Genomic DNA, 249,579 nt, shown 5'->3' with positions numbered 1-249,579 from the left:
GGCTTCCCCTTTATCCTCAAACTGTGCCCCTCGTTCTGGACTTCCCCAACATCGGGAACAATCCTCTTGCATCTAGCCTGTCCAATCCCTTTAGGATTTTATACGTTTCAATCAGATCCCCCCTCAATCTTCTAAATTCCAACGAGTACAAGCCCAGTTCATCCAGTCTTTCTTCATATGAAAGTCCTGCCATCCCAGGAATCAATCTGGTGAACTTTCTTTGTACTCCCTCTATGGCAAAGATGTCTTTCCTCAGATTAGGGGACCAAAACTGCACACAATACTCCAGGTGTGGTCTCACCAAGGCCTTGTACAACTGCAGTAGTACCTCCTGCTCCTGTACTCGAATCCTCTCGCTATAAATGCCAGCATACCATTCGCCTTTTTCACCGCCTGCTGTACCTGCATGCCCAATTTCAATGACTGATGTATAATGATACCCAGGTCTCCTTGCACCTCCCCTTTTCCTAATCGGCCACCATTCAGATAATAATCTGTTTTCCTATTTTTGCCACCAAAGTGGATAACTTCACATTTATCCACATTAAGTTGCACCTGCCATGAATTTTCCCACTCACCCAACCTATCCAAGTCACTCTGCATCCTCCTCACAGCTAACACTGCCACCCAGCTTCCTGTCATCCACAAACTTGGAGATGCTGCATTTAATTCCCTCATCCAAGTCATTAATATATATTGTAAACAACTGGGGTCCCAGCACTGAGCCTTGCGGTACCCCACTAGTCACTGCCTGCCATTCTGAAAAGGTCCTGTTTATTCCCACTCTTTGCTTCCTGTCTGCTAACCAATTCTCTATCCACATGAATACCTTACCCCTAATACTGTGTGCTTTAAGTTTGTACACTAATCTCCTGTGTGGAACCTTGTCAAAAGCCTTTTGAAAATCCAAATATACCACATCCACTGGCTCTCCCCTATCCACTCTACTAGTTACATCCTCAAAAAATTCTATGAGATTCGTCAGACATGATTTTCCTTTCACAAATCCATGCTGACTTTGTCCGATGATTTCACCGCTTTCCAAATGTGCTGTTATCACATCTTTGATAACTGACTCCAGCAGTTTCCCCACCACCGACGTTAGGCTAACCGGTCTATAATTCCCCGGTTTCTCTCTCCCTCCTTTTTTAAAAAGTGGGGTTACATTAGCCACCCTCCAATCCTCAGGAACTAGTCCAGAATCTAACGAGTTTTGAAAAATTATCACTAATGCATCCACTATTTCTTGGGTACTTCCTTAAGCACTCTGGGATGCAGACCATCTGGCCCTGGGGATTTATCTGCCTTCAATCCCTTCAATTTACCTAACACCACTTCCCTACTAACATGTATTTCGCTCAGTTCCTCCATCTCACTGGACCCTCTGTCCCCTACTATTTCTGGAAGATTATTTATGTCCTCCTTAGTGAAGACAGAACCAAAGTAATTATTCAATTGGTCTGCCATGTCCTTGCTCCCCATAATCAATTCACCTGTTTCTGTCTGTAGGGGACCTACATTTGTCTTTACCAGTCTTTTCCTTTTTACATATCTATAAAAGCTTTTACAGTCAGTTTTTATGTTCCCTGCCAGTTTTCTCTCATAATCTTTTTTCCCCTTCCTAATTAAGCCCTTTGTCCTCCTCTGCTGAACTCTCAATTTCTCCCAGTCCTCAGGTGAGCCACTTTTTCTGGCTAATTTGTATGCTTCTTCTTTGGAATTGATACTATCCCTAATTTCTCTTGTCAGCCACGGGTGCACTACCTTCCTTGATTTATTCTTTTGCCAAACTGGGATGAACAATTGTTGTAGTTCATCCATGCAATCTTTAAATGCTTGCCATTGCATATCCACCGTCAATCCTTTAAGTGTCATTTGCCAGTCTATCTTAGCTAATTCACGTCTCAAACCTTCAAAGTTACCCCTCTTTAAGTTCAGAACCTTAGTTTCTGAATTAACTATGTCACTCTCCATCTTAATGAAGAGTTCCACCATATTATGGTCACTCTTACCCAAGGGGCCTCTCATGACAAGATTGCTAATTAACCCTTCCTCATTGCTCAAAACCCAGTCCAGAATAGCCTGCTCTCTAGTTGGTTCCTCGACATGTTGGTTCAAAAAACCATCCCGCATACATTCCAAGAAATCCTCTTCCTCAGCACCTTTACCAATTTGGTTCACCCAATCTATATATAGATTGAAGTCACCCATTTTCACTGCTGTTCCTTTATTGCACACATTTCTAATTTCCTGTTTAATACCATCTCCAACCTCACTACTACTGTTAGGTGGCCTGTACACAACTCCCACCAGCGTTTTCTGCCCCTTAGTGTTACGCAGCTCTACCCATATCGATTCCACATCTTCCCGGCTTATGTCCTTCCTTTCTATTGCCTTAATCTCATCTTTAACCAGCAACACCACCCCACCTCCTTTTCTTTCATGTCTATCCCTCCTGAATATTGAATATCCCTGAATGTTGAGCTCCCATCCTTGGTCACCCTGGAGCCATGTCTCTGTGATCCCAACTATATCATAATCATTAATAACAATCTGCACTTTCAATTCATCCACCTTATTACGAATGCTCCTTGCATTGACACACAAAGCCTTCAGGCGCTCTTTTACAACTCTCTTAGCCCTTATACAATTATGTTGAAAAGTGGCCCTTTTTAATGCTTGCCCTGGATTTGTCGGCCTGCCACTTTTACTTTTCTCCTTAGTACTTTTTGCTTCTACCCTCACTTTACACCCCTCTGTCTCTCTGCACTTGTTCCCATCCCCCTGTTGTGAACTAACCTCCTCTCGCCTAGCCTCCTTAATTTGATTCCCACCCCCCAACCATTCTAGTTTAAAGTCACCTCAGTAGCCCTCGCTAATCTCCCTGCCAGGATATTGGTCCCCCTAGGATTCAAGTGTAACCCGTCCTTTTTGTACAGGTCACGCCTGCGCCAAAAGAGGTCCCAATGATCCAAAAACTTGAATCCCTGCCCCCTGCTCCAATCCCTCAGCCACGCATTTATCCTCCACCTCATCGCATTCCTACTCTCACTTTTGGTATCCTCTTTTATATTATTGGCTAGCTTACCTTCATATTTCATCTTTTCTCCCCTTATTGCTTTTTAATTTCCCTCTGTTGTTTTTTAAAAGCTTCCCGGTCTTGTAGCTTCCCATTTTTAAAAATATATTATATGCTCTCTGTCTTTGACTTCCCTTGTCAGCCTTAATTGTCTCATCTTTCCCTTGAAATACTTCTTCCTTGGGATGTATTTATCCTGCACCTTTCAAATTGCTCCCAGATATTCCAGTTATTGCTGTTCTACCATCCTCCCTACAAGTGCACCCTTCAAATCACCTTTGGCTAGCTGCTCTGTTACGCCTCTGTAGTTCCCTTTACTCCACTGTAACTGAATGAGGGACTTAGTGTCATACACTTTGTTAGAAAATCTAAGTACATCTTTGGAAGGTAACTGACTGAGAAATGTTGATAATCAGAGATACCTGGGTCATCTTCTGTATAAATTACTGAAAGTTAACAGACATGCAGCAAGCAGTTCAGAGGTTAAGTGCTGTACCGGTGTCTATTGCAAGAGAACTTACTGCAAGAGTAATGTAATCTTATTACAATTCTGTAGGCCCTGCTGAGACCAGACCTAGAATGTTATGTACAGGTCTCATCTTCTTACCGTAATGACAGATGTTAAGTACCTCCTATGCCTAAAAAAAAAAGGTGGCTACTGAGTGTATTATGATTGAGTAGGAAAATCTAAATTTCATTGCATTGAGTCCTGGAATGGGTTCAGCTTAATCAATCCGAGATGAGAAGGTGCTTTTAATATCACCTTCCCTGTGTCATTACAGTCTTCTTGGTTTGGGATCTCATCTCAAACCTGAAGTATCCCTTTGTTTGGTTACCATACCAATGACATTGGAAGCAAACCAGCTATCTCCATTACCAAATTCCTCATGGTAGCCAATTGGTATCTCTTATTTCATACTCTGATGCATAGATCAGGTCTGATGTACGTACTACGGTAGAAACACATTATTATTTTTCTGCCATGCTTTATTTAATAGTCTAAAAATTACCATTCTGGTCACATCCTTTATGCCCTCTCTGTACCACTTCAGTCTCCCCTTCTCCTCCTCCTTATTATGTTCCTTAATTATCTTGTGCAAGAAAGTCACTAACAAATCTCTCTTGCTTGCTCCCTCTGAAGTACTTATGGGATGTGTTCCTTAATTTGTTGCTTCGAATCCCACCTACCCACGCCCATCTCAGTTTCCCAGCACCAAGCCGCAAGCACCACCCAATACATGACAACATTCAGCTTTCATTGACAAATGTATAGAACTCCAATCAAAAGTATGCCCATTGTTACTTCATTGTTTACAGAACTCTTGGTTTAAAGTTCAGATTAGACTACGATCCATTGGTGAACTTAATCCCAAAAATGCCCCATTGTTTTCAATGATTAAATGAACTCTGAAAATTTGAACTCATTCCTCAATTGCACTTGCAGAAGAGGAACAGCATAACCCTGTCAGCAAACTGTTCTAAACTGAAACAAAGATGTGTCATTTTTATACAGAAATTGACAAGTTCGATACAGATATTGTCTAATTGGCAATCTATAGAATCTATGTGTTAAAGGCCAATAATACTTAACAATTAATAAAATAACTAACCAATAGTGAATTTCACCCTAGAATCCTTTGTATGATCCTTGTTTTGCCTTGGCATGACAAATCACTGCAGTCCCATGCCCTTGCATGGGCTGACTGCACACTATTTGTAAACTCTCAGTGCCTGTACATTAATTTAACAATTGCCTTGCCAGATCTTCCACACCATTATATCCCAATACATTGTGATATTTTTGTGGTTTTTTTTCATTTCAAACCAAAACAAACCCATTTGTTGGACTGGCATGTTTTGTCAAGGTTAATCCCTGTGTACCCAACTGAAAACTCCATTCTCTGGTATGCAGAACAGGAATGCTGAGTGGAAAGGGTTAACTTCACTGCCCTCACCTACCATGACAACATTTCACACAATGGGGCAGAAGTGTAATATTGAAATAAATAAGTTATTCAATAATGCTGTTGACTTTCACAAAACATCTATTTAGACTGGCTGCAATGAACAATTTTTCACTGTTAAGATTAAAATAATTTTTAAAAGATCAATAGCTCTAGCACCAACCACCATAACGGAGTTTCCTCAACTCTGACTCCCTTTAGCAGTCAACAGCGCTGTTTGGGTAAAGACAATGTACCAACATCTGTAATTAACACTTTAAAAAAATAACTTGTAAGATTTGCCATACACCAGAGCATTCAATCAGAATCATAGTCAGGTTTATTATCGCGATCTTATACGATGTGAAATTTGTTGGTTTGCAGCAACAGTATACTGCCAAAACATCAAATTACTATAAACTATAAAATAAATAAAAAATGCAAAAATCAGTAAGGTAGTTTTCATGGGTTCATTGGCTATTCAAAAATCTGATAGCAAGAGGGGAAGAAACTGTTTCTGAAGCACTGAGTATGCACCTTCAGGCTCCTGTACCTCTTCCCTGATGGTAGTAATGAGAAGAAGCATATCTGGATGCTACTGCCTCTAGAAGATGTCATCAGTGGTGGTGAGTGTTGTAGTCCTGACAGAGCTGGCTGAATCTATAACCTTCTGTAGCCTCCTGCAATCCTCTGCATTGGAGCCTCCATACCAGGCTGTGGTGCAACCAGTCAGAATATTCTCTTTCTATACATCTATAGATATCTGCAAGAATCTTTGGGAACGTACCAAATCTCCTCAAATTCCTAACAAAGTAGAGCCAGGGGTATGTCATCTTTGTGATTCAATAATATGCTAGGTCCAGGACAGATGTTAACACCAGTAACTTGAAGCTGCTCACCACTGCTAACTGCCCCCACCCCCTATAAGGTGCATGTTCCTGTGACTTCCCCTTCCTGAAGCTCACAATCAATTAGTGACAGTGAGTATGAGGTTGTTGTGACACCATTCGGCCAGCTGATCTATCTCACATCTATATGCCTTCTCCTCACCATCTGAGCTTTTACCAACAACAGTGGTGTTATCTGTGAATATATTGATGACATTTGAGCTGTGCCTAGCAATACAGTCATGAGTGCAGAGAGAGTGAAGCAGTGGACAAAGCACACATTATTGAGGCGTGCCTGTGTTTCAAAGATTCAAAGATTCAAAAAGCTTTATTGTCATTCTAACCGTACATCAGCTCTGCAGGGCAGAATGAGACAGCATTTCCCAGGAGCAGTGCAATCATAACATAACAAATGCAACACTAAATAATAAACATAACAATAAATAGTAAAACACAACAGCCACATGTCAGTTAAAATCAAGTTATAAGTGTCCAGTGCAAGTTAAAAGTGTCCAAAGCAGAGTCAGGTAGAGCAGCTATTTAGCAGTCTCACTGCCTGTGGGAGGAAGCTGTTTAGTAGCCTTTTGGTTTTAGTTTTGATGCTCCTGTAATGTTTGCCTGATGGCGGAAGAACAAATAGTTCATGGAGAGGGTGTGAGGGGTCTTTAATGATGTACTGCGTCTTCTGGAGGCATCGACTCTGAAAGAGGTCTTGGACAGAAGGTAGGGAGACCCCAATAACCTTCTCTGCTCCCCCAACCACCCTCTGCAAGGCCTTTTTGTCAACAGCACTGCAGCTGGAGTACCAGGTTGTGATGCTGAAGGTCAGCACACTCTCAACCACGCCTCTGTGGAATGTAGTTAAGATGTTAGTGGGGAGTGATGCTTGTTTAAGCTTCCTCAGAAAGTGCAATCTCTGCTGGGCCCGTTTCACAATCCCAGTGATGTTCCTGGACCAGGTGAGATTGTCCGAGATCTGCACTCCAAGGAACTTGATGTTTTCCACTCTCTCCACTGTGGAGCCGCTGATGCTGAGGGGTGTGTGCTCAGGCTGAGACCGTCTGAAATCGACGATCATCTCCTTGGTTTTTGTGACATTAAGCATCAAGTTGTTATCCCTGCACCAGCTCTCTGGGTGTTTGACCTCCTCCCTGTACATTGTTTCATCATTTTTTGCTGATGAGCCCCACCACTGTGGTATCATCAGCAAATTTAATGATCAGGTTCTCCTTGAATCTGGCTACACAGTCATGTGTTAGCAGTGTAAACAGCAATGGTCTAAGCACATAGCCTTGTGGGGATCCAGTGCTCAGTGTGATGGATTCAGAGGTGTTCCTGCCAACACGGACTGACTGTGGTCTCTCTGTCAAGAAATCCAGAATCCAGCGACACATGGCAGTGTTAAGGCCAAGCAACGCCAGTTTCTCCACTAGTCTCTGCGGGATGATGGTATTGAACGCTGAACTGAAATCAATGTACAGGATTCTGGCATAAGTGTCTTTGTTGTCCAAGTGAGAGAGAACTGTGTGCAGTGTGGTGGATGTTGTGTCAGTGAGAAGGATATGTTATCACTGATCCATACTGTCAGTGGTCTCCCAATGAGGGAGTTGAGTATCCAGTTGCAGAGGAAGGTACAGTGACGCAGATTTGGAGACTTGGTGATTCATAGTCAAGTCTATAAAGTGTTCATATTTGCCAACTCCCAACGTAATATTGACTGGCAACTGAAAACGAACAGCAAACACTTCGTAATGACCAGTTCTCATAGGAGGTAGGCAAATATTCAGATGCACTTTCACAAAAACTGAATTTCACTATCCATCAAACATCAATCTGTTGATCATTTTTCTCAGCTTCCATCAGATGTCAGTATTCCCTATTTTTATTTCAAGGCAGGGTGCTCCTGTAACAGATTTAATCTCCTTCTAGTACTGTCTTATTAACACAACCCCTGCCTCTTTTACATTACGCTACTTCTAAACTTTGTGACCTTAAGTATCACAGCTTGGGTCGCAACTTTTGAAAGTATACTGACTGATTGCATCATGGCCTGCTACGCTAATTCCAACAGAGAGGCTTCAGAGAGTAGTGGACACATCCTCGTGCACTAGTGAAAGTATCAGTGTCTATCATCAAACATCCCCCACAACCTTGCTGATACTATTGGGCAGGAGGTACAGAAGCCTGAAATCTCTTAACACCAGTTTCAGCAACGGTTACTTTGCTACAAGCATCAGGTGTTTTGTTTTCATTTTCCACCAGAGAGACTGTGAAATCCGGTGATAATGATCACACCCATAAACACAATGACACCAGTCTAAGCCATCTCCCCCTTAACACACTCACACTGACATAATGTTAACATCTGCACATTCACAGCACGATTAGTTGTTCTGGTGCACAGTTCCCAGGACAGGTTGTGAGAGCAAGCAGCAGTCTCACTGAAGGAACAGCAGTGGGAAGCATATGCAGCTTTAAGTTCCTGGGTGTCAACATCTCAGAGGACCTATCCAGCGTTGAAAACATTGATGCAATCATGAAGAAGGTACATCAGCAACTCCACTTTGTTAGGAAGTTGAGAAGATTTGGTTTGTCATCAAAGACTTGCAAATTTCTATGGATGTACAGTGGAGAACATTCTGACTGGTTATATCACGGCCCAATTTGGAGATTTCAATGCACAAGATTGCAAGAAGCTGCCGAGGGTTGTAGACACAGCCAGTCTCATCGCAGACTCAACCATCCTCACTAAACATTAAGGTTGTTAAAGTAATGAGGGTAAGCAAAAGTTGAATTTATTGTCATATGCACAAGTACTGTCCATCTATACTGTTCATCCATTGTCGACGTCAATGAGGACCACAACACCATTAGTGATGATGGTGCTGAGGCCAGCGCGTGATTTGGATTTAAGTGAGGGAGAGTTGCGCAGCGTCAGCCTCACTCTCTCTTCCCAATTCCCATCTGGATCCAGTGGCAAGGCAGAGTTGAGACGGCTGGAGATGGGATGAGGCGCAGTGGATGACCAGGACGTCTTCTGTGTCTTGTCCTGCTCTACACGTTCCACGACGCTTGCAGAGACCGCCTTCTTGACTGCTGGACCTTCCATTGGTCTCGTCCGCTCAATCTGCTGGAGTCTGTCTTCACATGCTGGGATAGACAACTCCCTATCTCACCGAGGGTTTGAGACCCCTCAGCTACCCTCACCTGGTTTAGCCAGCTTGTCGAAGCTGTTGCCCGGGGTGTGGTCGCTGTCACATGCAAACAGCTACGGGGAACCTCAGGTGACAGCTGAGTGCCAGGTGGGGACCAAAGGTGGACTAACCGCCTTGAAAAGGATGCGACATGTTCCCCCACCAGAGGTGCTACCCCTCCCTGATGCCCCATATGCAGATGCAATGATAAACTTAGTTACAGCAGCATCACAGGCACATAACATCAGCATTCATAAAAAAAACAAACATAAATCATACACAGTTTTTACAAGAATATTTTAGTAGAAGGTGATGAGAGTGGTTATAGTGTTGCTAAACTATAGTGGTGATTAGGGGTATGCCTGTTGGTTCAAGAGCAAATGGTTGAAGGGAAGTAGTGTAGGGCAATGTCACTGGGAGAAATGTACATAATTCACAATCACAGATATTGAGTTGGGGTTTCACTTTGAGGCTGATTGATGTGTTGATGTTCTACATAAAGATTTTTAGCACGGTTTTGTGTTTAGGTTATGGAGTTCCATAAATTATGATAGTGGTTTCATTAAACATAAAATGCATCACTTTGTTTCATTTGCAAAAACATGCATTGGTGACCTCGACACTCTAGGATGATTCCAGAGTTATTGAACATGTCAGCCAACGCAGTCACTTTGAAACTGCCAGAGTTTTGGGATAAAAAGTCTGTTCCTTGGTTTGTACAAGACGAAGCACAATTTGCGCTGTGAGAAATCACCACCGACACTAAGTATTTCTATGTGGTAGCGTCACTCAGCAACTCCACAGCTGCGAGAGTGGTGAGTCTGCTTGAACACCCGCCTGAACACGACAAATACTGATCACTGAAAACTCACCTTTTACAGACTTTTGCACTGCCGGAGTCTGAGTGTGCCAAACAGTCGCTCTCCTTACCCAGCCCTGGCAAGGCTAGGCTTTCGGAGCTAATAGACCACATACGGTCTCTCCCGGGAAATCACTATCCTTGTTTTATTTTTAAAGAACTCTTCATGCAGCATACTCCTGGTTAAGTTTGCATAGCCCGCTCTAATGCATCCACGAAGGACTACAGGGAGCTTGCTAAATTGGCTGATAGTCTATGTTCAGCTGGGCAGTGGTGCATCATTCCTCCTCCTTTTCCTGCCTCAGTAAGCCTGGCTGGCAAGGCCCTCCGTGGTTGTGAAACTGACGACGGGTTTGAGTTTTTATCATGCTCCCTTTGGTATAAATGCTAGGAAGTGCTGACTGCCTTGCAACTTCGACAGTGCCAGAGCATTGGGACATCAGAGGTCTGTGAACACCATGGATTCCAGCTGCCAGGGTTATCTGCTATTCATTACGGACACCTTTTCGGGGCGATGCTTCTTGTGTGACACAGGTGCTCAAGTGAGTGTGCTGCCTGCAGCGCCTATTGATGACAAGGCAAAGAGCAACAGAAGCTTGCTGGAGGCAGCCAGCAGTAGCTAGATCAACAGTATATGATGGGTGACACTCTGCCTCAGTGGGCGATGTTCCACATGGGATTTCGTCCTGGCTAAAGGGGCTAGATCTCTGCTTGGTGCAGATGACCTGTGTGCCCAAGGACTATTAGTCGATCTTAAGAACTGCTGGCTTGTGGAAGTCAAGGTCTTTGGGTCATTACCCTACTCCCCCAGTAAGTTCCCCACAACGACTCTGTCAAGCACATGCACTACCACATGAGAGTTTACTCAACTATTGGGTGAATTCCCAGAACTCACTGAGCCTACATTCTCCACGACAGTCACAAAACATTGGATTGAGCACCACATTCCCACAATTGGCCCACGCACGTAGACTGGGCACAGAGAAGTTGGCACTGGCAGAGGCTGAGTTTGCCAACATGGAAAGACTCCAGTCAAACAGCTCCTCGGCTTCACCCCTCCAAGTGGCCCCTAAGTCCAATGGTGGTTGCCGCCCATGTGGCGATCACTGACACCTTAACAAGGCCACCACCCCTGATCATTACCTAATCCCACACATCCAAGAGCTTTTGGTACATTTAGCTGGAAAGTTATATTTTTCCAAAGTCAGTCTAGTTAGGGGCTACCATCAGATGCCTGTACGTTCGGAGGACATTCCCAAAGCAACTGTGATAACCACGTTCGGGCTTTTTGAGTTTCTGCGCATGCCGTTTGGACTGAAAAATACAGACATGCTTTCCAATGGCTGACTGACTCTGTAGTAAAAGACTTAGATTTACCTTTTGTTTACCTGGATGACATATTTGTTGCCAGTGCATCCAAATCTGAGCACATATCTCATCTCCACTCACTTTGAGAGTGCCTCAGCCAATGCGAGTTGATTATTAACGCTGCTAAATGCCAGTTTGGGTTGACAACCATTGATTCTCTAAGCCATCGTATCTCTGCAGAAGGTGCAAAACCCCTCTCATCAAAACTAGCTACTATTAGCAATTTCCCAATGCCTCATACTACAAAAAAATTACAGAAGTTTCTAGGTATGGTAAATTTCTATCACCGCTTCAGGCCACGAACTTCCGAACTCATCCTCCCCCTGTACAGTGTGCTTAAAGTCAAGACCCCGAGTTATGTGCTTGACTGGTCAGCGAAAATGACCAGGGAACCTGATGATACCAAACAAGCTCTTTCTAATGTGACCCTATGGGCACGCCTACTCCCCATTGTACCCATAGCCATCACTACTGACGCCTCAGACTGTCGTGTGGGTGCTGTACGTGAATGCGCCCATAGCCATCACTACCGACGCCTCAGACTGTGCTGTGGGTGCTGTGCGTGAATGCGCCCATAGCCATCACTACCGACGCCTCAGACTGCACCCACAGCCATCACTACCGACGCCTCAGACTGTCGTGTGGGTGCTGTGCGTGAATGCGCCCATAGCCATCACTACCGACGCCTCAGACTGTCGTGTGGGTGCTGTGCGTGAATGCGCCCATAGCCATCACTACCGACGCCTCAGACTGTCGTGTGGGTGCTGTGCGTGAATGCGCCCATAGCCATCACTACCGACGCCTCAGACTGTCGTGTGGGTGCTGTCCGTGAATGCGCCCATAGCCATCACTACCGACGCCTCAGACTGTCGTGTGGGTGCTGTCCGTGAATGCGCCCATAGCCATCACTACCGACGCCTCAGACTGTCGTGTGGGTGCTGTGCGTGAATGCGCCCATAGCCATCACTACCGACGCCTCAGACTGTCGTGTGGGTGCTGTGCGTGAATGCGCCCATAGCCATCACTACCGACGCCTCAGACTGTCGTGTGGGTGCTGTGCGTGAATGCGCCCATAGCCATCACTACCGACGCCTCAGACTGTCGTGTGGGTGCTGTGCGTGAATGCGCCCATAGCCATCACTACCGACGCCTCAGACTGTCGTGTGGGTGCTGTGCGTGAATGCGCCCATAGCCATCACTACCGACGCCTCAGACTGTCGTGTGGGTGCTGTACGTGAATGCTCCCATAGCCATCACTACCGACGCCTCAGACCGCGCTGTGGGTGCTGTACGTGAATGCGCCCACAGCCATCACTACCGACGCCTCAGACCGCGCTGTGGGTGCTGTGCGTGAATGCGCCCATAGCCATCAGACTGTGCTGTGGGTGCTGTGCGTGAACCGTTGGTCGAAGGTGAGTGGCAGCCAGCTCCATCCCCCTGAAAGGAAGTGCAGCACATTTGACCATGAGCATCGCTGTCTCTGGCTGTCCACCATTTTTGATTTCTTCTAGAGGGTCGCCATTTCATCACGTTTGTGATGGCCAAGATATTGGACCCTTGGTCTGCACGGCAGCAACACCACCTAGACTGCATATCTGAGCTCACGACGAATATACAACATCTCAAGGGGAAAAATAATGCCATAGCTGATTGCCTCTCACGGTGAGCCATTGAGCCCATACACATAGGGGTTGACTATGGTGGCACGGCAGCCAACCAAGTTACTGACCCAGAGATCCAGGCTTACTGAACAGCAATCACGGGTCTGCAGTTGGCTGACATTAAGTTCGGGGAAGCTGGGGTTTCTCTCTTGTGCAATGTCTTAACCGGACACCTTTGCCCCATTGTTTCCGCAAACTGTTGTCAACTCCATAGGTGGCCTCTCGCATCACAGAAACTGGTTGCACTAGTCTGTATGGCAAGGCCTCAGAAACAATGTGTGTGATTAGACTGCAGCCTGTGTGAAGTGCCAGTGGGGAAAAATTAACCCTCATGTTCAGGCACCATTGGCACCTTTTGAGGTCATTGAGTGACAGTTTGACCATGTCAATGTGGACCTTATTGGTTCTCTTCCCCCCTCCCATGGTTACATGCACCTCCTTACCATGGTGGACCGTACCACCAGGTGGAGAGAGGTCATCCCTCGAGCATCAGTGATGGCTGCAGATATAGTTGCCTGGTTTGACACCCCATCTGATAGTTCCTCTGACTGCGGTTCCCAATTCATATCAGACCTCTGGGCTGCGATGGCCCAGAACCTCGGTGTTAGGCTACATCATACACAGCATATCACAAGCAGTCCAACGGCCTAAGCGAGCAGTCTCGCCAATCCTTAAAGGCTGCTCTGAGGGCTTCCCTGACCGATGAGTGTTGGCATGATCGACTCCCATGGGTCCTGCTGGGGCTCTGAACAGCTTCAAATGAGGACCTGCAGTCGTCCGTGGCTGAGTTGGTGTATGGGCAGGCGTTATGAGTGCCAGGTGATTTCACTCCTGGTTGTCTCTCTACAGCATTCCACCCTCCTCAGTAAATTCAATTACTTTACACCTATTCCTACCTCCCATCTTGGCGTACAGCACCCTCGAGTTCCTGTTGACCTGCATTCCACCTCGTTTGCTTTTATCTGCCACGACGCACATCAACATCCCCTTGAGCTCCCTTACAATGTCCCGTTCTGCCTATTTGAATGGGGAGGAAAGAACTGTGCAAAGCAACAAAAACAGCAGTGCAAAATAGTCCCTTTCCCACCCTCTCCTCCACCCATACAGACAGGCCTCTAATCCTAGGACAAACTGCCTTCAGGGCTCTCAGACTCACAAATATCAGGCCAAATTTGGACTTATCCACAGGTCTCGCAGATCCTGGGTTTGACCTCCAGGCCTTGACTTCCTGATTTGCATGGACCCCCAGTTCTGGTGACCAGGTCCTCCATGAGCCCTTTGGGCGTCTAGCTTCACTCGTTGCCATTCGGGATTCTACTTCCGGACTCGCCACGCTCTGGGACTTTGACCCCTGGACTTCACCAACAACTGGGTAACAGCTCCAGGACCTGCTGATCATGGGTTTGACCTTCACATTGACCTGGAGGGTGATTCACCAACCCTTGTGACTCCCAGGATTCGCTGCCCATACAGACTTTTGACCCAGCACCAAGAGATGCCGACTTGGGGATTGCTGGTCTTCTCAGCGCCTGCCACCGCGGAGCATTCTGACTTGGAGTGCCCAGTTTCTTCATTTAATAGTCCTGACCTACAACTCCCTGTCATCCCATAACCTGACCCCTAACTCCCCACACTGTCTCCAAAAGCATTCTTATGAATCTAAAAAGCAACAAAATTGAACCACAACATCGGTGGATATGTAGGTCGACACGATCTTCTCCAGAAGTTAATCAGTCAGGCTGCATCCACGGAGTGGAATAGATAGCCAACATTTTGGGTAAAACCCTTCACCTGGTCTGGTTTGTATCTGGGCAGCAGAGCATCAGATAAAGTTTGCCTTTGGTGAAACTTTGTTTCAGTCCCCACAGATGCTACTCGACTTGCTAAAATTTTCCAGTCTTTTTTTCATTTATTGCAGCAACAAACAATCTGCTGGAGGAATTCGGCATGTTCAACTGTAGGAAGAGAGGAATCATCACCCTGACGCAGAGTTTCGACCTGAAATATCAACGATTCCTTTCCCTGCACAAATGCTGTTCAACTTGCTGAGTTCTCCAATTGATTATTGCTCCAGATTCCAGCATCTGCTGCCTCTTTTTTTCCATGCATTAAGTTAGCTGCTGCTGTCTGAAAGGAGCAGTATTAACTCCAAAAATAAAAAAAAGAGCAACAGTTATCCCCATAACCAAAACAAAGCCAAAGGAGCCTCTGATGCAAAACCCATGTTTCAATCCCTCATTCAGCCAAGGGTAGCTACCTACACTCCATCTTGGGCACTAGCCTACAAAGTACCCAGGATACCTTTAGGGAGTGGTGTCTCAGAAAGGCAGCGTCCATTATTCAGGACCTCCAGCACCCAGGGCATGCCCTTTTCTCACCGTTACCATCGGGTAGGAGGTACAGAAGCCTGAAGGCACACACTCAGCGATTCAGGAACAACTTCTTCCCCTCTGCCATCCGATTTCTAAATGGACATTGAGCCCTTGGACAGTACCTCACTTTTTCAATATAGATTCTGTTTTTGCACTATTTTTAATCTATTCAAAATACGTATTCAAAGTACATATTTGGCACAGCACTGTGGTCCGAATAGCCTGTATTGTGCTGTAGGTTAATTGTTTTACTTAATTATTATTTTTCTTCTATGTTATGTACTGCTGCTTCACAACACATGCCGGATTCTGAGATGCAGCACGTTCGTAGACAATCTGCTGTACATACACCGAGGCGGATGCGGGTTCACCCGAGTTCAAGCGCCGATAAGGAAGTGCATCAGCCGGCAAAATGCCACCGCGCATGTCCCTACTTCATCCGGGCTGCGCGACTGAAACGTCAGGGTCTGCGGGCGTACTGACACCACAGTCAACGGACGTACTGTTGGTTGCCATGTTGTGAAGGGAAAAGCGGAAGCTCCCGACGGTGGCCATGTTGTGAGGGACAAGCAGTTGGTCCGGCAGCGCCATGTTGTGAGAGACGGGCATGCGGTGGCCATGTTGTAAAGGGCGGGGAGGGTTAGCGGCGGCCATGTTCTGAAGGACAGACGCTAAACGAACGACTCAGCGGCGGCCATGTTGTGAGGGGCGGGCTGTGCCTTTGCGAGGGGAGGGAGTTGTTCTCTTGCCTGGCCGCTGCACCATGAGCGGCGGATGCGCCTGGCGGCGGGGCTAGGATGCCGTTTGTGCAGCTGGGGAAAATCGTGGCAGAAAATGGATGTGTCGAGTGTGAGTGAGGTGAGAAGCGTGTGGTGACGGGCGGCGAAGGGGAGTGGGCCTAGGGCTCCGGCTGCGGCCAGCTGACTGAAACCCCGAGTCCGGCTATCGTTGCTACCAAGCTCCTGCCTGTGCCCGGCGATGTTCCTGCCCGCAGCAGGAAGGCTGGCGCCCGACTTGCAATCTCTTGCGAACCGGCTGAGGGCATGTGCCGTATCACCGGGAATTGCAGGGTCCGCTCTCCCGATACTCGGCTCATCTGGCCCGGCCGGCACCCATTGACGTGACCGTGTGCCTGTCGCCGGCCCGTCCGCCTGCACTTGTTACGAAATAAGGTTGCTCCCTCATTACCAACACTATAATCCAAGGGATTCCTTTCATAATACACTGGACTTCTCTTTGAAAATAACGGCCTGTTCTAATATCGTTGAGCTGCCGCTTAGTATACTGAACTGATTTTCTATCTGATCTGTTCATCCCATGGATGAACTCATGGTCTCTTTTTACCCCTAATTATACTCCCGACTTCCCATCAAGCCCTGTCCCGTTTCCCTCCCCTGTCTCAGATATGATTCTCAGTTGCTGGCCAAATGATCGTCCTCCTGACTCTTGGGCCAGTTTATGGGGTTTAGTTTCATTCCGGAGGCTCAATCACAAAAAAAGTCTGGGCTGCATCTTCAGTACAGTATTCAGGTAATGCCGCCTTCTCGAAGTGTAATTGCTGGATTAGGTTTTAAAATACGTCTCTTTCTTGTATCTTTATGAAAGGTACTATTTTGTAGAAGAGCGAGTTATCTGAAGATGTGGCTAAGTAAGCAACACTCCTAAAAGTAGGCTTTCTGGTCATGATCCTGTTGAATTCCTCTGCAAATTGACTCTTGCATTACCTAAATGATAGCAACGTCCTCATTTTAAGCATTACATTAGTTAGTTGTGAAGTACTTGGGGTGATCTAAAAGGGATATGAAAGGCATAATGTAAAAGTTTGACTTCAGTTTCTCACCTCCTCCTTGGTCAGAGCACCCTAGATATTCCTGTACTTGGTCACAATCCTATCCATGTTGATAGTCCATTCATAGAATGTCTGATTTTGTCCATTCCTTTATATTTTATATGATCACAGTGGTCACTTATAATGGCACATGATCACACTCCTACTAAACTGCCCAACCTAGAATACCTACTGTACTCATTCTAATTGTTCATTGAAAGTTTTCCATCATATTTGCTGGAGATTCATTGTGAAACTATGTTCTCATAGCCATCCTAAATGAGCTTTCAATGCTTGTCCTTATGTTATTTGGGTTTCTGTGGCACATCATATACAGGTAGTAATCTGCCTCAATGACTATCGTCCACTTACATCAACGGGGATGAGGTGCTTTGAGAAGTTGGTGATGAAACATAAACTCCTGCCTGAGGAATGACTTGGTTCTGCTCCAGTTTCACTACTGTCACAAGTTGACAGAAGATGCCATTTCATTGGCTCTTCACTCAACCCTAGGACATATGGACAGTGAAGGTGCCTATATCAGGATACTCTTCATTGACTATAGTTCAGCATAAAATCCCCTCAAAACTAATCAATAAGCTTCAAGACTCTGCCTCAGTACCTTCTCATTCAATTAGATCTTCAGTTTCCTCACTTGGAGACCTGAGTCAGTTCAGATTGGCAACATCTCCTCCACAATCACCTTCAGCACAGGTTCACCACAAGGCTGTGTGCTTAGCCCTCTGCTCTACTCTCTTTGCACTGGTGGTGATGAATCAGCGTATAAGAGGGAGTATTGAAAATCTGGCGGAATGGTACCACAGCAACCACCCCTCACTCAATGTCTGCAAATCCAAAGAACTGATTATTGACTACAGCAGGTAGAAACCGGAGGCCCATGGGGATCAGAGGTAGAAAAGGGTCAGCAGCTTTTGCATTTACGTTTCAGAGGATCTGTCTTGGGTCCAGCACATAACTGCCATTACAAAGAAGGCACAGCAGCACCTCCACTTTCTTAGAAGGCAAAGATTCGGCATGTTATCTGAAACTTTGTCAAACTTCTATAGATGCAAGGTGGAGAGTATACTGACTGATTACATCAAAGCCTGGTATGGAAACTCCAATGCCCTTGAATGGAAAAGCCTACAAAAAGTAGTGGATACAGCCCAGTCCATTATGGGTAAAGCCTTCCACACCACTGAGCACATCTACAAGGAGTACTGCCACAGGAAAACAGCATTCATCATCACGGGCCCCCACCATCCAGATGGTGCCCTTTTCTCACTGCGGTCATGAAGAATATGGTACAGGAGCCTCAGGATCCATACCATCATGTGCAGGAACAGGTATTACTTCTCATCAGGCTTTTGAACCAGAGAGGATAACTTCACTCACCCTAACACTGAACTGCTCCCCCAACTTATGGAGTCACTTTCATGGACTCTTCATCTCATGTTCTCATTAATTATTGCTTATTTATTTGTTATTATTAATATTCTGTTTATTTTTCTTGTTGTATTTGTTCAGTTTGTTGTCTTTTGCACATTGGTTGATTTGTCGGTCCTGCAAATTCCCACAAAAAGACTGAATCTCAGGGCAGTATATGGTGACTTTGATAATGCATGAACTTTGAGCTTTTTGTATTTTGTACGGTTTCCTCTATAGCATCTGTTTGATGTCAAAGTGCCCCCTTTTGAGGTTGTTACTTCTGATTGTGCTCCTTCCCCTACTAGATTTCAACCTCTTTGGTATGAACTGCACGAAAGCCACTTCTAGCTGCATGCTCCTGCTGGGTTGAAAGTACTTTTTGATACAAAATGGGAGAAACAAAATTAAGTAGTTTATCTGTGGTGAAGAAAGATTTCCATCATTCTGATAAACCTGGCAACAGGAACCTCTCCTTTAAAATGGTCAGATCTACTTTCTGATGTGGTTTTCAAATTCTCAGGCTGCTGTACAGATCTCCTCACTACTGTGTTCTCACACTCTCAGGAAAGAAAGTTGCATTCAGAGGGAGTGAAAGAGAAAATTGTTATTTTGTAATTTGGCCACAATGAGCTTCTCAAGCTTTTAGATGCTTTTCGGTATTATGAAAGAACATATAGCAACAGGATTAGAAGTTGACTTCTCTATTATATCTTAACAAAAATTATTTTTTTTTTAGCAGTTACAGACTCTGATAGTACGAACATATCAGTTGTACATGTACTTTGTGTTTGGCTATTTAATTCTTAATGGTGCAAATGCCATATTTATTAGGTAATATACTAAAATTGGCACCAATTAAGGTGGCAGAGTGGTGCAACAGCTAGTGCTGTAGCCTGGTTCCTCCAGGCTCTGGGCATCCAAGTTCACTACTGACATCAAGTGCTACGTGCTCATTCTCTTAATCTTTACATCCCGCTTCATCTTTCTCTGGGTGCACTGTTTTCTCAGAGACATAGTCAGTTCAGTGGCTACTTTTCTATGGTAAAAAGAATAAAATTGGGGTTTATGGGCATGTGTGAGAGAAGGACTACATTGCAAGAATACAGGGAAATAAAGAGAAGGAAAATGAGCTGTTCTGACTAATCACTGGGAAGTGAGGGAAATGGTGAGAGTATTCTTGGCTGTGAACTTTATTTTTACTTTATTTTATTGTCGCCAAACAATTGATACTAGAGCGTACAATCATCACAGCGATATTTGATTCTGTGCTTCGCGCTCCCTGGAGTACAAATCGATAGTAAATATTAAAAATTTAAATTATAAATCATAAATAGAAAAGGGAAAGTAAGGTAGTGCAAAAAACCCGAGAGGCAGGTCCGGATATTTGGAGGGTACGGCGCAGATCCAGGTCAGGATCTGTTCAGCAGTCTTATCACAGTTGGAAAGAAGCTGTTCCCAAATCTGGCCGTATGAGTCTTCAAGCTCCTGAGCCTTGTCCTGGAGGGAAGAAGGACGAAAAGTGTGTTGGCTGGGTGGGTCGTGTCCTTGATTATTCTGGCAACACCACTCCGACAGCGTGCGGTGTAAAGTGAGTCCAAGGATGGAAGATTGGTTTGCGTGATGTGCTGGGCTGTGTTCATGATCTTCTGCAGCTTCTTCCAGTCTTGGACAGGACAACTTCCATACCAGGTTGTGATGCACCCTAGAAGAATGCTTTCTATGGTGCATCTATAAAAATTAGTGAGGGTTTTAGGGGACAGGCCAAATTTCTTTAGCTTTCTCAGGAAGTAAAGGCGCTGGTGGGCCCCCATAGCAGTGGACTCTGCTTGGTTGGACCAAGTCAGGTCATTTGTGATATTTGTCAGTTGTGAACTTCTGCATGTTGCAAGGATATTGTCAAAAAATGATAGCCGTCTAGGTCATGCTCCCAAGCTTAGTCTCAGTTTGATATTTCTGACTGTCAGAAATATTTTAAATTAAGTTTAAAGTTTTATCCTGAAAAAAGACAAAAACTTGAAAGCTGGCGTAATAGTTAAATATAAATGAATGCTTTAGTAACATCTTGCACTAACTTAAGTCATTGCCAACTCAGACCTGTGGAACATTGTATTATTGATCTCTTACCTGAAGAACCAATAACTATTCCTTTCCATTCGGATCAAGAGTGGAGTGCCCTTTAGCTCCTTCAGGCTCAAGAGTCTATGGTTGGTGTATGCTGTTCAGCCCTAGTTTCACCAGTTGAATATTGTGCAGAGTCAGAAGGTCATAGAATTTGTGTTGAAAACTCTTGTTTGGAAATCTCAGAATTGCTGTGTTAAAATGGTAATGGCAAGAAATGAGACAATTGTGCTATGATTATCTGACAAAATCCAGCCTGTTAAAAGTAAAGCATTTAGTTCTTATTGAAGTATTGTTGTAATTTTGCTGTAGCTTTCTTAGTATAGGTAAATGAACAAACTATTTTCTACTCAGCAAATACTTGGGAGCAACTTATGAAAAATGTCCTCTCCTACTGCCATCCTTGTGTTAGGATGCTCAGTGAATGGCACCTGGTACATGTCATGTTTAACAAGCAGCAGACCAGCTCTCAGTCACTGACTTGGAAACTTTTCTGCCTCTACAGAAGGGATATTAGATGAGGCAAGAGGACTTTGAACCTGTAATTCCTCTAAGAAGTTGTGGAGCCTTTACCCAGTTTATGTCTGAAGTGAGATTAGTTTTGCTGAGGTTCTTGTAGTTGCAGGAAGCTCTGTAAAGGAGGTAAAAAAGTTTTCATAAAAGTGTGAGCGTAGAAAAGGTCAGGAAGATAAAGAAAAAGTTGGAAAACAAGTGGAAATATAATGATTGATATTTTTCTGTAGTAACTTGGGAACATCTATTATGTGTTTTATTAGATCAAATTGGATTTGTCTTGTATTTGTATAATTTATGTAAGGGCTTAAGTTGTGCTCTAGCTCAACATAAGGCATCCGTTAGTCTTGCGAGACCATGGATCTGCGCCTGGAAAGTCTTCACTCTCCAGGGCACAGGCCTGGGCAAGGTTGTATGGAAGACCAGCAGTTGCCCATGCTGCAAGTCTCCCCTCTCCACAACACTAATGTTGTCCAAAGGAAGACCGGTGTTGTCACAGAGCAATGTGTGATTAAGTGCCTTGTTCAAGGACATAACACGTTCCCTCGGCTGGGGCTCGAACTCAGGACCTTCAGGTCGCTAGTCCAATGCCTTAACCACTTGGCCACGTGCCCACACAGCTCAACATATATATAAAATGTTAAGATTTCATTGGTTCTAAGTTGGTTATGTACCATGTGGACACTTAAAATGTAATCTTTATTTAAAAACATGCACTACTAAAGTTGGGGTCGAATGTGGTTTCTCAATCCGGAAGAAATCCTGTGCTTCTCAGTATTAAGATTTGTCATGGCCTTATCTAGGAAGAGCAGATAGCAACATAAAATGCATGGAAGGGATGGTGTCAGCTTTCACAATTGAGGCTGCGTTCATCATGAGGAAAAGGTATTTGTTTTTTTGGGTTTCCATCACACTTAGCTTAATTATGTTCTAGGAGGGAGGAATAGGAGAGAGTAATAGTCTGAATGAGGATCACCAAGGCTTTTTACACATCTAGAATAAACATACACATTTCATACAAGTTAGGGGACTGGGAATAGTTTCAAATTGATTGTAGTAGAAATCTGCAGATGCTGGAAATCTGAAACAAAGGTAGAAAATTGTGGATGCATCTGTGAGGAATCAATATTTCAGGTCAGAAACCTCTAATCAGAACTGGAATTCTGAGAAGGGAAGTATATGTTAAATTGCAAAAGGAGGAAGGGAGAGAGAGTGGGTGATGCCACTGACAGGGTGAAGACTAGTTGAACAATTACTTTTGGAAACTTCAGTTAGAGACTGAAAAGGGGGAAACATTAAAGCAATCTGCCTTAAACTTAACTCTTGCTTATCTTACCTCCTTTCCAGTTCCATTGAAAGTCTTTGACTTGAAACATTAACCCCGCTTCACTTTCCCAGATGTTTCTTGGTCTGCTAAGTGCTTCCGGCATTTGTTATAAATTTGAATGTCTATCAGACATCAAGATAAATAGCTCCCATCGGTGCTATGATTTCCTATAACCTTTATAAGCACAAAAATAGTTCACCTGTGCCATTCATTCAGAACATTTTAAAAGATAAAAGTTTTTAGGTAGCATGTTTAAGAAGGTATGATTTCTGAATAGTTTAAAAACTAGATCTGTATGTGCTTCTCTTTTCCACTCTTTATGACATCAGTATATACAGTGGATTCTGATTATTAGGCCATCGGTTAATTAGCCTTCATCGTCTATTTGGGACAAATCTTAAAGAACAAAAGAAGAATTGAGAAAATAGCCAGGATTCTTCACGTTTATTTGGGGCACTATACCACTTTAATTGGGACAGGAGACTTGCTGAAGTTTCTAACTAGTGTCAGTTGTGTGCACTTGTGTGGCTGTTAGATACTACACCACGCTCAGAGTGAACAGTTTTTAAATAGTGTAAGTTAAGTGTTTTGGTTAAAAGAATAGTGAATTTTGTCACTGATGGTTGGTGAGAAATAAGCAGTAAGACAATTCAGAATTTTTTGCTGACTGCGGTTTCAAGCATTCAGGCTTGGATATGCTAGGAAAGGCTGGGAGTAAAAATTAAACCATTTCACTACTTCAACAATCATTTTGAATTTTGCAATGAAAATGAAGATTTGGAGGATGCAGTTTTTGAAAGCTTTGTACGAAGGCATTTCATTGTCTACACTACGTGACTGTGCTGATTAGGTTCATTTAAAATCAACCAAAAGAAAACAGCAGCGAACACTGGATGAATTCCTCTGTCAATAACTGTTAGGAAGTACAGTTTTATAGTACTATAATGGTATTGTTAGTGTTCCAATTTGTTCTGTATTTCTATTTAAATACGTAATTTGTTACTCAGTTATATCTCCTCCGTGTGGCAAAACTGGTTCTCACCCTCAACAGTTTTCTCCTTCCTTTTGCCGACTGTCCACTCTCCTCAACTATCAGATTCTTTCTTCTTCAGCTCCTGACCTTTCCCACCCAGCCAGCTAGCCTCTTTCCCCTCCCCTCACCATTTAATTCAGACAACTTCCCCCTTCTCTCAGTCCTGAAGAAGAGTCTCAGCCTGAAAAGTCAACTGTTCACTCTTTTCCATAGATGCGGCCTGACTTGCTGTGTTTTTCCGGTATTTTGTGTGTGTTGCTAAACAGTAATAAGGTCTTTGTTATACCTTATTAACTATTTCCATGAAAACGGCTATTTTGGGGCAGCCACTTAATTGGGCCAAAATGCACAGGTCCTGGTGTGTTCCAGTTAACCAGAGTCCACTGTACTTGGTTGAGAATAAATGGGATGGTATAATTGATTGACTATGAATTCACTGAAATAAAGCAAATCTACATGTAAATTGTTCTCTCTTTCTCCCTCGTATATATAGTATGCTTTCCATTTCATTTGTAGTAAAGTGAAATAGCAACAGTGACCCTGAGGAACAGACAGGAAGCATGTTTTGGAAAGGTGCAAAAATGTCATGGGGACAAATTTGTTAGATGTATCCAGGAAGGACTCTTGATACTATGTAGACAGGCTGACTAGAGGAATGGCCATATTGGATTTGGTGCCAGGCAATGAACCTCGTCAGGTGTCAGATCTCTTGGTGGAAGAGCATTTTGAAGACAGAGACCACAACTCCCTGACAGTTACTATATCCTTGGACAGGAAAGAAGTAGACGGTATGGGAAAGTATTTAATTGGTGAATGGGGAATTATGCTATTAGGCAGAAACTGTGGATAGTTGTACTCAGGGAAATGCATTAAAAAAATGTGGGGGTTCTGGATACGTTTGTCCCATTGAGCAGGGGAAGGATGATGGAGTGAAGGAGCCATGCTGGACAAGAGATTTGGAACATCTCGTCAAGAGGAAGAGAAAAGCTAACTTAAAGTTTAAGAAGCAGGAATCAGACTTGAGAGTTACAAGATAGCCAGGAAGGAGTTGAAGAATGGATTTAGGAGAACTACAAGGGGGAATGAGAACACCTTGGCAAGTAGGATTAAGGAAAATCCCAATGGCATTCAACAGAAATGTGAAGAACAGGTGTGGCCAGAGTGAGGGTGGAACTGATCAGGGATAGTAGAGGAAATGTGCCTGGAGTCAGAGAAGGTAGGGGTGGTCCTTAATGAATACTTTGCTTCAGTATTCCCCAATGAGAGGGAGCCTGGTGTTTGTGAAGACTGCGTAAGGCTGATATGATTGAACATGTTTGTGTTTAGAAAAAGATACACTAAAGCTTTTGGAAAAAAAATATTCGTCCCCAGGGCTTACTAGGAGATAACCCAGGTTACCTCAGGAAGTGAGGGAAGGGTTGGTGCCCAATTGGTGATGATCTTTGCACCTGCACTGGCCTCAGCAGTAACACCAGGTACCAGATGATTAGAAGGTGGTAAATATTATTCCTTTGTTCAAGAAAGCGGGGTAGGATTAACCGTGGGAATTATTGAATAGTAAGTTTTATTTCAGTGGTGGAGAGGATTATTGGAGACAACTCTTAAAGACCGAGTTTGTCGTTATTTGGAGAGCCATAGTCTGATTAGGGATGGTCAGCGTGGTTTTGTGAGGGGCAGATCATGCCTCATGGGCCTGATTAAATTCTTTGAGGATATGACAAAGCATATTGATGAAGATAGAACAGTGGATGTGGTGTTTATGGATTTTATTAAGGCATATGATAAAGTTCCCCATGTTAGGATCATTCAGAAAGTCAAGAGCCATGGGATCTTGGAAAACATGGCTGTGTGGATACAGAATTGGCTTGCCCATAGAAGACAGACGGTGGTAGTAAATGGAGTATTCTGCTTGGAGGTCAGTGACCATCACTGTTCCACAGAGATCTGTTCTGAGACCCCTGCTCTTTGCGATTTTTATAAATGACTTCGATGAGGAAATGAAAGGATTGGTTAGTAAGTTTTTTTTTAGATTATGAGAACACTCAGTCCTCTTTTATTGTCATTTAGAAATGCATACATGCATTAAGAAATGATACAATGTTTCTCCGGCGTGATATCACAGAAAACAAGGCAGACCAAAGACTAACACTGGCAAAACATAATTATAATATATGGTTACAGCAGTGCAAGCAATACCATAATTTGATGAAGACCAGTCCATAGGCACAGTAAAAAAAAAGTCTCAAAGTCCCCGAGTCAATCGACTCCTGAGTCCCCGATAGCAGCGGCAAAAGGGAGAAACTCCCTGCCATAAACCTCCAGGCACCGTCAACGTGCCAATACCTTGGAAGCAGCCGACCCTGAGTCCATCCGTCCGAAAACTCCAAGCTTCCGAGCAGCCTCTCCGGTACAGCCTCCTAAGCGCCTTCGACCTCTCCCCAGCCGCTGAAACAGGCAAAGCCGAGGATTTCGAGGCCTACAGCTCTAGAGATTCCGGTTACCACACAGTAGCAGCGGTAGCAAAGCGGTCATTTCAGAAGTTTTCCAGATGTTCCGCTATGCACTCACGTCTGTCTCCATCAAATCAGAATTGTGCCCAGTCCCCTACTTGACAGATAACAGATATTGCAGATGACATGAAGATTGAAGGAGTTCCAGAGGGTTATTATAGATTGTAACAGATATTGACTGGATGTAGAACTGTGTTGAGAAGTAGCAGATGGTGTTCATCCCAGAAACATTTGAAGGGATTCATTTTGGAAGCTCGAATTTGAGACAGAATGCAGAAATAATGGCAGGATTCTCGGCAGTGTGGAGGAGCAGAGAGGTCTTGGGGTTCACATCCATAAATCCCTCAAAGTTGCAACGCGAGTTGATGGGTTGCTAAGAACGCATATGGTGTGTTGGCCTTCATTAGTCAGAGAACTGAGTGTAAGAGTGGTGAGGTAGTGTTGCAGCTCTATATAACCCTGGTTGGAATACTTTGAATATTGTGTTCAGTTCTGCTCGAATAGGAAGCTCATGGAAGCTTCAGAGAGGGTGCAGAGGAGATTTACCAGGATGCTGCCTGGACTAGAGGGCATGTTTTATGATGATCAGTTGAGCTTTTCTCATTGGAGTGAAGGAGGATGAGAGGTGACTTGATAGCGGTGTACAAGATGATACGAGGCATAGGTTGATTGGATAGCCAGTGATTTTTTTCCCCCAGGTTGGAAATGGCTAATACAAGGAGGTATAATTTTAAGGTGCTTGGAGAAAAATATAGAGATGATGTCAGAGGTAGTTCTTTAGACAGAGAGTGGTGGGTGCATGCAGTGTCATGTCAGGAGTGAAGATGGGGACAGATACATTAGGGACATTTAAGAAAATCTTAGATAGGCATATGGATGATAGAAAAATAGTTATGTAGGAGGGAAGGGTTAGATTGATCTTGAGTAAGTTAAAGGGCCTGTATAGTGGCATAATGTTCCATGTTTTATGTTCTTAAATGCAGTGTTACAGCTGGTAGGTTTTGTAATTCTTTGGAATATGGTAAATTTTGTATAATGCTATAACTAAATTGTTTTATTGTTTCGGGTTTTTGTGGAGGTGTGAAAGCTGATGCATTGGAAGAACCGTCAGTTGATTTTGATTAGTGCAGTGAGGAAGTCTGACGCAGGATTGATGAAATGCGTGGGTGAAGTAACAAAGGACTGCTTGCATTGGCTGTTAATATCTTGAAGTACATTTAAAAATTACAGCTTGAAACAATTTATATTCCTTGCCATATCCCTGGTCTGAAATTATTTTTCTGCATTCATGTTTCAACAGGTATTAAGCTTAGCCATTTTTGACTGAGAATTTATTCTGCACAGGTCTAGACACTCAGTTTCAGCACAAATCAGGAGACATAAATTGAACTTTCTGGCAGAGGTGCACATTGCTGTGCTTGGAGGAAAAGGGGCACTGCACACCAACACCAAAATCTCATCCCAACTGTGAAGCATGGTGGAAGGAGTTGTCATGGTTTGGTGCTGCTTTGCTGCCTCAGAGCCTGGTCACTTTGCAATCGTTGTGGGAACAATGAATTCAAAATTGTATCAAGACATTTCACAGGAGTATGTCAGGGTAGCAGTCCATCATCAGAAGCTTAATAGAAGTTGGATAATGCAATAAGACAATGATCTGAAAGACAAGAGTAAATCAACAACAGAATGGTTTAAAAAAAAAGAAAATTTGTGTTCTGGTATGTCCGATTCAAAGCCCTGACCTTATAGAACTGTTGTAGAAGGACCTGAAGCAAGTAGTTCATACAAGGAAGCCCACCATCATCCCAGAGTTGAAGCAGTTTTGCAAGGAGGAATGGCTCCTAAGTTACTGCTGGACAAGGGGGTCATACCAGTTGCTGAAAGCAAAGGCTCACATACTTTTTCTAACAAATAAATGTAATATTGGATCATTTTTCTCAGTAAATAAATGAACAACTATAATGTTTTTGTGTTAATTATTTAATTGGGTTCTCCTTATCTAGTTTTAGGACTTGCGTTGAAGATGTGATCATATTTTAGGTTATATTTATGCAGTAATAGAGAAAATCCTACAGGGTTCACAAACTTTCTGGCACCACTGTATTCTTGTCCATGGGAGATGAATTATTCCAGTTTTTCATAAAAGTTATGAAAATTGTGACTCTGTAATATATGCTGTAATGTAGTTCATAGAGCCAAAGTGCTTAATTGTCCAGTATGATTGCCTGTACTTTTGCTGCTGTGCATTTCCAGTGCTCTTGCTGTTCAACTGGTAGGGTGTGTTTTATCCTGCACTCTTCAGCCTTTTGGCTTCCACTGCACATTGACACCAGTGCGGTCAGAGCAACTCTGCCACAAAGCAGACTCTAGGTTGAAACCCTCTGTCTATTTTAGAATTGTCTTATGCATGTCTATGTTAACTATCAGGCTGTTTTGTTAAGGCTCCAATCCGTTATAATAAAGGAAAATGCTCAAAGGTGTAGGTGTGTGTGTGTGTGTGTGTGTGTGTGTGAATAAGAGATATCTCCTCCATTGGTAGTGTCGACCATGGATGTTGTTTATTGTGATGCACAGGCCAGAGCAGTACAATATGGAGACCAAGCTGTTGCCTGTGTAGCAACCTCCCCCTGTCTATGCAGCTGATAGATCCAATGGAGGGGCCTCGCAGAAGTTGCCAGCCACTGTTGCATTCAACATAGGACTGCCTTCAGGTCTCCAGCTCCGGATTTTTCCTCGGGGTGTACTTCCCATGACTGGGTATAGTGGCAAGGTGTGGAAGTTTGAGATCAAGAGTTTTCCTTCTAGATGAGCTGCCAACCATGGCTTTCAAACCCCATCTGCCCGAAGTGACTGGTTTTAAGGTGCCAGTAACCTGCCTTTACTCCTTCTTCTGTCAGTCTTAGCTGAGCTACATGTGAAGACCAGGAGCTGGACTTCGTTGTCAGAGGCTATTTGAGAGGCATGCCATTGAGTGCATTTAATAGGTAGCAAGAGCTTATCCTCACCACCGCCGATGGCTATAAAAACCTTAAAAAACCAATATATCATTATGTTTAGAGTAAAAGGATAGCTAGGGGGGTGAGAGCAAGTCTCCTTAATGATCAGTATTGTATTCTATGGGTGGAGCCATGGAAAATAGGCAAAGTCTCAAATGAGTACTTCTCACCTGTATTTACCCTGGAGAGGGACATGGAAGCCAGTGTGTTCAGGGGAAAGAACAGTGATACTCTGGAGCACGTTGACGTTATAAAGAAGTTTCTGGAGCTCCAGAAATGCATAAGTATTGAAAAAAAATCATTGGGCCCTGATCAGGTATATCCTAGGGAAGCAAAGGAAGAAATTGCTGGTGCTTTGCCAGAGATATTTGTAACTTCATTAGCTACAGGTGGGGCACTGGAAGTCTGGAAGATAGCTGATATCAAACCTTAATTTCAGAAGGAATAAATCAAAGAACTAAAGGTCAATGGTAGGAAAGTTATTGAAAGAGATTCCAAGAGATGGGATTTTTATTTGAATTTGGAAAGCAGTGTGGGAAATAATGTCCCATGAATTTGATTGATTCTACTGAAAATGCGATGAAGGGGATTGATGAGAGCAGGGCTTGCATGGACTTTAGCAAGATCTTTCATGAGACAAGAAGGTGATAGATAGCCTGGTGTCTTGGTGTGAAGACAATAGCCATTTCCTCAGTGTCATCAAAACAAAAGACACTGATTATTGGCTTAAGAAATTGGGGCAATAGTGTTTGTGTCAGTGGTGCTGTGGTGAAGATGGTTGAAAGTTTCAAGTTCTTCAGTATAAATATCAACAATAATTTGCTGTAGTCTAGCTACATAGACACTTTGGCCAAGAAAGTGCATCAGTGCCTTTACTTCCTCGAAGGCTCAAAGAAATCCAGCATGTCTCCAATAAACCTCACAATTTTTATAGATACACCATAGAGAGCATCCAAGTTCAGAGCTTGGTATGGCATCTGCTCTGCCCAACCCGCAAGAAATTTCAGAAGGTTGTGAATGCAGCCCAGTCTATCAGGAAAAAAATTCCAATCCTCTGTTGACTCTGTACTTCCCACTGCCTCTGGAAAGCAGCCAATGTAATCAAAGACCCCCCACCCCACCCTGGTTATTTTCTCTTATCACCCCCTTCCATTGGGCGGAAGATACAAAAGTTTGGGAATGCATATCATAAGGCTGAAGGACAGTTTCACTGTTGTAACATTGATGAACTGACCTCTTGTTCAATAAATAAATCTAAATTTCTCAATCTATCTAGTAGTGGACCTTGCACCTTGTTAAGCGTGAGTTTTTGGGTAGATGATTCATTTACACTTAAATGACTTTGGCCACAAGTCTTCTGTTTAACAAAGTACTGTGGATTGAGTTCCTAACAATGCATTTCCTAAAAGCTGTGAATACCAGACACTGCTGACGCCATAGTTTGACCAGATGCCGTAGTTTTGAAGACAGCATTATCTATGCTTTATAAATATGAATTATCCTCTATGTTAGCACGTAAAATACCAAATAAATGTATCGTGGATTTAAGTTGCATTCCTAAAGGCTGTGAATACCAACCCAGACATGTGGGCATCAGGAGGAAAGGATGAAGTCAGAAGGTGTGATGTTTTGTATGTAGCTTCAAAAGAAAGCATTGTCTATAACTTTGTAAATAGGGATTGCCCTTTGTGTTTAGCAAATAAATATCGAACCCGCATTGGGCTAGCAGACCTTTCCACCGAAAGCATCTCCATCCGTATGATGCCTGCTGTACCTTGTTGTGTGGAATAAAGAAGCTGCTTTGTATCTCCCAGTGACTCTGTCTCTCTGGTGATTTCATCCACACTACAACACACCTTATTAGACTACCTACACTGAACTATGTCTTTAACTGTAACACTGTATTCTGCATCCAATTACTGTTTCTCACTTTCACTACCTCAGTATACTAATGTAGGGAATATTCTTTATAGATGGGATGCCAACAGAACTTTTCATTGTATATTGGTACTTGTGACAAAAATAAACCAATTAGATAGTCTTGCATAGTAGGCTGGTCTGGAAGTTAGATCACAAGACAGGATATACACAGTGAATGTCAGGGCCCTGGGGAGTGTTGTTGAACAGAGAGACACAATAGAGAGTACAACAGAAAGTACAAACACATAGTTCTCTGAAAGTGACAACAAAGATAGGCATGATGGTGAAGAAGAGCAATGGCATGTTCGCCTTCATCAGCTGAAGCATTAAGTACAAGATAATGGTGGGGACACTATGTGCAGTTCTCATCACCACACCTGTAAAAGATGTGATTAAGCTCGAGAAGGTGGAGAAACGATTCACAAAAATGCTGCCTGGATTAGGAGGACTTGAGTTATAAAGCGATTGGTTAGCTTGTGTCTGCCTTAATCGGGAACAAAGGCTGAGAGGTGACATGATAGAAGTATATAAAGTAATGAGAGGCATATATAGCTACCGTCTGTTTCCATGGTAGGGATGCCTAAAATAAGAGGGAATAGTTTTATGGCAGAGGAAGGATTTTTAAAGGGGACCAAGAGGTAAATATTTCACATACAGTACAGTTAGTATTGGAATGAGCTGCCAGAGGAGGTGGAAGAGGCCAGAATCGTAATGACATTTCACTTGCATCCAGGCACATGATTGAATGTGTGACACAAAAGGATATGGCAGCACTGGGCTGAGGAGCCTCATTATGAGTTGTTTCTTGACGTACATCCCTCTGACTAAGCTTTTGGATTACACTCTTGTGTGACCTGCATCTTGAGATATTTTCTCAGATCAAAACTCTGCAAAGTCTGTAATGTAATTTCTTGTCACACATGATTTTATTCTGACGTCATAGTGCAGCTGTGTATAAGCCCGCTTGACTACTAGGTTAAAGATCTGAAGTCTATTAAGGTAAATTCCTCTGAAGAATCTATTGAAGTTAATTAAGAGGAAAAGGAATTGTAATAGTGTAGGCTTTGTGCCTCCAGAACGTTGCTAAGTTTTCACAGCTAATTGTCGTCACAGCCACACAGATAATATAGAAGGTTAGCAGTAAAAGAAATATAGCTTCTAATATACATGTTTTAATATTGTTTTGCATTTGTGGGTCTGGTAACTTTGCATCTTTAATGTATTGAAAGAATTAGGTTCTGTTTGAAGGTTATCTTTTGAAAGAATTTTTGCACATGCAATGTGTTGCCTTCAAGCATTGACTATTTTAATATATTGAGACTTGTTTAGAAGTAAATTATTTCTTTGAAGTAAGGCCATTTGTATACTTATAAAGATGCAACTTCATTTTCATAAATTATTTAATGCATAAATAACAGTTTCAATGTTTGTATGAACTGCTTCACACCTGTGGGCATGGCAAACTATCATTGAATTATGCTGCAAGGAAACAGGCCTTTTGGCTCCTGAACCCTAACCAACCATCAAGCCTCCATCTACACAGATCCTAACTAACCCCATTTTATCACCAAATATTCTAATAAATCAAGTTTGTACCACCCACTAATGCACTAGCAGCAATTTATAGAGGCAGGTTAACTAATCAACCTACTTACATTTGAACCGTTGGAGGAAATTGGAGTACATGGAGGAAGTCAAATAAGTCACAGGATAAATGTGCAGATTTCACACACCTGTATTGGAAGCCAAAATTATTAAGCATTGATACTAGTTTTGTTAGTTTGTTGGCCTTTTGAGAGAAATCTGCTTATGAAGTATTAAATGTACACATCAGTGGCAGGTATTGTCTCTTCTGAATTATTATATGAATTTTACATTTATTTTATATTGTAGCAGAGTGGGAAATAGTTTATTTTGTATTTCTCTCTGTCTGGTTGTAAGCTGCTACTGATGAAGGGTCTTGGCTTAGATTGTCAACAGTTCATTTCCCTCCATAGATGCTGCCTGACCTACTGTGTTCCTCCAGCATTTTGTGTGTGTTCCTCAAGATTTCCAGCATCTGCAAAATCTTTTGTCTTCATTTAGTTGCCATAAGCTAATGGATATGCATATATTATTTTAGGGTACTGTATTAATTTTCAATCAATTTCATTTTCACGATGACGTTGAAGGTTGTCATTGTTTCCAGTAACTTGACAAATAGGACAAAAAGAAAGAGACTTAGATTTATATAACTTCTTTCATGGTTTCATTAGTGTAAGCTGAATCCAACAGCATTTGACAGGCAAGAGAAAATCTGCAGATGCTGGAAATCCGAACCCTTCGGGTCCTGCTGAAGGGTTTCGGCCCAAAACGTCGACTGTACATTTTAGATTAGATTAGATTATGAGGACACTCAGTCCTCGTTTATTGTCATTTAGAAATGCATGCATTAAAAAATGATACTATGTTCCTCCAGAATGATATCACAAGAAACACAGGACAAACCAAGACTAAAACTGACAAAACCACATAGCTATAACATGTAGTTACAATAGTGCAAAGCAATACCGTAATTTGATAAAGAGCAGACCATGGGCACGGTAAAAAAAAAAGTCTCAAAGTCCTGATAGACGCATCATCTCATGCAGGCGGTAGTAGGGAGAAACTCTCCCTGCCATGAATGTCCAAGCGCCGCAAACTTGCCGATGCTGCACCACTAGAAGCACCTGACCGCAGCAGACTCTGAGTCCGTCCGAAAGCTTCGAGCCTCCGACACAGCCTCTCCAAGCACCATCCTCTGCCGAGCGCTTCGACCCCGCCCCGGCCACCGAGCAACAAGCAAAGCTAAGGACTCGAGGCCTTTTCCTCCGGAGATTCTGGATCACACAGTAGCAGCAGCAGCGAAGCAGGCATTTCAGAAATTTCTCCAGATGTTGCTCCGTGCTCTGACGTCTGTCTCCATCAAATCAGGATTGTTCACGGCACCCTACTTGACAAATAACAGACATCACCATCGGAGTGGCCGCTGCGAGCTGCGTCACGTCGCCATCTTCCAGAGATGCTGCCTGACCAACATTTTGTGAGTGCTAGACAGGATCTAGCAAAAGTAGATTGGGAGCAGGTGCCTGTGGATAAATTGACAAAAGATAAATGGGAGTCTTTTAAAGGAGAGTGTGAGTTCAGGACCATTATGTTCTGGTAAGGGTGTATGGCAAAGAAGACAGGATTAGAGAATTGGATGCCAAAGTATATTGATGGTTTGATCAGAACAAAAAAATCAGATGTAGGCAACTGGGATCAAGGGAGCCTTTCACAACCAAGAGAAAATCTGCTGCAGGTGCTGGAAATCCAAGCACCACACAAAATACTGGAGGAACATAGCAGACCAGGCAGCATTTATGGAAAAGAGTACAGCTGATGTTTCGGGCTGGTCGGATGGTCTTGTTCCAAAGTGTGGCACCTCCAATAGTGCATGCCCTCCATTGTAAGACATGCAAGACCATAAGATATAGAATCAGAACTGGACAATTTAGTCTATTTGATTTTTTTAAAACCTTATTCTCCAGCCTTCTGCTCATAACCCTTACCCCGTTTACCAATCAAGAACCAACCACTACGTCCAGTCCTTTGCAGCAACAAATTCCACAAAACTCACCATCCTCTGGCTGAAGAAATTCCTTATCCCAGTTCTAAAGTGACATTCCTTTATTCTGATGTTGTGCCCTCTGATCCTAGACTCTCCTGCTGATGAAAACATCCTCTCCATTTCCAGTTTATCCAGGCCTTTCGCTATTGGGTAAGTTTGAGTGAGATCACCTGCTCACACACGCTCATCCTTCTGAACTCCATCAAATACAGGTGTAGAGACATCAAACATATGTTAAGCTTTTTAGACAATAATAGACAATAGGTGCAGGAGTAGGCTATTCGGCCCTTCGAGCCAGCACCGCCATTCACTGTGATCATGGCTGATCATCCACAATCAGTATCCAGTTCCTGCTTTATCCCTATAACCTTTGATTCCGCTATCTTTAAGAGCTTTATCCATCTCTTTCTTGAAAGCATCCAGAGACTTGGCCTCCACAGCCTTCTGGGGCAGAGCATTCCACATATCCACCACTCTCTGGGTGAAAAAGTTTTTCCTCAACTCCGTTCTAAATGGTTCACTCCTTATTCTTAAACTGTGGCCTCTGGTACTGGACTCACCCATCAGCGGGAACATGCTTCCTGCCTCCAGCGTGTCCAATCCCTTAATAATCTTACATATTTCAGTAAGATCCCCTTTCAGCCTTCTAAATTCCAGAATATACAAGCCCAGTGGCTCCAATCTTTCGACATATGACAGTCCCGCCATCCCTGGAATTAACCTTGTGAACCTACACTGCGCTCCCTCAATAGCAAGAATGTCCTTCCTCAAATTTGGAGACCAAAACTGCACACAATACTCCAGGTGTGGTCTCACCAGGACCCTGTACAGCTGCAGAAGGACCTCTTTGCTCTTATACTCAATTCCCCTTGTTATGAAGGCCAGCATGCCATTAGCTTTCTTCACTGCCTGCTGTACTTCCATGCTTGCTTTCAGTGACTGATGTACAAGAACACCTAGATCTCGTTGTACTTCCCCTTTTCCTAACTTGACTCCATTTAGATAATAATCTGCCTTCCTGTTCTTACCACCAAAGTGGATAACCTCACATTTATCCACATTAAACTGCATCTGCCCACTCACCCAGCCTGTCCAAGTCACCCTGCATTCTCATAACATCCTCCTCACATTTCACACTGCCACCCAGCTTTGTGTCATTGGCAAATTTGCTAATGTTACTTTTAATTCCCTCATCTAAATCATTAATATATATTGTAAACAGCTGCGGTCCCAGCACTGAATCCCGCGGTACCCCACTGGTCATTGCCTGCCATTCCAAAAGGGACCCGTTAATCGCTACTCTTTGTTTTCTGTCAGCCAGCCAATTTTCAATCCATGTCAGTACTCTTCTCCCAGTACCATGTGCCCTAATTTTGCCCACTAATCTCCTATGTGGGACTTTATCAAAGGCTTTCTGAAAGTCCAGGTACACTACATGCACTGGCTCTCCCTTATCCATTTTCATAGTTACATCCTCAAAAAATTCCAGAAGATTAGTCAAGCACGATTTCCCCATCGTAAATCCATGCTGACTCGGACCGATCCTGTTACTGCTATCCAGATGTGTCGTAATTTCATCTTTTATAATTGACTCCAGCATCTTTCCCACCACCAACGTCAGGCTAACCGGTCTATAATTCCCTGTTTTCTCTCTTCCTCCCTTCTTGAAGAGAGGGACAACATTAGCCACCCTCTTTTGCTCTGGGATCATTGTAATGAACCACCTGTAGACTCTCTCCAGGTCCAGCACATTCTGCCTTAGATATGGTTCAAAGATTACTCACAATATTCCAAATGCACTTTGATCAGTACTTTATAAAGCCTCAGCAACACATCTTTGCTTTTATATTCTAGTCCTTTCAAAATGGTCACAATGCCATCAGTTCCTTCATCCTGATCAAGGAATAAGACCTTTTTCCTTCTAACTGAAAAAGAAGATAGCAGAAAATACAATTCATAGAATTAGAGATCCAAGAACAATAGTGATAAAAAAAGATAAGCTAAGTGAAATTCAAGAAGCTTTTGAAGTGTTTTACAAAACTCTATATTGCAAAGTTCCAGGGGGAAGCATAACCCAAATTGACACCTTCTGGAATTCTGTAGAGTTACCCACTTTAAGTGAAGAACAAAAGAGAGCGATGATGCTGACATAACTGAAGCTGAACTAAAAGCTACAATTAGTAGGCTTGAATTATGCAAGTCACCAGGATCAGATGGATATACAGCACAGTGGTATAAAGAATTTAAAAATGAGTTAATTCCTGTTTTACTCCCCACACTGAACTGGGCTCTAAAAAAGGCGCAGATGCCACCCAGCTGGAAGGAGGCGATAATCTCAGCTATACCGAAAGAAGGCAAGGATAAAATAGAATGTGGGTCATTTAGACCCAGTACCTGTTCTTAATGTAGACTATAGATTGTTTACCTCCATCATGGCCAAACGATTAGAAGAGTTTCTACCCACACTGATGCATAATGATCAGACAGATTTTATACAACAGCGCCAAACACAAGACAATATACAAAGGATATTACACATTATGGATCATGTACAAAAAAATAAAATTGAAGCAATAGTGATAAGCGTGGACGCTGAAAAGGCATTTGATTCGGTTAATTGGAATTTTCTTTACATGACACAATTATTGAAACTCTACAGGCATTATATGACAATCCTACTGCTAGGATTAAAATCAATGGATATTTATCAAATAGTTTTACCCTAGAAAGGGGGCATGAGACAGGGTTGTGCATGGTCACCGCGACTCTTCGCATTGTATCTGGAACCATTAGCTCAATACATCAGACAAAATGAAGATATCAGGGGAATTACTTTTAAAGGGACAGACCATAAATTGGCTTGTTACGTGGATGACATGTTGATCTATCTAGGGCATACTCTTTACCTAAATTGATGCAATCCTTTGAACAATATGGTCAATTATCAGATACAAGATCAATATAGCTAAAACCCAATTACTTTTCTATAACTATAGCTCACCAAGAGAAATTGAAAGTAGATATCCCTGGGCAAGCAGAGTCTTTCAAATATTTGGGCATCATTATGCCAAAAGATTTGGCAAAATTATCAGAATGCAATTATCTGCCTATATATTAAAAAAATTAAGGAAGATATAACAAGATGGAACCTAATTCCTTTTTCAGTCTCAGTTCAAGGATTGAATCCATTAAAATGAATATATTGCCCGGACTATTATATCTCTTTCAGACCCTACCAATAGAGTTTAACCAAAATCAATTCAATGAATGGAACAAAATGCTATCAAGATATATATGGCAAGGTAAAAGGCCTAGAGTTCATCTCAAAACTTTGCAATGAGCCAAGGAAAAGGGGGGATGGGGCCTACCTTGTCTTCGAGATTATTATTTTGTTGCACGGATGAGAGCTGTGATATGCTGGTGCAACCCATCATATGATGCTCAATGGAAAAACAGTGAGGAGAGGATACTTTCCATCCCCATACAGGCCATTTTGGCTGATAACAACCTACAAAGTTACACAACCCGTGGGTGAAACGAACTTTTAAAATATAGAAAACTATTATAAAAGAATATAAACTAGAGGGAGATATTGCAATTCTTAAATGGTGTGCATATGACTCGGATTTTACGCCGAATAAACTGGATGCTAGATTTAAGGACTGGACAGCTAAAGGAATAACAGTTCTTTGCAATATAATGAAAGAAGGAACACTGTTCAGTTTTGAAATGCTTAAAGAGAAACACCTATTAGAAAAACAAGACTTTTATCAGTACTTGCAGATGCAACAGTATGTTCATAGGCAGGTTAAAAATGTAACCAAGGCAAGTACGTGTTTGATAGAACTATTTAGAAAAGCATATAATTAAGATAATGGTAGTAGAATCATTTCAAGCGTGTATAATGGTTTGTCAAATCTTAAAAGCACACTCAACTTCATACATTAAAACAAAATGGGAGAAGGAAGGAGGGATAATTATATCTGAGGAAGAATGGACAATAATATGGAGGTATCGGTTAACGGTTTAAAAAGTTCGTTTTTTTGGAGAGGTAAGTAGACTTACTTTTCCTGTTTCATTCCTGTAGAATTAGATAGCGTGCCTGCAGGGTTAGTGCTTTGTTCAGGGTGTCAGATATGGGAATCCTGGGAGACCTCCAGCCTCCCTGATGGCCACATCTGCGCCAGGTGCACTGAGATGCAGCTCCTCAGAGACTGTGTTAGGAATCTAGAGCTGCAGCTTGATGACCTACTGCTTGTTAGGGAAAGTGAAGAGGTGATAGACAGGAGCTACAGGGAGGTAGTCATCCCTAGGCTACAGGGGTCAGAAAACTGGGTCACTGTCAAGAGAGGGAAGGGAAATGCCCGGATAGTGGAGAACACACCTGTGGCTGTCCCCTTCAGTAGCTAGTATCTTGTTCTGGATGCTATTGAGGGGGATGACCTGACAGGGGACGCCCACGGTGACCGGGTCTTTGGCACTGAGCCTGGCGCTGTTGTGCAGGAGGGAAGGAGGGAGAAGAGAAAATGCGGTAGTCGTGGGGGATTCCATAGTCAGGGGAACGGACAGGAGATTCTGTGAGCCTGACAGAGATACCCGCATGGTGTGTTGCCTCCCAGGTGCCAGGGTACGGGATGTCTCGGATCGGGTCCTGCATATTCTAAAGGGGGAGGGTGAGCAGCCAGTTGTCTTGGTACATGTTGGTACCAATGACATAGATAGGACAAAGGACGAGGTCCTGAAGAGAGATTTCCAGAAGTTAGGAAGGAAGCTGAGAAGCAGGACCTCCAGGGTAGTAATCTTGGGATTGCTACCTGTGCCATGTGCTAGCGAGGGCAAGAATAGTAGGATCAGGCAGATGAATGCGTGGCTGAGAGACTGGTGTAGGGGGCAGGGCTTCAGATTCTTGGATAATTGGGATCTCTTCTGGGGGAAGTATGACCTGTTCAAAAAGGACAGGTTACATCTGAACCCGAAGGGGACCAATATCATGGCGGGAAAGTTTAATAGAGCTGTTAGGGAGGGTTTAAACTAATTTGGCAGGGGGATGGGAACCGGAATGACAGAGCAGAGGAAGGGGAAAACAGAAATAAATCTAAGATAGTGAGCAGAAAAGATGTCAGGAAAGACAGGCAGGTGATGGGGCAAATTTGTAGCCATTGGGATGAGTTGCAGTGCAATAAAGTTGCAGTGAAATCAAAGCGAAAAGTATCAAATACTGGTCTTAAGGTGTTGTACTTAAATGCACGCAGCATAAGGAATAAGGTGGATGATCTTGTCGTACAGCTACAGATTAGCAGGTATGATATTGTGGCCATCACTGAGACTTGGCTAAAGGATGCATGTCTCTGGGAGCTGAACGTCTAAGGGTACAGGGTGTATCGGAAGGATAGGAAGGTAGGCAGAAGGGGAGGCGTGGCTTTATTGTTAAGAAGTGATATTAAATCATTAGAAAGTGGTGATATAGGATTGGAAGGTGCAGAATCTTTATGGGTTGAGCTAAGAAATAGCAGGGGTAAAAGGACCCTGATGGCAGTTATTTATAGGCCTCCAAACAGCTGCAGGGATGTGGACTACAAATCACAACTGGAAATAGAAAAGGCTTGTCAGAAGGGCAGTGTTATGATAATTGTGGGGGATTTTAACATGCGAGTGGATTGGGAAAATCAGGTCGGCACTGGATCTCAAGGGAGAGAATTTGTAGAATGTCTGCGAGATGGCTTTTTAGAACAGCTTGTTGTTGAGCCCACTAGGGGATCTGCTGTACTGGATTGGGTATTGTGTAATGAACCGGAGGTGATTAGAGAGATTGAGGTGAAGGAATCCTTAGGAGGCAGCGATCATAACATGATTGAGTTCACTGTGAAATGTGAAAAAGAGAAGCTGAAATCTGATGTGTCGGTATTTCAGTGGAGTAAAGGAAATTACAATGGCATGAGAGAGGAACTGGCCAAAGTTGACTGGAATGGGACACTGGCGGGAAAGACAGCAGAGCAGGTGGAGTTTATGCGAGAAGTGAGGAAGGTGCAAGACAGGTATATTCCAAAAAAGAAGAAATTTTCGAGTGGAAAAAGCATGCAACCGTGGTTGACTAGAGAAGTCAAAGCCAAAGTTAAAGCAAAGGAGAGGGCATACAAGGAAGCAAAAATTAGTGGGAAGACAGAGGATTGGGAAGTTTTTAAAACCTTACAAAAAGGAAACCAAGAAGGTCATTAAGAGGGAAAAGATTAACTATGAAAGGAAGCTAGCAAATAATATCAAAGAGGATACTAAAAGCTTTTTCAAGTATATAAAGAGTAAAAGACAGGTGAGAGTAGATATAGGACCGATAGAAAATGATGCTGGAGAAATTGTAATGGGAGATAAGGAGATGGCAGAGGAACTGACCGAGTATTTTGCATCAGTCTTCACTGAGGAAGACATCAGCTGTATACCGGACACTCAAGGGTGGCAGGGAAGAGAAGTATGCGCAGTCACAATTACGACAGAGAAAGTACTCAGGAAGCTGAATAGTCTAATGGTAGATAAATCTCCCGGACCAGATGGAATGCACCCGTGTGTTCTGAAGGAAGTAGCTGTGGAGATTGCGGAGGCATTAGCGATGATCTTTCAAAAGTCGATAGATTCTGGCATGGTTCCGGAGGACTGAAAGATTGCAAATGTCACTCCGCTTTTTAAGAAGGGGGCAAGAAAGCAAAAAGGAAATTATAGACCATTTAGCTTGACATCGGTGGTTGGGAAGTTGTTGGAGTCGATTGCCAAGGATGAGGTTACAGAGTACCTGGAGGCATATGACAAGATAGGCAGAACTCAGTATGGATTCCTTAAAGGAAAATCCTGCCTGACAAACCTATTACAATTTTTTGAGGAAATTACCAGTAGGTTAGAGAAGGGAGATGCAGTGGATGTTGTATATTTGGATTTTCAGAAGGCCTTTGACAAGGTGCCATACATGAGGCTACTTAACAAGATAAGAGCCCATGGAATTACGGGAAAGTTACATACGTGGATAGAGCGTTGGCTGATTGGCAGGAAACAGAGAGTGGGAATAAAGGGATCCTATTCTGGTTGGCTGTGGGTTACCAGTGGTGTTCCACAGGGGTCTGTGTTGGGGCTGCTTCTTTTTACATTGTACATCAACGATTTGGATTATCAAATAGATGGCTTTGTGGCTAAATTTGCTGATGATACGAAGATAGGTGGAGGGGCCGGTAGTGCTGAGGAAACGGAGAGTCTGCAGAGAGACTGGGATAGATTGGAAGAATGGGCAGAGAAGTGGCAAATGAAGTACAATGTTGGAATTGTATGGTTATGCACTTTGGCAGAACAAATAAATGGGCAGACTATTAGTTGAATGGGGTAAGGATTCAAAGTTCTGAGATGCAACGGGACTTGGGAGTCCTCGTACAGGATACCCTTAAAGTTAACCTCCAGGTTGAGTCAGTAGTGAAGAAGGTGAATGCAATATTGGCGTTCATTTCTAGAGGAATAGATTATAGGAGCAGGGACATGATGTTGAGGCTGTATAAGGCGCTGGTGAGACCTCACTTGGAGTACTATGGGCAGTTTTGGTCTCCTTATTGAAGACAGAATGTGCTGACGTTGGAGAGGGTACAGAGAAGATTCACTAGAATGATTCCGGGAATGAGAGGGTTAACATATGAGGAACGTTTGTCCGCTCTTGGACTGTATTCCTTGGAGTTTAGAAGAATGAGGGGAGACCTCATAGAAACATTTCGAATGTTGAAAGGCATGGACAGAGTGGATGTGGCAAAGTTGTTTCCCATGATGGGGGAGTCTAGTATGAGAAGGCATGACTTAAGGATTGAAGGGCGCCCATTCAGAACAGAAATGTGAAGAGATTTTTTAGTCAGAGGGTGGTGAATCTATGGAATTTGTTGCCACGGGCGGCAGTGGAGGCCAAGTCATTGGGTGTATTTAAGACAGAGATAGGTATCTGAGTAGCCAGGGCATCAAAGGTTATGGTGAGAAGGTGGGGGAGTGGGACTAAATGGGAGAATGGATCAGCTCATGATAAAATGGCAGAGCAGAATCGATGGGCCGAATGGCTGACTTCTGCTCCTTTGTCTTATGGTCTTATCAATGGAAGTGTACCAGTTCACAGAAATGGAGGGAGTTTGGATGGAAAAAACTTGGTAAGATATTTTATTACACCCTCTCAGAAATCCCATTATGACAGTAACCTCCCTGTTTGCTGGAAAAATTGTGGAAATCAAAATGCAAACCATTATCGTATCAACGGGATTGCCCCGTTATCAAAAACTATTGGAGTGGGATACACAATGCTCTACAAGACATTTTTAAATGTGAAATACTCCTAGAAAGTAAGACCATATATTTTGGATATATACCTCAAGAATGGTTGAAAAGAGATAAATATTTAATGAATATATTGCTGGTGGCTGGTGAAAAGACTCTTACCAGGAAATGGTTATCACAGGAGAGCCCAACTTTAAATGCATGGATGGAAATTACAATGGACATTTACAAAATGGAGAACATAACGGCATCTGTTAATCATAAGTTGGAACAAAGGTGGTTTAACTACATAACAGCTCATAGACCTGATTTTATTCTCACAAATCAATGAATATGTTGTAAAAAAAAAATTCACTGCCTACTTGTACATAGTTTTCTCCTTTTACTTGTTCTCTCTTTCCTCTCTTTTCTATAGGTCTATACCTCAGATAAATATCGTGGAGATTTGTGACAAATATGAATATATGATAAATATGTACAGTGTCTGAAATACATCTTATGGAAATGTTTGTTTGATGATGAACTTCAATAAAAAATAAATTACCAAAAAAGACCCTTTTCCTTCTGTAACAATTGCTATTTGCCAGATTCATATTTACTACACATTACTCAATGAAAACTAACCCATGAATAAGTTAAAGAATTGTTACTCTTTGGGATTCAACCACTCTTCTAGATTTGCATTTTTTTCAACATCTGATCCTAGTTGTGAATTCTGTTGTGCTAATATAGCTTTAAGATAGTTTTGATACTGTGAGAAGTCAAAATTAGCATTAAAACTACAAAATTTATGAATAGATTGCAATGTTATTCATCCTGACAAAAATGACTAAAAATCACTTGAAAATTTTGGGATGTAATTCCGTTAGAAATTGTCAATGTTGTTCAGCATCTGTCTAATAAAGTTCTGATGAGTGAACTTGAAAATGCAACTGATAAACACTGGGTGTATTGAATATTTTATAATTATCCCTTTCTTGGATGTTGAATTAGTATCTGAATGTAGGGAAATGACTGCACTCATAAAATTTATCTTAATGGCTGTTTTGTATATTGTGTAGTCATTTCTTCATTTAAAGCCATGGATTGTTCAAAGCATCTAATTATGAATTCAGTGCACATTAAGTAGCATTAAGAGTAGGCTGCGAACATTTTATGTAGCTTTAATTTGATGTTTTGAATAACTAGGACGGGTAACTTTAATGTTGCAGAATTTATTCACTAATGAAGTAGTATTTTCGGGTTTATTATGAGATTCTCTGCAGCTGGTTAACAGGAAGTATAATACGTTATACTGATGTTGATGCTGATGGCAATGGAGTATTTTAGTTTATAGAATAATTACAAATTCTTGGCTCTGCTGGCTAAAGAAGAATGCCCCAGCCTAATCCTACTTTCAAACATTAGACCTGGAGTTTATCTACCCAAGAATCTTTTAGCTGTTTCACTTGCATCAGCCTTGTACCAGCACCCCTAGCAGTGCATTTTAGGAATCTACCATTCGGTTTAAAAACAAAATTATTTCTGACATCTCTGTTGAACTTCCCTCCACTCAACTTAAAAGTGTCCCCTCTGGTTTAGACCTTTACCACCCTGGGTGAAAAGTATTGGTTGTCTGTGCTCTCATAAACTAATAAACCTCTATCATTGCCTCTCTTAATCTTATACACCTTTATCAAATCACTTCACATACACCTTCACTCCAAAGAGGAAAAACCCTAGCTCCCTCACCCATTCCTCATAAGACATATTCTCTTATCTAGGCAGCATTCTGGTAAATCTCCTCTGCATCTGCTCTAGAGCTTCCATGTTGTTCCTATAATGAAGCGACCAGAATTGAACACAATACTCCCAAGTGTGGTCTAACCAGAGGTTAAGGAGCTAAAACATTACCTCATGGTTCTTGAAATCAATCCCCCAACTAATGAAGACAAACATACCATAGGCCTTCTTAATCACCCTATCAACTTGCGTGCCAACTGTGAGGGACCTACGGACTTGCACCCCAAATCCCTTTGTTCCAACACATAGCTTAGAATCCTGCCACTGACCTTGTACTCTGCCTTCAAATTCAACCTTCCAAAGTGTATCACTTCACACTTTTCAGCATTGAACCCCATATACCATTTCAATGCCCAGTTCTGCATTCTGTCCATAATCCCATTGTAATCTTCTACACTCACCATGATACATCAACCTTAGATTCCTGTGGAGCACCACTAGTTATCAAACTCCAGGCAGAATATGCTCTGATTACTACCACCCTCTGCCTTCTGTAGACAAGCCATTTCTGAATCCATGCATCCCATGCCTGCTGACTTTCTGTACAAGCTTATACATCACATCCACTGCTAGACCTTTATCAAAGTGCTTTGTCACATCTTCAAAGAATTCAATCAGGCTTGTGAAGTATGACCTACCCCAGACAAAACTATGCTGGCAATCCATAATCAAAGTATGCTTCTCCAAATACTTGTGAATCTTGTTCCTAAGAACCCTCCCTAATAGTTTGCTCACCATTAATGTAAGACTCACTGATCTGTAATTCCCAGGATTATACCTGTCACCTTTCTTGAATAACATTTGCCATTCTCCGATCCTCTAGTACTGCTGTTGTGACACAAAGATCATCGTTAATGCCCCAGCCATCTCTTCCCTCACTACTCATAGTAACCTGGGGTATATCCCACCTGGCCACAGGGACTTGACTGATATTTTCCAGAATCTTCAGCACTTCCTCTTTCTTTACCTTTGACATGCTCTAGCACATTGGCCTGTGCTCTGACAAATTAGAGGCAGTCTCACATTTGCCAAAATCCCTCTCTCTGGTAAACATTGAAGCAAAGTATTAGACCATAAGACATAGCAGCAGAACTGGGCCATTCAGCCTGTTGAGTCTGCTCCGCATTCCATCATGGCTGATCCCGGATCCCACTTAATCCCATACACTGGACTTCTCGCCATATCCTTTGATGCCCTGACCAATCAGGAAACCATCAACTTCCACCTTAAATATACACACAGACTTGGCCTCCACTGCAGTCTGTGGCAGGGCAGTCCACAGATTCACTATTCTCTGGCTAAAAAAAATTTCCAAACCTCTGTTCGAAATGGTCACCCCTCAATTTTGAGGCTGTGCCCTCTAGTTCTGGATACCCCACCATTGGAAACATCCCCACCACATCCACCTTATCTAGTCCTTTCAACAGTCGATAGGTTTGAATGAGCTCCCCCAGCATTCTTCTAAATTCCAGTAAGTACAGACCCAAAGCTGCCAAACACTCCTCATATGTTAACCCTTTCATTCCGGGAATCATCCTTGTGAACCTCCTCTGGACTCTCTCCAATGACAACACATCCTTTCTGAGATATGGGGCCCAAAACTGTCAACAATACTGTTGACAGTTCATTAAGGACCTCCTTTAACTCCAGACACATACTTTCCCCCTTTATCCCTGAGCAGTCCTACACTTATTCTAGTCATGCTTCTGATCCTTGCGTATAGAATGACTTGAAGTTTTCCTTAATCCTGCGCAACAAGGCCTTCTCATGTCCCTTTCTAGCTCTTCCAATCCTTTCCTAAGCTCCTTTCTGGCTATCTTATAACTGTCAAAAACCTTGTCTGGTTTTTGTTTGTTCAACCTTAATACCTGGTTAGGGGGCTTTTTGTGCCCTAATGAGATTTGTGGGATGACATCAGTAGCATCTCTTGCACTAATAGATTTTATGCAGGAAAGTGAACAGATACTGGCATTTTTAGTGAGTGTAACAATATTGGGTAGGAGGAGGGTGTTGGTTAAGAGAACGTTAGAAGTCTAGACTTCATTTGATAGTTGCAACCTGGATTTTGGTAACAATTGTATAATTAGAAATGGTGATACACTGTTTTGTGAAATGAAAGAACTTGCTCTAGAGCCAGAGGGAGAATGCGGGAAGTTACTTTCTGAAGCAACACACATAAAAGTTGCTGGTGAACGCAGCAGGCCAGGCAGCATCTCTAGGAAGAGGTACAGTTGACGTTTCGGGCCGAGACCCTTATTTTGTGAGCCAGGTTCAGCTTAGTTAGTGCCAATAAGAGAATTGGGCTGAATCCTTGTGAAAGTTCAATGACTACTTGAATTCTTGACTTTGCTGCCCGCCTTTAATAATACTTGTTTTAAAATACTCCGTTTCTTGTGAATTAGAAGTGAATTGGTTGTTAATTGCAAATTTAGTTCATCTTGTGAAACAGTACTATTGAATTGTGCATGTCTAACATTTCAGCAAGATCAGGCAATGATACGGGAGTAATAACATTTGAAAGCTCAGCATTTTTGTGACACATGTAAGAGGCATATGATAGAAGGAAGAAGACATTATTTTACAAACAGTTAAGTACATCTTTGAGTATTATACTCTGTTTTATGCATTTCTACATCTTGTAAATGTTATTTGAATGAACAACTTTGTAATCCATATTATGATGTCTTACTTGAAAGGAATTTGGGATAGAGATGGCAATTAATATTGCAGGGATATTTGTAAGATACACATATTCATGTTGAAATAGATCACACCAGTGTTTCGATGTCAACTTTCCTGAAATTGAGCATTATATTAATGTATAATTTGCTCTGAAAACTTTTGTTTGGTCATTTGACTTAAATTGACTTTTATTTCTTACATCCTTCACATACATGAGGAGTAAAAATCCTTACATTGCATTTCCGTTTAAATGTGCAATGTGCAATCAGAGTAATTGATAATAACTAGAACGGTCAAAGTTCTCTAATAAGAGAAACCAAGTATTAGAAGTAATTGGAGAAATGTATTATGAGTAAGAAATTGTTTGTGTTGCTTTTAGTCTTATAATGTTTGACAGGTATGTCTAATTACCTTGTAAGTTTTGTACAGATCAATCTGCCAGTTGTTCCCACTTCCTTGATCTGTGCAACTTCAGAACTTTTTCATCTCTCTTCTATAGGGAGAATTAGTCAACTGTGGGTGACAAAGGAAGTTAAAAACAGCATTAAAGCAAAAGAGAGGGCATATAATATAACAAAAATTAGGGGCAATTTAGAGGATTGGGAAGGTTTTAAAAACCGACAGAGAACAACTAAAAAAAGAGCATAAGGAGAGAGAACATGAATTATGAAGGTAAGCTGCCAAAAAATTAAAGAGGATACCAAAAGTTTTTTTCAGATTATAAAGAGTAAAAGAGAGGAAAGAGTGGATATTAGATCAGTGGAAAATTACACTGGAGAGTTTGTAATGAGGAACAAAGAAATGGAGACAAATTTAGTAAGTACCTTGCGTCAGCCTTCACTGTGGAAAACACTAGCAGTATGCCAGAAATTTGAGGCCAGAAGTGAGTGTAGTTTCTTTTACTAAGGAGAAAGTGCTTGGGAAGCTGCAAGGTCTGAAGGTAGATAAGACACTTGGACCAGATGGATTACATGCTAGGGTTCTGAAAGAGGGAGCCGAAAATATTGTGGAGGCGTTAGTAATGATCTTTCAAGAATCACTAGATTTTGGAATGGTTCCGGAGAATGGAAAATTGCAAATGTTACTCTAGTCTTTAAGTAAGGAGGGAGGCTGAAGAAAGGAAATTATAGGCCTGTTAGCCTGACTTCAGTGGTTAGGAAGATGTTGGAGTGGATTATTAAGGATGAGGTTTCGGGGTGCTTGGAGGCACATGACAAAGTAGGCCAAAGTCAGCATGGTTTCCTCAAGTGGAAATCTTGTCTGACAAATCTGTTGGAATTCTTTGTAGAAATAGCAAGTAGTATAGACAAAGAAGAGTCAGTGGATGTTGTTTACTTGGATTTTCAGAAGGCCTTTGACAAGGTGACGCACATGATAAACAAGATGAGAACCCATGGTATCACAGGAAAGGTACAAACAAGGATAGAAAATTGGCAGGAGGCAAAGAGTGGAAGTAAATGGTGCCTTTTATGGTTGGCTGCCAGTGACTGGTCGTACTTCGTAAGGGTCAGTGTTGTTTATTTGGATTTTCAAAAGGCCTTTGACAAGGTGCCGCATGTGAGGCTGCTTAACAGAATAAGTGCTGATGCTGTGCTGATGGTGTTACAGGAAAGATACTAGAAAATTGACTCACTGGCAGGAGGCAAAGAATGGTAATAAAGGGGCCTGTTCTGGTTGGCTGCCAGAGACAAGTGGTGTTCCGCAGAGGTGTTGGGGCCGTTTCTTTTCAGGTTATATGTCAACAGTTTCGATGAAGGGTTTGATGGCTTTGTGGCCAAATTTGCAGATGATACAAAGATAGGTGGGGGGGTGGTTGTAGCAGTAGTTTTAAGGAAACAGGTCTATAGAAGGACTTGGACAGATTGGGAGGATAGGAAAAGAGTGACAGATGGAATATAGTGTATGGAAGAATATGGTTGTGCATTTTGGTAGAAGGAATAAAGGAGTAGACTATTTTCTAAATGGGGAAAGAATTAAAGAAATCAAAGATGCAAAGGGACTTGGTAGTCCTCGTGCACCTGAAGGTTAACTTGCAGGTTGAAGTCGGTGGTAAGGAAGGCAAGTGCAATGTTAGTATTCAGTTTGAGAGAACTAGAATATGAGAGCAAGGATGTAATACTGAGACTTTATATAACGTATTGGTCAGACCGCACTAGTATATTGTGAACAGTTTTGGACTTTATCTCAGAAAAGATGTGCTGGCATTGAACAGGGTCCACAGGAGGTTCATGTGAATGATACCAGGACTGAAAGGGTTAACATATGAGGAGCATTTGATGGCTCTGAGTCTATACTTGCTGGAGTTTAGAAGTGTGGGGGGGGGGGATCTCATTGAATCTTATCAGATATTGAAAGGCGTAGACAGCGTGGATGCGGGTGAGTCTAGAACCAGAAGGGACAGCCTCAGAATAGAGTGACTTCCATTGAGGATGGAGATGAGAAGGAGTTTCTTTACCAAAAGGGTGGTGAATCTGTGGAACTCATTGCCACGATTAGCTGTGGAGGGAGGCCATGTCATTGAGTATATTTAAAGTGGAGGTTGATGGATTCTTGGTTAGACACGGAGTCAAAGATTATGAGGGGAAGGCAGGAGAATGGGTTTGAGGGAGATATTAAATCAGCCACAATGTATTGTTGGAGTAAGCTCAATGGGCCAAGTGGCCTAATTGCTCCTCTGTGTTGTGGTCTATCAGGAAACTGTAGGCAACTAGGAATCTAATGCAGCCAAAGGAAACTTACCAGAATACTGCCACTAAATGTAGCCATGAAGGCTTCACATTTCTCACTCAATTGAGTACCTCATGTAGCTTAGGAAAGGAATTCTGTTGTTCTTATCTGCCATGTTTGTGACGATTTTGCAAGAATGTGGCTGACTGTTAATTATTCTCTGAAGTTGATTAGAAAGCTACTAAATTACAGAAAACTTACCACCACCAATAAAATAAGCTGGATCAGCAGTAGATATCAGCCTTACTAGTGATGCCCACAGTCTCGGTTCTTTCTAAAGAGATGAACTAAGTATTGAAGATATTTCAGCATTTTAGTTTAACAATGCTGAGGATTTTTTGCAACCAACTCATAATATGAATCACAATTTCAAATAAAAGTATTTTACTGAATTTACAGAGCTGTCCAAAATTGTATTTTTTCAAACATGGATAATTTGCAGTCACAAATACTAAGCAGTGTATGTTTTTCAGACTCTCAGCTTCCTATGGTTCAAAACTAGTGTGTAGGTGGAATTTGCAAAGGGACGTAGATAGTGTGTGGGCAAAGCTCTATCAGATGGTTTCAGTTTAGGGAAAAATTATGTCATTTATTTTAGATTCAAGAATGAAAAATCAGACTATAAACTGTAGAGGAACAAAAAAATTTGCATGTCCATGTCAAGAAATTATGATGTGATCTGAGGTCTTTATTTTGCTCTTGCAGCTTGTGTGCAAGCTTAGTATTTATTGACCATTCTATTGACATTGTGGATTAATGAGTTATTAAGCTATGCAGCATGGAAACAGGCCATTATAAACTCAAGCCTTCCAGTCCCTGTAACATCTTCATGATTTTTTTCTGCACCCTTTCCAGCCGAGTGACATTTTTCTTATATATCTGGGTGACCGGAACAAATGTGGCCTCTCCGAAGTCTTACGCATTTATACCATGATGTCCCAAAACCCAGACTTCATTGTTTTAAGATGAGGGGGGACTTGTGTGATTATTGGACTGCACTTTATATTTGTTTCCTTTAGTTTTTCGGTGTTTTCTTTCTTGTGGTCAATTGGCGGGTGGGTGATCTATGAGTTCTTTGTGTATGTGTGGGTGGTGGTGGGGGGTTGGTGCTACTGTTGCTGTTCTTTTCTGTAGAGTGACGGGGTTGGAGACTGCTATTGTTGCTGATTTTTCTCTACGAGTGACAGGGTTGGAGACTGTTATTGTCACTGTTTTTTCTGTGAGTGACGGTGTCCGGGATTGTTATTGCCGCTGTTTTTTTTGCTGCGAGTTTTGTTTCTTTTTTTTTGTGCCAGGGATGGCAGTTGGGGTCTTTCTGTATTTAATAGCTATCTGGAGTAGACAAATATTAGTTTATTGTACATGCATATGTTGACAATAAAATGAACCTTTTGAAAGTTTAGGGGAGAGTTATCAAGCAAGATATTTAACACAAAGAGTGATAGATGTCTGGAATGTGCTGTCGGGGGTGGTGGTGGAGGCAGATACAATAGCAACCTCTGAGAGATGTTTAGATGCATACGTGAACAACCAAGTTTAGTAATCAGGATAGCCAGGGGCATAGTAAAGGCAGGGAAAGGAGTACTTAGTTAAAATGTATTTATTTCAATGCACAAATACCAGGAGATGATTATTGACTTCAGGAGCAGGAAACTAGAGGTCCTTAAACCTGTCCTCATTAGGGGATCAGCAACTTTAAATTCCTCTGAGTTATCATTTCAGAGGATCTGTTCTGGGTCCAGCACGTACGTGTCATTATGAAGAAAGCACAACAGTACTTCTTCTTTCTTAGAAGATTGTGAAGATTCGGCATGTCATCTAAAACTTCGCCAAACTTCTATAGATGTGTGGTGGAGGGTATATATTTTTTTCTTTTCAAATCTTTTTATTATTATTATTATTCAAAAAATAACACAGGCACATCGAAGTAAGCAACACTTACAATGTCTCAAGGGAAAAAAAAATTACCTTAAAGATTGAAAAATTTTTGTGATAATTTAAAAAACCCTACTAAGCAGAAAAGTGGGGGAAAATCCCCCCATTAAGCGTACAACCCCAGAGCCATTCGTCATACAAGAAGCTTCTAAAGATAAACATCAAACCGCCAGCAAGAAAAAAAAATACCAGAAATTTACGATTAGATCATGGGGAAAAATCTATCAATTAACTCAAATGATAATAATGAGCAAATGAACCCCATTTTTTCTCAAAATCAAATAAAGGTTCAGAGGTTCGACTTCTAATTTTCTCCAAACTAAGACATAGCATCACTTGAGAGAACCATTGTGACAAAGTGGGAGCTGATGTATCCTTCCACTTCAACAAAATGGCCCTCCTGGCTATCAATGTAACAAATACAATAACATGTTGGTCAGACACAGAGATACCACAGATATTTTGAGAAATTATTCCAAAAAGCGCAGTTAATTTGTTAGGTTGTAAATTAATTTTAAGTGCTTTAGAAATAGTCAAAAAACTGACTTCCAGAACTGTTCCAGTGTAGAACAAGACCAAAACATGTGTGTCAGCGTAGCTGTCTCAGTTTTATATCTATCACAATAACTATCAACATTAGGAAATATTTTAGACAATCTCTCCTTCGTCAGATGGTAACGATGTACAATAAATGTGAGTATGAAAGAGAAAATTTATCAACTAATTGTTCAAAAGACATCAATCTATCTTCTTTAATTAAATCCAAAAAACAATTAATACCTTTATTTTTCCAAAGTAAAAAAATTGGATCACTCAAAGGCTTAAAAAGGTAATTTTGATAAATTAAACTACAAAGTTTAGATTTTTTAAGATTTAAAAAATTGCGGAACTGAAGCCAAATCTGTAAAGAATGCTTAATCACAGGGTATAGGTTTAAATTAGCAACTTCAGCTAATTGTATAGGTAAAGCAACTCCCAATAATGAGGTTAAGTAAAACTGTTTCACAGCTCTCAATTCCAGGTCTACCCAAATTGGCCAATTGTTCTTATCAACCCAATATAACTAAAAGGACATGTATCGCACATTAACAGCCCAGTAATACATTCTTAAATTAGGCAAAGCAAGACCTCCATCCTTTTTCAACTTTTGTAAGTGATATTTATTAATTCTTGGTCTTTTATTATTCCAAATAAAAGATATAATAATAGAATCAATCTGATCAAAAAACTTCTTAGGCAAAAAAACAGGGATATTCTGAAATAAATATAAAACTTTTGGTAAAATCATCATCTTAACTATGTGTATACGACCGACAAGTGAAAATGTAAGTGAACTCCATCTATTAAATAAATACTTCATAGAGTCTACCAAGGGAACGAAATTGGCTTTATAAACATCCTTATATTGATTAGTTGCATCACAACCTGGTATGGAAACACCAATGCTCGTCTGTGGAAAAACCTACAAAAGGTGGTGGATAGGACTCAATCCATCATGGTAAAGCCCTCCCCATTCACTGAGCACATCTTTACAGAGCATTGTCGCAGGAAAGTAGTATCCATCGTCAGGGATCCTCACCACCCAGGTCATACTCTCTTCTTGCTGCTACCATGAGGAAGGAGATATAGAAGCACCAGGACCCACACCACCAGGTTCAGGAGCAGTTATTACCCCGCAAACTATCAGGCTCTTAAACCAGAAGGGATAACTTCATTCATCGTCACTTGGCCTATCACTGAGCTGTTAACACAACCTATGGGCTCACTTTCAAAGACCCTTCATTTCATGTTCTGAATACTTATTGCTTTTTTGTTTATCATTATTTTATTGTTAGTACTTTTTTATTTCCTTTTTTGGTATTTTCTTAATTTGTTGCCGTTTGCATACTGATCTTTCATTGACTGTATTGTAGTTATTGGATTTTGAGTATGCTTGCAAGAAAATCAATCTCGGGGTTATATATGGTGACATATATGTAGTTTGATAATAAATTTACATTGAACTTTTGAACTTTGAGGTCAATCTGGCGAGCTTGTTTGAAGGGAAATGAGTAAGTGGCAAGTTGGGAGGCTTTTAAGATTGATGTCTAGAGTCTAGGTGCAGCATGTTCCTGTTAGGGTAAAGGGTAAACCTAGCAAGTTTAGGTAACCTTAGCTGAGAAGAGATAATAAGGCTCTGACTCAGAAAAAGAAGGAAGTATACACTGAGTGTAGGCGGTCAGGGACAAGTGAATCCTTTGATTATAAAAAAAATTAAGAATATTCTTAAGAGGGAAATCAGAAGGATAAAGAAATGGTATGTGATTGATCTGACAGGGAAAGATAAAGAAAATGCCAAGCAATTCTTTAGCTGTGTTATGAGTAGGGAAAGAGCAGGTCTCCTTGGAGATCACTACAGCCACCCATGTCTGGAGTGACAAGAGATGGCTGGAATTTTTAACAAATTTTCCTCTCTGTGTTTGCTGAATAGAGAATCACGATGACTCAGGAGTTAAGGGAAGCAAATATAGATGATTTAGAGGACATTTGTATTAGAGGGGAAGAGGTATTTGCTGCCATGCAGAACATTAAGGATAAATTTCCAGAGGCTGACTGCATGCGTCTTTGGACTTTGTGGGAGGCTGAAGAAGAAATTGCCGAAGTCCTTGTGAAGGTATTTGCTTCAATATTAGCCAATAATGAAGTACCTAAAGACTGGAAGATAGTTAATGCTGTTCCATTGTTTAGGGAGAGTGGCGAATGCATGTAATTCCTTCCACTAAATTGCCCACTACTGATGTTAGGCTGACCAGCCTGTAGGGATAGGGTCTGATTAGGTGGTGTCAGAATGGCTTTGTGTGTGGAAAATCATGCTTGATGCACCTTTTAGAGTTTTTTGAAGGGGTAACCAAAGTGTAGTTGAGGATAGGGCAATGGATGTTGTCATTTGGACTTCAGCAAAACCTTGAGCAGCGTCCCACATGATTAGCTGTTCTGGAGGATTAGGTCCCATGGAATCCAGCAGAGCTAGTTATGTGGATTCAAATTTGGCTCAGAGGTAGGAGGCAGAGAGTGGTGTTAATGGTTGTTTCTTGAAATGGAAACCGGTGATTGGTGGGGTGCTGCAGTGGTGGGTGTTGGACCCTTTTTATTTGTTATTCATATAAATGATTTGGATGCAAGTAAGTCACTAATAGGTGATAGCTCCTTTGATAACAATGTGCTTATTTTGGACAGGGAGGATAGGTGGTTTGAAAGAGGAGTTAATGATGCCATCTTTGTCGAACTGCAAAACGCATCCCTGAACAGAGGGGCTGGGATACGACAACGCCTATCAGCTACTTACAATCTTAGGCTATGTCCACACTGTGCCGTATAATTTTGAAAACGCTGGTTTCGAGTAAAAACGACAGGCGTACGCACTAAGTGTTTTTCAAAATATCTCTGTCCACACTAACATGGATATTTGGGTGAATCTCCTTTACTGGGCACGTGCAGGACACACAGAAAACAAGTGAAGAGGAAACGGTATACTTCGTGCGCGTTTGTCCAGTTACAGACTAGAAAAACTTCAAAGGAATTGCTCTTGGCCCTCGCGCAGGAGGACTTAAAACTTCAAAAAAACAAATACTGGAGCATATGGAGGCAACCGACAGGGAGTTCACGGACAGTATGACCCGGCTGACGACGAACATTGAAAAACTGACTAACTGTTGCATTAATAAAGCACCTTGTTAAATGTATAAAACATGTGTGCATCAGTGTTATCTTGTATTTCCATACAATGTTACATTGGGCTGTTACACATCTATTGTCAGAGAAGTACTTGCATAAATAGGTAAACCACCTCCATACAAGCAAGGACAGAAAACAGGGCAAAGTGAGTATACTTATTTATTCAGTAAGCTATGGGTCAAAGTATTTGGTGAGTACATTTCTAACTCTTCTGGCTTCAGTCTCGTTGCCGTCTGTTCTGAAATTGTTAGGTTCTGTGGGGGATTGTGTTCAAGAAAACAACAAAATGCCGCGCTGCGGCCACCTGTTCCGGCACGTCATGACAGCGTTTTTAAATAGTCAAAAAAGCTCACTTTACAATTTCACGCCGTTCACACCGACTGCACTTTATGACAACCGTATGGCAATGCTTGCGCCAGTACCAAGTAGAAGCAGAAAAAGCATTGTTGTTGTTGTGGTGTTGTCATGACAGCATTTTTAAATCTCTCCGTTTACCCCGTACGCACTACAATGGATATTAGGCGTTTTCAGATTTATTCACTCTGGAGACCGTTTCTGAAAATCTCCGTTTTCGGGGGATGAAAACACCACTTTAGTGTGGATGGAGGGTCAAAACGAAGAGAAAAGGCTTCGTTTTCAAAATTATCCGGCGTAGTGTGGACATAGCCTTATCCTAACGTCCCTACCCTGGCTTCTCCACGACAGTTCTCACCTCCATTCATGCAAAGATAAGACTAATGACCCTCTCATTAGCTCTACAACTGTTAACAACCCTCATGTGATTGCTATACCTTTAAACTACTCACAGAGTTCATAAACCAGAAAACTACCCACCATGGATTAGAACTGAAGAAGCCTCTTGGATGAGTGGTGAAATGTTTTTTAGACAACACCGCAAGTCCAGTTGCCTTGATTATTATTGCTTGATGTGAACCATCATTCCTAATAATGATATCCTGAATTGTAATGGTTCCTTAAGGTTGGCCTAGCTGGGAGTGGTAGTGAGGATAAGCTCCGCTACCTATTAAATGCTCCCAATGAGATCATCTCAAGTAGCCTCTGAGAACTGAGTCTAGCTCTTGGCCTTCACGTGTGACTTGGGTATTAAGCGCAGCAGAACCATTTCTACTGACAGGAGAAGGGGCAAAGGTGAGTTACTGGTGTCTTAAGACTCGTTGCTTCAAGCAGATGGGGCTCATCAGCCATGGTGACAGTTCATCTAGGAGAGGGAAAACTTCAGTTTTAAATTTCCATTGCCTTGCGGTTATACCCGCTTATGGGGAAGACTTCGGGAGCAAACCACCAGGAAAATTCGGGATTTGGAATCCCTAAGGCATCCTTACATTGAATTCAACGCTGATTGGCAGCTCCTGCAAGGCCACTGGTTCCAAACTGTATCAGTCCCTGTAATTCCTTCGGATTCATCAGCTGTATGGAGAGGGAGAGCCTGGTACATGGGCAGCAGCTTGCTCTCCATATTATGCTGTCCTACCGCGTATCTTGTACACAGTTACGACATAACATCCACGGCCAACCCTGTCCAATAGAGAGCCTCAAATGGCTTAGTACAATCTCCCTGGGTCATGCAATACTCAAGGAAATTATTGAAGTTGTCATTCATCTTGGAAGGAGCTATCAAATTATTTTTGTTATCTCTTTTCTTACAGCTAGTATATTGATTTTGTTTTTATTCTACACAGGTATCATATTCTTTCTAGGTCATTGTTGAATCTTTGGAATATTCTAACTTGGAGGGCTGTGAACTCTGAATTATGAAGCCTTTTTGATGAAGCTTTATGTAGCTTCTTGAACTACAGGGGAACTGAAGGTTACAGGAATTGAGTAAAAATGTGGAGAAATGATCCAAATTTACCAGGCTGTAGAACAATCATAAGGAATGTATAATCTATTCCTATAGTTTTTAAAACACCATTTTTTACGGACATACATTCCTGATAATTTGCAGCAAATAAAATTACTTTCAACATCTCTGCTTTACTTTTAAACTAAAATAAGCCATAAGCATAACAAATATCCATCTATAAATTTGTTGGTGATACAGCCATTGTTGGCAGAATCTCAGACAGTGATTAGAGGATGTACTGGTGCAAGATAGCCCAGCTGATTGAGTAGTGTTGTAGCAACAACCTTGCACTCAACATTAGTAAGACCAAAGAGCTGATTGTGGACTTAAGAAAGGGTAGAATGAGGGAACACAAACCAATCCTCATAGAGAGATCAGAAGTGGCGAGAGTGAGTAGTTTCACGTTCCTGGGTGTCAATATCTCTAAGGATCTCAGTTGGTGGCAACATTTTGATGCAACTACGAAGAAGACAAGACAGCGATTATATTTCATTAGAAGTTTGAGGAGATTTTCTTTGTCACCTAAAACGTGCTGAAACTTGTATAGATGTACAGTGGAGAGCATTCTGACTGTCTAGTATGGGGGTTGGGGGTGCGTTACTACTGCACAAGATCAAAGTAAGTTGCAGGAAATTATAAAATTGGTTAGCTCCAATCATGGATACCAGCCTCCATAATATCCAAGACATCTTCAAGGAGCAGTGCCTCAGGAAGGAAGTGTCCGTCATTAAGGAACCCCAACACCCAGGGCATGCCCTCTTCTCATTGTTACCATCAGAAAGGACGTACAGAAGCCTGAAGGCATGCGTAGCGATTCAGGAACAGCTTCTCTACTGCTATCCGATTTCTAGAAGGGCATTGTCCCCATGAACACTAACTCATTCCTTTTTTAAAATTTATTTTTGTTTTTGCACTACTTATTTTAACTATTTACACACACACACATATATACACTTACTGTAAATCAGAGTTTTTTCTATATTTATGTATTGTACTACATGCCACAAAGTTAACAAATTTCACAGCATATGCTGGTGATATTAAACCTGATTCTGAATATTATTTAGGAATGCATAACATTTAGAAAATTGCAGTAACTACAGGTCTATAACCGCAGTCTTTTCAGTAAGGACATGTCCTGTTGTTTTCTCCTTTTTAGGTAAATGGTCATCAGATGGTGGATGAACCTATGGTGGCAGATGAAACCTATTCGCATTGTGTAAGTAAGGTTTCTGCATAACATTTTGTAATTATGTTGCATTGTCTGTAATATAACTTAGTTACTTTCAGGAATTCATTGGACAAAAGAAAATGTAATGCAAATGGTCACAGTATCAAAACCAATCCTTTCCAAGTTCCTTTTCTAAATAATTTGTCTTCTTTTCCCCCTGTCCCCAGACCACTAAAACAAAGGTATAACTATTAAATGCGTCAAACCTTTGAGCTACATTTTCTGTTATCTTGGTTAGTTCTGTTAAACAGGTTTTACTACTAGTCAGCTGCTGTGTAATTGAATGATGGAACAGACTTGAGAGGGTGAATAGGTTATTCCTGTTCTTGTATCCTTGAACATCTAGTCATATATCTTCTGTTCCAAATTGAAGTTGCATCATTGTCATAGTTAGGCTAACTTAACTGTCCTTTTGAAGTAACCTAATTAAGGATAATTAATGAAGGAAGTGCTTCAACTCTTTGAGTCCCCACACATCTGTTACTTGTTTTCTTGCCACCTTCGTCTGACCATCTGCATGTAATCATTTTCTGCTTAATAGATGCTTTTATTTTAGGTAAAATGAGTTATTTTGAAACTAATTCATGGTTCACAATTATTTTTCAGTCTCATCTAAATGTGATGAATTATTTTCCTTTCTTAATATATATGCAGTATGGTGGTTCAGTGGTTAAATTACCAGACCAGCAATCTGAAGGCTTAAACAGAGCCTCAGTTGAAATCCCACTTTGGCTTTTGTGGGGTTTAAATAAATTAATTCAACTAAACTTTTCCAAAAGATGGAGAAAAAATAGTCTTGGTTATATGACCATGAATTTATCAGACTCTGGTCAAAAAACAAAGATGTTTCTTCAAGTGCAAACAACAGGAATTCTGCAGATGCTGGAAATTCAAGCAACACACATCAAAGTTGCTGGTGAACGCAGCAGGCCAGGCAGCATCTGTAGGAAGAGGTGCAGTCGACGTTTCAGGCCGAGACCCTTCGTCAGGACTAACTGAAGGAAGAGTGAGTAAGTCCTGATGAAGGGTCTCGGCCTGAAACGTCGACTGCACTTCTTCCTACAGATGCTGCCTGGCCTGCTACGTTCACCAGCAACTTTGATGTGTGTTCCATGTTTCTTTAAGTGTAGTGAATCATATTAGCGGTTCATTAGTGGCCTTCATAGAAGAAAATCTACCACCCTTACGCCTTTATGTGATGTATAAAATAACAAAGTGCTGGACTCGAATCTGCCTTCTGTAATGTATGGTTTTTATATTCTGTGGTTTCACCTGTTAAATGTAGTTTTTTTTTGTCTGTGTGAGGAGAGGGGGTTTGGGGTCGATGCTCTTGTTGCATTTTGTTCTTTTTTGTGCGGGGGAGAGCGGGTTTGAGGTCAATATTCTTTTGTTTGGTTTATTTTGTGCGGTGGAGGGAGATTTGGAGGTAATTGTTTTCTGTTTTATTATTTTTTGTGTGGGGGGGTTGATGTTCTGTTTTGTTATTGTTTTGTGCAGGGGATGGGGATTTAGGGCCGATGTTCTTTCTGTGTTTTGTGCGGGGGGGAGGTGAGGTTGGAGGTTGATGATCATGTTGCCATTCTTTTTTGTGCGGGAGGGTGAGTTTGATGTTTCTCTTCGAACAACTTCCGTGGATTTTCTTTGAGATTCGTCTTCTCCAGATAGCCATAAAACAGAGTTGTGTTTTGCATGCATACTTTGATATTACGTGAACCTTTGAATCTTTGTAATGACCCAGGAATCTCTGCATTTTGATACATAGGCTCTATATCAAAGCACCCTTAGTATAATTATGACCAGGTCAGCTGGAATCAGTCTACACTCAGTCTATTTGACCTTGCAAAGTCTTCTCGCAAACCTCTGGGTACTGGTGTCTTAATTACAGAAGCTGTCCCGCAGGTAAATCCAGGCATACAAGATTGGAAACATTGATAGGGTCAATCAACTCCTCATGCCTGCTCTGTCACTTATTAAGATCAAGGCTGATCTTTTACCTCACACTCACTTTGCTTGCACTATACCTGCTTCCTAAGATTCCAACAAAATCTTAAAATCTATGAATTTCCAAATTGAATATAAAGCAAGAAATAAATTGCTAGAGGCAAGTAAGGCAGCATCTGTGGAAACAAGAGGTGGTCAGTGTATTAGATTGTGACATTGAATCAAGGCTGAGTGTGTAAAGGGGAAGTAGCCAGTATAAAGAGGTAACAGAAGGATCAAGGCAGGAGCTGGTGGGTGATATGTGTAGTGAGATTGATGGGCAGATAGAGCCGGGTGGGAGAGAAGGATGGAAAATAATAGAGGCTAGGAGGTGATAAGTGGAAACAAAAGGCTGCAGATTATGGAACCTGGTAAAACAGAAGTGATGTGTGGAATCAGATAAAGGAGGAATGGTGGGAACAGTAGGGAGAGGGGTTCTGTGGAGAATGTGTGGGTGATAGGAACCTGAAGCCAGGTTGGAGAGGGTAAAGAAGCTGGCTAACATGGGACATGATGTTTCGGAAAGAAGTGGGTATGTGAGAGAACCTATGTTGATCAGGAGAGGGAAAGGAACAGAAGGGGTGCAATTCACCTGAATTTAACAATTTGATATTCATGCTGTTTGTTTTAGACTACCAGACAGAAAATGAAGTGCTATTCCTCTGGTTTGTATTAGCCTCATCCTGACAGTGAAGGATGCCTAGGATAGGCAGTTATGTGTGGGAACTGGGAGCTTTTGCTTCTTCCAGATGGCACCAGCGAGCAATGTGACCAATGGCGATGTCCTGCAGGCAGTTAACAAAGTTACTTCTTTCACTCCTTTCAGACATGATTTGCTACTAAGCTGTGTCCAATCAGAACCTGTGATTTATATTTTGACGGTGTGTTTTTTGGCTGATTGAGCAATCTGGCACTTTGCTGTTTCTGAAGGAGTGCGGTGAGGTTTAGAAGAGAGTGCAGCCTAGAAACTTGAAAGCTTGGAAATGGAACATGAGCCCATGATCAACTCCATTGCTTCTCTCCGATTGAGCCGTCGAGCAAAGTTGAAGTCGACAAGGACAAGAGTGGAAGGTGGGCGGGTGTTCAGCATCATCTGCCTGTGTTTGACAGGTCTTCCTCTCCCTCTCACTAGCTGCTGTTGGAGGAAAGTGCAGGAGTCTTGTGAGTCATGTTGCATGCGTTCCTGAATTCTGGTTACTCCCTTTTTCTGCTGTTTTTGAGCGTTTTGATTGGGGTGATCTATGCAGACTGGAGCACTTCGTCGAAGAATGACCCTGCGGCCTGTAGTAGGCTAATGGCACAGCGCTGAACTGATTAAACTGAATACTCCTGGATTCCTGGTTTGGCTTTTGATATTCTATGTTTTGTTCATTGGCTTTTGCTGTATGTGCAATTTCTTCTTTCGCGTGTTTGGTGTTTGATGTATTTTTTGGACGGGTTCCATGGTTTCATGGCTGTCTGCGGGAGGATGAATCTCAGAGTTGTATTCTGTATTCATACTTTGATAATAAATGTACTTTGAACTCTGAGCTCTGGAAGTAAAAATAGCTTGCAACCAGGAGCTCAAGAAGGCCATTGCAGACAGAGCATAAATGTGTGTTAATCCCTGATGGAAGGAACAATGCGCCTTTGACATAAGCATCTCAGAGCAGTCGGGTGCAGTCTTAATGCTGCTTTTCACTGATGTGAACTCAAAGGCTCACTGACAAAGTCTGCTGAAGCTCTAAGTACTTGATGGTAAGTATAATCATTGAGTGGTGTTATCTTTATATTTTTTCTGCCAAAGTAGAAGCCGTCTCATTTTCCACTTTTGCTAGATCCCTGCATGGTGGGTTGTTAACAGACATGACGTCTGGTCAAGATTAAACTGGTTCTGTTACATTGCCAGGGACCCAGGTTTAATCTTGACCACAGGTCGTATCTATGTGGAGTTTGCATGTTCTCCCTGTGACTGCGAGGGTTCCTGCAGACACTTCGGTATTCCCCACATCCCTAACGTCATGGAAGTTGGTAGGTTAATTTGCCACTATAAATTTCCCAAAATGTCTTTGATATTGATAGAATGTGGGTAGAGTTGATCAAAATGTGTGGAGGATGTAGGTTTGATGTAAATTGATAGTTTATGGTCAACACAGATTTGGTTAGCCAAAGTAACCGTTTTTGTGCTTTACGTTGCGATGCCTTTGCATTTTCTCATCAATATCCATTGGAAGTCCCTCTGCATCCTCACTGCTGCCCACATTGTCCCTTAGCTTTTTAAAGTACCAAGTAAATTTATTATTAAAGTACATATATGGCACCATATACCAATTTTCTTTCATACTCAATAAATCCATAATAGAATAATAACCAGAATATAATCAATGAAAGACAGCACCACTTTGGCATTCAACCAGTGTACACAAGACAGCAAACTGCAAATACAAAAAGAAAGAGAAAATAATAATTAAATAATCAATATTTATTGAGAACATGAAATGAATAGCTCTTGAAAGTAAGGCCATAGGTTGTGGGAACATTTCAGTGATGGGGCAAGTGAAATTGAGTGAAGTTAACGCCTTTGGTTCAGAAGTCTGATGGTTGAGGAGTAATAACAATTCGTGAATCTGGTGGAGTGAGTCTTGAGGCTCTGATGTCACTTGGCCCATGTCTGACACCTCCACCCCCTTTCTCGATCTCTCTGACTCCATCTTTGGAGACATACTGTTGACTGACATCTTTTATAAACCTACTGATTCCTATGCTTATCTTGACTATAGCTCTTCCCACCCTGTCTCCTGTAAAAATGCTATTCCCTTTCCTTGGTTCCTTAGTCTCTGCTGTGCGTTTTTCCCTTCCAGGACATCAGAGATGACATCCTCCTTCAAAGGAAGGAGTTTCCCTTCCTCCACGGTTCATGCTACCTTCATCCACATCTCCTCTATTTCCCAAACATCTGCGCTCACCCTGTGTCTTCCCGCCGCCTTAACAGTGATAGAGTGCCTTTTGTCCTTAACTCCATCCCATGAGCCTTCACATTCAACACATCATGCTCCACAACTTCCAGCATCTCCAAGAGATTCTACCACTAAACATATCTTTACCTTCTCCCCCCCCTCCCCCGCGTTCCACGGGGTTTGCTCCCTCTGTGATTCACTTGTCCATTCACCCCTCCCCACTAATCTGCCTCCTCCTCCATGACCTAGATCAACACATTGACGTCGCATGGAGGCTTGGGTGCTTCAAGGACTCCACATTAGGTGATGCCAACTCAGTGCCACCCATGTTGGGACGGCTGTGGATGAGATGCCAAACAAAGTTCGATTCAACCCCTGCTCCTGAATGGATAGACTTGCATCTACCACTGCCGGGCCACTTCAGTTAGAGGTGTGGATGCCATATGAAGCAACAACATCTCCCTCCTGGCACTTAACCCTGCTAATGACCAAAGTGCTACATCTGCCCATTAGCTCCTCCATCACCTCCAATTTGGGCCACAGGCAGTCCTTCCAGGTGAGGCACTATTTCACCGGTGAACTTGCTGGGTTGTCTATTGTGTCCGCTGCTCCCAGGTGGCCTTCTCTACATTGGTGAGACCCATCTTAAATTGGGGGACTGCTTCGTCAAGCACCATCTGCCAAAAGTGGAGCTTTCCGGTGACCAAACATTTTAATTCCAATTCCCATTCCTGTTCTGACATCTCAGTCCATGGCTTCCTCTTGTGGCAAGATGAGGCCACCCTCAGGGTTGAGGAGCAACACCTTGTATTCCATCTGGGTAGCCAATGACATGATGCATGAATATCAATTCCTTCAGGTAAAAAAAAAACCCTCCCACACTCCTCTTCTATTTCCTACTCTGGCCTCTCACCTCTTCGTCTGCCTATCACCTCCCCCTGGGTGCTCTCACTCTTTGCTTTCTCTTACGGTCCACTCTCCTCTCCTATGATTCCTCCTTCTCCAGCCCTTTACCTTTCCCACCCACCTGGCTTCACCTATCACCTTCTAGCTATCCTCCTTCCTCTCACCCACTTTTTAATTCTGGTGTCTTCCCCCAGTCTTGAAGAAGGGTCTCAACCTGAGATATCAACTGTTTATTTATTTCCATAGATTCTGTCTGATGTGATGAGTTCCTCCAGCATTTTGTGTGAGTTGCTTTGTGTTTCCCATGTCTGCAGACTTTTTCATGTTTAAGACCCTGTACATTCTTCCTGATGGCAGCATGTCCTGGGAGGAGGGGTCCCTGATGATGCTGCTTTCCTGCAACAACGCTTCATGTAGATGTGCTCATTGGTGGGGAGGACTTTACCGTGTTCAACTGGGCTGTATCTACTACCTTTTATAAGATTTTCTGTTCAAGGGCATTGGTATTTCCATACCACTCTGTGATACTCCTGTCAATATACTCTCCACTACACATCTATAGAAGTCTTTTCAGCTTTCATGCCAAATCTTTGCAAACTCTTAATGAAATAGAGGTGCTGTGGTGCTTTTTTCATAATTGTACTTTGTGCTGATCCCAGGACAGGTCCTCTGAAATAATAACAACAAGGAATTTAAAGTTATATGCAAACTCCTATAAAACATTAATATCATTTCTGTACAGCTTGGTCCCAGCACTGATCCCTGCAGCACACCAATAACCACAGCCTCCTAAGTCAAAAGTGACCTTTTTATTCTCACTGTGTTTTCTTTCACAATATTCATGCCAGTATATTGTGTTCTAATTTTGTTTAATAATCTCTTATGTGATTGTCCTATCCGGATGCATCAAGGCTTGGTGTGGTAGATGCTCTACCCTTGACTGTAACAAACTGCAGAGTTGTGGACACAGCGTTGCACATCATTGAAAGCAGCTTCCACTCCTTGGATTCACGTTGCACTTCTCATTGCCTTGGTAAAGCAGCCAGTGTAATCAGAGACCTCACCTACCCTAGACATTAGTCCTCCTCTCATCGGGCAGAAGGTACAATAACCAGAAAGCACATTGCACCAGACTCAAGAACAGCTTTTATCCTGCTGTGAAAACGGTATAGTCGTTTCCTAGAAAGATAAATGCCTCTTGACCTCACAATCCACCTCATTATGACCTTGTGCCTTACTGACTTCTTGCACTGCTTTTTCTCTGTAACTGTAGCACTGTATTGCTTTACTATGTACTAACTCAATGCACTATTGTAATAAATTGATCTGTTTCAACAGTATGCACAACTGATTTTTCACTTTATTGGACAAGAATACCAATTTAACATCAAATGCCTTCTGAAAGCCTGAAGGGCAATGTAAATCAAATCTGTCTACCTGCAGTCCAATGTCTACTCTTGATCATTAATGTGGTAATGAAAGGTATTGTTGATGTAGTACTCAGTCACCAATGACCTTCTGAATGATCCCTGTTTTAGGTTCCCCACTTTGCTCCAGTTCTCCTCACAGATGAGGGCAGCCCCACAGGTCAAGGATAACTTCTAGTTCTACAGATTATAAGATGACCGGCAGACTGGCAGACGACAGTACGTGTGCTTGCAACACTGTGTGTCTGACAGAGTGATCAGCAGCACTGGGGCTCCACAGGGAACTGTCTTGTCTCCCTTTCTCTTCACCATTTACACCTTGGACTTCAACTACTGCACAGAGTCTTGTCATCTTCAGAAGTTTTCAGATGACTCTGCCATAGTTGGATGCATCAGCAAGGGAGATGAGGCTGAGTACAGGGCTACGGTAGGAAACTTTGTCACATGGTGTGAGCAGAATTATCTGCATCTTAATGTGAAAAAGACTAAGGAGCTGGTGGTAGACCTGAGGAGAGCTAAGGTACCGGTGACCCCCGTTTCCATCCAGGGGGTCAGTGTGGACATGGTGGAGGATTACAAATACCTGGGGATATGAATTGACAATAAACTGGACTGGTCAAAGAACACTGAGGCTGTCTACAAGAAGGGTCAGAGCCGTCTCTATTTCCTGAGGAGACTGAGGTCCTTTAACATCTGCCGGACGATGCTGAGGATGTTCTATGAGTCTGTGGTGGCCAGTGCTATCATGTTTGCTGTTGTGTGCTGGGGCAGCAGGCTGAGGGTCGCAGACACCAATAGAATTAACAAACTCATTTGTAAGGCCAGTGATGTTGTGGGGATGGAACTGGACTCTCTCATGGTGGTGTCTGAAAAGAGGATGCTGTCTAATTTGCATGCCGTCTTGGTCAATGTCGCCCATCCACTACATAATGTACTGGTTGGGCACAGGAGTACATTCAGCCAGAGACTCATTCCACCGAGATACAACACAGAGCGTCATAGGAAGTCATTCCTGCCTGTGGCCATCAAACTTTACAACTCCTCCCTTGGAGGGTCAGACACCCTGAGCCAATAGGCTGGTCCTGGACTTATTTCATAATTTACTGGCATAATTTACATATTACTATTTAACTATTTATGGTTCTATTACTATTTATTATTTATGGTGCAACTGTAACGAAAATCAATTTCCCCCCGGATCAATAAAGTATGACTATGACTATGACCGATGATAGTGGAACCTGCTAATTCTGGAGATGATATGGTATTGTATAGGTGTAGTTCCTTCTCCTTTTTGGACTTCTACTTGCACCCAGCAAGGGGAACCATTCTCAGTGCCATCCCAGATGCTTCCCTGTTTTGAGTGGTTAATAAGGTCTAGCAGCTCCTCAATTTGGTGAAGATGATAAACTTTTCTTGGAGACTTTGATACCATCCTTTGTCCTTGCAGCAACTTCTCACCATGAGGAATCTCAGACTAGTGTGCCTGTTTTGAACGTTCAGCATCTAGCATGAGAATAATGTGGCCTCCTTACTGGAGTTGTATGTGTGTGACTAGAACATGTTTTCACTGCTGCCTCGTCAACTAAGAGCTTTATGCTGAGTTTGAAGTAATAAACTTTAAACACTCAGCCTGTATTGGTGAATTTCATTGCTGTTTGCTTTTGTTGGTAGGTGCTTCCAAAGATAAAAGAAAATATTTGCAATTTCCAATGTCTTGTGAGCCTTTATTGTTATCAGGTTGTGCTACTCTATGAGGGTGGGTTGGTAGACACTTTTTGTTGAGGATATTTACTGCTATTCTCTCGTACTTCAACTGACAAGTTGACAATAATGTGGAGTTTGGCCACTGACTGTGCACATAAACAAATATATTTTTACTGTTACACAGTCATTGAGATTGGAGTGACCTTGGTTTTGAAGTGGTGTGACATACATTGAGCAGTTTACATCGGTGAAAAACTTATTTCCATATTACTTTCAATAGGAAGCCATTTGACCCTTCAAGTTTATGCCTGCTCACCAATTTTCCAATAACATTTTGGAGATACGAAGTGCCATGCTACAATAACAACGATAGAGAAAAGGGATAGAATAATGATTGTCCTCTGTGACACCAGATGCATTAAAATTGGATCTGTGGTAGAGTTATTAGTTGGGATCATAGTTTGTACATAGCAGAGGGAGAAAAGAGATAGTCTTCTGAGGGCAGCCAGAATTGATCAGGATTTCCCCCAGTAGATGTTTTAGATTTCCATATTGCAGCAGCAGCTTTTATCTCAGCATAAGTCCAGGCATGACTACACAGTACAATTCATGAGGTGAAAATAAATACAGTGTGTATTTGACATCATGGCAACATATGATTTGAATGTGGTGTCAGGGAATCCTGTTGAAACTGGTTAATTTAATGGGAAAATGTACCAGTAATGAGAATCAAACAGTGCAAAAAGGAAGCTGCTTGTAGATTTTAAGGGCCTGTTACCTCAAATCCAGGGCATGATGCAATTGTTCTTCTGGCAAGTCATCTTTATCAGTAACTTTCCTTCTGTTGTTAGGGTAAAAGTGAGACTGTTTAAATGCAAATTTAATGTGCAATCCATGGCTGCATGTAGGACCTGCACTGCATTGCAATCTATTCACTCCAAAGATAACAAATTCAGCCTATCCATGATCTATTAATAATTGAGACCAGGCAACATACTGGTGAATATTTTCTGTACCCCTCCAGTACAACCACGTCCTTCCAATAGTGTAACAACCAAAACTGTCCATAGTTCAGCTGTATGTAGTTTTATTTACTTAGGTTGCAACCTACCTGCATTTACATTCAGTACCTTGGATAATAAGGCCAACTCTCCAATGATCTTATTTGCCTTGTGCTTTGACCTTCTGAGACCCTTGGACATACACACCAAGGTACTTCTGCTTCTGAGTGCTTCATAGAGGCCTGCCATTCATTTTTATTCAAGATGAAATTCCATCTACCATTTTTCTGTCCATGTTACCAATAACACTGAGCAGCCAATAATCACTCTCTTTGCTTTCAATGCCTTTCCAGTCTTTGTCTTCTGAGAACTAACTTGGCATAATTCCTCCACTCGCATCCAGATTATTAATGTATATAACCAGCAAGGGTCCCAGTACTGAACTCTTTGATAAGTCACTGTTTATAGATTTCCAGTTGCAAGACAACTGCATCATTAAGCCAATTTCAGATTCATTTTACCAAATTGACCAATATCCCATGGGGTCTTGCTTTCTAGGGCAATTCTCCCTCTCATCTGGGGACTATCAAAGGTCTCATGGAACACCAGTTAGATTACATTAACCATGCTGCTCATTGATACACTTAAGTTAACTTTGCTGAGAAGTTTGAGTTAGCTGTATTTTATTGGTAACATTCTTGCCTCTCAATATGGAAGTTCCAAGTCAGGAGCAGATCACATAATTCAGGTTTATGTTTTAATTCAGTGCTGAAATAATAACATAACATTACTTTTGACTGAATTTTTCATTTGTGTCTTGGGGAATGTATAACATCACATGTACCATTCAAGCAATAAATAGGGAATTCTGGCAATGCTCTGTCTAGTGCTTGTACCGCAGCCATAGCATCAAATATAACTGGATATTATTGCATTGCTAGTTTTTTGGATTGCCTTCTCATGCAGAGCGAATATGAAAATAGTTTAGAAAATAAATTACTTATCAATCAAATATGAAGGTGCATTTCAACTTTTATTTTTATATTGTCACTAAAGAGCTAAAAACTAAAGAAATTTGGCCTGTCCCCTAAAACCCTCACTAATTTTTATAGATGCACCGTAGAAAGCATCCTTCTAGGGTGCATCACAACCTGGTATGGAAGTTGTCTTGTCCAAGACCGAAAGAAACTGCAGAGGATCGTGAACACGGCGCAGCACATCACACAAACCAATCTTCCATCCTTGGGCTCACTTTACACCGCACGCTGTCGGAGCAGTGCTGCCAGGATAATCAAGGATACGACCCACCCAGCCAACACACTTTTCGTCCCTTTTCCCTCTGGGAGAAGGCTCAGGAGCTTGAAGACACGTACGGCCAGATTTGGGAACAGCTTCTTTCCAACTGTGATAAGACTGCTGAACGGATCCTGACCCGGATCTGGGTCGTACCCTCCAAATATCCGGACCTGCCTCTTGTTTTTTTTGCACTACCTTACTTTCCATTTTTCTATTTTCTATTTATGATTTATAATTTAAATTTTTAATATTTGCTAATTTTGACTATTTTTAATATTTGTAATCCAGGGAGCGGGAAGCGCAGGATCAAATATTGCTGTGATGATTGTACGTTCTAGTATCAATTGTTTGGTGACTCTAAAGTATAAGGTACCCCATAACGGGTTAAAGAACCAGCAGAAATGGAAAACACTTTGGAGTCCAGTATTGCTACTAACTAATGGTATTCATTAGTAACTGCGCAGTACAGTAATATAAATGCAGATAAATCAAACAGGTTAGCAATGATTATTTATAAGTAAATGTGGAAATATATGAAAACCAAGCTTCTTCAAGTCTAGGGGTAAATAGATAGTCTTACGATGATGAGTAAAGGTCAGTTCACTTCGTGGTATTGAGTTGAGTAGTGATGGAGAGAGAGAGGGAGAGATTTGAGTCTTCAGGTGAGCTGATGCCATCGATCTTCCCGTTGTCCTCCGAAATCCTTTAGAAGTCCCTGACCGTGACCACAACAAAGGGGACCGTTCTTTTGTGGTGGAATTATCAACCCGGACGAGGGTTGGACATACGAATAACTCCCCACCAGTCGCACCTTTTTGATCCGCCTGATCAATCCTCCAAAACTCACCTTTTCTATGGGCACAACAAAGCTCATTTAGTGTCCAAAACCATGTGTCTGTCGGTCTAACAGCTGATCTTCTATTTATCTCACCGTGCTGAATACCAACTGTCCATCAAACAGCTCCTCCCTTCTCTGTAAGAACTTGGAAGCTGCTAGTGTCCTTGCAAAAGTGTAAGCATGCTGCCAAAAAACCATAACACCATCTCAAAGCAATCTTCGCCTCTCTCTCTCTTTCAACAAGGTCTCTGTGTTGGACACCTCTCTCTCTCTTTGCAAAAGCACAGTTCATAGGGGTAATTCAGGACCCCGTCACAATATAATTGTAAGGAAATGTCTGTCTGCAGTGATAAAGATTTGTTCTTCCCGTATTTATGTACTTTTCCTTGTTTCATGCAAGAAAGTCCAGTGGATTCTGGTTAATTGGCACTTAATCGGGACCAGTAAATTTTTTGGCCCAATTAAGCAGCTGCCCCATTAGTCGAAGTTTCAGGGAAACTATTATAAACATATAAAAAAGACAAACTGAGTCAAAAACTACCTTATTTAAATAAAATACAAAACAAATTTAAAAACTACCAGTTGTAGTGTATGCAATGAAGAAAGTCAGTGCAGACACTTAGTGTAGATAATGGACTCCCTTCATACAGTGCAATCAACAAATACTTCCTCCAAATCTTCATTTCCATTGTAACATTCAAGATGATTGTCGATACCTTTAAATTGCTCATAGGTCCTCTGTTGTTGAAGGAGTGAGATCATTTCATTTTCACTCCTCCCTGTTTCTGGCATCTCCAAGCCTGAATGCTTGAAACCGCAGTGAGCCAAACAGTTTGGAATTCTCTTACTGCTTATTTCTCACCAACTATATAAGTGACAAGTAGCACTGACACTACTCAAAAACCGTACACCCTAAGCTCGGTGTAGCATCTAAAGGCCACATGAGTGTGTGCGACTGATGCTAATTAGAACCTGTTTGGCAATGGTCTCCTGTCCTAGTTAAGTGGCATAGAGTCCCAAATAAACAAAGGGAATCCGGGCTATTTTCTTGATTAGTTTTTGTTCTTCAAGTTGTCCCAAATAAGCAACTTCCTTAATCAACTGATGACCCAATTAACTGGAATCCACTGTATAGTATACAAAATTGAATAACGATGCAGGTGCATATTTTGTGGTCTAAATGGGATTCACTGAGATTTTTATTTTTGCACTGAAATTGCTGCTTAATTGTTAATTTGTTAGCATTATTTGTGGAAAAGAAAGTTTTCCTGTTGTCTTTGATCAATACCCAAAACTAATTGTCATAACTATTTGTTTGATAATTGTTGCAACTTACTTTTTGTGAAATAGATGCACTTAAAATCAAGGCATTTAAGGATAAGGCATAATAATGTGATTTTTTTTTGTAATTTATGCACAAGGTAATGACTGTACGTTGTAATTTCCTAGTGTGTGGGTGTCATGCAGAACACTTAAAAAAAACAGAACTTATTATTATTGACACATTTCCAATGGCCCATCTGCCGGGGTCAGTCAAGATGACGATGGTAACAGAAAACTCCAGCACAAAGCTTTAATTACCTTTGCAGTTTATTGGGGTTTGGTGCATTTGAATTAGTTGTCTCTAGATAATGGCAGTAACAACAGTTAATAAAATACTGCAGTGACTGTAATGAGCTTATTCACATCCAAAGGTCATAGAAAGCAGCATATCAATGCATGTTCTTCTTCTTTTCTGCAGAGGTTTCATTTATACTTTGCTAAATGCTATTATTGATAATAATGCGAAGTGCACAAGTTCCAATTTTATAGCAATATCATTACGTTTTTTCTGGAAACTGAATAGGTTTTGAAATTCCACATTTTCATCAAACTTGGCACATAGTGTTAATTTGTGAATGGGCCATTTTCAGTTTCTCCACATTTGTAGTTGGTTGACATTGATCAGATTTTACTGGGATGGCAGCAGTTGTTATTTGCAGAATCAGACAGTATTGGTTGATTTGGTTCAATTGCACACAAAACCAAAATAATGAGTCATTTTATCATACAACAACTTATTACTACGAGATAGTTATTTATTTTAGGGAGCCTGGTATTTGGAAATTTGCTGTATGATGCTGAGATACATCCTAGGATGAGCTGGGATACATTATCATTGATATAACCTGAAGTCATTGGGTATTTCAGGTCTTTCAAGGTCAGACAACCTCACCAGGGTTGATCAGGCCTTGGTTTGTGTTGCAGCAGCATTGGTCTGCAGGTCACACCTCTTGATCTGTAGCTATCTGGAGGCTCGGTCAGCAGCCTCTGTGGTGGTCCTGATGGCTTTTTTTCCTTGCAGCCCCCATAATGCCAGAGAGAAAATGGGTACTACATACCAAGCAACCAGCAAAACCTCTACACACCACCTCTATAGGCTCACATCGTGTCCTCCAACCCTATCTCTGGTACTGCTCTACTACCTCCTGTTATTTAGTTTTCTTACTCTTAAATGCCTCCTCAATCTGCTCTTCCCAAGGCACTGGCAGTTCTACCATAACTACCTGCTTTGATTTCAGACAGAATTACCATGATATGCCTCTTTGATAATGATGCGATGAATTCAGGGATCTTTGCCTGCCAAAATTGACTTTCAGTTGCCAGTCACTCACCATGGCATGCAAACGTGCTGGTTAGTTATCTGGGTTGAGGTTGTATTTGGTCTCCAGCTTTGACAAAGGCTATAATGGGCTTTCTGGGCTGACAGAGGTGCATACTGTTGTTAAAGGCCAAGGAGATACTTTCTGCCACCTGGTCCTGGAACTAGTGGTAGCGTACTTCTACCAAGGCTTTTGGGCAGCTGCTGAGGATGTGTTCCAGGGTCCCTCTGCCAGGACAGAGAGGACAAGATGGTGCCTCACTTTTGCCCAAGCAAAAAGGTTTGCTGGACTAGGCAGGACATTGTACACAGCCTGGATTATGAACGATGCGCTGAGGTTCTGCCTGTCACATGTGGGACTAGGAGTCATCTGTTTCAGCGCACCCTCTCACCTTGTCAAGCTCCCTGCTGCACCATTCCTACCATTCTGGTGATACACATTTCCTCAACAGCTGCCCAGCCCCACCTGCTTGGTGAATCCATAGGGGTTTGTAATACCCCCACCCCCCCAACCAAGATCGCTTGGCAAGTGGTGGTTTCTCTTCTTCCCTCGACACCCCCATGCTGTTTATCCAGGGATCAGAGATCTTGACGCAGCTGTTGTACTTTGGCTGCCCTTGTGTAGAGGCCTTTGCTGGCTTTCTCCACTAGGCCAAATCTCTCAGCAGCAAAGCTGGCAATGATAGTTTACATGCTCCAGAGTTGTCAATCGACATTTCCCTTGGCTATTGCCTCAATAATTTGGACTATGCCCTCAAACTGCACCCACTCACTCCAGTGGTTTGCTAGAGGCCAACTAACTCAATAGTGTTCTGCTAGTTTGCCCTTAGTGGGAGTTTCTTGCACTTGGAAGTTCTGGGCACAGTGGGGTGACTCCAGGTTGGGCTCCTGTGTTTCACCAAGAGTAAATCCTGAGTGCTGCTTTGCTCTCTCCTGCTCCAGGTATTTTATTTTGGCCTGATGTATTTTTAGGCCGTGCATGTTCTTGCAGACCTTGCCACAAATGCATCTCACTTGTAATGGTTGGTTCGTTTGCAAAGGTTAACATTCTTAGATCTGTCCTGTAAGAGTGGATCATCCTTCCCACCTCTGGGGCTCCTCTGGGGGTATGTCTAGGGTGTAACCAACCTCAAGTTGCATTGTATCTTTAAAGGAATTTTGCATTTTATGTCATTGTTAATATTCAGTATTCAGGAATAATGAGTTGATTTCAGATTAATATTGCTAATATGTCTTCTACCTTTTTATTTCTCATGACCATTACAAGGACTTCCATGTTGGACCAAGGCCTTCAAACATCTTGAAACCACTGATTGAAGTTTAAAGTTTAGTCTTTAAAAAGGTGTTACTCTTGGAAAAATACATATGTTTTATTTTTATGGAACCAAAAGACTTAGTCCTAATTTAGAATGATGAGTTGGCATACATTTTGTGATGCTTTCTTGAGCTCAACTGTATTTGTCCTGAGTAATCTTATGTTGTCAGCTGCAAGTCAAAAGTATATAAGTGAAAGTGAAACAGATTTATTTCGAAGTATATCACACTGAGGTTAGGAAAGAGGGGAGAAAGCTTGTATGGAGCACAGTCACCAACATAGATCCATTCTGCTGAATGGTTTTGGAGTAGTGGAGAAAACAGACATTTCAAATTATAGTTTGCCTCTATAATATCCATGAGAAAAAAATTCTGAAAATACATTCTTTTATATTACATCCCTTCTAATAGAAGTAGTCTTTTAGTAAATCTGCATGTATGATTCAAGCTTGCAGTGGGCTGTAATGTGGGTGTTTGTGCTTTTATTTCCAGATTTGAGTCATGAATCCTTCAAACCTGGAACAGCTGTCTGTTTGTTCAATTTGCTTTTCTAAATAGAAGGCATTTAGTGCATAGTGGCTAGAATTAACTCCTGCCTGAACAAAGACCTGGACCCACTGCAGTTTGCCTACTGCCACAGCAGGTCTTCATCAGACACAGTCTCACAGGCTTGAAAGCACTTGGACAAAAGCAATACATACATCAACTTGAAGTTTATTCATTACACCTTGGTTTTCAACACCGTCATCCCTTGAAAACTAATCAACAGGCTTCAAATGCTGAACATTTGTACCTCCCTCAGCAGCTGGATCCTTGACTTCCTCATTGGAAGACCACTGTCGGTAGGGATTAGTAATAACATTACCTCTTTGTTGGTAATCAACACAGGTGCACCTCAAGGATGTGTGCTTCTCACTATTCTGCTCTACTCTACACTCATGACTGTGTGGTTAGACATAGTTCAAACATTATCTATAATTTTGCTGATGATACCACTGTTGGCAGAATCTCATGGGAACAAGGAGATATATAGGAGCGAGATCAGATGCTTGTGTGGTGTAACAGAAAAAACTTGCGCTGAATATTAGCAAGGCCAAGAAATTGACTGTGGACTTCAGGAAGAAAACACACCAATCCCCATTGACAGATCAGCGGTGGAAATAGTAAACCACTTCAAGTTCCTGGGCATCAGAATATCAGAAAATCTATCCTGGACCCAGTATATTGACGCAGTTACAAAAGTGCATGTAAGCAGCTCTACTTTGTTTGAAGAGATTTGGGTCATCACCAAAGAGTAGCAAATTTCTGCAGATGTAGGCGGAGACATTCTGACTGCACCACTGCCTGGTATGGGGGCTCCATTGCACATGATTGAAAGAACCTGCAAAGAGTAGCTGACTCAGCTAGCTCAATCGTAGGCACAAGCCTCCACACCAATGAGGCCATCTTCAAAAGGTGGTATCCATCATTAGGAACCTCACCTTTCAGGATATACCCTCTTCTCATTCCTACTGTCTGGGAGGAGGTATGTAAGACCCACAATCAATGTTTTAGGAAAAGCTTCTTCCCCTTCACCATCAGATTTTTGAATGGTCCATGAACCTCTTTTGCTCTATCAACTGCAACTTATAGTGAGTTATATGTCTTGCACTGTAGTGCTGTCACAAAACTACAAGTTTCATGCCACATGTCAGATAATGAACCTGATTCTGTATAGTGTGCACCATTATGTAATGGAATTTTGTTTGTTTTGGCATGGTATGCAAATTTTCTTCTGTTTGCTTCTGCATTCTCATTCAGTGTTAACAGGTATTGTACTTGGAAAAGTGCAATAAATCACCATGAAGTGCACCTTTATTGTAACACAGGACAAATAAACCTCCATCAGTTAAACCACCAGCAATCTTTTTTTGAGTACTATATCATCTAGAAAGTTTACTAGAAATTGGTTAATTATTAGAATGACAAATTTATTTTTATATAGTGGCTTCTGCATCCTTTTGTAACATCTTAAAGAGATGAGGGATAAATGCTAGTGAGGATGCTGAGGATTGATAACCCCAATGCTTTGTTTAAATTGTGTCATGGAATCTTGCAATTGCAGGATTGGTCTGGGCCTCAACTAAAGGATGGCATCTCTGGCATTGCAGTGCAGTGTCATCCTAGATGTTTTGTATGAAAGTGGGACTTGAACCTAGATTTTTCTGTCTCAGATGAAAGTACTATCAGCTAAAATGTGGCTGATGCAAGGTTAATTAGCACTGGATGTTGGTCCAAATGGCTAATTTGTAAGTGAAATGTTTCCCATCCTTTCATTACTCTACAGTTTCCCTCATTTTGCTTTGTTTCACAGTACATAGTTAGCAATATTTCAGTCAAGGATGAATCCCATTGCCAAAGGTAAATCTACAGGAACACAAGAATAATCTGTGTATTGCATTTTATTTTTGAATCCTAGTCCTGGCTCTTTAACAAAGTTACTTCTGATTTTCTAGATGTAGTGTACTCATTAGACAGTCCCTTGGTATCAAGGATTAAGGATTTCCATTAAGGAAAATGTAGGATCTGAAAACTGCCACCAATGGGCAGGAGATGCATTACTGGATTGGGAAGTAGTATAAGAGGTGGTTCCCTATATTTCCACTGGCCTTGCACCTCCCAGTGAAGAGGTTCAAGGTTCCTTGTGCCCTTCTGGAGGCTGCTCTTCAATTTTGATTGGTCACAAGTCAGGAATCCCATGAGCCAGCAAAAATATTATTTTTTTTCAAGGAGGCTTTGAGAATGTCCTTGAGACTTTCCCTTTCTATCATAGTAATCTTAAGCTGTGATGGAACTTGGCCACACTAATTTATATGTTTTGGACATGTCTGAGCCTTGAAAAATTCTGGAAAGATGTATTTCAAACTTTTTCTGCACTTTTCAATGTCAGCTTTAAGCCCAATCTTTTGACTGCCATGTTTGGTATTATTGAGGATAGTGCTGCAATTTGCGGGTATTGGCCTTTATGTCTCTTATGGCCAGGAGGGCGATCTTGCTCAAGTGGAAGGAGGCTGCCCCGCCCACTCATGCTCGATGGCTATCTGACGTTATGTCATGCCTTGATCTAGAGAAGATTCGTTGTTCGATTTCTGATTCTAAACATGATTTTCTAATGTTATAGGGACCCTTTCTGAATTATTTTCACAATCTTTGAACTGTTATTAAAGTATGGATCTGAGCCATTATTATTATAATATCATATGGTAAGGTATTTTTCTTTTTTCTTTTTTTTTTACCAACCAGCTCAATTCGGTAGTGGGGTAGATTTTTTTAAATAAAATACAATTATTTTATTTTATTTCATTTCATAATTCAGTCTTTCTTTTGTACATGATTGATTTGGAATATGGGATACTGTGATCATATTACTGTGATTTAAATGTAATGTAATTCATATTATTTACTTGTATCCTTATGAATTTTGTATTTGTATTCATGCAATTTATAAAATATCAATAAAATATTGAAAAAGAACTTGTTTTCTACTGTCTTTATATTGGGCATGCATATGATGTGGTCTGACCACTGGAGCTAGGTGAATCCAAATTGAGCCTTGAAGCTGGGATGTTGGTCAGGGAGAGGACATTGATATTGAGTTACTTATCCTGCCAGTGGATTTGGAGAATGTGGTTGAGATAGTATTGGTTAGATTTCTCCAATTCTTCAAGAGGTATCTCCTTTTGGTACTCCGTGTTTGTGAAGCATATAGGCAGCAGAAATTACTGCTGTCTGTAGACTAAAATCTGTCTGCCAGATTTAAAACAACTCGGTGCTGTGTGCCTGTGCTTAAAAATGCTATACCATCTTTATTGGAACTGCTGTTTTGCCACTTGCTTTTTCCTCAGACATGATCAGGATGAATAGGTTTTGAGGGAAAGATTGGGTTCTGATATATTAGAAGCTACTTGATTAAATAAGGGTTGACATTTTCACAAAGTTATAAGAATGGCATCTTTATCCAGTTTCTGTTGACACCAGTGGACATTAGTCTTACCTCAATTTATCATTCCTCCCGTCTGAGTCTGGGCACCCGAATGTTCTTGAGCAAAGCTTAATTTGTCTGATAGTAGGCGGCTGTGAGAATGTTGAAATTAGGCACTGATAGTTCAGTGTAGAATCAAGAGTGGCAATATTCAATGACTAGTGGTATTTCTTTCTACGAATATGAAAGTTGATCATTGCTAGGTAGTCCTATAAACTCATTTATTTTTTTGTGAACTTGCTTGGTGCCTGAATAAAATATTCTTCTCTTTCTAGGCATTTTTCACACGAACAAAAAACACATTCCATCTGTTAATTTTGTAGGAATTTTTGTTTAAATATGGTACTTACCTGTAAGGATGTTTAATCATGTTCTAAATCTTGTTTTTCAGGATGAAGGAAGATTCAAGGAGATTCCAATCACACACCATGTGAAGGAAGGGTGTGAGAGGGCTGATCCCACACAGTTTGAGTTGTTGAAGGTCCTTGGTCAGGGATCTTTTGGAAAGGTCAGTGTTTTTTGTAGACTTAGGTACAGTATGTTAATGACAAAAATTTCCTTCACTTGTTAAATAAGAATTTAAACTTACTTGTCTGCCTGATTCAATTCTATAAAGTTTACTACATAATTTATTTTTAATTGTGTACTTTATAAGAAGTATAAACGAATAATGAGTTGTTTTAAATGTTTTTCTTAATATTGTTGCTGCAGTGTAACTGTGTGATACAGATTGTTAAAACCAGATACAGCATTAAAATGATAGTAGGTTGAGAAGCAAAGCACGATGTTCAGTTTAATCAAAAAGTATTGCTAATTGCAAACAATATCCTGAAACATTTGAACTCCTAATGTTTAAAACTTGTATAGCTTAGTATGTGGGACTATGGTAATGTGTTGGAGCAAACTGATTGGCTTGGAAAGAACAATTACATTAAATCAATCAGGAATATGCATTTGAAGGATAACAATTGTGACAGGATTCTTGACAATTAAGGCTATCCTCCAGAGCAACTCAGTCTTTCAGAGAGTAATGAAGGATAAGGAATAGCTCAAAATGGTACTAAATAAAAATGCATTGTATTTTTATAAGGAAGCAGAGTAAGATAGCTCCAGAAGTAGGTAGTCATCAGTGAGTTCAAACTGAAAAAGTAAAAAGTATGGGCAAGAGGGAGAGGAGGTAAAGAGACACTCACTGTTATTACTTGGGTTTAATAAAAAAAATGGCTGTGTCATTAGCCTTTGTTAAACACACATAATATTGAATTCAACATATTTAATAAATCTGTGTTTTAAAAGATATATACAGTAATTGTCACAAAAAAGTCATTAGAATTGATTTGGCCAATCTTATATAGTTATATTCCTAACACTTCAGCTTTTGGGAAGGTTCCCTGACTTGGATTTATTTCTTTCGTTGGGGAAGCTAGTACAGTTCACCACATGCATTACACCCATTTGGAAAATGGAATTTCACCGTTATGGAATTCCTAAACCACTATCCAAAATTTGAGGTATAGAGTAAAACTTGCTCTCATGAAGTAAGTACATTTAAATAAATACATATGTACAAATGTTTTTGATTCTGTGCAGATGAAGCAGGTTTGCATTAGAGAAACTCATGATATGACCGATTTCTAGAAACATAACCCCTCTGTCCCTGTAATGTGGGGGTCGCTTGTATGTAATTTTAATGAACCATAATCTGAGTGGGGTATCTGGTGCAGACTAAACTCAAAATTTTTCCAACTTGTTCTCTTGCCTGTATGCAATTAAATGTTTGTTCAAAACCAGTTGTATAATGCAATAAAATAATAAATCACTGTAAGTTAGCAGGTCAGGCGTTATTTGTGGAGAAACAGTTAATGTTTTGGGTCCAGGACCTTTCATCAAAGCCTTAATTTTCCAGAGAATCTGGCTGATCTGCTGAGTGTTTTCAGCATTTTTGTTTTTGTTTCAAATTTCCAGCATCTGTAGATTTTGTTTTTAAATTGTGTATAATGCAGCTTACTGCCTTCTGGGGAATTTGTGCTAAAAAGGGTTATTGGGACACTGTATATGTAAAGATGCTCCGTAGAAAGAGACTGTCTGTGTGGTTAGGTATATTGCAGGTTTGGGGCATGTGTTTGAGCCATTCAGTCCTGCAATGTAGAAATCCTAACATGTTCCTAGACCTCTTGAACAATGACCTCCTCAGCCACCTGGCCAGAAACTGCTGTTGAATTTGTTACCATAGACAAAGCTCTATGTTTGCAAGTTTTGCATGCATAAGAGTAATTCTTGAGTCCAAGAGTACAAAATCAACCAGTCCATGTGGATCTTGCACCCTCTAGTCAGATTTTTACAATTATTTTAATTATTAATCCTTAATACTCTCTCTGATTCTACCATTCATGGTATATATCTGATCCTTATTAGACCCCCACCATCCCACGATGTATTACCTCACACGCAATGCAATTAAATTTTAGTTGCTGTTGTCCTGCCCAGTTTACCAGCTGATCATTATAATGAAGCCTTCTGCAATTCCTATTTTTAACTGATTCACTTATTTGTGTTAATATTGCCTGCCATATTTTGAATTTTTCTTTCAGCAAAATTCTAATGTTTTGTCTTTGAACTTTTCTATAATTAGGTGTTTTTGGTTAGAAAGGCGGTTGGCCCTGATGCTGGACAATTGTATGCAATGAAAGTACTGAAGAAAGCTACCCTAAAAGGCAAGTCTGAATTGCTTGCCTTTTTTTGTGATCGATGAGGAATGGAAAGAGTAGTAGATCACCATTTTCACAGTATTCTGTGATGGTTTGTAATAATGAACATATGGATATTTTAAAACTATTTCACTATTAAAAAATCAGTGAAAATGTATCAATTTCTGACATTCCTTATTGGAAATATTTTTAAGTTTCTAAAGGCCTTTATCCCTTCCCAGGTTTAGCTACTTAGTCATAAAATTATGAAGTTCAAAAGTCCATATTATGTCCAATTCCAAAGACTTGAAGGTGAAGTGAACTCTGACATGGCATTTGCCTGATTGATGGGGTCATTCACTCATGATATTGTTGACATTTTACTCTCAGCTGTACGTGCATTTTTGCAATCATTGAATGAGGATCTTTGATAATAAGATTTAATGAACACTACTTATTTTTATTTCTGATACACCTCTGCAAGTTTTAGTTCTGGATAGGGTTGAGAATTTGGCTTAGTGCAGAGCACCTTATTTGAACAGTGAAGGCATTACAGGTTAAACAAATTGAATGTTCACCAATTGTGATGTCTTTCTGCTACTTACGGTACACGTTTAGTCACTGAAAATCATATGTATATTTTTAATTTTCAGTTCGGGATCGTGTTCGTACAAAAATGGAACGAGATATTCTAGTGGAAGTAAATCATCCATTTATAGTTAAATTACACTATGGTGAGTACCAAATGCTTATCAGATTAATTTTATATCTTTTAGGCTGCTTTCACTTTAGTTATTTCATTTGAACTAAACATTCAACTGGGTTAAATTTTGCTGTCCTTGAGTTGAAGTGTTATTTAAAATGTGTATTCTTATTTTGCTTATTACCTACAATTACTCACAGACTTAGTACTGTGCAGCAAGTGTATTATTTAATTGGAAAAGTCAGAACTTGAATGAAGCATAGAGAGAGAGAAAATGTGCATTCAGCAATTAATCTGTAAAGGGCCACAACTAGCATACGTACAGTTGATGAAAAACTGTACTATATTAAGGGTCATGAGAAGAATTAACAAGAAGACTTGCTATTCCTATAACTAGTCTGCTGAATCTTAAACCAAGGAATCCTTGCTATTTAGGAATTGTCTGATGTATTGTAAATAACCTGGTTAATGGTGATTCATCTCCTGCTCCAGACATAACATGGCTGATCCCAAAGAATCCTTTCACAATCTTTCCATTTTGGCTGCCTCTGATTTTGGTTTTTGATGTTTGTTTGAAATCGGGTCTAAAATTTAAATGGTGAGGAAATTCATTTAGGAAGAAGGAAGGAGAAAATGAAAAAAAATTAATCAGTAACTGTTCTCTTTTTTTCACTTTTTGGATGATCTTCATGCATATTACAAAACTAACTGGTATAAGATGACGAAAATTAAAATAGTGGAGTAAATTTTCCTTAGATATATCAGAGTCAGGTTTAATATCACTGGCTTATGTTGTGAAATTTGTTGTTATGTGGCAGCAATCCATAATTTAAAAACTAAGTTACTGTATGTATATATATTAAAATTAAAATGTTAAATAAGTAGTGTAAAAAGAGAATAAAATAGCAGTGAGATAGTGTTCATGAGTTCAATGCCTATTCAGAAATCTGATAGCAGAGGGGAAGAAGCTACTCACCAATCATTGAGCGTGTGCCATCAGGCTCCTGTACCTCCTCATCAGTGGTAGCAATGAGAAGAGGCTATGTCTTGGTTGAAGGGGGTCCTTAATAATGGTGCCACCTTTTTTGAGGTGTTACTCCTTGAAGATGTCCAGGATGCTGAGGTGGCTACTGCCTATGATGGAGCTGACTGAGTTTACATCTTTCTGCAGCTTATTTCAATCCTGTGCAGTAACGCACCTCCCCCCCACCCCCCACCATACCGAACGGTGTTGCAGCCAGTCAGAATGCTCTCCATGGCACATCTGGAGAAATTTGTGAGAGTCTTTGGTGACATACCAAATTTCTTCAAACTCCTAATGAAAAATAGCTGCTGTCATGCCTTACTTGTAACTGCATCAATACATTGGGCACAGGGTATATCCTCAGAGATGTTGACACCAAGGAAGTTAAGATTGCTCACCCTTTCCACTTCTGACCCCTCTATGAGGACAGTGTGTGTTCCCTCACCTTACCCTTTCTGAAGTCCACAATCAGTTCTTTGGTCTTACTGGAGTTGAGTGCAAGGTTGTTGCTGTGACATCATTCAGCCAGCTGATCTACCTCGCTCCTGTACATTCTCTCGTCACCATCTGAAATTCTGCCAACAATATTTGTCATCAACAAATTTATAGGTGGCATTTGAGCTGTACCTAGCCACACAGTCATGCATGTAGAGAGAGTAGAGCAGAGAGCTAAGCACACATACATGAGGTGCACCAGTGTTGATTATCAGCGAGGTGGAAATGTTATTTCTGATCCACACAGTCCGTGGTCTTCCGGTGTGGAAACCAAGGATCCAGTTGCAGAGGGAGGTTTTGGGAGCTTTTTGATCAGACCTGTGAGAATGTTTGTGTCAAACGTTGCACTGTATTCAGTAAACAGTAGCCTGACGTAAGTATTGGCCAGGTGATCCAAGCCACTGAAGAACCATTGAGGTTGCATCTGCTGTTAACCTTTTGCGGTAATAGACAAACAGCAGTGAGTCTGGTTTCTTTCTTATGCAGGAGTTGATTCTATCCCTAACCAACCTCTCAAAGCACTTCATCGCCGTAGATGTGAGTGCTACTGGACAATAGCCGTTAAGGCAGCTCACCCTGCTCTTCTTGGGCACTGGTTTAATTGTTGCCCTTTTGAAGCAGGTGGGAACTTCCAACTGTAGCAGTGAGACATTGAAAATGTCTTTGAACACGCCCACCATTTAGTTGGCACAGGTTTTCAGAACTCTATCAGGTACACCATTGAGGCCTGTCACCTTGTGAGGGTTCCCCCCCCCCCCCCACTTTAAAGAAGTTCTGGCATCAACCTCCAAGGCTGAGGTCACCAAATGCTGCAAAGTTCCTCATAGCTGTAGTTTTATTCTCCCTTTCAAAGTGTGCATTAAAAGTGTTGAGCTCATCTGGGAGTGAAGCATCACTGCCATTCATGATATGAGTCCTGATGAAGGGTCTCAGCCCAAAACGTTGACTGCACTCTTTTCCATAGATGCTGCCTGGCCTGCTGAGTTCCTCCAGCATTCTGTGTGTGTTGCTTGGATTTCCAGCATTTGCGGATTTCCTCTTGTCTGCCATTCATGATGTAGGAAGTAATGGCCTGCAAATCCTGCTAGAGTTGATGTACATTGATTCCGCCTCCAACCTCAATCAAAATTTTCTTTTGCTCTTAAGTAAGTCGTTCCTGGCCACCTTGTATAGTCCTGGATCAGCAGACTTGAATGCCACAGATCTAGTCCTCAGTAGACTATGAATCTCCTGGTTCATCCGTGGCTTTTTATTTGGGCGTGTACAGTATGTTCTCTGTATTGGCTCACACTCATCCACACAGGTTTTAATGTCATCAGTGACAACCGATATATTCATTCAGACTTGGGAAGATGAATCCCTGAATTCTGTACAGTCCACCAATTTCAAAGAAGTCTTGTTAAGTACTCCAGCGCCTCCCTTGTCCATACCTTCTTGATCCTCTCTACTGGTGCTATGGTCTTCAGTCTCTGCCTTTTCTCGGGTTGTAAAGTACAGGCAGGTGATCAGACTTTCCAAAGTGTGGGCATGGGGTGCTACGGTAAGCACTCTTGATGGTAGTATAACAGTGATCTAGTGTATTGGCTCCTCTGGATCCACAACCGATATGTTGCCGATAATTATTTAGAGACTTTTTCAAGGTGGCCTGGTTAAAATAAACCAAAATGATGGGTGCGTGGGTAGGAGTTACCAGTGTTTTTCATGAATCGATGGTCATCTAGGTAAATGTGGAAAAAGAATCAGTAGTTTTGAACTAATTATATTTGCCAAGCAATCAAGTGTACTGAAATTATTTTGATTTAACAAAAATAGTTTGGGTAATTACTTAAATATTGCCGAGCTGTGATTTTATTAATTATTTTGTCATTGCATGTTCAAAATACCTTGCAGCGTCACTGCAAACAAAACGATGTGTTCTTTTGAGCATTCTGAAAATTAACTTGATTGTGTTTCCATTTGGTTGCTGCCATTGGTCTGAAATCAGCATCAAGTGCAGAACACGAGGAATTCTGCAGATGCTGGAAATTCAAGCAACACACATCCAAGTTGCTGGTGAATGCAGCAGGCCAGGCAGCATCTCTAGGAAGAGGAAGTGCAGAAATTCACTAAATTTTGAGCATGAGCAAAAGTTAATGCAAACTGTATTTCTACTATCCTCTGTGCTAGTTTAAATAAAGTGATTGGGTCTCCATCTAATAAACTGGTCACATTGGAAAATGAGTTAATCACTGTTGACCGTTTTTGCTGGTTGTGGTTGTTACAGAGCTTGAAAGACGCACAAGGACAAAAGTGGGTATATTTCAGAAGTTTGTAAATATAAATTGTTGTGTAAGTTTGTTCAAAGTCATTTTCAGTTACTTAACACCTAATAGACATTTAACACCAGGGTTATATGTATTGATGCACTGGATTAAAAGTGCTTGAATTCTCTGCTGAGTGCATTTTCAACTATTTTAATCAAACTATGGTGTTATTTGTTTCTGAGTTTATCGTGGATTTTTAAATTTTGTTTCTAAAATACACTGATGGAAAATACTGCTTTTGGTAATAAGCAAATAAGTTTAAGCAGAAATGAGAGAAAAAATCCTCAGTTACTAATGAAATTTTGCTGATTTCAATCAAAGTGAAAATCCTAACTTTGTATTTTTCTTTTTGTCACATGGTGTGTCTGTACTTTTCATAGATCTCCCCTGACTTAAGCATCTCTTTCAACCAATAAAATTGTTATGTGGAAATGCACACAATTGTAAATTGCAAATGTGTTGGGCCAAAGTGGCTTATAAATCAATGTAAAGGTATAACAAAATGGGTATTTTTGGAGTAAAATGTTTGATGATTAATTTATATAACTGGAGAAAAATAAATTCAAATACATTTATAATCATGGTTTATAAAAGAAAAAGTCCTAGAGGTTTATTTGTAAGTTTGGCCTGGTTTTGTATTTGTATGTGTAGAACCCAAGATCATACCAGCAAAATATGTTTAAATAATTAAATACTAGAATATATTTGAAAATGAAATGTTGACCACAATAACTGGACAAAGAATAGAACATTCTAATAATGAATGTTTCAGTCACTTTCTGAAAATGAAGTCAAGTCAAGTCAAGTCACTTTCTATTGTCATTTCGACCATAACTGCTGGCACAGTACACAGTAAAAATGAGACAAAGTTTTTCAGGACCATGATGCTACATGAAACAATACAAAAACTACACTGAACTACGTAAAACAACACAATAACTACACTAGACTACAGACCTATGCAGGACTGCATGAAGTACACAGAACAGTGCAGGCATTACAGTAATCAATAAACAAGACAATAGGCACAGCAGAGGGCAGTAGGCTGATAGTCCGATGGCTTGGGGGAAAAGCTGTTACATAAATAAACAGCTGAATGGCGGCGTCCGGGATCATGTCAGTTTCTGTACTCCTACCGAGTATTTCGTTGGACTCGGATGTAGTCCAATTTAATGTTCATTGGAGAGCAGAATGGACGGGAGAGCTTTTTTCCTGGCACGGACTCCTGCCCGCTCGCCTCGCTTCCGCTTCCTCGCACACCACTTATGATGGCCCCACCTGCAGGCCCGAATCCCTCCACAAGCGGACATTGGACGGGAGAGCCGGCCGGCTAAGGCTTACTTTTATCCTGACACGGCAAAAGAGATAGAGGACAGATGTTTTGACATGCATAATGTTTATTAAAATATTTCCAGTGATGGAAACTCTTATAGATACTTCCAGCATTTTCTTTTATTGCTGTTGTGCAGTGTTTATGAATTGTATTTTTAAAATTAAAAACCAACTGAGAATATACTATTGCTGGTTAATGTATTTCTTTCATTTCATGATTTTGCAAGATTTCCCCTAATTAGTCAATTAGTCGAATACTGCTGTCATTGGTCAAGCCAAATAGGGAAATCTTTTGTGTTGAGGGGAGTGGGGTAAAAGTGTGATAGGTCCAGTCTGAGTTGAGATTTGAATATTCTGTGTAGTGAGAGAATAGGACCAATCAAGTGTGACAGTGGAAAAGTGTGTATGGAACCAGAGGAGATGGCAGAGGTATTTAATGAATACTTTGCTTCAGTATTTACTACGGAAAAGGATCTTGGTGATTGTAGGGATGACTGAAAAGATTGAGCATGTAGATATTAAGGAAGAGGATGTGCTGGAGCTTTAGGAAAGCATCAAGTTGGATAAGTCACTGGGACCAGATGGGATGTACCCCAGGTACTGTGGAAGGCGAGGGAGAAGATTGTTGAGCCTGTGATGATGATCTTTGAAGCATCAATGAGGACGGGAGAGGTTCTGAAGGATTGGAGGGTTGCGGATGTGTTCCCTTATTCAAGAAAGGGAGTACGGATATCCCAGGAAATTATAGACCAGTGAGTCTTACTTCAGTGGTTAGTAAGTTGATGGAAAAGGTCCTGAGAGGCAGGATTTATGAACATTTGGAGAGGCATAATATGATTAGGAATAGTCAGCATGGCTTTGTGAAAGGCAGGTCATGTCTTACTAGCCTGATTGAATTTTTTGAGGATGTGACTATTCTGCATGGGGGCCGGTGACCAGTGGTGTGCCTCAAGGATCTGTTCTGGGACCTCTGCTCTTTGTGATTTTTATAAATGATGAGGATGAGGAAGTGGAGGGATGGGTTAGTAAATTTGCTGATGACACAAAGGTTGGGGGTGTTGTGGATAGTGTGGAGGGCTGTCAGAGGTTACAGCGGGACATTGATAGGATGCAAAACTGGGCTGAGAAGTGGCAGATGGAGTTCAACCCAGATAAGTGTGAAGTTCATTTTGGTAGGTCAAGCATGATGGCAGAATATAGCATTAATGGCGAGACTCTTGGCGGTGTGGAGGATCAGAGGGATCTTGGGTCCGAGTCCATAGTACACTCATAGTGACTCTGTGGTTAAGAAGGCATGCGGTGCATTGGCCTTCATCAGTCGGATTGAGTTTAAGAGCCGAGAGGTAATGTTGCAGCTACTTAGGTCTCTGGTCAGACCCCACTTGGAGTACTGTGCTCAATTCTGGTCGCCTCACTATAAGAAGGATGTGGAAACCATAGAAAGGGTGCAGAGGAGATTTATAAGGATGTTGCCTGGATTGGGGAGCATGCCTTATGAGAATAGGTTGAGTGAACTCGGCCTTTTCTCCTTGGATTGACGGAGGATGAGAGGTGACCTGATAGAGGTGTACAAGATAATGAAAGGCATTGATCGTGTGGATAGTCAGAGGCTTTTTCCCAGTGCTGAAATGACTAGATCGAGAGGGCATAGTTTAAAGGTGTTTGGAAGTAGGTACAGAGGAGATGTCAGGGTAAGTTTTTTACGCAGAGAGTGCTGAGTGTGTGGAATGGGCTGCTGGCGACGGTGGTGGAGGTGGATATGATTGGGTCTTTTAAGATTCTCCTGGATGGATACATGGAGCTTAGAAAAGTAAATGGGTAAGCCGAAGTAGTTCTAAGGTAAGGACATGTTCGGCACAGCCTCGTGGGCTGAAGGACCTGTACTGTGCTGTAGGTTTTCTATGTTTCTATGTTTACATGTCAGATACTATGTATGCAATGAATAATCAATTGTCACTCAAATCAACTTGTCATTTGCACAACCGAAGTGTGAACATGTAACAAAAATACAAGACCAATCTGAATTACTGCACCTTAATTTAGTGGTTTCAAATGTTCTGCAGAGTAGTTAGGCTTGATTGTAATTTTTTTTAATGAGTTTTTACATGATGTTCTTGAGCTGAAATTATAACACTTCAGTTTAACAGAACATTTTAAGTCCATTTTCATGCTAAATATGGCATGTGATAGAACTATGCAGTTTAATCAGCATATTCATTTATGTAATAAAACAGATTGAAATATTATTCATAGAGTTTAATTGTCTGAATTGTTAAGTGCCTTACAAATGGGTTGCTTGAGTTCTAGGTGGAGGTGACTGAGAAGTACACTTTCCATTGAGAAAGAAAAATTGTTCAGGAGGACTACATGGTTAAATACAAGTTAAATGTAGTATCGTACTTCAAATGTATGTATCAGTGGTTTGTTAAAATAAGAGCAGCAAAGAATGATGGAAAAATTGAAGGAAGGAAAAATTGAAAGATTTGCTTATGAATCACCTAGGTTTCCTCAGCTGCGTAAATCTAGAGAAGACAATCTCCAGCCCTACTAAACGTATGAGATTGAGTCGCGAGCCCACCCCGAGCCCCCTGTTCGTGTGGATGCTGTGTAATTTGTTACCCTGTTACAGATGAGTGCCACAAAATTACAGACAGTAAACAGCATACAATTAAAACATTTAACTTTATAATTCTTAATTTGACTAAAGGGTTAGTAAAGAAAAAGACAAAGTGTCCATTTTAATGAAACAGTCTAATGTGCGCAAGTTGGAGCTCCCAGTTTCTCCTGGTCACCGATCATCGATCGATCTCAACCTGGGCTTTGTCGATCACGGTCCCACTCTGCTTCTCTCTTCATCCTTCTTGAACCAAAAAAAAACCCCAAGCCCAACCTTAGTGTCCCTCACCAGAGAAACCTCCCCTTCATTTCAACCATCCTTAATTGGGTGGCAGACATTTCTTCTTATCTCTTATCATCAACAATAACCCAAACATAAACTGAAAACAAGCAGCTCGCACAGAACAGCACAAAATGAAATACCTACAGCGTAACAGTAAAAAATATGAACCAGGGCATTACGCCTACTGCAATGCAGAAAGGCTTTTCAGCCATTGGGTCTATACCAGTTCCCATCAGTTGTTATTCTCTTGTACTTTCCTGTCTCTTCAATTTATTCCCTGCCACATGCTCATCACCTCCCATTTACTCAAGGAGTTACAGTACCAATCACAAAAACATGCCCTTTAGCTCACTGAGTCTCTGCTGTTCTTCAAATATCCATTTGTACTATTTCTACACTAAACTTCATTCCCCCTCACATTCCTGCATTACTGTCAACACTGCACCCCCCCCCCCCCCCCAATCAGCTTCTGCTGCTATGACTCATCTGCACATTTGGAGCAATTTACACTGTCCAGTGAATTTACCAACCAGTCTTTAGCATGTCAGAGGAAAGTGAAGCACCTAGGGGAATCTCAAGTTTCCACAGGAAGCAAATTCATTTGCACTTATTCAAGATTCCACAGATGCTAGAAATCTTGACAAAATGCTGGAGGAACTCAGCAAGTTAGGCAACATCTTCGAAGGAGAATAACACAATCAATGATTCTCACCGAGACCCTTCATCGGGACTGGAAAGGAAGGGGGCAGAAGTTGAATAAAAAGGAGAGGGGAAAGAGTACAAGTTAGCAGCTGATAGATGAGATTAGGTGAGGGGGAAGGAAGGTGGGTGGATGGGGGGAGAAGGATGAAATAAAAAGCTTTGTCTATCTTGCGTGCTATTTCTTCAAAAAATTACTACAGGTTTGTCAAGTGAGATTTTCCCTTGAAGAAAACCATGCTGACTATGGTCTGTTTTATCATGTGTCTCCAAGTACCCTGAGACCTCATCCTTAACAATCAACTCCAACATCTGAGTAATTTCTTCTAATGGTATTACAGGAAAGATTCTAGCATGGATAAAGCAGTGACTGATTGGCAGGACGCAAAGAGTGGGAATAATGGGGCCTTTTCTGGTTGGCTGTTGATGACTAGTTGTGGTTCAGGGATCTCCATAAGAACATAAGAAATAGGAGCAGGAGTCGGCCATCTGGCCCGTTGAGCCTGCTCCACTGTTCAATAAGATCATGGCTGATCTGTCTATGGACTCGTCTCCATCTACCTGCCTTTTCCCCCATAACCCTTAATTCCCCTACTATGCAAAAATCTATCCAACTTTGTCTTAGTATATTTACCGACGTCACCTCCACTGCTTCATTGGGCAGAGAATTCCACAGATTCACCACTCTGGGAAAAGAAGTTCCTCCTCATCTCCATCTAAATCTACTCCCACGAATCTTGAGGCTATGTCCCCTAGTTCTCATCTCACCTACCAGTGGAAACAACTTTTTTGCCTCTATCTATCCCTTTCATAATTTTATATGCTTCTATAAGATCTCCTCTCATTCTTCTGAATTCCAGCGAGTACAGTCCCAGGTGACTCAATCTCTCCTCATAGTCTAACCCCCCCATCTCTGGAATCAACCTGGTGAACCTCCTCTGCACCACCTGCAAAGCCAGTATATCCTTCCTCAAGTAAGGAGACCAGAACAGCACACAGTACTCTAGGTGTGGCATCACCAGTACCTTGTACAGTTGCAGCATAACCTCCCTGCTCTTAAGTTCTATCCCTCTAGCAATAAAGGCCAACATTCCATTTGCCTTCTTGATGGCCTGCTGCACCTGCAAACCAACCTTTTGTGATTCACGCACAAGCACTCCCAAGTCCCTCTGCACAGCAGCATGCTGCAATTTGTTTTTACTATTTAAAGAATAATCTGCTCTTTCATTTTTCCTTTCAAAGTGAATGACCTCACATTTACCAACATTGTACTCCCATCTCCCAGACACTTTCCCACTCACTTAACCTATCTATATCTCTCTGCAGATTCTCTGCATAATTTGCTTTTTCCACTCAATTTAGTATCATCGGCAAACTTACACTACACTCGGCTCCCTCTTCCAGATCATTAATGTATATTGTGAACAGTTGCGGGCCCAGCACCGCTCACCACTGATTGCCAACCGGAGTAACACCCATGTATCCCAACTGTCTGTTTCCTATTAGTTAACCAGTCCCCTATCAATGCTAATACATCACCCCAACTCTATGCATCCTTATCTTATGGATAAGTCTTTTATGTGGCACCTTATTGAACACTACCTGAAAATCCAAGTAAATAACATCCATCTGTTCCTGTCTATCCACTGTGCTCAAAGAACTCTAGTAAGTTTGTCAAACAGGACCTGCCTTTGCTGAATCCATGCTCCGTCTGTCTGATGGAACCATTTCTTTCCAGATACCTCGCTATTTCCTCTTTAATGATAACTTCAGGCATTTTACCAACTACAGATGTTAAACTAACTGGCCTATAGTTACCTGACTTTTGAACAGTGATGTGACATTTGCCATCTTCCAATCCACCGGGACCTGCTTAGAGCCAAAGAATTTTGGTAAATCATCACTAAAGCCTCTACTATAACTTCTGCCATTTCTTTTAGTACCCTGGGATGCATTCCATCAGGAACAGGGAACTTGTCTATCTTCAGGCTCAAAGGTTTGCTCAGCACTACCTCTTTAGTGAAAGCTACTGTATTGAGTTCCTCACCTCTCACTGCATCCATAACATCTCTCTTTGACATTTTAGATGCGTCCTCCACCATGAAGACTGACATAAAATAGTCAAGTCAAAGTCTTGGCCATTTCCTCATTACCCAATATCAATTCCCCCTTTTCGTCCTCCAAGGGGCCTACGTTTACTTTAGCCATCCTTTTCCGCTTTAGATATTTATAAAGACTTTTACTATCCGTTTTTATATTTTGTGTTTGTGTATTTTCATAATCTAGCTTACCTTTCTATATTGCTCGCTTAATGGTACTTTGTTGCTTTTTAAAGTTTTCCCAATCTTCCAGTCTCCCACTACTCTTGGTGACATTGTATGCATGAGCTTTTAGTTTGATGCCTTTTTTTATTTCCTTAGTTATCCAAGGCTAGCTCTCTCCACTCTTGCTGTCCTTGCTTTTAACTGGAATATACTTTTGTTGAGTACTGTGAAAAATCTCATTGACAGTCTTCCACTGTTCCTCAACCATCCCACCATATAGCCCGTGTTCCCAGTCTACACTAGCCAAATTCTCCCTCATCCCATTGTAGTCTCCATTGTTTAGGCATAATACATTGGTTTTAGAGTGAACTCTTGCGCCCTCCATTTGTATTGAGAAATTCAATCATACTGTGATCACTTTTTCCAAGAGGATCCTTAACTACGAGATCACTAATTGTACCCGTCTGTTTGCACAGGACCAGATCTAAGATAGCATGTTCCCTTGTAGGTTCAGAAACTGCTGGGATAATTCTTTTTATGTTATATATCAATGATTTGGTTGATCTGACTTTGTTGCAAAGTTTCCAGATGATACAAAGATAGGTGGAGAAGCTACAGGGAATTTAGACAGATTAGGTGAATGGGCAAAGAAGTGGTAGATGGAATACGGTGTCAGGATGTGTAGGGATCATACACTTTGGTAGAAGAAGTGAAAGGGTTGACTGTTTTCTAAATGAAGAGAAAATACAAAAATCTGACTCACAAAAATACGAGAGTCCTCATGCAGGATTCCCTAAGGGTTAATTTGCAGGTTGAGTCTGTGGTAAGGAAGGCGAATGCGATGTTTGCATTTATTTCAAGAGAATATAAAAGCAAGCATGTAATGTTGAGACTTTATAAAGCATTGGTGAGGCCTTACTTGGAGAATTGTGAGCAGTTTTAGGCTTCTTATTTTAGAAAGGATGTTCTGATACTGGAGAGGGTTCAAAGGAGTTTCACAAAAGTGATTCCAGGATAGAATGGCTTGTCATATGAAGAGCGTCTGATGGCTCTGATCCTGTATTCACTGGAATTCAGAAGAATGAGGGCTGACCTCATTGAAACCTAGCAAATGGTGGAATGCCTTGATAGAGTGGATGTGGAGAGGATGGTTCTCATGGTGAGAGTATCTAAGACCAGAGGACACATCCTCAAGAATAAAGGGGTGTCCTTTTAGAACGGAGATAAGGAAGAATTTCTTCAGCCAGAGGGTGGTGCATCTGTGGAATTTATTACCACAGGCAGCTCTGGAGGCCAGGTGTTTTTGTATATTTAAGGCAGAGATTGATTGGTTTTTGATTGGTCAGAGCATGAAGGGATAAGGGGGAAGGCAGGAGATTGGGGCTGAGAGGGAAAATGGATCAACCATGATTAAATGGCAGAACAGAGTTGACCCAATCCTGCTCGAATATCTTATGGTCTTAAGACCTCAAAACCCGGGACAATATTGTGGTCAGCTGGGCAGGAGGGATTCTAGACAACATCCCCAGCAATGAGGATCTGTTTAAATTGCACTATTGGGCTAGCTGCATCATCTGTGTGCCTGTCAGACACTCCCCACAGCCCCCGTGCCCCAACAAGAATTAATAGTAGACTTTACTATATAGGCAGAGGAAAGATGCGAGAATATTCTCTAACTGTTCTTCAAAACAAAAAAAATGTATCATTCTCATTGATTCCTTGGGAATCCCTGGCCTGAGATGATTCAAAATGGAGAAGAAACATCTGGGATGGAGTGCATGTGTCATGAGCACTTGGAAACTCCACGTAAATGACAGAAGTAAAGCACCACCTAACAAATACTTACCTACCTGCGTTTTCAGGCACTCCTGCTTCATCTTTAGGTTCCACATTAGCCTCACCAGTCACCTTGTGCACCACAGAATTAGAGTGCAAGCAAGTTGTTGTGCTCAATCCAAAGACACTATGCAAGAAGAAGCAGTGTGCGGTTCTGGTCCCGATGGCAGCACCACATTTCATTTCTCTTGTCTTGATTCTCCATCATATTCCCATTCAGGTGTCGGTCTTATTCCACAATTCCAGTGAACTCAATGAACACAATCTTGTCTTTCAACTAATCCTATTTCACCTCTTGGGACAAAACATTGAATTCAACCATTTCAAACGACCAGTCTTTCCAGTTTGTATCAGAACTGCCTGGTTTTCTCCCACTACAGATGTTTCCACACCTGCTGGGTTTTTCCATACAATCGAGCATTGAATTTTACATGTTATAGTTGCAGCATTTTTTCTCCTTTTCTCTGTACCTCCTCGAGACAGATCTGATGCATTAAACAAGTCTTCACCATACTCTCTCTCTAACTGCACCAACACTATATTAGGTAGTATTCATAGGTTTTCATAATATCCCAGACATTCCCTTTCTTCCATCTCTCCCATTTTTTTTGTAATCTAACCTGTTTCACTAAGAGTTGCCACATTGGCACCATTTGGACACCACTTCAAACATGCTTCTTTTCTAGCTGTTCCTAGTTTTGATAAAAGGTCACAGACTAGAAATGTTAAGTTTTCATTTCACTTAATGGTCATTTTAGGACAATTTTTTGAGTATTCAACTAATGTTTCCCAGAGATTACAGTCTACTCTGAAGTTTTTCAGCATTTACCTGAAATTACAATTTTTATCAAAATCCAATTTCCAGATCTTTTTAAACTTTATACATGTATTTTTAACTTAAAAATGTAAACATTTGTTGCTTTTCAGTAATCGTAAAATTAGCAGGGTTAGAATGCAAAGCTTTGATAGTAACTGGTTGAGTAACATTGACCAAATATTTTGTAATCTGGTTGGATACCTTGTGAGGCGCCATCCGAATAAGTTCTTGCTTCAAAATTGGCAACCTTATTCAGAATGGAAAGTCGCATGCTGAATTGCATGGTAATTGATGACACAAAATGAATTAGGGCATTTTGGTTGGGACCCCCACTTCCACCAAGTGGTTTTGTCCTTTGTTTCTTTATGATCAAATGATGATTAATTGATTTGTGGATATTCTAGCAAATATTAAATGTCAAGAGTTAAAACACTATTTTGTTTTAAAGCTGCTGCTGTTATAAAATCAATTTGGTACATTATTACTTTGCTCAAATTGGTAATTTCCATTTCAGCCTTTCAGACTGAAGGGAAACTTTATCTAATCTTAGATTTCCTCAGAGGAGGGGATGTATTTACACGCTTATCCAAAGAGGTGAGAGTTCAGATTTATTTCCTGTTAATTTTGAACCAAGGAAAAATGTTTTTTTTTGGTCCTGCTTCTCTTTTCATTTCCATCCACCCTCAGTTATGGGGGCTGTATATATTTCATTCTGTTGTTATCACTAATAAATCATATTTGTGCCCCTGTCAGGAGCATTTGGCTGGGAAAAGAAGATCAAATCTATTCTTGATTGAAACTGTTTTGCTCTTGTGCTATAGATATACAGTTTAATGTTCTAAGGTCTTAGAAACTGATAAAAACAATATAGATTCTCATTTAGGTCATGTTTACTGAGGAAGATGTCAAGTTCTACCTCGCAGAATTGGCCCTTGCTTTGGATCACCTGCACAGCTTGGGAATAGTGTACAGAGATCTAAAGCCAGAAAAGTAAATCAATTTTTTAATATTTATATTGTGTATTTTTCATAATGTTCTGCATATATTTAAACAGTAAACTTGCATATTTACTGATAAAACTTGCACTTTACTGATAAATACTGTGTATATTAACAGATTGTGGTTTGAAATTTTAATTCCATATTGAAGTAATATTAATATAGACTGATATACATTCTTGGTTGTTCATAAATATTTACCAATAAAATTATGAATATGCTGATTTGTTTTAGTATTCATTCAAACTTGTGTACATGTATTGGAGATTGTGAATTTTAATTTCAGCATTTTACTTGATGAAGGAGGACATATCAAGTTAACAGGTAGGTACATTCATCACCCAATGCATCAGTTATATGGATAATTGTTTACATAAATGAACTAATTAAAAGGTGACCAATTGTTTTGAATAACTCACAAAGTGCTGCAGAGTGCAGCAGGCCAGACAGCATCTATGGAAAAACGTACAGTTGACGTTTTGGACCGAAACCCTTCATAGAAAAAATGCTGAGGAGTAGATTTAAAAGGTGGGGGGAGGGGAGAGGAGAAAGAACCACCAGGTGATAGGTGAAACCTGGAGGGGGAGGGATGAAGTAAAGCACTGGGAAGCTGATTACTGAGAATAAGGTGAGAGAGGGAAAAGGAGATGGGAAATGGAGGATGGGAGCGGGGGTTGCATGACTGGAAGTTTGAGAAATCGATGTTCATGCCATCAGGTTGGAGGCTACCCAATCAGAATATAAGTGGAGGAGGCGATGGATGGACGTATTGGAAGGGAAGTGGAATTAAAATGGGTGACCACTGGGAGATCCCACCGGGAGCACTGAACACAGTAAATGAACCCAAAAGACTCACAGGTGAAGTGGCCCCTCACCTGGAAGGACTGTTTAGAGTCCCTACCATCTCTTTACTTCATCCCTCCCCCTCCAGGTTTCACCTATCACCTGGTGGTTCTCTCTCTCTTTCCCCCCACCTTTTAAATCTACTCAGGTTTTTTTCTCCAGTCCTGCCAAAGTGTTTTGGCCCGAAATGTTGACTGTACTTTTATCCATAGATGCTGCCTGGACTGCTGAGTTCCTCCAGCACTATGTGTGTATTGCTCGGATTTCCGGTATCTGCAGATTTTCACTTGTTTGTCAATTGTTTTGAACATGTTTTTAAGGGAATGCTATCTAGGATTTGGTTTAGACATGTGGCAGAAGTATTCAGATTCTATTTGCTACTGATGTAGTTTGAATCCAGGCTGCAGTATTTTATATGAAAATGGAGGGAACATTATAAGCTAAACTGCCAATAAATGACATTGCTGTGAATACCTTTCTTTTATTTCTTTCTCAATAAATATTAGATAAACTGTCACTGTCAATCCATTTAGGTAGTATGTGATTTAAAAAGATCCTGTTTATATAGATTATCAACAGGGAAGGATACAATCACAAATTCATATAACTAACCCCTGTTCATTTTGACTTTAAAACTCAGGCTCCAGTGGAAGGAATTAATGGAAGGAATCACATTATGAACAAGTTAATTAATCAAAATTGTGTTAAATCATCATCTTATGATTTAAACAAAAGCAGGAAAAGATCCTAAGCTGCCTGTTGTATCTTAATCTTATAAATAATGAACTGATGAATTGCATGTATTTTCAGTCCACTTGCATTTTATTTATTCTACTTAACACTTCCTTGTTTTGCCTGAGTAAAGTTGACCATGTGACATTATTGAAATGACCACACGGTGCAGCACATTGCACCTGTGGTGATGGACACCCTTCCACAACTCCCTGCAATTGTTCAAAGCAATCATTTTCCCAGAATCAACTGACTTTGAAGAATGTGTTACTTAATGAGCCTTGGAGGCAAAAGTCGCCAAATACCTAGTCAGTGAAACATCAATTACCTAGTTGATGAAACATTAAATACCTAATCGGTGAAACATTAACACCAGACAAGTGAGATGTATCATGAGGTCTCTGTGAACTCTGTCAGCATTAATGTTGGCTCCAACCATAATTAACATGGTTAGCTTTTCAGTTGACCAGTATCCACATCAAATATATTCAGCACAGGTAGGTGGAAATGTTCTTTCCATTTGTAAGCTGTTTTTCAGGTGGCAGTATTTTTGATACTGACATGTGGTAGATCTTCCAAAGTTGAAATTCACCAACTGCATGTCATTGAAAGTCCATCGTTTCCTTTTGTGTGCCCTTGGGTACAGTCTCACTGATCAGAGAGGTCCAGCGGAGCTCCAGGGGGCAGCTTCATCCCCAGTGGTCTTGACTGAATCACTGCCCCCAGGCCATAGTGCCCTGATGAAGTTGTGTTCAATTTGTGATGCATTTCCACTCAATCATAATAATATTATTTTCCTGTCCTACCAGGCTGTCTCCCTATAAATGGAATCTTCCATACATATTGAGGTCTCTTGTAGGTCTTGGACAGTTTATCTTATTGAAAAATTACAACAATACTGTTGTAACATGAGTTAGATAACTGGTATAGCAGCGGGCACTGGGAAAGTCAACTTGCCCACTCCCTGGGCTATAATGACACTAACGAGGCTCTTTAGTACAACCCCAGAGGTAGTGTATAATGGGGGTGATGGAAACCAATAATTTATCAGCTGCTGAACAATATCACTGGTCCCTTTGAACTGACACAGACTGGCATTACCAAGATTATGGGAAGGCAAACCATTGGCTAAGGGCTCAGAGATTCCACTTGGATGCTGAGCTCTATGAAAAGCACACAGTTGCAGCTGAGGCCTTGTTGAATCAATGAGCAGATAAGTAACAATCACCTAGGCTGGTTGTCCTTCAGCAGATAATCAAGATAGAGTGCCTTACAGTGCCAAAGTCCTGTGGCCAATGCTGATCTTAGATGCAGTCAGTGTTGAGTTACACATTCTCCCTATGACCATATGGGTTTTCTCTAGGTGCTCCCATTTTCTCCCATGTCTCAAAGACGTGTTGATTGGTAGGTTAATTTGCTACTATAAATTGGCTCTAGGGTGGTTGTGAGTTGTAGAATCTTGGAAAGTTGATGAGAAAGTGGACAGAATTGGAAAAATAAAGGCATTTATTTATGATTGGTGTAAAGAGGTGGTTGTTGGTTGGTGCAGTTTCATTGGGTTTCTATACTGCTATCTTTTGTTGTCTCTATGACTTCATGAAAAAGCTCATAAGTGCCAACAGTTATGTGACTGAACGTCAGAGCGCTTTTCAAGATTTCCCCAATAAATTTCATGCCATGGAATCAAAAGAAAGCCATTGTCTTTTTCTTCATGGTGGCAGTACTAAAAATATATCAGCAGCTGTCAAATCTGAAAAACATGAATTACTCATTAGATTACCATTGGATAACAGCATGAGAAGGCTATACCGCTCATTCTATCCATATCAGCCCTTTGTAAGAGGAACTTGTCCATTCCCCCATCCTCTCCCAAAAAAACTGTAGATTTTTTCACATACTGTACATATGCTGCTCTCTTCTGAAGACTGCAGATGTATTGGTTTCCACCTCTCCATGATACTGTATTTCAGACTCTTAACAGTCAGTGCTTGATGAAACAGTATCATCAGGCAAGCAATTGCTAATATGATGTATCACAGGTTCTTTGTGAACTCTTGTCATAATTAATGCTAGTTTTAACTACAATACTCAATTATTGGTGAGTCATCTTCCCTTCACCTCTACCCTTCCTTCAAAAGTTTAAAGTAATTTATTATCAAAGTACATATATACATATGTCACCATATACAATGCTGAGATTCATTTACTTGCGGGCATACTCAGTAAATCCATAACCATAATGGAATCATGAAGGGCCGCACCAAACTAGCGTGCAAAAGACAACAAACTACAAATACAAGAAATAATAGCATTAATAATAATGAATAATAAAATTGAGAACATGAGATGAAGAATCCTTGAAACTGAGTCCATAGGTTGTGGGAACAATATAGTGATGGGGCAAATGAAGTTATCCCCTCTAGTTCAAGAGCTTGATGGCTGAGGCGTAATAATTGTTGTTGAACCTGGTGGTGTGAGTCCTGAGGTTCCTGTACCACCTTCCTTATAGGCGCAGCATGAAGAGAGCATGGCCTGGGTGGTGGGGGTCCCTGATGATGGATGATGATTTCCTGCAAAAATGCTCCATGTAAATGTGTTCAGTAGTAGGGAGGGCTTCACCCCTGCTGGACTGGGCCATATCCACTACTTTTTGTTGGATCTTCCATTCAAGTGCATTAATGTTTCCATTCCAAGCTGATGCAGTGTACTCTCCAAGACACATATATAGAGGTTTGTCACAGTTTTTGATGCACTGCTGAATCTTCGCAACCATCTAAGGAAATAGAGGCACTACTGTGCTTTCTTCGTAATTGCACTTGCGTGTTGGGTCGAGAACAGGTAATCTGAAATGTTAACACTGAGGATTTTAAGTTGCTGAGCTTCTCCAGTTCTGATCCTCCAATGAGGACTGGCTCGTGGACCTCTGGCTTCCTCTACCTGAAGTCGATAAGCAGTTCCTTTGTCTTGTTGATATTGAGTAAGAGGTTGTTGCGGCACCACTTAGCTAGATTTTCAGGCGCCCTCTATATAGCTAATTTGGCCAAATGACAGTGATGTTGTCAGCAAACTTAAATATGGCTTTGGAGCTGTGCGTAGCCATACAGTCATAAGTGTAAAGTTAGTAGAGCACGGGACTAAGCACACTGCCTTGTGGTGCACCCGTGCTGATGGACATTGTGAGGAGGTGTTGTTGCCAATCTGAACTGACTAAGGTCTGCAAGTGAGGAAATCGCTGTTGAATTTAGAAAATATTTTGTACCTAAGATATATTGGAATTTTACTTCCATGTAGTTGCTGTATTGTTATGGCATGTTTTTTAAAAATTCATGCTCACCAAGAGTCACTTGGTAAAGTTTGGTGCATAATGTTTTTCTTGTAGTGTTATATAGGCTAATTTTAGTAAAGGACAAATAAAAATACCCCGTCTTTTCCTAACTGACATAACCTCCCTAACTCACATCACAATCAATAACAACAGTAAGTAGCATCGGGATCTTTAATTCATGTTTAATCAGTTGTGACGCTTGAAAGAGCTGAAAGTCGTTTATGCACAAAGTATTCACATTTTGACATTATTTTGTTTATAGATTTTGGGCTAAGTAAAGAATCAGTTGACCAAGAAAAGAAGGCATACTCATTTTGTGGTACTGTGGAGTACATGGCACCAGAAGTAGTAAACAGGAGAGGTCACACACAGAGTGCAGATTGGTGGTCATTTGGTGTGCTAATGGTATGTGTGAGATTTTGCTTTAACTTAGTATTGTTCTGTTTGGTTCTTTGATTGATGAAAACGGCTGTCTATTCTGGTATTAAAAAAATCAGTTTAGTTCCATTTGTATGTCACTCACTCTATTTGGATGTATTGGTATACGTTGGATAGAAGGCAAAACCTTTATGGAAATTTTGGTTGGAAACTTGAATTGTTTACGCTGAGCAAAGGGTTTGCACTTCTAGTGTGGAATCCCTAGTTGGCTGTGGTTCTAATTTTCCTGACTGCTTGGGTTACAGACTAGACCAACTTTAGCACCCTGGCAAAGTTGAAGCTGTTTCAGAGCATTGCTTAATTGGAAGTGCAAACTCTCTGGGAAAACAGTTATGAATTATTTCCCATTTTACTAAAGATGGAACCATGAAGTTAGCAATGAAATGCACATATTTTTATGCTGTCAGTATGTTTATAGTTTATCAAACTTGTATTTATTCATTGAGATACAATGCAGAATTGGCCCTTCTGGCCCCTCAAGCCACTCTGCCCTGCAGACTCTGATATAACCCTCTCCCAATCACAGGTTAATTTACAATGACCAGTTAACCTACCAACCTGTGCGTCTTTGGTCGTTGGGAGGAAACCGGAGCACCCGGAAAAAAACCCACACATTCCATGGGGAGGACGTAAAGAGTCCTTACAGATAATGTCAGAATTGAACTCCGAACTCCGACTCCCTGAGCTGTAATAGCGTCTTGCTGACCGCTGTGCTGCTGTAGTGTCCGTATATATGTCATATCTAAACACGCCATGCTGATGTCACTCTTTCATTATTTACATAGTAATTATTATACTGTTAGTGATTAAGGAAGATAATTACATTCACTATAAATATTGAAGCTTGATATAACTTCAGTGTCAATGTCACTATTTTGCTTTTACTTTTTAGTTTGAGATGCTGACTGGTACATTACCTTTCCAAGGTAAAGATCGGAATGATACAATGAACATGATACTCAAGTAAGTTTGTTAATTCTAATTTCATGCATTTCATATATAATGGTTTGAAGCAAGTTAATTTTGCTGAACATTGTTTTGTGATTTTTGAGAAAAAGAAAGTCTTAATATTGGCAAGAACTTTGAGTGAGTATGTCATAAACATGTTGTTGGTTGTCTGTCATTTGCGACGACGACGTAACCTCTGAGGGAGGAGATTTATAGTGAAAAAGCTGTAGTGCTGGAGCAGTTCTGCTCTCCTGGCCTCAAAAATCTTGGTCCAGTGGTACAAAAAAATCATCACAACTGGAGATTTCTTCCACGTGACACCTTCTGTGCCTTGTCATGAAGAATTGCAGCACTGCCTCCTTGGCCGTGGGTCTTGCAGTTGATCTCATCTGCCCAGTCTGCTGGAACTGGCTTTCCATGCTGGAGTAGGTATATCCCTATCTCACCGGGGTTGGAGGTTCCCAGCTACGCTCACCATGTTACTTGGTGCCACAGTTGAGAGCTGGGTTGCAGGTGAGGACCAAAGGTGGACGAACTGCCCCCTGGGCAGAGCACGTCAAGTCCACCACCAGAGGTGCTATCCCTCCCTGGACACTATAAAAACACATACGTACAGTTACAGAGTCATATAGTATAGAAACAGACACCTTGGCCCACTATTGTCATGCTGACAATCAAGCGTCCTTTCACAGCAATCCCATTTTATTCTGCCCACATTCCCATAAACTTCCCCAGATTCTTCCAGTCATTACAGACTAAGGGCATCTTATTGTGACCATTTAACTAACCAACTTGCACATCCTTGGGATGTGGAAGAAATCCAGAGCACATAAAGCAAAGCAACACACACAAAAAGCTGGATGAACTCATCAGGTCAAGCAGCATCCATGGAAGTGAGCAAACCGTCGACATTTCAGGCCGAAGCCCTTATTCAGGACTGAAGAGTAAAGGGGAAGACACCAGGATAAAAAGGTGGGGGCAGTAGAAGAGGGATAGTGGAAGAAAGGGAAGGAGGAGGAGATCCATGGGAATTTGATAAGCAGATGTGAAGAGGTCAGAGTGGGGAATATTGGGGGGGGGGGGGGTTTTAACCAGAAGGAGAAGTCAGTATCCTTACCATCAGGTTGGAGGCTACCCAGATGGAATATAAGGTGTTGCTCCTCCACCCTGAGGCTGCCTCATCATGGCACAAGAGAAGGCCGTGGACACCTAAAATAAAACCATGTAGTCATATAATAGAGCAAGAATTAGTGGGAAATTAGAGGATTGGGAACCTTTAAAAAGTAACAGAAGGCAATTAAAACAAGCCATAAGAGGCAAAGAAAGATGAACTATGAAGGTAAGCTAGCCAATAGTATCAAAAGTTTTTTTCAGATATATTAAGAGAGAGATGATCGGACTGCTGGAAAATGACACTGGAAAGGCAATGATGTGGGACAATGAAATAGTGACAAACTAAATAAGTAATTTTGCATCAATCTTCACTGTGAAAGTCACGAGTAGTATGCCGGAAGTTCTAGAGTGTCAGAGGGCAGAAGTGAGTGCATTTGCTATTCCTAGGGAGAAGGTTGGGAAGCTGAAAGGTCTGAAGGTGGATAAGTCACCTGGACCAAATGGACTACATCTGAGGGTTCTGAAAGAGGTAGCTAAAGAGATTGTGAATGCACTAGTAATGATCTTTCAAGAATCACTAGGTTCTGATATGATGCCAGAGGACTGGAAAATTGCTAATGTCACTCTACTCTTCAAGAGGGGAGAGAGGCAGAGGAAAGGAAATTATAGGCTGGTTAACTTCACTGTAGTGGAGTCGATTGTAAAGGATGAAGTTTCAGGGTACTTGGAGGCACATGATAAAATAGGCCAAAATCAGCTCAAAGGAAAATCTTGCCTGACAAATCTTGTCCGATATCCACTCTCATCTCTCTTTTAATATATCTTGAGGGAAATAACACCCAGGATAGACAAAAGAGTACTGGTGGGAGTGGTGTACTTGGATAAAGCAGTGGCTGATTGGCAGGAGGCAGAGTGGGAACAAAGGGAGCCTTTTCTGGTTGGCTGTTGGTGACTAGTGGTGTTCCACAGGGGTCTGTGTTGGAACCAATTCTTTTTACCTTCTATGTTAGTGATCTGGATAACAGAATTGATGGTTTTGTGCCAAGTTTATAGACAAAATGAAGGTTGGTGAAGGAGTAGGTCGGGTTGAAGAAGCAGGGAGGTGCAGAAGGACTTAGACAAATTAGAGTGGACAAAGAAGTGGCAGATGGAATGTAGTGGCAGGAAGTGTATGGTCATGCATTTTAGTAGAAAGAATAAAATCATTGACTGTTTTCTAAACTGGGGGAATATTCAAAAATCTGAGGTGTAAAGGGACTTGGGAGTCATTGTGCAGGATTCCCTAAAGGTTAACTTGCAGGTTGAGTTGGTGGTGAGGAAGGTAAGTGCAATATTAACGTTCATTTCGAGAGGTCTAGAAACAAGGATGCAGGCATTATAAGACACTGGTGAGGCCTCACGGAGTACTGTGAGCAGTTTTAGGCCCCTATCTAAGAAGTATGTGCTGACATTGGAGATAGTTCAAAGGAGATTCACAAAAATTACTCTGGGGTTGAAAGGCTTATCATATGGGGTGTGTTTGATAGCTCTGGGCCTGTACACACTGGAACTTAGAAGAATGAGGGGGGATTTTATTGAAGCATATCAAATGTTGAAAGGCCTAGAAAGAGTGGATGTGGAGAAGATGTTTTCTATAGTAGGGGAGTCTAGGACCTGAGGGCACAACCTCAGAATAGAGGGACATCCATTTAGAAAGGAGCAGTGAGAGCAAACTCTACTACATGTACCACTATGCCACTCTAGATGATCGTTTGTTCGGTCCTTCACAACAGAAAAGCAATTATTAAGTGAAATATTTCCTTTTCATTCTTAACTTTTTTGGAAATTATGTGTTCTATGTTGGTATAACTGGCATTACTTCCTAGCTAAATAAAAAAAATTGGTTGTTTACAGGAAGTGTGGAACTAGTTATGATAAATTGCTCATTGGACAGGACCTTGCTAATTTCTGGAATAAGGATACAATCATTCCAAATTCACTTTGCATGAACAGAGAGATTAAAATGCAAGTCTAGGCAGTAGGTTTCAATGAACTGTCCTTGCAGATTGTGCTTGACCTTGGTCCCTTTTAATCAGATTTGAATGTTATATTGTTGGTTTGCAAATTGCAATTCTAAATAGATGGTCTGTGAAAAACACATTATTCTGGTCTTGAGAACAGTGAAGTTTTTAGATTGTGACTTCACTATTTGGAGCTCTCTACATTCCCACCATCCCCCACTTCCGCTGTATGCTTTTGTCTTTCACACGTTAATCTATCAGGAGACACAGTTACCTAATTTATATGACAAAAAATTTGTAATTCTAGATCAGAATTACAGCTTGTTCTATAAACAGGTTTAAATGGCACCAAATTACATATTTATTCGAAATCACAAAATGAGAATGAAGTTTCAAAATCCATCACTGCTGTCTGCTCTTTATAAAATGTTTTTTTTTTGTCTTTTTTGTAAGACAGCAGCTGCTTAGTTGGATTTCCATGCACATCTACGTAATTGATTCATAGTGGTTTCGTACATGAGAATTAACTATCATCAAGTCATTCTTGCAAACTTACTCTTGACAAAAAATTGATTGGGATTATTTCAAGTGAATGTAATTCACTATTATCTATGCTGCACAGTTGGTCTTAAGTTTTTTGTATTTAAACAAATTGTTATGAAATGTATACATTTGGTGATTTTGCATCATGAATACTGTGTTTGAAAATTTTTTTCTTGTAGAGTACTGTAGAATACTTGAGCCTGTTTTCAAGTAACAGTTCATTGCAGGGGCTAAGAATTTTAGTGAAAGCAAAAATACTTACAGTAAATTACATTCATTATATTATTTATATAAAATAATGAATCTGTCTGCTTTTCCCAAGAGCTAAATTAGGAATGCCTCAGTTTCTTAGTCCAGAAGCTCAAAGTCTTCTCAGAACACTATTCAAGCGAAATCCTGGGAATCGATTAGGTACTTCTTCAACACTTTTATCATTGTCCTTCTCTATACTAATGCATGTTTCTAGTTATTGTTGGATATTTAATAATTATGTTATTGTGTTCTGATATTTGAATTCATGTATGCATGTTTAAATTGTCATTACTGTATGCTGAAAGCAACATTTTCAGTTTCATCAGTTTTAAAACCTTTATAGTTTCATTTTTTAGATTATTGATCCAGGAATATGAAAGTAGAGTGTTCGATCTTCTGGCACCTATTGTGTTCCTTTTACAAATATATCTGTTTGAATACCACTTCTTTACCTCAGGGTTACTTAACAATTTAAAGTGTCAAAACGTGTGTGTGTACGAGAGAGTGAGACTGACTGAATGAGCTGGACTTGGTGCAGCCTGTGTTACTGCCTGCGACAGAGAGGCATTGGTGCACGAAGAAGGTGTGTAGTCTTAACAGCGAATGATCACCTTAGTTGCATTTGTTTTGATTGCAAGACCTTGTTGGACATTGGTGATTTGAAATGCTGCAAGCCCAATTCATTGGTTTGTTGGCGAATGGTGAAGAAACTGCTTGGCTTAAGTCATAGTGCGGACTAGGCCTCAAGCCGTGTGTGACCTGTTTGCAGCCACCCAGAGGAAGGTGCTGGAGTTGGGCACCCCTCCGGAGTACTGGAGGCGATGTGACATGGCACCATACTGGGGTCATGGAGCCGCCAGTGTTTGCTCAGCAGAAGCCAAGCTGCATTTTGTTCAACTGCAGAATGCTGCACATTCATGAACTCAAAGACTTAGACTATTTTTTTTATGTGACTGCATTTTACTACAGTCTATAGGTGCTTGTTATCTTATATGTGCTATGTGTGCCTTGTGTTGTGTATGACTGTTGGTACTGTGTTTTACACCTTGACCCTGGAGGAACACTGTTTTGTTTGGCTGTATTTCTTGGTATTCATGTTTGGTTGAATGACAATTAAATGAGCACAGATTTATTAACATAATTTATTCTCTACACTTTTTCCTTATACTACTTATGTATGAAGTAATAAAGTCTAATGTTGCTTGAGTATATCCTAGATATATTGAGCCTTGTGTGGATTGACACACTAACCATGCAGAATTAGAGGTTTAATTTATTTCATTGGGCACTTTGAATTATTGCAATATTTGACATGGCGTTAATGCAGTCAAAATTTCTTCATCTTTTTAAGAACTGACTTGAATCTAATTATGAATAAAAACATGTATTTTCTTTAGTGTTTAGATGTTATTGGAGTATTTTCCATTAAAACTGATAAATTGGTTTATTGTTGTCACATGTACCTAGGTACGTGGAAAACTTTTTTTGCATGCCATCTATTAAGATTATTTCATCACATTGAGTTGAGTTTGGCCTCTGCCCTTCTGCAGCAATGACTACAAATAAACATCATGTAATCTTAATTCTTGTAGGAGCTGGCCCTGATGGAGTTGAAGAGATCAAAAGGCATCCATTCTTTGCCACCATTGACTGGAATGTAGGTGTTTCCCATTCCAACAAGCAAGATCAAGGTCACAAAGCTGTTAAATGTAATGTTTTTTACTCCTGACAAAACAAAGTTAAAATCTAAATTTTCATGGATTTAACTTATTTAAAGATTTCCTCTACTGTTATTAAACCACCTATGTTAATACATTTTCTGTGCTGGGAGTACAAAGCTTAGTCTTCTCTATGTTTATTATTCATTTATTTATTGAGATACACGCAGAATAGGCTCTTCCAGCCCTTCCAGCCACGCCACACAGCAGTCCCGATTTAACTTTAGCCTAATTTACAATGAGCACTAACCTTTCAGCTGGAATGTCTTTGGACTGTGGGAGGAAACCGGAGCACCTGGAGGACACCCACACAGTCACGGGGAGAACTCTTACAGACAGTGGTGGGAATTGAACCCCAGGTCACTGGTACTGTAAAGCGTTGTGCTAACTACTACACTGCTGTGCCATCCAAAATGTATGTTCTTGCACATATAGTATAAGTCATGATAAATATGGATTTTATTTTAATGTGCACTGAAGAACCAGTTTGAAGCATGTATTTATACACACTGTACACACTGTAATTCAAGTTGTAATGATTGATGTATATAAAAAACAAACATTCTCTATTTCTTAGAAACTGGTCAGAAAAGAAATCCAGCCTCCATTTAAACCTGCTTCTGGTAAGCCAGAAGATACTTTCTGCTTTGATCCGGAATTTACAGCTAAAACACCAAAAGGTAGAGATGATTGCTTTCATTCTTGTTATGACATTTGTGTAAAATGTAACTCTGCACCTTCCCAGTTCTGAAGGGTTTTTTTGGTTTGCAATTCATGGCACGAATACATATTGATGGAAGTTTAGTGATTGTTACAGTGATATAGATGTCTCTGAGATATAGATTGCCTACAGAAGGCATTTCAAAGTACTGGAAGATATGACCAATACTACTGCAAAATCATCCATATCCTTTGGGAGGATAAGCAAATCAACATCAATATCTTTTCCCAGGTCAGCATCCTAGCACTGAGGCTGTAATGACAATCAGTCAGCTATAAGCAACATGTCATTTATAAATGCGAATACAAACAGACATCCTGCCATGAGCATTATCGTGGCAAGAGATTACTAGGTGGATAGAGTGAAAAAATATAATTCTTAAGTTACAATATGTATAATCCCACAGACTCATAAAAATACCTGGTCCATGACCATTCAAACTGTGTGTTGTTCTTGCAGAAACATGGATCCTGTCCATCAATCTTTAGGCCATGCCACTCAGGGACTTGTGCTAATATTATTTTGTGACTGAATGTGCTATTGTGACTGTATGTACTGTGTTTTGCACATTGGCCCCAGAGAAACTGTTTTGTTTAGCTGTATACATGAATGGTAATTAAACTTGAAGCATAGTATTTGGGGCAGTATTGACTCAAATTCCATTTACTAAAAGCAGACTGAAACCTAGCATCAGTAGGAAAAGAGCCCACCACTTCCCAAACTGCTCAATCACCCTGTCGGGCAATTTGTGGCAGAGTCTGTGGATCCACTTCATGAGCCATCTCAGAACTGATGGAATGAGAATGGGTGCAACATGCACTGGATCCTGTGGGACTATCTAATAAGAAGGGAAGTACTACTTTATTTTATAAATGGAAGATAAATTTCTCATAGTGAGTCATTGAGATACCGCATGGTAATGGGGTCTTTGGCTTACCTGGTCTATACTGACCAACAAACACTCATATGACATTAATCCTACCATAATCAAAATTCTCCCCACATTCCTGTTACAAGGATTACCCCTTAGTAATGATGATCGGTTAGGCACAGAGAGAATCTGTATTTGCTGTATTTGTATCTAATACAGATACTGTCTCAACTGAAAACTTACGCAACGGAATATCTCTGTGTGAAACCCTCCACGAACATTGAAAGAATAGAAAAGCTAATACCAGGAAAGGGGCCTATGCTGGCCTGATCTAATCTCTACGTGTCTGACACAGGGCTATTTACTTAAGCAATCTGCAGTGGTTCATCTCTGGAGAGTTATCACTGCTTTGCATTCAAAGCCTTTCATTTTTATACTCTTTCTTCACCAGTTCAAATGTCGTGCTTCACTCTCGTCATCTCATAGACACCTAGCTGACCTGGGTCACTTTCTTATTGGCTCTGGTCTAGGGCTACAGCCAGTATTGTTCTGTGGCCTTTGCCCTCAGCCTCATGCCTTTTGTTCTTTTCAGCTCTGACTGAGCCAAGCCGGGTGACCCATTCTGAGCCTACCAAGATTACCGATTGCTCCTCCACCAAGCCTGTCACTTTACATAATAAATCCCTACTTGTCTGAGAATGGTCTCAGGTTTAGCAGGTTACTAGCAGAAAACGTCCACATTCCATTACTTTGATTAAATTAAATTATCCCAGAGAAGAAACCAGTTCAAACAGTTCACAAAATGGCTGCAAGGACAGTCTCACAAATTGGCTGCCTCCATTCCTGTTCACTGATTGTTGTTCTTTCTGGCCCACATTCCCATCAAGCTACTCCCAGATTTTCCCATTCATCTGTACATGATGGGAAATTTACAGTGGTCAATTAACCTACAAGCCTTCACATTTTTGGGATGGGTGAGGAAAGCGGAGTACCCAAAGAAAATGTGCAAACTACAAACAGGCAGTAGTCCTGGTATCTGGAGCTGTGGGGCCACAACTCTATCAGCTGCATCATTATAGCATCCGAGTTATTTGTGATGCTGACTAACACTGAGGTTATGCTAACTGCCTATCATTTCCTTCCTTTTGCCTTCCTCCCTTCTTAAAGAGTGGAGTGACATTTGCAGTCTTCCAGTCCTCTGGGACCATGCCAGAATCAAGTGATTCTTGAAAGATCTTGTCCAATGCATCTGTTATGCCTTCGGCAACCTCTCTCAGGACTCTGGGATGTAGTCCATCTGGTCCAGGTGACTTATCCACCTTAAGACCTTTCAGTTTGCCTAGCACTTTTTCCTTTGTAATAGCAATGGCGCTCACTCCTGCTCCCTGACACCTCAGCTTCATCATTTTCTAGTGGTCCGATATCAACTCTCACCTCCCGTTTATTCTTTTATAGAATTGAAAAAAACATTTAGTATCCTATGTTATATTATTGGCTAGTTTGCCCTCATATTTTATCTTTTCTCTTCTTATATCTTTTTTACTTGCCTTTTGTTGGATTTTAAAAGCTTCCCAATCATCCAACTACCCACCCACTTTTGCTATCTTATATGTTCTTTCCTTGGCTTTTATGCAGTCCTTAATTTCCCTTGTCAGCCATGGTTGCCTATCCCTACAATTTCAGAACTACTTGTTGTGTGGGATATAACTATCCTGCTCCTTGTAAACTATTCCAAAAAACTTCAGCCACCTCTGCTCTGCTGTCATAGTGGGGGGAAAAACAACCGAGGGAGAATATTGTTTGTCATCTGGTTGTATCACCATAAATAAATTAATAACAAACAGGAACTGGACAAAGCAAGTGATTATAAGCATTTATCCTTTTAAATTAGATTCAGATTCTTTCTGGAATGCTGTTTATAAATTATTTATAATGATGAAAGTTTTCAGACATAGGTTTAAAGGCAATTAATTTAGAGAAGAGTGCAACTGGGGTCAAAAGAACCCAGTCTCTCCAAAGAACAGTTCAACAAAGTGAATTTTACTTCAGTTTATGCTACTTTACACAATCCAGTGTAATATATTATGGAGTCGTAGAGCCATACAGCATTGAAACAGACCAGTTAGCTTACCGAGTCCTTGCCAACTATCTTAACACTTTAATCTCTTTTTTTTTTGCTCTCCCCAATTTCTTCCCAGTAGTTTCTCCCGCTCACGAGGGGCAATTAACCTACTAATCCACTCATACTTAAGGTGAGGGAAGAAGCCTAAGTAGTCACAGGGAGGATGTGCAAACACCTCTCAGACATCACCAGTAGTCAGGATTGCACCTGGCTCACTGGTGCTACGTAATGGCAGCTCTACTGACCACTGTGCTTGTGCCTGTTTGTAGTGAAAGAAAATCCATCAGGGCCCATGTACAGCAGACATATTCCTAGTATAGTATTGATTTTATTGGATTTAAAAGCCAAAGATCATCTGTTAAAGATCCAACACAATTATTATTTTACAAACGTACATTTTCATGGACTTCTTCAGTCCATTGCTTTTGCAAAGCTATAACCAATATAAAACAAATTATTCAATTCCTCGGCTTGACAAGTTTAATCAGATTAGATACAGTAAAAGGCATTTATCTGTTAATTTTTCCACATTATAACTTGAAGGCAGAATCTCCAAAGTGGAATCAGTGGTGGTTAGCAGCTTATCATTAGAGATCATTGATCGTTAAACTGTTCTAAAAGCTCCAGGTGACAATTCATCAGAGATTACCATAATGTATGACTTGTATATATTTGCAGTCAGGTTGAATCTGTATGAGGCCATGAACAAAATTATTTTTAATCTGTGGACAGAAATGTTTAAACTAACATGAGATTATAAGTAAACTTAAAATAACATTTATTTAAAATTTGTATTATAAAGTTGTCGTTCCATTTTAACATCACTGCAAGACTGAATTTATTTCATGTGATGTAGTTCACTGCACTGTGATTATTTATTTATTGAGATATAGTGTGGACTTGGCCCTTCAAGCTGTGCTGCCCAGCAATTCCCGATTTAACTTCAGCCTAATCACAGGACAATTTACAATGACCAATTAACTTACCAACCAGTAGGCCTTTGGACTGTGGGAGGAAACCCATGCGGTCATGGGGAGAACGTACAGGGACAGGAGATGATCTAGGATTGTACTGCAAATGATTTTGTCCTGAAAAAAATTAAGAATTGAATGTTTTTCCTTGATTTAGATTCACCTGGTATTCCACCAAGTGCTAATGCACATCAGCTGTTCAGAGGGTTTAGTTTTGTGGCAACTAATTCAATGGAAGTAGGGCAAAGCACCCCTCTCGCAATAGTACAACCTATAGTGCAGGTATGGTACATGACAAATAAATATCTCATTTGACTGTAATAATAAATAAGTTATTGCCAGTGTTTGACAATATTGAGTTTTGACATTAAAGCTAATTTCTTTCATGTAATGGAATGCCAAAGAGAAGAAAAAAAATCTAAAGATTTAACTATTTTCTTTCTGGTTTAAATAGCTGCATGGCACCAGCATTCAGTTTAATGATGGATACGAGCTCAAAGAAGATATTGGAGTTGGCTCCTACTCAATCTGCAAGCGTTGTATACATAGAGTTACGAACATGGAGTTTGCTGTTAAGGTAATGAATGAATAAGTGCACATCCAATTCTAATCAAAACGCTGGAAATTTATTGCTGCATGTACACTGTAAAGTTTTAAAAATTTATCCCCCTTGGAGAAGGGAACTCGGTTGTATTCAACCAGTTTTAGCAGCAAACTCTCCAGCTTAACAGATTTATAATTTTGTTATTTTTAATTGGTACATAGTTTACCAAAGTTGTTGGAGAGTTGTAGGTAAAAGGAATAATGTGAACCTATTACCCCTATTCCTCCAGAAAAACACAAATCTGGTTGGTGAAGAACACATTCAAGACAAATTTCATCTTGCTAGTTGAGATCATTGATCATGAATTGTGAAGTTTAAAGAAAAGCCCAGTGCTGTGATACTTTGTGTCATTTGTAATACATTGCACGTACTTTATGCAATGTATAACGATTAAACTTGAGTGTCTTAGAAATCCCAGTTGAAGCCAGACATGGTATCCATTTGTTAAGACTTTTGAGTATGGGGTATTCTGTGCATCTGTTACTGAGCTCTTGCTTTGGGAACCATTGGTTTGAAGGTGACTGAATTTCAGTTGAAGCTTCTGTCAGTTTACTACATTGCGAGGTAATTCCATGGAGCTGGAACATAATAAATAAATGTTGCAAATTCTACAATATGTTAGTAAATCTGAGAATATCATCAAAATTCATGGTACAAATGCAAAGTAATCTGGACAGGCTCATCTACTGATGGAATTATCAATCACTGCTATCTGCAACTGAGACTCTTAAAGGGAGTCATATGCCATGGAAGCAGGTCCTTTAGGCTGAATCACCTATGCTGATCAAGATGCCTATCTATGTTTATCCATTTTTCCTGCATTTGGTCCATATCTCTCTGTTCTTTTCCTGTTTACCTGTCCAAGTGCTTTTTAAATACCGTAATTATACGTGACTGTACTGTCTCATCTGGTAGGTTGTTCCATATACCCACAAGCCCTTGGCCTACCCTACCCTAGACTATCTACTTCATCTATGCCCCTCATAATTTCATAAGCATCACCATATATTTTACTATACATCTCTAATTTCTGTATATTCTTCTAACCATGACAGATTTTAGGCCCCCTCTTCTCACATCACAGTCCTCTTATTCCAGGAATCCTGTAAATTTTCATTCCCATTCTTTAAGAAAAGTATATCCCTTTTTGGATGAAGACCCCAAAAAGTGTTCAGTCTCACCGTGCACTTGATATGGACAATCAAAAAAAACCTCAAATGTAGAAAATCTAAAAGAACAGCAGGGAATGCTAAAAGGTCAGCAAGTCAGGCTACATCTATGGGAAGAGAAGCAGAGTTACATTTCGTTTCAAGACTTCATTAAAACTGGGAAGGTGATGAAAGAATCTCATTAACTGCAGGGAGTGTGGGGGAGGGGATGTCTGCTAGGATAAAACTCAGGGACCATGGGGATAAGCTGTAATCAAAGTTGTTTGGTGAATGAGCAAACGGGAATAGTTACAGTGAAAAACGTAGAAGAATGTGAGTATTGTGAAATGCAAGGAAGCAAAACGTCACTCTCTGAAAACCTGAATAGTTAGGATATCAAGAATTAGATTAAGGAAAAATGAGGTAGCTTATTGCAGGAATAGAGATAAAGAATTCCTGTAGGAATTTTCAAAGTATTAGGGGAGTAATTAGGAGGACAAAAAAAGATACACACAGAATAAGCAATATTTGACTTCCTACTTTTCCTTGCTGATTGTGTGGAAGGTTGTCTTAGGCTGAAAAGAAAGCAAGTAATATGAACTAAATGGGTGAAAAATGGTGGATAGTGTTAAATCCAGATAAATATAAAGATATGCATTTTGGGAATATTAATGATGCTATGGCATATACCATGAATGGTAGGATCCTCTGGAGTATTGAGGAACAGAGGTACAGAGTACATGTCTGTAGATCCTTAATAGACAAACACAGGTAATAATATGGTTAGGAAGGCCTCTGTATCTGTTTCATAATATTTTGCAAATTTTGCTGTCTGCAAATTTATATTCATCCCCAAATTTAATAGAGCTTCATTGCCAACTGAATCTTCAGCATACAGGGCCCAATCTTAATATCTTCTGCCTAAACCTCTCCAGCAATCTTGTTCTTTTTTCCTCTTTGAAGACGATCCTCATTCCGAACCTCTGCTCATCAGCTCTAATATCTGTATTTAGCCCGAACTTTGCTTTTGTTTCCATGTGCTCTTATGAAATGCTAAAAGACATTTTGCTACATTAAAGGCTGTCTTTCAGTGGATGAATTGGGTTTGTGCTATAACTTCCATCCATGTTGTTCATGATAGCAAATGGTAGTCCAATCTGTCATTTGCCGTCCAGTCATCTGTTATGCTAATTAGTTGCTTGCAAGTCAGATCCTGCCAGTCAGTGCCTGTCCATTGAGTTACTCTTAAACTTTTAGGCTTTATTCCTATCTGCCATTGTAATCACACTTCAAAAATACCTCATAGATTTGTCAAGCATTTTCTAATCATTGCAAATCCATGCTGGCTGTCAGATCATCAGATTATTTTTACAGTAGTCAGTTACTCCATCCTTAATTAAAGCCTTTGAGATTTTTTAACAACAGATGGAAGGATAACTCTCTGTTTTCCCTTTCGTGCCTTTTTAATAATGGATTGATATACATAATAATTCAGTCTCATGGGACAGTTTCTGAATGATGCCAAATTCCATTTCCAATTCATATGTGATTGTCTAAATCCAGCAGGAAGTTTTCAACCAATGCTTATTTGAGTTTGTTCTATAATATTTTTACAAATTCAGCAGTTTAGAAATTTTGCTTAACTATTTACATAATTTATGCATTGTAATATTTCAGGTCGATGATTGTTCATGTTTTGCTGAACTCTTTCTTTCATGACCTGAGTATTCCCAGCATTTTCTGTATGTATTTTGGATTGCCAGCATCAATAGTTTTTCACCTTCTCTTTTTTTTTATTCCCACAATTAGACAATTAAGTTGCAGAGTAAGATTATGAAAACAAATGCTACAAACAGAGGTCAAATGCTGTAAACAAGGATTTTTATTACTTCTCAATGACCTCCTTTCAAGGTGTAATGATCGTGTGATAGATGGATGTAGAGCAATCAATGTGATATAAGGACAGAAACAGGTCATTCTGCCTAATCAGTTCATGTTGGCATTTAAAAATTAGTTTTATTTGTCACATGTACATTGAAACATACACTGAAAAACTTTGCATCAATGACCAACACAGTCTAAACACGCTGTGACAGTCATATATGTTAACTTGCTTCTTCCAGATACCAACATAGCATGGCTATAACTTTGTAAACCTTAGCAATCTGTGCATCTTTGGAATGTAGGAGGAAACAAGAGCACACTGCATTTGAGCCTTCACTTCTCTTTCTTCATTTAAAACTGTTAGATTAACACTCATTTCCCTTCTCATATGCTTATCCTTCCCTTGAATGTTCACTTCATTCTGTGCTCTTTGTTTTACCTCCTTCCTGTTGTATTGAGTTGTCCATTTTCACCACTCTTTCGGTGAAAGGTATTTATTTTGAATTTCTGCATTGGATTTTTAGGATAACACCTATTATGTACAAACGTGTACTTACCAATGTGTAAATATTATTTTTACATCCATCGTTTTGAAACCTGTCATACTCTTAAAGACCTGTGTCAGGCCATTCCTTGGGCTTCTTTCCTCAAGAGGAAAGAGACTCTCTGTTCATCCTTTCCTGCAATGTGTTCTAGTACATTTCAGAAATCATCCTTTTATTTATTCTCTAATGCTTCAATACCTTTTCCATAAAAGGTGACCAGTGTTGAATCCAGTAGCCTTAAGTGATTTAATCTAAGTTCAAAAAAGGTTTAGCATAACCTCCCAATTTTTCAATTCTGTCTAGAAAAAAATCCGAGTTCTGCTTTCCTTCTTTGTATATTATTTACCTATAGTACAGTTTTGCACTTTCTGTATTGAGATTTCTCTGTTATCCTACTCCAGCTAGTTTGCAGTGTTCAAGTAATGTGACCACAATGTTCTTCCTATCAAAATATACTACCTTGATTAATCCATGCTGAGTATGATTTGCTAATTATTTTTCCATTTCACAAGCAACACTATTCCTAATTTGATCTGCCTTGTAGTTTTAACTCTATGTTTATTCCAGAGCCTTAATCATTATGTAAATTGTGAACAGTGCTCTTTGTGGAACATCAGTACCCACCTTCTGTGAATATCTGTCCTTTACTCCCATGTTCTGCTTTTAGACCTCATACCTGTAATCCTTCGTTCCTCCCATTGGCGCTGCACTTGGCCACCTCACCTGATTTCACCCGTTCCTTAAGGACGACATTAACCAGGCAATCAAGATACTGAATGCTGCAATCAGCAAACAGGAAACTGCCCACCCTGACACGTTTCAAATCATGACTTTAATCAGGCTTGTTTGAATAAACCTCTGCTCAATTATCATTAGCATATAACCTGCAGCACCCTTGGTCCCAACACATTTGACCATGGCTATACTACGTTCCATGCCTAGACTGCATTTTGGGAAATCTGATCACTTGGCTGTCCTTCTCCTACCTGTATACAAGCAAAAGCTACAGAGCAAGGCTGCAGAGATAAGGACAACAAAGAGGTGGTCACGGGAGGCAGAGGAGCGGCTGTGGGATTGCCTTGAATCGGTGGACTGACCGCTTTCAAGAACTGATGGGAGAATCTGAATGAATATAACACAGTTGTCATAAACTTTATTAAAACAGTTGTAGATGAGTGTTTTCCAACAAAATCATTCAAAGTCTTCCCCTGGATAAACCATGACATTCACAACCTGCTGAGGGGTAGCTCAGTGGTATTCAGGTCTAGTGACCAAGCGAGATACAAGAGTTCCAGGTATGATTTCTGGAAAACCATCTCGTGCCAAGTCGCAATTCCAGACCAAGCTTGAGCCACTAGGGGATGCTTAACAGCTGTGGCAGGGCTTGAACGCTAATACCTCTTAGAAAGTGAAACCAAACAACATTGGTGACAGCAAGGCTTTTCTCCCAGAAGAGCTCAATCCCTTCTGTATTCGCTTTGACCATCAAAAAACAACCATCACAAATTCCCACAGCCCCAGCATAATGGGTCCACGGCAAATTGTGTTTCATTATGGAACACTCCAGCAGTGAGTACAAGGTGCTCAAAAAGCTGAAAGACCTAAAGATACTTAAGTCACCCGGACCAGATGAACTGCACCCTAGGGATCTGAAAGAGGTAGCGGTGGAGATTGTGGAGGCATTAGTAATGATCTTCCAAGAATCATTGGACTCTGGCATGGTGCTAGAAGACTGGAAACTTGCAAATGTCACTCCACTCTTTAAGAAAGGAGGAAGGCAGTAGAAAGGAAATTATAGACCAGTTAGCCTGACCTCAGTGGTTGGAAGATGTTGGAGTCAGTTGTGAAAGATGAGGTTATGGAGTACATGGTGATACAGGACAGGATAGGACAAAGTCAGCATGGTTTCCTGCGGGAAATCTTGCCTGACGAACCTGTTGGAAATTCTTTGAGGAGATTACAAGTAGGATAGACAAAGGGGATGCAGTGGACGTTATATATTTTGATTTTCAAAAGGCCTTTGACAAGTGCCACACATGAGGCTGCTTACCAAGTTAATAGCCCATGCTATGACAGGAAAGTTACGAGCATGGTTAGAGCATTGGTTGATTGGTACGAGGCAGCAAGTGGGAATAAAAGCATCCTTTTCTGGTTGGCTGCCAGTGACTAGTGGTGTTCCACAAGGGTTGGTGTTGAGACCGCTTCATTTTATGCTGTATATCAATGATGGAATAGAAGGCTTTGCTGCCAAGTTTGCAGATGATACAGCGGACTGAAAAGCTTGAGCATGTAGATATTCAGAGGATGTGCTGGAGCTTTTTGAAAGCATCAAATTGGATAAGTCACCAGGACCGGATGAGATATACCCCAGGCTACTGTGGGAGGCAAGGGAGGAAATTGCTGAGCCTCTGGCGATGATCTTTGAATTATCAATGGGGACGGGAGAGGTTCCAGAGGATTGGAGGGTTGCAGATATTGTTCCCTTATTCAGGAAAGTGAGTAGAGATAGCCCAGGAAATTATAGACCAGTGAGTCTTACTTCAGTGGTTGGTAAGTTGGTGGAGAAGATCCTGAGAGGCGGGATTAATGAACATTTGTAGAGGCATAATATGATCAGGAATAGTCAGCATGGCTTCGTCAAAGGCAGGTCATGCCTTATGAACCTGATTGAATTTTTTGAGGATGTGACTAAATGCATTGATGAAGGTAGAGCAGTAGATGCAGTGTATGTGGATTTCAGCAAGGCATTTGATAAAGTACCCCATGTGAGGCTTATTGAGAAAGTAAGGAGGCATGGGATCCAAGGGGACATTGCTTTGTGGACCCAGAACTGGCTTGCCCACAGAAGACAAAGAGTGGCTGTAGACGGGTCATATTCTGCTTGGAGGTCGGTGACCAGTGGTGTGTCTCAGGGATCTGTTCTGGGACCCCTACTCTTCGTGATTTTTATAAATGGCATGGATGAGGAAGTGGAGGGATGGGTTAGTAAATTTGCTCATGACACAAAGGTTGGAGGTGTTGTGGATAGTGTGGAGAGCTGTCAAAGGTTACAGTGGGACATTAATAGGATGCAAAACTGGGCTGAGAAAGGGCACATGGAGTTCAACACAGATAAGTGTGAGGTGGTTCATTTTGGTAGGTCAAACATGATGGCAGAATATAGGATTAATGGTAAGACTCTTAGCAGTGTGGAGGATCAGAGGGATCTTTAGGTCCGAGTCCATAGGAAGCTCAAAGCTGCTGTGCAGGTTGACTCTGTGGTTAAGAAGGGAAACGGTGTATTGGGCTTCATCAATCGTGGGATTGAGTTTAAGAGCCGAGAGGTAATGTTGCAGCTATATAGGACCCTGGTCAGACCCCACTCGGAGTACTGTGCTCAGTTCTGTTCGCCTCAGTACAGGAAGGATGTGGAAACCATAGAAAGGGTGCAGAGGAGACTTACAAGGATGTTGCCTATATCGGGGAGCATGCCTTATGAGAATAGGTTGAGTGAACTCGGCCTTTTCTCTTTGGAGCAATGGAAGATAAGAGGTGACCTGATAGAGGTGTATAAGTTAATGAGAGGCATTGATCGTGTGGATAGTCAGAGGCTTTTTCCCAGAGCTGAAATGGCTAGCATGAGAGGGCACAGTTTTAAGGTGCTTGGAAGCAGGTACAGAGGAGATGTCAGGGGTAGGTTTTTTACGTAGAGAGTAGCGAGTGTATGGAACGGGCTGCTGGCGATGGTGGTGGAGTCGGATATGACGTACATGGAGCTTAGAAAAATAGAGGGCTATAGGTAACCCTAGGTAATTTCTCAGGAAAGGACATGTTCGGCACAGCATTGTGGGCCGATGGGCCTGTATTGTGCTGTAGGTTTTCTGTGTTTCTAGGATAGGAATATTGGTGGAGGGGCAAGTAGTGTAGAGGAAACTGAAAGGCTGCAGAAGGACTTGGAGAGATTAGGAGAATGGGCAAGGAAGTGGAAAATGAAATGCAATTTTTGAAAATGCATAGTCATGCACTTCGTTAGAAGAAAAAATTTTGTGCTGACTGTTTTCTAAATGGGGAGAAAATCCAAAAATCTGAGATGCAAAGTGACTTGGGAGTCCTTGTGTAGAACAGCCTAAAGGTTAACTTGCAGGTAGAGTCATTGGTGAGGAAGGCAAATGTAATGTTAGCATTAATTTCAGGAGCTTTAGATTACAAGTGGAGGGATGGGATGCTGAAGCTTGATAAGGCACTTGTGAGGCCACATCTTGAGTATTGTTAACAGTTGTGGGCTAATTGGAGAGGCTTGAGAAGAGATTCACAAGGATGATTCCAGGAATGAAAGGGTTATCATATGAGGAATGTTTGCTGGCTCTAGGCCTGCACTCGCTGGAATTTAGAAGGACGATGGGGGGATCTCATTGAAACCTTTCGAATGTGGAAAGTCCTAGGCAGAGTCGATGTGGAAAGGATGTTTCCCATGGTGGGGAGCCTAGGACAAAAGAGCACAGCCTCAGGATAGAGGGGTGTCCATTTAAAACAGAGATGCGAGGAAATTTCTTCAGCCAGTAGTGGTGAATTTGTGAAATTTGTTACTATAGGAAGCTGTTGAGGTCAGGTGGTTGGGTGTATTTAAGACAGAGATTGATAGGTTCTTGATTGGCCACAGCATCAAAGGGTACAGGGGAGAAGGTCAGGGAGTGGGGTTGAGAAGGGGAAAGAAAAAAGCATCAGCCATGATTGAATGACGGAGCAGACTTGATGGACCACATGGTATAACTCTACTCCTATGTCTTATGTTCTTATGGTGTCATGGTCAATGGCTCTTCACTCCACCCTGGAACATCTGGACAGCAAAGATCCATAAACTGGGATGCTCTTCATTGACTAGTGCTCAGCACTCAACACTTCCATCTCCTCAAACCTAATCAATAGGCTTCAAGACCTTGGCCTTAATAGTTCCTTGTGCAATAGGATCTTCGATCTTCTTACTTGCAGAGTCTAGATAGTTGAGATTGGCAGCAACGTGCCCCCCACAATCTCCATCAGCACAGGTGAACTATAAGGCAGTGTGCTCAGCCGCCTGCTTTACTCACTTTATACTTATGACTGTTAAACTAAGTGTAGCTCCGACGCCATATTTAAGTTTGCTGATGACACCATGTTGTTAGATGAATTGGTGGTGACGAATCAGCATATAGAGGGAGATTGAAAATCTGGCTGAGTAGTGCCACAACGACAACCTCTCACTCATCATCAGTAAGAGCACGGAGCTGATTACTGAGTTCAGGAGGAGGAAACTGAAGGTCCATGACCCAGTCCTCCTCAGCAGATAAGAGGTGGAGAGGGTCAGTAATTTTCAGTTCCTCAGTGTTATGATGTCAGAGGATCTGTCCTGGACTCGGCTCATAAGTGCAATTACGAGTAAAGTACAGCAGTACCTCCAGTTCTTTAGAAGTTTGTAATGATTCAGCATTTCATCAAAAACTTTGACAAACTTTTATAGGCATGTGGTGGAGAGATTATTGACTAGTTGCATCACAGCCTGGTATGAAAACACCAATGCCCTTGAACGGAAAACTCACTGGTCTATAATTCTCAGGATTATCAGTATTACCTTTCTTGAACAAAGCCATGAATTCTCCCACCCACCAATCTTCTGGTACTACTCCTGTGGCTAGTGAGGACTCAAAGATTATTGCCAAAGACCCAGCAATCTCTTTCCTTGCTACTTTTAGTAGTAACCTAAGGTATATCTCGTTTGGCTCCAATGACTTATCTACCATAGAGTCATCGAACACTGCAGCCCAGAAACAGGCCTTTCTGCCCATCTCGTCCATGCTGAACTATCAATCTGCCCAGTCCCATTGATGTCCTAATGTTTTTAAAAATTCCGGCACATTCTCTTAATGATGACATATTCCAGCACGTTCGCTTGATCTATGTCGTCGTCACTTTTGTCGAGGTCCCTTTCACTGGTGAGTACCGAAACAAGATATTCATTAAGGATCTCCCCTACCTCCTCTGACATCAGGCACGTTTCCTCTTTTAACTCTGATTAATCCTACCATCACTCTCGTCATCCTTCTATTTTTCACATACACGTAGAATGCCTTAAGGTATTCCTTGATTCTATTACCAAGGCCTTCTCATGTCCCCTTGTAGCTCTCCTAAATTACTAAAAAACTAAATTACAACAAGAAATATATTTTTAAAAATTTAATTAAATAGGTAGTGCAAAAAGAGAAAAAAAAGAAAAATAAATATAGCGGTAGTATGCATAGTTTCATTGTCCATTCAGAAATCTGATAGCGGAGGGGAAGAAGCTGTTCTAAAACGTTGAGTGTGTGTTTTCAAACTTCTGTACCTCCTTGATGGTAGTAATGAGAAGAGGGTGTGTCCTGGGTGATGGGGGTCCTTAATGATTGATGCCACCTTTTTGAGGCATTGCCTTTTGAAGGTGTCCTTGATGCTGGAGAGGTTAATGCCATGATGGAGCTGACTGGACATTCTACTTCCATACTCAGTACTACCATCCTTTCCCTCATCAGTCCAGGTCACCATGCATGTGCTCCCTAGACAACCTCCATATTTCCCTGAGTACATCTGTTCCCAGTTCATGCTCCCAAGTTCCTTGCTAATAGCATCATAATTCGCCTTCCTCCAATTAAGTACTTTTCATACTGTGTGCTCCAACCCCTGTCCATGGTTACACTGAGAGTCAGGGAGTTGTGGTCACTGTCTTCAGAATGTTTATCCACTGTGAGAATTGCCACTTGACCAGGTTTATTGCCTAGTACTAGATCCAGTACAGTCTCTTCTCTAGTCAGTTTGTTCATTTATTGTGTAAGAAATACTTACTGGGTACACCTACCAAATTCTGCCCCATGTAAATCTTTTGCACTAAGGAGGTGCCAGTCAATGTTGGGGAAGTTGAAATCACACATAACAATCCCTGTTATGTTTGCACCGTTCCAAAATTACATGTTTTGTGCATCTGGAACTCTTTGTCTTTATAGCGATGATAACAGACTTCTGCACTGTAATGCTGCTTTTTTGAAATACAAATGCACCATTGTTTGTCTTTTAAAGACCAAGTCATTCTTAGTCTTTAAGAGACAAATACACACAGCGATTCAGGAACAGTTCTTCCCCTCTGCCATCTGATTCCTGGATGGTCGTTGAACCTTTGGACGCTACCTCACTTTTTTAATATATATATTTCTGTTTTTTGCACAGTTTTTGGTCTATTCAATATATGTATACGGTAATTGATTATTTTATTTTGCTTTTTTCTTCTATATTATGTACTGCGTTGAACTATTGCTGCTAAGTTAACAAATTTCAGGATACATGCCAGTGATAATAAATCTGATTCTGAGTGCTTTATATAAAGTTTCAAGCCAGTAGTTGGGAATATCACACTTGTTCTGGAGGTTTCTCCTTTTTCAGAGTGTAATGTGAACTGTATATATTCATCAGCAGCATTTAAAAAACTGTTTCTCAGTAAACTATTGAAGTCAAAATTCTAATGGTTCCAGGCTCTTTAACATTTCTCCAATTCTTCCTCCCACCCCTCCTACTCATTGCTCCTCTCCCATTGGTCATGCCCATCACCTTAATTAATAGCTTATTTCCTTCTTCATTCACTTCCAAACTCACCTCTTTGAAAGCCTTTCTCTGTCATCTCCTTTCACTCAGTATTAAATTTGTCTTTGTGGTTTTGAGAAATTCTTGAGAATGTTTTAGCAATTGTATTGTGGCTTTGTTTTGTTGCAATTACCTATAAAACCACACGAGGGCAGTAAAGAAACAATTGCATGATTGAATAGAAACTGCAGTATTTAGTTTAATTTTAGGGAGTCATTCTATGGAAAACAGTTGAAAGCAACTTAAATTTCTTTCCTGGACAATGATCTAGATATCTTACCAGTAATATTACTATGTAACATTGGTCACCTGTTTACTGAATTTGTCTCTACTGCTGTCCTACCACCTCTGGATAACTGTACTCTCCAGTTTTTGTGTTTGTTAATTAAACTCGCTTAAATTTGCAGATAATTGATAAGAGCAAACGAGATCCTTCTGAGGAGATTGAAATACTAATGCGCTATGGACAGCATCCAAACATCATTACTTTGAAAGATGTAAGCTACTTGCTGAATTATTCTGCACTATATCTCATCATCATTTTTGAGCACATTTGGCAGGTTTATTCCATCATGTGTTTGTCCATTAAATAGAATTCTTCCAACCTGAAGCCATCAGATTTCTGATTGTCTAACTGCAGGCTTGCTAGCATACTGTTTCTGCTGTTGAGTGTCGATGTAATAAATCTACCACATTACTAATGGAGTATTCCATTGAAGTAATTTTGTACAAATAGGCCTCCTGGAACAGTATTTGTATTTAAATGGAGAAAATTAGAAAGTGTGTCATTCATCTTAATTTTTGACCTTTCTTGATCTGGCACTCCAGAAGCTGATGATTGAAATCCCATCTTTTTCTGAGCCAGATAACTGTCACAACTCTGGAAGTCCCCAGTCTGCTGGTGCTTTTGCTTCATGAAGAAAATGCATCATCCTCTCAATGCATATAGTAGTACCTTTTAAATAATATCTATTTAATAATAGTATCACCCCATCAATGCATATAATAGTACTTAACTGAAGTGTTGAGAACTACAATGAAAGAAGCTCAGATGAACAGATACAAATACACATATTTTGCCTTTGGAGAACTCCATACATATATATATTTGCATGTACATCCGGGGATTCCCGACTTTTCCTAAAATGTTTTAAATACAAGACTAGCATAATTTTCAAAATATTTAATCGCTATATAAAATTGGATTCTCTATCTGGCAAAGTCACTGCAGGTTGGTACCCTTCTACAGCAGCGGAGAAGTAGAAAAGAGACTTTGTTTGTATATGTATCAATCAAAGGAACATGCAGCCCTTGCAGTTTGTTCCACCATTCATTTTGGAAGATGGTATTTTCCCATTTTTCCTAATATCTTTAATTCTCAGATTTAAAATATTGTTGAAGTTTCAGCTGTCATTTCCAAGTTTCTACCTTCACTACATGCCATAAGTGATTTTTATTTAGCTCCTGAAAGACCTTAATTTAATTTTTAAGGTAAGCCTCAGATCCTACAATCTCCGCAGAAACAGTTTCTTCCCTTCTCCTGAATCAGTTCCATTAAATGTTTTGATATTAGTAGTCAGGCCCCACCCTTAACCTATATTTTTGGGATAGAAAGAATTCTATGTATCTTAATTTCCAAATGTTTCTTGCCAGGTTCCTAAACAACACCAAGTCCTGTTCACTTAACACTACAAGCCCTGCTGATCTGCACTGGCCTTGGTTAATGATGTTAAAATTCTCATTCTCATTCTCATTTTCAAAACTGTTCATTACCATGTAACACCCTATTTCTATAGTCATCTTCAGTTCTTCATCTCCTTCAATTTTGGACTGTTTATTTGATGATGTCATTGTTTGTGTTGATGTCTTCAGCAGACAAACCGCTTTCCCAAAATGTCAACAACTCCTTTCTCCTTTATCTCTTTGACTAGGTTTCAGTCATTGCATTGATATTGGAACTAATTACTGCTTCAAGGTGCTATATAAATGGAAGTAATTGTTTGTCGAAAAGTTCTATGTCTTAGGAAATGTCTAATTGTTTTATGTATAATTTTAAATTGGGCTGTTGTATTTGTGCAAATAAATTGTATTTATATAACTTTAGAAATAAAGGCAATTGCCAGCTTTTTGTGTGGTATTTAATGCTTGAACATTAACCATGATAGGATTTAATTTTATTTTTTCAGATGCTCTAATGAGATCTCTGTAATTACTGTAAAATTTGACATGTATACTCCAAGGATTTTGTTGTTAAGAAATTTGGATGTACTTCTTTCATGGCTGCACATACAGGTATATGATGATGGCCGGTATGTTTACCTTGTCACTGAACTATTGAAAGGAGGTGAACTACTTGATAGACTCCTTCGACAGAAATTCTTTTCAGAACGTGAAGCCAGTGCTGTACTCTTCACAATAACAAAAACCGTGGACTACCTTCACTGCCAAGGGGTAAGTCGTCATCTAAAGCAGATTGTCATTTTTGAAGTCTGTTTATTCTGTTTAACTTTTTGTTTTGATATAAAAAGTATAAGCCTGCATATGAAGAACTATGACTTGATTCTTTTTAATTGAACACTTGAAATACAGCACTTTGATTTCAACTGAGTAATATACTCCAGTTTTTGTCTTAGCTTTTTGATGATTATTGAACCAAATGGTTTTATCATGAAATTAATTTTATTTTGTTTTTTTTAAAAAGGCCATTTTATACACTGCAAACACTTGACCCATTGTGAATCTTCAGCATTCAGTAATTAAACATGAAGCATAAGCTCCATACAAAATTATGGAGCTTAGCTTAACTCCTAATTTTCAAGTTATAGAACAATGCTCCACTTCAGAAATTTGAACAGGCTGATTATAAAGTATGGTACAGTATACTGGAGATCCAGCTTAGCATCACACAGGGTGCTGTCACTTGGAGTCCGAACAGTCAAAGTGAGTTTATTGTCATATGTGCAGGTGCAGTGAAAACAGATATTTGCGGCAGTAAGTTTTTCTTTACACCCAAGCAATGTGCAGAGGCTACCAATGAGAGTTAGTGTTAGCAGACTGGCATAAGTAGTTTGGTCACTCAATATAGTGATACTGGATTCCAGAGTGCACCTGGGTGATGTGGCCTTTGTTTGGACTGGCAGCTGTTGCTGTTGAATGTGACTTGAAGCTCTCCTGTTGGCTACATGGCTCTCCCAGCCTGTGTGGCAACAAGCTCAGTGGTGGTTGCTTCCTATTGAGATTGCTACCATGGTGGAGCCTCTGGCCTGGAAAGAGTTATGCAATTAAACAGAGGAGGGGAGACAGCATCAGTAAGGTCCAGTTAATCTGTCAACCCATTCCCCAGCCATGGTCAAACTCACTGTGCTGACCAGCGTATAAACCTGCACCCTGCTTCTTAATACTGAGCAACTACAGTGTTTCCCTCAGCCTCCCTGCCTCCTGTGCACTCTGTCAGTGCTGTGCTGCGTACTGTGCCGTAAGGTGATGAGAGCTTTTGATCATTGATGTAAAACAGTTGGCAGAAGGCTGGGCTCTCTTCCAAATTCCAACTGGTGCAGCAGGTAGGATGGCAGAAGTGAGTACTTGGTTCCAGGCACAGCGACAGTGTCAGTAGCACCTCCCTGACTCCCCATGTAACACACAGTTTCCTCTTTCAATGAGGATTTCATTAATGCTCTTGTTCCTGGGAATGTGTCCAGGAAAAAAAAAGGCAAAATATTTATTATCCAACTGTTCAAGTTTTCTTCAAAGGTATCCCCCTTCAATAAAATTTAATGTGAATATCTTTCTGTGTTATAAAAAAGCTTCTCATGTCCCAGATAGATAACACAAGGCTGCTGCCATGTAGCTCCAGCAACCTTACTTCCACCAAGACCATGGTGCCTCCCTGTGTGGGGTTAACCCCTTGTCCCCTTGAACATATAGGTTTTCCCTAGATCTCCAAAGATGTGCTGGCTGGATGGTTGATCATGGCATTGAGTTCAGGATTCGGGAAATCATATTTCAGCTTTATAAAATTCTGATTAGACCACATCTGGAGTATTGCATTCAATTCTGGACGATCCATTATAGGAAGGATATGCAGGCTCTGGAGAGGGTGCAAAAGTGGTTAGCAGGGTGCTGCTAAATTAGAGGGCATGTGCTATAACAAAAAGTTGGATAAGCTAGCATTTTTTACTCTGGAGTAGCGGAGGCTGATGGGAGACCTGAAAGAGTTTATAACATAATTTGAGATTTAGACAGCTGGTATTCTAATACTAATGAAGAACCTATCAACCTCTGTTTTAAATATACTCTGTGTCATTCTAAATCGACGCCCCTTTATTCTGAGGCTGTGCCCTCTGGTCCTAGACTCACCCACTGTAGAAAACATCCACTCTGTCTAGGCCTTTCAATATTCGATAGGTTTCAATGAGATCCCCTCATTCTTCTAAACGACAGCAAGTACAGGTCCAGAGCCATCAAGTGCTCATCATGTAACATACATAACATATATAACAGAGAGTGGTGAATCTGTGGAATTCTCTGCCACAGGAAACAGTTGAGGCCAGTTCATTGGCGATATTTAAGAGGGAGTTAGATATGGCCCTTGTGGCTAAAGGGATCAGGGGGTATGGAGAGAAGGCAGGTACAGGGTTCTGAGTTGGATGATCAGCCATGATCATACTGAATGGCGGTGCAGGCTCGAAGGGCTGAATGGCCTGCTCCTGCACCTATTTTCTATGTTTCTATAGAATCATTCTCAATCATTATTGTGAACCTCCTCTGGACCCTCTCCAATGCTTGCATATCTTTTCTTAGATAAGGGGCCCAAATTGCTCACAATACTTGTAGTGCAACCTGACCAATGCCTTATAAAGCCTCAGCATCACATCCTTGCTCTTACATTCTAGTCCTCTCGAAATGAGTACTAACATTGAATTGCCTTCCTTACCACCAACTCAACCTGCAAGACAACCTTTAAGGAATCCTGCATGAGGACTCCCAGTCCCTTTGAACCTCTGATTTTTGAATTTTCTCCCCATTTAGAAAATACTTTAAGCCATTATTCCTTTTACCAAAGTGTATGACTATACACTTTCCTACACTATATTTGATCTGCCACTATGTTCCCCATTCTCACAATCTGTCTGAGTCCTTCTGCAGCCTCCCTGCTTCCCCAGAACTACCTGTCCCTCCACCTATCTTCGTATCGTCTGCAAACTTTGCCATAAAGCCATCAATTCTGTTATCCAAATCATTGACATATAATGTGAAAAGAAGTGGTCCTAATACTGAACACCACAAGTCAGCGGTAGCCAAACTGAATAGGCCCCTTTTATTCCCACTTTTTGCCTCCTGGCAATAAGTCAATCTTCTACCCAATCTTTCATGTAATACCATGGGCTCTTATCTTGTTAAAAACCTTGTCAAAGGCCTTCTGAAAATCCAAGTAAACAACATTCACAGATTCTCCTTTGTCTATCTTGCCAGTTATTTCCAGAAAGAATTCCAAAGTATTTGACAGGCAAGAATTCCATGCGGAATTTGGCTATGCACCTCATAGTACCCCATAACTTTATTGTTAATAATTGAGTCCAACATCTTCCCAACCACAGAAGTCAGGCTAACTAGCCTATAATTTCTTTTCTTCCACCTCCCTCCTCCCTTAAAAGTGGACTGACATTGAAATTTTCCAGTCTTCCAGAACCATTGCAGAATCTAGTGATTCTGAAGATCATTACTAATCCCTTCGCAATCTCTTCAGCCACTTCTTTCAGAACCCTGAAATCACTTCCTCCTTCAGATCTTTCAGCTTCCCAGTCCTCTAACTTCCCAATATTTTTTTTAATATTATGTTATCCGCTCCTTTGCTTTTATGCTGAATTTGGCTTCTCTTGTCAGTCACTGTAGCCTTAACCTCCCGTAAAACCATAAGACGTAAGAGCAGAATATGGCTATTTAGCCCATTAAGCCTGCACTGCAATTTCATCTGTGCTGATCCATTTTCCTGCCTTCTCACTGTAAGCCTCAACATTACATCCTTGTTTTTATATTTTAGCTCTCTTGAAATGAATGTTAACATCATATATGCCTTCCTCACCACAGACATAACCTGCAAATTAACCTTTCAAAAATCGTGCACAAGGGCTCCCAATCCCTTTGCGCCTCAGATATTTGTATTTTCTCTCCAATTAGAAAATAGACAACCCTTGCATTTCTTCTACCAAAGTGCATGACCATACACTTCCTGACGCTGTATTCCATCTGCCAGTTCTTTACCTTTTCTCCTAATCTTTCGAAGTCCTTCTGCAGCCTCCCTGCTTTGGCAACACTACCTGCCCCTCCACCTATTTTCGTATCATCCACAAACGTGGTCACAAAGCCATCAATTCTGTCATCCAAATAATTAACATACAATGTAAAAAGAAGCGGTCCCAACATCGACCTCTGCAGAACAGCACTAATTACCGGCCGCCAACTAGAAAAGTCTCCCTTTATTTCTACTCTTTGCCTCCTGTCAATCTTCTATCCATGCTAGTATCTTTCCTGTAATACCATGAGTTTTTATCTTGTCAAGCAGCCTCATTCATAGCACCTTCTCAAAGGCCTTCTGTAGTACACAACATCCACCGATTCTCCTTGTCTATCCTGCCTATTATTTATTCTCAGAATTCCAACAAATTTGAAAGCTAAGGTTTTTCCTTAAGGAAACCATTTTATCATGTGCCTCCAAGTGCCGTGAGACCTCATCCTTAATAATGGACTCCAACTTCTTCCCAGGTCAGGATAAATGGCCTAAAATTTCCTTTCTTCAGGCTCCCTCCCTTCTTGAACAGTGGAGTGGCATTTACAATTTTCCAGTTCTCCAGAACCATGCCAAAATCTTGTGATTTTACAAAGATCATTGCTAATGCCTGCACAATCTCTTCATCTACCTCTTTCAGAATCCTAGTGCATCTGGTCCAGGTGACTTGCAGTATTGTGCAAAAGTCTTAGGAACATGTGAAAAAATCTGTAAAGCAAAGATGCTGTTTGAGCCAAAAAACTCAAATTGGATTTGTCAGTTCAAGCACTTGCTAACAAAGTCTGCAGATACCGGAAATCCAAAGCAATGCACACAAAATGCTGGAGGACTCAGCAGGCCAGGCAGCAACTATAGAAAAGAGTAAACAGTCAACTTTTCAGGCTGAGACCCTTTTTTCGGTACTGAGAAAGAAGGAAGGTGAAGGTGGGGGGGGGGAGGGGGAGGAAGCGACTAGCTGGAAGGTGACAGGTGAAGCCAGGTGGCTGGAAAAGGTCAAAGGCTGGAGAAGAAAGAATCTCCAAGGAGAGGAGAATGGACCATAAGAAAAGGGAAAAGAAAGGGGGCCCAGGGGGAACTAATAGGCAGGTGAAAAGAAGTCAGAGTGGGGAACGGGGGGGGGGGACTTGTTTACCAGAAGGAGAAATTAATATTCATGCCATAGATTTTGCTCTAACATCCTGAGGGTGGCCTCATCTTGGCACAAGAGGAGGCCCTGTATTGACATGATGGAACGGGAATCGGAATTAAAATGTTTGGCCACCAGGATGTCCCGCTTGTGGCTGATGGTGCAGAGGTGCTTGATGAAGTGGCCCCCCGCTATTTATGACGGGTCTCACCAATGTAGAGAATGCCAATGCAACATCGGGAGCCCCAGACTTAATAGCTGCCCCAGCAGATTTACAGGTGAATTGTTGCCTCACCTAGAAGGACTGTTTGGGGCCGTGAATGGAGGTGAGGCAAGAGGTGTATGGGCAGGTGTAACACTCAGGCTTCTTGCAAGGATAAGTCCTTGGAGGAAGATTAGTGGGAAGGGACAGATGGACAAGGGAATCGCAGAGGGAGTGTTCCCTGTGAAAAGCGGGGCGGGGGGGGAAGATAAAGATATGTTTACTGGCAAGATCCCTTTGGAGATGGCAGAAGTTGCGGAGGATAATGTGTTGGATGCAGTGGCTCATGGGTTGGTAGGTAAGGACAAGAGGAACTCTATTACTATTAAGGTGGTGGGAAGATATGGTAAATGTAGATGTACGATAAATTGAGGAGATGCGGGTGAGGACACCATCAACAGTAGAGTAAGGGAAATCCTGTCCTTTAAAGGAAGAGGACCTGGAACAGAAAGCAGTGTCGTGAGAACAGATGTGGCGGAGGTAATGAAACTGAGAAAAGGGAATAGCATATTTACAGCAGATAGGGTGGGGAGAGGTATAGTCGAGATAACTATGGGAATCAGTAGGTTTAGATAAGATGTCTTTTGACAGTTTGTCTCCAGAGGTGGAGCCAGAGAGATTGATAAAATGGAGGGAGGTATCCAGAGAGGGAGCAAGAGCTCTGGCTGCCATTGTTCAACACCGCAGTCCTTGCGTTTTTGTGCTTAGGTGAGTCTCTAGGCTTTGTTTCCACTCAGAGGAATGGCTTTTTGACAGCAACTCTTGCATGAAGACAACTTCTAAAAAATCTTCTCCAGACTATAGAGGGATGTACTTGAGTTCCAGTGGTTCCTGTGAGTTCAGAGCTGATAGCAGTACTGGACTTCTTCCAGTTTTTGAAAGGACATCACTTTGATGATTCTCATTTACAACCACTGCCATTTCTGGTCCTCAATCTTACCCTTTTTTTGTGCTTTGTCAGAAGAACCTGGACTGCACATCTTGAAACTTCTGTCTACTGCAAAATTTCTGCTTAGGAGAGAATTACTGATGCAGGATGACCACCTTATGTCTTATTGCTATACTCACTCTTGCCATGGTGCAACAAATAATTATTAGAAGGTTAAACTGTCACATCTGCCAGACTCTCACTTTTAATTTGGTTGCCCTTCACCCAGTTTGATTTGTTTTACACCCATTAGTTAATCAGTTTAGTTCATTCAACTCATTATGTCGCTGATCATTAGCACGTGTTTGTGATCTTTGTTTTGTCATTCACTGGGCTATATACCTACAAAGTAATCAGGTTTTTATTTGAAACGTGGTCTTTTACTTAATATGTTACTCTTGTTAATGAAAGACATAAATTTCTCTAACATTTAATTTATTTTTGAAAATTAATGTTTGGAAATCTATAGTTTAATCTTCTAATGCATAATACAAAAATAAACATCTAAAACAAAATTTACCTTAAAAAATCTAGGGTGCCTAAGAGTTTTGCTCAGTACTGTATTTAACCTCAGACCTTTCAGCACCTTCTCCCTAGTATTAGCAACTGCACTCACTTTTGCCCCTGACACTCTTGAACTTCCAGCATGCTACTAGTGTCTCCCACAATGAAGACTGGTGCATAATACTTACTTTGTCTGTCATTGCCTTGTCCCCCATTACTACTTCTCCAGCATCATTTTCCAGCAGTCTGATATCTACTCCCTCCTCTCTTTTATTCTTTATATATCTGAAAAAAGCTTTTTGTATCCTCTTTGATATATAATTGGCTAGCTTACCCTCATATTTTATCTTTTCCCTTCTAACGACTTTTTTAGTTGTCTTCTGTTGTATTTTAAACACGTTCCAATCCTCTAACTTACCACTAATTTTTGCTCTATTATATGTCCTCTTACTTTTATGTTGATTTGACTTCCTTTGTCAACCACAGTTGCGTCGTCCTTCCTTTAGAATATTCTTCATCTTTGGGATGTATCCATCCTGCGCCTTTTGAATTTTTCCTAGAAGCTCCAGCCATTGCTGTTCTGCTGTCATCCCTACTAGTGTCCCCTTCCAGTCAACTTTGGCCAACTCCACTCTCATGTATTGACTTGTATACCAAGTACCCCATTCTCAACTCTGTCACTTCGATTCCCATCTCCTGCCAAAATAGCTTCCCAACAGCTTTTGCAACCCTGCCCGCAAGGATATTGGCCCTCCTCGTGTTCAGGTGTAACCCGTTTTTTTTGTACATGTTACACCTTCCCCAGTAGAGATTCCAATGATCCAAAAAACTAAAACACCACTCAAAAAACCTGCACCACTCCCTCAGCCACTCATTCACCTGTACTAAATATGACAGAGGTGTTTAAGAGGCTCTTATTTCAGCACATAAATGTGCAAAGAAAGGACAGATATGGGCTTTATGTGGGCAGAGGGGTTTAGTATAATTAGGCCTTTAGTTGCTAATTAGGTCTGTGCAAAATCATTCTCAAATACATGAGAGAATGAAACAGATGGGATTACTCTCAGAGTTGGCATTGACTCCTGAGTAAAAGGGCATTTTATGATATTGGTAAAAATATGACATATGAATCCTATGAATAATTTTTGTGCTTTATTTTTGTTTAGGTTGTGCATAGGGATTTAAAGCCAAGTAACATTCTGTACATGGATGAATCTGGTGACCCTGAATGCATTCGAATATGTGACTTTGGGTTTGCTAAACAACTGCGTGGTGAGAATGGCTTACTTATGACACCGTGTTATACAGCCAACTTTGTGGCCCCTGAGGTAAACCAAATTTCCACTTTATCTACTGCCTATTGCTGGAGCACAAGATATAGTACATTTATGTTGAAAGCAATCAATCTCTCTATAAGTATTTATAAAATCTAATGACATTTAATTATCTGTGTTGAAGAACAGACCTGCCAGAAGACTTTCCAATAGCAAATGGAAGTAGATCAGTTCTAGGTTTAGGACACAATGATCTTGCAAAAGAAAGCCATCATGTAGCTTGAGCACTGATTGTTTTTGAATTGCAGTTTGCCTTGATTGTTTCTGTAATTGGAAATTTATGTAGCAAAATCGAGCAGATTAAATTATATCAAGGTTCCAAACAGTTGAAGTCCTCATGTACTGATGTCAGTTCTGTCTTGGTTTAAGACTGCGTTAATTACCAGTTCAGGGAGCAAATTCTATACAGTACTAAAAATGATGCTGCAGTAAAAAAGATGCTGTTCTTCAGATTGAGTTCTGTTGGTCCCAGAGGTCTAATCTTTGCACTCAATTAGAAACTTCCCATCATGCCAAGTGAGGAAGAGGAGGAATGTTCTTCCCAATTACTGTTTATTTAGAGGTACAGCATAGAACAGGCCCTTTCAGCCCAATCAGCCACACTGCCCAGCAATCCACATATTTAACCCTAGACTACTCACAGGAGAATTTACAGTGATCAATTAACCTACTAATCAGTATGTCTTCGGACTATGGGAGGAAACTTGAGTTCTTAGCAACGCCCTGAGCTCGAATAGCATCACACTAACCACCATGCTATTGTGGCGCCCTATACTGACTACTGACTGAAATTTATCCCTCAACTGACATCATCAAAATACATTGGGATGAATTTTCCTGTAAAATAATTGCATGTTTGCAAGTTGACTGTTAAGTTTAGAGAATGAAGAGATACATGAATGGTGAATATTGGAAGCTGCTGATTACCTTATGCTGCTCCACCATAAGTCTTCCACAGTCTTCAATCTTGTCTTCAGCCACCACTTTCTTTCTGAAAGCTTTCCAGATTCGCAAGTTAATAGACAATTAAACTTGCTGTCAAAAGTTAGGTTTCATAATTAGGAGCCTGAGCACCCGGAAAACAACTAGGTAATTGGAAATATATGGCCCTTAATTTTCTGGCTCAGAGATCTGTTGTTTAATCTGATGCATCACTTTCTTTTAGGTAATGAATTGTTAAACATTTAGCGGTTGTAATAATTTAAACATTTATCCTAACCTTCTGATTCACCTCACTCAATCTTTCTGCTTTAATTAACTCAGCTTTCTCTTTGTCATTGTTGTTAATCTTGTTCACTGAGGTTTCAGAAACCCTGCTGTCAAAACACTGAATTAAGGGACATTGTACATTGAACCATAGAACATTACAGCACAGAAACAGGCCTTTTGGCCCTTCTTGGCTGTGCCGAACCATTTTTCTGCCTAGTCCCACTGACCTGCACCTGGACCATATTCTTCCATACACCTCTCATCTATGTACCTGTCCAAGTTTTTCTTAAATGTTAAAAGTGAGCCTGCATTTACCACTTCATCTGGCAGCTCATTCCACACTCCCACCACTCTTTGTGTGAAGAAGCCCCCCCACCATGTTCCCTTTAAACTTTTCCCCCTTCACCCTTAACCCATGTCCTCTGTGTTTTTTCTCCCCTAGCCTCAGTGGAAAAAGCCTGCTTTCATTCACTCTATCTATACCCATCATAATTTTATATACCCCTATCAAATCGCCCCTCATTTTTCTACGCTCCAGGGAATAAAGTCCCGGCAACATCCTTGTAAACCTTCTCTGCACTCTTTCAACCTTATTAATATCCTTCCTGTAATTTGGTGACCAAAGCTGCACACAATACTCCAATTTCGGCCTCACCAATGCCTTATTCAACCTCACCATAACATTCCAACACTTATAATACTTTGATTTATAAAGGCCAATATACCAAAAGCTCTCCTTACGACCCTATCTACCTGTGACGCCACTTTTAGGGAATTTTGTATCTGTATTCCCAGATCCCTCTGTTCTACTGCACTCCTCAGTGCCTTACCATTTACCCTGTATGTTCTACCTTGGTTTGTCCTTCCAAAGTGCAATACCTCACACTTGCCTGTATTAAACTCCATCTGCCATTTTTCAGCCCATTTTTCCAGCTGGTCCAAGTCCCTCTGCAGGCTCTGAAAACCTTCCTCACTGTCCACTGCACCTCCAATCTTTGTATCATCAGCAAATTTACTGATCCAACTTTCCACATTATCATCCAGATGATTGATATAGATGACAAATAACAATGGACCCGGCACTGATCCCTGTGGCACACCACTAGTCACAGGCCTCTAGTCAGAGAAGCAATCCTCCACTACCACTCTCTGGCTTCTTCCATTGAGCTAATGTCTAATCCAACTTACTACCTCTCCATGCATACCTAGCGACTGAATCTTCCTAACTAACCTCCCGTGCAGGACCTTGTCAAGGGCCTTGCTGAAGTCCATGTAGACAACATCCTCTGCCTTCCCTTCATCCACTTTCCTGGTAACCTCCTCGAAAAACTCGAACAGATTTGTTAAACATGACCTACCATGCACAAGGCCATGTTGACTCTCCCTAATAAGTCCCTGCCTATCTAAATACTTGTAGATCCTATCTCTTAGTACTCCTTCCAATAACTTACCTACTACTGACGTCAATTTCCTGGATTACTTTTAGAGCGTTTTTTAAACAACGGAACAACATGAGCTATCCTCCAATCCTCCGGCACCTCACCCGTAGATACCAACATTTTTAATATATCTGCCAGGGCCCCTGCCGTTTCAACAGTAGTCTCCTTCAAGGTCCAAGGGAATGCCCTGTCAGGTCCTGGGGATTTATCTACTCTGATTTGCCTCAAGATAGCAAGCACCTCCTCCTCTTCAATCTGTATAGGTTCTATGACCTCACGACTTGTTTGCCTTATTTCCATTGACTCCATGCCAGTTTCCTTAGTAAATACAGATGCAAAAAAAAACATTTAAGATCTCCCCCATTTCTTTTGTTTCCATACATAACCGACCACTCTGATCTTCAAGAGGACCAATTTTATCCCTTACTTTCCTTTTGCTCTTAATGTACCTGTAGAAGCTCGTTGGATTATTCTTCACCTTGACTGCCAAAGCAACCTCATGTCTTCTTTTAGCCCTCCTGATTTCTTTCTTAAGTATTTTTTTTCACACTTTTTATTCTCCTCAAGCACCTTATTTGCTCCGTTTCCTATACATGTCATACATCTCTCTTTTCTTCTTTATAGATAGATAGATATACTTTATTAATCCCGAGGGAAATTTGGTTTCGTTACAGCCGCAGCAACCAAGAATAGAGCGTAAATATAGCAATACAAAAAACCCCAACAATCAAACACCAAAATGCAAACTATGCCAGATGGAAAATAAGTCCAGGACCAGTCTATTCGCTCAGGGTGTCTGACCCTTCACAGGAGGAGTTGCACGTTCGATGGCCACAGGCAGGAACGACCTTCCGTGCCGCCAAGTGTTGTATCACGGTGCAATGTGGCCGAAGTCCAACAGTAAAAAGTTCAATATCCAGTCTGCAAACACGTTCCTCGATTGTAATATGCCCTGGATTGCACCGTCCGTTGTTAGCCAGAACAGTAAGCACCGAACTCCTTTACGCTTACCGCTCTCAGTGCACTTCCGGTCAGTCGGAATGGTATTACCCACCGAACTCCTCTTCTCCAAAAGTCTCTGTTGTCTCGACCCAGTCCTCTTTCCTCGGCTTTGTGATCCCACTGTGTGTGTTTTCCTCCGGATTTCAGCAGGGTGTCCACCGCTCCGTTCGCTAAGCCGGCTGGTCTTTGCTGGTCCGTGAAATACACAATGCGACCTTGCTTCTGACAAGCATGTTGGGATGTAACCATTTCCAGCGCTAAAGAAAACCCAAATAAAATTCTCTACCAGCATGTTAGAGAGGGTGCAACTTCGACGTGTTACTGTGAGAAGAAAAATACAAAAAGTAACGTAAATTAAAAAGTAAGAAGAAGAAAGTAAGAATAGATCGGAACAGCTGTACCAGGCTGCATGCACGACCGGTGCATGCACACTAAATTATCAGAGTTCCAATATCCCTTGAGAACCAAGGTTCCTTATTCTTCACTTTGCCTTTAATCCTGACAGAAACATACAAACTCTGCACTCTCAAAATTTCTCCTTTGAAGGCCTCCCATTTACCAATCACATCCTTGCCAGAGAACAACCTGTCCCAATCTATGCTTTTTAGATCCTTTCTCATTTCTTCAAATTTGGCCTTTTTCCAGTTTAGAACCTCAATCTGAGGACCAGATCTATCTTTATCCATGCTCAAGTTGAAACTAATGGTGTTATGATCACTGGAACCAAAGTGTTCCCTTACACACACTTCCGTCACCTGTCCTAACTCGTTTCCTAATAGGAGATCTAATATTGCATCTTCTCTTGTTGGTACCTCTATATATTGATTTAGAAAACTTTCCTGAATCCATTTTACAAGCTCTGACCCCTCTAGACCTTTAACAGTATGGGATTCCCAATAAATATGCGGAAAATTAAAATCCCCTACTATCACAACTTTATGTTTCCTGCAGTTGTCTGCTATCTCTCTGCAGATTTGCTCCTCCAATTCTCACTGACTATTGTGTGGTCTATAATACAACCCCATTAATGTGGCCATACCTTTCCTGTTTCTCAGCTCCACCCATATGGCCTCGGTAGACAAGCCTCAAATCTGTCCTGCCTGAGCACTGCTGTAACATTTTCCCTACTAGCAATGCCGCCACCACCCCCCCCCCCCCCCCACCCCGTCCTTCATTCCTCTGCCTCTATCACGTCTGAAACATCGGAACCCTGGAACATTAAGCTGCTAGTCCTGGCCCTCCTGTAGCCAAGTTTCACTAATGGCTATAATGTCGTAATTCCAAGTGTCAATCCACGCCCTCAGCTCATCAGCCTTCCCCACAATTCTCCTTGCATTGAAATAGACACACCTCAGAAGATTATTACCACCACACTCAGCCCTTCTATTTGTGACTTTGCATGAACTTCTAACATCATTTATTTTCACCCCCGCTCCACTATCTGCTCTGGCACTCTGGTTCCCATCCCCCTGCAAATCTAGTTTAAGCCCTCCCCAATAGCACTAACAAACCTCCCTGCAAGGATATTGGTCCCTTTGTAGTTCAGGTGTAACCCGTCTCTCTTGTACAGGTCCCACCTGCCCCAGAAGAGGTCCCAATGATCCTGAAATCTGAAACCCTGCCCCCTACACCAGTTCCTCAGCCACGTGTTCATCCGCTAGAGCATCTTCTTCTTACTCTCACTGGCATGTAGCAGAGGTAGCAGTCCTGAGATTACCACCCTCGAGGTCCTGCTTTTCAACTTCCTACCAAGCTCTCTATACTCACTCTCCAGGACCTCCTCACTCTTTCTTCCTACATCATTGGTACCGATGTGAACCATGGCATCTGGCTGATCACCCTCCCACTTCAGAATGCTGTGCATGCGATCAGAGACATCCTTGACCCTGGCACCAGTGAGGCAACAAACCATCCGGGAGTGTCTGTCACGACCACAGAACCTCCTTTCTGTACCTCTAACTATCAAGTCCCCTATCACTACTGCTCTCCTCCTCTTCCACCCTCCCTTCTTCACTGCAAAACCAGACTCAGTGCCAGAGATCCGGCTGCCGCAGCTTGTCCCAGGTAAATCATCCCCCCAGTAGTATCCAAATTAGTATACTTGTTCAGGGGAATGGCCACAGGGGAACCCTGCTCTGTCTGCCCTTTCCCCTTCCCTCGCCTGACAGTAACCCAATTACCTGTGCGCTGTTCCTTTGGTGTAACTACCTCCCTGAAGCTACTATCTGTAAACACCTCATTCTCCCGAATGATCCGCAGGTCATTCAGCTCCTGCTCCAGTTCCCTAACGTGGTTTGTTAGGAGCTGCAGCTGGATGCACTTCTTGCAGGTGTCGTTGTCAGGGACACCAGAGATCTCCCTGACTTCCCACATCCTGCAAGAGGAGCATTCCAACATCCTGCCTGGCATTCTCTACTCTAAACAAACAAAACAAAACTTACTGGAACCTTCCTTCTCCTCTGCCTGTTCACGCCGAAGCCTGTTGAGCCAAAACCGTCCCATTCTGCTCCCTGTCACTCTGCTGCCTGCTGTATATGGTGGTCTTTTTTTAAACCTTTGGTGCTCGACGTCACGCACCTGCGTAGTCTAGCCTCTTTTCGCGGAGCAGTGTAAAATAAAATGTCTTCTCTCCGAGATTGCTTACGCCTTCACTCTTGGCGTCTTGCTCCAAGAAGATTTGGTTTTCATCAAATTGTTTGTGGAATCTTGCTGCGTGCAAATTATCTGCTGGGTATTGCAACTTTGATTATCATTTAATATAAAACTAGCAAACACATAAGTGGATGTACTAGAAATCTGAATTAGATCTAACATAAAACTCTGCAACTTGGTACATATTAGACAAGATCTGTGAAAAGAAAATTTAGAAAAGTTAGAAGTAAAATATACAAAATAAAGGAAGGAGACAATAAACAAAACAATGTAATAAGATTCAAGGTAGACAAGGTTGAAGTAAGTTAATGAACTGAAGTACTAGATGAAAGAGGGTTTGGTGGGAATAAGTAAAAAGAATAAATTGATTTGGACAAGGTTATAGCTGAATCATTTTCTAACTTTACCAAAGGATGCTAGAATTCTCAATGGAAACAAACTGCTGGAAATAAACAGCTAGAAATAATGAGTTGAGTTGTATTGTGTTTAATCAGAAGATGTGGTGTTGTTCTTATTTGCATTATGTTTCACTGTAACCACTGTTACGTACCCCGTAACTGGGTTGCCAAACCAGCAGAAATGGATCACTCAGTTGGAGTCTGGATTACTAGAACTAAGAAAGTTTTATTAAAGAAACAAGCAACACAGTAATCGAAAGGATAATAAATGCAACAGTTCAGCAATGATAAACACACATGTGCACAGAATTAAGATAACAGGATCAATCAAGCTCTATCGTTGTCTAGGGGTAAATGACCAATTTCAAAGTGACGCAAAGTTCAGTCCAATTTAGTTCAGTTCGCAGTAATTGTTGCCGTGGCGATGGACAATGTGGGGGGAAGGAGAGAGAGAGCAAAACGAATGATCATTCAAAACGGCTTCCACACACAGACCTGCGATATTGCTCACAAGCAGCTTTCGGGCGAGTCCTTTGTGATGTCATCTGGGGTCACCGACTGTGATCCCTCCTCCAGATGCGGTCGATCCTCTGCAGTGAACCTGGCACCCAAGCAAGGGTGGACACACACCGGGTTCCCGCTGATCGTACCTTTCCACCCTGTGTGTCTATGGCTTGGTTCCGCAACCAGCCTTCCAAACGACTCCCGCCGACTTGCGGGGGGGGCACCGCTTCCACACCGTCTCGTTACCTCGTGGTGTCGTGTGTCGTATGTGTCCTGCCTTGGCAAACCTGTCCCTTTTTATCCCCCTGCTGGGGTATCACCTGTCCATCACTTCAAACAGTTCAGGGTTCAAAGGGGGAGCCGCTCTAGACAGCTCTCTCTCCCGTCCCTTCATTACACATCTCCAAATGCTGCTCCATTGTCTTCCTTATCTCTCTCTCTCTCTCTCTCTCTCTCTCTCTCTCTCTCTCTCTCTCTCTCTCTCTCTCTCTCCCGAAGACAGGTAGCAGACCAACTGCTGATCACACAGGACAGCTAACATCTATGTGTATTCTTGTCACACCACATAAGCAGCTATGCTCAAGGTGGGATGGAGAATTAAGTGACGGGCAATCAGAAGCCTGTAATTTTCTTAGAACCTCTTTTCGAGATGAGCATATTAAACTGTGAATACTATATTAAAAGTACTTATAAATTACTGACTTACCTGGAAAAAGTACAGTGGATTCCAGTTAATTGGAACATATGGGGACCAGTACATTTTGTCCTAATTAAGTGGCTACCCAATTCGGCAGAGTCTCGTGAAAATAACTAAAAGGTATAAAAAAGACAAACTACCATTTAACTGAGTAACTATGTATTTAAATAAAATGCAAGGCAGATTAGAACACTACAAATAGCTCTACAATACTATAAAAATGTATTAGTTCCAAATAGTTATTGACAGAGGAATTCATCTGTTGTTTTCTGTTGATTGAAAATGAACAAAATCAGCGCTGATACCTAGTCCAAATAATGGACTGGCTTCATACAATGCTTTAGACGATTGCATTCTCCAAACTTTCATTTACATTGTAACATTCAAGATGATTTTCAATATCTTTTATAATTTCTAACTTGTGGAAGTAGTGAAATTGATTCCTTTTCACTCCCAGCTGCTTCTGACATCTCCAAGCCTGAGTGTTTGAAGCCACGGTGAGCAAAACAGTTCCAAATTGTCTTAATGCTTATTTCTCACCAACTATCAGTGACAAAAGTTGCTTTTTGAACACAAACACACACGACTGCCGATATTTAAAAACTGATCACTGTAAGCACGGTGTAATGCCTAACACCCATGCAAGTGCACGTGACTAACACTAGTTAGAAGCTGTTCGGCAACATTCTCCTGCCTCAGTTAAGTGGCATAGTGTCGCTAATAAATGGCTGTTGATTAACAGATGGGTCAATTAAGTGGAATCCACGATATATGGAAAACTGCTGTGGGAATGAAGAGATAAAAAGCCTGGGTTGCATTGGTGCTGTGGGGAGAGGAATGTGTGTTGGTGGAGACAGAGATATGAAGCTTTGTCCCAGTGATAACAGCTCTTTGAAAAGCTCGGAGTAGTGCTTACTGTGCTTCTAGTAATGATAGCATATTGGAGTTGATGAAATGTGTAGAAGGCGATCTGTGGAAACAGGAAGTTGATGGAATATAATTTGAGGACAACGATGGTCTTGACCTGATTTTGGGCCGGGAAAGGAGCAGTGAGGGAAGGAAATGGAAACGGGTGCAGTCGATGGCCTGGTTGGAGACAAATCCACATAGTATTTGGTACATGTGTAGCATTGTGAAAGCAGATTCCTTGGAGAAACGGATAAGAGGAATGGACAAGGTACCTCAAAGAAGAAGGATGGTGGAAGAGAAACAGTGTGAGAGAGTAGGCTTGCATTTGGTAGCAGTTAGTAGTCTGTCATTTTCCTAAAATGGTGATGGAAAAGTTATGAAAGGAGAAAGTTAGTGAAAGGCCAAATGAAAATGAGAGAAAAGTAGAAATTAGCTTGAAGGTTGAACTTTTCAAGCAGAGGCAGGAAGTGCTCTTGATACAGTCAGCAATGTGCTGAGGGTAAAAACGTGAACAGGAGACCTGAATAAAACTGAAACAAAGCATGGTCTACATCCAATCAAGAGATTGATGTACAAAACAGAAAATGCTTGGAATACTCAGCAGATGCAGCTACAGCAATTTTAGAAATTAGAAAACTTAGAAATTAACAAAATTAAAGTTTCAAAGAAAGGGGAGAAAGCAAGGGGACAAGTGGAAGATCTGCAATATCTGTGATTGCTAGACAATAGTATCAACTTTATCAGTGGTTTAATGATGGTTTGGGAGTAGGTAATATATTGGTACAGGTTTAGATATGGTTAATTAGAGAGAAGTCACACCAGCAATGGAAAAATATTTAAAGAGGCTGAGAGGGTAGAAGGAGAGTTTTCAAGTGCTTTGAGAACCACGTACCCTTGATGTTCATTACCACCACCCTCACCATCTTGGTGAGGCGGAAAGGGAGTGATCATTGTTGGCCAAAAACCTATCTGGATTAGCCATATAAGTATAGTGGTTGCAAGATGAATGTTCTGAAGCAAGTATTTCACTTCTTGACAAGGCATAAATAAACGGTTTGGTGGAATACTGGCTTATGTGAGTGCAACATCAGTAATGCTCAAGAAACTTAACAGCATAGAGACAAAGCAGTGCTAGCATCAGCATTCCATCAACCACCCTGAAAATTAATTTGCTCTACTACTGGCATACAGTGTGAACCATAGACAATGTGTTTAGCAGTTGCTCATTCAGACTAGTCCAACAGCATCTCCTGTGTCTGTTACCTGTATGACCAAGAAAGACAAGAGCAGAATGCACATTGGAGCATTACTACCTACAGGTTCTCCTCCAAGTTCCACACCACCTTGGAAATACATTGCTGGTTTTTCGTTGTTGCTGCCTCTAAACCCTGAAACTCCCAACCCAAAATGAATGTCTTATTAACCTCACCAGAAGGGCTGGACTGGTTCAAGAAGGTAACTTACCATTACATTCTCTAGGGTAGTTATACATGGCAATAAATGCTGACCAAATAACACAAGAGTTAACTGCAGGGTGAAGATACGTGGCTAAAGAAGTGGGCACAGAGGTGAAGGCAATGGTTGAGTGAGTGAAGGCGATGGTTGAAGATTGAGAATTTAAGGGAATGAAGCTGAGACCTGATAGTAAAAACGTAGCAAGAGGTGAAATTGGAAGTTAAGGTGCAGTCCGATGAACAATAAGAAGATAATTCGGAGGAGCAATTTGTATGCGGTACCTTGTGAAGATGTGGTCCTTGACATTTGTTTTTACTGTTAAAATAACTAATTGGTTTTAAAACCCATGGGAATATCCCAAAGTGATGAAATGCACCATTTAATGCATGCTTTTTTAATACAGATTCTAGACAACTAGATTCTTTTTCCTGTTCTATATTTTCTTGTTTTATGTTATAATTTCAGAAGTTTTAGTGTTTGGAAAAGACATTTGAGCACTGTTGCCTGGATGTATTGCTTTGCATGCAACAATTTTCATATACTTAAAATCGCTGAATATGTTTATTTCAGCAGGAGCTTAAAAATATCATTTAATTTTATCAAGTGTGAGGTTTGGAAGTTGAAGCAAAAGCTTAAGTACACTCTGGTCAGGAGAAGACAGACAAAATTTTAGATTCAAGGACAAACTGATGTTGAAAGGATCAAAAGTTCATTTATTAGCAAGTATGTATGTAGTATACAACTCTGAGATTCTTCTTCTCCAGGTAGCCCCGAAACAAAGACAACCATGAAAGTCAGTTCAAAGAGAGATGGTACACTCACCCTTACACACATAAACAAAAGAAAGGCAACATGATCATCAAACTCCTCCCCCCCCGTCCACTCAAAAAATACAAGAACATTGGCCCCAAAATCCCCCACCCCCTCACAAAAACACAACTAGAACATTGACCTCACCCCACACAAAAAAACGAAAGTATGAGCTACAACACAGAATATAAAAACCATAAGACTGAAAAAGTCCATAGTCCAGATGCAATTTTGCAGAATTGTCGGAATTATTTAAAGAGCCATGTAATAACCATTGCTTAGGAAACTGTTAGCTACTTGACCTTCTAAGTTTCTCCAGCAGATTTTATTTTTAATTATTTTTATTTTTATTTAGAAATCCAACATGGTAATAGGCCCTTCTAGCCCAACAGGCCTTTGATACCCATTTACACCCACTGTTACTCCAGATTTGAGCAGTCTCTTCGAGCAGAAGTGGAATGATTGGACCTTGAAAGAAGTATAGAAGATCGTCAAATGGGAGATGTGATATTTTCCTGAAAGAATTTGGCTCTAATTAGGGATTTAAAAATATCAAGACAAATTGAAAACTTCCCCACTACTTTAAAGCAAACTGTAAAAGTCATGTGATCAACATTTTCAAATAACGAAGCAGAAAACAAATTGTACAGATATTTTGCATGAAGCTGCCTTTACTTGTGATTGAAATTAATCAGCATTGCCTCTTGCTGTTTTTGTTTACAGGTTCTTATGCGAGGGGGTTATGATGCTGCATGTGATATCTGGAGCCTTGGAGTCCTTCTATACACCATGCTGGCTGGGTATGGATATTTATAAAGCATCACCTTTCTGCAATCACTTTTGAAAATCAGTATTAGTTGTTTTACATTATTATTCCTCAGATTTATAAACTTGTATCTTTAGGAGTTTAATTAGTCCCTAAATTCAACTTAGACTTTCATGATTGCACATGACTAAACTACAGTTTAGCAGTGTGAATGATATTAGAAAAAGAAGTGTATGTATTTATGAAGCCAGTCTTCATTCCCACATTGGAGGTATGATTTTCATGCAGATATCAGTGGTGCTGTTGATGGTGAGGAGGATTGTCATAGGCTACAGGCTATTTGTGATCAATTCATAAATGGGTGAAACAAATGGATTAGTTTGAATGAGTGCTAGATGTGCACTTTGGGAGGTTTAATTAGAGGAGAACATTTACAGGGGTAGAACCCTTGGAAATATTGAGCAACGGGGGCTAGAGTTTATAAGTCTAAGGATCTATAATGGCGATGGCACAAGTAGATAAGATGCTGAAGAAGGCTTATGGGATGCTGGCTTTTAATAGCCAAGACATAGAACGCAAGAGAAGGGAGTTTATGGTATAACTAAATAAAGCATTGGTTAGGTGACAGCTGAATGATTGGTTTTTGCGCTGTAGTAAACACAAAATGATCTGCAGATGCTGTAAAAGATCAAAGCAACACTTTTAGTGCGCTGGATGAACTCAGCAGGCTGGGCAGCATCAGTCAGAAATGATGAGTCAACGTTTTGGGCCAGAACCCTTCGTCAGGACTGAAGAATGAAAGATGGGGAAGGATTTGAAGAATGCTTGTCGCGTCAGTTGATAGACCAGTAATTTGAAAGACAAAGGGGTGGCGTCATAGCCCTGAAAACAATGGGTGGTAGAAGAAGGAGGCGGAACCATGAGGGAGCTGGGGGTGGGGGTAGAGTGAAATAGGGATAGGGAAGGGAGGGGGAGGGAATTACCGGAAGTTGGAGAATTCTATTTTCATACCAAGGGGCTGGAGACTACCTAGACGGTATATGAGGTGTTGCTCCTCAAACCTGAGTTTAGCCTCATCATGGCAGTAGAGGAGGCCATGTATGGACATATCCGAATGGGAATGGGAAGCAGAGTTGAAGTGGGTGGCTACCAGGAGATCCTGTCTGTTGTGGCAGACAGAGTGGAGGTGCTCGACGAAGTTTTTGCGCTGTAGTGTTCTATGATGTATGAAATATGTGTAGAGTTCTGCTTGCCATACTGTAGGAAGGATGGGACTGCAGTGGAGAGGATTCACATTTACCAGGATGTTGCCTGGATGGAGGGTTTCACTTATGAGAAAAGATTGAGTTTCTTTTGCAACACACACACAAAATGCTGGAAGAACTCAGCAGGTCAGGTATAATCTATGGAAAGGAATATACAGTCGATGTTTTGGGCTGAAATCCATTTTCAGGACTGGAAAGGAAGGAGGAAGACACCAGAATAAAAAAAAGGTGAAGGAGGGGAAGGAGGACTTGCCAGAAGGTGATATGTAAAGTCAGGTGGGTGGGAAAGATAAAGGGTTAGAGAGGAAGGAAACTGATAGGAGAGGAGAGTGGACCATGGAAGAAAGGGAAGAAGGAGGAACACCAGGAAGAGATGATAGTTAGGTGAGGAGAAGAGGTAAGAAGCCAGACTGGGGAATAAAAGAAGAGGGAAGGATGAGAGAATTATTTTTACTGGAAGGACAAATTGATGTTCATGTCATTAGGCTGGAGGCTACCTGGATGTAATATAAGGCGTTGCTCCTTCACCCTGAGAGTGTCCTCATTGTGACAAAAGAGGAAGCCATGGACTGGCATATGGGAATGGGGATAGGAATTAAAATGGTTGGCTACCAGGAAATTCTGCTTTCTGCAAATGGAGTGGAGGTGCTCAACAAAGCAGTCCTCCAATTTACATCGGGTCTTACCAATGTAAAGGAGACCCTTTAGCAGAGGCATCAGGAGCACAGATACAACAGAGGACTCCCAACAGATTCACAGGTGAAGTATTGCCTCACCTAGAAGGACTGTTTTGGCCCTGAATCGAGACTTCCTTGATGGGGGATAGAAGTGTATATGGACTGGACATCCATCCATGGTGAAAATGAGGCGGTCAGGGCCAGGGAATTGAAAGTTGTTGAGGAGGTGGAGAGCATGTGAAGTGTTGTGGATGTAGGTGGGGAGGGACTGCAAAAAGGTGTGCAGACATGAATTCATTGGGGCAGCAGCAGGCAGAGACCCGGGCAGTCAGGTTTGTAGATCTTGGAAAGGAGGTAGAAACGAGCAATGTGGTGTAAGGGAACTATGAGTTTGGTGGCAGTGGATGGAAGCTCTCCAAAGTAGATGAGGTCAGTGATGGTGTCGGAGACATTTTTCTGATGGTCCAGAGTCAAGTCCTTTTCAAGGGGTAAGTAAGAGGAGGGTATCAACTGTCCCCTGAGGCAGTGCTTCCAAATTCCAACCATTTTCTGATGAAAAGGTTTTTTTCTGTGCAATGAGGAATTTAATGTTGGAATTTAGAGGCTGAGTATTCAAAATTACGAGATACTGATAAAATTGATAGCAGGAAATTTTTCCCTAGGAGAAGTATCTAAAATTTGAGGACATATATTTCAGAGTGGGGGGTATAAATCTTAGAGGGGCTCTGAGAAATTACTTTTTCACCGAGAAGTTGATTAGAATCTGGAAGCACATCCTTGGGGGGCAGATGTGATAATCTCACAACATTTAAGTAATATCTAGATGTTCACTTCAATTGCTGGGGCATAGAGGGCTATAAACCTAATGCTGGCATAAATTGATATTTGATGGTTAAAATGAGTTTCTTGGGCTGAAGGACCTGTTTCTGTGACTGTTATGATGTATTTGTTTAATTTGATGTTTAAATCTTTACTTTGCCTTATTTTCACATTTGTGCCTTATATCATCTTTTCATTTGGTGGATTCGATTGACTACCTTCAGATTATGTAGTTGAGTAAGTATGAAGTTAGAAAGACTTTTAATGTTGGAATACTGTCCACAGTGAGAGAGTGGAGCAAACAATGAAAATTCAAAGTGCAATGTGGAACTTCATGTTGGAATTTAGTTGTAAAAATTAGTTCATGAAAATATTTGGTTTTGCCTTGTGTAGATTATTTTAATTACCTAAATTTTATTCTGGAATTGAGTACTTCCAGTGACTGCCAGGTCCTCCCACAATAAATTATTAAAATAAATGTTTCCTTCTCCACCTCAATATATTTATCTATGGCACCTGTGCATTTCCTTTAGCCCCACTGATTGGAGTCCAGCTAATTAGAAGACCTTCTCATATTTTTTTCCAACAGTCCACCATCAAATATCATCAAAGTATTTATATCATTATTTATGTGCTATCCCCTTTATCTTCATGTTATAGTTACCCGATCCCTCATTATCAAATGGTTTTCCATGTATTTCTTTTGTTTCCTTAACTACCTAGCAGAAACTTACGCTGGTCTATTCAAGCAATTTGTGCTCTAATCAAAATGACATTTGAAATCTACACTCTCAAGTCTGCCCAGGTCTAGATCATTCTTAAATGACAAGTGTCCAGAAAGTTAGTTAGTCCGGAACTACAAATGGATTATATTAGTTGTAGTGACACTATGTTAGTTTGCGTAAAGATGGGCTGGGGACAAAGAATTGCAAAGAAAATGCAATTACTTTTTATTCCTTACAGAAGCCGAACAACTCTAAATTAAGTATCAAATTAGCGTATATTTTCTAATCTAGAAAATATGGACAAATTATAAAATAACTGTTGGAATTCTAAAAACGATTAGCTACATTATAAAAACGCAAACAACAGGAATTCTGCAGATGCTGGAAATTCAAGCAACACACATCAAAGTTGCTGGTGAACGCAGCAGGCCAGCCAGCATCTCTAGGAAGAGGTACAATCGACGTTTCAGGCCGTTTTAGTCCTGACGAAGGGTCTCGGCCTGAAACGTCGACTGTATCTCTTCCTAGGGATGCTGCCTGGCCTGCTGCGTTCACCAGCAACTTTGATGTGTGTAGCTACATTATATATTGGATCTAGTTTTTAACAGTATATTTATTGCAGGTTTTCACACTTCCTATAAAACTGCCCTCATAAGCACAGTAATATAGAGTTTAACTTTTTTTAATCATGGAAGTCAAGTGTTTGATTGATGCAAGTTACTTGAGTGAATTAACCTTATTCTATTTGAATACATTAATTTTCAGTCCATACATGAAAATGGGGTTCACCTCATCAGGTATTCAGCTTAAAGGATTTAATGTACAAATGACTTAAAAATTATTTACTTATACTAATAAAGGTTTAATATGCTGGTATGATACTCCTGATGTTTTAATAATTAAGAATCTGTGCATCTATTAAAACAGTTTAGTGGAGTTATTTATTTGAAATGCTGCCACTATTCTTAAACCTGGAATAATTTATTACTGAGAAGATTGTAACAAGTTCAATTGCTTTTTTTTTAGCAGAAAAGTTACAAAGAAACCTTACTTCCATAGCCGTAAAAGACTTTTCATCACTGTTTTACTGACCAATCTGTGTGTAGAAAGGTGACTGACCTGCTGGTTGACAGCATGTAAATGATAGTATTTATACTAGGTTGTGTAGGGTTGGTAGATTGGTCACACTTTCTGCTGCTTATCAAATGTGATATGTGGGTGTCATAACATAAGCTTTAGGTTCAGCCTGATGCTTACCCATAAGATAATAGTCTTAATTCTGAACCACAGCAGTATCAGTGAATGTTGTTACAAGAAAATTGGAAGATGGGAGTTACTATTGGAAGATCGGAAGTATTATTCAACTCACTGATTCACTTTTTCATGTTTACCTTACGGGCCAGTTATACTCCTTTTGCCAATGGACCAAATGATACTGCAGAAGAAATTTTATTACGGATAGGAAGTGGTAAATTCTCACTGAGTGGAGGCAACTGGGATACAGTTTCAGATGCAGCTAAGGTAAAATAAATTTACGTAATTATAGTAATATTTCAATTTCTAAAGCATTGTTTAAGACCATAAGACATAGAAGCAGAATTAAAGCACCTTCCCATTGAGTTTGCTCTGTCATTGCATCATAGCTGATTTATTATCCCTCTCAACTTCATTCTTTCGCCTTCTCCCCTAACTTTTGATGCCCTGACTAACCAAGAACCTATCAGCCTCTGCTTTAAATATACTGAGCCACATAGCCTCCACAGACATCCGTGGCAATGAATTCCACAGACTCAGCCCCCTCTGGCATAAGAAGTTCCTTCTCATCCCTGTTTTAAATGGATTTTCCTCTAGTCTGAGGCTCTGCCCAATGGTCGTAGACTCACCCACTAGAGGAAACATCCTCTCTGCATCCACTCTAGCTGGGCCTTTCAGTATTCAATAGGTTTCATTGAAATCATCCTCATTCTTCAAAATTCAAGTGAATACAGTCCCAGAACCATTAAACACTCCTCATATGTTAACCTTTACATTCCCAGAATCATTCTCGTGAACCTTAGGACTGGCTCCAATACCAGCACATCTTTTCTTAGTTAAGGTGTCCATAACTACTGATAATACTCCAATTGCAGTCAGACCAACACCATGCAAATCTGCAGCATCCTTGCTCTTATATTTTAGTTCCCTCAGAATGAATGCTAACAGTGCATTTACTTTCCTTCCCACAGACTCAACCTGCAAGTTAACCTTTAGAGAATTCTGTACAAGGACTCCACATCCATTTGCACCTCTGATTTTTGAATTTTCTTCCAATTTAGAAAATAGTCTACGCCTTTATTTCTTCTACCAAAGTGCATTACCATACACTTCCCTACACTATATTCCACTTGTCACTTCATAGACCATTCTTACAATCTGTCCAAGTCCTTCTGCAGGCTCCCTGCTTCCTCAACAGTATCTGCTTGTTGGATTCTGGTGTTTTAAATCCAAGGTGCTTTTAGAAATTAGGAATGAGGCATAAAGCTTGTTGCTTCGCAATCATTTTATTAAGAGTTGATAGAACAAAGGGAACAGGAACAGAACATCAACAAGGGGTCTTACTACTTGAAGAAGAGAGAACTAAAGATACTGCTTAGCATAAAGCAGCTACTTTTAATAATAAGGAACATTCCATTCAAATCTATAGATACGGTTAAACCAATTAGAAAATACTTATTCCATACTGCAGTAAAATTAACCGATGAGAAAACACTTATTCACTTAATGAAGTACAGAGATGTTTTCAGAATTATACTTTGTATAGCCATTAGAGGCATATTAAACTGTTATGCATATAAAGGCTAATAAAAATACAATCATTTATAAACCACAAAGGAAATGACAATTAAAATTAAGCAAACAACAGGAATTCTGCAGATGCTGGAAATTCAAGCAACGCACATCAAAGTAAGAGATTTCTTACTAACTCTTCCTTCAGTTAGTCCTGACGAAGGGTCTCGGCCTGAAACGTCGACTGGACCTCTTCCTCGAGATGCTGCCTGGCCTGCTGCGTTCACCAGCAACTTTGATGTGTGTTGTTAAAATTAAGCAGTTGAATCGAACAATCGTCCCTTTGATTCTAAATCATACATTTAGAATCATTACATTTAAAAATTCAGAGGTAGACAAGCTGTTGTCATATCTACAGTACATTACATATAAAATAATCAGAAAAACTACTTGGGTAATAAAATATCAAAGGGTATATAGTCTTCAAAGTATTCATAAGATTATGTCATGGTTAGGCAGATTAGTAGGCACATTTATGTGAATTTGAACTATTCTGTTAATAATTGCCTTTAAACAAGTAAAACAAATTTATGATAAGCCATATTGGTATGAATAATATGACTCATAATATTGAGTAACCCCAGCTTCTGTGATTTAAATGAATCCAGTCAGAGAAATTCCATCCGTTGGATTGATATATTTTAGCTGCATCTTTACGAATATGGTCAGCCAAATTATGTCTTCAGACTCATCAAGTATGTATGTAGGTACAACACTCCTTGCCTATAACTGTACATGTTCCCCCCTTAACTGCTAAGAGAAGATCTAATACTATACAATTCTGAAGGATTATCTTGCGTATGGCAACCATTTCACTTGTTACTTTTCCCAAGACATCAGCAGTGTAATTGCTCACTCTTTCTAAGGCTACAGCAACATTTCTAATTTCTCTTATGCTCTTTGCAACTCTATAAGATGGGAATAAAACTGAAGCAAAATGATCTCCTTCTGAAATGTCTTGTTTACTTCTATACTGGAGGTAAGGATTAGGTGTGTATTTACCTTGTAGGAAAACATATCCTAAATAAGAAGTTCCTAACCAATAACATGGAAAAGAGGTGTAGGCTTCTTTTCTGCATGTACAGTAAAGTACATATTGTTCCATGAACTGAGACCATTTCTTATTACTTGACAGGAGCTTTGTTGAATTGTAATATTTCTGTTTGTAAATGATAGAAGTATAATTTATAAGTCAACTCAACTGGCACATTATGACTAGGGAAAATTGGCAAAAATATAACAAATAATAGTAGAATAAACTTCATAATGTCCAATAGTTGTCGACTTGTTTGAAGTCTTCTGGCTGATTAGTGATTTGCTCACTATGGGTCAGCGACATACTTACGGTGACCAATAGGTTATCACTTTAGCTAGTTTGGAGTGGCTGGTGTGCATCCACTTACTTTTACCTTCTACCTTCGCCACTGAGTTGGTAATTAACAGCACTTCCCATCCTGCTCCCAGTGGATCCTTATGTGGTTTCTCAATCCGGAGCTACTCGCCAGGAATCAGGGTGTATCCTCCTCCTGTTGGATCTTCCCAAGCAGCAGAAACCAGTTGAGAAGCAGACAGTGCAGCTTGGGTTAATTTCACACAGTAGCTTATATAATCTGCCGTAATGTGTACATCAACCTCTTTCAGACTGAGGGCTCCTGGTAGTGACATTAGATGTCCTGTTACCACCTCAAATAGACTTAGTTTAGTTTTCTTGCTTGGGATTGCTCTGATGACCTACATAAGACCACAGGAAGAGCTGTAGGCCATGGTACTCCTTCCTCATGATACTTATTCGTTGTTTGATAGTTCCATTCATAGAAACATAGAAAACCTACAGCACAATACAGGCCCTTCGGGCACAAAGTTGTGCAGAACATGTCCCTACCTTAGAAATTACTAGGGTTACCCATAGCCCTCTATTTTTCTAAACTCCATGTACCTACCCAGGAGTCTCTTAAAAGACCCTATCGCATCCACAGACCTATCGTATCGTATTCATTCATTCATTTGACTTGTTATGATGATTGGTGATGTGAACTATGAAAAGACCATTAAATGTTCATCAGTGAACACAGTAGCTGACAAACACTCCCAGTGAAACGTGTTCTTTGGTCAGTTATTGTGACATGGCAATTTCCAACTAGGAATATAAACCTTGATCAGAGTTTTTGCTGTGTGTGTGGCAGTGGCTGTCCTTTCTGGGATAGCTTCCACCCATCTTGAAAACTTGTCCACTTTTACCAGCACGCCTGAGTATCCTTAAAACTTTGGTAAAGAAATGTAGTTCACTTGTAACTGTGAAAGTGGACCTGGTAGAGAAGGAGCACTTACCTGTGGTGGCTTTTCTACTGCTCCAGGATTTGTTTAATGGCAAGTCATGCATCTTTCAAACGTTTGCTGAACTTGTGCCCTGAACTTTGGATTCCACCACCATTGGGAGAATCTGTTGATAACCTTTTGTACTCCAACGTGTCCTGTAGAGTTTATTTGCTATGCCAGATAAGGAAACAATGTAGTTGGGGCTACTAGTCTATGTCTATGACTAGTGCCTCATCTCCGTGCTCCCTCACTGTTTAACTTATCATCTTTCTCCATCCAGAACCACTTTTCCTATGGAGAACACTGAGCTTGCATGTCTGGAATATCTTGTACGTTCATCTGTGATACAGAGTTCAACTTCGTTTCCATAATTCCAGTTGTCAGGTTCACTACATACGTATGTTCTTGGTACTCTGTTGACCAGCTGGCTGGTGTATTCACAGATTCAGGGTATCTTCAACCTCTTGCTCCGGATGTAGATGGTACACATCTGCTTCAAGCAGACTTCAATCGTAGTGGTCCCCAAAAAGAGCATAGTAACCTGTCTAAGTGACAATCATCCAGTGGCACTTACGTTTTCAGTGATGAAGTGTTTTGAGAAGCTGGTGTTGAAGCATGTCAGTTCTTGTCTGCGTAACGACTTGGACCCACTCCAGTTTGCATACTGAAGCAACAGGTCTACAGCAGATGCCATCTCATTGACTCTTCACAAAACTCTGGAACATCTGGACAGCAAAGATGCATAGATCAGGATGCACTTTATCAATTAGAGCTCAGCATTTAACACCATCATCCCCTCTAAACTAATCAGTTAACTCCAAGATCTCGGCCTCAGTTCTCCCTTCTGCAATTGGATCCTGGAGTTCCTCGCTTGTAGACCTCAGTCAGTTTGGAATGGCAAAAACATCTTCTGCACAACCTCCATCAGCATAGGAGCACCGCAGGAATGTGCACTTCACCTCCTGCTCTACTTGCTTTATATTTCTGACTGTGTGGCTAAGTACAGCTCTAACAAGTTTGCTGATGACTCCACTGTTGTGGGCTGTATCAAAGGTGATGAATCAGCATATAGGAGGAAGATTGAAAATTTCACTGAGTGGTGTAATAACAACAACCTCTCACTCAATGTCAATAAGACTAAGGAACTGATTGTAGAATTCAGGGGAGGGAAACCAGAGGTCTGTGAGCCGGTAGTCAATAGAGGCCGAGAGGGTGAGTAACTTGAAATTTATGGGTGTCACTGTCTCAGAGGACCTGTCCTGGACTCATCATATAAATATAATTATGAAGAAAACATGACGGCGCCTCTACTTCCAGGAGTTTGTGGAGATTCGGTATGTCATCAGAAACCTTGGCAAACTTCTATAGGTCTGTGGTGGAAAATGTGCTGACTGGCTGCAGTATGGCTTGGTATGGGAACACCAATGCCTTTGAGTGGAAAATTCTATGAAAGGTAGTGGATTCGGCCAAGTACATCACCGGTAAAGCTCCCCCAACCATTGAGCAGATCTACATGAAATGTTGTTGTAGAAAAGCAGCATCCATCATCAAAGATCCTCACCACCCAGGCCATGTACTTTTCTCACCGCTGCCATTAGGTAAAAGATACAGGTACCTCAGGACTCGCGCCTGTGGGTTAAAGAACAGTTACTATCCCCAACCATCAGGCTCTTGAACAAAAGAGGTAACTACACTCATTCGAGGTCCCTTTTCTCTTGTTATTTCATGCTTGTTACTTATTGCTATTTATTTATTACCTGAATTTGCATAGATTGCAGTTTAAAGTTCCTGATGTTTACAGTTACTGCTCTATAAATTTGCTAAGTATTGCCACAGAAAAGGTATCTTAGGGTTGTATATGGTGACATGTACGTACGCTGATAATAAATTTTACTTTTGAACTTGTTTTACTTCTTCCTGTGCTGCCTTTTTTGCAGTTTCATCCGTAAATGCATTTCCATGGCTTTCCATTGTAGTAATTTTGGAATATCTTCTACATTTTAATACAACAACTTCTGATGGTGGTTGCTAACATCCAGAAGTTCTTGTACCAGTTGGTCTTTCTTCATCGGGGTTCCTAAAGCATCTTTGTCTCCATAGGTTTCCAAAATCAGGAACAACTCCAAAGTCATATTGAGAATTAGCGTAGATGTTAGCTGATCTTCCCGCTGTGAACTTACAGGCTTCAATTAAAGCATTTAGTTCTGCCTGTTGTACAGAGGCACCAGGAACCATGTTTCCTAATGTCAGCACTTCAGTTCCGGAAATCACCAATCGAATTCCTCTCTCAATTGTTGAGGAGTCAAAAGTGTACAGACCTCTACAGCACGCAGTCCATCTCCACGTTTTTGAATTAAGACTGCCATCTTGTGTTTCTCATTTACAGGGTAAATTGTCTTCCTGTATCAGGAATTTTAATGCAGACATTGTAACAATGTCACTGTGAAAGTCTGAAACACTTTAAATTGTTCTTCCTTAAGAGTCACAGGGTCACCTGAGCATTTCCTATCCTTCAACAGATTGTTGAGTAATAGTTGATGGATCTGCCATTAGCTTGTAAATACATTGATTTGCAATGGTTTCACCTTTAGTCCTGTGTGTCTTCACTCCCTTGATCTTTTGTTGGAGAAAGCTGTGACATGGCTGTCTTACTGTTTTATCACTATCATTTCACTTGAGTTGCAAGGGGCCGCTGAAGAGTCCATGTCATGTCCATCCCGTAATCCCTTGGAGTTCAGATGGTGTCACCGTCTTGGAGAAATTTTTAATGTAGGCTGTAATTCCTCGGCTGGACCTTCAGAAGTAGGTGTTTTGCAGGGTGGAGTACCAACAGTAGCATCAATGGCAACATTGTTAGAAGCATCACTAACAGGAAGGACCTGGAAAAAGCATCATTAACAGCAAGGACCTGGACCGATTGCAGTTTGCCTATCATCATAATAGGTCAACAGCAGACGCAATCTCCACAGCTCTTCACACGGCTTTAGACCACCTAGACAACACAAACACCTACATCAGGATGCTGTTCATCGACTAGAGCTCAGCATTTAATACCATCATTCCCACAATCCTAATTGAGAAGTTGCAGAACCAGGGCCTCCGTACCTCCCTCTGTAATTGGATCCTCGACTTCCTAACCAGAAGACCACAGTCTGTGCGGATTGGTGATAACATATCCTCCTCACTGATGATCAACACTGGTGCACCTTAGGGGTGTGTGCTTAACCCACTGCTCTGCTCTCTGTATACACATCACTGTGTGGCTAAGCATTGCTCAAACACCACCTACAAATTTGCTGACGATACAACCATTGTGGCAGAATCTCAGGTGGTGACGAGGGGGCGTACAGGAGTGAAATATGCCAACTAGTGGGATGGTGCCGCAGCAACAACCTGGCGCTCAACGTCAGTAAGACGAAAGAGCTGATTGTGGACTTCAGGAAGGGTAAGACGAAGGAACACGTACCAATCTTCATATAGGGATCAGAAGTAGAGAGAGTGAGCAGCTTCAAGTCCCTGGGTGTCAAGATCTCTGAGGATCTAACCTGGTCCCAGCATATTGATGTAGTCATAAAGAAGGCAAGACAGCGGCTATACTTTATTAGGAGTTTGAAGTGATTTGGCATGTCAACAAATATGCTCAAAAGCTTCTATATATAGTTGCACCATGGAGAGCATTCTGACAGGCTACATTCACTATCTAGTATGGAAGGGCTACTGCACAGGATCGAAAGAAGCTGCAGAAGGTTGTAAATCTAGTCAGCTCCATCTTGGACACTAGCCCACAAAGTACCCAGGACAGCTTTAGGAAGCGGTGTCTCAGAAAGGCAACGTCCATTATTAAAGACCTCCAGCACCCTGGGCATGCCCTTTTCTCACAGTTACCATCAGGTAGGAGATACAGAAGCCTGAAGGCACACACTCAGCGATTCAGGAATAGCTTCTTCCCTTCTGCCATCTGTTTCCTAAATGGACTAAGAAGCTTTGGACACTACCTCACTTTTTTAGTATACAGTATTTCTGTTTTTGCACATTTTTAAAAATCTATTCAATATACATAATTGATTTACTCATGTTTTTTTCTCTCTCTCTCTCTCTTTCTCTCTCTCTGCTAGATGATATATTGCATTGAACTGCTGCTGCTAAGTTAACAACTTTTACGTCACATGCCAGTGATAATAAACCTGATTCTGATTCTGAATTACCTCCTGAAGTCGTGGATGCACTTTCTTACATTGTTTCAGTTCAGTTTGAAACGCCATACAATATACATCGATTGAATTACCATCATGTTAACTCTTTCACTTGCTCACAAGTTTGATCAAACTGACTACGTGGTCTTATCTCTAAAACAGTAGCCGTCATTTACTCTTATCCCATGCTTTCACAATATCATCTAGGAGCCATATTTCATTATATGAACATTGATGGTATATTTTGTGTGGACTCTTTCAATAACTTTATCAAACTTGAATGTTTTATTTAGGGAGGAGTTCCTAGTATGTTTCCCATTTTTGGATATTGTTCTGATTTGATCTTAATTTCCTTTTCTGGTTGGCTGCCAGTGACTAGTGGTGTTCTGCAGGGGTCGGTGTTGGGACTGCTTTTTTTGCTGTATATCAGTGATTTAGATGATGAAATAGATGTCTTTGTTGCCAAGTTTGCAGATGATATGAAGATTGGTGGAGGGGCAGGTCATGTTGAGGAAACAGGTAGGATGCAGAAGGACAGACAGATTAGGAGAATGGGCAAGAAAGTGGCAAATGAAATACAATGTTAGAAAATACGTGGTCATGCACTTTGGTAGCAGAAATAAATGTGCAGACTATTTTCTAAGTGTGGACAAGATCCAAAAATCTGAGATGAAAAGGGACTTGTGAGTCCTTGTGCAGAACACCCTGAAAGTTAACTTGCAGGTAGAGTCGGTGGTGAGGAAGGTAAATGCAATGTTAACATTAATTTCAAGAGGATTAGAATACAAGAGCAGGAATGTGATGCTGAAGCTTTATAGGGCACTTGTGAGGCCTCACCCTGAGTATTGTTAACAGTTGTGGGCTAATTATCTAAGAAAAAATGTGTTGGCTTTGGAGAGGATTCAGAAGAGGTTCACAAGGATGATTCCAGGAATGAAAGGGTTATCATGTGAGGAATGTTTGATGGCTGTAGGCCTGTACTCACTGGAATTTAGAAGGATGAGGGAGGATCTCATTGAAACCTTTTGAATGTTGAAAGGCCTAGACAGAGTTGATGTGGAAAGGATGTTTCCTATGGTGGGAGAGTCTAAGACAAAAGGGCACAGTCTCAGGATAGAGGGGTGTCCATTTAAACAGAGATGCGAAGTAATTTCTTTATCCAGAGGGTGGTGAATTTATGGACTTTGTTACCACAGGCAGCTTGGAGGCCAAATCATTGGGTGTATTTAAGACAGAGATTGATAGGTTCTTGATTGGGCACGGTATTAGAGGTTATGGGGAGAAGGCCAGTGAGTGGGGCTGAGGAGGGGAACAAAGGATCAGCCATGATTGAATGGTAGAGCAGACTCAATGGGCCAAATGACCTAATTCTGCTCCTTTGTCTTATGGTCTTAATTTATAAATACTTTTTATTACTTTGACTGCGATCTTGAATTGCTGCAGAAATTTTAAAACATGTCCTGCAACTCGAATTTAACTTTCTCCCCCATGTTCCACTAACTTGCACATATTTAAGTTTTCTTACGCACTCCACTGGCTTGCACGCATTTAATTGTTTTTATCTGTGTCCCAGTGCTTGTGCAGCCTTAATTTTTGATGCTCCACCGGCTTGCGTGTTTAATTAGCGTTCTACTGGCTTGCATTTCCTTTTTACATATCTGTTTTGTTAAACTAGTGATACAGTAGTCCTCAGTTCTGGTTCCCATCTGATGTTCAAAGTCAGAACCCATTGTTTTCTCAGGTGATAGGGGAACATAAGAGGAAGTTCTTGTCCATTTTGTTGATCACTAAAAGCTCCATGTTTTGTCTTTGAGTGTAAGAAATTCAAAACTTGCTTATGTCTTCACTGACTACAGTGAACTGTTGGATTCTGGTGTTTTAGAAGTCAAAAAACAAGGCATAAAACTTGTTGCTTCATGATTGCTTTATTAAGAGTTGGAAGAACAAAGAGAAGAGGTATAGAACATTGAGAGGGGGTCTTACTACTTGAAGAAGAGAGAAACTAAAAATGGTGCCTAGCTACTGTTATACCCAAAGATAAAGAAAGCTTCCATTAAAATCTATAGATAAGGATAACCAATTAGAAGATACTTATTCAATACTGCAGTAAAATTAACTGTGACCCTTTCACCGTGTGCTCGTAATGAGTTATCTATTACTGTGAATACAAGCTGACAGCAGCAACATAACTCAACAATGCATGGTGAATAACGATGAAAAGATCGTTTCCATTAAATGAACACGTAGGGTAAATATGATTCGAGTACACACAACCATAAAAGTTTGAGTGAACCTTCTAAAGGAAAACGAAGGCAAGTACTTGCAGGAACACTGATACACCCATGCAAATTTACCATTTGCCGGGAAACAATAATTTAACTCACACCAGTATAAACTTGGATTGAAATTGTATTGACAAAACATTTTAAGCTGTAGCAAACAAAATAATACCATCTTATGCAAAATAAAGGCCCATCGTATATATAAATATTAGTCTACAATAGTGCACATATCGTTGGAGCTCATTGTTGTGTAATCAATCCAGTTTGCTTCATTTTGTTTACTCTGAATTATGAAATGATTTTGCACTGAAGAACCTGTTCCAGCAAAACATCAATCTCCGCACTGCATCCAAGGAAAGAGGCGAACTTTTTCCAATGTTGTGTGGAAACAGCTAACGGTTTTCTTCACATTCTCCGAGAGTCCGTTGTCTGCATGAGGACTTTCCAACAGTGGTAACTGTCCTTCTCAATGGGTTCTTTGAGAGTTTCGTCATGCTCTTTTATGTCCTTTGTCTGTTTCCATTCTTCTCCTTCCTCCTTCCTCGATCCCATGCTCCATCTAGAAAATGGCTGTCCCATTCTTATCCCATGCTGTCTCCAAAAAAAATGTTAACGAGACAAATCTTATTGACAAATTCAACAAGCCTAACTTAATCAACTACAAGTAACACACATGCGTTAATCAACTACATGTTTATTTTAAACAGCAAAAATGAAATACTTGCTTGTATAATGTAATTAAAGGAACACTTACTGCATTTTGAGAAAATAAAATACCCAACAGCATAACTTTATTAGTAAAATAAAGCATGGTCTTAAACCAGGGTGTTACATAATCAGTGAGAAAATACTTATTCACTTAATGAAATACTGAGATGCTTTTAGAATTATACTTTGTATAGCCATTAGAGGCATATGATACTGTTACTGAAACATAAGCAGGTAATTAATTGTTAAACTGCAAAGAAAATGACAATTAAAATTAAATATTCGGCTCCACCACCCTCCACTTATCTTCATATTGTCTTCAAACCTGGCAACAAAGCCATCGATTCCATCATCAAAGTGTCTTACATATAACATGAAAAGATGCAGTCTCAATAGTGACCCCTGTAGAACACCACTAGTCACCAGCGGCCAACCAGAATAGGCCACACACATCAAAGTTGCTGGTGAACTCAGCAGGCCAAGCAGCATCTCTAGGAAGAGGTGCAGTCGTCGTTTCAGGCCGAGACCCTTCGTCAGGACTAACTGAAGGAAGAGTGAGTAAGGGATTTGAAAGTTGGAGGGGGAGGGGGAGATCCAAAATGATAGGAGAAGACAGGAGGGGGAGGGATAGAGCCAAAAGCTGGACAGGTGATGGGCAAAAGGGATACGAGAGGATCATGGGACAGGAGGTCTGGGAAGAAAGACAAGGGAGAAACCAGAATAGGCCCCCTTTATTATGACTCTTTGCCTCCTGCCGGTCAGCCAATCTTCTATTCATGCCAATGTCTTTCCTATAATACCATGGGCTCTTGTTAACCAGCCTCCTGTGCGATACCTTGTCAAAGGCCTCCTGAAAATCCAAGTCAGCAACATCCACTGACTCTCCTTTGTCCATCCTGTCTGTAATTTCCTCAAAGAATTCCAACAGATTTGTCAGTCAGGATTTCCTCTGAAGGAAACCATGCTGACTGTCCCTACTTTATCATGTGCCTCCAAGTACTCCGAGATATCATCCTTAATAATTGATTCCAACATCTTTCCAATCACTGAAGTCAGGCTAACTTTTACTTTCTTCTGCCTCTCACCCTTACAGAGTGGAGTGACTTTTGCAAATTTCTTGTCCTCTGGGCCCAATGCAAAATCTAGTGATTCTTGAAAGATCATTACTAATGCCTCCACAATCACTTCAGCTACATCTTTCAGAACCTTGTGATGTAGTCCATCTGGTTCAGGTGACTTATCTACCTTCAGGCCTTTCAGTTTCCCAAGCGGCTTCTCTTTAGCAACGACACTCAATTCTGCCCCCGACACTTGCATTACTGGCATTCTGCTAGTGTATTCCACAGAGAAGACTAACGCAAAATACTTACTAGGTTTGTCTCCATTTCATTGTCCCCCATTACTACCTCTCCGGTGTCATTTTTCAGCAGTCCAATATGCACCCGATATATCTGAAAATACTTTTGGTATCTTCTTTGATATTATTAGCTAGCTTACCTTCATATTTCATCTTTTCTCTCCTTGCAGTTTTTTAGTTGCCTTCTATTGGTTTTTAAAAGCTTCCCGATCCTCTATCATCCCACTGATTCTTTCTATATTATATGCACTCTCTTTTGCTTTTATGGTGTCTTTGACTTCCCTTGTCAGCCACAGTTGCCTCTTCATCCCTGTAGAATAATACTTCGTCTTTGGGATGTATCTAGCCTGCATCTGCTGAATTGCTTGCCAGAAAATCATGCCGTTGCCATTCTACTGTCATCCCTGCTAGTGTCTCCTTCCATTGAGCCTTGGCCAGCTCTTCTCTTGTGCCTCTGTAATGCCCTTTACTGCACTCAATACTGATACATCTAACTCTTTCTTCTCCCCCTCAAACTACAGAGTGATTTCTATCACATTATGATCACTGTCTCCTAAAAGTTCTTTAACCTTAAGCTTCCTAATCAAATCTGGTTCATTACGCAGCACCCAATCCAGAATTGCCTTTCCCCTACTGTGCTCGACCATGAGCTGCTCTAAAAAGCCATCTCACAGGTTTTCTACTAATTCCCTCTCTTGGGATCCAGCACCATCCTGATTTTCCTGAGTTCCTGCATATTAAAATCCCTCACAACTGTTGAAGCATTGCCCTTATTACATGCCTTTTCTGTTTCCTGTTGAAATTTATATCTGACATCCTGACTACTGCTCAGAGGCCTGTGTGTAACTCCCTTCAGTGTCATGACCCTTGCAGTTTCTTAACTCTATCCACAAGGATTCTACCTCTTCTGATCCTCTGACACCTCTTTCTAAGGATTGGATTTTTTTTTGAAAACAACAAAGCCACCCCAACCCCTTCTGCCTAACTGCCTGTCCTTTTGATACAAAGTATATCCTTGGATGTTAAATTCCCAAATATGATCTTCTTTCAGCCATGATTCAATAATGTCCACAATGTAACACCTGCCAGGCTCTTAACTGTGCGAAAAAATCATCTACGGTACCTTATTCTGAATACTTAATGCATTCAATTATAACACCTTTAATGCTGTATTTATTACCTTTTATGATTCTGCCCACATTATCCTCTTTAACTTATCCCATATTTGCCCTTTCATCTGCTTGTCTTTCCTTGCAGTCCTACTACATAGTGCCGCATCCTTAGCCCTATCAGTCTGGTTCCCAAACCCCCGGCCAAATTAATTTAAAGTAAACCCTCCTTAACAGCTCTAGGAAACCTGCCCACAAGGATATTGGTCCCTTTACTTTCCTCCAATTACCTTAAAATTATGTCCCCTTGTATTCGCCATCTTCACCCTGGGATGAAGTCTCTGCCTGACAACTCAGTCAATGCCTCATCATCTTGTACACATCTTTCAAGTCACTTCTCATCTTCCTTTGCTTCAAAGAGAATAGCCATAGTTTGCTCAAACTGTCATCATAAGACATGCTTTCCAATCCAGGCAGCGTTCTGATAAATGTACTGTGGACCCTCCCTAAAGCTTCCATTTCCTTCCTGTTATGAGGTGACAAGATCTGAACACAATATTCCAGGTGTGTTCTAATTAGGGTTTTATAGAGCTGCAGTATTACCTCGCAGCTCTTGAGCTCAATCCCTTGACTAACGGAGGCCAACACACAATAAGCCTTCTTCACAACTTTAAGGGATCTATGAACCTGGATCCCAAGATCCCTCTGTTCCTCCATACTGCAAATAGTCCTGTATTCTGCTTTCAAATTCAATTTTCTAAGTGAATCACTTCCCATCTCCATCTGCCTATTCTCAGCCCAGCCCTGCATCCTATCAGTATCCCGTTGTAACCCTTGATAACCTTCTACACTATCCACAACACAACCAACCTTCATTTGCAAACTTACTGACCCAGCCCTCCACTTCCTCATCCGAGTCATTTGTAAAAATCACAAAGAGCAAGAGCCCCAGAACAGATCCCTGCAGAACACCACTGGTTATGGACCTCCAGACAGAATGCACTCCATCTACTGCCACCCTCTGCCTTCTGTGGGCAAGTCAATTCTGAATCTACAGAGTCATGTTTTCATGGATCCCATACTTCCAGACTTTCTGAATAAGCCTACCTTGAGGAACCTTATCAAACACCTTACCAAAATCCATATGCACCACATCCACTGCTCTACTTTCATCAACGTGCTTTGTCACAACCTCAAAGAATTCAATCAGGCTCATGAGACATGATCTAATTCTCACAAAGCCATGTTGACCAATGTCTAATTAAACTTTGTTTCTCCAAATGCTCATAACTCCTGTCTTAAGTATCTTCTCCAATAATTTGCCCAGCAGTGAATCTAGGCTCACTAGTCTGTAATTGCAGGGTTATCCCTACTCCTTTTCTTGAACAAAGGAATAGCATTTGCCACCCTCCAATCATATACTCCTGTGGCCAGTGTTGGCACAAAGATCATCGCCAAAGGCACAGCAAACTCTTCCTTCGCTTCCCATAGTAATCTGGGATATATCCCATCAGACCCCAGGAACTTATCTTTTCTAATGTTTTTCAAAAGATCCTGCATATCCTCTTCCTTAACATTGATTTTTTTCTAACATATCACACTGTTATACACTGCCGTCATAAAAGTTAAGGTAACTGTCATTGGAATACTGAAGCAAAGTATTCATTAAGGATCTCCCCTACCTCCTCTGACTCCAGATGTTTTCTCTTCTATCCCTGATTGGTCCTACCCTTATTTCAGTCATCCTCCTGTTCTTCATTTGTGTGTAGAAAATCTTGGGGTTTTCCTTAATCCTATTTGCTAAGACCTTCTGATGCCCCCTTCCAACTCTCTGAAATCCATTCTACTTTGCCACCTAGTATAAACCCTCCCCAACAGCTCTAGCAAAACTGCCTGCAAGGATATTAATCCCTTTCGTGTTCAGGTGTAACCTGTCCTTTTTGTACAGATCATAGCTTCCTTAGAAGAGATCCAAATGATCCACAAACTTAAAACCCTGCCCCCTGCACCAATCTCTCATCTACACATTCATCTGCCAAATCAGCCTATTCTTACTCTCACTGGCACAAAGACTACTCTCCTTGAGCATCTGCTTTTCAGTTTCCAACCTACAGTAGTTCCCTGTATTCTCTCCTCAGATACTCCTTTTTCCTACCTATGTCATTGGTACTGATATGTGCCATGAATTATTGCTGTGGACCCAATCTGGGACATCCTTGACCCTAGCACCCGGGAGGTAACATATCATCCAGGAGGCTCATTCATGTCCACAGAACGTCCTGTCTGCTCCCCTAACTATTAAAACTCCTATCACTGCTGCAATCCTCTTCGCTCCATTCCCTTCAGAGCCACAGAACCAGACTCAGGTCTCACGACCTGGTCACTGCACATTTCCTTTGGCAGGTCGTCCCTTCCCTCCAACAGTGTCCAAAGTGGTATACTTATTCTTCAGGGGAATGGCTACAGGGGTCTTCTGTAGTGTCTGTCTATTCTCCTTCCCTCTCCTCTGATTGTCACCTAGCTAGCTGTCTCATGCAACTTAGGGGTAACTCCCTCTCTTTTGCACTTTTCACCACTTCATTTTCCCGTATGAGCTAAAGGTCAGTCAGATGCATCCCAGGTGTCTAATCCAGTCTGTAAGGAGCTGCAGCTGGATATACTTTGCACAGATGTAGTGATTAGGTAGACTGGCCTTCTCAGATCTCCCACATCTGGCAAGAGGAACACACTGCGTACCTTGGATCCATTCTCACTAATCTAGCCAGGCACTAATGCACAAAAAAAGAAATAAACCTTCCAGAAACTTACGATAGCTTCTGCATCTCCTCGCCAAAACCTCAACTGTACCTCTGTTCACTCCAACAATAGCTGCTCTATTTAACCTAACTGCTTTTTATTGGCTCTTGCCAATTGAATAATAAACTGTGATATTTCAAGCCTGTCAAATTATTCTTACATTTGTTTTAAGTAAAATTATTCATGTGAAATTATTGGTAACATTTTAGTGTGAACACAGCCACTGAAACTATATAAATATTAATTCCAGTTAAAAAATTATCAACCACCATAAAGTTAGTAGGTTGTAAACATTCCCATCTATTTTTCATTCGTTACATTTCATCTTGAAGCTTACTATTATGGGCTTTTCTGGCATCAAGGTTATTTAAATTATTTTATATGTTGACGCAATTATTTTGAATTGGTTTTCTTGTTTCCTCCCATATCATAAACACATAGTAGGTTAATTAGTCTCTGTAAATTGTCCCTAGTTTATGTGAATAGTAGAATTTGACAGAAATTGGGGAGAATGTGGGGGAATAAAAATTAGTGAATAGCTGATGATCAGTGTGGATTCAGTGGGCTAAAGGACCTGTGCTACATCCCTCTCTGTCTCCATGACTATGTGCTAATACGTCCTTTAATTTTCAATGGAAGCAGTGACTGTGTGGCAAAGGTTTTAGATTATTTACTTTGAATTAAGTACTGAACAATTTTAATTATATTTAATTTTTTACTTTGTGATGTCAGCTAAATTCATGGTCATTTGCAGCTAGGTAAACTGTAGGTATACCTTGATGCATTTCTTGTTCTTATTCTACCTAAAGCATCCCTTATATTTTTGGGTTGCTCAAGGCCTTGTCAATTGAAATTGGTACAGTAATTCAACGGTAAGTTTACCTGGATGAATCTGCAGAATGCAAATATGCTCTCATAATTTAATTCAGCAGGAACACGTACAGCTCTCTGCTGGTAGCAATCCCGACACAGTTTGTTTAGTGAAGGAACCAGGGACAACATAAAAAACACTCTTACCATTATAGTCTGAATGCACGAACTCAAGAGTTGCAGAAACAAATAAAGGAATAACTTTTAGAAGGGAATCAGATGAATATTTGAAAGGGTAGGCCGTCATGAATGATGATAGAGATTACTAAAGTGGATCAGATTAAGAAACACACAAACTTCTGAAGGAACTCATCAGGACAGGCAACGTCTATGGAAATGAATAAACAGTCAACATTTTGGGCCGAGACCCATCTTCAGGACTTCCATTAATAAATATTGCCAGTGATGGCTGCCCATGCAGTTTCTTTCATTATTCAACTTGGAGTCAGGCTCCCATATATAGAAGGATTATTAGTTTGGATAGACTGAATATGAGGAAGAGTTCAATAACTTAATAATAGGCAATTACTTTTATTTCAATTACATTAAGCACCTTGACTTCATTCTGTACACCCTTGTAGTGTATTCAGATCACAGATTTTCAGCTTAGACTTAATATAAATAAATATTCCCAAGGTAAAAATAAGTTTATCCCACTTCATTTCTCACTTCCAGGGAGCGGGAAGCGCAGAATCAAATATTGCTGTGATGGTTGTACGTTCTAGTATCAATTGTTTGGTGACTATAAAGTATAATAAATTAGTTCATAATATTTTAATTTGTATACATCATGAGCAAATTTCATGTTTTATAACCATCTCCAAATGTTTTCTTTTTGTATTAAGTAATTCTTTACCTAAATATGTTTATTCATTTTGCATATCCAGGATGTACTGTCCAATATGCTTCATGTTGATCCCCATCAAAGATTCACTGCTGAGCAGGTGCTCAAGCATCCTTGGATTGCTTGCCGGGATCAACTGCCACATTTCCAATTAAATCGTCAGGATGCTCCTCATCTAGTAAAAGTAAGTATTTTCAAAGAATGGAAATACAGCCAGATGTAATGAAACTAGCCATGGTAGCTTGCACTTCATATGAAAATTGAAAATTGAACATGCCCATCTTCTAAAACTGAAGTCCGTTCCAAAATCTGAAATACTCAACTAGCAATTTTTTCTTCATAGAAAATCTTGCTTCTAACACAGCTGAAATATGGTTACCTCTGGTTAATAATGTTTTCCTTTTGGAATTTGAAAACTTGCAACAAGCTGGAAGTTAGGTGTCAGCTACCTGCTCCACCCCTGACCAACAATGAAATATAATCATACTGAGCAGATGGTTTAGACTTCTCAAACAGCTGTTCATCTTTGCAACACTGACAGCTAGTTTAGTAACATTAGACCACTCATTTGAATGGGATAACTGTCCGTGATTGAAGGGGTGCTTTTTTTGCAATTAATAACAAGCAGCTGTACCTAATAAAGTGGCCATTGAGTATTTCAAATTAAACGTGCCCAAAATCTTTCTGTCGAATCTTGTGTTTAAATGAAATGTTTATAAAGCTATTTGAAACCCATAGCAAATGTTCATTCTAAGCTTTATTCATGTTTTCATATTACAGTGGACTGTTTCAGGTAAAATTGGTGAAATTTAAATGTATTGATGGAGGGAACTGGCTTTCATAGTGTTGCACCACAACAGAGTTGCCATCTACTGACTAGCAGATAAAAATTAAAGGATAAGGACCATTTGGGACATGTTGCACGAAAAAGATCGTGAGGAGCTGTTTGATTGTGCATTATGAGAGTGAGTTTCTAAAAAAAGCCAGTGGGGCCAGTCACGACACTATGCATGCCAGAGATTGCGGGGTAATTAGGCACTTGATAAGGACCAATAAAAAGAAGTTAGGTTTAAGTGAAGTAGCCATTCACTTAATGATCATTGGGAACGACCATTGTTGGAGTGGGACAGTGTTAGACTGTGAATTTGAGGCACTGGCTTAAAGAGGCTTCAGCGTGAAGGGGTGGAGGCTCTTTGAGCCAAAGCCTCAAACTCGCAGTGTAACTTTCTTCCTTTCTTTCCTTCTTTGTGATCCCACAGACAATGCTAGACAATGTAGTGCAATGTTCCTGTTGTGGGATGTAGGAAGGTTGGGAGACCTCCAGTGTCCCTGAAAACTACAGCTGCAGGAAGTGCGTTCAGCTACAGCTTTTTACAGAGCATGTTAAGGAACTGGTGATAGATTTGGATGAACTATGGATCATATGGGAAGCTGAAGGGTTGATTGATAGGTGATACAGGGAGGTAGTTGTTCTTTGGCAGGAGTAATGGGTATTGAGTGATTGTAAAGAGAGGGGAAGGTGAATAGGCAGCCAGTGCAGAGAACCCATATGGCCAGTCTCCTCAATAACAAGTGTGCCGCTTTTTGTACTGTTGCGGGGAGGGGTGTGCGTGACCTAACAGAGGAAAGTCACAGCAGTCAGCATTAAGTCTTGCTCAGTATGGAAAGTGGGGAAGAGGCGAGCTGTGGTGATGAGGAATCATCGGTTAGTTAAGCAGGCAGGAGGTTCTGTGGACAAGAACGAGATTCCCAAATCTTAAGTTGCCTCCCAGGTGCCAAGATCAGGGATATCTTGGATTGAGTCTGTAGCATTCTTAAGGGGAAGGGTGAGCAACCAGAGGTCATGGTCCACATTGATACCAATGACAATGATAGAAAAGGCAATGAATCCTGCAAAGTGAGTTCAGGGAGTTAAGTGCTATGTTAAAGGACAGCACTTCAGGCTTGTAATCGCTGGGATTCTACCCGTGCCATGTGCTACTGAAGCCAGAAGTAGGTAGTTAATACAGTTTAACACATAGCTAAGGAGATGGTGCAGGGAGGGCTTCAGATTTTGGGGACATAGGGCTCTCTTCCAAGGAAGGTGGACCGAATTGGAGGGAGAATAATGTGCTTGCAGGAGGTTTGTTAGTGCTGTGAGGAAGTGGGGTTAACCTAGAGTTACAGGGGGATGGGAAACAGAGTGCCAGGGTAGATAGTCAAATGGCTGTGGGGAAAGATGTTTTTAAGCCAATGTACAAAGACAGGAATCAATAGGTTGAGCATGGTGGGAATAATATTCTGAGTTTGCACCTATTTCAATGCACAGAGTATTGTAGGTAAGGCTGATGAGCTTAAAGTATGGATTAGCATGTGGAAATATGACAGTGTAGCATTTAGTGAGATTTGTTTGTAGGAGGAGCAGGACTGGCAGCTCAATGTTCCGGCATTACGTTGTTTTAGATGTGATAGAGCAGATGTGATTGAAGTGGCGGTAAGGGGCATTACTAGTCAGGGACAGCGTCACAGTAGTGCTCAGACAGACTGGAGAACTCGTTTACTGAAGCTAAGGGGTGAAACTGAGGAATAAGAAAGGGATGAGCACATTACTAGGATTATATTGTAGACCTCAGAGGAAGATTGCTGTACCAGAGGGACATCAGAGACTGCCGTGTACTTCACTTCACGGAAACATGGCTCATATCCACCATTTGGATGCAGCTCAATGACTTCACTATACTCAGCAAAGACGGGACAGCTCAGTCAGAGGAGGTGGAGTATTCTTTAGGATTAAGTTATTGTGGTGGCTCTGTCTCAGTCCTGCTCAGCTGACCTGAATGTTATCCATTTTATCTGCTCAGCTAACCTGAATGTCGTCCACTTTACCTGTTCAGCTAACCTGAGTGTTGTCCATTTTATCTGCTCAGCTAACCTGAATGTCGTCCATTTTATCTGCTCAGCTAACCTGAATGTCGTCCATTTTATCTGCCGAGGGACTTTTTCACCATCATCCTGGTAATGCTATACATTCCACCTCAGGCCAATGTCAGGCAAGCTCTGGAAGAGTTGAGCAATGTAATCAACAGACACAAAACTGTGCACCCTGATGCCTGCATTATCATTGTGGGAGCTTGAAGAAGTCTCTGAACATTTACCACTTAACATAGCAACAGTAAAACCAGAGGAGCCAACACACTTGACCACTGTTATACCACCATCTAGAACACTTACCTTGCCATCCCATGCCTACAGTTTGGAAAGTCCGATCACTCCCAGGCAGAAACTAAAGTCCAGAGCACCGGTAGTGGGAATTAAGAATGTATGGTCAAGGGAGGCAGAGGAGCACATATGACTGGACAATATTCAGGGGTTCATCTTTGGGTTTGAATGAATATGCCGCAGTGGTCACTGACTTCATCAAAACCTGTGTGGATGAGTGTGTGCCTTCAAGAACCAACTGGACATGCCCAAATCAAAAGCCGTGGATGAACCAGGGGATTCATAGTCTGCTGAGGGCTAGATCTGTAGAATTCAAGACCAGTGATCCAGATCTGTGTAAGAAGTCCAGGTACGACCTATGGAAGGCTATCTTAAGAGCAAGAAAAGAATTCGGTTTTGAGTTTAGAGAGGTAATCGGATGCGGGTCAGCCCTGGCCTGGTTTGTAGGCCATTACTTCCTACAAGGTGAAAGCTACCATGATGAATGAAGTGATGCTTCACTTCCAGATGAGTTCAATGTCTTTTATATATGCTTTGATAGGGAGAATAAAAGTACATTTATGCAAATCCCTGTAGCATCGGGCGACCCTGTGATCTCTGTTTCGGACATCGACATCAAAACATCTTTCAAAAGGGTGACTCTTTGAAGGCGTCAGGTCTTGCAAGGTGTACCTGGTACGGCTCTTAACAAAAAGCATGTACTAACCAACTGGCAAGAGTGTTCAAAGATACCTTCAATCTTTCACTGATGCAGTTGCATCTGATTCAAAAGGGTGACAATCCAACCAATACTCACTTTTTGATGGGCTGCAATCAGTGCGAGAGGTTGTCAGTGCAAGGTTTAACCAGGAGATTGTATGCTTTTGGCTGTTTTCAACAGGCTGCAATTAGTGCAGGGCCAATAAAAAGAAGGGAGATGGAAGCAGAGTGGCTGTTGTGTGAGTGGGCCAGTGTAAGAGTGGTCAAGCTTTGGATCAATAGGCTGGGCAAGCACAGGCATAGATTCTAAGTAAATTCCTAGTAAGCAATTTTTTTTTGTTAGTGCATAGCTAGTATGCTGAGAATGGGTCCAAAGGTAGTGGCATGTTCTTTGTGTGAGATGTGGGGACTCTGAGAGACCTCCAGTCTCCTTGATCACTACATCAGCACAAAGTGCACCGCACTGCAGCCCCTTTGAGACTGTGTTAAGGAACGGGAGTGGCAGTTGGATGACTTTGGGCTCATGCAGGAAAATGAAGAGGTAATAGATAGGAGCTACAGGAGGTAGTCACCCTTAAACTGCAGGGGTCAAATACCTGGGTGGCTGTCAGCAAAGGGCAAAGGAATAGACAGGCAGTGCAGAGTACCCCTGTGCCCATTCTCCTCAATAATAAGTACCACTTTGGCTCCTTTCAGGGCAGGGATGACCTACCGGGAAAGCCACAGCGACCAGGTCTCTGACTCTGTGGCTCAGAAGGGAAGTGGGGAAGAAGAGGACCGCAGTAATGATAGGGGATTCCATAATTAAAGGAGCAGAAAGCAGATTCTGTGGACGTGAAGGAGACACCCAGATGGTATGTTGTCTCTTAGGTGCCAGGGTCAAAATGTCTCAGATCGGGTCCATGGCATTCTAAAGGGGGAGGGTGAACAGCCAGAAGCCGTGGTACATATTGATACCAACAACATAGGTAAGAAGTGGGAGGAGGTCCTCAATAGAAATTAGAGGGTGATAAGCAGAAAGCTGAAAAGAATGACCTCCAAGGTAATAATCTCTGAATTGCTGACTGTGCCGCATGCCAATGAGAGTAAGAATAGGAAGTTTTGACAGATCAGTGTGTGGCTGAAGAATGGGCGCGAGGACACTGTCTAAGATTGTTGGATCATTGGGATTTCTTCTGGGGAAGGGATAACGTGGACAAAATGTGTAGGTTACACCTGAACCTGAGGGGAACCAATATCCTTATGAGCAGGTTTCCGAGAGCTATTGGGGAGGGTTTAAATTAATTTGGCAGGGGGATGGGAAGCAGAGAGGTAGGGAAAAGGATGGGGCAGTTGGTATACAAGTAGATGCAGTGTGTAGGGAGACTGTGAGGAAGGACAGGCAGATGATAAGGTAAAATTGCAGTCAGTGGAATATGTTAAGTTGTAACAGCAGACCAAAATCATAAAGGATGATGAATACAAGACTGAAGGTGTTATATCTGAATGCAAACAGTATACATAATGAAGTATCTTGCAGTGCATTTAGAGATTGACAGATATGATCTTGTGGGCAACTCTGAGTTGTGCAGAAAGATTATAGTTGAGAGCTTAACATCCAAGGATACACCTTGTATTGAAAGGACTGGCAGGTAGGCAGAGGGGCTGACGTGGCTCTGTTGGTTAAAAAAATTGAAATGAGATTCTAAGAGATGACAGAAGATATAGAAAAAAGAATCTGCAATTGTAAAAAGACCCTGATGGAAGTAATACATAGTCCTCCAAATAGTTGCCAGGATGTGGGCTACAAATTACAATGGGAGATAGAAAAGGCATGTCAAAAGGACAGTGTAGTAATAATCATGAGGGATTTCAATATGCAGGTAGATTGGGAAATTCAGATTGGTGCTGGATCCCAAGAGAAGAAATTTGTGGACTGCCTACAAGATGGTTTTTTAGAGTAGCTTGTAGCTAAGCCAACTAGGGAAATGGTAATTCTGGATTGGTTGTGATGTAGTGACCCGGACTTGATTAGTTTGCTTAAGTGAAAGAACCCTTAGGAGGCAGTGATCATAGTATGACAGAATTCGCCCTGCAGTTTGAGAAAGAGAAACTAAAATTGGATGTATCATTATTACAGTTGAGTAAAGGAAATTACAGAGCATGAGAGAGGAGCTGGCCAAAGATGATTGGAAGGGGACATAATCAGGGATGATGGCAGAAAAAAATGGCTGGTGTTTCTGAGAGAAATTTGGAAGACGTAGGAAAGATACATCCCAAAGATGAAGAGGTATTCTAAAGGGAGAATGAGGGAAACATGGCTGATAAGAGGAGTGAAAGGCAGCAAAAAAACAAAGAAGATGGCATATAATATAGCAAAAATTAGTAAGAAGGTAGAGGATTGGGAAACTTTTAAAAAATCAACAGTAGGCAACTAAAAAAGTCATAACAAGCGAACAATGAAATATGAAGACAAGTTAGCCAATAATATAAAAGCGGATACAAAAGGTTTTTTCAGCTATATAGTAGCAAAAGAGATGAGAGTGGATATCGAAGCGCTGGGAAATAATGCTGAAGATGTGAAATGGGGGATAAGGAAATGGCGAACAATCTTAAGTTTTTTGTCAGTCTTCACGATGGAAGACACTAGTCAAATGCCAGAAGTGCAAGAATGTTAGCGGGCGGAGGTGAGTGCCATTGTTATTACCAAGGAGAAGGTGCTTGGGAAGCCAAAAAGTTTGAATGAAGATAAGTCACCTGGACCAGATGGACTACACCCTTGGGTTCTGAAAGATGTAGCTGAAGAGATTGTGGAGGCATTAATAATGATCTTTCAAGAATCATTAGATTTTGGAATGATTCCTGAGGACTGGAAAATAGCAAATATCACTCCACTCTTTAAGGTGGGGGGGGGGGGCAGAAGAAAATGACATTATAAGCCAGTTAACCTGACTCCAGGGGTCGGGAAGATATTATTAAGGATGAGGTTTCAGGGGACTTAGAGGCACAAGATAAATTAGGCCAAAGTCAGCATGATTTCCTTGAGGGGAAATCTTGCCTGACAAATCTGTTGGAATTCCTTGTTGAAATGATAGGCAAGATGGCCAGAGCAGAGTCAGTGGATGTTGTTCATTTGGGTTTTCAGAAGGCTTCTGACAAGATGCCACACATGAGGTTGCTTAACAAGAGAAGAGTCCCTGTTATTACAGGAAAGGTACTAGCATGGATAGAAGGTCATCTAGAGGACTAGAATATAAGAGCAAGGATTTAGTGCTGAGGATTTTATGAGGCATTGGTCAGACAGCACTTTGAGCTGTTTTGGGCCCTTTATCTAAGAGAAGATGTGCTGGCATTGGAGACAGTCCAAAGAAGGTTCACAAGAATGATCTGAGAAATGAAAGGGAGGAGTGTTTCATGGCTCTTGGCCTGTACTCATTGGAATTTAGAAGAGTGAGGGGGGAGCTCATTGAAACCTATTGAATATTGAAAGGCCTGGAAAAAGTGGATGTGGAGAGGATGTTTCCTATAGTGGAGGAGTGTCGGAACAGATGACACAACCTCGGAATTGAGGAATGTCCATTTAGAACAGATGAGGAAAAAAATCTTTAGCCACTAGGTGGTGTACAGACAACTGTACAGGCCAAGTCATTGGGTATCTTTAAAGTGGATGTTGATAGCCTCCTGGTTAATCAGGGCATCAAAGGTTACAGGGAGAAGGCAGGAGAATGGAGTTGGGAGGGATAATAAATCAGCCATGATGGAATGGTAGAGTGGACTACAGAGGTCAAATGGAGTCGGCTCCTGTGCTCTATGGTCTTATGGTCTTAAGACGGCGCGAGCTGCCTCAACTACTGGCACCCAGTGGCATTCACATCTACTGTGATGAATTGGTTTCAAAGGTACATTTAATGTCAGAGAAATGTATACAATATACATCCTGAAATGCTTTTTCTTCGCAACTATCCACGAAAACAGAGGAATGCCCCAAAAGAATGAATGACAGTTAAATGTTAGAACCCAAAGTCCCCCCCCCTCAGCTCCCCTCCCTCCCGCACGCCTGCGGCAGCAGGCAATGATCACCCCTCGCCCCACCAACAAAAAAACGCGTCAGCACCCACTACCGAGCACTCAAGCATGCGGCAAGCAGCAGCAAAGACACAGACTTGCAGTACTCCAAAGACTACGGTATTCGACATACCACATGCTCTCTCTTTCTCCCCAATACGGGAGAAAGAGGTGTGTCTGTCTCACAGTGAGAGGGGAGACATAACAAACAACTCGTTTTTTCTGAGTTCTGTGCCGGAAGATCTCGGGTCTCTGGGCACACAGCCATAGACCTTCCGACTTCCACAACACACTGATCTGTCCGGACGCCAACCTTCGATCCGCCCGTCTCCAGAGCCACGAGATCTCGACCTTCCGAAGGCGAACTGAGCTCTTAGCCGCCTTCTTGGCATGTCGAATAACAGCCAATCATGAAACCCCGAGAGCAGGTCCCATTCCTCCAAAGAACTGAAGTCAGCGTGTAACTCCAAGTCAAAAGTACCCTGAAAGGGAAAAATAGAGATAATAAAGATGGAAATCGAGCTGTTTCTGAAGATGCAGGCAAAGGAGTCGCCGTTAGGCACCATTGTCTCCTCCTAAGCTCCTCCTCCAGCTTTGAGAGGTTGGTTATGACTGGAATCAACTTCTGCCTAAGGAAGAACCTGGAACTGCTGCAATTTGCCTATTGCCACAGTAGGTCTACAGTGGACACGATCTCACTGGCTCTCAGCTTGGCTTTGGATCACCTGGACAACCGTAATACTTACCTCAGACTGCTGTTTATTGACTACAGCTCAGCATTCAACACAATCATGCCCTAAGTTCATATCAAAAAGCTCCAAAACCTGGACCTCTGTACCTCCCTCTGCAAATGGATCCTTCACTTCTTCACTGGATGACCACAAACTGTGAGGGTGGGAAATAACATCTCCTCGCTGACAATCAACACTAGTGGACCTCAAGAATGCATGCTCTAGCCCACTGCTTTACTCTCTCTACACCCACGACTGTTTGCCTGGACACAGCTCAGATGCCATCTATAAATTTGCTGATGACACAGCTATTGCTGGCAGAATTTCAGATGGCGAGGAGGCGTACAGGAGCAAGATAGATCAGCTGGTTGAGTGGCATCGCAGCACAACTTCATTCAACATCAGCAAGACCAAGGAGCTGATTATGGACTTCAGTAAGGGGAAGTCAAGGGATCAGAAGTGTAAAGAGTGAGCAGTTTCAAGGTGTTGAATGTCAAGGTATCTGAGGATCTATGCTGAGCTCAACATATTTATGCAATTACGAAGAAGGCAGGACAGCTGCTATATTAGGAGTTTAGGAGAATTGATATGTCATCAAAGACACTCCCAAATTTCTACAGATGTACCATGGAGAGCATTCTAACTGGTTGCTTCACCATCTGGTATGGAGGGGCCACTGCTTGGGATTGAAAAAAGCTGCAGAATGGTGATAACTCATCCAGCTCCGTCATAGACTGTAGCCTCCTCAGCATTCAGGACACCTTCAAAAGGCAATGCCTTAAAAAGATGGCATCTGTCATTAAGGACCCCCCTCACCTAGGACCTTCCCTCTTCTCATTGCCACCAGCAAGAAGGAGGTACAAGAGCCTGAAGACACACACTCAACGTTTTAGGAACAACTTCCTCCCCTCCACCACCAGGTTTCTGAATGGAATGAGAACTACCTCTGTATATTTTTCCATCTCTTTTAGCTCTACTTATTAAATTTATTATTGTATAAACTTACTGTAATTTATAGTTTTTATTACTACGTATTACCATATACTGCTGCTGCAAAGCAATGAATTTCATGACATATGTCGGTGATACTAAACCTGGTTTAGATTCTGATTCTGTCCACCCAATAGTCAGTGTGATTTAGAGTAGCAAAATTTGTAGAGAGATCACAGACAGATGCAAGAAACATGAAGTTGTGATAGTTGGTGTTTTTAACTTTCCACATATTGACTGGGACTCCCATTCTGTAAGAGGGTTGGATGGGATAGAGTTTGTCAAATGTGTTCAATATATAGAGGTCCCAACTAAAGAGAGTGTAATACTGGATCTCCTTTTCAGTAACGAGGCAGGGCAGGAAATGGAAGTGTGTATAGGAGAACACCTTGGATCTAATGACCATAATTCCATTAGTTTCAAGATAATTGTGGAAAAGCATAGGTCTGGTCCTTGTGTTGAGATTCTAAATTAGAGAAAGTCCAATTTTGATGGTATTAGAAAGTATCCGGCAAGTGCATGATTGGTAAGTGGGAGGCCTTTGAACATGAAATTTTGAGAGTACATTCATTTGGGAGTTTTGTATGTTCCTCTCAGAATAAAAGGCAAGGCTTATAGGTTTAGGGAACCTTAGTTTTCGAGGGATATTGAGGCTTTATTTAAGGAGGAGGAGCTCATTGCAGATATAGGCAGCAAAGAACAAATGAGGTACTTCAGTTTTAGAAGTGCAAGAGAACACTTAAGAGAGAAATCAGGAGAGCCAAACAAAGACATGAGGTTCCTCTAATAGACATGGTGAAGGAGAATCCCAAGGGCCTCTACAGATATAGTAAAAGCAAAAGGATAGCAAGGGAGAAACTTAGTCATCTGTGCAAGGAGCTGAAAGAGATGGGGAGATCTCAAATGGATTTTTTGCAGTATCTGTATTTACTTGGGTGATGGACACAGTCTATAGAACTAGGGCAGAACAACAGTGAAATCATGCAGTGTGTGTGGATAATAGAGGAAGAGGTGTCCTGAGGGAAATTAAGATGGATAAATCCCCAGGGCCTGACAATGTGCTCCCCCCTAGGACTTTGTGGGAGGCCAGTGCAGAAATTTTAGGGCCATAGTAGAGGTATTTAAAGTGTCCTTAGGCACAGGTGAGGTACCGGAGGATAGGAGGACAACTAATGTTGTTCCATTGTTTAAGAAAGGCTATTACAATATGCTGGGAAATTATAGACCAATGCGCCTGATGTCAGTAGTGGGCAAGTTATTGGAAGGAATTCTGAGGGACTTAATATCCATGTATTTGGGTAGACAGGGACTGATGAGGAATAGTCAGCATGGCTTTATGCATGGTAAGTTGTGTCTAACCAATCTGTTAGAGATTTTTAAGGAGATTACCAGGAAAGATCATTGAAGGAAAGGTAATTGAAAAGCACAAGTCAGGAGATGAATACAGGAAAATTTCCTAATCATGGAATATCCATTGGGGTACAGTTAAGTCAATCATCAAGAAATAAAAAGAAGATGACACAGATGTAAATCTGCCTAGAGCAGGCCATCCTCAAAATCTGAGCTACTATGCAAGAAGGGGACTAGTGAGGGAGGGTACCAAGAGACCTATGACAACTCTGGAGAAGTTACAAGCTTTGGTTGCTGAGATGAGAAAGACTACACGTACAACTGTTGCCCGGGTGCTTCACCAGCTGCAGCTTTATGGGACAGTGGCAAAGAGAAAGCCACTGTTGAAAAAACTCACATGACATCTTTGCTACAGTTTTCCTGAAGGCGTGTGGAAGACTCTGAAGTCAGCTGGAAGGAGGTTCTGTGGTCTGATTAAATCAAAATTGAGCTTTTTGGCCATCAGACTAAATGCTATGTATGACATAAGCCAAACACCGCACATCGTAAAAAGCACACCATCCCTACCATGAAGCATGGCCGTGGCTGCATCACTCTAGGGATATTTCACTGAAGCAGTCCATGAAGGCTTGTGAAGGTAGAGGGTAAAATGAATGCAGACCCCACTTGGAGTACTGTGCGCAGTTCTGGTTTCCTCACTATAGGAAGGATGTGGAAACCATAGGGTGCAGAGGAGATTTAAAAGGATGTTGCCTGGATTAGGGAGCATGCCTTATGAGAATAGGTTGAGTGAACTTGGCCTTTTCTCCTTGGAGCGACGAGATAATGTGAGGCATTGATTGTGTGGATGTCAGAGGCTTTTTCCCAGGACTGAAATGGCTAACACGAGAAGGCACAGTTTTAAGGTGCTTGGAAGTAGGTACAAAGGAGTTGTCAGGGGTAAGTTTTTTACGCAGAGAGTGGTAAGTGCATGGAATGGGCTACTGGCAACGGTGGTGGAGGCAGATACAATAAGCTCTTTTAAGAGACTCCTGGACAGATACGTCCAGGAGAAAAATAGAGGGCTATGGGTAACCCTAGGTAATTTCTAAGGTAAGGGCATGTTCGGCACAGCTTTGTGGGCTGAAGGGCCTGTATTGTGCTGTAAGTTTTCTATGTTTCTAATATGCAGGGAAATCCTGGAGGAAAACCTGATGCTGTCTGTAAGAGAACTGTGACTTGGGAGTAGATTTGTTTTCCAGCAGGACAATGACCTCAAGCATAAAACCAAAGCTACACAGGAATGGCTTAAAAACAAATTTAATGTCCAGGAGTGGCCAAGTTAAGAGTCCAGACTTCAATCCAATTGAGAATTGTGGTTGGACTTGAAAAGGGCTGTTCACACATGATCCCCATGCAATCTGACAGAGCTTGACCAGTTTTGTAAACAAAAATGGGGAAAAATCGCAGTGTCCAGATGTGCAAAGCTGATACAGAAACTATCCACATAGACTGAAGGCTGTAGTTGCCGCCAAAGGTGCATCTACTAAATACTGACTTGAAGGGGGTGAATACTTTAGCAATCAATTATTTTGTGTTTTATATTTGTAATTAATTTAAATCACTTTGTAGATATCTGTTTTCACTTTGACAGGAAAGAGTATTTTTCTGTTGATCAGTGTCTATAGAAAGCAAATTATATCCACTGGGATTCAATGTAAAAAAAAACATAAAAAAAAGTGAATACTCTTTATAAGCACTGTATATCAATGATTTTGATGATAATATGATAAACTAGATTAACAAATTTGTGGATGACACCAAGATTGGGGCTGTAATGGTTAGTGAGGAAGGTTATCAAAGCTAGCAAAGGGATTTGGACCAGCTGGATATTGAGACTGAAAAATGGCAGATGGAATTTATTGCAAACATTTTGGGGGGGCTATCAGAGTAGGTCTTGTATGGTGGACGGTAAGGCAGAGGGATTAATAATTCCTTAAAAGTGGCATCACAGGTACATAGGGTTGTAAGGAGAGCTTTTGAGACACAGGCCTTCATAAGTCAAAATCATGAGAACAGGAGTTGGGATATTATGTTGAAGTTGTATACGACATTGGTGAGGCTTAATTTGGAGTATTGTGTGGATTTCTGGTCAACCTACCAGGAAAGGTTTTCAGAGTACAGAGAAAACTTACAAGGACATTTCCAGGTCTAGACCTGAGTTATAAGGAAAGGTTGAATAGGGTAGGACTTAATACACTGGAGCGTAGAAAAATGAGGGGAGAGTTAATAAAGGTATGCAAAATTATGAGGGGTATAGTTAGGGTAAGTACAAGCAGGCTTTTTCCACTGAGGCTGGGTGAGGGATGAATGGTGAAATGTTTAAGGGGAACATGAGGGGTAGGGTGGTGACGATTGGAATGAGCTGCCAGTAAAAGTGGTGAATGTGGGTTCGATTTCAAAATTTAAGAGAAGTTTGGATAAGTACATGGATGGGAGGGGTATGGAACAGTGCTATGGTCGAAGTGCAAGATGATGGGACTCAACAGAATAATGGTTCAGCAGAGACTAGGTGGGCTGAAGGGCCTGTTTCTGATTTAAGAAAATAATATCAAAGCTCCTTCCTGCATTTCATTCCATGTGTTGTATTGCAGTAGTTTTCTTGAAGTATAATCATAGAAATTAACATAAATACTAGTTTTAGTCCAGTGGATGGTATAATTCTGATAAGCAACTATGCTCTCAACGAAATACTCACTGGCACTTCTGTGAACTAATAAAGCTGGCCTTTCTTTATAATAGTAAATGGGCGGAAATGCAGTGCCCTTAATTTTATTCTAAGGTAAGTAAAATTATTTTTTATTCTGCTTCCTAATGAAAGCTTATCCTCATTCCTAGGGAGCCATGGCTGCTACATATTCTGCCCTCAACCAGAAGACCCTTCGTCCAGTGTTGGAACCAGTTGCAGCTTCAAGTTTAGCCCAGCGCAGAGTTATGAAAAAACTTACCTCAACAGACTTATGAATTATGTTGGAACCAATAATGTATGGCTCTTTCAATTCATTTGAATGGCTGCAAGCTCCTGGAGGATGCACAAACCTAGAGTTTTTGCTTTTCCTTTTTTTGACATTGGGGATTGGGAGATTGGATACCAAATCAGGACATGAAAAATTGGGTTGAGGAAAAGATGCAATGATATGATTGTATCAATTACAAAAGAGTTATGGAATATAATTCATTGCACTCACATTGCAGTTTTGAAAAGGGCATAAAAATTTTAAACAGGACAGCAACGAGATCAGCAGAGTAAGAAAGTGGGTCGCTGGTGGCCTATATTCAAAGCTATTTTGCTTTTGTGATCTTGTTCTAAAATATTGTTTAATTAAACTTTCTATTTTATTTATTTACTTTCATTTTCAAGAAATACAGTGCTTTCAGATAAAGTTTTATTTTGAAGTCAATTTATATATTGTCATTAAAATGTCACATTGCACAACACTATTCTGGATTGAATTAATGTTGTCCAACAGCCTTAAAGTTATTCCTTAACAAATGTTATTTATTTAGTTTTCCATTTTCTCAGAAATTGGAAATATGTGAAGACTTTCCAAGAGAAACACTTGTTAATATTTTACTTTTGTTATTGAAATCTTTAAAATTGTTTAGGGAGCACACAGTAATTGCACTAAGGCAATAGATAAAAGTAGCATTTTAGTGTTGATGTACTTTATCTTCATTAACCCCGTAATAGTTTAATTTTTCTGTTTTGTGTGTTTTATGAAATGGAAAGTAATTGATACAATGAACTGAAGCTGCCTTTGTCTTTCTCAGAATTAGCCACTTGCATATCCGAGAACACTATCTGTATTTGATTGGATTTTAATTTCAGCTCTAGCAAAATAGGAAACTACAACTAAGATGAGACATTTTAATTGCTTCACTTTTTTTAAATACATAGTCGTCCATCTATGAAGATCATACACAATTTTTTGTCAATTACTGTTATTCGTGGCATGTTTGATTTATCAAATTTATCTTTTTCTCTATGTAATCCAATAATGGTTAGACAATTGACAGATACAATTTGCCCAAAATATCTCTGAGGGAGATCATTGCAATTTTTTTTTATAAGCTCTTTTAAATTTGCACATAATGTAGGTGAATTTAGGATTTAGAAGTAGGCACATTAGTGATTGCAAGCTGGATAACACATGCTAAATTTTGATGCAATTTTAAAATTTAGCTTTGTTATAATGTTTACTGCAGAAATAACCTGCTTTAACATTACTTCTACTGCATCTTTAATGTATTAACAAGTCCCAAGGAGTTTCACATTGGTAGTTTTGAATGCAATTTGGTGAGGAGTAAGTCAAGCTTTTAGAGCAGGTGACCAAAGTCTGGCAAGTAAGTAGTTTCTTAAGGAGCATTTTAAGGGAAGAAAGATGAGAAAATGTAGAAATGACTTTTCAGAGTTTGAGACCTTTGCAGCCAAAGAACAATATTACTAGTAGCAGAGCGATTAAATTGGAGAATAATCAAGAATGAAATTTCTGGTTGTGGTTAAAAGCTGAGATTAAAACTTTGTTAAGGATGAAAGCCATATCTTCAAAATCACTTCTTCAAAGTTTATGTAAAAGAAAGCAACTTCCCCTAAAATTCTGCTGTGTTCAAGTTATTTGTTCAATTATGGTGATTTGAATCTACCTGGTTGTTTGATGAATACAACTAAGCTGCATCTGGATTCAGTTCCTAGAGATTTACATTTCCCTCTTCATGCACAGATACGTAAGGATGGAACTGATGATATATGGGAATATTTTGCAGGCAGCTCACAAAACTATTAGATATACATCTTCTGAATTCTATCACTGCAATCTGCAACCTGTAATTTCCCTTTAAGCAATGCACTTTTAAACTGTCTAAATGCACTAATGGTTTTACAAATTCTTAAAGGGCTTGGTGAACTTGGCTCCCAGGTATGGCATCTGGAAGCAGCCAGATATCTGCCATCGCAGGAAAAGAGGAACCACGGGGATCTTCAAGCCAGACTGAAGCGACAGGGAACACGACCACCGCTCCCTAGCATCCTCCTACACGTGTCATGAATGTTATTTTCCACTTAATGTCCCGTGCCTGAACATTGTTTAGGTCTTGCAGATGTTTAGTCTTGAAAGAAATGTAAATGAATATTTCTAGCATTTGGCATTACTATTTAATGTTCCTAGAAACTAGAGAAGAATTTTTGATTACATCTTAAGTTTTCGTAATCAAGATGCTGCTATCAGCCATTTTTAAGAACATGACTGCTGACTTAAAGTGAATTCTTTAAGTTATGAAGAAGGGTCTCAACCCAAAATGTCGACTGTTTATTAATTTCTGTAGATGCTACCTGACCTGCTGAGTTCCTCCAGCATTTTATGTGTGATGTGTAAAAGTGAAGGCTATGTTTTACTTTAAAGATTCTACCCATGGTGTCCCCTATTTGTGTGAGGTTTTGAGTTCAATTAATACCAATCTAATTCTTCAAATGAATAAGTAGATCATGACTCAAGTATTCCTGAAGACATCTTCCACTAAATAAAGGGAGAAGATCTGGATTGAAACCCCAGAATCAAGTCAAGACAGATTTGTTTCTTCTATTGAGAACAAAGATTGAAGCCGGCATCATTGATGCCCCTGTCACACATGATTTATTTATTGACGTACAGCACGGAGTAGGCTCTTCTAGCCCTTCAAGCTGTTCCACCCAGCAATCCCCAATTTAACCTAGCTTAATCACAGGACAATTTACAGTGACCAATTAACCTATGTCTGGACTGTAGGAGGAAATCCACATGGTCAAGAAGAGAACTTAAAACTCCCTAGAGGCACTGGTGGGAATTGAACTCGGGTCACTGGTACTGTAAAGTATTATGCTAATTACTATGCTACAGTGCCGCCCTAATGTGACCTTCATTGAAATCCCCTTCTCCTTCAATTCATATCTTAAATTTCTGTTTGTCAAATGTAATGATTCAGCTATTTTTGGGCTAGCTAAGCATATGCTTCCACCTTCATGATGTAATTTTTACACAGCCTTAATTCAAGAGGGGATTAAAGACAGACCTTACCAGCCAATCACCTGCTTTCCTGTGCTGTCACCCTCCAGTCCTCCGCTTTAATGGCAGGGTCCTTAGTAATGTAAAGGAACAAAGGGATCTTAGGGTCCAAGTCCAATAGGTCCCTCAAAGCTGCTGAGCAGATTCATAGGATGATTAAGAAGGCATATGATGTGCTGGCCTTTATGAGTTCAAGAGCTGCAAGGTAAAGTTCCAACTCTACAAAACTCTGATTAGACCACACTTGGAGTATTATGATTATTTCTGGGCAATTCATTATAGGAAGGATGTGGAAGCTTTAGAGAGGGTGCAGATGAGATTTACCAGGATGCCTGAATTAGAGAACATATGAGGAAAGATTGAACGAGCTAGGACTTTTCTCTTTCAAGCAATGGGGGATGAGAGGCCACTTCATAGTTGTATAATTATGAAATGCATAGAAATAGTGGACAGCTGGCACTTTTTTTCCAAGGGTGGCAATGCCCAAAACCAGAGGATATCCATTTAAGGTGAGTGGAGGAAAATTTAAGGGAGATATCAGAGGTAGTGCCTGGAGTGCACTGACAGTGGTAGTGGTGTAGGCTGATATGATTTGGTCATTTTAAAGCCTCTTAGGTACATGGATGTAATAAAAATGGAGGGTTATAGACTGTAGAAGGGGAGGGTGATGTTGATGGTGTAGTAGGTTTATATAGGTCAGTACAACATCTGTCCTGTTCTATGCTCTATGATTAGAACCTGGAAATAGGTATGTTAGAGGAGAGGACAATAATGTCTGGTGAACTTGGAGGATTTAGAAACGCAATGTTGGATCTCACCTTCAACAAACTTGCCCAAGGAGTGGAGCTCGACTTCAGAATTAATGGAAGCTATTCAACCTAGATGACTACTCTGCAGAACCAAGACAGCTCAGACTTCATTCACTGAGCTGCAGTATTCATACGTCACGTGGATTTGTGCAAGCTCAGAACCTGAAATTCAATCCAGTGTTGACATGTTACTGAAGTGTGTAAGAGAAAGGCTTCTCAAGATGCTACCTCACCATTCCTCTTGCACTGTTTGTTTTATTTTTATTGTAAGTTATAGTAATCTTTATAACTGTACTGCTGTCACAAAACAAAGTTCATGACATATGTCAATGATAATTAACCTGATCTGATTGTAATTGCCTTTATAAAAATTTGCTTTTCTTGAGCAATTGTACAAAAACAATTCTGAAAATTGACATTAATTTGTTGGATCCATTTTACCACTTTCTATTCTTCCAGCCAAGATGTTGATCTCACATTTTTGCTCAGATTATTCATTTTTTGCCTATTAGTCTTTAATTCCTATTATTCCTTTTCCAGACTTTGTGCCTTCCTCACAATTACTCTTCCCATCTATTTTTGTATCATCTGCAAATGTGGATGCAGTAATAGTTCTATTACCTAACTGATTAATGTAGACTGTTAATTTCAGTTCTGATCTGTAAGGTACCCCATCAGTTACAGCAACCTTAAAATGACCTGTTGATTGGTGCTTTTTTTCTACACTTTTTCAAATTTTCACATTCATATAATCAACTTTTCATATTTCTCTACAATGGGAGAGAGAGAGGGGCTATTCTAGCCCATAGGACCTATGCTGTCTCACACAACAAATTCATTCTTCTCTAATTCCGTCTGTAACCTATTCTACTCAAACTCATTAAATACCTTTGAGAATCTAATTACCCAACATAAATTTACATTCTTTTATCCCTTGCTGCTCACTTGTCAAAGAGCTCTAATAAATATGATTACATTAGATCCTTTTTTTGTTAACTCTGCCTAATCTTGTACTTTGTTCCCTTAATAATGAATCACAGCACTTCCTCAACAACTGAAGCAAGACTATCTGCCCTTTAGTTACTACCCTCTTTTCTGTCTCCATCGTTTATTGAATGAATGAACAACAGCAAATTTAACAAATGACTACCTTTTCAGAATTTGAGGATAATGATTTTGGCAGCCAGTATTTTAGAACCCTAGGTTACAAGCAAACATTTCTGGAGGATTTATTAGCCCTTACTCTGGTTGATTTACTGAGTACATTTTCCTGTGGAGATTTTGTTTCAAGTTCCTCATGGTTACTACTAATTTTGATACATTTTAATGTATTCTGCAGTGAAGAAAGAAACTTTTTTTTTGGTCTCTTTGTTTTTGGTATTCCCTATTTATTGACCCAACCTTTGAGGAGCCAATATTTTCTTTGCTACACTACTATATATTTTAAATCACTTTTCTTATTTTTTGTTTTGCTATCATTTCCTGACTTCTGAATTTCTCACAGTCTCTACCCATTCTATGCAACTGCATAAGCCTTCATCATTCTATATTCAAGATTGTTTATTGTCATTTGTCAGTACACAAGTGTAAAGGAAAACAAATTGATTGTTACTGTGGATCTGTTCAAGCATATAAAAAAAACAATATGCATAAAGGACACAGTACATATAAAAACATAAGATTAGTCCATATTCACAGACTGATTGTATGTACGTACTGTAAAGTGACGCAAGGTGACTCAGATAAAAAATGATAAAGTAGTGGTGGTGGAGAATGGTTGGGTGGAGGTGTTCATCAGCCTGATTTTGAGTCTGTTGGTCCTGGTGTGGATGCTACTTAGCTACTTCCCTGATGGGAGTGGGGAAAACAGTTCTTGAGCAGAGTGTGTAGGATGCTTCATGGTATTGTTGGCCTTTTCCTGGCACCTTCTGTATATGTGTTCTTGATGGTGGGTAGACTGGTGCTGGTGATGCACTGAGCAGTTTTAACTACCTGTTGCAGACCCTCCCACACCGCTACCACAGTGCAGTTTCTGTACGACACAGTGATGTTAAGATGCTCTCAACCATGTATTTATAGAATGTTGTGGGTATTGGTGTCCATAAACCAGCTCTCTTCAGCCTCCTCAGAAAGTAGGGGTATTGGTGAGCTTTCTTGACTCTGGACTCATGAGAAGTGGTGTGTGATGTTCATTCCCAGGAGTTTGAAACTTTAGTTTCCAAAGCTGTGCTGCCAATGTAAAGAGGGGTATGAGTGGTGTGAGTTCTTCTGAAGTCAATAACCATTTCTTTTGTCTTGTTGACATTGAGGAAGAGGTTATTTTTGTGGCACCAGGCCTCAAACTCTTCCTCCTCTCTGTAGGCAGTCTTATCATTGTTGGTGATGAGATCCGCCACTGTTGTGTCATTGGCAAACTTGACAATGTGATTGCTCTGGTATCTGATGATACCATTTGGTCATTGAATCATATACCATGCTTATAGTTACTGGAAGATGGATAATTTTTTTCTGTATTCTTTGTCAACAGCATGTATATTCTTTATATTGTGGCTCTCCAGGGATGTGGTCGGCAGCTCGCCACGGCATTCCTAGTTGCCAGCACTGCATATCATTCTCGTTTTTGAAATACATTTGTGGTGTGTGTGTGTTCAGAAGAATTATGGTGAAATGTTCAAAATCAGTTATTGTTACATTTTAGCTCTGGTTATACATTTCTTTGCTTTTGTGTTTGTGTGCCATCCTGAATATTACAGAAGTGTGTAATAATCACCTCCCCTGTCTGTATGTGACTGAGTTAGGTCTCACCGAGCTATTGCACTCAGTTATCGTGCTTGTTCCATTAAAAAGAGCAGTTGAGATAAATGAGCTTTCCTCATCTGTCATCATGGACTGGCTGCTCGCCACATTGGTGTCGAGTGGAATCAGAAATTGACAACAAAATAGAAGAGCTATGACGTCGGATGGAGCACCTTAAGTCCTAGGGAATAAGTCGTGAATCGAGTGGTATGCCATGCCCCCCATCCCCAGGCTGGGCTCCTGAAGACAGGATGCTGACCTGGAGGGAGAACCTGGGAACTGAGCATTGTGGCTTCCCAGTGAACCCAGATGGGGCGATTGTACCCAAGCTCCCCAACCCGGGGTACAAGGCAGAGTGAATCATCCACCTCCCTTGCAGCCCTGGCCACTCCAAGACACAACAGCCATGAGAGGAAGGGCAGTACAGGAGGCACCACCAATGCCACCAGAGAAAGAGGAGAACCAGCGGGCCCCAACAATTAATGTCACAAGTTCCACCTTGAAGCTCCCCAGATACATTGGTACTGGAGCCTTACCTGGTGCAAGTCAAACTTGCCATTTGGCGCAATGGGTAGAGCCCCACCAAGACAGCGGTGAACTTTGCCCTGGCGCTGGAGGGGGATGCCATGTGGGCCTTCTTTGATATAATGCTAGCTGAGTAGCATGACTACAGGGCTCTGATAGTGGCGTTTTGAGCAGAGGTCATTGGAGGAAGTAATGATGGAAGAACTGGGCAGCAGGTATGTGCCGTGTGGAGGAAAGCCTGGGGTGTCTGCGGCAGATCTCCAATGTGCTCAGCATAGCTTCTCCCAGTTCCCTCCCATGGCCCAGGAAGAAATTGCTCCCACACCTTTGTGAAGGTGCTAATGCTGGTAGCACGATTGCCTGACAATCACCATCATCACTGACAGAGGTGGGCGGGCAGAAGCAATTTTAGCCCCCTAAGGTGTTCCAGCATTGCCTTGCATGCCACGAGCCTGGGCTTGTGTCATCAAGGTGGGAGAGGAAACATGAGGAGGAGCCCATGAGACAGGTCCAACCAGAGCTGTGCTGCCCTGCTGCGTGCCACAGAGCGATCTCTGCTACCAGTGTGGCGACACAGGCCATGTGACCCAGAATTGTCCTGGACCAGCTCATGCCTCAACCTAGCACAGCCATTGCGATATGCCCAGTGGGCAACACCATTAGGGAAACACCACCCGAGACCTCAGCAGAACCCTCCATTGTCACCTCTCCAGGTGGGCTGTTAGGGTGAAAAATGAGGCTTATATGTATGTGGACTGCGTGGTGGAAGGCATCAGATGCCTGCATTAGTGGACACTCGTCAACCAGCACCATCATCCGTCTGGGTGTCCTCCCCACTCAGACCAGCCACCCCTGCCTTGGTGGACAATGACAGCAGTCCATCTGGCTATGGACACAGTCCACTGTGCATAAAGGGCATATAATGTAGAAATAGTGGGAAGCTTTTAAAATGCAACAAAAGGCAACTAAAGAAGCTGTAAGAAGGGAAATGATGAAATATGTGGGCAAACTAGCCAATGATATAAAGCAGGATAATAGTTTTTTCAGTTATATAAAGAGTAAAAGGGAGCTAAGAGTTGATATTGGACCACAGAAAAATGATGCTGGTGAGGTAGTAATGGGGGACAAAGAAACGGCAGATGAACTTAATGGGTACTTTGCATCAGTCTTCACTGTGGAAGAGGCTATCAGTGTGCCAGAGGTCTGTGAGTGTCAGGGAGCAAGAGTTTGTGCCACTGCTATACAAAGGAAAAAATGCTAGGCAAACTCAAAGGTCTTATGGTGGATAAGCCACCTGGCCCAGATGGACTGGATCCCAGAGTCCTGAGAGAGGTTGCTGAAGAGATAACAAATGCATTGGTCATGACCTTGCAAGAATTACTTGATTCTGGAATGGTCCTGGAGGACTGGAAGATTGAAAATGTCACTCTCCACTCTTTAAGAAGGGAGGAAGGCAAAAGAAAGGAAATTATAGGCCAGTTAATGGTTGGGAAAGTGTTGGAGTGCGTTATTAAGGATGAGGTTTCAGGGTATGTGGAGACTAATGATAAAGTAAGTCAAAGTCACTAAAATAAGTCAAAAGGGAAATCTTGCCTGACAAGTTTGTTAGAGTCCTTCAAGGAAGTAACACAAAGGGTGAACAAAGGAGAGGCAATGGATGTCATTTACTTGGATTTTCAGAAGGCGTTTGATAAAGTGCCACACATGAGGCTGCTTAACAAGATAATATCCTATGGCATTACAGGAAAGATACTGCATGGATAGCAGAATGGCTGACAGGCAGAGGACAGTGAGTGGGAATAAAAGGGGCCTTTTTTGGTTGGCTGCCAATGACTAGTGTTGTTCCTCAAGAGTCAGTATTGGGACCGTTACATTTCACATTGTTTGTATTGACTAACTTAGCTAATGGAATTGATGACATTATGGCAAAGTTTACGAATGATACGAAGATAGGTGGAGGGGTGGATATAGGAAGTAATTTACAGGTTGAGTCTGTGGTAAAGAAGGCAAGAACAATGTTGGCATTTATTTCAAGAGAAATAGAATCTAAAAGCAAGGAAATAATGCTGAGACTTTATAAGACATAGTCAGGCTGCACTTGGAGTATTGTCAATAGTTTTGGGCCCCATAGCTCAGAAAGTGTATGTTGCCATTGGAGAGAGTCCAGAGGAGGTTCAGGAGGATGATTCCAGAAATGAAGGGGTTAACATATAAAAAGCGTTTGGCAGTTTTGGGCCTGTACTCACTGAAATTTAAAAGAATGTGAGGGGATCTCATTGAAACGTACTGAATGTTGAAAGAATTAGATAGGGTGGATGTGGAGAGGAAGTTTCCTATGGTGGGAGAATCCAGAACTAGAGGGCACAGCCTCAAAATTGAGGGGCAACCCTTAGAACAGAGGTAAGAAGCAATTTTTTTAGCCAGAGAGTAGTAAATCTGTGAAATGCTCTGCCACAGACTGCAGTGGAGGTCAAGTCTGTGCGTATATTCCTGATCAGTCAGGGCATCAAAGGATATGCGAGAAGGCAGATGTTTGGGTTGAGTTGGATTGGAGATCAGCCAAGATGGAATGGCAGAGCAGACTCAATGGGCTGAATGGCCTAGTTCTGCTCTTATGTCTTATGGTATTATGACAATGTGGAGACCCTCTCTTGCCATCCCTGTGAGGCCACCAAGTGTCACTACTGTTGTCGCTTCAAGGGCTGCCCAGGTGATGGGATGGTAGCTGGAGTGGGCAGAGGTTTGTGCTCTGGATCCAGAGACCGAATCCCTATACTTCCATTGGGGCACATGGGGGACATGCGTGATGGGTTGCTGTTCCAGCAGTGGCAGTTTTTAAACAGTGGCAGACATCTCCTGCAACTGGTGGTACCCTGGGGACTCTGTGCCACAGTGCTGTGGTCGGTGCACAGGCTGGTGGCAGCCAGCCATTTTGGGGTTGCAAAGACTTTGAGCAAGCTGTGCAGACCCTTCAACTGGCCTGGGTGCAGGCAGAACTTGGAGCTGCCGTGACACTTGAACTTCCCAGAAGGGGTTGAGCCACCAGTGGAGAGCACCAATGCAGTATTTCCTGGTGGGGGCCCCAATGGAGCACGTAGGGATGGACATCCAGAGCCCCTTCCCCTGGACCAACGCCAGGAACTATTACATTCTGGTGGCCATTGATTACTTCACGAAGTGACCAGAGGCATAGGCAGTCCCAGACCAGAGAGCTACCACCACCGCCATTGGGTAGTTCTGCCATTTTGGCACCGCTGGGGTACTCTGCAGTGACTGGGGATGCAGCTTTGAGGTGCAGGTGTTTGGGGAGGTTTGTAGGTAGCTGGGAATCACCAAAACGCAGACCACCACCCTTCACCCGCAAAGTGATGGGCTGGTGAATATTTTAACCACACCCTGCCTACACAGCTCCCCAACCTGGTCAGCCAGCACCAGTGCGATTGGGACAGCCATCTTCCCCTAGTATTGAGGGTGTACCAGACAACAGTTCAAGAAAGCACCAGGTGTACACCGGCTGTGCTCATGTTCAGGTGGGAGCTGTGCACGCTGGTGGATCTGATGTTGGTCCCTCCTCCCGAGCCAGAGATTCCTGGGGAGGCTGCATTGGAGTACCTGCAGCACCTCATGGGGCACCTGGGGGCTGTTCACAATATGACCCAGCAGAATCACAACACAGCTAGCGGCCACCAAACTCGGGCTTATGATGCCTGCCTGCAGCTGGCGACAGAGCTTTACTGGGGGGGGGGGGTACCAAATATGGGCCTACTGCCCCCACCCAGAAGAAAGGACTATCCTCCAAGCTTGGAACCACTGGAAATGGCCAGGAGAGGTGCTCGACCACATCTCCAGTAAAATACAGTATACCGGGTGCAGCTGCCTGAGCAGCAGAAGGCAGTCGTGCTGCACCAGGACTAGCTGGCATTGTATCGGCCCTTGGCCACACCAACACAGCGAGGCTGAGGGAAGGAGGTGACACTCCGGGTGCCCTACCACCGTCTCACCAAACAGTACTTCCCCTAGGGTCATTTGGGGGGGGCGGGGGGAGGGCGGAGTGCTACAGATGCATCCCAGACAGCAATGTCGACCACCACTGGGACTTCTGGACTTTGTTGTGGATTCTGAGGTTGCCGGAGATGGCTGACCCCTCAGCTGGGGGCAGTGAGGCACTCCAGGAGCATGGTCGACAGCTTGCCCCAGAGTTGCTAGCAGCCAACTCTACTTAACGTTCTTGTTTTTAAAATACATTCGTGGTATGTGCAGGTTCAGTAGAATTATGGTGGGATGTTCAAGTTCAGTTATTGCTACATTTTAGCTTGGGTTGCACAGTGTGTGTCACCCTGAATGTAACCGAGGTGTGTAATAATCACCCCCCAACCCCCATCTGTATGTGGCTGAGTTGGTTCTCACCGAGCTGTTGCATTCTGTCTGTTATCGTGCTTGTTGTAATAAAAACAGCATTTGAGATAAATACGCTTTTCTCATCTTCCATCATGAACTGAATGCTCACCACAATATTTTTTTTAGTGTCTTCCACTGTTCATCTTCTGTCGCGCTCTTTAATCTATATTATCAATTTCCTGTAGTAAATTCTTTCAATTCCATGCATTTTATATTTTAAAAAGGATCTAGCGTTTTCCCGGTGTGTATAATGAATAAACTCTTCTCAGGCTTCCAGCCAGATCCAGATATCAATTTTAACCAATGTTTCAATGAGGAAGTCCGTCATCTTCATCAGGGATGATGCCTGGGCACTTCTAATCCAGTGGTATTTATAAATGCCACCGGACTAGACATGCCCAGGCATCATCCCTGATGAAGATGGCAGAGTTCATCGTTGAAACATTGGTTAAAATCAATGCCTGTACCCGGATGGAAGCCCAAGAGGAGTTTATTATTCATTTTATGTTTATTTAGCCACATGTCTAGTACAGATTTGTTTACTGCGCTCAGTGTGAAATTTTATCACACATCACTGGTCTTCACCAGAGGAACCTTTCCTGTGGGATCACTAATCCTGACTCACTGCACAAAATTAGATCTGAAGTAGCCTTTTCCTTTGCAGTATTCATTGAATTGCCTTGAATTTATTTGATCTACTTGATCTCACATTCTTTTGCCAATTTGAATTGTCCTGTCTGTTTGAAGATTATTGCATTCCATTTGTCCCTATCCTCTATTAGTGAGTGTAGGCGACTGAGAGGTGATTTTATAGAGGTGTGTAAAATTAAGAAGGAATTCAGGAAGTAAGGGCCATCAACATTTATTTATACAAAGGGTGTTTTGTCTGTGTGATGAACTGCCAGAGGAAATAGTTGAAACAGGTACAGTAACCACTTTTTAAAAAACAGTTGGACATAAACATAGATAGGAAAGGTTTAGAAGGATATTGGCCAAATGCTGGCACTTGGGCTAGCTTGCATGGGCAGCTTGTTTGGCATGGGCCATTTTGGCCAAAGAGCTTATTTTTGTGCTGTATGACTATGAGAGTCTGTTCAATAGTTGAGCTACTATGAAGGAGCTTAATGACAACCTCTACCTATGCTTCTTGCTTGTTATTCCCAATTACCTTTGAACTGACCCTACCACTTGTTGTAATGCAGCTCACTCCTTATGCTCATGATTAGCTTGCAACTTTGTTTCATTTGTGGATGTTTATCTTTATTTGTTGCATAGATGCATCTAACTTTTTATAGAATCTTTGTGTATTCAGACCAAAGGGCCTTTAGTTTTGACTTTTACAGTTTTTATCTACTTTTTGGTGCTGCACTACACCCTCATTTCCTTTTGACCACAGAAGGCTTGTCATCATCCATATTGGCACAGTGCAATGTTGCTTTGTCATTTCTCTTTGAATTTTTAAATCCCTCATCTCTATTTACTTAGTTTAAAGTTTTCATTCTCCTGGTTAGTGCCAGATGCTCCCCTGTTATTCTTGCACTTCCTGCAACTTACCAGCCAAAACTTCCAAGACGATGGTGTCAAGAAACGGGTACCAACAAGTGCTGAATCCATGATTATGGTCCCAGTCTCCTGTTTTGTGAGGAAATTGTGCATCAGAAGAATAGGATATGCTACTTGTGAGACACTGTTGGTTAGGCTCAACCATAGATCTGATGTCCCACCTCTCTGTGTGATATGCAGGCCCGGGAGAGCAAACTGTTGTAGCAGGCTCTCCCTCTGATGAATCCAAAGGAACAGTACAGTTTGGCACCAGCAGCATTGCAGGAGTTGTTCGTCAGCATTGAACTCAATATAGGACTGCATTAGGGACTCCAGCTCTGGATGTTTCCTTGGGATTTGCTCCTAAAGCCTTAAGTTGGTATAGCTACAAGATAGCAGAGTTTTCTTCCTCAATGAGCTGCCAGCCATGGCTGATGAGCCCATCTGCTCAGAATGACTGGTTTTAAGATGCCAGGAACCCATCTTTGCCACTGCTCCTCTCAGAAGAAACTGTTCTACCAAGCTTAGTAGCTAAGCCACAGGTGAAAGCCAGGAGCTGGACTTGGTTGCCACAGGCTATTTGAGATGAACGCAATTGGGAGCATTTAATAAGTAGTGGGAGCTTGTCCCCATTACCCACCCCAGATATAACAACCTTAAGGAAACTATGCTACTTAAGTCAACAGTTTCATACCCTGACATTCACTGAAAGTAGATCAGAATTTGTCCAGTTATCACCCTCAGTTTATTTATTTTTTCCGGCCCAGCACATCGGTCCAGAGACAGGAACAGGCAGAACCCTCATCCCACCAATCTTCAGATATCGGTATCCAGGTTCACCAGATTTGAGCTCTCCTACTTCACTGCAGCCTGGCTTGATGTTTTCTATCTTGTCATCTACAGATTCTCCTGTCAAAATTTCCTGTGGATTATGAATTTCCTGCAAATAACAAATTTTTTGGATAATTTACTTTGTTTGTTTAGGGATACAACGCAAGATGAGCAGCACCAACCAGCAAAACACCTGTTCAACCCCAGCTTAATCACAGGATAATTTACAATGACCAGCTAACCTACTGACTGGCAGAAAGCCAGAGTACCCGGAGGAAACCCACGCATATCATGGGGAGGACATCCTTACAGAAGAAGTCGGAATTGACCTCCAAAATCCAAATCCCAAGCTGTAACAGCATTGTGCAAGCCACTACGTTACCATGGCTATTAACAGAAAATAGCTTTCAATTGTTGGGATTATGTATCAGCGTGCATTAAAACGTTATGCATTTTCATCTATTTAAATTATTGGATCAACATTTTTTGTTTCAGTGCAGCTAGAGTTGCTATCTGTTAATGCTAAGATCAGGAGCAATAATAATACTCAGGGTAAGGAGTCAACTTGGTTTAATATCAGGAGCTGAACCAGTCACAAAAGTAATGTATGTGCCTGTGCTAACATTAGGAGGGATGCTGGTATTAAGGTCTCTCCATAAGTCTGGAAGCTTGGAACTAAATTGCTATTGAGGTTAACATGTTTCTTGGTGCTGAAATTAACATCTATACCAATAGTGAGATCAACAACTTTGCTGCTGCTAACAGCAGGAGTTACTCTGGTACTCCTCTGCTGAAGTTAATAACAAACTGGGTTTAATAAATAACCTGTCGCTTCCAAATATTTGCATATGCCAATGGCTAATTGTTAATGTTAATTTGACTTTCAGATCAATGATGTAAAGCAGACAGAAGATTTATGCAGTTGTATGACTTTACATCACTTATCATTCCTGCTAATATTGGCAAGTTCTCTTGACTTCTTGTTCAACTTAAACATTGGCTTGTTCCATTCGGTGAATAGGAAACCTACTTCCATTTCATGCAGATGTATTGGATGTTTTGAGGGCAGCCTTTTATTTGGGCATCTAGGCTTTTCAAAACCTTGGTTTGACTGAAGCTTTGATTGTTCCAAGCTGAAAATAGCATCCAAATCTGTAATCAAAAGTGATAATATTAGTTTCCTATTGGACAAATGTAGTTCAGACTTTTCAAAAAAATGTCATTTATTTATTTTAAATAAACTAGCTCTAAGTAAAGAACAGAAGTGGAAATTAACAATGCATTGCCTGTAACAAAAGAAACTTGAATACACTCAAACTAAAAATAAAATTTTCCCTGATTCTTGGTCCATTTCTGCTCCCTGAATTTACTTGGAATGTCATTGATATTCAGGTTGCTAGACAAAAGGAGCTGTAGATGTGCAGTACAAAGTGCACCTGCGACTACCTATCAAGTTTCAATCTCCGCGCTGTCTGGAAGGAGTTTCTGTGTTCTCCCCGTGACCGCATGGGTTTCCTCCAGGTGTTCCAGTTACCTTCCACGTTCCAAAAAGATGTAAAATTGGGGTTAGTAAGTTTTGGGCATGCTATGTTGGCACTGGAAGTGTGGCAATACTTGCAGGACTGCCCCCAGTACAATCCTTGATTTGATTTGACACAAAGAATGCATTTCACTGTAACACACACAAAATGCTGGACAAACTCAGCAGACCAGGCAGCATCTATGGAAAAAAGATGCCAGAAATGTCAACTGTGCTTTATTTTCATAGATGCTGTCAGCTTGCTGAGTTCCTCCATCATTTTGTGTGTGTTGTTCAGATTTCCAGCGTCTGCAGTTTTTCTCTTGTTAATGTATTTCACTGTATGTTTTGGTGTTTTGATATATGTGTGGCAAATAAAGCTAATCTTTAATCTTATAGCACATCTTTCTTCAATTTATTGTAACATATAATGCAGAAGGGTGATTCATAAATTACTCATTGGCATTTATTTGGTATGCCACATATCACAGTATATTTCGTCATTGAGTATTGTAATTAGTTTGTGGAAAGGAATGTGAAATTTTCACCTGCCATTGGTTAGTGGAAGCTATATGTCACATAATGGGACCCCAAAGAAAATGAAAGCACCTATTACCCATCACCCACTACCATCCTCCACCCTTAGTAAGTTATTCATAATAGCCTCAGTCGTACTTGTATTTAAAAAAGTAAAATAGGTGAACAGTGGAATTGCAAGCTATAGTTGTTCTATGCTAGATAAACCATTATTATTAGAATAAATATTTGCAGTTCAAGATGCTTGTATTAATAGTGACAATTGAATGGATTCAAGGTAGCCGAAAACAATATTATCTCATGGGGCATAGAAATGCGAAGGACAACTATCTCCAAGATTTTAGGAAAAAGAAATCCCTGCCAAGCATACCTAGTATTGTTTTTTGATCAGAAGAGATTTCCAAATATTTGTCTTCATTGCATGTTTGAAGAGGAGCTGGAGGTTTGCACTCAATGCAATCTTCTTCCATGGTAATTTCTATAAATTTAATCTCTGTCCACCAAGTTTCTTGTCCACCGTGATTACTGGAATATGCCAGCACCTGGGGAGAGTACACAAATATGTTGCAGAAATCACTGGAGCAAAGCTTGTACTTCCAGATCAATGCCTAGAGAGGATCTGGTAATACTAGCATACAAATTCTTCATGTGATACTTTTTACCAATAATCCTTTCTACACTTCAATTGCATTAATAAATTAATCTTTCTGGTTGACTTCTTTCAACTTGTAGTTCAAGCTAAATTATACAGTGTAGTCTATCAGTTTTTGGTAAATTATTCAGAAGACACAGAACAACATTTTGAATAAAACAACAACATGCATGAACACGTATATGAACAGCAAATTCATGACTGCAGTGTCACTGTGAAATTCCCCTCAAATATAATTTTCAGAACATACTTATCACAAAGAAATTGGCTCGTTTATGGACATCTCACCTTTAGCTAAAAGTGTATTTTAATTTACTGGCAGATGAAAAAGCAATCCCATTTCAGGTTTGGTAGACAATGATATTCATTATTCAAAATTATTTCTTATGTAAAGTCAAATTTTGTGATCTCATAATAACATTTATCAGTGAGTTCACAATCACTTTTAGATTCTCCCTTTAAAATTCCATTGTGCCTTTCCACACTTTATTTATGACACTGAATGGTAGCTATAACAGTGGCTGGATATCACCTTAACTTTTAGGTACTTAATACTGAGGTTCTTCCCCTTGTTTTCAGAGAATTCTCAATGTGAATGTTGATTGTTCCTCTATATATTTTATCAGTATTCATGATTCAAAGAATCAAAGATTCTAAGCACAGTTATTATCAAAGTATGTTTGCAGTATACTACCCTGAGATTTGTCTTCCCACAGATAGCCATGAAACAAAGGAAACTGTGGAACCCGTTCAAAGAAAAACATCAAACCCCCAAAGCGCAAAAAAAAGAACAAATCACGCAAGCAGCAAAAAATGAGCGAAAAACACATAATGTCACACTCAAACATGAAACCGCAACGTCAATGAAACAGTCCAGCAGTGTTCAGTTTCAGCTCATTCTAGCACTGTGTTATTCATCAACTGCAGTCTGCAAAGCCAAGCCAACCCAGTCAAAATAGCGACTAAAAAAGGAGCAACCAGAACGGGAAACACATCATGACATGAACTAGGGAGTTGAGTCCACAAACCATGTCAATTAAACCTTACCCAAAACTCAAGACTCTGGCAGCAATGAGTGAGAAGGAGAGGGAGAGAGACTAATTAAATGCAGGCACCTTCCTCTGGAAGCAGCAAGTGAGAGTGAGAGACATACCGGTCATACGTAGGCACCTTCTCCCAGCAGGAGCGAGAGAGACACCAGCCACTCGCAGGCAGATGGCACCAAACACTCACTCGCCTTTCGTCAATCTTCCTCCTCACTTTATTCAGCGAGGAATGAATCATGGGCTTGCAACCAGTCTCCAGACTTCTTGGCCTCTTGTCTACACATTTCTCTCGAAACTTCACCAAACTCCCCGAAAGACAGCAAAGGACCAGATCACTCAATCGCACTGAAAACACTCCATCAAAATGTAGATCGCAGGCTCCAATAGTAGCTGAATCATATTTAAAAGTAGAAGTAAAAGAAGTAATTTTGTGAACGCTTTGAATGATATTGCCTTTGGTCACATTGTTCACTGTCACCATCTTCTCCAGAAGTCAGTCCCTTTCTCCAGCAGGAATTTCCCTTTGGCCACCAGACCTTCTAGACATTTATTCACATGAGGAATTGTCACATTAAAAAAATTAAATATTTTTATATCATTATAGAGATAGTAAGTTCCAATTTAGCAATTATTCTATGGTGTAGTAAAGTTAATTTGATTTTCAATGTGGTTCTGTTAACTTTAAATCTTTTTGCCATTAAGCAATGGAATATAATATGAGAAAATTAAAAATTGTCCATTTTGACAGGAAAAATAGCAAGGAACAGACTAATCTTAATGCTGAGACTTTACAGAGTTCTGTGGTAGAAGGAAGTGGGTGTCCTAATGCACAATCTACTCATATGCAGAAACAACATAATAATAAAATACAACTGAATATTATTGTTTGTCCTGAGGGGACATGAACACAAATGTAAGGAAATTATATTTCAGTTTTATGGGTCATTGGTGAGACCACATCTTCTGTGTAAAGAATTGGTCTCCATAGTTAAGGAAGGAAGCTAATACAGTAAAAACAGTTCAGAGAAGGTTTCTTAATAACAAAGTGAAAGGTTACTAGGCATAGATGAGAAATAGAATTGAAGTTACAGTCAGATTAGTTATGATCTTAATGTGAAATAGACCAGGTTTGAGAGGCCAAGTAAACCTGGCTTGTTCTCAATGACCTGTCGCCTTTTATATCCTGTCCAGCAATTTTTCATCTTGAAGCAAGTCAACCAACAGTTTGCACTTCCTTATGTAGTAACTTGGAAACCAGTACAAAAGCTACAGTTTACATTTCTCCATCTCTAATATGGCAGGGGAATGGGAACCAGTATGATAGAGCTGAGGATGAGCCAGATGATGTCATATGTAATATGAATGCGAGGAAAGACAAGCCAATGATTGGGTACAACCGCAGACAGAGCAAACAGTTAAATTGTACCACAGAGGCAAAATTTATACAGAAGAAGAATGCAGGACTGAAGGTGCTGTAATTAAACGCATGTAGCATTCAGAATAAGGTGGACGAACATGTGGCGCACTTAGAGAATGGTTGGTATGACTTTGTGGGCATCACTGAGTCATGGCTGAAAGAAGCCATAGTTGGGAGTATAATATCAAAGGATATACTTTGTATCGAAAGGATAGGCAGGGGCGTGCCTCTATTGGTAAATGATGGAATGACATCTTCAGAAAGAGGTGACATGAGGCCAGAGAATGTAGAATCTTTGTGGGTGGAGTTAAGAAAGTGCAATAGTTAAAAAAAAACATAATGAGAATCATATATAGGCCTCCAAATAGTACCCAAGACATGAGGTTGAGATTGCAAAGGGAGCTGGAATGGGTATTTAATAAGAGTAATGTCACAATTGTAACGGGGACTTCAATAGGCAAGGGGATTGGGAAAATCAGGTTGGTGTCGGATCTCAGGAGAGGGAATTTGTTGAATGTCTGTTACAGGAAAAGCTTTGATTGGGTGTTGTGTAATAACCCAGATTTTATTAGTAAACTTGACATAAAGGAACTCTTAGACAGTGATCATAATATGATTGAATCCACACTGCAATTTGAGAGGGAGAAGCATAAGTCACATGTATGGGAATGGAATAAAGGGAATTACAGAGGCATGAGAGAGGAGCTTGCTCAGGTGGATTGGAGGAGAATACTGGAGGGGATGGCAGCAGAACAGAGGTGGTTGAAGTTTCTGGGAATAGTTCACAAGGTGCAGAATAGATATATCCCACAGAAGAAGTAGTTTTCAAATAGGAGGGCTAGGCAATTGTGGCTGATAAGGGAGTGGTGCCACAGTCTGCATTGGTGGCCAAGTCCATGAGTATATTTAAGGTGGAAGTTGATAGGTTCCTGTTAGGTCGGGGTATCAAGGGATATGGTGAGAGGCCAGGTGTATGGGGTTGAATGGCATCCAGGATCATGATGAAATGACTGAGCAGACTTGATGGGCTGAATGGCGTAGTTCTGCTCCTGTCTTATGGTTTTATGTATTATCTCATTCCCACCTGTGAAGTTAGGAGAGGATGCAAAATTCCCAGAACTAAGACCTTATCTATAGCCCATAAAGGTGAAAGCTGCTTGGTATAAACGACAATTATACAGAATCAGTTCAATATAGAAGCAGTCTTCTGCCAATGAGGTGCCAAGGTGTTTTAACATCTTTCCTGTACTAATGGAAGGGAAATGGGAAGCAATAATCACAGCAAAGCAAAAGGTATTGGGATACAAGCAATGAATAATGACGGCTGAAAGTGACAGAAGAATATGAAGACCATAAGCTATAGGAGCAGAAGTAGGCCATTCGGCCCATCAATTCTGCTCCACCATTCAGCCATGGGCTGATCCAATTCTTCCAGTCATCCCCACTCCACTGCCTTCTCCCTGTACCCTTTGATGCCCTGGCTAATCAAGAACCTATCTATCTCTGCCTTAAATACACCCAATGACTTGGCCTCCACAGCCGCTCGTGGCAACAAACTCCACAGATTTACCACCCTCTGACTAAAGTAGTTTCTCCGCATCTCAGTTCTATATGGACGTCCTTCAATCCCAAAGTCGTGCCCTCTTGTCCTAGAATCCCCTGCCATGGGAATTAACTTTGCCTTATCTAATCTGTTCTGGCCTTTTAACATTTGGAATGTTTCTATGAGATCCCCCCTCATTCTCTTGAACGCCTGGGAATACAGCCCAAGAGCTGCCAGACGTTCCTCATAAGATAACCCTTTCATTCCTGGAATCATTCTTGTGAATCTTCTCTGAAACCCTCTCAAATGTCAGTATATCCTTTCTAAAATAAGGAGCCCAAAACTGCACACAATACTCCAAGTGTGGTCTCACAAGTGCCTTATAGAGCCTCAACATCACATCCCTGCTCTTATATCCTATACCTCTAGAAATGAATGCCAACATTGCATTTGCCTTCTTCACATCCGACTCAACCTGGCGGTTAACCTTTAGGGTATCCTGTACAAGGACTCCCAAGTCCCTTGCACCTCTGTATTTTGAATTCTCTCCCCATCTAAATAATAGTCTGCCCATTTATTTCTTCCACTGAAGTGCATGACCATACACTTTCCAACATTGTATTTCATTTGCACTTGGTTGCCCATTCCCCTAAACTATCTAGGTCTCTCTGCAGGCTCTCTGTTTGCTCAACATTACCTGCTCCTCCACCTATCTTTGTATCATCAGCAAATTTAGCCACAAATCCATTAATACTGTAGTCCAAATCATTGACATACATCGTAAAAAGCAGCAGTTCCAACACCGATCCCTGTGGAACTCCACTGGTAACTGGCAGCCAGCCAGAATAGGATCCCTTTGTTCCCGTTCCCTGTTTTCTGCCGACCAGCCAATGCTCCACTCATGCTAATATCTTCTCTGTAATTCCATGGGCTCTTCTCTTGCTAAGCAGCCTCATGTGCGGCACCTTGTCAAAGGCCTTCTGAAAATCCAGGTACACCACGTCTACTACATCTCCTTTGTCTACTCTGCTTGTAATTTCCTCAAAGAATTGCAGAAGGTTTATCAGGCAGGATTTTCCTTTCAAGAAACCATGCTGGCTTTGGCCTATCTTGTCATGTGCCACCATTTACTCCGTAATCTCATCCCTAACAATTGATTCCAACAACTTTCCAGCCACTCATGTCAGGCTTATAGGTCTATAGTTTCCTTTCTGCTGTCAACCACCCTTCTTAAGTAGCAGAGTAATATTTGCAATTTTCCAGTCATTTGGTACAATGTCAGAATCTATCAATTCTTGAAAGATCATTGTTAATGCCTCCGCAATCTCTCCAGCTACTTCCTTCAGAACCCAAGGGTGCATTCCATCAGGTCCAGAAGATTTATCCACCCTCAGACCATTAAGCTTCCTGAGTAAACACAAAATACTCTGCAGATGCTGGGGTCAAAACAACACTCACAACATGCAGGAGGAACTCAGCGGGTCGGGCAGCATCCGTGGAAACGATTAGTCAATGTTTCGGGCTGGATCCGGCCAAAACGTTGACTGATCGTTTCCACGGATGCTGCCCGACCTGCTGAGTTCCTCCAGTGTGTTGTGAGTGAAGCTTCCTGAGTACCTTCTCAGTCGTAATTTTCAGTGCACTACTTCACTTCTCTGACATTCTTGAATGTCCGGTATACTGCAGACATCTTCCACTGTGAAGACTGATGCAAAATATGCATTCAGTTCCTCTGCCATCTCTGCATCTCTCATCACAATATCTCCAATGTCATTTTCTATTGGTCCTATATCGAACCTCGACACTCTTTTACCCTTTATATACTTTATATCCTTTCACCTGGCACTTTTTTTTCCAACTTTTGAGTTTAAAAGGTGTGGCTCTTTAACATATTTCCGTTGATACCTCAGGTGCTGTCATCAGGTGTCAGACTTGGCTTCTTGTTACCATCATCTGGGAGGAGGTGCAAGAGCCTGAAGATCCACACTCAATGATTTAGTAACAGCTTCTTTCCACCTGCCTTTGGTTTGCTGAAAAGTCCACAAATCCATGAACTCTACCTAGTTATTCCTTTTTTTGCACTATTTATTTTTATAATTTTATGTCGCATTGTACTACTGCTGCAGAACAACAGGTTTCATGTGATATAAGACAGTGATTGTAAACCTGATTCTGATTTTGACTTAGCTTAGATTCGCAGTGTGAAGAGAGACCCTTTGGCCTAACTCATCCACGCCAATGTGATTTACTGAGCTTGTCCCATTTGCCTGAATTTAACCCTTACTTACTTTCTGCCTGTTACACCGCTGCCGTTTCGGGCAGCAATGAAGGTCCTCCATCACTGGTGGTGTCCAGGGCTTCCTTCATTGTGTCAGTAGCCTGGTTTTCACTACTGTCAGCCATGCAATTCCTGGGTGGAGACTCAGGAATACCAACCACCGCAATCAGATGTAGAAGGATTCTGCATTGCTGCGTCCGTAACAATTTTGGTTTTCTAGTCAGGATTGTTAGCCCTGACCTGAACTCCTGAACCTGGGGGACCGCTGGACCACTCTTGGTCTGGCCTCTACCCTTTGACCTGTTTGGCATGGGTGACCCTACCAAGGGCCAAAGCACAAGCCCTGACTCCAGCCAACGTAGCTCTCTGGGTCATTGAGGCACACAAGCCTCCAAACCATGACAAAGCTGTGCTCCTCTTGGAGGGAACTGGCCCAGTATCTCTATAATCCTTAACCTGTCCAAATGTTTGCCAGCAACGACTGAGTTTGTCATCTTCCTTGTAGAAATTCAGACCTGTATATTACTAAATTCATATCAGAATCCAGAGACTGCAGATCTGGAAATCTGGAATGCAAACTGAAAATTCTGGTAGCAGCAGATCACATTGTATCTGTAGAAAGTGAACCAGTGCACAGTTCTGGATCAAAGACCCTTTGTCCTCCAAGTCATAAGCTTTGCTTTTTTTTAAACAAATACTGCCTCAGTGTTCCCAGCAATTCTTGCTTTTATTGCTTATTGGTAGTTCCCCTCACTTCTGCTGCTGATCAGAATCACTCTTTCTATAATGATATTCTTCATTCACTGCTGCCCACCCATCCGAAGGCAAAAGAGAATGCAGATGCTAGAATCTGGAATGGAAAAAAAACAAAGCTGGAAGAAGTCAGTGGCTCAGGCAGCACCTGCACAGATTTCAAAAAAAGGACCACCAGCACACCAACATTTTGGCTTGAGACCCTAGATCAGGATTAAGAGGGAAGAGGAAAGATTGCCAGTACAAGATGGGGTGGGGTAGAAGCTGATGGGTAGATGAAAAAAATTACGAGGATGTAGCCAGGACATGAGGTTCTGAGTTACAGAGAAAGAGTAAATAGGTTAGGACTTTAATTCCAGCAGTGTCGGAGACTGAGGGGAGATTTCACAGAATGATACAAAACCGAGGAATATTGATAGGGTGAACGCAAGTGTTTTTTTTCCACTGAGACTGGTTAGACTAGAGCTAGATAAAGGTCATAGGTTAAGCGTGAAGGTGAAATATTTGTGGGGCACCTGTGGGGAAAGTTCTTGACTCAGAGGGTGGTTAGAGTGTGGAATGAGCTGCCAGTGGAAGTGGTAGATGTGGAGATGATTTCAACGTTTAAGAGACTTTGGAAAAGTACTTGGATGGGAGGGAGCTGCGGGGCCAAGTGTGGGTTAATGGGACTAGGCAGATTAACACTTTGGCCTGGACTAGATGAGCTGAAAGGCTTGTTTCTGTGCTGTAACGCTCTATGACTCTATAATTTGACACAAGATTTTGGTTTTTATTGACTTGATCCTTTACTTGGATTACAAAACTGTGAATTGGAACTTGTGAAAAACACCTGTATTTGATTTAACTCCCATTTTCGCTGCTGCACCAACAGAAAATCTAGTCAAGTGTTCAGCCCTAGATGGCAGTAGACAGTCATTCTTCGGCAACTAAGCTGTATTTCAGCACACTATTGCTGAAATAAAGCTTCAATTCTGCCTTTGGTTTATATGGAGGATCTGATTCCATGTGCTAACACATTTAATCCTGGAAATTATTCTGATAATAGCAGATCCATTCTCATATGTCCATTTACAATTAACACTTCTTAAAATTCTTTCGAAGAAGGACTTGAGAAAGAAAGTCCATCTTCTTGAAAGTTATTCATATCCAGGACATTGGAATATATTCTACCAGGTGTGTGGATGATGGGAGATTTTGACAAGACAGGAGATGAACTATTTACAGCAGAAGCCAGCCTCTAGCCTGCTCATGCTCATCTACTTGGATTTCCAGCTAATGGATAATCCATATAATTGATTGGAAATTTGGCAATGGTACTGCCATTGAACACAGTGGAGAGAAAATTAGGCCACCTCTTACCGGAAAAATGAATGTTTTGTGTGGTATGAAAATTATAGGATGAAGTTTAGATGTTTCCCTGATTGTATTGTGCTGCTTCATTACATGTGGATTGCAAGGACAACTAACATCAGCACAAAGCCCTACTTCTCACCTGAAAAAGCAAAATCTTGACAAATTTGTTAAATGCTTGAACATTGGACTCGACATAGATTCTGACTTGAGAATGAGTAAGCCTGCAGATATTTCCAACCTCTCACAACCACAGCTATCTTGGAATGAGTTCACCTACTGGAAAGTTTCCCAAAGACTTCCATTAGCTGGCTTTGCCTCTTCACTTGGACACCCAGCAAAACCTTTAGTCGCTGTCACGGCTCAGTTATTGTGGATCTTTGGCTGAATCAGGCAAGCTGAACATCCAATCACACTGAGGAACTTACACAGAGCAAACGATGATGTAAGCAGCATTGTTGCTGTCCTCTGTGAAGGTTACACTTGGGCAGATTGAACAGCAATCACTGCCCAAAGTAGAGAATTACTGACTGCAGCCTCTAGACTTTTAACAGCAGATGTGTGTGCTCTAGAAGTTTGTGTCAATGGCAAACACAAGTAGCTTCTCTACTATGACTGCATAATCTGGACCATTGACAAGTTCTGATCAGGGTTTCTAATGACACAGTCAACAACTTCCATTTATTCAGTGCTTTTAACTTAGCAAATCCTCTTAATATAATCCTTGGAAATGGACCAGAAAAACCTTAGGCAACGTGGTGAATGTTAGGGAAGAGGATTAATGAAAGAGAAAGCAGAGAGATGGAGAGATTCAGGGAGCAAATTCCAGAGCCGAAGGCTTTGGCAGATGATGGCAGAGGAGCTAATGGTTGAGCAATTAAAACAGGGCCAATCATGAAGCCAGGATACGAGGAGCACAGACGTCTTGGAGAACGATATGGTTGAAGTAGCTACAGAGTGTAAATTGGGTTAGATCACGGAATGATTTGAAATTAAGGATGAAAGTTTTAAAAGTAAGACTGTGAGCCAGCATAGGTCAGATGGGACAGAGATGATGGGAACCAGACCTGGTGAAAATGAGTTCATGAACAACAGAGGTCTGGATGTCTTCAAACTTGCAGAGAAGAGAATAAGAATAGACAGGTTTAGTGATAAGGTTCAGCAGCTACTGCACTGGGGAAGTGCCATGGCCAAGCATCGCACTATATATATAGAAATAGTTATCTTAGTGATGACACAGTTATGTGATCCCTAGCTCATTTTGGGTACCAGACTTTGCACTTAGATCATGACTAATCTGGTTGCCAGGAAAAAAAGATCATGCCACTGGCTCAGAAAGGAGTTTGGCTGAGGATCCAGGATTGGCCTTCCTGATGAAGAAATTTCTGCTCTTCCAACAAAGCTAGACCACTTGTCCATTAGCCAACTTAGAATTAGTAGGGAAGCCGGGACAGGTGGTTGTGAGTCAGAGCTGCACATTAGCACTGTGCCTGAGGAACCTGTATTATAATTCTGAGGTGTGCAGGTAGAAATAGAAAGGTGCTGATAAAGGATCCTCGTGGGAGACCAACTGTAGTTGTTTGGGTGCAGGATTTGTAACCTTAATTACTGATTTGATAAAATGCTGTCTTAATGCCAACTTGCTTCTGAATTCAGCTCCATCATGAATATTAGGTATGCGCAGCTAAGGGATGCTGGGATTTGCTGATGAATAAGTCTGTCCAGAAATATTATTGATAACTTGGTTCATTATTATGCCAGTAATTAGGAAATACAGAATGATGGGTACGTTTTTTTGGCAGTATGATACTTGACCTGCCAGGCCTAATACTGGATTTGTGATCTATGCTGAAAACTTGGTTTCAAGGGGAAGAGTCAGGGTAGTGTTCCCTTTCCTGCATGCACCGTACATTTTGTGGCATCGCAGGGAGTGAACTGATTGGCTGGGACTCCAGCTAGAGACTGACGAGGATTTTTTACAAACACTTCAACCTTACCTTTGTAGACCACCATCACTGAGGTTTATACTGGAAGAAGTTTTTTCACTGCATCTAAACGGAACCCTGTCAACTACAGCATTTATTTACTCTATAACTGAGTGGTGAACCATGACATTGAGAGATTTTATAAGGTTGAATATAATGCAATTTCCCCAAAATTTCAGCAGAACTTTCTCTGAAGTGCTGATCCATCCATGATAACCACAAGGACACTGCCCTTTCATTACCACTACCATCAGACAGATTTGCTTGTGACAGAGAACTAAGTTAGTGAGAGCAGGGTCAGCTTGGCCATGCCCTGTGAGACGTACTCGTATCTGTGTTCAGCTGAGGCTGTGGCCTGCAACTAATGGGTTGGTTACAGTGGTGACTGGCCTCATTGCTGAGGACTCACTTCTGTGAACTTCAGTTCTCAATGCTGTTTGCTTACTTTTATTGTTTGATTGGTTTGTTTTATTTTCTGCACATTGGGTGGCTGATGATCTTTTTTAATGGGTTCTATTGGGTTTCTTCGTTTTGAAGCTGCCTGTAAGAAGACAAATCTCAAGGTTGTATATAGTATACATAAATTAATAATAAATGTAGTTTGATCTTTGAACTTTTCTCAAGAGTTCTAACCACGTCCCTCAGAGCTCAGTCAGTGGTGGCCTTATTCAGCCACTAAAAGATGAACATTAAAATCACCAATGGGGATACACTCTCTGTATATTCTCCAGTCTCTGTGCACCCATTGCATGTTTGAAACTGTGTATTGATTCCTGCAGTCTGGAGATTTATTTGCGCATGCTTCACTGGTGGACGTGGAGCAGGCTAGTTCGATATGCTGTCTGTGTGTGCAGAGTTTGCACGTTCTCCCTGTGACTGCATGGGTTTCCTGCCATGTCCCAGACTTGTGCAGGTGGGTACATTAATTGGCCACTGTAAATTACCTCCAGTATGTAAGTGACCAGTAGAACGTAGGAGCAGTTATTGGGAAGTATGGGGGGAAAGCGTGCATAAAGGGAGCTGACTGGTTGGTTGGTACAGTTTCAGTGGAGTGAAGGGCTTGCTGCTTGATGCAGTAAGACTGAAGAGCAAAGTTAATTTTGTGAGATTTCTCAGACTGCTGCATCGTTAGTCTACAATGCAACAATGTTCATTTGAGTTGACAGAAAAGGGATGCTCTGGGACACTTGCAGAGAGTGTGAGCGTGACTTTTGGTTCACTCATCTTTGGTGCAGGTCTCGTGCTCTCAGCACCGGTCCCCATGTGTTACTAGTGGAACACAATGGATGCATCTTTGATGTACTGATTGGATGTCTGAACCTTGCCTACAGTCTCTCCAAGGGACTTCAGAGGGGCACTTCAGAAAGTAATAAAGAGAAAATACATTCATGTAATTTTGCAGTAATACATAAGCCAGGTTGGGTATCCAGCTCAGTTTTCTTCCATAATGGCCAATGTTAACTGGGTAAGTTTTGACAAATATGGTTATTTTTACAGACATCTTTTTTATTTCCCAATTTTAAAAATACTGGTCAATAAACTGTATTGATGGAGTTAAATTCAGAACTGCCCTTATAATAGTGATGCTATTACTGTATATAGATAAAATAACGATGCTATTTAACTGCAGCTACTCACCAAGGCCTTGCTGACAATCCAAAGCTTTGAGTTTTGCTAGGTCACTGGGCTCCAAGTGCGGACGTGAGAAGATGTCAGAGTGGTGCAAGTGAATGTACCTTGTGATCAACTGCTGCAGTGTGATGATCTCGATAAGAATATTTGGACACAACATTGATGATATGTTTGCGAGATTGTTGTTTGCTTGCAGTGCAATATATGTAGTGAACAGACTTCCTTGGCTGGAAAAGTGGTAATGTTAGGTAATTTTAGCAAGCTTGAGAGGGACAAGTGGACAAGTGTTTCACCTGTGCTTGCAAGGAGCAGAAATGCCCCTGAGCTGACGTAATTCATCAGAGGAGGAGGGTCGGACTCAGATGCTGATTATAATGTCACCAACTTCATACGAAAACACGGTGAAGGACCTGACAGCTGTAGGTTTCTGAGAGCGACAAATCTGCATTTTTAACCTGGGACCGATTTGATGATTATGTGGTTGCATGGGTAATTCACAGATAGAGTGAATTTCAGATAGGGTGTAGCATGATTGCTTATTCTGTAGGTAGGAGAATTCAGGCAACATATTTGATATGTTAAACACAGTGTCCATGGGACTCCTAGAATAGCTGCTAGTCTGATGATGATTTTAAAGATTAAAGACAGTTTTACTTAGGGCCACAATTCTGAGGAACAAACAGACAAGTTCCTGTATATCAACTCAGCCCTGAGCAACTGCAGGTCCTCTTTTGGATCTGTTCTGAGCCCCAGCAGGACCCACGGGAGATGATCATGCCAACACTCATCGGTCAGGGAGTCTCTCAGAGCAGCCTTTAAGGAGCGGTGGAACGCCACGGAGTGATGTAGCTTAATGCCAAGGTTCTGGGCCATCCAAGCCCAGAGATATGATATGAATTGGGGACTGTGGTCAGAGGAAATATCAGATGGAGTGCCAAACTGAGCAGCCCAGGAGCTGATGAACCATGTCAGTGGCCATCGCTGATGCTGGAGGGACAACCTCTGGCCACCTGGTAGTACGGTCCACTAAGGTAAGGAGGTACGTGAAATCGTGAGTGGGGTTTGGAGAGGATCAACAAGGTCCACATTGACATGGTCAAACTGTCGCTCAGAGGTCAAAAAAGGTGCCAATAGTGCCTGAATATGACGGTTTATTTTTGCCCACTGGCACATCACGCAGGCTGCAGTCCAATCGCACGCATCCTTCCTAAGGCCGTGCCACACAGACTTTCCGGTCAGAATGTGAGACGTCATGTATGGAGTCAAAAACAGTCCATCTCCAGTTTGCAGGCGTGATGGGGCAAAGGTGAGCGGTTGAGACATTGCACAGGAGAGAAACCCCAGATCCCCCAAACTTAACAGGCCCATGACTGCTGATTGATGAGCCTGGACCTCTGGATCAGTAACCTGGTCGGCTGCCATGGCGGAGTAGTCAACCCCCATACATACGGTCTCAATGGCTGACTGTGAGAGGCAATCAGCCATGGCGTTATTTTTTCCCTTTACGTTGTATATCAGTTGTGAACTCTGAAATGTAAGTGAGGTGGTGTTGCTGCCATGCACACCACGGGTCTGGTATTTTGTGCATGAGGGGTTTGTGGTCAACAAGTGCTGTGAAATGGTGACCCTCCAGAAGAAAACAAAAATTGTCGACAGCCAGATAGAGACTGAGAAGCTCCTCTCGGGGAACTGAGCTGCTGCCGAAGAAGGCAAGCGGCTGCCACTTGCCTCCTCTCAACCACTCACGTACAGCACCCACAGCGCGGTCTGAGGCGTCGGTAGTGATGGCTGTGGGCGCGGTCTGAGGCGTCGATAGTGATGGCTGTGGGCGCATTCACGCACAGCACCCACAGCGCGGTCTGAGGCGTCGATAGTGATGGCTGTGGGTGCGGTCTGAGGCGTCGATAGTGATGGCTGTGGGCGCATTCACGTACAGCACCCACAGCGCCGACTGAGGCGTCGGTAGTGATGGCTGTGGGTGCGGTCTCAGGCGTCGGTAGTGATGGCTGTGGGCGCATTCACGTACAGCACCCACAGCGCCGACTGAGGCGTCGGTAGTGATGACTGTGGGTGCGGTCTGAGGCGTCGGTAGTGATGGCTGTGGGCGCATTCACGCACAGCACCCACAGCGCGGTCTGAGGCGTCGGTAGTGATGGCTATGGGTGCGGTCTGAGGCGTCGATAGTGATGGCTGTGGGTGCGGTCTGAGGCGTCGATAGTGATGGCTGTGGGCGCATTCACGCACAGCACCCACAGCGCGGTCTGAGGCGTCGGTAGTGATGGCTGTGGGTGCGGTCTGAGGCGTCGATAGTGATGGCTGTGGGCGCATTCACGTACAGCACCCACAGCGCCGACTGAGGCGTCGGTAGTGATGGCTGTGGGTGCAGTCTGAGGCGTCGGTAGTGATGGCTATGGGCGCATTCACGCACAGCACCCACAGCGCCGACTGAGGCGTCGGTAGTGATGGCTGTGGGTGCAGTCTGAGGCGTCGGTAGTGATGGCTATGGGCGCATTCACGCACAGCACCCACAGCACAGTCTGAGGCGTCGGTAGTGATGGCTGTGGGCGCATTCACGTACAGCACCCACACGACAGTCTGAGGCGTCGGTAGTGATGGCTGTGGGTGCGGTCTGAGGCGTCGGTAGTGATGGCTGTGGGTGCGGTCTGAGGCGTCGGTAGTGATGGCTGTGGGTGCGGTCTGAGGCGTCGATAGTGATGGCTGTGGGCGCATTCACGCACAGCACCCACAGCGCGGTCTGAGGCGTCGGTAGTGATGGCTGTGGGTGCAGTCTGAGGCGTCGGTAGTGATGGCTGTGGGCGCATTCACGCACAGCACCCACAGCGCGGTCTGAGGCGTCGATAGTGATGGCTGTGGGCGCATTCACGCACAGCACCCACAGCGCGGTCTGAGGCGTCGGTAGTGATGGCTGTGGGTGCATTGGGGAGTGGGTGTGTCAGTCGGGTCATGCTAGAAAGAGCTCGTTTGCTGTCATCAAATGCCTTGGTCATGTCCGCTGACCAGTCAAGCATGTGATTAGGGGTACTGCTTTCAAGTGCACTATACAGGGATGTATGGGGTGTCCAAGGAGGGGTAGCACCTCTGGTGGTGGGCTTCTAGTGCTCTGCCCAGGGGAAGCTCGTCCACCTTTGGTCCCCACCTGCCACCCAGCTCTCATCCGTGGGTCCAAGTAACTGTTTGCATGTGATGGTGGTCACACCCTGGTACACTGCTTCAACAGGCGGGCTAAACCAGACGAGGGTAGCTGGGAACCTCCAACCCCGGTGAGATAGGAATATACCTACCCCAGCATGGGAAGCCAGTTCTAGCGGACTGGGAGAATGAGATCAACTGTAAGACCCACGGCCAAGAAGGCAGTGCTGCAATTCTTCATGGGGAGCGAAGGGCAGGACAAGGCAGAGAAGGCATCACGGCTATCCACTTCAGCCGAGGAAGTCTCCAATCGTGACAATTTTACATGGCACTAGACCAGGACTTTTTGAAGGCCAGGAGAGTGGATCTGCCCCAGTGCAACAGCCTTTTCATTATAAAAGTCCTCCCAGACAGGTTTCTTTAATGTTATCATCGGAAATAATGGACAGGGGAAGCACCAGTTCAGCAGAGCACGGAATGGAAGAAATTCACCATGCCTTAAAACCTGTAGTTTTTTAGTACTGCAGGGCGGTGGGAAATCCATAACAGCAGCTATTCTTGATAGGAGGGGTTTCACACCTTCTCTGGAGATGCAATGGCCGAGAGACCCAAACTGGCATTTAGCAGGGTTAATAATCAACCCATGTTGGCTTAAGTTCTCAAAGAGTGTGTGAAGATGAGGCACATGTTCAGATTTGGATGCACTGGCAACAAGAATGTCTTCCAGGTCAACAGAAAGAAAATCTAAGTCTTTTATGACAGAATCCATCAGCTGTTGGAAAGATTGTGCTGAATTTTTCAGTCCAATGGCATGTGCAGAAGCTCCAAGAGGCCAAACGGGGTTATCACAGGCATTTTGGAAATGTCCCTTGAATACACAGGCACCTGATGGTAGCCCTAATCTAGCCCTAATCGGCTTCGGAAAAATGAACTTTCTGGCTAAATGTGCCAAAAAGTCTTAAATGTGTGTAACGATCGAGGGCTGTGGCCTCCCTAAGGTATTGGTAATAGCCACATGGATGACAACCAACTTTGGACTTAGGATCATAAGGAGGGGCAAAGCCCAGGGGCTCTTTGACCGGTGTGCAATGGCAAGTCTTTCCATGATGGCAAAATCGGCCTCCGTGGTTATCAGATTTTCTAGGTCTAGTCTACGCGTGCAGGCATGGACTGGTGGGCCAGTTGCAGAAACATGGTGCTACACCCCGTGTTTTGTGACTGTAGTGGAGAATGGTGGCTCGGTGTTATTTGGGAATTTGCCCAGCAGTTGAGTAAATGCTCATGTGGTAGTGCATGTGCTTGACAGAGTCGTTGTGGGGAACCTACAGGGGGAGCAGGGTAACCACCCAAAGTCCTTGCCATCCACAAGTAGGCAGTTCTTAAAATCAACCAATGGTCCTTGGGAACATAGGTAATCTGCACTGTGCAGAGGTCTAGCCACTTTAACCAGGCCAAAGTCTCGTGTGTAACTTGGCCCACTGAAACAGAGTGCCAATCGTGTCCTGCCAATCTTGTTCCTGTTGCCGTTAGTAGCCCCCAGTGAGGTCTCATCGCTCTTTGCCTTCTCATCAATAAGTGATACAGGCAGCACACTCACTTGAGCACCCACGTCACAGAGGAGGTGTTGCCCTGGAAGGGTGTCCGTAATGAAGAGTGTGTGACCCTGGCAGCTGGAACCCGCGGTGTTCACAGATCTCTGATGTCCTGATGTATTGGCATTGTCGATGCTGCAAGGCGGTTGGCACTTTGTAGTGTTCATAATAAAATGGGCGTGGTAAAAACACAGGCCCGGTGTTGTCTGTTTTACAGCCATGGGCGTCCTTATGTTGGGGGTCTTGCTGGCAAGGCTTATTGATAATGGGAAAGGAGGAGGAATGATGCACCACTGTCTGGCTGAATGTAGATTATCAACCATCTTAACAAGCTCCCTATTGTCCTTCACGGGTGCATTAGCGAGGGCTATATGAACCGGATCAGGCAATTGCTGCACGAACAGTTCTTTAAAAATAAAACAAGGATGGTGATTTCCCAGGAGAGACAGCGTGTGTTCCATTAGCTCGGAAGGGTGGTTAAGGAAAGCAACAGTTTGGCTTGCTCAGACTCCAGCAGAGCAAAAGTCAGTAAAAGGTGAGTTTCCAGTGATCAGTACTTATCCTCTTCAGGTGGGTGTTCAAGCAGAGTCCTCACTCTCACAGCTGTGGAGTTACTGAGTGACGTTATCAGATAACAATATTAGTGTTGTCAGTGGTGATTTCTCACAGTGTGAATTTGGCTTATACAAACGAAGCAATGGCATTTTACTCCCAAAACTCCAGCTGTTTCAAAGCTACTGCATTGGCTGACATGTTCAATTACTCTGGAATCGTCCTAGAGCATTAGGGTCACCAATGTAGCTGTTCACAAATAGAAATGGAGGAGGTGTTTTATGTTTGAAGCAAAGCACAGCAGCTCATTTATTGTATTCCAAAACCTGAACACAAAGTGCGGTTTAAAAAAAACTTAATAACGTCAGACCATCCTTTTAAAGTGAACATCAACTCAATGTCGGTGTCTGTGAATGATGTACATTTCCACCAATTACATTACCCTTTAGTGTGAGCCCTGAGGTTCCTGTACCTAACAATCAGAATTGGAATCAGGTTTATTGTCACTGGCATGTGTGGTGAAATCTGTTAGCTTAGCAGCAGCAGTTCTATGCAATAAATAATATAGAAGAAAAAAAACTAAGTAAATAAGTAAATCAATTACAGTATATGTATATAGAGTAGATCAAAAATTGTGAAAATCGTGCAAAAACAGAAATAATATATATTTTAAAAGTGTGGTAGTGTTCACGGGTTCAATGTCCATTTAGGAATCGGATGGCAGAGGGAAAGAAGCTGTTCCTGAATCGCTGTGTGTGTGCCTTCAGGCTCCTGTACCTCCTGCCCGATGGTAACGGTGAGAAAAGGGCATGCCCTGGGCATTTCTCCTTCCTGCCTGATGGTAACGGTGAGAAAAGGGCATGCCCTGGGCATTTCTCCTTCCTGCCCGATGGTAACGGTGAGAAAAGGCATGCCCTGGGCATTTCTCCTTCCTGCCCGATGGTAACGGTGAGAAAAGGGCATGCCCTGGGCATTTCTCCTTCCTGCCCGATGGTAACGGTGAGAAAAGGCATGCCCTGGGCATTTCTCCTTCCTGCCCGATGGTAACGGTGAGAAAAGGGCATGCCCTGGGCATTTCTCCTTCCTGCCCGATGGTAACGGTGAGAAAAGGGCATGCCCTGGGCATTTCTCCTTCCTGCCCGATGGTAACGGTGAGAAAAGGCATGCCCTGGGCATTTCTCCTTCCTGCCCGATGGTAACGGTGAGAAAAGGGCATGCCCTGGGCATTTCTCCTTCCTGCCCGATGGTAACGGTGAGAAAAGGCATGCCCTGGGCATTTCTCCTTCCTGCCCGATGGTAACGGTGAGAAAAGGGCATGCCCTGGGCATTTCTCCTTCCTGCCCGATGGTAACGGTGAGAAAAGGCATGCCCTGGGCATTTCTCCTTCCTGCCCGATGGTAACGGTGAGAAAAGGGCATGCCCTGGGCATTTCTCCTTCCTGCCCGATGGTAACGGTGAGAAAAGGCATGCCCTGGGCATTTCTCCTTCCTGCCCGATGGTAACGGTGAGAAAAGGGCATGCCCTGGGCATTTCTCCTTCCTGCCCGATGGTAACGGTGAGAAAAGGCATGCCCTGGGCATTTCTCCTTCCTGCCCGATGGTAACGGTGAGAAAAGGGCATGCCCTGGGCATTTCTCCTTCCTGGTGGCGGCAGTGAGAAGAGAGCAATGAATTGTGGGATCCCTGATGATGGGTGCTGCTTTCCTGCGACAGCATTTCAAGTAAATGTGCTCAATGTTGGAGAAGGTTTTATCCATGATAGACTGGGCTGTATCCACTACTTTTTGTAGGATTTTCCATTCAAAGATATTGGTGTTTCCATACCAGGCTGTGATGCAGCCAGTCAATATACTCTGCACAGCACATCTATAGAAGTCGGTCAAAGTTTTTGATGCCATGCCGAATCTTCACAAACTCCTGAGGAAGTAGAAGTGCTGCTGTGTTCTCTTTGTTATGGCACTTACACGCTGGGTCCAGGACAGGCCCTCTGAAATGATAAGACGGAAGAAGTTAAGTTGCTGACCTTCTCCACCACTGATCCCCTGATGAGGACTGGCTCATGGACCTCCTCCTGAAGTCAATAATCAGCTTGGTCTTACTGATATTGAGGAAGGAGTTGTGACTTTGGCACCACTCAGACAGATTTCCAACCCACTCCCATATGTTGATTCGTCACCAAATCTGATTTGGCTAACAACAGTGACGTCGTCAGCAAACTTGAATATGGTATTGGAGCTGTGCTTAGCCACACATTCATAGGTGTAAAGAGCAGGGGGCTGAGCTCACAGCCTTGTGGTGCACCTGTGCTGATGTTAACTGTGGGGGAATCTGTACTGACTGGCGTTTACAAGTGAGGAAATCAAGGATCCAATTGCACAAGGAGCTATTGAGGCCCAAGTCTTGAAGCTTATTAATTAGTTTTGAGGGGATGATGATACTAAATGCTGAGCTGTAGTCAATAGAAAGCCGACTGATGTATGCACATTTGCTGTCCAGATGTTCCAGGGTTGAGTGAAGAGCCAGTGAGATGGCAATCTGTTGTGGACCCCTTGCTCCAGTAGGCAAATTGAAGCTGATCCAAATCACTTCTCAGTTAGGTTGATATGTTCCATGACCAACCTCTCAAAGCACTCTGTCACCAGCGATGTAATTGCTGCTGGACAATAGTCATTGAAGCAGATTACCATGTTCTTCGTAGACACTGGTACAATTAAAGCCTGCGTGAAGCAGGTCAGTACCTCTGACTGCCAGAGTGAGATGTTAAAGATCTCAGTGAACCCTCAAGCCAGTTGATCAGCAAAGGTTTGTAGGACTTGCCCAGGTATTCCATCTGGGCCGGATGCTTTTCGTGGGTTCATCCTTCTGAAGGCTGCTCACATGTCAGCCTCAGAGACTGAAATCACAGCATCACCAGGGGCTGTGGGAGCTCATAATGGTTGTTCCATATTTTGAAGGTCTAGTGAGCACAGCAGGCATTGAATTCATATGGAAGCACAGCCCTGTTTTCGCCTATGTCACTTGATTTAACTTTATAAGAGATTATAGTATTCAAACCCTGCCACAACTGTTGAGCATCCTCCGTTGATTCAAGTTTAGACTGGAATTGCCTCTTCACCTGTGAGATGACTTTCTGAAGGTTGTAGTTGGACCTCTTCTAACTTTCTTGTTCACCACACTTGAATAATCTCTGATCTGACCCCTGTCAGTTTGTGGTTCATTCTGGTTGGGGAAGTCTCTGACTGATTTTGTGGCGACACACTTGTATACAACTGTTTTAATAAAGCCCATGACAATCATGGCGTATTTATTCATATCCACAGATGAGTCATTAAACATGGCCCAGTTTACCATCTGGCAGCAATCCCTTAGACACTCTTTGTTGTCCTGATCTCTGGAGCTTTGCTCTTTAGCCTCTGCCTGTATGCAGGTAGGAGAAAGTCAGCCAAGTCCGACTTACTGAAATGCCGTCTGGGCTTGGATCGGTCGGCATTCCTTATCTTAATATAACCACCGTCCATTGTTTTGGGATCTCCAGTGCTGATGGTAATTGGTGGGGTTTTCTTCAAACAAGTCTGGTCAAAGTCCCCAACTATGATTTGAAATGTGTTGGGACAAACTGTTCCTTGTTTGGAGACAGCATCATGCATTTCAGATGGAATTTCAGTGGTAACCTGTCTTGTGCAGAAGGAGAGGATTAAGCAGAAAGGAAAACATATGAAAACAGTTAAAAAACAGTTTAAAAAAAAGGAAAACAGTTAAGTATATGACATGCACAGTAGAAGGTAGGCCAATGATTTGGAAAGATTAGGTTGTGTGTCAGGAACAATAAGAAACGATTGTACAACATAGATCCAAAAGCTATGGATATACATTGCAACTGCACAGTAGTTGGTGAGACCACACATGAGTACTACCTTATTTCTGGTCACCCAGCTACTGAGAGAATGTCATTGAGCTGGAAAGGGTGGCCTGAAGGGCTGGAGTTACATGGACAGACTGGACAGGTTGGGGCTGCTTTCCCTGGAGTGGAAGAGGCTGAGAGGTAACCATAGATAAGTATATAAAATCTCAGGAAAGATAGATGAAGGAAGTCTAAAATTAGAGTACATAGATATAAGGTAACAGGGGAAAGATTTCTAATGGACATGAGGGGCAAGTTTCTCCACACAGAGAGCAGTGGGTATGTGGAACAAACTACCAGAAGAAGTTGTAGAGGTGGGGTGGGTTCAATTACAGGCTGTTTGAGAGCTCAGAATATCTTCCGAGGCAGGCATGAGCGTGAACTTAATATCAGTCCCACACAGCATAGCCGGAGTGGGCAAGGGAGGCCAAAATCATTTAGTTGTCAGCTTTGGCAATAATCAGAGAACGTGAGAATCCAAGATGATTTTTGATTCCAAAATGGACATTATGAAAGAGCGATAATGATCTACTGACTACAGAAAGTCAGAGTGGGAGCTGGAATGAGAAAAGGACTTTGGAATTGTTGTGATTGTTGATGGTGTAATACACCAATTACATGGAGGAAGTTCCGGTTTCCTATCTTTATCTTTAAAAACTTCCCACCCCAGCCCCAGCAAATCTCAGTATATTGACCATTATGCTCTTAGAGACTATGTTCAATGTGTCAACAATTAAGACCACATTGGTAAATAGTTGTCCCCTATTCAAATGCTTCAAAGAAAAATTGCGCTATGCAGAAATAAGCAGACATAGTTTTCCTAAAGGCAACATTTCTTGCAGTTTCAAAGTTATCCATTGGCTATGAAGTGTTTGGAGAAGTTCTAGTGCAGTGAAAATGCTATAGGATTGAAGTAGTTTCTTTTAAATTAATACACACAAAATAAGGAAAGAAAAGATAACTCTAAATGGGGATTTTATTAAATCACTTTGCAATTAGGCACCATGCACTAACCACATTTTTTCTGAATTTGGTTTCCTATTAGCACTACCATGGAAGATCAATGGGTTCACAGTCTCCTATATATTGAAATATTTATTTCTCTGCATCTCAGTCTCCCGTTGAGAGAAAAACGTTGCCAATGTTTCTCTACAACTGATTTGTTTGAAGCTTTTGAGTTTCATCTTCTGATTCTTGTTAAAACTTTCCCTCTGGGTAGTGTCCCCTCCCATTTAGCACGTCCTTCCAATACCCTAGCTGGGACTGGAATTTCGCAGTTTGAAGATATGCGACCATGAGTTAGCATCCGACCATTTCAATATGTGGTGCATCTGTGCAAAGCCAATTTACTATTTTATTGCATGTTGCAACAATGAAAAAATCTGTAAGATATTTGGCTGGCAAACTCTTGGGCTGTGTTTTCAGTTCAAAGCTACATCTTCATTGTACTCTGCATCCTGTGTTGTAGACATTAACCGATAATAGCATTCTAATTTAGGGTTTATCCACTAATGACAAAAGAGAATTACGAATAGCCCTCAGGCATGAAATTCAAACAAGACAAACTAGTGAGTCGGAACTATAGCAGAAATAGAGCCGAGTTGCTTGGATTCCATGTGCTGCTGCTCGTGGTCTATTCACTCCTGCTTAGGAAATGTAGAAGGAAATTGTAAGTAAATATGTAAAGAAAGATGAAAACAGAACAGTATGGAAACAGACCCATCAATCCAACTGATCCATGTCAACTGCAATGTCCTCAGCTGCAAGAACCTATCAACTTGAGCTTTAAATACACCCAAATAGCTTGGCCTCCACAGCTGTCCATGGCAATGAATTCCACAGATTCATTACCCTCTGGCTAAAGAAATTCCTTCTCAAACTCTGCTCGAAAGGGACGTCCCTCTATTTTGAGGCAATGCACTCTGGCCTTGGACTCCCCCTCTATAGGAAACATGGTCTCCACATCCACTCTATCAAGGCCTTTCAACATTTGCTAAGTTTCAATAAGATCCTTCCTCATTCTTCTAAACTCCAATGAGTATAGGTCCAGAGCCAACAAGTGGTCCACATACATTAATCCTTCAATTCCTGGAATTATTCTCATGAACCTCCTCTGGACCCTCTCCAATTACAGCACATCTTTTCTTAGATAAGAGGCCTAAAACTTCTCACTATATTCCAAGTAGGGTCTGACCACTGCCTTATAAAGCCTTCAGTTTTAGATCCCTTCTTTTATATTCTAGTCCTCTCAAAATAAACGCTAACATTGTGTTTGCCTTCCTTACCACTGACTCAACCTGTAAATTAACCATTAAGGAATCCTGCATGATGATTCCCAAGTCCCTTTGTACCTTTGTCTCTTCGCCACCTGATTGGTAAAACCAGGAGAGGGTAGTGGTGAAGTTAAAGAACTGCGAAGTCAATTGGTGAAAGAGATAAAAGGCTGGAGAAGGGGGAATCTGATAGGAGAGGACAGAGGCAGTTGAAGAAGGGGAAGGGGGAGGGGGAGAAGAACCTGAGGGAGGTGATGGGCAGGTAAGAAGGCAAGGTGAGAGAGGGGTGTGGGACTGGGAAATGTGAAGGAGAAGGGGAGGGCAATTACTGGAAGCTCAAGAAATTGATGCTCATGCCATCAGGTTGGAAGCTATTACGATGTTGCTTCTCCAGACTGAATGTGGTCTGAATGCAATTGTAGAGGAAGCCATGGACTGACATGTTGGAATAGGAATGGGAAGTAAAATTGAAGTAGCTGGCCATCAGGAGATCCTACTTTTTCTGGCAGATGAAGTATGGGTGCTGGGTGAAGGGGTCTCCCAATCTATGTTGGGTCTCACTGATATACAGGAGGTGACAATGGGAGCAACAGATACAGTAGGTGAACCAACAGACTCACAGGTGAAGTGTCACCTCACCTGGAAGGACTGTTTGGGGCCCTGAACGGTAGTGAGGAAAGAGGTGTAGGGGCAGATGTAGCACTTGTTCTGTTTGCAAGGATAATTGCCAAGAGGGAGATCGGGGGAGGGATGAATGGAGAAGGGAGTTGTGTAGGGAGCGATCCCTGTGAAAAGCAGAAAGTGGGGGGTGGGGTGGGAGGGAAAGATGTGTTTGGTGGTGAGATCCTGTTGAAGATGACGGAAGTTACAGAGAATTGTGAGCTGGGCGTGGAGGGTGGTAGGTGAGGACACAAGGAATCCTATCCCCGGTAGGATGGCGGGAGGATGGGGTGAGGGCAGACATGCGTAAATTGGAAGAGATGTGAGTGAGGGCAGCATTGATGGTGGAGGAAGGGAAGCCCTTTCTTTGAAGAAGGAGAACATTCATTAGTTCATCCGGAGAGCAGATATGACGGAGGCAAAGGAATTGAGAGAAGGAGATGGTGTTTTCACAAGTGACAGGGTGAGAAGATGTATAGTCTAGGTAGCTGTGAGAATCAGTGGGTTTGTGAAATCTATCAGTGGATATCCAGTGGATAAGTGAATCAGTGGATAAACTGTCTCCAGAGATAAACATAGAAAATAGGTGCAGGAGTAGGCCATTCGGCCCTTTGAGCCTGCACCGCCATTCAGTATGATCATGGCTGATCATCCAACTCAGAACCCTGTACCTGCTTTCTCTCCATACCCCCTGATCCCTTTAGCCACAAGGGCCATATCTAACTCCCTCTTAAATATAGCCAATGAATTGGCCTCAACTGTTTCCTGTGGCAGAGAATTCCACAGATTCACCACTCTCTGTGTGAAGAAGTTTTTCCTCATCCTAAAAGGCTTCCCCTTTATCCTTAAACTGTGACCCCTCGTTCTGGACTTCCCCAACATCGGGAACAATCTTCCTGCATCTAGCCTGTCCAATCCCTTTAGAATTTTAAACGTTTGAATAAGATCCCCCCTCAATCTTCTAAATTCCAGCGAGTATAAGCCTAGTCGATCCAGTCTTTCATCATGTGAAAGTCCTGCCATCCCAGGAATCAATCTGGTGAACCTTCTTTGTACTCCCTCTATGGCAAGGATGTCTTTCCTCAGATTAGAGAACCAATACTGCACACAATACTCCAGGTGTGGTCTCACCAAGGCCTTGTACAACTGCAGTAGTACCTTCCTGCTCCTGTACTCGAATCCTCTTGCTACAAATGCCAGCATACCATTCGCCTTTTTCACAGCCTGCTGTACCTGCATGCCCACTTCCAATGACTGATGTACAATGACACCCAGGTCTCGTTGCACCTCCCCTTTTCCTAATCGGCCACCATTCAGATAATAATCTGTTTTCCTATTTTTGCCACCAAAGTGGATAACTTCACATTTATCCACATTAAATTGCATCTGCCATGAATTTGCCCACTCACCCAACCTATCCAAGTCACTCTGCATCCTCTTAGCATCCTCCTCACAGCTAACACTGCCGCCCAGCTTCGTGTCATCCGCAAATTTGGAGATGCTGCATTTAATTCCCTCGTCTAAGTCATTAATATATATTGTAAACAACTGGGGTCCCAGCACTGAGCCTTGCGGTACCTCACTAGTCACTGCCTGCCATTCTGAAAAGGTCCCGTTTATTCCCACTCTTTGCTTCCTGTCTGCTAACCAACTCTCCACCCACACCAATACCTTACCCCCAATACCGTGTGCTTTAAGTTTGCACACTAATCTCCTGTATGGGACCTTGTCAAAAGCCTTTTGAAAATCCAAATATACCACATCCACTGGTTCTCCCTTATCCCCTATAAAGATAGAGAGATCGAGAAAAGGGAGGGAGGTGTTGTAAATAGGCCGGTAAATTTGAGGGCAAGGTGGAAGTTGACAAGCTCGGCGTGGGTACAGGAAGCAGCACCAATACAGTCATTGCGATACCATAGAAAAAGTTGGGGAATAATCCAGGTGAAAGCTTGGAACGTAGGTTGTCCCCACATAGCCGACAGAAAGGCAGGCATATGAATGAACGAAATCCTTGAACTTAAATCAGCAAAGAGGATCTCCTTTTGTGTTGTTTTTTTTAGGTTTTTTTATTCACTGGATAGCATTGTTATTTCCTTAAGATTCTCATTCTTGGTAACTTGGAGAGGATAATTTGTTCTTCCTAAAGGGATCTCATGTATTATTCATATCGGAGAGTGGCGCCAGTTGTAAACCAATAGGTGAGGCAAAGGTATTACAGGAATAGGAGTCAGCGAGTTTGACCAGCTTTTCAGATGGATCAGAACTGGTCTGGGCCAGCTAAATCATCTATTTTAACAAATGCTTTTTTTTTGGTGACCTTGTATCATTAAGACCAAAATGTTTTTTAAAGAAAAACGTATTTGACCAAATTTTTTGCAAGATGATTTCATTCTAAATTCCAGTAAACCTGTTAGTTCTCATTTAAAGCATCTGATCGCAGAACTGTCAAGAGTGGGGATGTCACTAAGTCATAGGATCATGTGACATGGAATCAAGCTCTTTCACCCAGAGTCTGCATGTAAGATTAATAAATGTATCTCACACTAGCACTGGTTTTCGTTCTCTCCACAATCCATCGGCTCCCAGCATTCATCAATACAGGAGGAAAGCAGAACACAAGAGGGAGCCTCATGCAGTTACACAGAGGGCATACAAATTCAATGTAGACAGCACTGGAGGTCAGGAGCAAACCCAATTCTCTGGAAGAGTGAGACAGCAGCTCTCTGAGCTATGCTCCTTAAACTCCAGACTGCACCTGGACCCGACCAACGAGGCCCACCACGTTCCCGGAGACCCATGGTCTGCTACCGTGCCGGAGCGCTTGGAGACACGGCCCATTCCGACCAGCGCCCCTCTGGAGCAGATGACCACACAGAAGTGACGGCGGAGACCTCAAGGTGCCCCAGACGCTTCCCCGGAGCGACCACCGTAAAGCCCCGTTGGTGACCATCCACAGCTGCCGCAAGTGAGGCCTCCGCCGCCAACCTCGGAAATCGAGCCTGAGGCTCGACTGGAGTGGAGGCCTCCGCAACCGTGACTCGGCTTACGGACTTGTTTCAGCCAGGAGCCCGGCCATCCGGGATTAAGTGTCGGCTTCGGGGCCCGACCCGATCGACAGCCCGGGCCCCCGGCAGCTGGAAGTGGCAGCGGAGCCTCCCCTGTTACTCGGTCTGACCTGGAGCACATGACGACACGACCCGCCAACATCAAAGAGCTGACAACAACACACTGCATCGATAGAAACCTGGAAAGATGCACTATTTACTGAGGAAGAGCGGGAAAAGAGCTGGGCTGCTGGTCAGATTGAAGCTGAGGGGCTTCAGGGTCCCTATGCCCACCATCCTACTAGCTAATGTGCAAGCCATAGAGAACAAAGTGGATGATCTTAAAGGGAGACTCACCTACTGCAGGGAGATGAAGAACTGCTGTGTATTCTGTTTCACCGAGACCTGGCTCTCCCCTGCCACCCCCGACTGTGCCATCCGACCGGAGGGATTTTCGATCCATCGGATGGACCGCACGGCATCTTCGGGCAAGACGAGGGGAGGTGGTGTCTGTCTACTGATCAACACTGGGTGGTGCTTGGACACAGTGGCACTGACAAGCTCCTGCAGCCCGGACCTGGAACACCTGTCGGTGAAGTGTCATCCCTACTATCTGCCACGGGAATTCACCTCGGTCATACTGACAGCGGTCTACATTCCACCCCTCACCCTCTCCCCAGGCGGACGTGGAGTGTGCTCTGAACATACTGTATGCCAACATCAGTGAACTTGAGACCAGGTACCCAGAGGCTTTGCTCATTACAGCCGGGGACTTTAACCAGGCCAACCTCAGAAGGGCGCTGCCAAAATTATACCAACATGTCTCCTGCCCCACTAGAGGCCTGAATATACTTGACCACTGCTACACAGCAGTGAAGGATGCCTATCGTTCCGTCCCACGACTTCACTTCGGAAAATCGGACCATCAGGCCGTACTCCTCCTCCCGGCTTACAAACAGAAACTGAAGCGGGAAGTCACGATCTCAAAAGTAGTGTCGCGTTGGACGGAGGAAACGGATGAGGTCCTCCGTGACTGCTTTGAATTGGTGGACTGGTTAGTATTCAAGGACTCGGCAGCTAGCCTCGATGAGTATGCCTCAGCTGTCAGGGACTTTATTTGGAAATGCACGGAGGACTGTATGGCTCGCAAGACGATCCGGGTATTCCCTAACTGGAAACCTCGGATGAATTATGAGGTCAAGTCCCCTTTAAAGGCTAGAGCTGCGGCTTTTAGGTCTGGAGATACCAGTCGCTACACAGAATCCAGGCGTGAACTCCAGAAAGCCATTAAGGGCACCAAGAGGCAATATTGAGCCAAGTTGGAAGCCCAGGCTAACCAAAGGGATGCCAGTAGACTATGGCAGGGTCTAAATGAGATCACTGGGCGCAAAGAAAAGGCTGGGAATATCAATTACCGTGGCGCTTCTCTTCCTGACGAACTTAACGTATTCTAAGCAAGATTCGAACAGAAGAGGAGCGTCCCACTCCCTCCGGATGAACCGGACCTGGTGGCATCGAGATTCATCGTCACCGGGGAGGACGTTAGAAGGGCCTTCCTGAAGGTAAATCCAACGAAGGCGATGGGCCCAGATGGCGTCCCAGGACGGGTTCTCTGGGCCTGTGCAAGTGAGCTAGCTGGAGTGTTTGCTGACATCTTCAACTGCTCTTTGCTTCAGTCTAAGATCCCCTCGTGTTTTAAGAAGGCAACGATAATCCCAGTGCCGAAGAAGAGCAAGGTGGCCTGCCTGAATGACTATCGACCTGCGGCTCTGACGTCAATTGCTATGAAGTGCTACGAGAGATTGGTTATGGCACACATCAACCACAGCCTACCAGTCAACCTTGACGCTTTGCAATTTGTCTACCGGAGCAACAGGTCAACGGCAGATGCCATCTCTCTGGCCCTACATTTCTCCTTAGAACACCTGGAGAATAGAGACGCATACGTAAGGCTCCTTTTCATTGACTACAGCTCTGCCTTTAATACCATCATTCCAAATAAACTGATTCCTAAGCTCTGGAACCTGGGCCTCAGCACTCAGATCTGCAGCTGGATCTTCAACTTCCTCACAGACAGGCCCTAGGCTGTAAAAATAGGGGACAAGCTCTCCTCTACAATCACTCTGAGCACCGGTGCCCCACAAGGCTGTGTACTCAGCCCCCTGCTGTACTCACTGTACACCCATGATTGTGTAGCCAAGATTCCATCAAACTCAATATACAAGTTTGCTGATGACACAACAATTGTAGGCCGTATCTCGGTTAATGATGAGTTTGAGTACAGAGAGGAAATTAAGAACCTGGTGGCATGGTGCGAAGACAATAACCTATCCCTCAACATCAGAAAGATGAAGGAATTGGTTGTTGACTTCAGAAGGAGTAGCGGACCGCATGACCCAATTTACATCGGTGGTGCGCAAGTGGAACAGATCAAAAACTTTAAGTTCCTCAGGGTCAATATCACAAATGACCTGACTTGATCCAACCAAGCAGAGTCCACTGCCAAGAAGGCCCACCAACACCTTTACTTCCTGAGAAAACTAAAGAAATTTGGCCTGTCCCCTAAAAACCTCACTAATTTTTATAGATGCACCGTAAAAAGCATTCTTCTAGTGTGCCTCACAACCTGGTATGGAAGTTGTCCTGTCCAAGACCAAAAGAAGCTGCAGAAGATCATGAACACGGCGCAGCACATCACACAAACCAATCTTCCATCCTTGGACTCACTTTACACTGCACGCTGTCGGAGCAGTGCTGCCAGGATAATCAAGAACACGACCCACCCAGCCAACACACTTTTCATCCCTCTTCCCTCCAGGAGAAGGTTCAGGAGCTTGAAGACTCGTACGGCCAGATTTGGGAACAGCTTCTTTCCAACTATGATAAGACTGCTGAACGGATCCTGACCCGGATCTGGGCCGTACCCTCCAAATATCCGGACCTGCCTCTCGGTTTTTTTTTGCACTACCTTACTTTCCATTTTTCTATTTTCTATTTATGATTTATAATTTAAAATTTTAATATTTACTAATTTTAACTATTTTTAATATTTTTAGTATTTAATATTTGTAATCCATGGAGTGTGAAGCGCAGAATCAAATATCACTGTGATGATTGTACGTTCTAGTACCAATTGTTTGGTGACAATAAAGTATAAAGTACAAAGTAAACAATTTTTCCCAAAAATTGCTGTTGCAGTTTTTTTCAGATCTCATGGTAATTTAATACGTTTCATTTAAATCTACAACCAATGATCTCTCTTTAAGGATTCTTTATCTCATTATCTTATGTTCTTGTTATTTATTGCTATTTATTTATATTTGCATTTACACAGTTTGTTGTCTTCTGCACGCTGGAAGATCTTTCATAGATCCTGTTATACATGTTATTCTATAGATTTGCTGAGTATGCCCTCAGGAAAATGAATCTCAGGGTTGTACATGGTGATATATATGTACTTTGATAATAAAATTTACTTTAACCTTTCAGAGTCAAACCATTTACAAACCAAGTATTTCAAAGGTGGTGACAATGTTTAGTGTGATGTAAGGACATTTACTGTAGTAATTGTTGTCAGTCTTCAGTAAAACAGTCACACATGTTTTCATGAAGCTCTTTGTGTCTCCTGGAGTTTATCTAATATAACATAGTAGTACTCCTTTAGTGCCGCACAGACTACGTTCTAGTAGTCTATAGATGGTGTGAGAATTGAATTTATTTGGAGGGAAGGAGAAGACAGTACAACAAGTTTTCCAAAGCACTGTTCCATGAAATATGTGCAAGTTAAGTGACAATTTAGACCTCGTATCAAAATTTATTAGAAACAAAAATTGCTACAGTAAATAAACTTTAAAAAAACTGTTGGCACTAGAAATCAGAAATAGAAATTTAAAAAGGGTCCTTGATGTGACAGATTAACCCTGTTTCCCCTTCTGTAGGAAATGCCTGACTTGAGTGTTCTCAGCAGGTTGTGTATACTCAACTGTTTGAAATATTGTGTCACTTGTATATTACAACAAAAGCTATAAACTGTTGACAAGATGCTTAATTGTCGTTAAGTCTCTCCAGTTCAAGTTTAAGTTCACTTTATTGTCACTCATCTGTACACATGTATACCGCCAAATGAAACAATGTTCCTCCGGGCCAAGGTGCACAACACAGCACATATAACTCACACACACAACATATGAATCATAATACCACAAATAAATTAACAAACAATAAGGTGCAGTTACCAAGTTTAAAAAGTAAACAGTACAACTCTATGTGATGAGACCTGGGTGGTAGCTGGGAGTTCAGTAGTCTCATGGCCTGGGGGATGAAGCTGTTTCCATTCCTAACAGTTCTTATCCTAATGCTATGTATTGTACCTCCTGCCAGATGATAGTTGGGGCAGAGAGATTGTTGGCTGGATATTTATCACAGTGGTCCTGATAAATATCTCTGATGGGTGAAAGAGAGATCTCCTCAGCAGTCCTCACAATTCTTTGTAGGGCGATGCAGCTGGTCGGGACCCCCTTGATGCTGTTCCTGTAAAAATTGGTAGGAGGGGTAGCCTCACTTGCCTCAGTCTCCTTCGGAAGTGGAGATGCTGCTGTGCTTTCTTGACTGAAAAGGTGGTGTTGAGGGACCAGATGAGATCATTTGTTATGTGCACTCCCAGAAACATGTTACTCCTAACCCTTTCCACAGAGGAGCTGTGTCTGTGCCGTGAGCAATGGTCAGTCCACAACCATCTCTTTGTCCTTGTGAATGTTGAGACTCAAGTTATGCTTTCACCATTCTACCAGCTGCTCTGCCTCCTCTCTGAACACCACCTCATCATCCTTGTTGATGAGGCCAACCACCGTTGTGTCATCAGCGAATTTGGTGATTCAGTTCAAATTGGATCTAGCAATGGAGTCATGGGTCAGCAGTGTCACCAACAGCAGGCTGCACGTGCATGCCGGGGAAGTGCCAGTGTTCAGTGTGATGTTTCTGCCAACACAGACTGATTGTAGCCTTTCTGTCAAGAAGTCCAGGATCAGCAGAGGCGATCAACAGTGGACCGATTTGAGCAGTAAGTGAACAAGAAGGATCCAAAGTAGCTATTTTCTTAAAGAACGTATAAGTCCTTTGCTGAACTCACTCTTGATTTTTGTCTGGACTCTATTGTTTGGTTCTCAAGCTATCTCTGGAATTAATTTGTCATTAAATATTTCTCCATTATGTTCTTGCTGATGGACAATTGGGCCTTTACAAACAAGTTATGACCAGTATTGCAGACGTGTTGAATCTCACCAATATCCAACTTCTGTCTGCCATACTTACTCACCTTCTCTTGTCCCTTATGAGTTATAAGCTCACAAAACATTGTCTTGCTCTTCTTTTAATTGATGGCCCTCCAGCCCTTTCCAAGTTTGGCTTAATATGTTCAAGCTGAAAGCAAACTGCAGGAGGAACTTAGCAGGTCAAGGCAACATCAGTGGAGGGAAATGGACAGTCACTATTTTAGATTGAGATCCTTCACGTAGACTGTATATTTACTTATTTAGCATACAGTGTGGGGTAGGTGCTTCAAGCCACACAGCCCCAGCAACCCCGACAAACCCAAATAACCCTAACCTAATCATGGGATAATTTACAATGACCATTTAATCTACCCAGTACGCCTTTAGACTGTGGGAGGAAAGTGGAGCACCCGGAGAATACCCATGTATTCCACAGGGAAGACAGAGAGGGCAGCGTCAGAATTGAACTCTGAACTCTGGAATGCCTCAAACTGTAATAGCTTCATGCGAACCACTATGCTATTGTGATGCCCAATGAAGGTTCTCAACTGGAAACCTTGACTGTCCATTCCCATGAGAGATGCTGTCTGATCCACTGAGTTTCTTCAGTAGTTTGCTTTTATTTTGCTCCAGATTCTAGCATCTACAGTCTCTTGTGTCTCCCATTTTAATACACACAACTCTGCAACACATTAGCAGCTATGCTGGAGTCACTTCTGAGATAGAATTTGGTGCTGCACAATGCTTGAACAGGAAATTAACTGAGTGATGGTTAAGACTTAAACAATCTTGGAAAACTTGTGTCTTTGAAGGTCCCTCAAGAATTTATACAGACTCTTTAAATGTATTGTTAGAAACTGAACAGTCAAATGATTAACGTATGTTTCATACCATTCCTTTGAATGGAGCCTCTTATATAGATATGGTCTGAGTTAAGGTCTATTATCTGAGATCAGTTCTTCAGGTATGCCATGAATTGGGAAAATTGACCTCAGTTGCTCAGTCGTATTCTCAGCTGACAATCCAACCTTCAATCTTTTCAAAGTGAATGTTAAAAGTAAATGGAAAGTTATTGTTTTCTGACAAAAATCGACATGAATGTTCTGAAATATTTCTGTTGGCTCCTCTACATCTGCAGGGAGGACTGTGGGACTTGTTCTGCATTCTTGAAAGGTTGTGAAGTAAAACCTTGTAGGTGTTTGTCAATACTTGCTTCTGGTGATAGTGTATACTACCAGCATTTTCTAAATGTAATTCATCTAAAATTCATCTTGGAACATTGGGGATGAGTATTCTGTGTCTCCATTTGCATTATTAATCAGCAGAGAACTCAAATCTATTTTAAAATGATTGTATAGCTGTGACTGGCACTCAGCTAATTTTGAAAGTGTGCCCATGGTATCCTTTCAGAAAGGTATATTTCTATGTTGTCTCAGGAATCTGTTTAGCTGTAACTGGGAAATCATCATCTACTAGATAAGAGGTCAACATTATATACTTGCTAAATCTGTCAGAATCTGTACTATAGGTTCGATGGAGTTATGTCTTTGGAAGTTTGATGCTACAGGGTGTGGTCTTATTGAATAATCTCTCTCTAATTGAGAGGTACATTTCTTTGCCAGTCATTGCCCAGTTATACTGAGTAGTGGTTAACCAATTCTGCTCATTGGCTATTACAACACCCAATGCATTTCATTTGACCCAGTACCTTCAATGAATTAACTTTCTGTTAAAGGTGGATGTTTGCAGTTCCTGCTGCTGGTATCTTTGTGCATGCTGGGACTGCGCTCTGTGGTATCTATGTACAAATTCACTAAATGCTCATTTATGTCTGCCTTGTACTTGAAATCATGCTGCTTCTTGCTATTTCCACCAGTAGATTAGATACCATACAAGTCAATTTTATTTCATGTCGATGGACTCAGGCTTCCTCTATATATTTGCTTTTTGGATACATTCCTTGCTGATGCTGCTCTGCTTAGCTGCTTTGGTTTTGAATTTAATTACTGTTGCTTCAGGTCCCTTCTTTTGATGTAGGGGAAGCTCATCTCCTTAAACAAAAAAGAATGTGAATTTGCCACTGAATCAGTAGCAGGAATTTACATCCATTTGAGCCATATGACATTCACTCTATTTCAAAGTCTCTGACTTTAAAATTTATGATCTGGACAAATGAAAGACTTCTTGCCCTTAACACCATGAAATGGAATCTACTTCAAAACAACTCTGAAGTTACCATGTCTGGATAAATCTTTTAATGCTACAATATATTTACTGATCTTCCTCCTGTTCAAAGCTCCTATTTGCCAAACTTCTAATTTCAAAGGTTCAAATGTTCATTTATTATCAAATCATGTATCCACATACAACTCTGAAATGTGTCTTCTCAGGATAGTCATGAAACAAAGAAGGGACATGAAAGTCATTCAGAGAGAAACATCAAATGAAACTCCCATACAAAAAAGAATGGCTTCTTGATCATCAAACCCCAAAACCTCCTCCCCTGCATAAAATGGAACAGAAACATTGCCCCCCGAAAAACCCCCTCCTACACAAAAATCTAACAGAATGCCACAGAACGTCAACTCCCACACAACAAAACAGAAAAGGAATGGGTGATAAAAAACACAGAATATAAAAGCCAAAAGTCTGAAAAATATCCACAGTCCATAAATACAATAGACTAATCCATAAGCACAGAACCACGATACCATCCTACGATATCACCAATATTTATCAAAACGGAGGGACACCACACGAGGCAGAGAGGCCTACCCACCTGCCACAGTGAGACACACAGCGACAGACTGCTCACAGACTCCTTCTCCAGCAGCAATCAAAACGAAGGCAGTCGGTGCCGAACTCTCGTTCGCTTTCCGCCCTCACCTTAATGACTCAATCTTCATCAATGCTCTGGATGACAATTAATGGATACTTTAATCAGCAAAATGGAGTCAAACGTCGGCCTGCATGTATCTTGAAGTTTCTTCACATCACGGCCATCCGAGTATGTGCTCACTTTGTGGAATCTTCTTGGAGACAGCAAAGTGCTGGATCACTTAAACGATCTTCAAACTGTAAATCACAGGCTCTAACAGCCCCAGAATCACTTTTAAGGTGAAAAACAGACATAAAAGAAGTAAAAAAAATTACTATGATTTCAAATGATGCAGCTAACACACGCAAAATGCTGGAGGAAATCAGTAGGTCAGGCAGCATCTATGGAAAAGAATACAGTCAATGTTTCGTCAGTCCTGATGAAGGGTCTTGGCCTGAAATGTTGACTGTTCTCTTTTCCATAGATGCTGCCTGGCCTGCTGAGTTCCTCCAGTATTTTGTGTGTGTTGCTTGGATTTCCAGCATCCGCAGATTTTCTCTTGTTTGTATTTGGGTTTCAAATGATCGTCCAATTTTGACATACCTACAGTAAGTGAGTACAGGACCTGTGACTGAGGTTTTTTTCTGGAAGTTTGATACTACGTGGCTTTGGTTTTCTGTGGAGATACTGGATCAGAAAGTGCATGCTGGATGTCAGAGATAGTCTCCAACAATAGAAGAGCTTCTGATATTGCTATTGGCAGAAATCAGTGCCAACACACTCTCGATACGATCCTTACCTTCAATAGAATGCACTGTGAAGCATATACTGCACAGTTGATTATCCCGCTTACAGTTTCCCTTGTATTCTGCTTGTTCCGACCTGCCATTCTGTCCCTTTTCCTATCCTGTCATAAGAACATTATAAAATAAGTACACGTTTAAGCCACTCGACCCTAAAGCCTATGCCGCCATTCATTATGTCAGTGGCTGATCTGTCCTGGGCCTCATGTCCTCTTCTGAACTAATTTCAATGCCCTCAGTTCTCTCATCTTTCAAAACTTTGCATTCACCCTCTATAAGAAGTTTTAAATGACAGCCCCCTCCTCCTGCTAACTCTCGCACTAATCAGTGTTGCTTCTGCACTGTCAGTGTTCACTGATTCTCATGTGTTCAATTCCTTAGCATTTCCTCCAGGTTATCAGTCTCACTCCTGCTCTCTCACCGTGCAGTGGGTTACTAGGAACCTTTGAAATGCCAATGCTTTAGCACTGTTCACAGGTGTACTGCCTGCCAATGAACTAACAGTTATCAAAACCTTCAACCTTCCAACCACTTCCCCTTTCTTCTATGAAACTTTTGTCCATCACCCACTTTCTGAAATTCCTCTCAGAATCAGGTTTAACATCACTGGGGTACGTTGTGAAATTTGCTGTCCAGTCACAACATGTGTTGTTTTGCAAAGCATTATCATAAAAAGTCCGCAACTGACAATAAGAAAGTGAATATAGTTCTCATTTCTGGGGAGTGAGTTCTCTTCCCTTTCACCCTCCCACCTCTCCGTCCTTCCAAATCTCAGGACCTTCCACTTTTGTATTTGTGTCCCCTTTCCCATTCCATCCACCCTGCCCACTCCTCCCCGTCCCCTATCTCCATTCCTCTCCTTCTCTCACTCCAACCAACCACTACACTCACAGGCTTTACCCCTCCTCATCCCCCATCTCCATTCCCCTCCTCATCCCCCATCTCCATTCCCCTCCTCATCACCAATCTCCATTCCCCTCCTCATCCCCCATCTCTATTCCCCTCCCTCTCCCTCCACACACTACAGTCACAGGCTTTACCCCTCCTCATCCCCCATCTCCATTCCCCTCCCTCTCCTTCCACACACTACAGTCACAGGCTTTACCCCTCCTCATCCCCCATCTCCATTCCCCTCCCTCTCCTTCCACACACTACAGTCACAGGCTTTACCCCTCCTCATCCCCCATCTCCATTCCCCTCCCTCTCCTTCCACACACTACAGTCACAGGCTTTACCCCTCCTCATCCCCCATCTCCATTCCCCTCCCTCTCCTTCCACACACTACAGTCACAGGCTTTACCCCTCCTCATCCCCCATCTCCATTCCCCTCCCTCTCCTTCCACACACTACAGTCACAGGCTTTACCCCTCCTTATCCCTCATCTCCATTCCCCTCCTCATCCCCCCATCTCCATTCCCCTCCCTCTCCCTCTACCCACTACACTCACAGGCTTTACCCCTCCCCATCACCCATCTCCATACCCCTCCTCATCCCCCATCTCCATCCCCCTTCTCATCCCCCCCATCTCCATTCCCCTCCTCATCCCTCATCTTCATTCCCCTCCCTCTCCCTCCACCCACTACACTCACAGGCTTTACCCCTCCCCATCACCAATCTCCATTCCCCCCCTCTCCCTCCACCCACTACACTCACAGGCTTTACTCCTCCTCATCCATTCCCCTCCTCATCCCCATCTCCATTCCCCTCCTCATCCCCCATCTCTGTTCCCCTTCTCATCCCCCCATCTCCATTCCCCTCCTCATCTCTCATCTCCATTCCCCTCCTCATCTCTCATCTCCATTCCACTCCTCATCCCCCATCTCCATTCCCCTCCTCATCACCAATCTCCATTCCCCTCCTCATCCCCCATCTCCATTCCCCTCCTCATCACCAATCTCCATTCCCCTCCTCATCCCCCATCTCCATTCCCCTCCCTCTCCTTCCACACACTACAGTCACAGGCTTTACCCCTCCTCATCCCCCATCTCCATTCCCCTCCTCATCCCCCATCTCCATTCCCCTCTTCATCCCCCATCTCTGTTCCCCTTCTCATCCCCCCATCTCCATTCCCCTCCTCATCTCTCATCTCCATTCTCCTCCTCATCCCTCATCTCCATTCCCCTCCTCATCCCCCATCTCCATTCCCCTCCCTCTCCCTCCTCACACTACAGTCACAGGCTTTACCCCTCCTCATCCCCCATCTCCATTCCCCTCCTCATCACCAATCTCCATTCCCCTTCTCATCCCCATCTCCATTCCCCTCCTCATCACCAATCTCCATTCCCCTCCTCATCCCCCATCTCCATTCCCCTCCCTCTCCTTCCATTCACTACAGTCACAGGCTTTACCCCTCCTCATCCCCCATCTCCATTCCCCTCCTCATCCCCCATCTCCATTCCCCTCCTCATCCCCCCATCTCCATTCCCCTCCTCATCTCTCATCTCCATTCCCCTCCTCATCCCTCATCTCCATTCCCCTCCTCACCCCATCTCCATTCCTCTCCTCACCCCCCATCTCCATTCTCCTCCTCATCACCCATCTCCATTCCCCTCCTCATCCCCCATCTCCATTCCCCTCCTCATCCCCCCATCTCCATTTCCCTCCCTCTCCCTCCACCCACTACACTCACAGGCTTTACCCCTCCCCATCACCCATCTCCATTCCCCTCCTCATTCCCCATCTCCATTCCCCTCCTCATCCCCATCTCCATTCCCCTTCTCATCCCCCCATCTCCATTCCCCTCCTCATCCCTCATCTCCATTCCCCTCCTCATCCCTCATCTCCATTCCCCTCCCTCTCTCTCCACCCACTACGCTCACAGGCTTTACCCTTCCCCTCCCCTTATCTGGTTCAGGTCCACCTGCCCTTCACTTCTTTCCTAGGAATTTCCATTATCATCTCCATGACTTATCAGAGTCCAGCCCTGGTAGCCCTTTGTGTTCCAGCTGATATCCCTCCAGCAGCAGTCTCTATCTTCAGCCTCTCCTCCCCTGATCTTCTTCCATTTCCTTCTCTGTTCATCTTTGATTCCATGCATCCACCTACCTCTGGTTTCCAGATCTCCCCTCCGCTACATACCTCCACCTGCCCATCACCCTCACCCCTCCTCAGTCCACCAGTCTCCCTCTCCCCCTCCGTCTCCCCTTCCCCTCCTCTCCCCTTCCCCTCCCCTTCCCCTCCCCGTCCCTGTCCCACTCCCCTTCCCCCCTCCCTCTCCTCCTCTCCCTCTCCCCCTCCCCTTCCCCTCCCCATCCCCCTCTCCTTCCCCCTCTCCCTCTCCCCCCTCCCTCTCCCCTCCCCTCCCCCCTTCCTCTCCCCTCCCCCCATCATCCTCTCCTTCCCCCTCTCCCCCTCTCTCTTCCCCTCTCTCTCCCCCTCTCTCTTTCTCCCCCTCTCTCCCCCTCTCTCCCCCTCTCTCCCCCTCTCTCCCCCTCTCTCTCCTCTCTCTCTTTCTCCCCCTCTCTCTCCTCTCTCTCTCCCCCTCTCTCTCCCTCCCTCTCTCTCTCTCCCTCTCTCTTTCTCCTCTCTCTCCCTCTCTCTCTCCTCTCTCTCTTTCTCCCCCTCTCTCTCCTCTCTCTCCCCTCTCTCTCCCCCCTCTCTTTCTCCCCCTCTCTCCCTCCCCCTCTCTCTCTCCCCCTTTCTCTCCCACTCTCTCTCTCTCCCCCCTTCTCTCCCTCTCTCTCTCCCCCCTCTCTCCCTCTCTCTCTCCCCTCTCTCTCTCTCACACCCTCTCTCTCACCCCTCTCCCTTTCTATCCAGCTCTTAGCAATAGTCACCACCCAGGGAGGATTCCCCTATACACAAAGAAATTGCCCTTTTTTATATTCGCTTCAAGACTGCTTACTCTGATTCTTTCCCAGACGTACATGCCTTTACCATGATCTACTCTCAAGGCTGCAGACTAGAACCCACTGTAAGTTCTCAAAATATTACTGTAGGCTGGTTCCCTTGTACTTTCTCAATGCATTCTTACAAGCCAAACTAACACTATTTGGTCTTATAAACTTCTATTTTCTCTTACACATTTCAAGGGGGAATCAAAATGAACTCTTCCCTTACACTCAGTTTCATATTGCACCATCAGAAAGGAAGCCAAGTTACTTGTTCTCCACAGGCCTGCAGTAGCGTGGGCATTCTAAAATCCCATAACTGGAACAAAATGAAACAGACTTCAGTCAAGTTGAAAATTAAATGGCTGATGCATTTGTTTGCTCAGGAGGGACAGGCACCATGGCTGCATTCCTCAGTGCTCCGAGGGCAGGCTGCAGCCACTTGTCCATTCCAATTTTCCACAGACAAGTCAAGCTTTACAACAGATCACAGCTGTGCAGTAACAGGGACAGTCGGCACTTCAGCTGGCAATGTTAGTGCATCTCAACCAGTGCCTTACACATGACACCGATCGTGCATTCGGAAAACAGAGTTTCTTTATGATGAAAGGACCATGGGGCCAAACATTACAAAGGAACCCTCTACCTATAATGAAAATCATCATTAATGATTGAGAAAATTAGCTGAACAAAAGTTAGAAGGTGGCAAATTCCCAGCACTACAGTTGGTATTAATATTTCCTCCTTGATAGCAGATTTTCAGGTGTGCCATATAGTCAAGTAAATGAATAAATGCCTGTGTAAAATAGGTATACATTACCAGATCGATTGCAGTGGTTCATCCACACATTCTCGTGCAATTAGAAATGAGGCACTAAACGCTGGTCTTCCCGGCAATGAGTACAACTGTAAATGATGCTTTTTTAAAAAAAATGTAGCTGCTTCCATTTTGTGTGAGGTCTGATCAAATTTCTGTATCTCAAGGGTGCCCTGTTTACTTTTGTGCTGGAGAGCGGTCGGTAAGCGCACTCGTTACAGACGCTCATTCACACACATGCAAACTCTGCCTTGTTATTCTGCTGTTGTACTGAGTGTACACACTTAAATGTCTTCCCTGGTACATTCTCACAATGGGTCCTAAACCGAGCTGATGTGTTTGGGTTGGCTTTGTGGTGTCTTTCCCATCGTACACAGTGGAATATTCAATTTCTTTAGTAATGAGGATATGTAACTGTGTATATATGGTTTATATACTGTACTTAGTGCAAATATTTCTATTTATTTTGTAATATGATTGTAACTACACTGTGGGGTGCATTATATTCTAGCTGATGTGTAGTCTTAAGTTAACTTTGTTGGTAATTAAAGATGGTATGTCCTGGTGCCTAACAGAAAGGAGGTTTCACCCTCAGTGTCAGAGAGATTGGGGCTGCCAGGCGTTCACACTGGACAAGGACAAGTACGGGACTATTATTTATGATACTTGAGGACCCATTTTGAGACTTCCAGTTTAAGATGGTGCTGTCGAAGGTGAGCAGCAACTTACTGACAGTTAACCAAACAAGAAATACAACTAAGTACTTTATTAATAATAACACTTCAAAAACACTTAATAAAAAAATTGAGGTAAATAGTCACTGCAAGCAACGAAGAGGTGAGCGAAGGCAAGGCTGAGTCAAGGGTTGGGGTGAAGTAGGGTCAAGATCAAGGCATATTCAAGATGAAGTTGGTGCAAGGCCAAGGCATATTCAAGATGAAATTGGGGCTAACAGAGGATATAAAATTTGTAGAAAAGGAGGACAGGCAGATTCGAGGCCTGTCCACAGACTCCAAGAGTGAGGTTTAATCAATCCAAGTGCTGGGATGCTTTGGAAAGGTTGGGTATGGGCCGGAACGTGATACGGGGTCCAGGCCCAGAGTGTATCGAAACGACAGGACTCGGGACCTAGAGCGAGGAATGCCCCGATATTTGGAGGATTTAAACGCCAGGTCAGGTGGATTGAAAAGGCAGGGTGTCGGGACCAGAGGCAAGGGTCGGGCTGGTTCTGCTTGCAGCTTCGCGGAGTTTACTCTGCTCTTCATTACACTGAGACTGAGGCTGTAGGCTTGCTCTGGGCTTCGTGTCTGAGGACTCACTTTCCTTCTAAACGCTGTTCCCTTACTTTCATTGCTTGCACCATTTGTCTTTTTTCTCTCTCTGCACATTGGGTGTTGTTGGTCTTTTTTATGGGTTCTTTTGGATTTCTTGTTTTGTGGCTGCCTGTAAAGAGACGAATCTCAAGGTTGTATAATGTAAACGTACATTGATAATAAATGTACTTTGAACTTCAAACTTTGTGTTTTCTAGTAGATATCTGTAAATATTGACAGTTTTCTCTTCACTATTTTTGCTAATTTTTCTAAGTTTGATTTGTGACGCACCTTATAAACACCCTTGCACTAATGTGCTAAACAACTTCAGCCATTCTCCCTTTGGTCATAGCCCACTTATCTACCAACTTCTTTTGAGATTAGTTGTTAAATTTAGATAAATTGAACTGTTCAATTCTACTTTTCTTACTGGGAGTCCTACTTCTGTAATACAAATGACCAAGATGACTTCTCTCAGCCCAGGCACTCTTCATCAGAGTTCAAAGTAAATTTATTAACAAAGTATGTATATGTCATTATACTACCCTGAGATTTGTTTTCTTCTGGGCATTCACAGAAGAATAAAAGATACAACAGGGTTTATGAACAAACCTGTGCATAAGCTGACAATGACTGACAACCAGTGTGCTAAAGAAGACAAGCTGCAAATAACAATTCATACTGAGAATCTGAATCGCAAAGAATTGTTCAAAGTGAGCCTGTCGGTCCAAGAATCAGTTCAAAGTAATCCTCGTTGATTCAGGATCCTGATGGCTGCGAGGTAACACACACAAAATCCTGCAGGAATTCAACAGGTCAGGCAGCATCTCGGCAGAGGAATAAGCAGTTGGTGTTTTGGGCCAAGACCCTTCATCGGGACCAGAAAGGAAGGGGGAAGAAGCCAAAATAAGAGGGTTGGGGAAGGGAAAGGAGGAGAAGCGGAGGGCGGAGCTTAGTTATGACGGTGCTAAACAACAACTCCTCTGCTTGCATCTTCGGAAACAGCTCTGTTTCTATCTTTGATATCTCTTTTCTTTTTTTTGCTTTTCAAGGTTCTTTTGAAGACCCTGACCTGGAGTGACACTCGGATTTTGGTTCTTTGTGGGAGTGGGACCTGCTTTCAGGGCCTCACGACTGACTGCTTTTCAATACCCCAAGGACGCAGCCTGGGAGACTAGCATGCCTTCATGGCTCTGGAGACAGGCTGATTCAAGACTGGTGCTGCTGCCTGATGCTTCATGGGAGAACAAGGAAGATCGGAAACAGTGGGCTTGCTGGTGGCTGTGTGTCTGGAGGCACAGAGCTCAGAAAAAGCGATGCCACAGACTTTTAACACCATAGATCAGCAGGTTGTTTGTTATGTCTCCCAGCTTGCTGTGAAACAGGGACACTTTTGTTTTTCCCATATTAGGGAGAGAGAGCCTGTGGTATGTCGAATTACCAGGTGAATGAGTAGTCTTTAGAGAACTGGAAGTCTGTGTCTTTATTGATGCTTTGCTGCACGCTTGAGTGCTCAGTGGGGGGCGCTGATGCTTTTTTTTTGCTGGTGGGGGAGCGGGGGTATTGCATTGCTGCTGCTTGTGCATGGGAGGGGGAGCTGGGGGGGCTTTGGGGTTCTAACATTTAACTGTCATTCATTCTTTTGAGCACTCCTCTGTTTTCATGGACGTTTGTGAAGAAAAAGAATTTCAGGATGTGTATTGTATACATTTCTCTGACATTAAATGTACCTTTTGAAACCTATTGACAAGTGGGCAGGTGATAGATGAATCCTAGTAAAGGGGAAGGTGGGTGGGTGGGGGAGGTGGTTTGGAATAAGAAGCTGAGAGCTGATGGGTGGAAACGGTAAAGGACTGGAAAAGAAGGAATCTGACAGGAGCGGATGATGGATCTTGGGAGAACGGGAAGCAGGAGGGGCACCAGAGCGATGTGAGGGCTGGTGAGGAGGAGTAAAAGGGGAACCCCAGAATGGGAAATGGAAAAAGAGAGGATGAAGGGGAAGATGTTAGTGAAAAGGGTGGGTTGAAGAAAATCTATGTTGAGTCTCACCAACTTGAGGCCGAACTGCAAGTACCAGATACAGTAGATGATGCTGACAGGTGAAGTGTTGTCTTACCTGGTAGAACTGTTTGGGACCATCTCTAACACCTCTTTTTCCCCTTCTAAATCTCTGGAGACAGACTTTATACTTCTTATATTTTTTACAAACCTACTGACTCTCATAGCCATTCCCTTTTCTCAGCTTCTGTCTGAGGCTTTCCAATCTGGAAGATCTGAAATGTCCTCCTACTTCAAAGAGCAAGTTTTCCCTTCTACTACCATCGATTGTGCCCTTGCCCTATCTTCTCACCACCATAAGAAGGATGATCTTGTGGCACAGTTACGGATTGGTAGATATGAATTTGTGGGCATCACTGAGCTGTGGCTGAAATATGATTATAGAAACATAGAAACATAGAAAATAGGTGCAGGAGTAGGCCATTCGGCCCTTCGAGCCTGCACCGCCATTTATTATGATCATGGCTGATCATCCAACTCAGAACACCGCCCCAGCCTTCCCTCCATACCCCCTGACCCCCGTAGCCACAAGGGCCATATCTAACTCCCTCTTAAATATAGCCAATGAACTGGCCTCAACTGTTTCCTGTGGCAGAGAATTCCACAGATTCACCACTCTCTGTGTGAAGAAGTTTTTCCTAATCTCGGTCCTAAAAGGCTTCCCCTCTATCCTCAAACTGTGACCCCTCGTTCTGGACTTCCCCAACATCGGGAACAATCTTCCTGCATCTAGCCTGTCCAATCCCTTTAGGATCTTATACGTTTCAATCAGATCCCCCCTCAATCTTCTAAATTCCAACGAGTACAAGCCCAGTTCATCCAGTCTTTCTTCATATGAAAGTCCTGCCATCCCAGGAATCAATCTGGTGAACCTTCTCTGTACTCCCTCTATGGCAAGGATGTCTTTCCTCAGATTAGGGGACCAAAACTGCACACAATACTCCAGGTATGGTCTCACCAAGGCCTTGTACAACTGCAGTAGTACCTCCCTGCTCCTGTACTCAAATCCTCTCGCTATAAATGCCAGCATACCATTCGCCTTTTTCACAGCCTGCTGTACCTGCATGCCCACTTTCAATGACTGGTGTGTAATGACACCCAGGTCTCGTTGCACCTCCCCTTTTCCTAATTGGCCACCATTCAGATAATAATCTGTTTTCCTATTTTTGCCACCAAAGTGGATAACTTCACATTTATCCACATTAAATTGCATCTGCCATGAATTTGCCCACTCACCCAACCTATCCAAGTCACCCTGCATCCTCTTAGCATCCTCCTCACAGCTAACACTGCCACCCAGCTTCGTGTCATCCACAAACTTGGAGATGCTGCATTTAATTCCCTCATCCAAGTCATTAATATATATTGTAAACAACTGGGGTCCCAGCACTGAGCCTTGCGGTACCCCACTAGTCACCGCCTGCCATTCTGAAAAGGTCCCGTTTATTCCCACTCTTTGCTTCCTGTCTGCTAACCAACTCTCCACCCACACCAATACCTTACCCCCAATACCGTGTGCTTTAAGTTTGCACACTAATCTCCTGTGTGGGACCTTGTCAAAAGCCTTCTGAAAATCCAAATATACCACATCCACTGGTTCTCCCCTATCTACTCTACTAGTTACATCCTCAAAAAATTCTATGAGATTCGTCAGACATGATTTTCCTTTCACAAATCCATGCTGACTTTGTCCAATCATTTCACCGCTTTCCAAATGTGCTGTTATCACATCCTTGATAACTGACTCCAGCAGTTTCCCCACCACCGACGTTAGGCTAACCGGTCTATAATTCCCCGGTTTCTCTCTCCCTCCTTTTTTAAAAAGTGGAGTTACATTAGCCACCCTCCAATCCTCAGGATCTAGTCCAGAATCTAACGAGTTTTGAAAAATTATCACTAATGCATCCACTATTTCTTGGGCTACTTCCTTAAGCACCCTGGGATGCAGACCATCTGGCCCTGGGGATTTATCTGCCTTCAATCCTTTCAATTTACCTAACACCACTTCCCTGCTAACATGTATTTCGCTCAGTTCCTCCATCTCACTGGACCCTCTGTCCCCTGCTATTTCTGGAAGATTATTTATGTCCTCCTTAGTGAAGACAGAACCAAAGTAATTATTCAATTGGTCTGCCATGTCCTTGCTCCCCATAATCAATTCACCTGTTTCTGTCTGCAGGGGACCTACATTTGTCTTTACCAGTCTTTTCCTTCTTACATATCTATAAAAGCTTTTACAGTCCGTTTTTATGTTGCCTGCCAGTTTTCTCTCATAATCTTTTTTCCCCTTCCTAATTAAGCCCTTTGTCCTCCTCTGCTGAACTCTGAATTTCTCCCAGTCCTCAGGTGAGCCACTTTCTCTGGCTAATTTGTATGCTTCTTCTTTGGAATTGATACTATCCCTAATTTCTCTTGTCAGCCGCGGGTGCACTACCTTCCTTGATTTATTCTTTTGCCAAACTGGGATGAACATTTGTTGCAGTTCATCCATGCAACCTTTAAATGCTTGCCATTGCATATCCACCGTCAATCCTTTAAGTGTCATTTGCCAGTCTATCTTAGCTAATTCACGTCTCATACCTTCAAAGTTACCCCTGGTTAAGTTCAGAACCTTTGTTTCTGAATTAACTATGTCACTCTCCATCTTAATGAAGAATTCCACTATATTATGGTCACTCTTACCCAAGGGGCCTCTCACGACAAGATTGCTAATTAACCCTTCCTCATTGCTCAAAACCCAGTCTAGAATAGCCTGCTCTGTAGTTGGTTCCTCGACATGTTGGTTCAAAAAACCATCCCGCATACATTCCAAGAAATCCTCCTCCTCAGCACCTTTACCAATTTGGTTCACCCAATCTACATGTAGATTGAAGTCACCCATAGTTAGGAGTTTAATATCCAAGGATACACAATGAATCAAAAGGACAGACAGGTAGGCAGAGGGGGTGGGATGGCTCTGTTGCTAAAAAAAAATCAAATCCATAGAAAAAGGAGACATAGGATTGGAAGATGTAGAAACCTTGTGGGTAGAGTTGAGAAACTGCAAGGGTAAAGAGACCCTGATGGGAGTTATATACATGCCTCCAAACAGTGGCCAGGATGTGGACTACAAATTACAGTGGGAGATAGAAATGCATTTCAAAAGCCCAATGTTATGATAGTCATGTGGGATTTCAATATGTAGGTAGATTGGGAACATCCGGTTGGTAGTGAATCCAAAGAGAGAGAATTTGTAGAATGCCTACAAGATGTTTTTTCCGGGAAGCTTGTGGTTCAGCCCACTGGGATATCAGCTATTTTAGATTAGGTGTTGTGTAATGAATTGGATTTTATTAGAAAGCTTAAGGACAAGGAACCCTTAGGAGACAGTGATCATAATATGATAGAGTTAACCTTGGAATTTAAGAGGGAGAAGCTAAAGTCCGATATCAGTATTGCAGTGGAGTAAAGGGAAATACATAGACATGAGAGAGGAGCTGGCCAAAGCTGATTAGAAGCGGACACTAGCAGGGATGACAGCAGAGCAGCAATGGCTGGAGTTGCTGGGAGCAATTTGGAATATGCTGGATAGATGCAACCCTGACTAACAAGGGAAGTCAAAGCCAATATAAAAGCAAAAGAAGAAGAAGAAGAAGAAGAAAGCTCTTAACTCCGAGTGGAGTCATCGGGACACTGTCATGAAGGCTTTTTTTTTAGCAGGCTTTCTTATTTTTACAAGGCCGAGTTGCTAGCTCAATGCTCAATCCAGCACAGATGGAAAGCGTGCGAGGTAGCTGGCTGGACTCGAACTAGGGAACCTTCGCTCCAAAGTCCAGTGTTGATGCCACTACACCAGCAGCCGGCCATAAAAGACAGGGCACATAAAGGAACAAAGATTAGTAGGGAATTAAAGGATTGGGGGACTTTTAAAAACCAATAGAAGGTAATGGAAAAAGCCACAAGGAGGGAAAATTAAATATGAAGGTAATTTAGCCAACAATATCAAAGGGGATATCAAAAGTTTTTTTTGATATATAAAGAATAAAAGAGAGGCAAGAGTAGATATTGGACCTCTGGAAAATGATGCTGGAGAGGTCACAATGGGGGACAAGGAAATGGCAGACAAACTGAACAAGTATCTTGCATCAGTCTTCACTGTGGAAGACACTCGCTGCATGCCAGAAGCTTGAGAGTATCAGGGAGCAGAAGTGAGTGCAGTTGTTATTACCAGGGAGCAGATGCTTGGAAAACTGAAAGGTCTGAAGGTAAATAAGTCACCTGTACTTGATGGACAATGCCTCAGGTTCTGAAAGAGGTAGCTGAAGAGATTATGGAGGCAATGGTAATAATCT

General features: G+C 41.8%; 1 protein-coding gene across 5 annotated transcripts; it reads left to right on the top strand.

Annotated features, from left to right (window-relative positions):
- Positions 1-16,045: 16,045 nt before the first annotated feature.
- On the top strand, positions 16,046-184,955 carry rps6kal (ribosomal protein S6 kinase a, like). 5 transcript variants are annotated; one of them, XR_011887512.1, is made up of 23 exons: positions 16,046-16,221; positions 58,805-58,864; positions 79,335-79,451; positions 81,576-81,657; positions 82,284-82,364; positions 96,517-96,596; positions 96,886-96,992; positions 97,287-97,324; positions 102,163-102,305; positions 103,231-103,301; positions 107,265-107,353; positions 108,787-108,851; positions 109,490-109,592; positions 113,755-113,879; positions 114,052-114,174; positions 125,806-125,895; positions 127,691-127,849; positions 135,671-135,832; positions 147,637-147,713; positions 152,569-152,686; positions 170,510-170,650; positions 175,060-175,217; positions 184,356-184,444. XR_011887512.1 is itself a non-coding variant. In XM_072270358.1 (22 exons), the coding sequence occupies exons 1-22, from the start codon at positions 16,138-16,140 to the stop codon at positions 184,479-184,481; spliced, it is 2,241 nt and encodes a 746-aa protein (XP_072126459.1). In that variant the 5' UTR covers positions 16,046-16,137; the 3' UTR covers positions 184,482-184,955. The 5 variants fall into 5 exon arrangements, 4 of the variants coding, with proteins under 4 accessions (XP_072126459.1, XP_072126461.1, XP_072126460.1 ...); XM_072270358.1 differs by lacking the exon at positions 175,060-175,217 and having other exon boundaries at positions 184,356-184,955; XM_072270359.1 differs by lacking the exons at positions 16,046-16,221; positions 175,060-175,217 and adding an exon at positions 48,030-48,077 and having other exon boundaries at positions 184,356-184,955.
- Positions 184,956-249,579: the final 64,624 nt, after the last annotated feature.

Source organism: Mobula birostris, chromosome 10 (genome assembly GCF_030028105.1).
Source record: "Mobula birostris isolate sMobBir1 chromosome 10, sMobBir1.hap1, whole genome shotgun sequence".
Lineage (NCBI taxonomy): Eukaryota > Metazoa > Chordata > Chondrichthyes > Myliobatiformes > Myliobatidae > Mobula > Mobula birostris.
Note: the sequence above shows the minus strand (reverse complement) of the source record. Positions and strands in the feature narration are given on the sequence as shown.

What these genes read in the sequence shown, in the direction of transcription:
- rps6kal (XM_072270358.1), top strand. Translation starts at nt 16,138, where the DNA reads ATGCGCCTGGCGGCGGGGCTAGGATGCCGTTTGTGCAGCTGGGGAAAA. An exon ending in TTGCCACCATTGACTGGAAT is followed by an intron (nt 108,852 to 109,489) that starts GTAGGTGTTTCC and finishes TCTATTTCTTAG; the next exon opens with AAACTGGTCAGAAAAGAAAT. An exon ending in CAGTTTCAGATGCAGCTAAG is followed by an intron (nt 152,687 to 170,509) that starts GTAAAATAAATT and finishes TTGCATATCCAG; the next exon opens with GATGTACTGTCCAATATGCT.